Source organism: Falco punctatus (assembly GCF_963210335.1).
Source record: "Falco punctatus genome assembly, chromosome: 6".
Classification (NCBI taxonomy): Eukaryota; Metazoa; Chordata; class Aves; order Falconiformes; family Falconidae; genus Falco; species Falco punctatus.
The window spans coordinates 32296096-32583206 of NC_137585.1; the positions used below are offsets into that span (position 1 = coordinate 32296096).

Sequence of the window (287111 nt, forward strand, 5' to 3'; positions counted from 1 at the left end):
CTCAGCCTGCTGGGGCCATGCCAAGGCCATGCCAGGACTGGGGCTGCTGAGGGGAACAGGGGTGTTTGCTGGGTTGGAACTCAGTCCTTGCATCAGCTCTCAGCAAGCAGCTTCCAGTATTTATTTTAAAGCTCTGTCAGCTCAGTTTAAGCTGTGCCTGTCGTGAGCATTATGTTCAAATGCAAGCTAAAATGACTTAAAGACACATTTAGAATGACCATGAACCCTGTTGGGATTGATAACCAAGACCTCTCTTTCTTTATTATTTTCACATGCTCAATTTATTATGTACAGAGAATAAATTGAAAACAAAGTGCTGTATTTGTGTGACATATTTAAATTATGTATCAGTAGCCCAAGACACTGTGGTTAGCCATTAAATAAATCATTGTAAACAGACCAATTCAGAATGATCTATTTCCATATTTACATTTGTGGCCTAAGAGAGGAAATGGAAGCTTTTCACGGAGGAAAAAATATCCATCTATCATGGGGTCCTCCAACTAAGGTATCCAGTGCTAGTAAAAATGGTATTTTAAAACATAGTATTAAATGGGTTTCCAGCTTCTCCTAGGAGTGTAATGCAGTGAAGTTCCTTTGCGTTACAGTTTTGGGGTTTATATGATGTATGTATCCATTCTGAGAGAAATGTAAGAACAGTTTGTTGATGGGACTTTTTCTTCTTTTCTAAGAAAATTGCTTTCCGTTAATTAAATTGGAATTCATCCCTTTGAAACTTCACCTGCCACAGAGCTCAGCAGGCAGGAAAAGGCAGTCCTGCTGGCCCTGGAAACAGCAGCAATGCCCCAGTTAATTGTGGTTGGACCAAAAAACCCAAAATGGCACTTCTCACAATGGCCACACGGATTCAATGTGTGTGCTCAAGTGTTTGTGCTTTTCTTTTTGTGATTGCAGCTCCTGGAGTCACGAGATTCCTGTCACATTTCTGTTGTCCTTTTGGGAAGAAAAGAGGAGAAAAGTTGCTACCTCTAATTGTGGACAAGATTGAAAAAGGGGACCCCCAGGACTCAGGCGTGAGGAGGTAAGTAAAAGTGTCTCAGGGTGGTGTATTAAACCCATCTCACGAGTGCTTTTTGGAGACCTTGCCTCATGATTTTGAGACCAGCAGTTGGTTGTGCTGCAGCAGGTCAGGCTCTGTTGTTCAGACCTGTAAGGTCAGTTACACAGGTGACTTACACAGGTAATCAGGAGTTAAAGGCACACCTGAAATGTGTCATCCTCAAGTACCTGGCTGAGGTGGGATATAACTATTTTAGAGTATCCTACCCCAGGGTCTGTTTGGACAAAAGATCAAGTCTACCAGAATGCTTTCATGTAAGTGAAACCAAAGTTAGCAAAACTGAAGCAGTTTTGGGGATTTTGCTCTGCTTTTTGGTAATTGCATTATTTACCTAATTTACATTTCAGCTGGGTTGAGAAAAGTAAAACTGAAGTTTCACATTCTTCTACACAGTCTCTGGTTAAGTTAAGGTTCCCATCTGTACCCTTCAGCATAGTACTGTAACAGCAGCAGTAACTGTTCTGAGGGAGTCCTTGGCTTTGGGGGTTACTGTTCTAGGGGACCATATACACAGAAGAAACATTTTTCTTGCTTGAAGAAAAGAACCGTAATTTGCTGGCCTCCCTCCAATTTCACCTGCTGACCTCACTGTATTTGATTTACACTAGTATCTAATCTCAAGCAATGAACTTCCTAGACTTCAGGAGCTGAGCAATCTTTTTTGGCATTCCTGATAAACACCTTGATAACCACAGATACTACATAAAACGTGAGTACTCAATGAAGCTATATTTCTATGATTGTGCATTTTTAACTCAAGAACAGAAAAAGCTTCCTGTATTTACATTTTGCTATCACAAAAAAGCCCAGCCACAAAGGCACAGAAAAATCAACACTGGAAAACCACCACAAGCTTTGTTTTCCTTTTGTAAAAACATGCTGACTTATATCAGCTGAGATCTGAACCCATGTGGGAAACCTGAGAAGCTGTATCTAAGCATCAGGAATAGGTCCTCTTATATCAATACCTTGTAAAAAGAACAAACTGTTCTTTAGAAGGAAAAAAAAAAATTGCACAGCTTTGTATGTGAATGATGGATCTGTTACACTTGCACAATTTCACTAAAGATTCTCGTGGCAAGAAAAATGCTCTGGGAAAGCACCCCTAAAAAATCTGGCACTGCCAATAGTGTCAGCCATGCAAACACCACTTCTGTGTACGCCACTGTGTGTAAACTCGGTGAGCTAAATGTTTAACTATTTCTGCTGTTCCCCTCTCACCCTGAGAGCTGTTTGCATTAACAAACAAAGTCTAATGTTTATGTACACAGTCACCCACACTGTCTCCCTCCACCATTTAGCTTTTATTCCAGAGAATTATTCTTTCTGTTGGTGCAAGGCTGCTGTAATAGCTCCACTGAGGGATCCTGCCCCTCAAAAGAGAGCTGTACCAGTGAGGCCAGGAGAGAAAAGCTGGGTCAGTTCACTCTAATTAATACCAACAATTATTTTAATCAAAAGCAAAAGGCACTGCCACAGTTTCTTTGTGACTGGAGGAGACATGGATGAGGATGGAAAGCAGGTCTCTCACTCCCTCTGAAAATTAACCCAGGTAGAACAAGAATTGACTTTACAGGTGGGGAAAAATAATATAAGCAGTTGGCATCCATGCAGTGCTGGTTAGTGAAGTCCACAGTGGCTCTTACAGGTGGGTGCTGTGTTTGTTCCCAGGGCCAAAGCTATGGCACCGAAGTGAGAAGTTTCTTCAGTTCTGGAGAGATTTTGGAGTAGAAATGGGGAGAGAAAGGACATTTGGTGATGCCACACTTGCAGCTCTGTCCCCTGGAGCCCTGCACATGGTACCGAGGAAGCTGTGAGGCCCTAAAGCTCCAGCAAGCTTCTCCCCTCTCTGGCTGGTAAGTGAATACTGTTGTTAAAATAGACTCTTTCCAGCCATCCTCCTCATTGCTCCTACAAAGCAAAACAGTAAAAGTGGCAGGAATTGCCTTCTTCCACCTTTGAATTACTAGGAGACTATCTGTTCCATTGAATTACTATCTAGTCTTTTGTTGTCTATAAATTATTTTCCTCAACACCAAAGGGGGACACTTCAGCACGCACCACGTACAGTCTCATGCTCAAATGTTATAGTAATGGGCCGTATTTTAAGACCTGGCAGAGAGAAGGAGCAGGCTATGTATATGTATGTAAGAAACCCCGCAGAATATGTGTGCTGTTCCTAGCTGAGTTAGGGTCGTTTGTGAGGGAGTGCTTCCTGCTGTGGGTTGATGCACTTTGTGCTGAAGGACACAGGGAGGTGGAGGTCAATATTCACCAGATTTTGCTAGGAAAGGCTCACCTTGGTGTGGCTGTCCATGAAGGGATGATGAACCTGCCACAGAGACCTTCATGTAACCATCAGCAGGCAAGCCATGAGGAGGAAAAAGCAGTCATTTAAGGATGGTGCCCGACACGGGTCAGTGTCTGCACAGCCTTTGGCCCTGCCTTCCTCCAGTCTGATTGTGGGGATGCTGCAGGTGATAGGGACCAGCCCAACGGCAGCTCAGGCTGTGGCAAGAGTGGCCTCATCCCTAGGTGAGAAGCCCACCAAGGCAAAGTTCCTGTGGGCACAAGCACCACTGGTTTTACGTGACTGGAGCCCCGCGAGGTGGCAGGGTGCTGCGGCAGGCAGCAAGGCAAACATGCGTGTCTGGCAGTGGAAAGCTGGCTCTGTTGGACCTGGGCAGTTTTGCCACTGATTGCAGCAGACCTGGAATTTTGGCATTGGCAGTACTACACAAAGGAGCATGCTCCCATTCTACATAAACTCAGTTTCTCTTGGAGACGGGTGTGAGATGGGTGTCCTACCCTGGTCTGGAGTAAAAAGCTGGGGACTGGAGACAGCAGACAAAGCACAGAGCTATGGTGAAACAGAGCTCTGTTCTTCCATCTTTACACAAACAAAAGGCCCATTGAAAGCAGCAAGACATTAAGTCCTCTGACTGAAATATATATATATAAATACATGTAAAAATTTGTTGTATTACAGTTTCAGCTCTATGCTTTCCCTTGATTTTAATTTTTATGTGGAGTTCAAATACAGTGTTCCTTCACAGCTTATTTTCAAAGCCTTTTTTTTTTTTTTTTTTTAACTTTCATATTTAGACTTATTTAAGGCCCTTAGATTTTTATCCCAGCTGTGGAAGGCAAAGACAGAAAGAGACAGAAAAGTCAAAGACACTTTTACAATACTGGAACCTTTGAAGAGCATCCTTGAAATACAGAAAAAAATGCCACCATAAATAATGCTTCAGTTTTTTAAAGTTTTTTTGAGTGAAGCCTTTTCCAGTTTTAAGAGTATGAAATAATTAAAGTGTGTCAATGCATAATTATGCTTTGTCTCTACACCTGCAAGTATTGTGGGTTTTTTTTTTTCTCACTTTTGCTCCTATTTTATCTCTCTTCTATTACCAATCAGGCCCTGCTTCCTAAGCAGGTACCCTTGGAAAGGAGAAATGCCTGAGCTTATGCCAGAATCACTGTCCTGGTTCTTCGGCAAAACCAGGTTTCCAACATGTGCCGCACATGCCCTACCATGCCAGGTGACTGTCTCAGGGCTTCTGTCTACCAAGGGTGGGTGTTGCTCTCGGGGTTTGTTTCCATCCTTCGCTGTAGCTGATGTGGCTGCTATGAATTTTCTTTACTTGTTGGGAGAAAACAACCAGGTTTGTGCATTCAAGCAGATTTGTGCAGAAACAAGCAGTCTGTGTTCAGGTGCCTCTCAGGCACCTGAGCATCCTGGGCAACAGAAGCTCTCAGTAGCGCAGCTGCAGTCCTGGTCTTAGCCCACCCTTTGCGGGGCTGAGGAGCCCAAGGTCCCTGGACCCACCTATCGAGCACAGCTGGCAGAAGCAGCCTGCAGATGCAGCAGCTTGTGTGGCAGTTTTGGGGCTCTACTTTGATATCTGAGATCAGGGGTGGGGAGAGATCCTGGGAGCCCTTTGAGGACTGTGAGGTGTGGGGTGAGGACAGCGATGGGGGGCTGTGACGACTAGCAAGCTCTGGCAGCCTGGAGTTCACCTCCCTTCTGTAACCTGTGTTGCTATGGGATGCTGATCACTGAAACTTTTTGCAGACATTTGCCTAGTTCAGTAACCATTTGCTTCAGAGTGACCAGTGGCGAGAGCACTCGGCTGTGTTGTAAAGCTGGGTAAAGCTTTTCCTGTCCCGAATGCCTCAAGAACTTTGGATGTGCCTGAGCTTATCCTGGGCAGGGATGGGCAATGTCTGAAACTACACATTTCTTCCCCACCCCCTCTCAGAAAGCAAAGTTTTATTTCTCTATTTTTTAAAGAAATAGAGTAAGTTGGAGAACTGAAGTGAGAATTTTTATATTGCAAAACTTGACTAATTGTATTTCCCCTATACTGTTCTTCCTCCTCCAAAAGCCTCTTTCTCTGCAGCTCTTCAGAGGACTTGTTATGTTAATATCACTGTCTGCTGAGTTTGGAAGGTCAGTGGCTAGAGAAGAGGGCAGGGAAAGAGACCACGTTCCCGCAGGATGGACACAAAGCAGGCTGGCGCTGGGCCACCCATTGTTACGGGGTGGACTCTCTCCTGAAATGCTTTTCAAATGCTGGCAGCTTTGTGCACTAGCAGGAGCAACTGTGTTCAATTTTCAAGAGTAAAGCAAGCTGCTAGCAACTCTGGGAGGCATCTCTTAAATATCAAGGTGTGGGGGTATCAATCAGACAACCTAGGGAGCATGGAGTTCATCCTGGAGGGCTGGCTCTGATGTTGGTTGTTCACAGCCTCTCCTCACCCCAGGTAACAGGGAGATTTTCTTCCCATGGAGAAAGTGCCTCTAGCTGAAGCCGAGGAAGACAGGGTTCCATTTAGAAAGCTTGGAGCATCCCAAGGAGCTGCTCAGGGCTTTCTGCCGGCAGCTGCATAGCCTCCAGGTCATACGGAGGAGATTTTATTGAGTGTCTCTCCTGAAGCTTGGGGGCATTGTCAGGAATGGTGTGTTTGTAAAACACCCTGGTAACATAGCTAGGAGGGTGACAAATTAACTTCTTCCTTTATTTTGTCTGGGTGAAGCATTTATTTGTGCAGCATAATCAGTTGGGGTGCACGCAGGTGTCTGTGAACTGCAGCACACCCAGTTAAGTCAGGAGACTAAAAAAATGGGCTGGGAGGCTCATGGAGAGTATGAGAGGGAAGGGTGTGCTGTGGAAGGGTGTGCTGTCTGCAAATAGCACCCAAAAAAGGATCCCAGCTGCCACCCTGCTCACAGGCAGCTGTCCCCTTGAAGGGGTTGTGGGGCTCTGGGACATAACTCTCAGCCTTGCCCAGAGTCTTCCTCATGTCACAGAAATGTGCCATTGCCACGGTGGTTTAACCTACTGCATGGAGAGAGGTAGTGTAAGAAGATGAGGGGTGGTGGGCATCATGGAAGCGTGGAGGACTTTGCTCCCACTTATGGAATGGAGACCTTTTCCAGACCCCTGTGTCAGGGCAGTGGGACTTGGCTGCTTGTCACCACCATTAAATTTTGATCCCACTGGCCAAATCCAGCAGAGTTTAAGTTTGAGAGAAAGTTTCGAAGTTAATTATATATTCTCAGCAGATTATTAAATCAAGGAAATGGGCCCAGACAGGTGTCCACCAAGGGGACCAGGCTCATTACTCTGTCCAGCTGATGCCGGCCTGGCATCTTGCCCATGCACATGTCACCAAAAGCAGAGGGTAAGAGCTGGTTATTGCTGGGATGGTAGGGATAGTTGGGGAACAGATGATACAAATCTGTAGAAACACAGGCTCCATTAATTTCACTGCTTTGTAAATGAGGGTGGGGGAAGAGCAGCAGTTACTAGGATGTGATTATTAGGACTAATCCACTAGAGCTACGAAATTAATATGCTTAGGTGTGCTATGTCTCTGGATGTTCTTATTCAGAAGTCACTTTTTTTACTATCAGATCTTTTGCTAGATTGTTAAAAAATAATTGGAGAGGCCCAGCTAGAGCTCAGGGTCTCTACCATGTGAACAGGACTGTATGTGAGCAGGAGCTCATGAGGTAAAAGCTGAAGAAGCAGAAGGAAAATCTCAGACAGGTCAAAAGAAAGCATTTCTAGAGCACAGGAAGGGAGAGAAGCTGAATGTTCTGCCTTACATCTCTCCAGCTACATTTTTCAGAGGGATTACTCTGAAGGAGCTGTTGTGACTTTACTTGTTAAGCATGTCAGGGAGGTTCTTCTAAGACAGTACTTACAGTTCCACTCCCTTTTGTGACAGTTGCAGATTCTCAGCAATGCTTGTTATGAAGTCTTGTTCTCAAGTGCATTTAAAAAAACCAGTAATGTAAGGCCACACTTAGCCATCTTTTCTGGGGTACTCAATAGATTTTCTGCATATGTTATACAAGTCTCAGCATCTCATGAGCAACTTACATTTCCACCAAGCCTGCAGGTCTTTTGCCATATCACTTTAAGTTGGGATCATCCATAATTGTTTGTGTAACTGCACATGGGAGCTCCATTTGAAATTGGACTTCCTTGGGTGCACTATCACACAGTCTCATATTAAAGGCACTCTTTGCCTTGAGAAACTTTTCCCATGAATATATAAGATGAAGGATGGGAGTGGAATGAAGGACCTGTCATGTAGCTGGTGAGCCTGGGAACTGGAGGTGGGAATAGCAGCAGGGATTTCCTGAGTCTCAGCCTGATGTCTCTGCTAGTGTTGCCCTCCTGCAAAGCCCCGTCTTGCTGAGGTTCAGGTCAGAGCGGCAGACGCAGAAGCTCTTGCTCAGCCCCTTGCCGGTGTAAAGTTGTTCTTTCTGCAGCTCTATGGTGCTCAGGCAGAAGGGGCCAGCTTGCTCACTGGAGAGCACTGCTTCTGCTGATGACTGTGCCTTGGGAGTTGCTCAGCCGATGGCGCCTTCTTCCCCCAATCAATCCAAAGCAACATAAAATACTGTGCCAAACTCTGCCAAAACATTGCACGTCTGCCAGGTGTTATAATTAGAAGTTATCAGGCCCTGGAGGGGTTTTGCTGCCTGCAGCACAGCATGCTGCAGAAGACATTGGTATCCAGGCCAGCTCCACATTTGGGGCACAGCTATGTTGCCAGTGTAGCTGAAGTTAACCCTTGAGCGTAATGTTGTTCAGGCAGTGATATTGCTGTAGGGCTGTGCAGGCTGAGCAAGCAGGCAGTGGATCCAGTTGGCTCTGTAGGTGCTTCCCGTGCTGCATTGGATTTGACACCTTGCCATAATGCCTGATCCGAGACTCTGCAAGCACGTTTTGGTGGGTAGAAGTAATGTGTGTAGGAAGCATTGTGGTCAATCCCAAAGGACTGAAAGCAACAGCCCATGCAAGGCAGAACAAACCTGTCATGTTGGGAAAAGCTGTTTTGATGAGAGACCCTTTGGTGCTTCTGGTTCCATATGCAGTAAGCCTGTGGCTCCTCTGGTCTCTTGTTTTCTGGATGAGCATGAGCTGGTGTCGTTAGATGGCACCACTGTGACTGCTGGCAGAGCTCTTGCTGACTTTGATAAATGACATACTGACACCTGATTGCCATTCTTCCATGTGCTATCATGGTAAAAAGGTGTGATTTTCAATTCTTAGGCATCTTTCTGTATCCACACAGGAAGAAAAAAATCTAGGAGCTGGTTGTCCACAACTCCTGAAACAAACCAGGAGCCTTCCTCCTGTACAAAGTCTAGGAAACTACTGTGGTGTAAGTGCTGCAAGACAGAGAACAGTCAAAGTCCCTTGGGGTTTGCTTCAAAGTGGCAGGCTAGAGAACGCCCTCTGAGAAATCTACTGCCTCTGGAATAGGAAGCCGAATTTAAGCAGGGCTCATGAAAATATTTTCTTTGCACTTTCTGTTCCAAGCTGATGCTCCTTGTTGTGCCATCTCAACCTCCTTACCTATTTGTTTCTTCTTTCCTTCATACCCGTATCTCTGAAATTGTTGGGGCAATTAGCTATTTGTTGTCACCTTTTGTCCTTTTTCTTAGAATTGGGAATGTTAGATACTTGCAGGTACTCATGCATTGCTCCTTCTCATCTTTTTCTCACTCTAATAACATTTCTTTGGTTTGTCTCACACTTAGATTTATCTGCTTTGTAATACTGGAATGCAGCTAATAAACAGTATGATTTTTATCTAAACTATTGTAAGCCATTATTATTTATTTTTACCACTTCTGCTATAATTTTTGAGCTAATAGTCATGATGCTGTAGGGTTCTAGTTTGTACATAAGGCTGGGCTTCATAATCTTTTTGTATGAAAAATACAATTTGTCCTTTACAAACTTTGTAACATTTTCTCACTGAGTAGAAACAGGACATTTTTTGAGAATTTGCAAGTAGATTCCCTCAATTAGCTTGGAGTTAAAATTAGTAATAGGTTTGTCCCTTTAAGAAAGTTAGTACTTGTGTCAAATCTGTCACTATGAGTACTCTTGATATCAGAGTAGAACAGATACCTCACACTGCACATATAATAAAAATGAAATCTTGGGCCTGGGTAACACTGAAAAATACTAGGTTGTAAATATCTCAATTATTAACAATTAAATTTAATTACTATAATTATAGCAGGTTAAATATGGTCAAGTCAGCAGTTTAGGTAAGTCTTAGGTTAGGCCATTTGAGATGTTAAATCTGAAGTCACCTTCCACCATCCCACCTGTACTAATTGGTGTGACGTGATTCAAACATCTTTAACAAGTAAAATATATGGGCAAACAGGGACCTGGGCACCCAGTGCTGCATGGCAGATAGTGTGAGGCAGCCCTGTTGCTCTGGGGAGCTTTGCAGCTGTACACTGACGTGGGCATGGGGGCTTGCCTGCCCCCAGCCCTGCAAGTGCATTGGTACCCCATGGCCAGGGATGCTCAGCAGGAACTGAGCACTGAGTGCCTGAGGAGAGGTGCCCCAAAGCCCTGAGCGGAGAGCTTGCAAGACAGCTGTCACATCGTGCGCAGACAGGGCTGTGGGTAGGTAGTTGGGTACCCAACCAGGCTGCCAGAGGCACTTCTGCTTCAGGTTTGTAGCTTGTGGCTGGCATTTTGTTGAGCTTTTCTTGACGGCCATCCCTGAAGGTACTTTCCTGGACCTTGCAAGACTTGGGCTCTGTTTTCTTCTCCACCTCTGAGCTCTTGAATCCCCTTTTCTCATTTCCAGAATGGCAGTCTTCCTTACATTACTGGAGGCTAGTCCTCCAGCCAAACTTGTCGTGCTTTGCACAAATCCTTCAGTATTCCCTGTGACCCACTGGAAATAACAAGTTCCTAGTCTGAGGATTAAGATGCTCTTCCATCCAAGGCAAAGAAGGTTGGGGCTGTTGGTTTCAGTGCCTGTTCCTGCAGATGGTTACATATTTCATATTGAGGGTATTCACAGAAACAAGGGCTGGAGCCCCATTTCTGCACTGTCAGTGGCCTGGGGAACATGAAAGCTTTCCATGCCAAGGGTTGCAACTTGAAGAGGTGAGGGCGGACCTCAACCTGCTGATCAAGACCACCCCCATCCAGCAAAGGTGTCCTCTGAAGAACAGCAGTGTCAGGTGAAATGGGAAAAGGCATTGCTGCTCTTGCATTGGACTCCACACCACCTTCCCTTGATGCCTGAGGGCTTCCAGAGATGAATGTGCAAACTGTTGCTCTAAGGTGATGGGTGTGAAATGTAAAAAGATTAGTAAAATTAGTTTGTAAGACAAATGAATGTTGACCTTTAAAATGGTGGTTTGGAATCAGCAGCAAAAAGGTAAGGTTTGCCAGAGACTGATGTTGATTGGATAAAACCATCACAAGCTAAATGAGGAATGATTTGGAGAGCCCATACAATGCCCAGGCCAGAGATCACATCGTCACATGGAGATGCAGCTGACCAGAAAGGTGGTGGCTCTGTACCAACAGGTCACTGAGGCACTCTGGTTTGTGTTGTGTGCCTGTGCATGTTGCCATAATAATGTTAACAACAACAATTCAGATATTGTTTTACGTGATGAGGGTTGCATAATTCAATGACCCTTGTGTAGGTCACCATCTGATCCAGCCATAGGTCTTGCTGTGTAGATCAATCCATAAGTCTCAGAGATTTAGGTGTTGCATGCTAAGATTTATTCTTGGGAAACATCCCAATCCTGCAGTGTGAGGAGGTGCCTGGCATGGCTGTGTGCGGAGGTGGCCTTGACTTTGGGAGCAGGGGTGCTGACTTTCCCATGGCCAGGGAGGGAGTGGACCTCTGCTCTAGGCAGCACTGAAGCCACAGCACAGTGGACTTCTCTTCCCTGCCTTGTCTTTAGTGGCTGTGTGAACTCATTCAAATTGTTTTCTCAGTTAAACTGAAAATGAAGAATTAATACCAATAATAATAATAATAGTCTAGAAGCATTATAATTACTTCTCCTGCTCTTCCTGGAAGATAGGAGTCTTGCCACCCATGTTTACCTCAAAGCATTCAGATTTCTTTTTTGCTCCCCAGTAAAAGTGCACAGACAGCCACGTCTCTCTCCTGGTGTGACAATGCAATGAGAAAATTGTATCTTTAAATACCAACTTAATCTAATCTGGGACAAAAACAATAAAAGGCTTTAATCATAATTGCATGGTGCCTGCAGGCTGTCATCAGAGGGCAGAGACAAGGTTGTTCATGGCCACGTGTGGATAGTTTAGAAATTAAATCCCCTTTTCACAAAGGCAATAAATTCTGCTCTCACTTGTGTCCTTTCCAAATATTTCAGCTCTGTAACCAGATAGTTCATTTCATCAGCATCTGTCAGAGACTTTCTCTTGCTTCTGTCAAGCTATGTACAAAGGGGCAAGGAGAAATGTCTTTATAATACTATACACACCTGACTTTGTAACATCACAGCTTACTTAAAATACTAGCTCTAAATATAAACAGAGACTAACTTTCCCTTCCCGGGGATTTTCCCACTGTTTTATACCTGCAGTGCACACACTGTATGGATGCATCCCACCCCGGGTACCCACAGCAAGCACAGGGGGAGTCTAGTGGGAATGCATCTTTGATCAAGAAATGCTCTCATATGGTATGTGTGGAAAACTGTGCTGTGGTTTCAACTTAGAAGAATAAAGGTTTTAAAGCCCAAACCAGTAAGGTACAATTGGCATGCTGACTACTCTACGTAGGGAAGGCAGATTCTGAGAACTCCCCTATTTTCCATTTCCTAAGTTGGAAAGACAGCATGGGTTTTGAGAGTGTCACTAGCAGCCTGTGAATTCGGTTTTGTTCTGGTGAATATCATGAGGTTTTCAGCAGCAGGAATCCAGCTCAGCCTGAGACACTGAAGCAAGCAAGGCACACCAACCTTGAGAAATCCCCGCCCTGGCAGAGCCCTGGCAGCAACAGGTAGTGACTGACTTGACATAGCTCTGTCAGAATTTCCACTTGAGGACTAGTGCATGGAAAATCCTAGTATAGGGGGAATGGGCAGAATTGCCACAGGCTGCCTGTTTTAAAGAGAAATGCCTTCCACCAAGGAACAGGCATTCTCTGGAGCAAGAGGCAGAAGTAGGAGACCTGGAGTCCCTGGCTTTCCTTCAAATATCAGGGACCTGTTGGCAGCACAGGTACCTGGTGGGGAGAGAGAGGTGCTCAGTGTTCTGCTTTTCCATGGCTGCGTACCTCCTTGCTGTAATCTGTAAGTGGATTGGTTTTATTTCAGTAGAGGTTTTAAAATGTCCTTGCAATCCTCCCTGATTTTTTCCTGGGTAGTTAAACTGTATGCAAGCATCTAAGGACTTTGTACCTTGGGGAAGCTAAAGATCCTGCATCAGATGATGCCAGGCATCACGTACGAGAGACCAAGATTATATACAGGATCTTAATGGTGCTCATAGGAGGGAACAAGACAGGCTGACTCCTAAGGACAGCATGGGAGCAAACAGGAATGCATGAATCCCTGAGCCCAGGTTAAGTAAATAGAAAAAAAATGAAACACTCAGCTCTGTTTGTTTCCCTGTCTGAAGTGGGAAAATGACTGGAGAAAACCATGGGTTGGGAAGGATTTGTCCTGTGTCAGAATTTTTGGGGGTATAATGTTGCAGAAAGATGCTGAATGCTGTTTGAAGTGTACTAGGTTTGCAGTATTCCCAGATCTTAAAATTCACAACTCTGCACAAGGAAAACAGAAGTTTAGCTGAAACTGGACAGTGTCTTAAATATGACAGGGAGGCCTTGTAGGAGGCTAAGTAGGGATGCAGCAAGCAGATTCAGCATCACCAATGTCAACCATGTTGTTACAGCTGTGTGATTAGTATTTTTTGCCATCAGCTCTCTTCTTGCTCCCAACTCTAGCAGGTTGGATGACGAGCGAGTGCATCAGGAAGGAGAGAAGCTCAGCGCATGTAGGAGTTTGGCAAGAAGGCACTGCAGCAAAAAGAGCAAGGGAGCTGTGGCTTTTTCAGCATGTCTGGTTTTAAGGAGCTACTGCTGCAGGGACTTGAGAAGAAACAACATTACATGCACTCTTGCAATTCAGAGACTGGTGTTTCCTGCTCCTTCCTCTCCTCACACCGCTGCTGGCTGCAGTGCTAATGCTGTCACCGGGGATGTGTTTTCACACGGACACCTCTTTGCTACCAGCTTCCAGACAGCTCCATGGAGGGGAGCTGCTCCTAAAGTAAGATGCAGAAGCCTGGTCTTGCTCTCTGCTTTTCACCTATCATGTTGTTTAGATAGCTAATAAGATGAGGGATCGGATATGTTTCTGATCTTAAATTTGTGACCAAGAATGGAATAAAACATACAGGGAAACCAGACTTGCCCTTTCACCCATCCTCTCTGTTTTGGTCTCCTAAGGACTTAATAAGAATCCAATCTCTCCTCACCTTCCACCAGGATCTCTTACTCTTTAATTAGAAAAATATTTATACACTAGCTCAGGCAATAGAATAAGGTAAGGGGGAAGAAGCTCGTCAAAGCATGTTACAAATAGATTGTATGGTAATGTTATTTTGCCCTACCGGCTATTGTTCAAACTCTGCACTTACCAGCTTTACATCTTAAACCTTAGATTTTTGTAAGATAATCAAACTATAACACTGATCACACTTACATGCCTGTAGTTTTAGTTTAGTTTCATGGTCGTGATATCGAATCAGCTTAAAACAGAGGCATGATAGTTTGATGTAGTAACTATTTATTCCCATGCTTAGCTGGGCTTGTGTTGTTTCTCAGTGCATCTTTCATCTGAATGTCTAATGCTTAGGTTTTGGATTATTGTGATGTCTGTAGTGTTTTACCCAAAAACGCTGTTTTGGACTGTCTCCCTTCAATCACATCTTAGCACAGCTTTGGTGTGGGAAAAGCACTGCCAGACTGCATAATGAACTGCAAGAAGATTGAAACATGCTGCTTGTTTTTCTCTGGGTTGTTGCTTTGTTGCTTTATTTAGTAGAACTGAGCCCAGTTTTTTGTCTCATGATTATGGAAGCTGAATTCCTGACCCAGCTCGCTGCTTCCACACTCCTGGGACACCCAGTGCTTCCAGAAAATATCTATCTATCTTCAAAGGTAGATCCAGAGAGGCAGGCAGCAGATGGCTGCTGCCAGTGCCAGTGAATTTGGGTTTTGCCATATACCACTAAACAACCCAGTTTGGTATCTACAAATGATCCATTGCATCTGGTGTTCATCACTTCAGTGCAATGGCTTAACCGGAGCTAAGCCTTCACTCAGCAAGTGAAGAAGGAAACACTTCTAATAAGAAGCAGGAATTGTTGGGCCAGCTTGCCAAATCAGATTAGGAACAGTTTATATGACCATTGTAAGAATTTATCATCAAGTGCCTGGACATGGGAGACATCAGTACATAAACAAGATATCCCCTGATTTTTTAATTATTTTGACGTACAACAGTGAAAAGCATTTAAAAGCCAGATCCTTTATAGTGCTGAATATTCTCAACTCCAGTTGCACTCCTTGAAGAAATCCAACATGCTCGGTGCCCTCCCAGGGGATTAATCTGGCAATGGCCCTGCGCTGCCCTCCCTCCCAGCAAGCAGCCACTACCACCCCAAGGATGGAAATTAAAAGAGCAACCTAACTCCATCAAGAACCGCAAGACATTCCTTGTATGTGAAATACTTCATATTCAAGATTTCTACATAGCTGTGCTGCCACTTACAGAAGCATATTTTCACAGTTTAAATGCATTAACCCCTACCAGACCTCAGATCTTTGTGTAGGATTCGACTTGTCTTCAGGAGAACCTAAGGACCCGCACAGGAATCTGTGTGAACTAAGCAGCAACAGGGAGGTAAAAAGCCATTCCTGGAAATTAAAAAATAACTGAATTTAGATCAAACACATGGTAAGTCTGGCTTTTGCCCTAAAAGGTTAATCACTATTTGGGATTTTTTTTTTTTGCCATGGGAGATTCCTTGTAGAATTATTGAAAGGCGAGATCAAAACCCAACATCATCTTCTGAGTGCCAATGTCATGCATGGATAAAAACAAGCTAAATCAGCCCTAATGATATTTGCTCCCAGACATGCTGCTGAATCTCTGGCTGTGTTTAGGATAGGAAGGAATTTCCTCATGTGGTGAGTTGGCAAAGCCTTGGGGTTTGTCTTGTTCTTGTGCATTGCTGAAGGACCATTTTTTGGAGTCTTATTTCACATTCTTTGACTTTCTGCAGCCTTGTGATCAGAGCTGAACATCTGCCTTTTCCCATCACTGGGCCCTGTTTTGTTTCTAAAGATTTCCTCTGCTTTGCCAAACAGGTATGGATGGATCTAATTTTTCTGCATTACGAAGATACTCTAGCAATCTCAAAAATAATCCAGGTTATTGCCCACCTAGAAATAAGATGCAGGGGAAGGAAGAGGGCAAAGGGAATAATAAGCTGCTCAGTCAGTTACAGCCTTTGACTCTACTCTCTAGAGAACAAATGGATTGCAGGATGCTCCCGTGTGCAGAAGTATGGTCAAAGCACATGTTGTGTTGGGGCAGGAATACATGTGAGGAGCCCCTCTGCTTTCATGTGTGACTAGGTCATTGTCAAGCCTAGTTTGAAACAAAGGAAGTAATTGCCAAACCTCACAGTTAATGATGCAGTTCTTCTGTTATTCCCTTGCTGTTATGTTTATGAAAATGGTCTGTAAGTCTGATAGAGACTTACAGCACACTCAATTACTCTTGTTATTTCAGGCATGTTACTTCCAGATATTTGTGAGCAGCCCCTGTGCTTTCTTTTGGTGCTCTTGATAACCTGTGTGTACTTCAGCTTTGCTTGAAGCCGACGGGAGACTTTGCACTGGACTCACAGAGGGTGAGCTTTGACTTGGGTTGAGTAGAGCCAACAACCAGATCCAACAACACCCACTACTTGATCTGATGTATTTCTAGCCGTTTTCTCTGTTTTGCAAAAGGTAAGCTTATTTTAAATAACAGGACCAGGCTTGGCATACACCTCCTTCATGTTCAACCCCCGTGATTTGAGACCCACCAAGACCAGACAGCTGTGTGAAGATTGTCTTGTGGGCACATGAGCATACTGAAATTTGGAGCTCGAAGAGACGGGTAAATTGAATCATTCATCCAACAGGGGCATTCACTTCAGCATGTTTTAAGTGTAAGCAATGTTTGCAGATTAATACCCAATTCCATTAGTTATAGTTAAACTGGTCCATTCCAAGGGGTGCCGGAGTTTTCCCAGATAGGGCACTGCCATACTCCCTTCCCTCTATTGCCTTGGCAGTGCACATCTGGTTTAATATCTTCCTCATTCATGGGTCACCCCATGGAGCAGAGGCCCCTAAGGATGCTCACGTGAGGCAATAGCCCCTGTGCACATCCAGTAGGCATGATCCCAACTACAAGACCAACAAAGTGCTCATTGCTGCTGTCAGCTCCACCGCCACCTGATATGCAAAGCTTAAATGGCTCTTTGACAGGCTCCAGCTGACTGTACTGAAATCCTTTTCATTTAACTCTGCTCTGCCCGTCCTGCTGCTGCTGAAGTCAATAGCAAAAGTCCTTTGCCTTCAGCCATGGTGGAGTATGTGTTCTGCCTGGCCAAAAAAAGAGGACTTGGCTGCAATGGTGCATAAAAGGCAAGTGGAGAGGCAGGAGCTACTGCTCCTTCCATTGTTTATTTTATTATTGTTCATCATTTTTCATTATTGTTGTTTCACTGTTAATTGTTGTTCATCTGAGGAGTGCACATGAAGCACGTTTCCTATTTTGAACCGACAGAGAGGGAGCATCTCAAAAAATCCCTGAGGATTTTTGAGATCACAAGCCTCAGAAAGATAACTAAATTAGCACACATAATTCCCCTTGATTTCCTTTTTGCCTGCTGACAAGGTTAGCAACAACCCTTCTTTCTATGGGCTTGTTTTGTCTCCTCTACCAAAGAATCTGGATGGGCAAGTGTTAGGTCTGATTTACTATTGTATATGTTATTTTTCTTAGGGAAAGGGTGGGGAAATTAGAAACAAATTATATTAAACCATCATAAATTATAAGGCTGGATACTGAGGAAAATTAATAAAAAACAAGCATTTTTTTTAAACTTAAAGTGTAATCTGAAGACTGTCCCTAACTGACTCCTATTTAATACATTCCCCCCCTCACTTGAGTTGGGGGGCTGGTTTAAGCATCTCTGTTGGGAGGTGAACGATGGAGCCCAAGCTCGGTGAAACTGCACGGTGATTAGGCTGAGTGTGGCCCGCCACATGGCTGTTAGCGGCTGAGCCATGCTGCCTGTCCTCAAATGAGTTCCTCTTGAGCGACGGTAACTCAAGCAATTCTGACTGTCTCCGAGATGCCAGCTCTCAGCTATCCCTGGAAATAAATTCTAGGCTAGCAGCATGCATTTGAATAGAAAAATGTCTATTTGATCTCCAGTTTTTTCATTCTCATAAATAAATGTTTATTTCTCTAATTTCTGTTGATTTTCCCCAGGCACCCCCTGCTTCTCCCACAGGTTCTGGCTTGTGACAGAGGCACTTTTGTGGTGAAAGAAAGCAGGACCTATTGATGGGAAGAGGCAGGCATGGTCCGGATGCTTCAGAGGATCATCTTGTAAGAAGCTTGTCTTTATTGTCTCATGGTATGAACATAAGTCCCTGTCCTTGTTAATCTGGTTGATTCAAGAGTTAGGAATGGTGTGCAATGACATCGATGGGTTATCCCTAGGGCTGAAGAAGGAGAATACCCATTACTTATATATGAAAATCTCAGTTACTTATGTTCTCAGCAAAAGCTCCTCTTTTTCTCATCTATTTCTCTATAGTCAGCATAAAAGGATTGCATAATGGGCCCAGTGACTCCCATAACTATTGTTTACAATCTGTCAGCTAATCATTTCTGTGAGTCAGGCGGTGCCTACTGGGTTGGGCATTTGATTGGGATTAGAAACTCATTATTAGGATGATGCATATTGCAGTGCTGCCTGGAGGCCTCGGCAGGATTACGGTCACATTGTGCTAGACAGCATGCAAACCTATAGCTTGTAGCCTATTGTTAAAGCACCTTCACTCTAATTCTGGATTTGACCCCATTTCTCATCGTGGCCTTTGGGTAAGACATCTAATCCTGTTCTGTTTCCATATCTTTTTAGGGGTGATGGTAATGCATTTCCTACCATCAGTCAGTGCCTGTAACCACCTGCTTTTGGAGGAGAATGCCAGGACGACATCATCCACAGGCCACAGGGAAGTACTGCCGTGCAAGCGGAGTGGGAAATAGCATTTCCTCTGTTTGAGCACCTCTGCTATTCAGTGAAATAGGTTTTGCAGTGGGAATCTGTGCCATTCCCAGCAGTGCTGCTGCACCCAGATATGCAAGGCAAAACCCACAGCAAGTCTTAAGTTGCACCAATGCTGTTTGCAGCCGTGGAGTTGCTCGCTGAGCCAAGGGCACAGTAAGTGGCATTAGACTCTTCTCCCTTCTCTGTGCTGCGCATGGCTCCCATCCTAATGCAGGGCCCTTGTGGAGCAGTGGGCAGGCTCTCCCCATCCCTGCCTTTCAGGCTCCAGGCATTGCTGCTGCTGCTGCTGTTCCAGTTTCATGCCAAAAGAAAGCTTGCTGGGTCCAGGTGCCAGTACACCCTGCTTGTACTCCATCTCTGCCCTGTCATGGCCACGCATCTGTGTCTGCAATCAACCCTGAGCCTTGTCTACACCTGCCGTTCCCTCACCGACAGCTACTGCCATACGATATTGCTCAAGTGTGAACCCTGGCATAGATAAGATGCCTTTCCTTATACTTTTAGGTCAGGGTGACTGGATTTTATCACCCCATAGAAATGGTGCCTCTTCTTTTCTGCCCTAGTGCTTTACCGAGGTGGCCATACAATAGCTTGGGAAAATGGGGCTAAGCCATGTACAGATGAGCCCTTGGAGGATTGTCAGCTCCCCATTTCCCTTGCTGGGGAAAAGTGCTGGTCAGTGGGACCACTCTGCAATAAGCTCCTAAAGAAGAATGAAGATGTCTTGAGAAGACACCTTTCAAAGACAGTGGCATGCCTCAAAGACAGGAGCAAAGGTTGTGCTTGCTGAGGGACTCCTGAACAGCTTCAGCTTCATCTCCCTCTTTTCTAAGCTCAGATCCCTTCTCTACAAGCTAGTAACAATGTGCTAGCATTGTCACAGCCATCCCAGGCTGGAGCTGGCACACATGAGGCTATGCTGTTTTGTGAACTTTTTTGTCTCATGGGAGATTTGAGACTTAAACACTCGCTTGGTCTGTACCTCCTTATTTGAGACTGACCAGTCGAATCACTTCTGATAAACTGTCAGTAGGAGTCTCAAATATAGTTAAGTTCCTATCAGTTTAGTTAAAGTGGATCACTGGATAGAGAAACCCTGTGAAATGCTCCCATAGAGGAGAAAGCTACACTGTGAGTGCTCCCCTGAGTAATTGCCAGAGGCTCCTGTCAGCAGTGCAATCAGCAATGGCTGGTATCACAGGGCACTGGAAATCTTAACTTGAAATGCAGACCTCAACACATGCCAAAGAACAGTTGAAACAAGAGTGACTAAGGACTAATCACATCCACTGTATCATGAGAGTAACTGAAAAGTAAATAGAGTAGCCACCGTAAGGTGGACTGAGACACAAGTCTGTAGGAAACTGGGCTTCATTAATTTTCTTGTATGAGGGACAGCTTGTTTGATATGGCCAAGGTTTTTAGGTACTACTTTCATGCTGTTATAGGCACAAGGTCAGTCAGTAAAAACTGAAACCAAAGCAAAGTTATATTTAAAGCCTTTCTTTACCTAATCCATTCTAGCTCTGTCCTGCAGTAGCCTTTGAGGATGCAGTACCGTATGAATAAGGCTGGATGTGAGAAGCTGGAAAGATACAGTGGGGAGAAGAAAGCATTTAGGGTCAGCATGGAGTTTACTTCATGCTTCTTCTACCCTGGTGAGTTACTGGTGCTGGCCACAGTGGTACGGACTATACCAAGTCACCTCTGGGGACTCAAATGCATTTGATAGACATATCTTCTATCTTTGGTAGTTTTCATTTTGTCTTCACAAATTAGTGTTTGTAGAAACTAACCACAGATTAGATTAATGCGTTTCTCCCATGGGATGCAGACTTTAGGGTTTAGGCAGCGCTCTGTGGCTAACAAGAGCCAACAAGTTATACCTGAGTCATTCCCTGGGTGAAACATGTCCTCCTCCAATGATGACAGGAGCAAGCTGAGCATCCTCCCAGAAGACACCAAGTGCTGACACAAGGGCAGTCCTCTCTGATTGTGACCTACCAAGCAGAACTTGCAACGGAAGAGCCACCGAGGTGATCCATCTTACATTTATCCCAGCAGTGATATTAGGCTGCCAACAAGATTAGGAGGATGACACTTAATGTAGTCTTTTGGTAGCGGGGCAAGATTTATTTTCTTAACATAAGTGGCTTAGGAAAAGCTTCTTTTACTTAACATTTATCACTTGTTACATATGTTTTATTATATTGATATCTACCCCAAGAAAATGTTTTGAAGTCCCTACCTGTTTCATAAATAGGAATATTCCCTTCGGTGGCAAACATATTTTCAGAGAACAAGATTGGAAACAAACTGGGTTAGACCTATTTAGTTACACTGACATAAGCTTAGTGTAGCTCTCTTTTTGACCAATGAAACAGGACTTAACATGCTTTCTGAGTTGCTGTGTTTCTTCCTACTGGCACTGATGGAAGCTGGATCCAGTGTATGGTGACCACAGATCTGTGGACCTTACTCAGGAGAAGCTTACAGTGAGCCTAGCAGGATCTCTGGCTTGAGCAAGAAATGCCAAATTTGATCCTGTAGGGTAAAAGACACAGCACTTCCTCAAACACATCTTTGCTACGCTTCCCACCACCCAGCCCTGCACCCTGCCCCCAGATGAGCCAGGCCAGACACATTCCTTCTAGGTGAAATAGTCTTTTTTGTTATTGTTTTGCACAAGCTTCTCAGGTATACAAAAGGATAATGCAGTGTACAGTGTCATCACCTAACGGCACCTGTAATGTGCATTATGCAGAAGTGTCCCAGGGTGTTGTAGAATGAAATTCTACAACAATGTTAGTAATGAAGAGCAATTAAGAGCAGCAGTTAACCTATATTTTTCTGCCCTACTTTAAGTGTCAACTTACATCCAGGATTGCAAATACTAGTTGGAAGTGCATCGCGCTGTCCAGAGGCATAATTACAGAAAGCTGTAGTTGTCTTTATCACAAAGTTTTAATTAGCAGGACACATTAAATAACCAGCTGATACAGATCTTAATGAATCATTTTTAGGCCTACATCTAAGATAATTATGTGTAGCTGGTCACACATAATCACTCACATACGCCTGGGCTTATGTGAAATGGAATATGCATCTTTCTCATGTGAAGTAAAGGTGAAAGACAGGGATGGGACAAAACTGGGGCAACAGCCCACATTAACCAAACAGCTTGTGCCTGGACCATTGCTTACAAGATTGGGGGTGGGAAGTACGAATAGTTGGCTCCAAAAAAATCCACCTTGAGGAAAGGCAGGAGCTCTGGGCTCCTGAATTATTGGCTGGTTTGGTTTTTGGTTTTAGTGGTGGTTGTCCCAGGCGGGCACTTCATGTGGTGCTGCTCAGGTCTCTGTTGTCTGCAAGACACAGCACACTACCCTTGCTGCAGCTCCCTGGCAGCCTAGCGTGTCCTAGATGTGTCCCTTTTTTTCTCTAGCTGTGCATGGAGAAGCTGCTCCAGAGCAATCACTGGAGACCCCCAGCAGCCGGGTCTCGGCTCCACCAGGGGAGCTCCCAGCTTTTCTGTTTCACCAGCTTTCTTGCTGCTTAGTACGTCTGGATGCAGAAGTGGGAAACATACCCAAACTTCCAATTGCTCCAGGGCTTATTTTTGCTCTGCATACTGTTTTAGGGCCAGATTTTCATGGCATTTGTTTGTGACTGCTCCTTGACAGTAAAATGGAAGTATATGTTGTCTGGTTTTCTGGCTAAGTGAATGGGAGCAGCTGACTGAGAAAGCATATTTATTGTTACTGCCAGTTTCTGTAGAGCTCAGTAAGTGTATGGCTGAAGCCACGTAAATAAATAAATAATGTTGTAAGAGGTGTAACGCATGCCTCTTCCTTTTGCCTAGAAGATGCAGCTGGTTGTAGGCAGACTGCTCTCATTGATCGGCCACAGTGGCAGAATGGTCTGACTGATGGAGCTTTGCTCGTGAAACTTGTTTTTAGGGAAGGTCTGCCAGGCTCCAGGATACATATGTTGGGCGCGGCGCCAGTCTCGTTTCTTTCGGCAAGTTTATCCCTCCCACCCGCTGCGCTGAGCTCCCTTGTGTACTGGCGTCTCCACTTCTGCTTCTCCCTGCCCCGTGGGCTGCCGTGGTATCTGTCTCAGGTCCTGTAGCTTAGCTTGTGTAATTTTGAGCTGTTGGTTTTTTTCTAGTTTTTGTCTAGTAATACTTCAATGCCTGATTGCATGTAATACATTGTGTCCAAAAAACTCCCCTCAACAAAACAAACCTCCTGCATCAGATAGACCTGTTTGTCCATAGCGTTTCTTGCAATGTCTGACTTGGCTTACTCTGCTTAGCTGGAGCTCCAGGAGCAAAGCCCACGTTTGTCTGATTGCAAGGCAAAAGCTAGCAATAAACAAACCATTGCAACTGTATATTTGAAAAGATCAGGCACCAAGTACTACCAACCCTTGCAGTACTGTAATCCCAATTCCTTTGAAAGCAGTGTTGAATAAATTTTCTCAATTATCCACAGAGTGTCTGTTGTTAACAGGTTTCCCTGGTTCCCAAGCATCAGATAAGCTCTGCTGATCTCTGCAAACTTCTTCCAGTTTAAGTACAGAGTTCTCCTTAAAATTAGTGGGCTTTTCAGAGTTAATATGTTAATCTCCTGATGTACCGCAGCAGGCGTCTGGAATAAATCTTACTAGACTGTTTACACTGTGCTTCCTTTCAGGGTGGTTAGAGGCAAGGGAGTGCTTGTAGTAAGAACTGATGTGGTGTAGGGTTTGACAGCATGTTTCCACACCTACTTGTTGCTTTTGTGGAGGAGGGAGGAACAGAGCCTCCCAGTATGGCTCCCAGTATGGCTTCTCAGCTTCTTCCCGTCAGGGGGCTGACACAGAGCAGGGCACAAGCCCCTGCTCCATTTCCCTCAGCATGTCCAAGGTAGCAGAGGTTTCCTTTGCCACCTTCTCTTGGAAGAAAAGGAGAAACATGGTGGAAGGGGTTTATTTTATCTCTCCAAGGCAGAAAATAGTTTGTATGAGGTTCAACCTTCTGAGCCCAGAGGCACCTATGCCAGAGGAGCACGCTGCGTGCTCCATCCGACAGGGCAGCCACAGGGAATGCTCTCAGCACCATGTCTGATAGCAGCCTACGTGCTAAAGCTGACAGTCTCTCTGGACAGATGTTTGTAATAACTTTGCACTTCATGGCTGTTGCCATTTTTCTCCTCCCAACCCCCCTGGGAGGTAAGGGAGTGCTGATAGTGATTTTATGGGGAGAAACTGAGCCACAGCATGATGAGGCCACACAGGGAGACAGCAGCAGAACCACTTGGCTATCAGACCTCTCCTTCCTTATCAGCTCTGCCTGATACAGGTGAATAAGTAGGGTATGGGGAAATGGCTCCTGAGTGACTGTGAAGAGTGGGAAGGAACCCGCTCCAACACCCAGCTCAGGCTGCCTGAAAGCCCTCAGTACACTCATTGGCGACAGATTTGCTCCAACACCATGTTTTCAGTGGAGCAGATTTTTTTCCCTGTTCTCTTGTTAGACTCTCAGTCTTGGTTTTCCAGCCACCGCCAACACTGTCTGGGCACAGGTCCATGTTTACTTTAGCTCCACAGCCAGAAATATGGTGAGCTCTGGTTCATGCTAGTGTGTGGTTGTGATGAATGCATCAAAATGCGTCATCAAGAGTCACCAGCTACATAAAGCGTGGAGCCGTGGCAGGGAAATCAGAGAGTATATACCACAACATTGAGGAGAGTAACAGCACTGGAAGCCAGAAACTTGCTTAAAAGACTCTGGATTTTAAAATTACTTTATCAGAAGGTCACTTCCTACAGTAAAACGTTTCTTTTGGAGCGCCATGTTTTGCTTTCTGAGCTGGATCAAGAGTACAGTTTATTTTACAAGAGCCAATGGTTCCAATTACAGCCTGAGACTTTCAGGGCATCACAGGGGACTCAACCACACATCTTCCATTAATTATTTCTTGGCCAAGTTATCTCTGCAATGATAGCACAAGTAGTATGCCACAAGCTCATTTTCTGTCATTAAAATCAGCACATATGACCTTGATCCTTGCTGGGAGCACATCTCAGTAAGAAAATACTATTTTATCGCAGGCACTTCTCAAAGAATGCTGTTTTAATGCCAGGTTGTGCTGATGCAGAGCCTGGCTCCTGCTTTCTCAGACCTCTTGAAGCAGGGAAGAGCTAAGAGCCTGTACTAGCCCAGGCTCTGCACTGATAAGAGGGCTAGGTGTGTCTGTGCTGACCACCTTCTCCTCTCAGTACAACAAAGAAATTATCTTTGTTTCAAAAAGCTGACAGCTAGGTACAGCTGGTGGGTATTGTTAGCACTTCAGTTGTATATTGCTGAAATGCAAATAATTTGGCGGCTGTTCTTTTACTTGCTTGACTCCTTGATGCATATGCTTAAAAAATGTTGGGAGCAAGCATTTTGGGTTCCATGACGAGGCAGCTTCGCTCTGGGAGAGGGTGTCCTCTGCCCCTGTAGCCATGGACCGGGGTTAGAGTATTGAACCAGGGGTTGCCACTGTTGCTCACTTTCAGGAATTGTTTTGATGCTCCTATTCCCTCTCCCATCCTTCCATATAAGCTTTGGAGGCCGAAAAGCATCTATTTCTAGGTAGCGTCCAGTGCCTACCTCTATACATTAAAATCTATCAATGCATTAACAGCTACCAATGACAACTTATGCAGCAGCTTGCTCCGCCAGCCAATTCAGTTTGTATCTGAGAAGGAAAAAGCAAAAAATGCCTAGTTTGGAATAGCCCCATAACATGTGTGAGATGATTGCCATTTTAAAAAGGAAAGGTGGAAAAAGCCAGCCACTGGTATTGGCCATGTTCTTCTCTTACCCTTCACAAAAAGCAGTGCTGATGAATAGGCATGTGCATCCCTCAGTACATCTGGCTGCCCAGTGCCTCTGAAGACAGCAGCTGGGCTGAAAGTGGGAAGGAGGTAACCTGCTGAGTGAAGGTGTCCAGATAATAAATTAGCCCCAGAAAAACAAAAAACAAGAAAGAAATTGCACTGTCCAAAAATAGAAGTTAAAGGGGACAGGATTATACCATGTTAAGCAGCCTCTTCTGTTTGCAATTAGCACTAGCTGTCAGTAGCGACAGAGCAAGTTTTCCACCAGCTCCTGGGAGGTGCTCCAGCAGGAGGCTGAGCAGCAGTGAGAAGCACCTGAGCCCTCAGCATTTTAGAGGTGACTGTACCTATACGTGTTTGTCCTGGTGGATACCAGCTGGTGAAGGTGTCAGGTGGCTCAGGTGGGGTCTGTGATCCTGTTGGGATGCTGTGCTAATTCAGGCAGTATTAATGGAAGGATCCAGTTAGAATTTCTTTCTGTGAATACCAATGGGTTTAGTATCTTTTTATTGTTATTATTAGAATTGTCACTGAAATAGCCTGCTTTTTTCTTTACAGCAGCTATTCTAAGACTACCAGAAAATCAATTTGGAAGATGTACTCATCTGGGTATGCAGGCACTGATGAAGACCTTACCCAAGAAGAGCCTTGTGCAGACAGAGCCTGGTTGAAGTCAGAGCAGCTGTGTGTAAGTGTGAAGTTTCTTCATCTTCTGGAGTCACAATAAGATCAGAGGTGGTGACGTGCGGAATTAGACTCTATAACTCGAAAGTTATAAAGTAGGTATGTTTATTGCGCGCAGATGCACGAGGGATCGCTCCTCCACAAGCGTGCATGCCCGAAGTGACGAACCATCCCACATTTATACAATGAAACAAATGAATATTCAATTAGCGCCTATACATATTTGTTACCTAAACCCCGCTTTGTATGTTAATTAGCTTATCAGTCCGTTTCCTGGAATGTGGTGGTCTTGCAGGTTTGTAGGTGATTCATGTTCTTGTGACCATCTGATCTTCTTAGCACTCCCTCCCTCTAGATAGCATTGGAATGTCTCTCATCTTCTCTCATTCTCTTTTAAATAGCCCCTTTTGTTAGAGAAAGAAGGGCAGGGGTCTCCCCGTCTCCCCTTTGTTAGAGGAAGAGGGGCAGGCGTCTCCTCAAAAACTGTAGTTGTCTCCTCAGAGCTGTGTGCCTATGTGACCAGACACCGCACCCATGACTAGTCACCATACCCACATTCCTGAGCAGACACACACAATCACAGTCGGTGTTAAGCGTCCCCATTTCACACTATTTCTCCATATCAGTGGGACTGTGTGCCAGTGCCTGCAACCAGATTTCAGTTGCAGGGTTAAAAATGTGCCTTGGACCTTTGCATGTATCTTTGTGGCCCAGGGGCTCTGCAGCACCCCTCTGAATTGCTGTCACAGTGTGGAGGATCTCTATCCCCACACTCATCCATAGCTACAGCCACAGAAAAACAACCAATCTCTTGGACTGACAGACTGCAGAAGCTAAAAGCTTCCATTTCAAGGGAAAATGCTGCAGTTTCTGTCCTCCATATGCTACAGAGCCTTTCCTAGAAGGGCTCCATGACATGCTGCCACTGGGCACTGGGACTGGTTTCCCACATGGTGCCACAGGCATAAATATGAGCGCGGGTGAGCAAAGGCTGATGCATCTTAACCAGCACAGGTGAAGAAATAACTTTGGCAGGAATGTCTAAAAGCAAAATGTGCTAAAGATTGTGATGTGTTGAAATTCTATAGCAGTGGGAACTGTATACGTTTGTAATGGGCTGTATCCAGTGTACCTTACAAGAAAGTCAAGATTTCAGGAATGAAACTGTTTTAAAGCTGATTTCTAATAAAACAAGGCTTGCACAGTCATGTTATCTGCCTCTCTCTGCCTGATTATACCCCCTCCCCCTTCTCCTTGATAACTTTTTCCTCCATTAGGGTCACTGTCCACTATCAAAGACAGCAATGATCCCACCAGGTCTGTAAACACAAGCAGTGCACCTGGGCAGAGACCCTGGGAAGTGCTGTCCATCAACAGTCAGCATGCACAGAGTTTCTAGGGCCTGTGGCCATGGCCAACCTCCCTCCAGTTTCTCTGGCTGCTGGCTGATAGAAGATTCCAGTGATGGTTTTCACCCTTTTCTCAGGGGAATAACCTCTGCTTTTCTCTGCTTCCTTGTGATGCAGAGACTGATCTTCAAAGTCGAGGACATAGGCTGGTTTCACAGATGACTTCCAGGCTTAATTTAGGGTCTGTTTTAAGCCAGGAGGAGCACTGGTATAGTCTGTGGCTGGCGTGGTCTCGCCTGGCTCTCATGCTCTTGGGAAGCCAGTTATCAGACAGAATTTTAATGGCTTTTATGGGCTGTATGAAAGACTAGCAATATCAGAGGGAATTCTTAAACAGACTTGCTCCTTTACACGATGTGGTTTTTTGCCTTGCTGCAGAAATGTAAGCCCTAGTTGCATGCTGCAAACCGGTTTGGCTGATGGATGCTCTGGGGAGATGATGCTGGGAGAAGTTGCCTTCGTTGCTGTTCTGCCCAAGGGGTGGGTTTGCATTTGCTGCCCACTATGATAACCGAGCTCACAGGCTGCACTCCTTTTCACGTGAAAGGCCTGTACATTGCACGACCCCTTATCCTCCTGGATGGAGCCATGTCTGGGTTTGTGGCTTAAAAGATGAGTGCTGGCAAAGGGAGGGAGAAAGATCAATAATCGTCAATAAGGGGATAAGTAGACAGTGGCTTAAGGGAAAGCTCCAGAGAGCTTACAGTTGCCATTGGGAGGGACAAGTAGTGATGCCTTATTGGCATATCTCATTAGAAATTGCTGGGAGCTACTGGACTGGACAGTCTCTTCAAATGCCAGCAGCCCTGGGGGAGCTGGATGTAAATGTTGTAATTGATATAAGGATGGAAGCTGCTCCACTACAAAGTGACATTTCAGATATTGTGAGAATGGATGATGTGAATCATCCTCAGTGAGATCTGTTTCCCTCAACTCTTTTGACTCCTGTCAGAGGGGCATGTTCGAGCTTTTCTCTGGGCAGATGGTTTCTGCAAATAGAACTAGCTTTGAAATACAAAGTTTTGCTGAATTCATTATATGCCTTCTGACTTCAAAGCTTTGCACTTTCCTCTTTAGTTTTAAATAGTGTTGCTCGGCTGCTTTCTGGCCTGTTACATTTGAGACGGGTGCTGCAGTAGATGTCACCAGTGAAGCGCAGCAGCAGTGGATACTCAGGGTGCACTGAGCAGCAGAGCGCCTGCCTGGGGCTTCGTCCCACGTCTGCACACATCTGGCCAGAAGGGACACAGTCATTACAGTTATGTGGGTCCCAGGGGACTCTCCCTGTCAGAGACTTCCCTGGTTGTCCTGTTTCTCAGCGAGAGGGGTGTCTGCACTAGCCTGTCCCTGCGCTGCCAGCTCTCCCGAGGTGCAGGGCGTTGTGAAAGGAGGAGAATGGGACAGGGTAGGGATGGTGTTTGCAACAGCAGTTGTTCTGCCCAGCTTGGCATAAGTCCTTTTCACTGAGGACTTCACAACAGGAAGGTTCTTCCCTGGGAGGGAGGATCTGTATGAAATAGTCTTTAAAGAGCTTTATATTGAATTTACCTTCTAAGCACGATGGTTTTCCACTTCAGCTTAGCAAGTGGATACCAGTAGTCAGAAGTTACTGTAAGCATAAAGCTGTCTTCATTATTTACTCTGGCTATATATACGTCACTTCAACTGAAGTGATGAGTTTTGGGTTTCACATCTCATTTTTACTTTTGAGGATGTGTTGGAGCTACTCAAAGGGATACAAATTGGAGGGCTTTCTCTTTGTATCTGCTTGCTACACAGAGAGATGACATTTTGTTGGCCAAAAGTTTTTTTGCAAAGAAAGTCACTTTGGAGACTGAAATGTCAGTTTAGTCAAATTGTTCATATGCACAAAAGGGGGGGAGAAATGAGCATCCAAACTTCAAAGCAGCTGAACCATTCCTTTCAACATCTTCTGATTTGCCACAACTTTATTTCAAAATCCTTCAGGTTCAGTTTGGAAATTTTAAAGGCTTAAAGCCAAAATGTTCGGGCAGCACAAAATGCTTGTTTCACTCAGAAACTATTTTTTTCATGATTTTGTGGTGGCTTTTTTTTTAGAACTGGCATCAAACTGAAAATCTATTATTCACCCTGCTCTGGGTGCTTACAGCATCTGAGTAAATTGGAGGCAGAGCTTGCTAAATTGAAAAGTGTTTAAACAGAAGCAGTTCTTCATTAGTACCTTGGCTCTCAGCAGCTGGATCCTTCAAGGATGCTCTAAAAGTGTAGTATATTATGAGTTCCAGCATTCCTCTGTATACTCCTAAACTGAGAGGCTTTTGTGGGATTTTTGTCTTATCGGCAGCTCATTCTAAAAAATGTTAACTCTCTCTAAACCTTCATCGTTACATTGGAAGGACTATTCTTAATTCCTTAAATTAAGAATAGTCTGAGAATCTTTTGTGGGATTTTTGTCTTATCAGCAGCTCATTCTAAAAAATGTCAACTCTTTCTAAACTTTTATCGTTACATTGGAAGGACTATTCTTAATTTCAGCCCTGAAGTCAGTTTATGTGTAGTTTGATCATCTGTTCCTCCTTTCATACAGATGCTATCAATGTGGACAGCAAAGCAGCCCTGTCACACAGGATGAATGGCAGAGTGTGGTGTCACTTGTGGAAGCAAAGTAAGTAAAGGTGAACAGTAATATTGTACCATATGAATAAACACTGAAATTGGAATAATTTTTCTAAATGTTTCAGCATCATAAGTACGAAGTAATAACTCTGTCAGGAGCAATACTCACTGCTTGCTTATCTGGCTGTGATGGTGGCAGCTTCCTGGGAGGAACGCAGGTATGTCAGTAGTGGAAACCCAGCATGTGGTTGTGTTAAAGCAAAAACCAAACAAATCTCTTGGTCACAGTACAGAGGGAGAAACCTAATACTACTTGGAAAATCAGCACTGCTTTGAATATGGCATTTATCTTGGTTGCCTCATGAGAAGAATAATGCAAAAATGGGATATATGTATTTGTATATCAGACAAAATGTGTTATAGAATTTGGTAGAAGATGAAAATCAGAGTCTGTGAAATCTAGAATTAGGGCAGGAAGATATCTAATAGTGCATGATGAGGAAAGACTTACTGAGTACTCTGCCTTGATGCGAAATCAAGGAGGAGCAAAGCCTCAATGAATGATGAGACTTCCAAATATTCCAGTTTACTGCACAAAAATAGAAAAAATTCCATGGCATTACCAGGGTGGGGGGATGTTACTCAGCCATTTTTCAAATTCCTTAAACTTTTTGCCTCTAGGTTTTCATGTGCATTCATTTTTAGAGACGCCAGCCAAAAGATGTTTGATGCTGAGAAAACGGTAAAAATCTAGCTCTTCCTCATTGCCCCAAGGTCAGTGCTTAGGGCATTTAAATTTTGGAAATGTCAGGTCGAGGCACTTGCACAGGAAAAATAGATGTGCAATTACACTGTTTATCCTATCTACTCAAAAACGTGCTGAGCCCTAGTCATCTTTGAAATAAAATCTTCCTCCACAACATATTGCTGCCCAGTAGCATGTGTCACAGAGCATATTTAAGACTTCAGACTAAGAAGCCAAGATCAGCCACTGCCAGAAATCAGTTATTCAATTAAATGGTCTCACGCTTCAAGCCAGTATGGCAAGGGTACTTCTTCATTAAAAAATTGCTGCTGTGGGAACAGCTGGGATTAAATGATTACAGAGAGATTTTTTACATCAGCAGTGTGGTCACTTGCATGTATGTATTGGTAGGATCTGAAGAGCATGGCTGTGAAGCTCAGTGCATGTGTCCTGTTTCTCTTGAGCGTTCTTCTCTCCCAGCCTCCAACCACGATCTAGCCTGATCCTGGAAAATCACAGGAGAGAAAAAAAGTGGCTTGTACTGAGGTGATGGTTTTGCAAGAAGCAATTGTGTTCCAGCTATGGCTTTCCAAGAGGTGGCTGCTGGAGCTATGGCTTTGAACACTGTTTTTGACAACAGCACAGGTTTGTGCCTTCGCTGCTTCTCCACCCTTCTCCCAAGTTGTCTGTGTCCACATGGAGGGCTGTCCCAGCACTGAACTGCATCACAGAGCGGAGCTCATGTCCCGTCCCCCCCCCTTCCCCCTTTGCATTTTCCATGTTATTTTCCCACCAGCTCAGTTCCCCAGTGCCATTTGTGGCACAGCCAGTGCCCCAGCACAGCTGGGGATTGCTGGGCTGGGGTAAGGACTCACTCAAGGGAACAAAAGATTTTCTGTGGCTGTGGGTGGATGTGTGAAGCACAGGTTATTTTGTTTGCCTTTGGATCTAACTTTCTTGGTTTAGGTATTGTCAAACAACTGAAAGCACTGACATTAGCCACCTGGTTCCCATTAGCAAAGCCACTTTACAATCTTCTTGCAATCACTTTGTTTTCTAACATGTAACTAAAGGCCTTTTTACAGGTCCTTTACATGACGGCTGGTTTCTACAGTCTGAGCCCTGTGAACGGAAATCAGGCATATGCATCTTCTGATACGGGTGTTTTGAAACCCTGCCCAAATACTTTTGCCAGTGACTGCAGAAAAGCTTTTATATCAGTAAGCGTGTGTATGTTGGGCTTTCTTCCAGGAGCTGTGACAGGGGTACAATATGTGCTGCCGGATTATTTTACCAACTGAATAAATGTCATCTCTTTTTCAAATAAGAAACTTGGAGTATGGCTGAAGTATTTAACTATATAAATGAGTTCTACACGTCCTGAGTGGGAACTCAGTGCCTTCAAGGGGCAGAGATGCTCAGATATACACAGACAAAGCATCCCAATATTTTTAATGTGGCAGATTTTAACTGTCCAATATTGTGTATGGTTTCCTCCCCATCCCTGCCTTGGATGAATTGCCTTTTAAAAGAAGCAGCTGAGACCAAGTGGAGTATGTGAGGCCTGAGGGGGAAAATAAGTCTTTATAAAATCTCAGGCTGGGTCTCTGATTTTGTGCCACATGATTGAAAACATGAATCCTGAACTTTTACGTCCCCCAGCATTGTTCTGGAGGATGACTGGACTATATGCTGCTTTGTATAAGGTGATGGGTTATTGCAATCAAAAGCCTCACTGAGATACATAGTCTTTCTATCTGCTGGAATGTCATCGGGGTATTTTTCCTTTGCAGGATGAGAATGTACTAGGAACAACAGGTATCCTCAGGAAATATATCATGAGGCTTAAAAAGTAGCATAAAACAAAGGAAGGTATCATGTTAAAATTCATCCATTTGTAATTAGGAGATTAGTTAAGTGCTGAGCTCTGCAGTTCTGGAAGAGCCATAGACAGCCGCTGAAATGCCCTGGGAAGGACTGTAATAGCCACCTTGATCCTTAAGGACCAGACTGTAGCAAACTGCATATGTTCCCTGAAGTGAAATGCTGTGTGGACCCTGATGAGCTTGTCACCATATACTGTTCATTTCAGTATAATGGATAATTACCTTCAAACAGTCGTTGTGCAACATTATATTGTTAAGGGAAGATGAAATTAAACCAAAAGATCCGAAGCCGAATCTGAAGCCAAACTTGACAAGAGAAGTTGAACTGTGATCAACACAAGTCCATATAGGGAAAGAAAATCGAGGTTCAATTCTCAGTCAACTATAACTAGAAAGTTGACTATTGTTTGAGACCCCCAGAAGTTTTCCTAAATACCTGTAAGGAGCATGTAGTACCTTAATTAGCATAGTACCACCTATTCTTGGGAAATGAATGAATATATATGACTCCTCCGAGAAATGTAATGCGTAAACCTACGTATGGTCTATATAATCTTGCCTAAATGTAACATACAGCATGCATGTTAGGTGGAAGGATCCCCAGTGCATCCAGCGCTGTGATAAAGGAATGCCTGCCTCTCTATGCTACATTGGTGTTAAGGAGTTTTCTTATTCCTGATTTCAGTGACAAGCTTAACCTTCAAGACAGCTACCATGCAGACCTTGCTGTGCTTGGTGAGGTTACTACAGACAGCGAGCTGTACAGACAGTGACCCCAGAGAGTACATCTCCTAAATGCTGATTCAGATGCCTGAGCCAGTAGTGCTGTGCAGCGAGTGCAGCATCTTGTGACTGCAGAGGCTGTGGAGCCAGCTTCTCCCCTGGTCTCTTTTTAGAAGAAAATGTCTGTATAAACCTACTCCTCTTCTTCCTCGCTGTAGGACTTTGGAAAAGGAAGAGTAGCATCTATCGTCCATGCCTGCTGGGATGGGAGCTGGGCAGTGTGGGCCACTGCAGATGCTGTTACCCACCAACCAGGGCAAGCCTGTGACATGCCACTGTTCTCTGCTCACCAGCGGGTAAAGCACCTCTGTCACACACCCCTGTTAAAAAAGCATGGGTTGTGGCATTCTAAGAAAGAAATCAATGAATTTCCGTTTGAGTATGGTAAGTGTGTTTTGCTTTTGTGGGTAGTTCCTCTAAGGCTTTAATTGGCATTGACTGGTGATGACCAGGGTGTAGAGGGAGAGCTGGAAGCAGGCAGTTTCTCAACCACAAAGTAGCAATGATTTTGAGGTGGCTTTTAGTGCAGTGTAGAATTAGGCTGGTTTCTTCTGAAGCTTTCCTAGAAAAAGCTTGAATTCATTCTCCAGCTTGCCTCTTTGCTAGATGGAGTACAGGAAATGTTTGTTTGAGCTTGCACTGAGGTTAGTTTGGGATTTTCCTTTCCCATTGTCAGCAAATGGGACAGTGCTTTTGTTCCTAGACAGTTTTTAACTTTTAAAGCTGATGAGTGCCTAACTTTGACAGAGTGTTAAACATTTAAATGCACTGGTAGGGTGCCGCTTTCATATCAAACTCAGATGGCTCATCTGCAAAAATAACCTCCAAAACAAAATGAAAACAATTCTCTTCATATGCAGAAAACTCAGCCAAAAAAACTTTCTTCTTTCTGTGATCAAAGCAGGAACTATGCACTTTGGTTTGTGTGATGGGGTTAGATTTTTTTTCCTCCCTGTAACATAGCTTCACTCAGTTGTCAGCCAAGAGATATGTTTGGATTTTTCATCCCCATGTGGATTTGTGGGAACACACACTAGGAGACCAGATCAACGTTGTAATAGTGCCTGCATTGATCTAACACAGTGTTTATGTAGACTCCAGCCATCATTCATTTCTTCTCCAGCATCCAGAGGCTATAATGGATTATTTTATACAATAGTCATGATAGTATTTAGCTGTTGTCTAGCATTTGCAAAGCATTTTATGAAGAAGGTCAATATAATTTTCTCTATTTTACAGCTGGAAAATAAAGGCATGGAGACATGAAGTGATTTGTCCAGGTCCATGAGCAGCCAGGCAGTGATGGGACTAGGGAGAGGATCCTGGTCCCTGGAGGCCCAGAGCAGGACTATGGCTGGCACATCCTGGCCATGCTGCTAAAGTGAGCCCTCTCTTTTCCACTCGGGTAGGATTGTGCAGGGTCAGCCCCCTGCGGCTCTGGGATCGGTGCCCACCTCAGAGACCCATGCCCTGGGAGGGGTTATCTCCCCAAGAGCACGTGGCTGCTGAAGGATACAGACTATGTGGTTTTCAAAAAAACCCTAAACAATTGCTCTTTCCTTTGGTCACTGCAACAACTACATGGAGGTGAGTGCAAAAGGGAAGTGTCTGTGTCTTCCCTCTCCCAGTTGTCTTTTGTCTTTGGGAAATTCCATCACTAAGATTTGACTAAAGCCTTACTGGTGTCTGGGATATCTGCTCTGGCAGCTCTGTTCTTCACTGACTCACTGCAACCTCACCTCTCCTGCAGCCGCTTCCCCTGGTGGCCCAAGGGAACGGCTCCCATCCTTCCTCACCCCCTCTCTCATCAAGTCCAAAGGGATTTGGGAGCCCAGCACGGCCACCTGTGACAAGTCCATCCCTCCCAGCCCATCTGCAGCTCTGGGTCGAGGTGCAAGAATACAGGGGCTTCCTAACAGTAAGATCTGAACTCAGACAAATGTTGTGGGCTGTCACCAACACCACAGGACTTCTGTGCTTGCGGGTAACAGACTTCGCATGTTGTGAGTCTGGGGAGAGCTTATCTTACTGCCTTAAATGCAGCTGAAAAAAACCCACAAAATTAGTCTTTAATAGGGCCTAAACCATCTGTGCTTACAAAGTGGGCTCCACCTAGCTCAAGCAGTGTTCGTAGCATATGCTTACAGCTACCTGTGGGCACCTTCCTGCACACAAGCCCTGCTCACAGGGGACAGGAGCGCAGGCTAAATGTGCTGTTAGCTTGTTCCTTCCACAGTCCTTGTAACTACAGGATAAAACTCTGTGTGTGCTTAACCCGCACCTCCACCCAGGACTGGGGTGGACTCCTGTCCTGTATTTACAGTCTCCTTCAGCATCCAGCAGCTATCAAGTGTGAGCCCTTCCCAGCCTCTGCTTTGGGTACGGGAAATGTTGTTTTCCCTTTGCAGCTGCCATCAGTGTATGCCTGGCATCAAGGTATATCAAGATATCCAAGGGAACACTGAAAGGTGGAAAAGTTGCTTGTTTGGAAAGGTGTTTTGGCAGGGTTCTAAATGAAACAGGTCATTTGAAAGCTTGTGATGTGAAGCAGAAGTGGCTCCTGGCCCTTCCCCCCCTGCTTCTGCAGTGCTTGCTTCCTGAGCCTTTAGGCATCTGCAAATGCAAGAAAGACTTGAAATTACAAAAGTTGGGAGAGGCAGTTTGGTAGCTCATATTTCTTAAAGTATATGAAATTCCAGTAGGTCACTGGCTGGATAAAGTGGATAAAGCGTAAACCCTGTGCAGACCATAAATAGTTTGTCTACTCCCAATAGTGGGAGGGAAAAAGAGGGAGAGGGTGCAGAAAGCGGGCATTATGGGTCGATTAGGGGGAGAGATTTCCCACAAATATTTTATGATTTGCTCACGCTTCACCATGTGTGAAATCAGGGGTCTGTAATAACTTCACAGTTCCTGAAAACACAGCTAATTCAGAAGCCGCAGCGAGTTCACAGGAGATGCTGCTCCCCGTGTGGAGCCCACCACCCTCGCGGGGCAGAGTCCTCAATTGTATTAATCCGATCATAACCCCATGCAACCGCATTCCCCGAAGCAGATAGGTGGCCTTTCCCTTTCCAACCTGCTGTACCCTCCATTTCCAAGTCACCAGGGTAGCTATGCTGGGCCATGCTGTGCCGCGGCATGATGAAGCAGGTGATGAAACACACCTCGTGACGGAGTTGGGAAATGTCTTCTCACTGCTTGGTGCTCTCTGCTGTTACTCTTAAATTACTATTAGTCTTAAAAACAACCAACCAAAAAAGGTTTGTATTATATGTTGCTATATTTACAATTTAATATTTTTTTTAATGTAAACTTCTAGCGAGAATGCTCCCCCGTCTCTCCCATGTATCAAGATACAGTTCATTGCTGAACCTGGTAGGCTGCAGTGATGTAATACCCCTCTGCCAGGAGAATTGCTTACAGCAGTACAAGTTTTTCTAGAGTTAGTTCTTACTAGGTTTGAGGTGAGTTGCGGTGGGGTCTTTTCAGTAATTTATTTATGGGCATTTCAGCAATACTTTTGGTCAGTCAAGGAATGAACAGAATGCTGTAACGTTTAAAAAAAAAATTTGATCAGTTTTTGAGGGGAACTGCGAGGAAAACATGCAAAAGAAGTTGTAAGTGCTAGGACAAAGGAAAGGGACTGGCACAATCTTGCTCATTTCCCCAAATGTTATCTTACACCAAATGCCTACGTTTTGTTTTCTTATTTTTAAGGGAAGAAAAAAAACCCCTTTCATATTAAAATGAGTTCTTTTGTGTGCTTTTCTTGGGATTTACCTACAAATAGAAAATTCTCACTTAATATCGGGGAATTATATTAGTCTGTCATGTTAATCTTGCTTTGTAATTGTGTAGGTCTGCAGCTCACTGGTGCCTTCCCCATTGTGGGGTGGGAGCAGAGAGGAAGGGAAAAAAATCCTTGCCTGCTTAAATAAGAAAGGCATGAGGTCTGTAACCTGGATGCAAAGCCCCTTCTCCTGGAACTGGTCTGGAGAGTAATGGTGGAGGAGCTGAGGAGCTGCTCCCCACTAAGAGGGCACCAGCAGGCTGGAACTCCTTGTTTCGCTGCCCACTGCCCCCACCCCAAGTCAGTGTGGTAACAGGGAGGGCACAGGAGACACAGGGAGCAGGACCTCAGCCGTGGCAGCATGCATTGTGGGGATGGGAGCTTGTGGCCAGAAGAAATCTATGTGGATGGCAAGGTCGTTTGTCTACCTGCAAACGCCCACTTAAGAAAAAAAAGCATCAGATGGGGAAATTGAGAAGGTCTTTACTTGGGACTTCCCTTTGTCGAACACCTTCTGGGAACAGGCTCAGCTTTTTTAACAGCAGAAATGCAAGTAAGCCCTAAGTACTGGCAAGAAGCAGAGGTGTGAATGGATTTTAAGAGATTCTGTAGTCCTTTCCCCGCCCCGCCCCCGCCCGCCCCCTGAGCTGTTTTAAAAGAAATCCCTGTGAGTGGAAAAAGTGGAGAGCACAGCTCACATCCTTCTTTCACCCTTCCCCCTGCACGTTTGCCTGAGGGAAAGGTCATATTGTAGAACCTGTACCTTCTAAAATTGCCATTAAAAGTATGTGTGGACTACAGTACCATGAAGAATCATATTTAAAGCCCCTCCAAATACTTCTTTTAAAATCAGGACCGACTCTTAAATTGCAAACAAGGACTAATGATTACAGCCCCCCAGGAGAGAGCAGATGCACTGCATGGCGTGCCAGTGTCTGAGTGAGCACCAGACCCAGCTTGTCACCTCCTCACAGCATCAGGATGCAACAAGCGTTGCTGCCTAGCTGTGGGGCTGAGCCCCTGCAAACAGCCAACAAGTCTTTGAACATCCATCCCCTTGAGGAGACAAAACTGGCCTTCCTGAACCGCCAAGTAGGAAGAGAACTTCAGTGGCCATAGATAGAAAGCCATTACTTAAAACTGTAGAGTAACTGAAACCATTTTTATGCCAGACATCCTCCCAAGTGAAGAGTAAAGGGCTGGCTCAACAGCCACTGAGGATCTCAAGCATGTTTGTCACTTCAGATTCCACCTTTAAATTGTTTTCTTATATACCCATGCATATCACCCTTATGCAGGTTTGTTGTGTCTTGCTGGGAATGGAAATTACCACTGGCTGAACAGAGTTTTTCCTTGTCTCTGTCCTCTGAGAAGCTTGCTATTCCTGTTTCTTTCAGTTCTGGTCAAAATGTAGTGTGTGTGTATGTATAATCTTAGTGCACATAAAGCATGCAAACACTGTTATGTTTTCTGGAGTGGTATAGCAAACTGTGAGAAGCACCTGCATCTGCTGGCTGGAGGCTAACTGCATATGTATTCTGCTTGGCTCTATAGATGCCTTTAGTACTGCCTGAGATAAAATGAGACAGAGATGCCAGTCCTGTCTGCTAAAAAAGCTGGGGAGCATCATTTTATTCTTTACATTTGTAGCAAAGAAAAGGTTAGGTAAGGTGTTGGGAAGGCTGTTTCAAGCAGTAAGATTATTTGGACTCAGAAACAGACCATCCAGGGAAGTTGCTGAGTCTTCATCACGGATGGTTTTAAGAAAAGAAGAGATTCAGGTAGAGGTTGCAATCAACCCTTCCTTAGAACAAAAGACAAGATCCAACATCTTGTAAAGACAATAAGCACTGCTGCATCAGCTGTGCAGACCTCTGAACTGAGCTGCACTTGCAAACTGGTGGTAATGGCTTGGCTGGTGTGGGAAGGAGTAAGGGCTTAGACTAAAGGACTGCCTTGGGGGCTCTGGCCCTGTCTCTGTTGCGCAATATCTTGCCTTGCACAGCTGCCAACAACAAACACATGAGGAACTGAGCGATTACAAAGTGTTCCTTCCCCTGGCATAACCTCCCCACTTCTGGCAAACAGCTGTTGAGAAACTTTCTGAGAAGAAGATTTCATGTGCATCGTTGTGTTTAATAGTTACCAATGGCCTTAGCCTCCAGGAATTTGCTTATGCTCTTGGGTTGAACCATGGCCGTGGGCTCCACAGCTTTGTTTTATGTGGCAAGATATGGTTTTTTTTGCTGGCAGTTTCTCTGAGCATCCCTGGTTAGTGGTATCTGAGAAATCACACACCCCCCTCCAGGCACGAGTCTACACATCTCCAACAGACCTCCACTTTCAGCACTTGGGGGCATGGAGACTTTAGGAAGAAAGTCAGGCAGGGTTTTGAGCCCAGCGAGAAGCAGAAGCTGCTGCTTTTGCACAGCAGAGGAGTACAGCTGGGCAGCTGCCCCTGGCTAAGCAATAGTGGGCTGAAATTCAGGGGCAGCCCATTTCCTTAGTGTCTGCAAAAGGAGCAGCTGATCGGCCAAATCTTGCCTCTCCATGGGGCAGTAGCTCCTGCTGAGTCCTTGCCAGGGGTCCTAACACAGCTAGTTACTGAAATCAGCAGGATGGAGCTGATGGGGGGGAAAAAGCGGGTGGTGTGGCATCCGCCTGCCCTGTGCCCTTCCCTCCCTCTCACGCTGGTGGCACCACCAGTGCCTCCTTTCCAGCTAGAGCCAGTGGCCTCATTGCGTCACTCATCCCCATTCCTTTCGGTGTTGTATGCGTTGGAGGAGCAACACCAGAGTCATCTCCCTGAGCCTGCTTGTCTAAACAGTTGGCAGCAGCCACTCAGTGACACTGCAGGGATGATGCTACCTGATGCCAGCATTTGGTTCCTTCTTTGACAGGCATCTTCTTTGCAGCAGACTGTATACATGCTGCAGCCCTAAAGGCTCCCCCGCCAGGGATCTGCATTTCACACCTGCCTTACAGGTACAGGATTACAGCCTCGGTTTGTAAATTAACCCCCTGTGAGTAGAAACATTAGCACTCCAACTTCCCCAGCAATATAAGCAAGGCCCTCACAAGGCTCACTGCTTGTTCTTAGCAGTTGGAGATAGCACTAGGAGATCCTGCAAATGCTGCTCTTGATCTGAGCTGTTAGTGCAGTGCAGTGCATTGAATTTTGAATACAGAAACTACGTGGAGTAGCCTGCTCCTAGGTACATTCCTGTTCTGTATGACAGCCTGTTTGCTGTTATGGTTTTCCTTACAGCTTTCAAGAAGATGCCATTTGTGGGCAGTTAACTGGGTGGGGATGGAAAGAATTGTGGCACTTGGTGCTCTCCCCATACAAATGCCAACTTCCATTCAGTTAACTTTGCCCTGAGCACCTTTTTAAAATGTGGTTGGATTTTCCCTCTTTCAGAGTTTTTGCTGGCACTTGTCACCCTGGAATGGTACTTAATCAATCCCTGTCTGAATTCTCTGTGAGGATAATTGATGTCCATGTCTCCAACGAGCTGAAAATTTTGAGTGTGTCCCCAGCCTTTGACACACAAAGGGACTTTGTTTTCTGCAGTGGATGTTTTTGTCTAACAGGCAAAGGACCCTGGCTGTAAGGCTTGCAGAGTGGGGTACAGCTGCAGACAAGAGCCTTTCAGCCCAGGGCAGGAGAGGTGAGGTGTCCTTTCTGGATTAAAGCTGAGGACTGACTCCACTGTCTCTGGAGCTCTCCTCATGCAGGCACCAAAGGTGTTGCAGGGGTGTGGGTGTGTTTCCAATCCAAACTGTTTGATCCATCTTTTCCCAGGGTGGTTTCAAGTCACCCTGTCTCAGGAGCACTTTCAGATGTTCTTCCAAATCACGCTGAAGCTTGCTTTGGGATGCAGCAGCCTGGGTATCTACACCTGGGCAGGTGAGATCCTTCAGGCACTGCGAGATCACTGGAGATCCAGAATGGCCACTCTGTGCTGATTGAACTTCCAGCCCTTTCAATGAGAAGGTAATTAGTCTTCTGAAGAAATGAGTCAGAAGCTCTCGCTACCACTTTTGAAAGTTTAAACCAGGCTGGTGCTGCTGACATACATGCCTTTGGTGTGTTCAAGTGTCGCAACATCTTCTGAACTGGTAGTGTGACCAGGAAACAAACCGTCATGTGCGAGGCGATGTACATTGTGTTGCGACTACAAAATATCTAGTAATGCCCAATATTTTGCTTTGCAAATTAAAACAAAACAACAAAAGCACTCCAACCTCTTTTGAAGTAGAAACTGGCTGTGAGTCAGCAGCATGAATGCCTGAGTCTGCACACAGCCTGAGACAACTGTCCACTTCTCATTTATGCTGTTCATCTCAATACATGGTTAATGCTGTAACCTAAAAATAACGCAACATGTAAGGCTGATGTTGACTTCTGAAGTACTGTTTTTTACAAAGGCTGGTGAACAAACAACCCAGCTCGCTTGTTCCATCCTCTCTGGATGTCCACCTTGTGTGTCCATGAAGCCAAACAAACCATTTACTAGAAAACCTCCCAAACTTGGACTTTCCCTGAGTTTGACCTGCTATCACATGTGCTCAGCACAAGCAGTTGTGGCACTTTGTGAAAGCATAGGGACAGTCAGGTGAATGGAGTTTGTTAGAAAAATAACTGTCCTGAGGGTCTTGGTCATGGAGGTTCCTTCCTTCTATCACACAGAAATGTGAATTTTGAACAGCCACTGCACTGAAGTGCTGAAGACACCAGAGGGCTCTACTGCGGGATATATGGCTGGATAATCAAAAAACCATCCATAGGATTTTGTTCTCAAGGCATTTTTGACGACCCCCCCCTGCCAAAGACTAGCCAGCAGCATGGGCCTCAACTTCTTCCTTGCAGCATGACAGTGTCTCTAGTTCATGTTGCTCCTGTCCTCAGCGCTGCTGCTTTTTATCAGGATATGGTGGTGGTCAGGATTTCTGCTGAAACCCACTGTGCATAGTGCATCTTGTAGAAGGATAAGGCTATGCTGAGAAACCAGTTTCTGACAGCACTTGACTTCATTTGGAAGGCAACCCCCTCTTGGTGTTTTCGGTGATGTCATAGTTTTCCCCAACCTGTTTGACTTTGAGCCTACCTGTACTTGCGTTTGTGCCTTTCCTGTAGGAAGTTTACGTTGAAGGATTGCCAGGCTTTGCTCACTTGGATGGGGAAATCTCTTACATGACTCGCCTTGTCTGCTCAAGAATTTTGGCCGCCTCTGTTGGCATGATAGAGAAATGTGTTTGCTAGGCTTTTATCCTTAAAGGGATAGAATTTCGCTGGTATTTTACACTTAAAAGGATATAACATTTCTTCAAAACCAGAACACGCAAGCATATACATTCTCAGTCTGTTGCCCGGGATATTAGCCCAGCAGCTCCTAATAACACTAAAGCCTAGCAATGTAAGATTAAAATACATTAGTTTGGGATAAATTGTATATTGCGCAAGGAATCTTAATGCGCCTAGGAAATGCACCCGAAGCTCAATACAAATCTTAACTTGTCAAAGGCTTTGTGATACTTAGGGGGTTAATTTCAATAATGTCTCAGGGCTTTATTGTATTTGTTTTAATTATTTGGAAATTGGCTTTTCCTGACTCCAGCGACTTCTGGTATCCTCACACGGCAGCGTCTGCTTGCTTTCAAAACACCTTGGCTGTCTCGCCCTGTTCGTGTGTGTGTGCCTGCGCTCCCGTTCATTTACCTACAGCAACACCAGGACGCTGCCGGCGTGGAAAACCCGTGAGGGCTGGAGCGGGACTGACGGACGGCGGCGGTGGGTGTCACGGAGACACGCTGCACACCTTGCTGCCCCCAGCCGGGGGGGACGGAGGACGCGGTGCGCGGGGACACGGCTGGCCGCGCTCCCCCCGAGCCTCGCCACGCACCCGCCTGCCAGCCCCGCCGGGCCAGCGCCGGATCCGCGCCGCTCCGCTCCGCAGCGAGCCAAGCCCGCGCCGCCGGGACGGACCGCGGGGTCCGGCCTGCGCGGGGGCTGTAGCCGGGCCGGAGCGGGCCGGGGGCAGCGGGGCCCGCGGGGCAGCGCCCCCCGCCCGCCCCATCGCGGCGCGGCTCCGCGCCCCGCGGAGGCGAGGGGAGGTGCGGCCAAGCGCAGGGCGCCGCCCCATTGGCCGCCGGGCGCGATGCTTTGCATGTCTCCGCCCCCGCGCCGGCCCATTGGCCGACAGCTGGAGGCGCTTTGCATGGCCCCGCCTCCCCCCCCCCCCCCCTCCCCGCCGCCTGGCCGGCGCTGCGCTGCGGTGCGGTGTCGGGCCGGCGGCGCGGCGCAGTGCAGGAGCCGGAGCCGCGGCCAGTAGCAGGGCGCGGGCAGCACCGCGGCTTCGCTGGCGTCTGGCGGAGCGGGGCGGCAGCGGGCTGCGGCCGGCGGGTCTCGCCGCGCCCCCTCGCTGTTCTCTTCCCTCCTCCCCGCCGTTCCCGTGAGCCGCTCCCCGCCCGGGTCCCGCGGGTGCAGCATGAAGTGCAGCGATGGCCCGGAGAGGTAAGACGGCGGTGAGGACGCTGGAAGACCTGACGCTGGACTCCGGGTATGGTGGCGCGGCGGACTCGGTGCGCTCCTCCAACTTGTCGCTGTGCTGCTCGGATTCGCACCCCGCGTACCCCTATGGAGGAAGCTGCTGGCCGCACCTAACTGACTCCATGCACAGTCGGCACAACAGCTTCGACACCGTCAACACCGTCCTAGCGGAAGACTCCGAGGTGCTGGACTGCGCGGGGCAGCAGTGCTCCCGGCTCCTGCCCGACCTTGAGGAGGTCCCCTGGAGCCTGGAGGAGGTGGAGGCGCTGCTGCTGCCGCCGCCGCGCCGGGAGCCGCGGGCGCCGGGCGCCGCCGCCGCCAGTCCCGGGAGCCGGGATGCGGCGGCGCGGCTCTCGACGCTGGTGAGCCGGGCGCTGGTGCGCATCGCCCGGGAGGCGCAGCGGCTGAGCCTCCGCTTCGCCAAGTGCACCAAACACGAGGTGCGGAGCGCCATGGAGATCGTCCTGGGCTGGACGCTGTCGGCCCGCTGCACGGCGGCCGCCCTCGGGGCCCTCTCCCTCTACAACATGAGCGGCAGCGGCGGCGACCGCTTCAGCCGCGGCAAGTCGGCGCGCTGCGGGCTGGCCTTCTCCGTGGGCAAGTTCTACCGCTGGATGGTGGACAGCCGCGTGGCCCTGCGCATCCACGAGCACGCCGCCATCTACCTCACCGCCGGCACCGAGAGCCTCTTCCGCGACATCCACGCCCGGGTGCTGGCCGGCCCCGCCGCCCCGCTCCCGCCGCCCGGCCGCCCCCCGGCCGCCGCCGCCGCCCCGGCCGAGAAGGAGAAGGAGGGCGGCGAGGCGCCCCGCTTTACCCTGGAAGCGCTGGAGCAGACGGTCAACAACGACCCCGAGCTCTGGGGCTTGCTGCAGCCCTACCAGCACCTCATCTGCGGCAAGAACGCCAGCGGTGAGTGCGGCCGCGGGGCGGCACCGGGCACCTGTTGCGCCGGGGCGGGACCCCCGCGGCGGGCGGGCCCCCGGGTGCGGGGCGGGCCGCGGCACCTGCCGACGGGGACGGGGACGGGGACGGCGCCGGGGCGGGCGGGGAGGGAGGGCGGCAGCGCGGCCGCTTTGCCCCTTCCCGGCGGTGCCCGGCCGGGGCGCGGGCAGGGAGCTGCCGAGCATCCCCGTCTGCTCTGCCCGCCCGCGGGTGCGTGTGTCCAGGGGCCGCTGGCGGCGGGGCCGGGGGTGGGCAGCCTTCGGAGCCTCCGCTCTCCACAGGAAATGGCAGAAGCGCAGCTGAGCGCTTGCAGGCGAGATCAAACTTTGTTACATATGCAGTGGTTTGGCCAGAGATTGCGTGGTTGGCGCTGAAATGCAGTCTTTCTGGACAGATTTCATTCATGTTGCTGCTTGTTTACCCAGAGCTTGACACAGATGCAACACGGTGATGCATCAACTTCCTGGGGATTTTTTTTTCTTCTATTTTTTTTTTTTTTTAACTAAGAGTCCAGTATTTTTAATGAGCTCTCAAAGTTGACGTTTCTTATTTCAGCTCCCTCTGGCAGGGAAGGGAAAAAGGAACGAGCCGTGTCTCGGGGAGGTAGAATTAAAACCGAGTGGTTTTCTCCTGCCTTCTGCTGAGCATCCGCAGGCTCAAGCAAACACTTTGACTGAGCTTAAATACAAAATACCTGTCAAGCTGAGATGCAAATGTTGGTTTTTATTTTTTGGGGGGGGGGGAGGGCGTACTGGGCGGGACTGGGAGAACAAGGATAACTGGAAGCTTAGACCAGGTCTACAGATAAGCCCAGTTAAGTTGTTATAGCCACAGACGATGCATTACAGCTAATTGTCTATTGTGTTAAGACACCTCTCCTCCCGTGAGAGACCCGACGGAGGGTGCCGAGCAGGAGCAAAAGGCAGATCCTCCTCCCCGGTGTAAATAGATGCGGCTCCGTTATATTCCTCTGGTGGTTTTACTTCAGCCGTGGATGTCCTCCCCAGAGGCTCTGCTGAACGTCCCCTCGAAAGGCATCTGCTGTCAGGGGCGTGTGTTGCAGGACCCTTGCGCTTTGTTCTAGCGCTCCCCAGGAGTGCCAGCCTTGTTTTTTTCCTCGAGTCCTAGTACTGTGCCTGTAGGTTTCAGATGATGGTACTGTGTTGCGTTTCTGACATTGCAGCACTGGCTGTGCAGGCTCCTACGGAGCCTTTCATTTTGTTTTGCAGCTCTAACTCCCTCTGTATCAGCTCGGTGGATTTGAATGAACTTCGTTCTGACCCTCATACACCTCCCTTCCAGGGACACGATTTGGAGTTTGTCTCCATTTTGTTGTTGCTTTACCTGGCAGAGATCTCCTTGCTTAGGCTCAGTCCTGACTCGAGCAAATGGCATTTTTCTAAGATCTTCGAATCACACCCTAGCAAGTTGTCCATTTTGTTTTGCCTCTCTCCCTGTGTCGTTATGCTTTCTATGCAGATGACTGTAATGTTGTTTTGCTTTTCGGCATCTTATAATACGTACTTTGGCATCCTGCTATATATATTTAGAGTTACAGGTGCAAGCAAGAGTCAGGCCTTCTTGTAATAGAAGCAATTTTATTGCTGTTTACATTTATTTAGATTTAATCCAAGGGCGTGTTGCATGCTTTTAAGTACTTTTATGGCAACTAAAACAGCCATTATAAACTATTAAACACATCGGCCTGTTTCTTCGCCAATGAGATATGTATCTGTATAGTCCTCACCATTTTGATGTCGGAGTGATCCATGGTTGGTTGCAAATGTTTCCTTCTCAGGCACTTAAAAGGTAGGGATATCTGATGTGAGATTATTTGACCTGCTCGAAACTATTTGGGCAATCTGTGGTAGGATGCTAGGACTGCTAGAAGCTACGTCTCTATATAGTGGCGTTAGCCACAAGGTCATCCTCCCTCTGTACTCAGTACTTGAAATACCGTGATAAAGCAACTTAATAGGTAGCAGATTTCTCCCATCTCTGTGCACTACTCCAGGAGAAGAGACAGGTCTTGTACTCTGGAGGTTTGATAAATCAGAGTGGCATGTGGATACACGGGCACTGAAATCAGTGGAATTGGTCCATCAGATGTGGATGAGAAGTGGTGGCAGGGTCCTTTCTGGAGGTACCCTGGCCAATATGATCTGATTGAAGGACGAGGGGAAAGGAAAGCAGTGCAGAAACAGAGCCCTGGTACCACCTTGTCTGCAGGCAGGTTTTGGGAGGGAGAGATGGTGTGTCTCTGGCAGACAAACATCAAACTTTTAATTTCCAGGCTAAATTCAGCACCTTAAATTCTGTCTGGAGAATGAAACAGGCAACCCATGAAGATCACGAGATGCATGTGAGGAACATGAGTTTGTGCATGAATGTAGTCTGAGACTGCTGTAATACAGTTTGTGAACATGAGTGTTTGGGAAGATGGTCTGAGGATCTGTAAGATACAAACCAGCCTTTCAGGGCTTCCCCATCAGCTGTGCAGAGCGTTTTGTGGTTTCAGCGGAGGTTTTTAGCCTGGTGTCATACCCAGTCATCTTGGAAGCTGCTGAATAACATAAGTATTGCAAGATAACCACCTCCTTCCTATAAGTGACGGTCATGCGCCTTCAGACAAAGATGACTGAGCTGGTTCTTTCGGTGGGTGCTTCAGCCTGTGGGGCTTGTCTTGGATATGCCTGGCCCGAGCTTGGACAGCTGCCTTGATGGGAGCACTGCTCTCCAACAGGTGTCTGCTCGTTCCTTATGTGGGGTTGAAGGCACATGGGTGAAGTTGGTGGCACTCCTTAATGCCATGTCTCCTTGATAAGCCTCTTCATAACCTTTTGTGTGGGACAGGGGTAGGGATGACAAAGGAGAAGCAGGCAGTGGTGTTGGAAGCAAGCTGCCTGGAGTGTGCCAGCAGCTGCTGGCATCTTGGCTGAGCATATCCCAGTTACTATATCAGGAAGAATAGACCTTAGAAGCACTCTAAGGTAGTAATCTTTTTTTTTTTTTTTTCCCCCACTGCACAACCAGAATTTTAATGTCATGGTTGAATGAAAATTAAAAACTTAACGTTTGGGATTTCATTGGTGCTCAAATGTTTCAATTACGAGCTCCATCTGAACAGCACAGTACACATTTTACATCCTATAACAGTTGCGTGGAGTGTTATTTCCCTTGAAGTAGCGGAAGCAAAATATTGTGTACTCGATGAAAGGCAGTAAAAGCTGGCACCTCTGTGGTTTAAACTATATTATTTTCATTTCTTTATTGCTTATCAAATGCCTACTTTTAGGGCTGAGAGCTGCTTTGAGATGACTGGGAAGTTTCTCCAGGTCTTTGATCCAGCACAAATCATAGGAGTAAGTCCATGTATTTAATTTTCACAGGGGATGCTTGGATGGCAGGTCAAAGCAGCTCGAAGCCACCTGAAGGAGGAGTGGTATTAGACAACACTATATAGAGTTTAGAAAATGGGTTGTTCCCGTTTTAGTCTTGGGTCTCTTTATCTTATGTGGCATGACGTGTGGTGGGAAGGGCAGGGGCCATAAGGGACACAGCCAGGGAGCAGGGGACCGTGGGGAGGCGGTTTCTGTGGAGCAGCTGGTGTGCACAACTCTGCCTTTTCTGTTTGTGTTCAGCTACTAAAAATAGCTATTTGGAACACAACTGCATCCCCGTGGTTTCTTCCTATTCTTAATATTACTTAGAGAGGAAGACACAACAACTAGGAAGAAACCCAGGATTAGGTCAGGCTTGGCTGACACGTGTCCGCTAACCTCAGTTTAACCTCAGCCTCTTCTCCTAATCCAGGCGAACTAGAGGGACTCCAAGCAAATGAGCGATACTGATATATTAGCACAGCTTAACCAAATCAGTTAATGCTTTTAAGTTCTGATACATGTCTATACATATGTGTGTCTATATAGAGATCATGCCATTCTTTTACTGGCGAGTATACTGTTATCTGTTTGTTACTTCTCTGCTTTCTGTTGTAATTGAATCATTCAAGATGCTATTACAGCTTTAGGGGCAACGTAAAAATCAATCTAAAACTTATTTCAGCTAGGATGATAGAGGAATATTTGGGTACAAAATGGAATTTCATGCCTTTCTCCTGGGCTTTTTTAATCTGTGGTTTCAAGAACATCCTTCTTTCCCCCCATTACATTTCAATCATATTTTTTACTAGTAAAATACATTTGGAATACAGTTTGAAGTTTCTTATATGCACCTGCATGTTTTACTTAAAGGTCTTTGCTGTTATATTTTTCCCATCTGCTCTTGGGCACTTGAATCCCTTGCCAAGAGGTTGACATGAGTAGTGGTGCAACAAATTATGTGTATTTTTGCTTGATTCTCTTACCTGACAACCTCCCAGGCAAACTTCCACAGCCTCTCTGAACAAGTTGCGGATTTGTCCCATCTGGAGAGGGGAGGGAGAGTCACCTGCCCAAAGGGCAGAAGGTTGTGTCCAATTGTGGCTACCAGTGCTCGTGGGAGCTAGGATGGCAGTGGGGGAACTGTGCCGCTTGCCTGGAACGAGGTGGGTTGCTTTAACACCTGGCAGGAGTGGGACAGCCGGTTGCTTAATGCATGTGTGCTTGTTGCTCCGTTGCGTTGTGAGGGTTGAGAAGCAGCAGTGGTGGGACTGGGAAGTAGAGACCCGGTGGGAGGTTGCAGTTTCACTGGCTGACGAAGGTTTGTTTCCCTCTGGACGTTTTTATTCATGTAATTTGTTTCAGTTATGAGTATAATGTGAAAAAAAAAATCCCAGAAATAGTTACACTAGGGACGCCCAGAATAATCATAAAGCTGATGTATGCAAATATGGTTATTCCCTTTGTCATATTGGAAAGTACTGTAATAACAGTTATAGCCGTGGCCACGCTAGGGAGTTTTAAGGCTGCAGCTACCTTGGTTTCTGATGTAAAAGAGGCTTTGGCATGATGATTGAGAAATATGATTGTATATACAAAGAGCATGTTAGGGGAATAACAGCATAATTTTAGCAGTATATTGGGTTCCTGGCTTTTTTGCTGAATGCTGACAGCTTCATGTAGTCTTTCAGCCCTCCTGTGAGCAGGTGACACAAGGTACAGGTGAGAATTAGGGACAACTTTCTTCCTTACCCTAATGCTACTGTAAATGTTCTCTGTTCTGTAGCTGCTCAAAATTATGTTGAGTGAAAAAGACACCATGGTTAGCATGTTGGCATTTGTGCAGTGTATCAAACCAAGCTGTCACTTATCAGTCAGAAATCTTCCACGTTGCCCAGAGTAGATGCCCAGTGGTGCGCTGGCTGGGGACATCTACAGTCTGAGCCTTTTCCCTGTTGTTCTGGACAGGTATTTTCTGCGCTCTCAGAAGTTAGAGGAAAGCTTTATGGCCTTCTGACATTACCCCTGATGAAGGTGTGAAAGGAGGAAGCTGAGCTCCATTAGATGACACCAGAGGAGAAGACAGCTGTTTGCTGGAGAACGTGGGTGTTGGGAATTAAATCCTCTGCCTGGAGTGATTTCCAGTGGCCAATGTGTAGTGCAAAAAGAACAGAGGCTTCTTTCAGTCAGCTCGCTGAAACTAGCAGCTTCCACGCAAAATAGCTCTGTTGTTGGCCCAGTAGAGGCTGTACAGAAAAAGGAAGGAGGGGATGGATGAAGGATGAGGGAGTTCATCAGCAGGATGCGCTCTCTGGCTGTGGGGATGACCAGCAGTAGTGTTGCTGCCATTTGCGTCCCCAAGCAGATTGGCTTTCTGTGCACTTGCAGGAGCCAAGGTGGGTGCTTGGAGCCCGGTGGACTGCTCCATTCTCTTCTTTAACACCAAGTATTAGCATTAGCTGCTGGGCAGAGAAATGAGCAGCTGCTCAGCATTGAGTGCTGTTCCAGTGCTTTAATCTTGCAAATTTCCTGTATGATCTTCGTGGGATGCATCAGTGCCTGCTCACTTTCCCAGTCTCCTCCCAGTTTCCAGACTTTGTTGTTGCCTCTCTGTCTCCCTGTGTCTGCCATAGTCCAGCCCTGGCAGTGGTGCCGAGCTACCAGTCCCTCTGTCCCAGTGCTCCCACGTGTGGCTCTGTCTGCAGCATGTTTTCCTTTGGCCCAGACATGGAAGGCTTCAGCAAGGCATAAGGAAAAAGTAAGGATGACTTTTCTTCCTTGTCCTGGTTTTCTTCCTGACCAAAAGCAACTTACTGCACCATCTCCATATAAATCTGTAATTATAATTCTTATGCACCTGATAAGTATTTTAGAAGACATCCAGATGGAGTCAGAATTACCTCAGAACTTGCGCAGCCAGCTTAACTTCTGGTTACTTTGCCAGAGGTGTTTGACTGGGCAGTCTGAAAAAACCCAGCCATTATAGAGGACTATGCCAGCTGAAGCCTCAAATGCAGCTTTCAATCTGTCCTTGCTTTCAGGGATTTCCTACAACAAAGAGTTTCTGTCAGTGGGCTCAGCTTGGCCGTATTTGTCTGTCAGCACATAAGCTTCCCATTTTCCCGGAAGGTAATACAGCAGTCCTCCTGTCGTAGGCTGTGTGTGTAATCTGGTGGTCAGTCGCTCCTTTTGCTTTCTGTAAAGCTACATCTCTCTCCTATAAAAACAGAAGAGAGGAGGCTATTGATGAGTGAAATGAGTCAGTGAGAAGGCAGCTGTGGGCTCGTTTTGGTAGCCAGAGCAAGGGGTATGTTTCTGGGAGCAGTTGAAGAACAAGGAGCCACCATCGGTGTGGATCCGTTCAACCGTGTGGATGGGGCACAGGCACTTTATGCTGACACCTTGCCGAGGCTGCAGAGGCTTGCCTTGGTTATTTTAATTAATTTAACCTGTTACACCAAACTGATGCTTTTGAATCATCACACTTCCATACCATGGCAGTTTGTGGGTGAGGAGGGAGTTGCACAGCACAGCTTATGGGATGCAGCCATTTTTTGGGGTTCTGTTCAAGTGGTGCATGTCATCTGGATGTTTTTTTAATTCTCTTCCATGATTCCTACACCCAATTCATAGTAAGCAGTACCCTTTAAATTGTTCCTGGAAACAGCCCAGGAGGTTTTATAATATGGTATTTTAAGAGGGCTGTTGACATCCTGTGGTAAATCCATGGACAAGCCTGGGGGCTGAAGAGGTGCTTGGGACTCTTTGTTTCCCACAGGGATTCTCTTTGCTCATCACTGATGAGGGAAAGAAATTGGCTTTGGCTTGATTTAGAGTTAAACAATACAGAACAGGAATAAAATTAGACCACTCATACCAACAGGCCCCAAGACAGGTGACTGTGTCCCTGCTGAACTGAGCTGGCAGGGGTGGGTAAGGGAGGAAGGACTTGTTCACCCTAGTCAGTCCCAGGCTGTTTAAAAGCATGGTGTTAAACGTGATCTTACTTGTTAAAAAATGTTGGGCCACATTCTGGTCCGGGTGGCTGTCATGCAGACATGGTATAAACCTGCATGCATGGAGCTGTGTGGCTGGCTTGTCCGTGAGCATAACAGATCTGCTTGGTGGGAACTTCGCTGGCGTGGCGCATGGGGACTGGGCTCTTCTTACTGTTGTGCTTAAGGCAGTAATGGATTTTGATACTGGGTTCTTACAAAAGAGATGGAAGCACAGGAGATGGGTATAAGCTCCCCCTTGCCTGGTGGTGTGAAGCAGCTGAAAGCAAAAATGCAGGGAGGGTTCAGTGCTGCAGGATGTGTGGGAGGCGGGATGCTTGCCAGGAGATAGGAGCGTGCAGAAGTGTTGCAGCTGAGCCAGGAGGGATGGGTAATACCTTTGGGTCAGCAAATTCACAGCCTGCTCCCAGAGCCCTTATGTGGATAGATCTTGCTCATGTGAACAGCACATGGACTTTATGCAGCCTTTAAAGGTATTAGGACAGGCTAGTGAGTGAGCAGGCGAACAGGAACCCCCGAGAAGATTAGAGAAGAGGCCTCTTCAAGGACCGGATTTCTGCCCTCGAGTGCTGTGGAGTAGCACCTGGACCTGTGAGAGTCCGAGGCTTTAAAATTAGTAAAAACACCCTGCTTTTAAATTGCACTGCTATGAAATATTGCTCCCAGGTGGGGGAAGCGAACAGGGCCAGGGCTGCAGCAGAGGTATGGTGAATGCATTTGCATTTTCAAGGCAGTCAAGTAATTGGAGGAAACTTTGCATCCCACAGTGTTTCACAGTTTCTCTGGCCCCATGGTAGTCTTGGATAAACACTGCTGGGCTGTAGTGCCTTTGCTAATATATTGTGTTTGGCTGTGAATGGGGAGCTAAACTTGGGGAGCATCGGCTTTTCCTTATGGAGGGCTGAGCAGCTTTTCCTTATGAGGGCTCTCTGGGATGTTATCTGGCAGGGATTTGGAAGAATGGAGGTTGTGGGTCTGGCAGCTGTATCCACTGCCCAGGCTGCAGATCCTCCTCAGGTGAAGCATCTTCAATCCTCTGTCACCTCAGAGCAGAGGATGTGGCCAGTAGCAAGGCGAGCTGCCACTGGGGGAGGCGGGCCAGATGTCCAGGGACTGATGCTGGACTCCCAGCCCTTTGGTGGGAAGTGCTGCCAACAGAAAGGAGACAGATGAGGTTGGAGTCACTTGGGGTACCCACTGAGATGTTTTTTGTAGAGGCTGTTAAGATCTGTTTTTTGTAATACAGAGTCATTTTTTTACATGCCAGCATGTCACAGAAATCAGTTTCACTGAATCATTCAGTGTACGTCTGGGTAGGTAAGGTTATTTTGCTCTGGGCTGCAGTATAGTGAAAAAACTGCTAGGGTCTAGGTGCGGGTACCTCTGATGCTGTTACTTCCTTTGATGCTTATAAAAAGGGTCACAAAACTCAATACTTATGAAAAATTATCCTTGTGCTACTGGTGTTATTTCACTCCACACAAAATGTACTCCAGAGAGGTATGATATGAGGTATGAAACAAGGTATTCCAAAGGTATTGCTAAGCCCAATCCTTTAGTCTTTGCCTGGGCAACGTTCCCACTGATTTTGGTGGTGAGGGCAGCCCCTCAAACACCAGGATGAGCTCTTGCATTTGGTAACAAATTAAAGAAGCTCTTGAGCCAAAGCTGTAGACCCAGATTTTGCTAAAAATAAGCTTTTTCAAAACTGAAGATCAGAATCAGTACCTTGCTGCAGGTACTTATTCCTAATTTGAAAAGAAAAATTTTTTTTTCTTCCTCTCACTGTTTTACTGGTTCATGGTGTTCAGCTTAAAGACTGCTCAGTGTAGCCTGTAAGCCCTTGCACTAACTGGCTAGCCTATTTCTGCTGGCCCACATAAGAAAAATTCTAAAAATAGTCCAGCAGCGTATGTTTTCAAAAGTAAATTAGATTTTAAAAATAAGACGTTCAGTTTAATTATCTGGCATGTGCTCAGTAAGGAGGAGGGGGTTCAAAATACGCAAGTCCTTTAACATGGAAAAAAATTCCAACCCCAAACAAGCTGTCCCTCAGTAGTTAGGAGCTGTTGTTGCTTTGCTGTTGTGCTTTACCTGTTAATGAGTTTATTATACCACTGTGCTCACAAAAAGTTTTGTGCATCAAATGATTTTGGATAGTGAAAACAGTTCTGTGAGCTGAATGAATGCAGGGGCAGACACCAGCAATGTGCAGGCTATTTTTAATGAAAAATTCCCGCCTCTCTGAATGCATATGGTGCCTTGCCTTCCGTCTTAAAGAGCATGTTTGGTGAACCACAAGTTAGACAAGCAGGAGTAATTTCAGCTATTTTACAGGTTTTAATGGAGGAATGAGATAAGCACCTATCTAATGCAAAGGATGCTGAACTTACGTAGCAATGCTCTTGCAGCCGAAAGCTGGGAGCCAAGGTATGGAAGTCGGTGACGCTGTCTGACCTATATCAGCAGTTAAATTGTGGTGGCTGAATGCTTCTAAAGCAAGATTAAATACAACAGGAGAAAAATACCCTAGCCAAGGCTTATTCCCCCTTAAGCATACAGATAGCCTAATTGATTTTCAGAAAGGATATGGGCTGTCACCTCTCTTCAGCACATAGAAATTGCATATGTGTGGGATAATTGGCAGGTTTTATAAGGAGACTTGCGTTAATGAGAGCTATCAAACCGCCAGAGCAGATGGGGATACTGGTGACTGCCAACTCTGCCTCCTCTCCACTGACCAGGGATGCCAGGGGGAGAGAAGGGCTCAAGTTGGAGCTTGAGGTTGTGGAGAGGCTCAGCACTTATCAGATGGGTGGGGAAACACTGCCTTATCAGGGCTGGTGAGGTTCTATCCAGACGCCTTTAATTATAGACTGTGTTGGTGTGAGGCAGGAGCTGGTGAGTCACAAAGTGTTTTCTAAGGTTTGGGGCTGGCCCTGGATGCTCAGGCATTGGCCGCTATCTTCCATTCTGAGCCAGGAGGTGCAGCCATGCCAAGGTTTTCCTTTAGAAGGGGCCCTGCCACCCTTACCTCTGTCACTTTGAGATTGGATGACTCTGATCTGCCCTGCCCAGGGCTGTCTGTGCTTTGGGACTGCCTGAGAGTTTACCTGGAGTGCTGCTGCCTGCATAATAGCTGCTTCCCATGCAAACAGTGCAAACACACCCAAACTGCAAAACTGGCTACAAAGCTAGTTGCTGCGCAGAGTTAGACCTGTATGTACCATCGAAAGGAGCTGCAAGGCTCACGGGTGGCTTGTGCAATCCGTGTTGCAGACTCCTGACAGTGCTGCCATGACATCCCCGGCTGAAGTGAGAGGGTGGTGTGGGCACACTGGGCTTGTTAGGGTTAGGATTCACACCTTTTGTGGCCTGGTAGGGTCTGAGTTGGGTGAGCCCATGGAAAAACATCCATTTTGGTGTTAAGGACAGTGTTTAAGGGAAGAAGGGTGGAGAAAATGAGGACTTTGTAGTTTCCTTTTTCTCTTGATTGTGGCTTGAGAAGCGTCACAGGCGTGGGTTCTGATCTGGTTCCGTGTGAAGGTTCACAGTGGTTTGGAGTGCTGCTGGCCTTGCACCGGTACACTGGAATAGTCGATATTTAATCACATGGGTGTTGGCTGTGGCATAAGGAAAAATGAGAACAATTCAGCACCCCTTAAAACATCCTCTGAGCCTGGAGTAATTAGTCCAGTTTCAGTAGCCTCATTTTCAGAAAAAGAAGGAATAGAGCAAACAGCAGAAAAGATAATGAAAGTCGAGGGACCCAAGGGCAGTATTTTAGTATGGCGATAGTCAACTGGAGTGGCATTATTTGGTCCAGAAGGAGGGCACCAGGGGAAGCTGTAGTTGTACCATGCAACAGAGCGAGTGGCAAAGCAGGAACTGATCAGCTGTATAATTTTTTCAGAGAGCCAGGATGCAAGAAGATCAAATGAAACTGAAAGAGTAAACCTAAAATAACTAAAGAGCTCTCTCCTTTTCACAATGTACTGGGGCTTTGTGGAGCTGACTACTGCAGGGAGTGACTGTGAAACAGTGTGCTGGGGTTATGCATGTGAAGGAGACTGTTTCTGAAGATTTTATTAATACTCTGTCGTATATTAATAATTGCAGAGAAAGTATTGTTTCATGTTTTAGCTCAAGCTTCGCTTGGACAGCCTTCCCAGGCATTGCACAAGATGTGGCCGGTGTTCCTGGCCGTCCTCTGTGCTGCAGAACCATTTGCTGCTGACTGGGCGCTCTGCAAGCTGAGGCTCCTTCCTGCAGTACTGTTCACACGTATAAACTGTGTTTCTTTCAGTAGTCCTGCAAATGGGTAAGAGCCACAGCACTGCAGGTTCTGAGCTCCATTCATGATAACTTCTCTAGGTTTTCTTTGGCAGTTTTGACACTGGCAAATCTTCCTTCCCTGGCTCTCGTACGTGCTCTCTGCATTAGAAGTGGTGACTCTTCAGATATAGCTGCTTTCCCCCCCCCAACTTCAAAGAAGTTCAGTATTTACGTAAGTGGCTTGCTAATTTACTGCATTCTTGCTTAATCTCTCTTGAATGCCTTTCTGAAAATAGATTGTCCAGATGAGGTAAAAATATTCACTGTTGAAGCAGAGTATTTAGAAAGAGCTGTAATTTTGAGCTGTATCAAATAGAAACCCAAGCATTTGCATTTGATTAAGGGCAGGTGTTTAACTTTTTGCACAGCTGTTTTTTAGATTGTTAAGTGGAATTTTTGACCTACTGGAAAAAAAACCCTCACTAAATCTGGCTTCAGTGCTATAGCGCCATGAACTTGGTGTTCACTAGGAAGAAGGATGCAAAGCTTCGTTACACTAGGCTGTTGCATCAATAATGTAATAACGTAATGTCTTGGAGGGAAAATAATAGGCTGTGATGGTGTAACCGGTGTGTTTACTGATACCGTAGCACTATTAATTGCGGCTTTCTTGGAATTAAGTGCTGCAAACAATTTCTGTTAAAAGTGGATGCAGGGCATTTGAGCTTAACTTCCTCCTTGCAAGGAGGCTGGTAGCCTTACTCCATTCCCTTGGGACAATCCACAGAAAAACAAAAATGGGGCTCATTAATTGAAAAAGATGAGAGTGGGTTTCTCCATCCATCGTCTAGTGGCATGCGGGAGGCTGATGCTCTGCTTTCTTAGGCCTGTGTTTTGTGCCTCTCTGATAACTGTGGGGTCTGACTGGGGAGAGAATTGCTGTGGAGGGGCTGTGGACTTCAAGGCTTTGCCCCCTTGTGACTGAATAACAGGACCGAGGTCTTGGTGGAGGTCTGTCAACTTTCTAGCAGCACTGAATTTGTCTGAGAGGCTGGTACCCTCTGGGAAGAGTTTGATCTCACTGAGAAAGGCAGCTGGTGATCCCTTGTGTGGTACCCCCCACCCCTTGTGTGAGGACGAGGCCCTGGGGGGGCTGAGGAAGCCATGAGGCAGGATGGCCTGCTGAGATAGTGACTAGACTCCATGCTTTACTCAGTTGAGTTGTTATTGTGGCCAGACCCCAGGGGTGAATGGATGAGGAGTGCTTCGCACTCACACTGGCTTTGATAAAAGCTTTTTCCATCGTTGTGTCATTCAGCACGCTCCTGCATCACTTTTCCAATGCCTAACAAAGGTTCAGCTTGCTGCCAGCTTTCCTCTCCATGGGGGAAAATGGAATAGGCTCTCCTAGATCTTTTGTTTCCACACTTGCAGAAATGCAGTTGTCAGTGGCCATCCCTAGTGCTGTAGTCCTTGGCTGTAGCTGAAGACTACCCGTGAGCTGGAAGGTTGTGGGGGGCGGTGGATGGACTGGCAGGCATGTGCAATCATGTAAACCTTATTTTCTTAGATATTAGGTAAGAAATGGAACTTCCCATTTTGCAAGGATTTTGAGAAACAAGTCTGCATGTGCTCATTAATATTTCTTGTAAACTCACTTAAGTCACGCTTGTGTCATGTACAGAGGACACAGACTTAGAGGAACTGCAGCTCCAAATACGGTGGTTTATAGGCACCCAGGAGGATCCTGATGGCTTTGGCAGGCAAAGCTCTCACTGGTTTTCTATCAGTGGGCTCCAAGATGTGTTCTGCTTTCTTTGCTATGTATTATTGGTGGGGGGGTGGTTGGGGGAGAGGGTGGGTGGATCCAGAATAGGAGGGAATACATTTCTTAAAGCACTTTATAATGCACCTTTGTCCCCACTTTGAGACTGGACGGGATGTTTATGAAGGGATTTTAAGTGACAATTGTCTGTTAGAAGATTTCTTTCCTGTTATAAAATGAAAGAATTCTTCAGTTGTATCTTCTAATTTATTATAAAAGAGCCAAAATGATACATCTAATAATTTCATAACCACACGCTTTCAAAACTGTTTTTATCTGATCCTTTTGCCACAGTGCATAATTGGTTTATACAAACCTAAGTATTTTCTGGTAGCGGGTTACTTGCTTTTTCACATGTATGTAGCAGCTTTGTTTTAAAAAAGACTGTGCCAGGGAGAGGTCAGTTCACAGAAGTGGCAGTATGCATTTAAAAAGTGGGCCGCTTTATGTAGTGTAGAGATGTAGTCATAGGTATCTGTGTGATGTGGACTTGGGACTGGGACTTACTGGGAGGATTCACCATTTCATTACCTGAGAAGAGGAGCTTGCCCTTTCATGGGAATTTGCAGGAATTTTGCTGGTAGCACTTTCTGGTAATAAACATTTACCTCATTACCTGAAGATGCAATATACAGATGTTTAGTGTATTGCAGATGACCTGTAGCCATAAGCCCCCAAAGGCACAGCCAGCTAATGGTGGTGGAGGGTCCTCCCCCAAGGGAGCAAGGGGGAGCTTATGGGCTTGGGCCACAGGCCAGGCTTATTTTTTTCTTACATTTGCTACATGAATTTGGTGTCAGCTTTCTTCCAAAGAGTACAAAATCATATTATTTTTTTTATTTATAGAGCTGTGTGATTTATACCCTGAGATATGTCCCGGTGGTTTCAAATTACAGAGAAGCATGGAAATACTGGCTGATTTTTCCCTTACCCAGTCCATAGACTCCAAGCCTAAAACTCAGCAGCTGGTAATGAAAGCAGAATTTAGTCTCACGGCCTCAAGCTTTGCTGTAAACTATTCCTAAATTTCTGCTTCCTAATATCTGATGAGGACACGCAGCAATGATCATCCTTAGGCTTATTGTTATTGTGAGAAAAAGCTACTTCAGTTCCATTTAGGTCAGATATATTATGAGGCAAATCTGGTGGCTGAAGAATGGAAAAGTTCTGTTGAAGTAAATATAGCTTTATGTGTTTTGCTTTTTTTTTTTTTTAAAGCTGACCTTATAACACACACACACACTTGAAATACCTTGAAATTAACGACTGACGGGGACATTAGCATGTAGTATGTCACAGCATTGGCATGCCACTGCTTTGTGAGGGCAGCTTAAGGGATACTATCCAGATGTAGCAAATGTGCCACAGCCTGATGCCATCAGGTTGCCTGGTGCCTTCTCCTGGTGAACTTGAGTGATTCTCCATCAGGGAATCATTTCAGGCAGTCTTGCTGCCTCGGGGAGCTGGATAAGCTGTAAGATAGTTGACAATTTGCCTCCGTTTTGCATCTGTAAATACGGTGTCGGGAAGCACCATCTCCCTTGAGCATGCACAAACCAGCCTTGTACTTGTGCATGTATTTTAGTCTGGGGATATTGAGGTTTGCTGTCTGTCACCTTTCTGTTCACGCAGGAGAGTACCAATGGGCAGGTGCAGCTGTAGCTACTTATGGTGGTAGTCAGTTTGATGCCTCTCATTTTGGTGTAGCATCAGCTGCCTGACTGTGGGAGCTCTTTTCCCCGACTCTTGGGAAGCTGGAAGGGATGTAAAGCAGGGGTGGGTACTGCCTTCACATATGGAAATGGCACGTCTCCTGGCATGCCCGGCCTGGCTCAATGCCCTGCTCCAGCCCTGGGCGCTGCCAGGTGGAAACCATGTAGAGCTTCTGTTGGTCTCCACACATCCCTTTTTCTTAGTTGTGAGTCTGGGGTGGCTGATGGGCCTGTAAGGAGATGCCGTGGTTGGTGTCTAGCTTTCTGTCTCTGTTAGCAGGATGCCCAGCTTTAATGTCTTCAAGGACAGTATCTTGGAAGCCTAGAATGCAAAAGCTTAAGGCTCCACCTTTCTTGCAAAGAAGACAGACAGCTTCTTTCAGCCCCATGCATTGCATAGACAGTCACTCTGAAGCCTGGCTGTTTCTGAGGACGAGGGTCTCTGGAAGCCTTTGTGCGCAGAGGTGACCTTCGCCGGGAGCCTCGGCTCAGCAGCGCTGGGAGGCTGTCGTGGTCCTGTGGGAGGCTCTTGGGAGGTACGTGAACTCTGAATTTTTTCCGAGACCGCAGCAGGGCCTCTGCACAGCAGCTGATCGCATTCAGAAACTCTGCACCTTTTTATGGCAGCAGAGGGAACCAGAAGGCTTAACGACTCCTGTTGGCTCCTCCAAAAAAGGAAAGAGGGATTTATGTTGTTCTGTAGACCTTTAAGTAAAAATAACAAAAAGCCAAATAAGTTTTCTGACTTGTACAAGTGAACATCTAAACATGGTGGAAACTGAAGGGAGATTTATCCATTGTCTGCTGTCCTGGACATACCCAAGTAATTCCTTGAGAGAAAGTAAGGGTTAAGGAAAGTGGTAAAGAAGGGCAGATCCCTGCAGGAGTAGCGATTGCTGTGCTGTGGGAACGTGGGATGTCGCCTCTAATGTTCTTGCACATGTGTACTGAACCTCTGAAGACACCTGGAATCAGTATAACATTTCAGGCCAAGACATCTATCTAGAAAAAAAGATATAGATAAGGGGGAATAATTTTGCTTCCCTGAGAAGATGCCTTTCGGGTGTCAGGATCAATACCTGTTCCTGAAGCAAAACAAACAAACAAAAACAGCCTCTTCCCTTGCAATGAATCATTAAGTTGGAAAGTGTGTGTGCCCGTAAGAGGGTACATATGTTTGCATTGCATGGATCTGAATTTGCCTGAGATTTTCATGTCTTCATTTGCATTTGTTTGCTGTCTACTGCGAGGCCCAGCAGCTGGAATTGCATGTGTGTTTAAGAGAAAATGCATCTCGCCAGGAGCACTGTGGAAATTAAGAGATGTGATTGACCAACTAAATTCAGTTTCAGTGTTGGTTGCTCAGGAACGCCGCCGTGAGTAGCTTCCATACCCACTCACCTCAAGACCCCTTCAAAATGTGGATGGCAGATGTCTCAGATCATGTCTTCAGTGGGGCCAGCTGTTGATATGCCTCGAAGAAAAGCACGTGGTTGCTAGCTGCATGGGTTTGGCTAATGATATTTTTGCTGCCCACACTTGAAAACCTGGCTCAGCATCCACTTCTATGGTTTGCAATGTGTTGATGGTACCTGAGGCATGGTGCTGCTCCAGTGCCTTGCAGGGTGTGTGCTGTACGGCTTCAATGGGAACAGTCAGACCTGTCGCAAATACAATTGCCAGCAAATGGTGAGGGTGTACCATGAATCCAGAGTAGTTTTGTCCTTGCACTATTTCATTGAGGTGCCTGTAATTGCTTCTTTAGTCATCGTAGATGTCTGTTGGGTTTGTGACCTGTAAGAAAATAAAAGGCAAGCAGGAAGGAGTGAATAATGTTCCTTTGACAAAAGCGCTTGCTAGATTCATGTGTGGAGTGAGCTCTGGAGGCTCCTTCCAGTCCTCCTCTTCTGTGACCCTATGCTGACTGAGCTCTGTGGGAATTAGTTTTTCTCTCTGACTCACTCCTCCTCAAGTCGTGGCTGTATCTTGAGTCTGATAGTCCCATGTTTCTTGTTAGGATGGTGCTGGGCCAACTACAAGTCTCTGCAGCTGCAGTTTCAGCAGGTGATGCAGTATTAGGTGCTGCCCGCTGCCATCTTCGCTCCTCCCTCATCCGCATCCATAAACTCATGGCTAGGTTCATTTCTGAGACTGAAACACAGGATGGGGGAACATTTCCACCATATATAATGCGACCACAGTGTATCTGCTGCATAGCTCTCCTCCCACTCCCTTCAGGAGCGCCTGGAGGGAAGAATCAGCTTTGCGCAGTGCCCAGGAAGGTTGCAGCAATTCTGGTCAGTGTTTTAGAGCTTCACTAGCTATTGAGGCCAGTTGCCTATTTGGGTTCTCAAAGGTGGGCATTTCTACAAGGGAATTTTCTTTCCAGCACCTCTCTCTTTCTTCAGCGTGTAAATGTGAAGGTGAAAGCAGTGTCAAAGGTAACGGTGGATGCAGATGATATATAAAAGTGATCTCTGCTACTTGGTGGTAACGGGAGCTGCAGTGCATTTGACTGGAAGCGACAGCTGCCTCTCCTAATGCACCCATAGCTATGTCCCTTCTGCCATCATCTTTCCGAGGCGCCTTGTGACATGGCCTTTTGCCTGCATTGGTGCTTTTACACCTTCCTAACGATGTCTGAGGCAGCTCTCCCAGGGAGTGGCTTCTTCACAAGGTTTCTGGTTTACTTCCAGATTTGGATTGTGAGATTTCATTTTATATCCACAGGCTGTGGGAAGTAGTGGGGCTAATTTGGGGTTTTCACCTGAGATGTAATGTCCAGCTTGGGTGTTCCTTGACCATCATCATGATGCATCCATTGAATAAATTGCTTATACCAAAACAGTGTGTAGCATCAGGTGGTCTAACCTTGTTCCTCTTTCACTAAATGAGGTGTTCCTGGAGTGACAGGGTGCAGCGTGTTAATAATTATGCATGAGCACAGGCAGACCCATTCCATACATTCTTGCTTCCATTTGTTACTAATTAGGAGTTACTGTGCTGCTGGTGGTCTCTGGTGTTCCCCATGTGTCATCTGTAGGGTAGGCATCTGCTGGAAGGTGGTGTTTCCTCTAAGTTACAGCTAAGCAGCCACACCCCATTCCCCCAAACTTTCAGACGTCTCTGGCGTTATGTGAAATGCCCACAAGTACAGCTGTGGAGAGTTACAGGTAACCACTTTTGCTGTGACTCATAACCTGATGCAGAGGAAGGTTGGGAACACTGGGCTGTGCAGTACAATCCTCTGAAGAATTAGAAGACTTTGAAAATAGAAGGCAAGCATGGGTGTATATGGTGAATTCTTGAAGGTGACCTGTAAAATGCTTTAAAAATGGAGTTGTCCCTTTAACAATATGCAAACAGCAACAGGAAAGGGAGCATTTAGTCACATACTTCTGGGTTTTTTTATTATTATTTTTTAAAACCTCTGAAGTTCTCTGAAACTGCAGCAGCAGGCTGTCCCTGCTGTGCTGCGGTGCCCCAGAATGCTCTGATGTCCCTGGTACCCTGCTGGGTGATTGATCTACCCCATACAGGTTCTGCATGGTGGTGATTGCATATTATGAGATGGCACAGCTTAGCATGGCCTATGATCATACTATTTTATATCCTTTTGAGAAAATCAGTATGGAAATGTTTTTAGAGATTGTCAAAAACTGTTGCTCTTTCTGGCAGTATTTTTCCATCATTCTTTCCAAATCTGTCCTTTTTCCAGTGAGCAGAGAGGTGAAATGAGTGAAGATAATTGCTTTGGCCACATAGGCCAGCAAACCAAGCGGATGCTCTCCATATAGTCTGGTATTTTAATTTCTAAGTTTCTATCAGTGCGGCTGAAAATGGTTTGCTCTTTAAATGCTCTTGGTTCTGCTGTTTTGGGGTGACGTGTCCATAGCATTCTGCAGCTTTTAGCTTTTGCAGTTTGGCTTCTGATGGCCGAGTCGTCTCTGTTTTCTCTCAATATCTCCTCTACCTCATCCTCCAGCTGGGCTGAAACTTGTGTTGTGCAGGGTCAGTGGAGGAGCCACAAAAGTTCTTTCCTAACTGGGGCCACAAAACTTATCCTAGTAAAGTGGATCTACTGAGCATGGTCTTCTGGGTTAGATGTAAACTTTTAATGTGTATAACATCCAACTAGCTTGGGAGGTTAAGGCATAAAGCAAATCACTGCAGCACTACTGGGGGAGGTGCAAATGGTCTAGGATGAGCAGGTTTTGTCTCCTCTTTGCTTACTTCTGTGCCTTGTAAAGGGTTGCTGGATATGTACCACACAACAAGTTACTTCAAAACATCATTGCACTGTGCAGCTGGTTAAAAGGGAAGTGCACAGTGACCTTCTTGACTGAGTCCATGTACTGGAAGATACATGCTGATACAGGCCCAAAGGTATTAAAACTGTATTTCCAAAGACTTTCCCTTCCTCTTAGTGCTCTGCTTTCCCAGCCCTGTGGCAAGAGCCCCTGGTTTTGACCAGAGCCCTGGCAAGTTGCAAAGATGAAAGAAGTTTAGCACTGCTGCTGGTAGGACAGCTGGTGCCAAGGCTCCTTGCCACCAAAGGACCAGGCTTTCAGCACTATTGTGCAGAGATTTCTTAATAGCAGGTGGCTACTGTCTTCTGATGCATCACCTGGCCTTCTGGGAAGGACACTTGACGTTTGCTTTTGGAGAAGCAGAAGGAGTCCCAGGAACTTGACTGAGATTAGTCAGAGGCAGCTAAAAAGAGACATGGGGAGCAGCCCAGCTTTTGATAATCCCTGACTAAGCCACCCGGCACCAGTCTTATCCCCCGAGTTGCTGATACAACAGTTGGAAGTATGCTCTCTGCAAGGCCTGGGACTGCCCAAGAAGTCAGGTTAAGGTTAGATGTCCTGCAAATACACCCCGTCAGCCTTTGCTCTGGAAATGCCCGTCATCTTCAAGCAGCAAGGAGGGGAGGAAGGTATTTTCACAAGGGCCGTGAACTCCATAAAGAATGGGTGAGCCTGAATAAACTTGTTTTCCCATTCCTGTCCCAACAAGGTAAACCGCCTTTAAAGAACACAAAGTGCACAAAAGACACTGGTAGTTACTCCTCCAAGAAACAGAAATGACTGTGGTGTGGGCCTTTTGATTGACATCTCCTGTGGCAACCCTGGCCTGGCTTTGAAATCTCTTATAGCTTGCCAGAGCTATTGAGTGGGTTGGGCAGAAGCTGTGGCAAACATCAGGTGTTGGATTTGCTGTTGATGTGTCCCTCAAAGCCAAGGGCAGTATGGTGTGGAGATTCAGTCCCTTCCCACATGTGTTAGGTGTTGGTTGGGAGACAGAGGGACTAGTTGGGTGTGGTGGGGATTTCCCTGAAGTGGACAACGCATCATGTTGTGGGGAGCTGTTGCTTGCTGGTGGGTTATTAGGGGATGGTTTATTTACAAAGTACCTCCACAGACAGGGCAGATAATGTCAAATAAAAAGCAATTTTGAGGTATGGTGCCAGCGGAGGAGCTGTTTGGGTAAGTGCCAGGAAGCTCACAGCCTGACAGCTTGGTCTGATGCTGTTTTGCTGGAACCCATAGAAATCTTTTCTTCAAAGTGCCTAGGACTTTTCATCTGTTGTATGTTATCCGCCCCCTTGCTGCTGTATCTTGGTATTTGTCAATTACATGCACATTATCTCCACTTCCTCTTCTCTCCCTGAACTATAAACTAAAGTTCCTCAAAGACCCTGTACCTCCTAAACCTGTTCATCCTCTTGGTGGCATCTCCCCAGCTGAGCATATCTCCCTGCCACAGACCTGCGATCTTTGGCACAAAATTATGCCTTTTGGCTGAAAAAAGGCTTACCCTTCCTGAGTGTGCATGTCTTCCCAGCCTATGGGCTCAATGTATGGTTTCACTCAGTTTCTCCCTATGCTGGTGGTTCTTCCATCACCTGGTGACCTCAGTGCTCCTCACAGTGAAGTGGGTCTTCTTACCAGGCTTAAGAGGAGGGCTGGAGCAGACATGCATCATCCTTCTTCCTGTCATCAGGTACTGTTTGCTACCTTTCGTAAAAATGATTTGATTATGAAACTTGCTTGGTATTTCTGGTCCTTAAGTCATGTTTTGTAAAATGCTTTGTATCTGTGTTCTTCACATGATAGCATTTGGAGATCTAGCGGTTCTGCAAAAAGGTTGTGAGTGCTGTAGGAACTTCTTCCTCTTCTGCCAATACTGTAAAATAGGCAAAATTCTGCATTAAAATATTGTGAAAACATATAAGTGTTCTAAATTGCTAACTGGTTAGTTTACCCACATTTCTGATACTGTAAGCTTAAATAGATGTATCAGATGTAAGCACACTAACAGAAAATGTGGATCTGTGATTCGCATAGGTGTCTGAAAATCTCCAGGCACATTCCCAGTGGTAATACTGGTCTCCAGTGAACAGAGCCAATGATCTCAATTCGGTTTTGAGTTCATCTCAGTCAGTCTTCATAACTAGCTCCTCCGTTCGGGAGCCTGAGGTCTGACCACACTCAGGGATTTATTTATGGTTCCTCTGGCATAAGTGGCAGTTTGTTTTCCAGGATGAGCTGAGAATGCAGTTACCCTGTGTGCTAAGTTAGCACCTTTCCTGAGAGCATTAGTTCACACCGTGAAAGGATTGGAACCAAGGCTGGTGCAGTCTTGTTTTCTGGCTCCACTGAGCTAAATCCACAGCAGCTGGTGAATGTTATCCAGATTTACACTGGCGTAGATGAGCGTAGACTATGACCTAGGACTTCCCCATTCCCTCTGGTTTCATGGGGTTATTGCTGAAATCATATTCTTCCATGTATGTTTGTAATCCCATAGGAATAAGTGGTAAAGACTCCTTAATTAATCTAGGATTCATTCCCTCCAGGATGCTTGCGTATTTGGAAGACATTCAGCTTTCTCTGGGCATAATAATTTTTTATTGAACTTCCCTTTTACTCATCATGCTGTTTTATACTGTGTATTTTTATTTCTTCTAATAAAGCAGCTGATTGGAATTTCCTAACTGTGTTTCACTCCATCCCCATGTCGTACCTCTTTTCTACAAACTGTTTATCTTCAGACTGTTTGTATCTTGCTAGTTCCATATGAGCTTCATAAAACTGCTGTTGAGCAGTCTTGGTCTCGGTGTATATTTGGTTTCTTTAGATCCCTTCTGTGCATGTCATTTGGTCTTATTGAGCTGTAAAATGTTAAGCTAAATTTATCTGTTGTTTTAACTCCATTGACTTCACTAGATGTTTGTTGTAGAAAGAATTTGGCACATTGATTAAATGGATATACTTTCACATTTCTTCTCTTTTTTATTTTCTTCTTCAGGCTTATCTAGATCATGAATTTTATCTCCAGCTTAATACTTCTGTATCCTTTGTACAGAACAGAGAGAAATAACTATTGAGTGCTTCATCCGTCTGGATTCTTGTTATGTGATCCCCTGCCTTGTTCAACAAGAGACCCATTCTCTCTCATGTATTTTCCTTGGTTATATATAAAAACATGTACTTGTTTCCCATTACTCTTCCAAGCTAAAAGCAAAACAAAACCCCTACTGTTTGTCCCCTTAACTTTATGCCTTACAATATTTTACTTCCAGCGTATATTCAGACTTCATAATTTCTTTTCTTTCCTCCCTCTTTTCTCATTTAAGAAATGAGCTTGCTTCATGCCAAGAGCGAGGAGCCATTTATTTTGACCCACTTGTTTCTCTCTAGCTTTCACATCGCACAAGGCTAACCTGGAATTGCTTTCACATCTATTTCTTCCAGGTTGGCCTTTAGGTTATCCTGTCCTTTGCATTTTGAAATGTGGGTCACTGTTTTCTCAATTATTTTTTTTTTAGTTGTAGATAAATTTGTTTTCCTGAAAAGCTTGTAAGTCCCTTCCTTAGTACTGAGTTCATGCAGAAGGGCCACTAAGATTTTTCTTCTAGATTTTTAGTAAACACCTCCCTCCTAGCACCAAATTTAGCATTACCTCATGTCTCATTGCATTCCCCGCTGAAATGTGTTATCGTTACCTTCACAGTTCACAAAGTCCTCTGACCTATATATTACAGAATGGCAGGTCTTTCCCAAGAGCTAGCTCAGCAATTAAAATTTCCCACTGGCACAGATGGTTATGATAATAGGACATCATATATTTATATATAAAGAAAGTGAAAGGAGGAGAGAGCGAGCACGCCTACATTTTTCAAAGTGGTGTACAAACACTAGCTAATTAATCCTAATAACAGCTCTGCAAGGAAATTAAATGAGAATATTCCCATTTTATAGATGGCAAAGCTCAGGAAAGCAGACTAAGTGACATGCCAGAGGCCAGCATGAGGTGTCATTATTGAGGGGTGGGATGAGATTGGAGGACCAAGAGCTGTCCTGGCTGTTAGTCCAGCAGGCTGCCAGGTGAGATCTCTACTGAAATCCAGCTGGCTTACACCTTCTGTATGGTTTTGAGTTGTCCCTGGTGTGCTCATTTATTTAAGAGAGAGTTACTAAGAGTTATTTTCAAAGCTTGTCCTTCTTTGCATGGCTTGTATTTGTCACTACCCTGAAGCCAGAAGAGGTGCTTGATGCTGGAAGTTTGTTTTCTATCCACATTTTTTAGTGATGAAAACAAGCAGGTTTGTGTTGTAGCTGCACTGAGGACATCCGCCTGGTTTCAGTGCAGCGAGTTCCAGCATTCTGCATGTGGCTGCTATTGGAGTTGAAATGCAGTCGCTGAAGCTGTTGTCAGAAGCTCTGGACCTGCAGAAAAAAACCTGTAAGTAGTTGAGTAGTGACTTGTTATTTAGTTTGTGACTTGGGTTTTTTTCCCCCCCTTTTGTCATCTCAGCTGCTCCACCCACTGCGGGGTGTGTGTGTGTATGTGTGTCCCAGTCAGGGAATGGAAATTGTGCTTCAGTGGGCACGGTGCTCACCCCATAGCAGTGTCAGGGGCTGTACCCTGTGTGCCTGCTCTCGGCACCGCATTGAAGCAGTGTGGCAGCAGCCTGCTTGCTCTTAAAGGGGCTCAGCTCATTTAACACCTACCAGTTACCAGCCCTGTCTGTGCCTTAGTTTATCCACAGCTTAACAGGGCAGCAAATTAGGAACCCTTCGAGTCTCGTGGCTTTTGTGGAAGCCACTTTATTCAAGGGGAGTTTGAGGCGATGTCTGTGTCAGATTCAAGTGGTCAGTACCCTGAGGCTGTGGTGATGGTTTGGCATTTGGATGGTTCATAGGATTTGAATGTAAGATTTGGATTTGGTCTTCCTAATGAAATAAAATGTGAAATCCGGTTGTGTTTTCTTAATCTTTTCTCGTCTTGCCTGTCACTTGCGGTTTTTGAGAACTGGGCAGAAGTGCTGTATTGTGTTAACAGTTGCTATTTTTAACCCATGCAAGCAGCACTATAGATAACCTGTACACTTTGCAACCATTCCTGGAATGTAAGTCTTTCAAATAACCCTCATCTCAAAGAGCACATGCAAAATCAGATGCAGAGGTCACAAGCGTTTATGGTGAATTTTGAATGTTGCTTGCTTTTTATTTTCAGGTAACCATCTGGCTGAACACCTGAAAGTAGGGTAGTATGGTCTTTTTCATTATTAGTTGCCGGCAACAGTAAAACTCCCTGGGGAGTTGTCCTGGTGTGAGGGCACAGCAGGAGCATTTGAATTGAAAATGGTTGTGCTATCTGATTTTTTCTGTGCCTAATGGAAACTACAGCAGGGAGCTAGAGGAAACAAAACCCATTTCTTTTTCTGCAGTTTCACTATCATAACTTACCATGTAATGCAGCCCAGTTTATCTCTAGTTAGCCTTCCACCCAGAAAACAGGGAAGCAGTGTAAAGCCGTGCTGGGTAATGAAGGGCTCTTGCTCACCGTCCCATCCCTCTGCACAATATAAATTCCTTCTCAGCAGCGGGCATCTGCAAGACCTGAAATCCCTCCTAAAGCGAGCACTGCCTCGATATCTGGGAGCTGAACCTGTGTGTGGCCGCCCATGCTTGGGACATGTCCAGGGGCTTCCCCACTTTGGTGGCTGCTGCTGGGGGGAGCCCATCTTGCCTCCTTGCCAGTGTTCTGTGAGCTGGTGAGGCTTTGTTACTCCTATGTTATGGAAGGAGGAGTATGTTTTGGGGGGGCCACAGGAGAGCAGGATATAGGTGGATGCCCTGGGAGAGCTTGGAAGAGGACCAGAGCCTGAAGCTGCTGTTAGGGAGAATTGCCTTTAGCCCTGCCCAGCCCCCTGGGCTGCTGCGGCAAGCAGGGGAGGAGGAGGCAGAAAGCAGGTAGCTGGTGAAATTTCAGGGTCTGTGCTGCAGACCAGGCCTGTCTGAAGCACGCAGAGGTGGGGATACACCAGTTTCCCCTGAGCCTTGACCCCCTGTGGGTGCTCACAGGGAGCTGGACCCCACTGTGGGAGGCTGCCATCCTACAGCAGTGATCTCTGCCTTCATTGGCCCTGGGCTTAACGCTTTTGAAAGGAAACTCCACGATGTATTAATTATCTTTGGTTTGTGCTGGGCTTCATTGTTTAAATGGGTCATTTGGCACAGGGTAGAACTGGACTTGGTAAAGCCTAATATGGATTTGGTTTATGGAGAAACGTAAATCTAGTATTGCTGCTTTTGGAGGAGCCTCACTTGGAAAAGTGACTTCATTACGTCAGGCTGAGTGGTTTAGTTTGCTTTATTCTTTCTTAAAATCCAGCATCTCTGAAGTTATTTCCATACATTGGGAAGTATGCTAGCAAACACCTGCTGGCTGGTGGCAAGGTCCTAGAGTGACGTTACCCATCTAGGCAAGCCACATCCAGTTAGCTGGGCTTGTGAGATGGCTATGTCACCTGAGTTAAGCTTTTTAGTAATTTTCTGAGAGTAGTGTCTTGTGCTGGTTCCCTAAATCCCCGTGTTACCTATGGTTTTGACATGTGCCCTAAAGCTTCCTTATGTGCCTGACCCTGGGGGAGCTGAATGCCCAGCAGGGGTTGTTTTCAGCATGCTGCAGCAAATGGATGAGCAGAGGCTATGAAAGAGCAACGTGCTACAAAGCAGCATCATAAGAATATGTGGGATTAGAAACAGTCTCTGGAGTTGCCGTTTTATATTCTTAGTTGAATTAAGGTTTGTGAAATTTGGAGTCAAGAGGGAAAGGGGTTTACTGGGAGGTGTAGCTCACAAAAGCTCATTACAGAGGCCTGGGTAAAAAGGCCCTTAGGAATGTGATGGAGTGGTTATATGAAATATTGAGGAAAACCAGACTGTGTTCCCAATATTGCCTTTAAATATACTTTCCTGTCTTCATTAAAGTCGGTGGCAACCTTGCATGTACATCTGAGGTCAGAGTTTCACATATTAAAAGAAGCAGGCTTGGGGTGTTTATTGTTGATGTGCAGATTGACTCTGCAGGGGATAAATGCAGTTTATTTTCATGTGGTGTAGTGTAAGAGTGCTTCAAGGAATTGCAGGCACCAGCAGGGGCTTAAAGCAAAATCTGGGAAAATAGTCACATACTTAAAAAAATGAAGTACAAATCATAATTTTATTTCAGGCTTAGCATTGTGATATTTTTCATTCTGCAGAATTAAAAAATTGGTTGTCATATGGCACTAATGGATTGGTTGTGTAGTTTGAGCAGATCTATGCTCAAGCTATGAAAAAATCTCAAGATGTGTCTGTGCAGTGTGAAGGAGTATTGATGCCATCTGTGAAGTTTTCTGTGCATAAATGAGTGACCTGGATGAAGCAGGAGTAAGGTGTATAATAGCCAGTTATCTGAAGATGGCACATTGGGCATGCTTTTCACATAGTGGCAGCAGCTGTGAGACGGGAAGAGTAGGAAGACCAGGAGAGTGAAGAAGAATGGGCAGCTGCTTGCAGTGTTGAAATTAGCATAGGTGTGTGGAAATACTAATACACTTGGGGTGAAAATACTATCAGCCAGAAATTAAAAAGAGATTATTAAAATGCAGAGGAGCAGAGAAAGCCTGAGGATACCTCACATAACTAGCTAATCAAATGTGAGTATTCAGTTTGATGTGTTGCAGAAAGCAAATGTTATTTGCCTTCCAGGACTACAAGAGAATATGTCCAAGAGCAAATAATGCATTCTTAAGTGGACCTGCTTAGTATTCCTGTGTGCTGGGGTAAAATAAGCTGGTTTGTACTTGAGACAGCATGAGAAAGGACCTGGATTTCTTTCTTGATGTTGGTTATGCCAGTGGGAACTAGCTCTGGCGGGAAGTCACACTTAAACTTACTGTATGCTCTTCTGTCATGCAAGCAGCTTAAAATTTAAATCACTTTGGCAATGGTATTTTATTTTATGCCATTTTTCAAAGGTTCTGGGAAAGTGGAAAAAAATTGTGAGGTGTCTTGTTTCTTGGCTGGGGGGAGGGGCACCCCACTGATCCATTGCTTTGGTGCTTGGGTGTGCTCCCAATCTTAACAGACCCTTCTCAACCCGTTTGCACCGCTGTTATGGCTTAATTCTTGCTGACTGCATTGCATGAATGGCCTGACAAGGGAAGTTTTGCTGCTTTTTTCCCTGCTATACTCACATGGCAAAAACCATAAAAGGTCCTCTGTAAATCAATAACATTGAGACAAGTGTTTTGAGGGTTGTGGCCAGGTTGCCAGCAAAGACTTGCTATTATTCTTTTTTCAAACTACCTTACGTTTGAGGTGCATTTGATCATAGCGGGTGCTGTATGGCCCCTTCAGTCATTCCTGTGTGATTGCATCCTGTAAAGGTCACATTCCCTGTTTCTAGGAGTTCACAGCTGGTAAAAGTTAAGTGATGAGTGATTGGGAAAGTTAGCCCAAACCCATTTAGTCATTTCCAGCAGGGTAACTCAAGGTAGGTGTGGATTAGCACAGTTTGTAGGCTTCCGATTTGGACCTGGTAGCATCTGCCTTCTCACATGTGCCAAACAGGTAGGTTTACCCTGGTTTTATTCACACTGTACAGCAGCCCAGTCCTGGGGTGCTGGTTCTTATCTTATACTGGAAACTAGAAGCCAGCTATGCTTCCAAGAGGCTCCCATAAATACAGGCTGATTGTGTGGGATATTTTTTTTCCTCATTCCTCTATGATATTGCAAAATACTTTATGTGCACGTCAGTGAAGGTATTAATAATACTGTTGCTTTGTTGTTTTGCAATTATCCTCATGCTTTTGCAAGAGCGAACTCACTGGCTGGCTGGAAGTTCTTGACTCAAAAAATGGTTTGGTGAATATGTATGTATGAGGATTGAGTGAGACGTGATCAGCTGTTTGACTTGTATTCTTCTCTGTGATCGGCCTTTCTCATCAGCGATGCCCTTTGTGAGCACTGGCCAGCCTGTGGGCTGTGACAGTGTATATGTGGCTTTATAGGGGCAGAGGGGACCATTGCTTTCTCCCTGGTAGTGCCATTAGATAGAACGTCAGCTACAACTGTCTGAGGCAACTAGTGCTGGTTCCCTTGTGTCTCCTAAACTGAGCACCCCAGCTGGGATGTGCTCAAAGCAACCTATGCAGTATGCACACCCAGTTCTCGTGTCCTCAAGATGGCCAAAATACCTCCTGTGTGCTGTGCTGCCTGGTGAAGTGTGGGTGCTGCTGGCGGGATGGGTAATTGCTCACTGGGGGAGATGGATGGATGCAGTATTTCTGGTGGTGTGGTGAGTCAGGGCAAACCTGCGTATGGGGGAAAGTGGGTTTTGTATCTGTCTGTAGAGAATATCATCTTCCTGGTGAGAGGTAGTCTACACTAAGGGTAAAACCACATGGGCATAGAAATCCGAAGATGTGTTTGGTTGTTTTTTTTTTTTCCTTCTTGTCTTTTCTCTGCCTCAACCAGCTACTGAGAATGTCTTTTTGCTTAGTCTCTTTGACAAACCCCCCCACCCCCAACAGAACAAAATAAACAGGAAAACCCAGCAACAGCAGAACTTACTTTTCAAACCATGTGTGGTTTGGTTTTCCACTACAAGATGGACTTTCCTGCTGGGCAGCTTTTGACCATCACCTTGAAACACTTTCAGGTTAGCCTGATGTGTCTACTAGGTCAGTGCTCCTCCAGCTGCAGTCTTATGTTTCCGTTGCTTCCCACACATTTTCTCCAATGACAATGAATATTTCTATCTGTTATCATCTTTCTGAGCTACTTGATCTTATCTCCAAGCCAAGCCCAGGATGTGCCATCCCATCTAGATGGAAGGTTTTTGTAGCTCCAAACATGAGGACTTTTCTATGATACTGTGGTGTGATTGTCGCAGAGCACTCTTGGTGGCTTGAGCTGTAAAGACTAGGCTTGGGGACAGTGTCTTGCAGGACATTGTGGTGATGGAGCAACCACCTTGAGTTCCTCAAGGCCCAAATACTGTCCACTGGACATTACTTTTCCTTGTGGTGGGGTAGTCCCTTCCTTCCTCCCCCAGCCTGCTGCAGTGACAATAGCTGAAACATAATCCATTGAATATTTATTAATTCAGGGAGACCTTCAGGGACATAGAAAAATATTCAGGGTGACTTTTTTCCTTTATAATAATTGTGCATGAGTGTTTCCACATATATTGAGGAATGCTTTCTGCAGGCGGGTGAAACTGCTGCTGACAGCTCTATCCTCTGTATTCTGATGCAGTATTCAGATAACACCCTCCACTCGAACTAGATTGCACCCCAAGAGAAAATCTCTCTGGGAATGAAGTCAGGCAGCTTGACTGTATCATTTTATATTGTCATTTGAAAGAATCATTTCTCTGCAGCTGGGACTTACTCTGAAAGAAGTGAAGGTTATAATTTACTTAGCTCCAGCAGGGCAGGGGATGCTGCATGGCCATACGCACAGTCTTACTGTTTTCACAGCACTGATCAGCACCATCTTCTGAAACTTAGAGCCTAGGGTTTAATGCAGTTTATGAGAAATGGCAGCTTTTGCAAGAAAATACAGTAAAAGTGTTAATCTGCATGCCTTTATAATTCCCACATGAAGCGAAAATTAGCCTCCTTCCACTCTGCAGGAAAAAAATTACCAAGAGGGGATCTGAAGAAAACACTTTTATTTTTATTTCATATGCTGTGTTAAATTTACTTGCTTGTTACCAGTAACTGAAACTGAACTGCACTTGTCAAAATAGGTGAAGCTCATTTTGCATACATATGAAAGGGTGTCTGTGTATATTGAGTTAGTGCTTGGTCCTGGATAGTCATGACTGACCACCAAATGTCCACCTACTCCTCTAGCCTTTCCGGCCAGTGTTTGTGGTCACTTATGACCCAGCTGCGGGGTATGTCACTGGAAGAGCTCTCATTGACTTCATTTGGAGCTGGCTTGGGCCCCACGCTTCAAGATGCTCTGGGGTTGCTTACATGTGGAGAGGGATAGGACCTAATCCTCCATGCTGAAATGAGCTATTTTAGCTTGACATCCAAAGCTGTGCTGCATGCTTCATTCTTGAGGGTGGTGGGAAGTATTTTTTCACTGGCAGTGGACTGGGACTGGGGAAACATTCCTGCCTTTCGTGCAACAACTGGCAGAGGAAAGCACCTGCCGGGGATCCTGTTGACTGGTGTGCTGTTACTTCTGCTTTAGTCTGTCAGCTGTTGTAACAGGAGTTGCATTTACTGTCTGTTGATGATGTGGGGTAGGGATCAGATTGCTTCTTATGGTCTGGAAGACTTTAATGCGTTGGTAGATGCTCCTATATATAGTGCCGTCTCTGCTTGATAGAGAAGTGTCCCAGTAAGGTTACTGATATAGCGCAAGAGCTGAAGGTACGCAACCAACTGCTCTCTGCATCCCGATGTGAATTGTGATGGCTCTGGAGATGCGTGTAGCCATGCCCTGTTGGAAGAGTCAATTGGAGGTCAAGAGAGAAGGACCCACGTATGAATAGTCAAGAGCATATGCCATGCCGCAGCTTTGCAGGCGAATCCTCTGGGTCAGTGAAGTGTTTTTTTGATGGTCACACAAGAGAGGACATGGCTTGGCAGAAATCAGGCAATGAATGAGATGAACCGTAGAGGTCTAATCTCCCAGGAGTGTGCTGTAGCCATTGGCAAACTGTTCCTCCTCTCAGAACTGGGGTCAGCCGTTAGATCAAGAACTGTTGCAGGGGCTAGATAATACTTTTATTTCCAAAATTATGAATTTTATACAGGTTTACATTCAGCAAGCTGATATGCCTGAAATCTGCTTATGAATAAAACTTTTTAGCACTGAAAGATGAGGCTGTTGTGATTTTTCTTTTTCTGTTTGTATTTGGCACAAGTTTGCTTTTGTAGTAGATGACTGGGGGCATTACAAGGGTTCTGAAAATGCAGGTATGCGTAGACGTAAGCATCCCAAATGTTATTATATAAAGGTACAGTAAATACACATGCACACATGCAAATGTGTATAGAAACACGTATTTGTGTAAATGTAGCAAATTGTGACAGTAAATTCTATGCATTTTTTTAAAAAAAGGCATGTTATTTCCAGTTTCAGTCTGTTGAATGCAGGGTTAGTTTTTTTGGCTGGACTGCTCTGAAAACTTAAGTCCAATATTTACACACATTGCTTGTGCTAGAAATGATATAATCCTATTTTAGAGCAGTTTAGTCGTTGATAGGTTCACAGAGGTTAGATGATGCAAACATAAATCAGCAGAAGTTGGGTTCCAATGAGAGTTAAGTTTTCAGAGCCCTAGAAGGCATTGGCAGTCATCTTAATGTGAAAAACTAACACAGAGACCATAAATATGCTGAGTGCAGTGCTTTTTGTGGCCATGAGCAAAGCACATAATTTTTTTTTTTTATAAAAAAGGAGCTGTTTGTGTGTTTGCAGCATTTTGTGTTGTCACTGGCAATCTAGCTTCCCTCTGTCCTCTTCCTCAGCTGTAGTAGAGAAATCTACCTCTCTGCTCCCCCATCCTCCCACTTAGTCATTTTAGGGAACTCAAATATCATTGAATTATACTTATCAAAGGTAAATACCTATTGGAAAACAAGGGAGCAGCTTAGGAGATGTGTTCTGCTATAGCTTGTATGACATACTTGCACGCTCTTCTAAGCATGGTTTTGCCCCACCTATCCAGCTGGCTTTCCCCTCCTGTGGTTGCACAGCCCTTCGGCAGTGGTGGGAATAGTTACACATATGCCAAGTACTCATAAATGATTTATCCACTTCCCCCACCCCCACCCCCCTTCCCAGTTGCAGCACATTTTTCTACATAGGTTTTTGAGTTTCAGCCTTTTAGTCTTCTTGGGGGTAGGCTTGCTCCTGTTCTCCTAAATTAAGTAAGCTCAACCCGTGCTGTCATTGATACACTCTCAGATCAAACTTTGTAATCTCTTAATAAGCTATCTTTTGACCAGATCATGGAGTTTGTGCTGAAGATGAAATCAATGGGCAATTTGCCTGAATAAAGACCTCAGGATAAGGTTTGTGCAGGGTGAGCTTGTTATAGGATCATAGAATCATTTAGGTTGGAAAAAACCTTCAAGATCATTGAATCCAACCATTAACCTAGCACTGCCCAGTCCAACACTAAACCATGTCCCTAATTGCCACGTCTACATGTCTTTTAAACACCTCTAGGGATGATGACTCAACTACTTCTCTGGGCAGCCTGTTCCAAAGCTTGATAACCCTTTCAGGGAAGAAATTTTTCCAAATACCCATTCCAAACCTTCCCTGGCACAACTTGAGGCCATTTCCTCTTGTCAGTAGTCATCTGGGAGAAGAGACCTACTGACACCTGCCTACAACCTCCTTTCAGGTAGTTGTAATGAGCAATAAGGTCTCCCCTGAGCCTACTTTTCTCCAAGCTAAACAAGCCCAGTTCCCTCAGCTGCTTCTCACAGGACTTGTGCCCTAGACCCTTCACCAATTTCATTGTCCTTCTCTGGACATGCTCCAGCACCTCAGAGTGTTTCTTGAAGTGAGAAGCCCAAAACTGGACACAGTATTCAAGGTGCAGCCTTGCCAGTGCTAGGTATGAGGGAACAATCACTTCCCTGGTCCTGCTGGTCACACTGTTTCTGGTACAAGCAGGGACACCATTGGCCTTTTTGGCCACCTGCGCACACTGCTGGCACCCCCAGGCCCTTTCCCACCAGGCAGCTTTCCAGCCGCTCTGCCCCAGCCTGTAGCGCTGTGTGGGGCTGGTGTGACCCAAGTGCAGGACCCAGCACTGAGCCTTGCTGAACCTCATACAACTGGCCTTGGCCCATTGGTCCAGCCTGTCCAGAGCCCTCTGCAGAGCCCTCCTGCCCTCCGGCAGATCAGCACTCCCCACCAGCTTGGTGTCATCTGCAAACTCACTAAGGGTGCACTCAATCCCCTCATCCACATCATTGATGAAGACATTAAACAGAACTGGCCCCAATACTGAGTTCTGGGGAACACTGCTTTTTACTGGTTGCCAACTGGATTTAACTCCATTCACCACCACTCTTTGGGCTCACCCATCTAGCCAGTTTTTTACCCAGCAAAGAGCACCCCCATCCAAGCCATGAGCAGCTAGTTTCTGCTGGAGAATGCTGTGGGAAACTGTGTCAAAGGCTGTACTGAAGTGTAGGTAGACAACATCCAGAGCCTTTCCCTCATCCACTAAGCAGGTCACCTTGTCGTAGAATGGAGATCAGGTTAGTCAAGCAGGACCTGCCTTACATTAACACCTGCTGGCTGGGCCTGAGCACCTGGCTGTCCTGTGTGTGCTGCATGATGGCACTCAAGGTGATCTGCTCCATAAGCTTCCCTGGCACTGAGGTCAGACTGACAGGCCTGTAGTTTCACGGATCCTCCTTCTGGCCTTTCTTGTTGGTAGGTGTCACATTTGCTAACCTCCAGTCAACTGGGGCCTCCCTGGTTAGCCAGGACTGTTGATAGACGGTTGAAATTGGCTCAGTGAGTGCTTCCACCGCCTCCCTCAGTACCCTTGGGTGGATCCCATCTGGCCCTGTAGACTTGTGTGCGTCTAAGCAGTGTAGCATTAGCAGTGACCATTTCCCCTTGGGTTATGTGGGCTTCATTCTGACACCCCCACCCCTCATCCCTGTCTTCCAGCTCAGAGGGTTGGGTACCTGGAGCACAACTGGTCTTACTATTGAAGACTGAGGCAGAGAAGGCATTAAGTACCTCAGCCTTTCCCTCATCCTTTGTCACTGTGTTTCCTCCTGCATACAGTAAAGGATGGAGATTCTCCTTAGCCCTACTTTTGTTGCTTATGTATTTATAGAAACATTTTTTATTGCTTTTTATGGCAGTAGCCAGATTAAGTTCTAGCTGGGCTTTGGCCATTCTGATTTTCTCCCTGCACAACCTCACAGCATCCTTGTAGTCCTCTTGCGTTGCTTTCCCCTTCTTCCAAAGGTCATAAACTCTCTTTTTTTCCCAGAGTTCCAGCCACAGCTCTTTGTTCAGCCAGGCCAGTCTTCTTCCCCATTGTCTCTCTTTCAGCACATGGGGATGGCCTACTCCTGTGCTTTTAAGATCTCCTTGAAGAACGTTCAGCCTTCCTGGACTCTGCCCTTCAGGACTGTCTCCCAAGGGACTCTGTCCACCAGGCTTCTAAACAGGCCAAATCTGCCCTCTGGAAGTCCAGGGTAGCAGTTCTCCTGACCCCCCTGTTTACTTCTCCAAGAATCGGAAACTTAGCATTTTGTGATTGCTATGCCCAAGATGGCTGGGCAGCCATCACATCACCCAAGTCCTTCTGTGTTTGCAAACAACAGGCCCAGCGGGTGCCTTCCCTTGGCTCACTCATCAGCTGTGTCAGAAAGTTATCTTCCACATACTCCTGGAGCCTCTTAGACTGTTTCCTCTCTGCTGTGTTGTATTTCTAGCATGCTGAAGTTCCCCACACAGCAAGAGCTAGGGATTGTGAGACTTCTTGCTACTGACAGAATATTTCATCTTCCTCTTCTTCCTGGTTGGGTGATCTGTAAGAGACTCCCATGATGATATCTACTTTGTTGGCCTTCCCCCTGCTTTTTACCCATAAATACTCAACCCTACCATCACCATCCTTAAGCTCTATACAGTCAGACCACTCCCTAACATACAGGGCTACCCAACCACCTCTCTTTCCTTGCCTGTCCCTTCTGTCATCCTTTGCAGCGCTCAAGTTGGGCAAGTCATCCTACCATATTTCTGTGCTTGCAACTCTGTCATAGTTTTTGTGCTGCACAATGGCTTCCGTGCTGTGTGTGTGCATCGGTGTAGATGCACTTCAGCTGGGCTATTGATCCCACCACCTTTTTGGAGGGAGAATTCCTGTGTGACCATTCTCAGGTGCTTCTGTCGTTTATAACGCATCAGTAACCCTTGTGCCTTTGCTGCTGCATGTCTCTCCATCCCCTGTCTCCACTGACTGAAGGACCTCGCTAGCACACCATTCCTTGAACACAGTCATGCTGCCTCCAGGCTTATCTCTAGTGATCCAGGTTTTATCCCTTTCTCCCTTCAAATCTAGTTTAAACCTCTTTCAGTGATCCCTGCTAACTCCTGTGCAAGGATCCTTTTCCCCTCTTGGGACAGGTGTACCCCATCTGTTGCCAGCAGGCTTGCTGCCATGTAAACCGACCTGTGATCAAGAAACCCCAAATTCTGCCAGTGACACCAGGCTCGGGGCCAGGTATTGATCTGCTGGCTCTTCCTGCTTCTTCCTTCATCATTCCCTGCAACTGGAAGGACAGAGGAAAACACTGGTTGTGCTCCTGATCTCCTAACCAGTCGTCCCGAAGCCCTGAGGTCTCTCTTGATTGCCCTTGGACTTCTTGCAAATCCATTGCTGCCTGCCTGAAAAATCCATAATGGATAATAATCTGAGGGTCGTACCAGGGCAGGAAGCTTTCTGTTCACACCTTTGCCCTCGGTCCCAGGGAGGCAGCAGACTTCCCTAAGAAGTGGGTCTGGCCTGCACATTGGGCCTTCCGTTCCCTTCAGAAGGGAATCTCCTGTGACATTGACTTGGCTTTTCCTTTTTTCTTTTTTTTCCTTTCTTTTATTGTCTTTTTTTTTTTTTTCCTTTTTTATGGAAGCAGTTTTGATGCAGGGCATAGACAGACTTAAACCTTAGTGACACCTCCACGTTAGATGAACCTTTGTCCTTGTTACTGTTCATTTCTGCTTGCAGAGCCTCATGCCTGTGATACACGGGCACTTGGGCAGATGGGGCGGTGGGGCGGTCACAGAGGAGACGTGCGTGCTGCACCAGGCAGGGACTCGTTGCCATTGCCTCCTATCCTATCCCTTAAGCCCCTGTGTTCAGCCAGGCAGAAAGAGGACAGGGAATCCTCTCTACCGTGTGTCCTGCCTGCCTGTCTCTGAAGGTATGGTGTGATTCGAGCAGTCTGTCTCTCTCTCGCACTCCGTGATACTCCTCAACCTGCTCACGTCCTCCTGGAGCTCTTCACTAAGTGGAGGAGTTGCTGTACCTGGGTGCACCTCCCACAGGAGTGCTTACCGCCACCATCCCATGCTGGCCTAAAAGCAGGGCACAGCTGGCAGCCTGGCATCTGGGTGGCAGTGTGTTCCCACCAGAGCTCTATCTGGGCAGTTGCGTCAGCTGTGGTGGGTGCAGAGCTGAGAGGCCGTGGCTTTCTGCCAGGTGGATACCATTGCTCCCTGGTTGAGCTGGCAGGGCTTCAGTGCCCTTCCTGTGTGCCTTGCCATGCAAATGTCTGTGCTGTGCCCTGGTTGCCTGCCCTGGTTGCTCGTGCTCCCTAAGGGATTCTACTATATTTGTGGGGAGACTTGGCTGCTGTTGCTCCTGGCTCTGTCCAGGTCCCGTCAGTTGCTATTGTGAGAGCTGTGGGCTCCTGGTGGCCCCTCTTGGCTACCCCTCAGGTTCCTCTGGTTGAGGAAACGCGCCACACATGGATAGGTGCTAACCTCGGTGGCATTATGTGAATTTAACCCTTCCCTTTAAGACAGTGGTCGTGCTTTGACCCAAGTTCTCATCCTTGCCTCCCACTGCTTTTCTTCCTATTGTGAACACATTTGGTTGGATCCTGACTGCTGCTCTTGTATGTGACAATGAAAGTCTGTCTTGGTGCCTCCGCTGAGTACCTAATGTCCTATCTGTGCAATATCTTTAATTCAGGACTTAAGACATAGCATTTATCTGGCTTAGCCTTTGGCTACTGAAGCACCAGATCCTTCTCTCCAAAAATGGAAAGAGGACAACCTCTATATAAAAGTGTAGCTCTGTGAGATAAATCATCACCACTTCTATGCCACAGTACTGTAAAGAAATCCATGTAAGAGCACAAACGTCTGTCAGGGTAGACATGGGCTCTGTGTTGTAAACCTGTATTTTGGAGACAAGCTTTTTAGATGGGTGATTGCCCTACTCTCCTGTATATTTTTCTTTTTTTTTTTTTTTTTTTTGTTCTTGAAGGCTGTCAAATCACCAGCGTGGCTGCAGGACTTTTAAAATACTGGTAGTTATGAGCCAAGATAAAAGAAGATGTGGTGCATTACAGTAATAAGTAGCTCTGACAGAAGGATGTAATTGTGCCAGGGCTTCTGGTGACCTCATGAACCACATGAGCAGGCTTGGGGTGATTTCTCACCACATGCCCCAGATGGGAGGTGCTTCGACTGCACAGTTGTATTTGAAAATTAAACCGGTTGTACTTCAGTCTCTTCAGCTCAATTTTTGTGCTTCTCCTTACTTGTGGTTGTCTCAAACCCTCTCCTTCTTCCATCCAAGATTGACTTCAGTGTGTGCTGTGTTCTAATATCAGGACCCAAACCTGTACAGTGTGGGGCCTTCAGCTCCTGTCTTCTCTTGGTGTAGTGTTTTCTGCCGTGATGGCTCCTCTTGGCTTCCTCGCCGAGCCCTCCATCTATCCTCCCTGTGCTTCCAGTTAAACACCTTCCTGTTGCTCACCTCCTCTGGCAACTCTTGCCTGCCCTTTGGCCTTCAGCCTCCTCGCTTTCCTCTTCCCAAAGTGCTGATTTGTGTTTTGGCTGGGAGTTTGTGAACGTATTTTATCCACATGCAAAATATGGCACTAACTAGTGGTGCAAACTACCCGATCTGTGATGATCTCATGAAATCCAATGCCTGGTGCAGCGGTACTTGAGCATACGTGCTCCTGTGTCACGGTGCATGGGTATTAAGGGAAGCACACCTCTTGGTGCTGCACGGGGAGGAGAGTGTGAGCAGCAGCTGCTAGCAAGGATACAGGGCTGTCACTGGATTCTGTGGTAGGGAGGTCCATTTATTTCAGAGTGGTTGTTGAGGTGTCATGCCGCAACTTAGCTCGAAGTGGGTTGATGTCCCAGATGCAGGAAAACATTAGAGAAACGGTTGCAGCTGGCCCTGGTGGTTTTCATCTGTGCAAGCTTCAGGATGGTGGTGGGGTTGGTTGGTGAGACCCTGCAGCAGTTTGCTGCTTGGTGTCTCTTCCTTCAGTGTCTTTTCTTCTCACACCCGGACAAACCTCATTTGCATCTCAAATTGCTGCAGAGAGGGCCAGGAGAAGAGAGCGTGCCTCCTCCTTCCCTGGAAGCCTGCTGTGCCACTCTCAGCCAGGTGTACTCTGCTGCTGGGCAGCCTTCCTGTGTCCCTTGGACAGCTCTAGGGCTGCCATGCACAGCACAGGGAGCGGCTGTTGTGCCCCTGGACCATCGCTGGCCTCCAAGAAACCTTCCTCCTTGCCGAACATAGCCAGAAGCCCTGTTTGCCCCAGCATCTGGCAGTGGCCCAGAGTTGTCCCCCTGTTTGGGGCACTTGGCTGTGAGCCTGCTACCTGTGCATCTCTGCCACTGTGCACCCAAATTGTTCTGCCGGGATCCTTTGATCCAGTATGGCTTGTGGGTGACAAATAAGATGAGTTTTCTTCTTTGACTTTTGGGAGAGCTGATGCATGGTGTGTTTACTGCCATTGAAAGGAAAAAGATGGTGGAGCAAGCCTGTGTGGTGGCACTAATTGATGGAATTCCTTTCTGTAGACTGCCAGGTGCCAGAAACACGGTTTTGTGCTCTTCTTGCACACTGAGCCTCTGCTGTGACATGCAGACAGACTGGGTGGGTTTGTGTAGCTGTAGCTTGGCTTGAAGCAGCCCTGTATGTGTGACTTCCCTAGGTCCAGGGTTGGACTGGTGATCTTCTGCATTGTATTTCCACCAGTATCAGCAGGAGTGCTTGGATGCAGGGGTGGGAGCTGTTCCTACCCCAGGTTACATCTGTTTAACTGAAAGCATGACTTTAAACCTGTTAAATTTGAATGTAAGTGTTCCTTGGCTGACTGAGAGCTGCCCAGGTCAGACATTTGTGTCAGCTGAGCTAGGGTGTTTTCTTCTACTGGTTTCCTTGAATTTGTACACAAATTATGTATAAACATTGTGATGGGAATGCACATGGGGAACCGGTTATGGTCCAGCATGCTGATTTCCAAGGGACTTCCAAGTTCAGTTCACTGAGCAGTAGGTTGGGCACAGCTTTTGTATGGTACTTAACAGCGCTGATAGCATTGATTGCCTTCTTGTTTTGGTAGAGAATGCCTGTTTAGAGGGAGATATGGCAACTATGAGATGATATTATAGCTTTGCTTAATAAATAGCAAATACTGGTCTGGATACAATCTGCATTGTGCCCCTTGGTTCAAAATTTTCATTTTTTTCCCCCTAAGATCTACTGATTTGTAATGCTAGGTGTGAGACCTTTGCTGTCATGCTGCCTCTCTGTCAGGAAAAAAACATGGTAAGCAGATGCCTGCCACACTCAGCTCCACCAGCTGTTGTGCAGGCTGACAGCTAAGGATACGTTTTGCATCTTTCTATGAGGAGTGTTTCATGTTAGTGAGTAATTTGCATTAATAACAGTTAACATTGGATAGGGCTAGTTTGTACCTCTACAATGCATTTATTTTGAGAATCTCAAAATGCAGGTACTTGGGGGCTAGCAGCCTGGGATAAATCTTGATGCAGCTGGGGTTGATGGCTTTAAACCCTGCTGCTGCCTGATGAAAAGTGTGGGAAAGCTGGAAGTTAAGAGCTTGACAATTCTGCTCCTTATCACTTGTCAGCAACTTCTGGGTAGCACCCTTCCTACCCACACAGGGCTGCTTGTTGTGTATCTGATTTTTTATGTATGTTTTATAATAGCTTTTGTGAGCCTCAGGAGATAGCCATTAGACTCCCCGCAGAGTAAAGCGTAAGTGGGAGGTGATTGCAGCCCTGAGGAGGCTCATTCAGCAGAAGCAGTGTGTGGCTGTCCTGGTGCGTAGCCCTGCCAGCATCCTGCTTGTGAACACCCACTGGCTGCTTGCAGAAGTTGGGTACCCTTTTGTGGGATGGCAGTGACAGAAGCAAGCGGGGCAGAATGGTAGGGGCAGCTTGGGAAGCCGGCAGTGGAGGTGGCGATCGAGCCCTGTGCTGCCTGCTGCAGCAGGGATGAAGCTTGTGTGCTCAGCTGCATGCCTGCCACGGGCTGCGGTTTGTGAACTCGGTGGAGAGTACCTGGAGCAAAGTGGAGCTGTCACAGCCTTGTTTTATTTATTGAGCAAAGCCTTGTGAAGGCGCAGACTCATTTATTGGATCTGTTCTCTGTGTTTCTTCCTAGCACTTAGCTGTGCTTTACATATTAACACGGAAGGCTGAAAAGCAGGTTCATGTCTGTTTATTAATCTTTGCCTAATAAAGATGAGTAGTAGATACGTTCTTTGGCCTTAACAAAGAGGTATGATTAGTGATGAGATTAGACATGACCCAAGAGGAGGTGCTTTGCTTAGGAAAATATTCAGTGATGGTATATAGTACAGTCTGTCTGAGGCACCACATCTTCCCTGGAGGCCTCATCTTGAACTGAGCAGTGACCCTTCCCAGCGCTTTGGTGCCGCAGGAAACTCAGGAAGAATATTAATGATAAAGGGATGCACAAAGCAAGCTTTGCCTCAGTCAAACAATGCAATTCCAACCTAAAATTATTCAGCAGAAGTTTTGTTGGCAAAGTTAATAATTTATGGTTCTGGCTGATAGCACCCCATGCAATAGCAGTGTGTTCAGCAACCCCAGACCTGATTAAATATGCATGGACTCATTGGATGCAATTTCAGTGCAATTAGTATATGAAAGTAGAAGGAGCTGTATCATTTCTGGAACTGTACTGAAAAGCTCTGGCAGTTCTTCCATTGTAATGTTTTACAGGACAGTAATTGTTCCACATCAGCTGTATTTAAGCACACCGTTTTAAGGACTGGCTGACTGCTGTGTTACGTGCCATATGAGAAAACAGGCACTCTGTGTGTCGCTAGGCGCAGAGACTGGAAATACTAAACTAGTGCAGGACTAGAGAAAACTTGTTGCAGAAGATCTTCTAGCCTAATGTGCACTGGATTTGTACGTGCCAGCAGTCATGAGTGCAGCCTGAGGAAAAGGTTAGACCAGAGAAAGTCATCAATCGTGTTTGTTTTTTCTTTCTTTGCTGTAATAACCTGTGTACCATGCTCATCACTGGGACTTCTGAATGCTGGGCACAGGAGCTTAAATACTTGTAGAAACACTTTAAATAGAAACAGTGAAAAATTGGTACTGGATGTCCCACAGTCAGTGTTGTCAGCATCTGGGTGTGTGTTTTTGGCAAAACACCAGTCTCTCCAATGGCTTTCCTTCCTAGATCCACATCAGCAACGGTTGCGTTTCATCTATCCCCAGCATGGCCAGCTGCAGATGGAGATGAGTCTGACCAGTTTGCACCAGCTGACAATCTGGCTTATTCTGTTTAGTGACCAAGGAAGATCCTTGCTCTTCTCTGCTGTTTCCCTCATTGCTGTCTTCTTTCTCCTTTTGTCTCCTTGTTGTCCCTCCTTCTCTGCACTGGCTCCTTTTGCTTTCCTCCTAGCTGTATGCTCTTCAGTCTGCTGCCTGCTTGTGAGCCACGTTGCCTGAAGCTACTCCAGCTCTCTGGTTTTGTGGCATGTGTGTTTTATTCTCCAAAATACTAGCTTTTCACCTAATGGTGATTTCAGATAACCCTCCGAAGTGTTGGATTACCTTCAGATGCACATCTTTTGGTGTAGAGTCACCTGAACAAGCGGTTCTGTGTAGCAGCTCAAGACCAGGGAGGAGTGGGCTGCAGATGGGTGCACGGTTTGTAGCATTGCGCTCTGAACCTTGCAGATCAGCAGTGCTAAATGTGCCCCAAGAATTGGAGCTGGAGCAGACTGATGAGAGCATCTAGTCCAACACCTGGCTGGAGGCAAGACTAACTTCAGATTTAGGTCACCTTGCTCAAGGGCTGTCCAGTCAAGGGTGTTAAACAGAAGGAGTGAGAAAAAGAACTTGTGTTCTGGCTGCGCAAATAAATGCACGATTCATGTGTTTTGGCCAGTGTGGGTGAATTGTTTAGGCCATGGGAAGAGCTTTCATATTCTTGCTTTGGTTAAAATTCTGAGGATGTGCAACCTATATTTACTGGTATGAGTTCATACAGGTGTCTGCTCACCTGATGGTTTGATCTTGGTGCATTATTATATCTGTCCTGTGGAGGCCTGGGTTCGTGTTATTTTTTGAAGTGTGGTGCTGCAGAGAGGGGTCAGCTGCATGGGCCTGAGTGCAAGACTGAGACTGGGGGCTTCTCATTCAGAAGTTTGGTCCTGACATACCTGTGAGGACATCTCCAGGCTTGAGGTTTTCAAAGGAGACTAAGGAAAGGCCAAAAGCAAGGTGGGAACTGAACATCGAGGACCATGTTGATGCTTAATTTCACTGAGGTGCCTGCAGCTGCTCAGGCCTCTGCTCACCCCTTCTGAGGTGTCCTCCAGAAACCTGCAGGGCCATTGGTGTCTAGGTACAGGGACCTGGGAATTTAGGGCTGCTGAATTCTGCCCTCAATGTCTCATGGTCCCCTTGAATATTCAAGCCTCCAGCTCCCTCTCTTGGCTTCCCGGTCAGTAATTTGGGCATAACAGAGGTGTCTGCTTCTCAGAAGTGCTGGCAGGATTAATGGGTGAGTGAGTGGGAAGCGCTTTTAAGAGGAATGCATGAGTAGTGGTGGTGTTGCAGGGTGGCAGCTGGGATTTGCTCTGTGTGTGCAGAGGAGAGGATGGTGCGAGCCAAAACTGCAGTCCTGCTAATGTTTGTAGCATGTACAGAATAGTCTGTGCCACCTCAAAATAAGCATACGCGCTGTTTTCACACCTATTACCAGCCTTGCAGATGCAAACACAGCTCTACTGACACAAGTTGCTTCTCTGCCTGCAGCGGCCTTCCGCTGGGTTGCAGGCACCAGGAATGGGTTCAGAGGTATGTGAGCCAAATAGGTACTCAGTCGCATTTATGGATCCCAGGAAAGGTAATGCTGGCATGGTAGGGCTGGAGTCTGTCACCTGTCATGCCTGCAAAACCCCTACAAGATGGTGCTTTGGAGCATGGTCATGCAAATAGCTCATTTCAGCATGGGCACAGTGGTGTTGACCTTTATCAAGCGCTTAGTGCTTTTCATCATGTAAGGTGTTACTCTCAGCTGCAAAACAATTTTTTAAAGGAGGGAGCTGTTGTTAGGATATGCCATACAGATGCAAAGCATGGACACTAGGCTGTCTCTCAGATATTGCATGGGAAAACCTGCTGGTGGGCAGCACTTGAAGCGATGTGGCTGCCTGCTGGGCTTGTCTTCATTCCCCCCTTTGCCTTCAGACTTTGCTGAGAGGCAGAAGACTGAGTGATAGCTTGAGTCCTGTTTGGTGGTCAACTTTCAGGGTATGGTGGTGGAGTTACAGCAAGTGGTTGATGGTATGGTGAGGACAGATCGAAGGAGCGGTTTGGAGCACCAAGAGGGGTGAGAAGGCAGGCCAAAGGAAGCAAAAAGGAAGAGGGAATGATGGTGCAGGACTGAATGTCTTCTCGCTTACTTATGTCAAGAGTGACCTGTATAAATCCATGTGTAAGGAGGTTGGCTGCCGCTTACGCATTACCTCTGTGAGGTATGTCTCAGGCAAGGAGGAAGAAGGAAAACCATGGAATGATGAAGAGAAAGAATAAAAGAATTTGTCAGAGGGCCAAAAAAAAAAAATAATCTTGAAAGTTTGGCTAGAACATCTGTAGCTCACAGGAAATTTTAATTTAAGCATCTAACTTTTTTTTTTAAATGTGTAATAATTGGCTTTTGCTACCTTTAAGTATGTAATTTGTATTCAGTCAATATTTTCTACTGCATGTGTATTTTGTTCAGATTCTGAAAAAAAAAATTAAATCGTATGTTGTGAAAATCGGCTAGATTCAGCTTTACATCTGTCTGTCAATTCTTTATTTTTTGTTTTTCCCTTAAGGAAGGATTTCCCATACTTTATTTTTCCATGCTGCTACTTCTGGAGGGTCTGTTCTTTACAAAAAATAGGCTATTGCACATCTGGCTGTTAGTAGCACTTGTGTTGTTGTTGGGTTCTTCCCCAACACAGGAATTTCCTTGGGTTGTAAACTAATAAAATCAATGTGAGTTTTCTGTGTAAAGCTACTTTACTGATCTTGAATATTCTATTTGATGTTTCCTCTAAAACAGTTCTTCAGGATATTCTTAGATTTTCAGAAAGGCTCTTCCTTGAAGGAGAAATCATAAATAATAAGGTTTTCATGGGTGTTGAATGGATGGAAGCTCTGAAAGTAAGGAGAATCCTGTACAGAATTCCCTGGTTTTTCTCCTGCAGGACTAGCTTGCTTTCTTTTGGGTAAAGGTTGTGGAGGTTACAGAAATGTATTGCCCAGAGGGGTGGGCAAGGAGTTAGCTGCTTCATTGCTTTACAAAGCATTTAGTAGCAATTTGGAAAGCTGAACAGTATTTCTCTTTGCAGCATTTGTATGTGGCAAATACAATGGCAAAATTCTCTGGTTAAAAATGGCCAGAGTTTTCCAGAACATTTTTAGAAAAATTAATTATTGCAGTTATTCATTAAGGGAGGCATTCAGTAACAGAATGAAGTATGTACGTGGGGAACAGATTATTGCCGTTAAGGCAAAGTTACATTCATGTCAAGTTTTGCATAAACATAAATTGCTACGTAGTGAAGTAGACCAGTTCTACTGAGGTTCTGCATATTCAGAAGGTCTGAAAGAGAGTTTGGTTCATATCTTTGATCGGTCTTCAGCAATGGAAGCATGTGAATCATTTTCCCATGAACATTAAAGTTAGAGTTGCAACGTTAATCTGCTTGCTTGAAAGAACTTTTCTCAAAAGCAAGGGTAAAACAAGGAGCTAATAGTTAAATACTTGCCTTCAAAAACAAACCCCAAAAAAGCAGGATTTTTTCAGTGGAAGGCATTGGTTAGTTGGAGCCATGGGAACTGTTTATTTAATGATGTAAGTTTTAATACAGCAGTGGTTTGAAAGAATTGGGTAGGAAGGATTTAAGTACTTTTTTCTATTTCTAGAGTATCAGCTGATAACTTGAATGTAAACATGAAAATAAGAGTTCTTCATCTACCCAAAGCAGGGTGATACCACCATGTAACTAAAGTGGGGTTATTGTGGATTGCAAGCAGGAATGCTAGATTCATAAAAGAAATTGCTGTTAGCATTTTTCTTTATCCTAAACCACAGGGTGGTTTTGATTAACCAGTTATTCCTGGCCTCTTGAGGGAGAGTTTGGAAATTCAGAATAAGAAGCAATAGCAAGACAAATGGAAGAGCGAGATATTTTCAGGCTCACATAGCTCAAACAGTGTTGGGGACAGAACCGGTGTGATTGAAAATGTAACCACAAAGTCCACCTTTGACTGTGGATTTTAAACCTGTTTTCCTTTTTGGCAGAGGAAGCAGCATTGAAAGCATGCTGCTGCTGGCATATAACCTACAGATTTTTTTCCTTTTCAGTGCTATTTGGTGATGGTGATTGTAGACCTCCAGTTTACTGAGGTCCGGATGCTGGTGCTTTTGGGCATCTCAAATAGCGACGCTGTTGCCAGCTTCCGTGATTTTATTGCTAGTGTTTCAGGGACTGTTTCCCTACTCCCTGTAAAGCCCCAGCTACTACGGTGGGATTTCAGAAGAATTGCTCTGTTCATTTAATTTTCCTCCTTCCCTCAAAATCCACCCTTACCACACATGTCAGATTTTACATGCCATGGCTGTGCAAAAGTGCTCAAAAATAGGAAGCACGTGTGCTCCAGAGACTCAGAAACCTGACAGTAAATGAAAAGAATTACGGTTTGAAAATATATACATTGGGCTTTTTTCAGCCAGTTGCACATTATAGGGGGAAGAGGGTGGCTGGCAGATGAAGTTTAAACCTTTGCAGTAGGCTGATCTGAGCCTGACCCCAGGTACTGGTTATGCATGTCAAAGGAGCTTTGGCTGGGTGAGTACAGCACATTGGGAAAGGTGTTGGAGAACATATTAAACATGAACTTCATATTTTCCTATAAACGCAGTTCAAACAGACTTTTATTTAAATAATTAGCCTTAGCATTGCATTGCTGTTGCTACAGTTACCTCTGAAACATAAGCTTTGCCCAAGGATTAATTAATCAAGATGTACTGGAGTATCATCTAGTTTATTCAAGTGGGTCCTCCAGGTCATGGAGAAAACACATGAAGGGATATGACAGGGCTTTTCTGCTTGTGCTGTGACTGCTGAGTGGATTTTAGGTTTGTCTCAGCCTAAGATCCGGGTGACTTGGGCAGGCTCAGGACGAGACCTGTGCAGAAGTTTTCTTTTACCACATCACCCAAAGATACGTGTCCCCATTACCCCCTCGTATGCCAATGATGAATTTGTGCTTGTGGAGACAGAAGAATTCACATGCCATTTAAACCCTTATTTGAAATACCAAAAGATATCTTGATGTTCTTGGTGTGTATAGGTGCATTTGTTATGGACTCCCTTTTTCTCCCAAATCCTTGCTAAGAAACAGCAGTAGCTGGTAATCAAAGACAGGAAATACATTTATTATCTGAAGAGTAACAGCCTGCTATACAAACTAATGTCTTGAGTCTGCAAATACAGGAATCTTACAAGATGCCAGGATACCACACAAGACTATAATTAATTGCTTATACCCAGGGCTTGTCCTTATTTCAAACAAACAAGACCATTGGCAGTAGAAATGATGGAGATGAGCCTGCCAAAGGAGGTGAGCATTTTCTACTTATCACGATTGCTAAAAATATACAAAGTTGTGGGAAAAACACATTTCAAGCAATAAAGGTTCTGTAGAAAGTTGTAGTTTATCTACAGTGTTCATTTAAGGGAGAGACTCAGTGATCGAAAATGTATCCTAATAAGCCTTTCTGGACTGCAGTTCCTTTAGGTGTCTTGAATGTTCAGAGCAAACTTTGGCACTTGGAATTTGCAGGTTACGGGGTTGCTTAGAGATGGTGTTGGCATTGCCAACCCTGCCTGGGTGAGGCTGTTCTCCATCTTATATCTGAGCATAATGTCATAATTGCCTTGTGATGCCAGCGGCCGTGAGTGTTGGGGCTTTCAAGCTTGGCTGGCAGCCTGTGGAATTAGCCAGCAGAAGCACCACTTCTTGGGGTTTATTGATTGAAGGTGGATATGGTGGCCTTGGTTTGAGGGAGGCATGTGAATGTGACTTTTTGGCTGAGACTGTGTGCAGTATCCATTGGTGGAGTCTCATCTGGGTGTACAGAGGGGTTCCACCTCCTGTTGGCACTTGGCAGGGCTTCCTGGTACTTGCGGTTCAAAGTTTTATGTAGTGTTGAAGTCATCCAGAATCTCACTGCGATAGCAGATCTGCGTGGTATGTATGTACAGCATCCATCATTGATTTACTCCACGAGAACATGGTCCTTAGCGTGATGCTTTCTGTTTTCAAAAGTACATATTATCCGTAGTCTGTGTTGTGATTTTGGAGATATGCTGATGCTTCTTAGTAGGCATGTTTCTCTGCCTCATGGCTACAGGGAAAAGGTACTATTTCTGACATTTCTGTCTTTCTGGAAGGCGCTTTGCCCATCCCACTGTGACATTCTTCTGTCAACACTAGTGAGGGGTCCTTTTAAATTCACATTGTCCCAGATGTGTCCTTTTTTTCTGGATTCATGCTGGATTGGAGAACTGTAAATTTGCCCTCGTTCCTGACACTCCCAGGTATGTCCTGATCCTTGGAAACACCTCTTGTGCATGCTGAGATCATCTGTGTAGCGCATACAGAGAAGTTACAGTGGATATGTATGATATGCAGTGTATGTGTGTTGTGCTGCGTGTCTGTGGACGTTGGCTGTCCAGCTCAAGTGTGGACCACTCAGAGGTGTGGGCGTACAGCATGCTCAGAGCTTTCGAGGAGCATGGGACTCACTGTGTTTGTGTGGTGTACTTCTGCTTCTGCAGGGATGCGCAGTTTGGTGAAAGTAGGTGATGGAGATGGCAGTATTTCATTTCCTCTCAAAGAGGATGAGCTGGGAGAAAAAAAAAAAACACAACAGGTTATTTTTGCTTCAATTCTGTTTTAATTTTACTGGCAGTTAGGACCCTCTGGTTTTAAGTCAAAACAAAGAGCAAAGGGATGGGTTTCCCCTCCCGATTTACTGGGCTGTGCATTGGCTTGCCCACTTGTCCACAGCATGCTCAGTGAGGGTGAGGTAGTCCTTGAACTTCAAACTGGAGAAAAACTTCATTGAATTGGCATGGACTTAAGTTCATGGAAAAATTGTGAGTTTTCTCTGGGTTATGTGGGCAGCCCTGGAAGGGGCCTGTATTCTACAAAATGTGTTTTATAACTTAAAAAGGTGCTTGTTGATTTTGTTTAAAATGAAGTCTGTTATGGAGTGATTGGACAAATAGCTCAAAGCTGGTGAAAATGAGCAAGTGAAGAAACAGCATGATTCAGGCGGAAAGGAATATTTAAATATACAGAGTATGAAGGCATGTTAAGTACAGAGTTAGTGACCCAGAGAATAGTGAGGGGTTCAGGGTGGGTTACCTGAGCATTCCCGTGGTGCAGTCCTCAGAGAGGACTGAGGTTTGAACCTCCCATCTCCAGCTATGGGAAGTCCACTTAAAACAACCAGCTGGGATTTTTTTTGTTTTTTATCTCAAAGGTGATCCTTGATACTGAATACTGCTTGGGGCGGGGAGGGAACAACCCTGTACTTCAAAGAGGTGATGTATTGTGCTTTTTGAAAGCCAAGCCTCTCTGAGCTCCCTTGGAGTTGGCATCCAAAGTCGCTGGTTGCTAGTGAGTAGCAGGCACGTTGGATGCAAAGCAGGGTAATTTATTGCACTCTGCTGCCATTACTGCTTCCTGTGCTGTATTTACTTTTGGGAACCTTTGTTAATCTAAATGGATATACTAGAAAACAGTCAGAGGGGATCAACAAAAAATAATTAAAAAAATATTTGGAAGCAGAAGGCTTGTAATAGAAAAGGCTGAGGATGAGCTCTGTGCAAAGAGGCAGCTGACTGAGGACAGACACAATATCTACAAATAGATAAAGAACAGTTTCAGAGCAGGCAGGGATCAATTACCAGCAGTCAGTTGGTACATAAATAGTGATGAATGCAGCTGCAGGGGAAATAATAGGTGGAATTAATGGGAAGAAGATGAAGATTGCTTTGGGAAGGGCCATGGAGTTTCCACTTTAGATACTGCAGGCTTCTGGTGGTAGGGACTGTCTTTTGCAGGGTGATCATACCCTGCTGGGCACAGCCAGTGGGCACCACCATGGGTGGCACAGTGGCCAGAGATGATTTTAAGCCCAGGTCCTAGTATCGAGGAAACGCTTGAGCACCTGCTGGGTTTGAGGTGCATACTAGAGTCCCAGTGGTGGCAGCAGCAGGTCAGTACCTGCTTTCCTGAGCCATGGCCCAAGTGATACTCCTCCAGAAATGTAGCTCATCGACTTTTGTAAGTTTAGATCATTTCAAATTGAGTTTTTAAATGGTAAAGTGAACCCAGAGCACTGAAGATGTTTCCAGTGGCAGCTGAAGCTGGAACTTGAGGCATTAGTTTCAGGTCAGGAGCTGTCTTTAAAGACCCTCAAGCTAAGGTGACCTGGTAATCAGTGGAGGAGTGCAAGTTGTTTGCAAGGGATTGGAAGTTATTTTTGATGTCTCTGGAATGAATCCTTGGTTGCTGTGGGTGTAAATAAATAGTTACTGAGATGTTGACTTGGTCAGCGGTGAGCAAAATGCTAGTGACAGAGAAATTAATGCTTCCATTTATACTTTTTCTTCTGTAACTGTGGCTCCCACAGACATGCCATCATCTGAAAGAGCTAAAGAGGTCTTTATGGGCTTGGGACCAGTGGTAGGAGCCATGCTTTATGCAAACATGCACACAGATTTTTTTGGTGTTCCTTTTTTTGGTGGTGCAGTCTACTTATAGAAGTGAATGTTGCTTCCTCAGAAACCTGTCCACCAGCTTTTCTCTCAGGTCTCCTGCCATTTCATTGAGGAAACACAAGCACCTTCAATGCTGCTAAACTAACATTGCCAATAAGGTGGATGTTGACCTCTCTTGAAGCTGGATGCACTCAGCTCTGGTAAGGTCAGACCCTTCAGTAAGGTTAGTTTTTGAGTAGACATCTGACTTGAAAAGGTGTTAGCTAATCATCCTAAACATGGACTTGCTTGTTGGGGTAGACTTACTTTGTTGGTGCCTGCCACGCTAAAAGCCCAGTTGTGAGTGTGTCCTGTGCCATGGGGTTAGTTTGGAGCTCTCATTAGAAGCATGTCTTTAGGTGCCCTGGCATGAATGCGTAGCCACATGTGTTTCATCTGAGCAGGGCTGATTTGTTCAGAGGTTCTCCTGCATGCTGCTCCTTCTGGGGAGAGAACGAGTGGGTGAGAAATGGTAGTAATTCAGCTTGAGCAAACACAACAGTAGCGCGCTTCATGTCAGAAACCATATAGATTGGTATGTTTATCAGTTATGACCTAGTATGTTCACAGATAGACTGACTTATTACCTATGGTAATTACCAACCATCTCGGCTTTCTCTTTGGTTTCATTGCAAGCTGCAAAGAACCCAGACTCAGTTACGTGCATGTTGCATGCAGTGCAAGCACTGCTGCTGTAGAAGGCAAAGCTAGTAATTAGTGTTTCTTATCAAATGCAGTTATTCTGATTGCCACATTTCAAGCCTTTCTACCGATGTTAACCATCTGCTACCATCTTTTTATTCTTCTCCTACTATGCCTTTAAATCTCCATCAGCTGCTGTGACAGTGTGGGATATCTCATGGTCTTATGATGGTCCTTTGATTTTGATTTTTTTTCCTCTGAAAGGAGGCCCTGGGCTGAGTGAAGGTCCTTCAGAGTTTGAGCTGTTCAGACATAGCATTTAAGCATGTGCCTTTGTCCACTGACTTCAGTATGACTTAAAATCACATGCATTGACACCCAGGAAGACTCGGTTGTTCCCTATGTGAAGACATGCGAAGATGCAGCCATAGCCTATATGTGGTGGAGCTCAGGAAAACTGAAATTTTAGCATCCATGCTGCTTTCATTCTTTTTCTTCTGTTATCTAATTTTCTTGGCACTAAAAATATACAAAATTTCATTATCTTAGAAAGAAAACCAAAGCAACCTTTTCTTTATTCATGAACTGACATCTGGTTTGAAATCTCATTGCGGGGGTGGGGAGTGAGAAAAACCCCAAAATCATCAGTTTCTTATTTCCTTGCTGGATTGTTTATCTCCTCTGGGTGCTGCTGTTAGAAGTCCCACAATAGTCACTGCAAGGCAAAAGGCATTTGGGGAGACTTCCCAATTTAGCACTATGATTCAGTGGGGTCCTAGAGCAGAAGCCCTGGTGCGTGGTGGAATTAGGAGCTAAAGTTGGGCAGAAGGAAAAAAAAACCGCAGAGCCTCAGATGGAAAGAGAGCAATTTAGCCGTTAAAAGCAGCTTTCTCAATGGATTTGTGTATGCCTGTGTCACCCAAGCATGGAAATCCCAAATCCCTGTTCATCAATCCCCTCGGGTGCCAAGGCTCCTTCTAGCCCCCTCCCATCCTCCATGCTGCGGGCAGGCAAGAGGCAGCATGCCCGCTGGCTCCTTCTGACCCTGTGTCTTATTGTCAATTTTCATTCATTTTGGAGAAACTCGGTATTTTGGAAACCTCATTGCCTCCCTCAAACAGAGCTGAGGGTGGCATGAGCCTCCCTGCCCTGGGAGAACAGGCTGCCATAGAGGGGCGCAGCCTGGGTGAAGGAGGAGAAAGACATTTGGGAAATTTCTGTTTGGATCGAGAGGCAATGATTAAGCTAATGCAGTCAGCTAACCATATTACAATTATAAAAAGAAAATGGAAAATGAAAAACTCTTTAAGTTTTTCAGTTCTGCATTGCAAAATGTGATAGAGATTTATAAACAATAAAATTTCATGTGTGAAAGAACATCTAGGAGTGGGAGATTTGGCTTATCAGCACTGATTATTTTTTCCTTTTCTATTCTTCTGAAATTATGTCTAATAACATTTTTGATTACCTTTCAATATTGTTCTGTATCATAATGGTTTTACTTTTTGAGGCCATTCTGTGTCTTCCACTTAAAAATTAATCTTTCCCTTAGATTTCCTCTCTTCCCTCATGCTTGTTAGATGTCGTTGTGTTGAGTATCAAAATGATTTCTTAACTTAAAAAAAAAAAAAAAAATAGCGATTATATAATTTTGTTAGATACTCTGTTATGCATATGAAAATAGAGCTAAACAAATTTCATGCTTCAGGGTATAACTACTTCTCCAGAGATGAGAAGAGATGGTTTGCCGCACTGCACAGTCACCTAGGTGTCTTGGTCCCGAAACTGGCCAAGGAAGCAGTGAGCATCTTTGGGCACCCTGTGAAGGCGAGGGGAGGTGGAAGCACCCAGCACTTCGCAGGATTGCTCAGGACCTGGCAGCACTGAAGCCTGAGACTTTCACCTTTTGCTGTAGCATCAGGTATTGTTCACTGCTGGAGGCAGAAATAGCAGCCTGGTGATCTGCTATGTTAAAGCAAAGCACATGCTTCCCTGTATCCTCTAGACAGTTCTTGCATGTGTTATAGTGGGGACCCTGTCTCTGCTTCTGTAACTTTAAAATACAGTATGTAATGCAGGTAACAATCTCGGCAGATCAAATTCTTTGACTTACTTCTTGCACTTTGGGACTTCACCAGCTGTTTGACGTGTCGCCAAGTTGTAAATCCCTGTGCTGAAATTTCACAAGAAGATCAGCAAAACTGGCGCTTTTGCATATTTTATTTTAATTTTGGAGTGGGAGGGGGTTTCAACCTAAATAGCTCAGATATTATCCAAGAATAAGATTAAGGGGAAATATGTTGCACGGCCCAGGTGAGATATTCTTAGGAGCAAGGATTTGGGGTCTGGCAGAGAAGCTGTCTGTTGGCAGGCATGTCTTCTCCCTGCGCTCATGGGGATCTGCATGAAGTAGGTGAAGTGCAAAACCTTGGAAAAACATCACGCTAGGGAAAGACTAGATTTGGCTTCTGGCTTCTACCCCCATCAGCACATCAGCATCCCCCTTTCCTCCCCTTTGCTGTGCAGTAGCCATCCCTGCTGGGGCAGCCCTGGGCTCCTGGTGCCCAGGGCAGATGGGTGCCCTTGCCTTGCTCCCTTGGCTCCTGTTGGTGCCACAGTGTTGCCTGGGCAGAGTCACGGCTGTGGCGGAGCTGCCCCTGATGCGATTACCAGGCTGTTGCATTGTGTTCCCATTCTCCCTGAACTCCAGCTCTGGGCTCGCCTGGGTTTAACAGGTGTATGAAGTAATGCACAGGTGATTTTGCATGCCTCTGAGACAAATCAGACCTTACTTAGGTAGTCTGGGAAGCTGATATTTATATGCACAACCCCTTCATGCATTGCGTTGCCTCACTGCCTTTCCCAGTCTGGAGCTTTCATTGGGCTCAGGTGCCTGGGTCTCCCTCCGGCTGCCACAGGCAGATCCACGAACTTCTCATCCCATCCCCGAGCAGCTCGCTTTGCCCTTGGCGGGGCTCATAATCAAACAGCAATTCTGCTTGTTAAGAAAAGATGTTTTCTGTTTGCAGCCTCCTTGTGCAGCCTGCTCTTGTGCCTGCTCTCGTACCTGCCCTATAGTCTCTGAGTGGAGTGTGATGAGCAAATGGCTCAGCCTTTTGCCAGGGCCATGCTGTTCCCAGCTACTGCAGATCCCATGACAGCTGTGGCTCTGCTGAGTTAGTTTTCTTCCTTCAAGAGAGAGTTTTGATAGGTGTCTGTTGCTGTTTCATGGTCCTGTTCTCTTATGCTTCAGTTCAGAAATGCAGGGGTTTTGCTTCTGCAGTTTTCCAATAACTGAGCAATAGTTTTGTTTGCTCCGCAGTAAATTTAATTTTCAGTGTACTGGCCTAGTTACATAAGTGATCTGAATCCCTCTGGATCTCTCTTGTGGTTGCTTTGTATTTACTACTCCCTTCAGTTTCATGTCATCAGCAATTTAGCAATTTTACAGCTGGTTTCTCCAAGTAATTTATAGACATTATCAACAGGATGAAATAGATACTGAAAATTTGCTGTGTAGATCCTGCTGACTTTGAATGAGCAGGAGCAAGAGTAGTTGATGGGGGTGTGGGGGTGTGTGTGATGGCAAATACTCATATCTCAGGCAGGCAACATGTGCACGCTGATGATCAGGAGGTAGTCTGACCATAAATTTTAGTGCCAGTGTGGGGGAGTTTGGGATTGATGCTTCTGAATGTTTCCAGCTTGGTACCTGCACTGATTTATATAAGCTATTGGAGCCGCATTAACAGCAGACACTATTGTCAGCATCACCTTGAAGGATGCTTGCAGTGAGATACTGGCTTAATTCCTTCCCCTGGGAGATACAGGTATTTCTTCTGCTGCTCTGTTGGAAGGAGCGCTTAGGGCAAGGATGCTAAATCTCCGTGCTCTCCACAAGATACGAAAAGGAGAAGAGATCCTAAGAAGAATCATGTAGCCAAAAAAGTCTTCAGATTGGCAGTGTGAGGAGTTAAAAAAGAGGTGGAGGGACATCTTTGCAGAACTGCTCGGACATGTTTCCTGTAACCACAGATCCGGGGAGCAGAAACTGCTGAGGACTAGGCTGCCCTTCCATAGGGTGCCATAGCCAATGGCCCCATGGAGAGTACTTAGCAGAAGCAGGCTCCATCCCCCAGGAAAGTCCAGCCCCAAGGTGTTTTGCATCATTGCGCATAAAATCTGCGGCATTGCTGACCTCAGAGCTGTGATGGCAGATGTGAAACTGGGGAGGTGACTCACTCCATCCGGTAATACAGACTGAGAGCTGGTGTTCCCCAACCTTTCTTTGACATTTAAGAGGTGTCCCCCTTCCCCTCTGTAGAGTGCCCCAGCCAGTCTCACTATTGCTATGTCGTGTCAAGGACTTTCTTTATAACCACAGGCGCTGAGGACTATGTTAAAACAGTAAAATTAAAGCTGACAGTGGAAAACTGTGGGGAGGGCAGGTCCCTATCCCAGCTGCCTCACTTTTCCTCTTGGGGGGGTGGGGGGGGCAGAGAGAGGGGGACCTGTGCTTAAAGAGATGTTACCACAAGTATTTATGCCGCAGGGCAACAAAACACATCTGTTCTCATGGGGAATATAAAACGTTGACCTTTAGCAATAATTTAATGGGCGTTAGAGATTTTTAGTGAATAATACATGGGCTTCCCCAAGAAGCCTTAGATTATCTAGGGAAAAAAATCTCTTGCCTCTTCTCTGGATGAGAGATAGAGATGCATCACCGGTGCTGTGTGTGTTGATAGGGACCCACTGAATATGTGCTGATGGAGAGCAACTTATCTGCTGTTTCCAGTGGGGAAAGTGTTATGAGCATCACAAAAACTTGTTTTGAGTGTTGGCAAAATCTGTCTCAGCCCTGCCATTGTTTTTAAAAAATAAATAATCAAATAAACCTGCCCTTTGAAAGGGGTTGGGTTATTAGATAGTTCTAATTGCTTTTCACTGCAGTGCAAAAACAGTCCCCTCCCTGTCAAACACACCTGTTGTCACTGGCATTTTCTTTTTGCTTATCTGTGCATAACTGTGCTGTACTTTCATGGTGACATTTCATACCTGGTTTTGCTTGTCTTTGTTTTGCTGCTTTTACTTTGCTGCTCAAAAGGGATGAGAAAAAATCAGCTTTCCAAGGTACAAATAAGCCTCTTATCATCATAGTATCAAAAGAGTGATTAAGGGAGATTTCCAGGTCCTTTTCCTGGCTGATTTTCAGGTCCTTTTCCAGTTTTCCATTTGCCTAAGCAATTCCTTGATCCCAGAGTTGACTGCCCTGATTTCTCAATTGATTGGAGTACTGCTGAAGCAAAGAGCAAGGCTGGCAAAATTGGTTTCTGGGAAAGCACCCTAGTAATTAAATAAGTAGCATGGAGTGGGTGTTGTTTAAACCCACCACACATTCAGTTCCTCATAGGCTTTGAACAGCCGTATCGGTGGTGGTGTCTGTAGTTTAGCCCAGGAAATAAGGCACAGGCACAGCCCGTGGTAGCGGTGAGGGAGATGTCTGTGAGTGTGTAAGAACTCATTTATGTACCATTCCCAGTGCTTTTAACACATCAGATGTCTAATTTCTGAGGTTTCTCTTTGAAGTGTGGGCTCAATAGACTGCCTTGCTGGGTGTGCACGCACTTCTTTGCCCCGTATTCATTACCACATCCTGCAAGTTGTTAATGGGTCACCTCGAAGGTGCTGGAATGTCCTGTCTGAAGACAATTAGCAAGGTGCACATACGCCTCTTGGCCCCACATACCTGCTCCTGCCTGAAACCAGCCCTGCAGCAGCGCTGCCCACGATGTCAAGTGCTAACATGGGACTTATTAGCATATCAAGCCTGCACTTCTTGTAGGGTTCCCCCAGCTCTCCCCTTAGTTTTAATGACCTGGGGGAGGCTGGATGCAAACAGGACCAGACCTGCCACGGGTCAAAGGAGTGAGGCAATCAAGGAGGCAGAGATTTCCCAAGGGGGGGCTGGACTTGCTGGCTGAGGGCTGGGATAATGAAACTGCTCAGGAGAAATGTCAGCTTAAATGAGTATGTGCAAAAAGCTGGTTATTGCAGCAGGATTAGTGGGCTGTGGCTGTTTGCAGGGCAACAGGTCTCGCCAATTGTTAGTTTGTAATGGTTACAAGGGTTGTGTATAAATATCAATAGTTAGGTAAAGAAACATGTACGAGAACAACTGTGGATGTGAATAACCCACTCTTTATTTAGAGGATGTGAAAAAATGTGTAGCTTTAATCAAATCTGCTGGGGAAGTGACCGCGGAGGAGATTTGGGTGTGACGAGGAAATGGAAATGTTTGCCTGGAGAAGAACAGCCGGGCACAGGGGCAGGAGACCCTGGCAGAGGGTAGTGCCTCTATCCATGGGTCCTCCATTGGTGATGGTGAAGGATTTTGAGGGCAGTTGCCCCCACTCCACTTCCAGGATTGAGGCTGTGGGGGCAGAGCAGTGGGTTTTGTGGCTACAAGCACCCCTGGGGACCTGGCTGGTGAACAAGGTGAGGTGTTTTTTTTTGGTGTTTCCTTCCCCTGGGGGCCTGGCCAGCCTCCATGCCAAGCTATGGGGGTTGTGTGGAGCCTTCTGCCATTGTCCTCCCCACTGCTTACCTACGAGGGTGACATGGGGTGAAACATCCTTCCTCTGTCAGGTTGGGATGCTTCTCTGTAAGGCTGGGTGGAAATCAAGGACAGGCTGAAGCTCAGCAGAAAACTTTGCAGTTCTGTGCTAAATTTGTAGCCACTAGGACTAAGGGTGCTTTAATTCAGTGAGTCATTGCTTGTTCTCATTAAAGAGTCTGTGGGGACAGCTTTTCTGGCACATGTAGCAGGGTTGAGGTGCAAAGGGGAGCTGCTGTGGTCCGTAGCCAGAAAACCGGTCCCAAAGGCATTACCCCAGCTGGAGGAGATTGGAAAGGCATTTTCATGCAAGAGAAAATTGATAGCCCAAATGAGAGACTTGGTCAGGAATGATGGTGCTTTGTTCAGGAGAGTCCTTCCTGCAGGCTGGTGCAGGGAGCAGAGCCATCCTAGCTAGGCACCCTGTGGGGTGCCCCAGCTGTGGGACATGAGAACACAGGCAGGATGGATGTGCCGATGGACCTGAGAGAGTTGGGTGAAGTGTGTCTTTCTCCTCCCGTTTCCCTTGCCAAGACAGGAAACTACAGGATTTCAAATCAGGGCATGCTTTCCACTCATCTTTCCCACCACCCCTGGCAAGCAAAAGCTTGTAGTTTACTTTCTGGAGTCGATGCCTAAGTGTGTATAAAGAAATGATGTTTGAAAGGCAAGAGCTTCAGAAAACTGTGATGGTAGCTGTGCTTTTCAAGAAGTTAGCTGCTGTTGAAGTACCTGGCAATATCTTATTGCAGTTAAAGGTTGTGAGGATGGATAGTACTCTCCAGACCACAGAAGTAGTGGTAAGATGTGCCATGGGTTGCGTTACTAGTCTCTTGCTGGTAATGGTGGTGGTTTAGCGTGCAGCATTGCAGAGAAACCCTGCTGAAGTTGAGGTGTGGTTCCATAAGGTCCACTGTAGGTGTAATTCAAAACACAAACGTTCTCCAACATGACTTTATGCTGTTGATTTATTAAATGACAGTAATGATTCTCTTTTGGGCCTGCTTTTGGGTTTGCAGCTATTCAGTATAAACCCCATTGTATAGCTTTGATTTGGTAGGGACTGAAATCTTGTCATCCATGTTGGGTGGGGTTTTTTTGTTTTTGAGAGGGTAACCAAGAAAATGACTGAGCAAAGTCCTTGAAAAACAGCTTCTATCAGACTCTAGCCCGTACTGTAGTTGACCTACTTCAGGTCTGGAGGTTTGGTAGGAGACATCCTCAAATGGACATTTAACATGAATAGTTAGAAATAGTCTTAATTTTCATTGCATTCAGAATAAGCAAATGGTTGTAGGAGTACTCGGTAAAGCTGTATTATGTGAGTGAAAAGCAATGTGCAGTGCCATCATGCAAGGCAGTCAAAAAGGGGCATTCACATAGACTGTCTTTTTATCCAGTAACATTTTGCATGGAAGTTAATTATATGTAAATACATAAAAAGTTACTGATGTTCACCTGATCTGCACTGCTAATTGGAACTCCAAAGAGCTGTATTATGTTTGATAACAGATTGATGGACCTGAGCAAAGCTTGTGTTATCTCTAGGATGGAGACAATTGAATTATCATTCAGAAAGATGTCAAGACGGTTATATCATATACCATAGTTTATAGATGCTTTCTTCAGTAGTATTGCCTTTAGTTTCCAATAGGTAGCAGTAGGCTCAGTGTTAATGTTGCCATGATTGTAATACAGCCTTTATGGATGTAGGAATCTGTTCAGGAAGCACCACATTCTGTACTGCAAATCAGACTTGGAGAACTGATCCGATCCATCAGTGGGTGATGCAAACTTAAACTAAACTAGCTGACAGCTTTTTTTTTTTTAATGTTGAGTTGATGTCCAAAACCAGCATATATAACAGCAGCGTCCTTATGGAGATGAACTAGAATGATGGGAAACACAAACTTGTACCTAAATTTCTTGGACTCGGTGTTTACTTGCAACTGAGAGGAAGTCTTAGGCCGCAGGGCATAAAGTGCCACCTCTTTGTAGGTGGTCTAGAGCTGCAGTTTTCAGACAGGCGTTCAGGTGCTTTTTGTTATTAATTTTCCTTTAGAAAAGTTTTAAGATCTCAGGTATACAAATTAAAGAGTTCTGGAAGTTCCTCTACAAAGACAGCTACAAGAGGATGATAGGACTGAGTGGAATATTTTTGGCACTTTTCCTCTAAATAATTAATGATGCTGTATTGGTAAAGCTGAGCCATTTTTCTGAGATGTGATTTCAGGAATATTTTGTTAGATTCTGAGAGTCAAGCTGCACCCCCTCATCATCTACAACCCCATCACTTGCAAGGAGTTGGTAAGAGGCATGTTGGGGTGGTGAAGGGAGGGAAAGGGAAAATAAATAGGTAATCAGTCCTGTTCAGTCTGTTGTGTCCCAGGTTGGGTTTCCCTGTTACTTAGTTGTGTCTGTCAGGCTTCCAACTTACCAGGCACAGAGAGATCCCAAAAAGGTAAACTAAATTTAATTCTCAACTTGAAAAAGTTTTTTGTCCTGAGAAAAAAAAAATAATCTCTAATGAGCATCTGCTTCTTCTTAAGCTGCTTGGAAACTTTGGGGCCTGCCCTGAAGGATAGTATTGATGTCTCCATATTCAGAGGTTTGACAGGAAAATGTCTTTTACCATGTTGGCAGGCATTATCCCTTGGGTAGGAAGAGCTGACATTAATATGTCTAAGGGAAATCCATGTTTCCTGGCTATATTGTACTGGATGCAGCGTGCAGTAAAATCTTACTAGGTTGGAGGAGGTTTTAGATAAAATATTTTGTCAGATTACTCCAGCAGCTAAAATAGGTAGGAAAATAACAGCTCTATGGGCAATCTAGTGATTGAAACGTATTGAAGATGTCTTCAGACAGCCAGTCTGAAGACGTAACATGCATGCTTAAAAAGGTAAGACATCAGAGGCTGAACCTCCAGGGATAAAAACGTGGCTGTGATCTATCCTCGTTTGAGATCCTGCTGCTGAAAGGTGATGCCAAGGAATGCTGGACCTGAAAGCTGGGTACCTGCAAGGACAGTGGCCACCTGGCATGCAGGGACCTTGATGGAGTGGCTGGATGAGTGTTCATTGCTGTGTGGCAGGACCCCAAGAACCAGTATAACGAAGGAGCACAGTATGCCTGTTCTTGGGGTCCCACCAAAACCTGTGTTCCAAACCATGTAGGAAGGTGGTACCGAGTGTGAGTGATGTCTTCCAGGAAAAGTCTGGAGCTGAGCATCGTTGCAATAGGCATGCATTGCATGCTGCTAAGTCTTTGTCCCTTTGACAAATCCAATACATTACTTGGTGTAATCTGAAAAGTCCTCATGAGCAGGAAGCTGTGGTTGGCAGTGAGTGACCCTGACTACTTACAGCGACAGGCTTTCAAAAGGTCTTTTTCTGAAGTGTTGCTAGTGTATGAGTGATTTTTAGTCCAATGTACTTCATAAACTTGTAAATGAGTCTCAAGGAATAAATTTTCCTTTTGACTGCTGTCAGAGAGTTTCAATAGTTTGTTTATCGAATCTGTACTCACTCTTTGGTGAGCCTGAGAAATGATGGTTTGGGGTGTTATCTCCTTTCCCAAGCCTCATTTGCACTGGAGCAGTATTGTCTTATTTGCTGGGGACAGCAAACGTGAGAAGTGCTTGGAGCAGATGCTACTGTAAAGGTAACTGTGTTGTCATTCCTTTCAGCTGGAAGCATACTTGTAATTTTAGGATTAGGTTTGGGTGGAAATGTTACTTGATTTGTTTATAAATACACCCATGTGGCAATTTTGTTTGGTTTTTTAAATAAATGTCCCCTAATACAAAACAGAGGGCAAACAGAGGTGGCTGAAACATTGCTCATATCCTGGGTTCCCATGTTTATCAGTGGTAGCTTTATAGTCTTCTAAACCTCCATTTTCAGTTGAAAAACTCAAGACGCAGACATACAGATCTGGAAGCTAACACAGTTCCAGAGCTTACTATGCTCCTGGCAGCCACCTCAGGTCTTCTGTCAGATTATTTCAGACCCATTTTTTTCTCCCAGTGAGTTACTTTTCAATCATCTAGAGCCACTGCTGTTCTGAAGTTTAGGGAAGATGCTCTGTGTCCTCAGGTAGTCATTAAGAAGTCAGTCAATTTATATCAGCTGGAAATCTCACAGTGGTTAAAACAGTGCTGGGTGCTGGGAGGGTGAGAAGATAACGAACGCTTTGTCTGGGGTGTCCATACCTCCCATCACCATGACCTAGCTGCAGGCAGAAAACTAAGCTCTGCCTTACCTCTCTGTGTAAAGTGGGGATGTCGGTACCTGCAGTGGGAGCCTCGTTGAGTTGCTTTGAGGTCCAGAGACGAAACACATTGTTGTATGTGTATTTGTCAAAATCTTGTCCATGTTCTTTCACCAATAATATGTCTGTGCTTAGCACTAAACAAGCAATGCATGTATTGTGGCTAACCATTTATGTAATAAGAGTCATTAGTTTAGCATCTTAAACCCGAGCAATACCAGCCAATAAGTGTTTTGATAGCGCATGGTGTCCTTCCACCCCTCAGTCAGCATTGTCCTTCCTCCTGCCTTGCCCACAAACAGGAGCAGCTGCTAATCTCTGCTCTTGATTAATGGCATTTACCATCTCTCAGTCCAAGAATCTATCACACACTCACAAGAATAGTTCTGGGAATTATTTCAGGAGTCCACCCCCTTACCACCCAGTAGGATATCTTTGCTTGCCATTTTTGGCAGAGTTTGCCTATTCAGTTTGTAAAGGTCTTCAATATGGGAAATTCCACAGGGTCCCTCAGCAAACCTGCCCACGGTTATCTTTACCACTGGAAAAAAAGCCTTCCCTAATGCCTGAATTAGGTCTTCCTTGCTACGGTTTGAGCCTGTAAGTTCCTGTTCTGTGCGCTGTCATTGTGGAGAACAAATCAGTTTGTTGCTATTTGCAGCAACCTTTGATGTGTTTGCTGACCTCAGAGCAAATTTGATCACTCTTCTCTCACAGGTCCAGACCTTTGATTATTCTTGTCCTCTTCAAAGTATTCCTTTCAGTTATCTGATTTTTTTGTCCCAAGTGCAGGTGGCACAGATTTGGGTTTTTGTGGTTACACCAATGTGTTAGATATATGTGAGTTCAACTAAGGAGAATGTTTGGTTGACTGAAGTAACTCGTGAGTCTTGAAAACTTTCTTTTATAGACTTGGTACTATCAGTCAAGTTGCCATTCTATTGATTTCTTAGGTTCTTATTTCATAGTCTCGCTGCCTTCAGAAATCAAGCTTTTATTTTTGAAGGTTGAGGCTTCTAGGAATATTGGTGATCACTTGCTTTGTTTCCTTTTGAGATAAATGCTGTGTTTTCTTTCCAGTTACAGGTGACAGCAGGTGATCAGCGAGGTCATAACAGAATGCATGTACAGAAATTGTGTGTGGGGAGCCTAAATGTCAAAAAAATCACATGATCCACTAGTCTGGATTCTTTATCTGTCCCTGGTGGGATTTGTTTGTATGGCTGCTTTGCTTGCCAGCCCTTTTGCACATTAATTTTCAACCTCTATTCTGCAGTTTACAGTGGATTACCTATGAGTTCTGTGCAAAAGTAAGTCTAAAAAAAGGAAGCTCGTTGGCATTCAACTGAACTGTGCATCCATGGTGCCACTGGAATGCTTTTAGGAACTGAAGAGTAAAAAAGGGTTAAACCAACCCTTCCTGTTGCCCAAAAGTCCCTCCCTTTATTCGAAAGTAAATAAATGCTGTTCATGTTCTGTGGCTCTTCTCTAAGCTCCTTTCCTGGAGAAGCTTTCCTTTCCTTCTCTTCATCCTCATAGTTTCAGCAGAAAAAAAAAGTCATTTTAGATATTTTGATTGTGATCCATAAATTGGGATAATTATTGTTATTTAATATCTTCAGTGTTCAAAACAGACAAGATCTGGTAACCTTTATTGTTAGCTGTTTTTTAAATGGGGTAGTAAGACCAAGAATATTTTCTAGGATAAGATTTTTTTTGAGGGCAAACATAGCCACAATTACAAATAATCCCCACCCGCACCCCCAGTATTTATTTTCTTTTCTGAAAGTGGAGGATGTTTTAACAATAAACATACATTTTTAAATGATACCACGTCTGTGGAGTTGCACTTAAGTCATTTGCAAGGCTACACAGGTTGTAAATGACTCCCTGTCACTTTGAAAAACTGCTTTTCTACATCCTACAATAAAATAATTCACAAGGTCACAGAACATTTGCAAATACTCACAGGGTACCATTCATGTAGAATGGCAGGTGAAGGAGTCATAAATAATTACAGAGTCTTTTCTTTGCCTTTGGTGAGCTTAGGATCAGGACACGGTAACTAGCTGGCAAATGGAAAGGGAGCTAAAAATACTTGAATAAACGATCTGTTTCATGGCCGTGAATACTGAATACACTGGGAACCTTTACAATCTCTTTGAAGATCATTTGCAGCATATAAGAATAAATTATTTAGGTAAATAATGTGCAGCTAGCAAATTGACAAGATTTAGGTTTTGCTGCTCTAAAAGGCAAGTCCTTAAATATCATTGTAATGTGCAGATGAAAAATCTTGACTTATTTATCGTATAAAGTTTTGAAAGAGTGAGATGGTTTGCTGAGCCTCTAGGAAGTCTTGTAAATCTCCTGTAAGAGAGGGCTCGCTGTGACACCAATACAGACAGTGACGTATCCAGGTGCATTTGCAGAGCGCTTTTAGAAGGACTGGTTTTTCAGTTGACAGAAATTAGGGGGGACGTACTTGGCCAGAGGAGACCCAGTGGTTTTCTTGTGTCCCTGAAGACGGAACTCACGTCAAGAGGCAACAGTCGAGTAAACTTGGGGATGTTCAGAAGCCAGGTGCGTTCTCCTGATTTACTTGCCTAATTTAGCTACAGCTGGTGTATGTGCCAGCGCGGCAGAGGTGGGGCCTGCCAGACCCGTGCAGGTTCCCACTCCACCCTCGGTGGCACAGCTGCATTTTCAGCATGAGGGAAGCACCTTGCTGAGTACTGGGGACTGGCATTGCTGGCGTTTAGGGAGGTGACTTGGAAAGAGCTCTTGTAGCAATGCTGAAAAACAGCGGCTGCTTAGCAGTCAGCATTTAGTTGCAAACCCTTAAAAATTCTGTTATTTATTCTGATTTTTCTGATTTTTCTGATTTTGAATCCTGCTCTTGGTAAACTGATGGCTTTTAAGAGCGGTCAATAATAGATGCATTGGTTAGAGGGTATTTTCCTTAATGTTTTAAGGAGGGATTGGAGTAAACAGATATGAAGAAAGTTGTCTACAGGGAAACTTTGAAGTTTTGCTTAGTCTGTAGGAAGCAGATCTGTAAATTAGAGCTGGAATTAATCAGTAATTTATTTTTTGTGTGTGTGTCATTCTCCTAAGCAGACTGTTGCTGGCATGCAACTACAACTTTGGTATTCTTTTGAGATAAATTTTTTGTTGTTGTTTGGGAATTAAAACTGGTGTACCTGTAACTCACTTCTCAGTATGTAATTTCAAAGAATACCATAAATTTCTTTGCCTGTTGGTATTACGGGCTTGAAGAATGATTGAACGTGAAGTTTTATTAACTGTAGCCCGAACAATTTCAAAGATACCGGTTGTGCTGGAATCTTTTCTGACAGGCCTTACTCATAATGGCCTGAATGTGTTCAGGACAGCATGATCTATAGCTTTTAATCAGCTAATGGATTGAACCTCACAGTGAAACTTGGCTGTATTCAGGTGGGATAGAACAGAAAGGACTTTGCAATTTTACAGTTTTCAGACTGGGACGAGTTTCTGAGGGAAGCAGCAGCATCATTCCTGGCTGCTGGTGAATGACAAAGCAATGATATAGCACAGAATAAAAGGTTGCATTTAGCTCATCTTCACTGAAGCCTTTGTAATGGTCTTTGCCCTTGTCCTGTTGTAGGATTTTGGATCTTTATATGGTGTTATTTTGGTCTGGCTATGGGTAAGAGCAAGTAAAGCAGAGCAGAGGGAGATTACCACAATTCAGAGATACATTTCCACTGTAAAGCTTTACAATTTGTCCTTTTCCCCTGGACTGCAAGTTCAAATAGGTAAAAAAGGCTGTGTAGAGAAATAGGCAGTGGTTGGGGTCACCACATTTTGCCCTGGTCATTGCTGCAGCACCGGGGAGGATGTGCTGTCGGGGTGGTCCAGCGGTGAGAGAAGCACGGAGGCATGGCCAGGGACTGCACCTTTGAGTTCAAACCCAGGCATGTGGGCTGTGCACCCCCTGAGACTGTCCAGGGAGATGGACATATACGTAGGATGTCGGAAGCAGTGTACTGGAGTTTATGGAAGTTCCCTTGTCAGAATGTCTTTGTGTCTGGGAGCTCTTCAAGTTGATTAATGAGGTTGCACTTTTCCATATTTAGTTCTTCTGTCAACCGTTTCCTTTTTTCTTTTAGTTCAAACTTCCAAGACTAGGGAAAAGAAAAAGAAAAATCAGACAGACAGGTTGATTTAGGTTTTGGGGGGAGTAGGAGTTGCCACGGGATAGAAAGGAGGAGTCATTCTCCTTTGAGAAGAGTAAGAAGATGAAAATTGCCCTGTAAATGTGAATTCACTAACTTTTAACTGTGTGTGGGGTGAAGGCCCCAAGCTCTGTGCCTGTAGTCCTAAGGTAAGATGAGCCTTTCTTTGTTCTCTTTCAAAAAGGAAGGTAGGTACTTACCTGGGGATTGGCTGGCACCGCTGGAGCTGATACCGCAGGTGCAGGTGATGTTCACAGCCACGTTTACTGAGGTGTAGATTGAAGCTGGCTTGCCTGCCCTTCTAAATCCAGTGCCTGTAGGGTAAAACAGACTCTCCTCCCTTTAAACAATCTCAGATTTCTTAAATGTTAAACGTGATGTTCACACCTGGCATCGCACAATGGAGGTACTATATTTTTGGTTAAAAAGGGGGGGGGGCGGTAATACTCTTTTGGTTAAAAGCGGGGGGGGGGGGGGGGGTAATACCAAGATTCTTTGGTAATACTCTTTTTTTTCTCTCTCTCTTTATTTTATTTTTCTTTTTAAAAAGACATTTATCGGTCACTGCAGAGTGGGCTGCTGAGATGACTTAGAAACAGAGGCCTGCAGAGCTGTCGGACACCCAGACATGATTTAAGTCACAGGGAGCAGTGTGGTGTTGCTGGTGGGGATGGGAGCATCCCAACCGACTCCCCTTCCTGCCAGGAGCAAGGTAGCTCTCTGCAGCAGCTTGTTGGGGGGTGTCCCACTCCCCACTCACCCCATGTGCAAAGCAGGACCAAAGTTGCTGGGAGGGCTGTGGCAGAGGTGGAGGAAGAAGAGCACGTTCCTGGGGTCTCCCCTCTGCCCGGGGAGGCTGTGGCAGTGCACGGTGGCCCCTGGGGTGAAAGTTGCACTAGTGGGTGCCCTGGGCACAGAGCTGACCCCCTGCTCACCCCCAGCCCTGTCCCACACACCCCTCCATTCCAGCAGGGCAGTGCAGGAGAAGAGGTCGGTGGTGGGGAGCTGTGGCAGCGATGCGGAGCCTCTCCCTCTCCCACTGCTGCGCTGGGGTGGGTACCCGAGTGGGTATTTAAAAGGATTATCTTACATGCTGTTACAACAGAAGCTGGAATGTGATTCAGCCCATAATTAAAATGCCACAGTTAGGAGCTGTCTGCATACAAGCAGTGCCCTTTTCTCACATGTGAAAGGCTCATACTATAGCTTTGCAGGGAGACCGCCCAGAAAGATGGATTTTAAGCTGTTGTGCAGAAACTTCTCATTGCAGAGAATCATCTGTGAGCAAAGGTAATCTACTTGAGGGCTGGCCCTGCCAACAGCAGAGCTATATGGAGCCCCGTGTCTTACACTGGAAGGTTTTTTTGCAGCAATGGGTGGAGGAGGAAAAAGGAGAAACAAAGTCTTGTTCCACATGGGACAGGAGTGATTCACAGCCCACTTTTGTTACTGGTGTGACTTAGTGTTTGCCTTGCCCAGGAGGTATGTCGTGCTAGGTTTGCCACATGCAGGTTTGCCACATGAAGTTCTATCAAAGAGCTTCAGATCAAATGGGAAGGGAACTGGTGGGTGGCAGGGAGAAGCTGGTATTGCATGGGGTTGCATGAAACCCATGACCAGCAAGTGCTTCAGTGTCACACTCATAATTTGCAGTGGATCCAGCATGAACCATCTCTGCCTTCTGCAAAACTTGTCTGTAGAAGAGAAGTGGTGTTTGGTGAAGTGGCACTTGGATTTTGAATGAGAGTGAGCAAGAGTTTATTTTATGGGCAAATTAAAAAATTGTCCATTATCAAATTCTCTTGAGTGGAATGGGTGTATCATTTTGATGATGAGCTTTCATGAGAATAAGCCTTTGATCCGTTGCTGTTGGTGCAGTTAGCAATCATTGCTCATCTCAAACTTTATATGGCACAGGGTGGGGTGACCTCTTCATGAGGTCACTCTACTGGGAGAACTAGCATTCCTGGGCTGGCTAGCCACCGTTTTGGTGGTAAGTTGCATGAAGAAAAAGTTTTGAATATGTTTTTATTTTGACTTAATATTAATTGTATCAGAAAACTGTACATCAGAAGCACTGCAGAGTTTGGTGGTGGTAGAGGCAGGGTGGCTGTGAGCCTGGGGAACCTCTGGTGATAAGGAGGTAGTTGAGGACCAGCTCACACCTTGAGTCTAAGGAAGCCCTGTTGCCCCCACAGCAAGGGGATGCCCATGCTGAAGCTGTGAGCTGCCACAGGCTGAGCCAAGCCTGCACAGCAGTCAGTGGGTTAGAGCACAGCAGGTGTGGGTAGGAGCGAGCCTAATAAAATCCCACATTGTGCAGCTGTTGTAGCCACCGCACTTGCACCGCTTGAGTGTGAACCCCTGGCTGGGCACGCAGCTGCTCCCAGCATCTGGGTTCCAACTCCTTTTTTATAGGTAGGACATTTCCCAGCCACCCCTTGCTGGATTCTCCCCAGCTCTGTGCACTTCTAGTGAGAAAATAAATTTCTTGGTGTACCAGGGAGTAACCTTGTAGTGGAGCTGAGTGGGATGCAGGGCTGCCAAAAAGCTGCATGGGTGCAGGCTAAGCTTAGCAGATGTGCTCCCAGCCCTTTGACAGCGTGGGGAAAAAGCCTATTCACCTTATTAGAAGAAGGTGGGTCGGTAGCATCTGCAGCCGCTGAGGCTGGTACACATGGGGGTGCCTGTGCAGCCTGTCTGTCTTCCAGCTCTGTGCTACAGGTAGACAGACAATGAACCCTTGTCCCTCAAGTGCAGCAGTGCTCCTCTCTTTGTACATGCCACCTATGAGAGATTGCAGTGGCAGTTGGGTAAGTCATGAATATTTACACTTTGTGGGAGAGGCTGGTTGGGGTGTGTGTCCGTGTCCTAAGGTGTATATCAAAGGGATTGCTCTTTTATATGAAGTTTCCACAAGTGGAAATTTCAAGCAAACCCTCTCATGGATAGTTGCTGTTGACTCCAGCTGTCCCCTATAAGTTGTCTTCGAGGGGCGGCATGCTGGGGAGGTGACGGGAAATCCATTGCTATGAGAAACTGGCAGGGGTGGGCTTTGTGCCAGGGCCCCTCCTATGAAGGCCAGACTCTTTTATACCGCTCCTGAAACTCACATAACACCAGGTGCTTTCCCTCATCAAGATAAATGAGATAGAAAGGCAGTTTTACTAGCTCTATTTTTTGCATATAGGGACCTCATTATTACCCCTGAGTGGCTGTGGGTATGTGTTTGTGTGTGTATGGTTTGCAGACCATCTGCCGGCATGGCTGGTTTTGTGGGTACAAGGACCAGTTTTTAGGCAGGCTTTTCTGATCTGAGCTTCGGGTCCTGAACTGATGTAGGTGTGTAACACCACAGCATTTATACTGGAAAGGTGGTGCCTGAAATATCTGGGTTGAAACTGAGCTGTGGGCTGGGGAAGCCTCTGGGGAGTTCCAGGGAAGCACCATGGATGAGCAGAGTCAGATGGCAGATCCCTTTGGATAAGGGATCAGGTTGGACTTGAGTAGATGGTTGTGGGCTCATCCAAGACTGCCTGTGTGATCTTCAGCACAAATGCCACGATTCAGGCACTTGACCACAGCTCTGGAAGGAGAAGGTGAATTTTCTACCACTGACTCGTCAGAAGAAGGGAGGTTGAAGCCCCTCTCTAGAGATGGCCATCTCTTCCCCTGGGTTTCAAGGGGAGCACATGGGAAACCAGCAAGCTCTTCCAGCCATTGTTCTGGTCAAGCCATGGCGAGAGTCCCTTCCTTGGAAGAAGGTGCTCTGTGGGGGAGCTGGGGCTGTGATGGAGCTGGTGCCTTGGGGCTTTGCCTGCTGGTGGGATTGGGGGCTGTGGTGGACATGGGTTTGGTGAGCCCACCCTCCCCAGGGGCTCGGGAGGAAGAGAGAAGCCTGAGCCTGACTGAGGAAGGAGGAGGAATTATTGGAAGTACAGTTAATCTTTCTTTAATTAGAAGACGTGCTAAATTAAAAGGCCCAGGAGTGATCCCATAGATGTCGGCTTACTGAGAGATAATAATTGGTGTGAGAATCTAATGTTTTGCTAAGCTTCATATCCGCGTTTGATAGCATTGTTGTGCTTTTACATACTTGGTTAAACTGAGAGAAACTTGACCCAGATAGCGAGCTCAAGCTTTCTTCAGGACTGGCATTGGGCAGGTTTACTTAATAATGATAATGATGATGAATACAACAATAATAATGATGATGAAAACAACAACAATAATAAGCATCATCATTGTCTATTGTCTATAATCTTGGAGAAAATAGCAGCTAGCCTTAGAAACCTCTGGAGAACAAATCTCTTTCTGATGGCAACTGTGAACTTAAACTTTTGACAGCAGCACCTACAGGTAAATTTCCAGAAGGGTAAATCTGAGCTGTGGGAGGCAGGATGCTGTTTGCATAGAGCAGGCAGCCCCTCGCTTTGAGCATCACACAGCAGAGGTGCCCCGGCTCTGCTCAGGGGCAGGCGGAAAAATCTGCTGTCATCTTTTCAAAGTACAGCAAGAAGTTTTTCTTGATTTGTTCTGGGGTGTTTTAGAAAATTCCTCTCGTGCTTTGGAGGTCGGGACTGGCTGTTAAACCCTGGCTTTGCCAAATCGTTTGTAGGTCCTGCAGGGTGACTACTGCTGCAGTCCCTGTCCAGGTGTCCCTCCATGTCCCTCGCTGCGGGACCTGGCATGGCTCTGAGCTTACCAGAGTGCAGCGTGGGGCATCATCCTACATGAGCACATAGCAGCAAAAGGCAAGCATCAGGTGCTGACATGGGGACTTCCCTTTTATGTATAAAATTTAAGCCACAAATTCTTTTTTTCTTTTACGGTTGCAAAGGAGCTGTACTTTTCTTTACAGTTAGTAGGAAACACCAGCTCTTGCTTTATGGGATGTCAGCATTGGTGAGGCTGTGCCTTAAGCAGAAATAAATCCTCATTCATCCACAAAAGGAGAGTCTGTCTGTCAATCCTTACAGAAAGTAAGAGAAGCAATTCCACTTCTGTTGAGGGAGAAGCATGAGGTTGGGGAAGATGATGGTGTTCATACCTGAGGATCGCTCAGGCTGGGTATGTTACAGCTAGTGACACTTTCAGCTTGGGTATTCTGCAGAATTAAAGCTTGTGGCACATGAGAAGGAAGCTTGTGGACTTCCATGGGTCTTTGGATTTTGACTTGAAAGCACTTTTCAGTGTGAAAACACGATCTGAACCTGAGCAATGGTATTAGAACAAATAAAGATAATAATGGCAATTTTATTGATGAAACATGGTTGCAAGGAAATAAAGGCTGTTCTTCTGAGACTGGCTTTCCGATACAGTAACACAGTCAACCCAGCACTTTTCTGACTTAAACCAATTTTATACTAATGTTTACATCAACTGTGATGGAATTATTCCTAGTTTACATTGGTAGGTGAGAGGAAAAATCAATCGCAGCGTATTGACCTTCAAATGCACTAATTACTTGCCATGCTGAGCTGGGTGTAGAAAAGAGCCGCTACTCCTGTCCGCAGAGCTCTCTTCCTTCCTCCTGCTCCACGTGGTGGCCAGCGACATCTGTGGTTTAACAGCTCAAACAGTCAGCAAAGTTCTCCTGCCTCTTCAGATAAGATTTTTTTTTTTTGAAAGATCCTTTCTCTGGAGCCCTTCTTTCAGCAGTCAGCACCATGGCAGATGAAGGGCAGGCTGTGGTTTCACAGACCTCGTTATGGCCAGGTTCCACATCCCAGGGAAATGGAAAGTCTGGGGGATGCTGTCAGCATCTTCCATTTGCTGTGCAGACCCGGCAGGGGATGCTGGAAGGTGCAGCCCCCAGTAGGAGAGTCCCAGCAGAGCCGAGAGCCAGGGCTGGAGGTCGGTGAGTGAGGCGGGGCAGGTGCCCTGGCTGTTGCAATGTGGTACTGGAGAACTGAGAGGCTCCCAGGACCTCATCCTGAGCTCAAAAACAACACCCCGTGGTGCAGCTCCGGCCAGCGAATGCATGTCCCTTGCCTCCCCCCCCGACTTTGACCTTTTTATCTTTTTTTCTTTTTCCCAGAGAGAGAGAGGGAAAATACCTGACAGTTTTGGTGGTTTGTTTTTTTGGTTTTGTTTTTTTAGAGTTGCTCCGAATCTCACTCATGTGTGAAGTGAAACCTGAGGTTGTACCCAGCGTCACATAAATAGTTAACCCTTCTCTCATGTGCCTGTTTTTGTGCGTGGTCTATATTCAGGTCACAGAAGGATGCTTTTTCTCTCTTTGCTCAGGGGCTTATGGTCTGGCTTAGACATAGGATTAAATACAAGTAAAAAGAGATCAAGACATCGATTCAGCAAACCACTTGCATTTAATCCTGCACCTCCCCTTAACAACAAAAAAAATACTTGCAGTGTGACTGTAATCAGTATTTACCATCTGAAATTTAAGTGTGTGCCTTTGTGCATGGCTGCATCAGCACACAATTCTGTATGTACGTAGCAGAAGGAGAGGGGAACGCTGGCTGAAGAGCAAATATTACAGATGCTCTCATCTCACTGAGACCTTTACAGCCCTGTGCTCCTACCTTGGGTACGCTTGCCTTACACCCAGGTGGCTGGGTGGCTCTGAGAGCAGCACATCACCTTGCTGGGGGTCAGGGCGTGGTTTTGGGATGCTCTGCTTCGTGGTGGAAATCACACACCTTGCTGAGGTGGTTTCCCATTCTACCTTCCACGCTTGCAGAAATGGTTTGCTTTTGCTTTTGCTTTGGCACACACTGTAGTGACAGATCTGAGGCACGGAGCAAAAGTGTTCCAGCAAATGAAGGGCAGCATTTTATGATTTTTTAAAAAAAAGCTTTCAAGAAAAACTGTTATCGGTAACCATACAGTCCCTAGAACAAGAACTGCATTCACCTTGTGTTTATAGCAAAGGCTGCTCTGCTGTCTAGGAGGTATGTCTTCACTTTTCATTTCAAATGCAAGGAAGTCCTAATATTTTTTTTTGTTTTGTTTTTGCTTTGTTTTGTTGTGGCAGTTGAGAAAGAAAACCACAGAAGTTTCCTCTTCTTTGAATGCACTCTGCCCAAAACACGCTTTCAGGAAATACTTGTTCCTGCCTGAGAGAGTGCTGGAAGCTCTGCAGTTCATAGTCATGGCACAAAATGTGTGAGGCTAGATCATTTTGCAAGCTGTCCTAATGCAACCATCAGTCGTCCTAAAATGAAGGAAATTAGGAGGCTAAATAATGTTAAGTAGCTGATAATAGTAATTTAAAGAAGACATGCCAATAAGCAAGTTTTTCCTCTGAAATAGCTCATTAAAATATTGTTAGTCCAGCTAATTTTAGGAATGCCAGCCTGCAACTTCTAGCTCCTTGTCATTTGTACAGCCTTGTTGTATTGATTTAAAGCATTTATTACCTAGTTAAAAACAGTAGTGTTCTTTCTTTCTTTCTTTCTTTTTTTTTTTTTTTTTTTTAATGTGCTTTTACTTGGGAGAAGAGTGTAGGTTTTTTTGCCGAGTAAAACAAACTTTCAGGTTTTCATTGTGTTTAGGGAGGTGGCTGCTTGTCTGGCTTTCACCAGCAGCACTGAAGAAAAGAATTAACAGGTAAATTAATCTGTTTTCTCTAGTGGGCAAAGGCCATTTATCTGACTTTTGACTAGAGCACTGACTCTGTCAATTTTATTTTAAAGTCTTCCAGCATTTTGCATTCAGTGAAAAATCCAGTGTTAAATGACATAAACCCAACATCTCCTTTTCCAGTCAGCCATGCGATCCGATTGATTGTTTGTATAAGTTTTGTGCAAATGTCAACGTTATGAATTGATGGTGCTTTGCTTGTCCCTGACTGATGATGATTGATGTGTTTTGGCACGCCATATTTGTTCATAATTCATTAACTTGCCTTCCTGCCTGGGTTCATATGTGGCCAGAGTTTACAGCTGTGTAAATTAAGGCACCACTTGAGCAGTCGCCATCCCTGCTGACCTGAGACTCTTTCTGTTGAAGACAAGTTAAGATTATCTCATCTCATTTTCAGATGTGATGTTTGCATCGCTGTGGGGCAGGGAAAAGGTGCTTGTGGTGGAGAAGTGGTTTCTGATTGCTAGCCTCCTTGCATTTGAATTTGTACTCAGCTCAGCTGGCAGAGCAGCTGAAGTCAGGGTTGGACATGGATGCTAACAGACACTGTGCTGCCAGCCTCTGCTTTCTGACAGACAGATCTGCAGCATGTTTTATATGTAGGCTATACATAAGGAGGCTCAGCAGTGAAAGAAATAAATGTTTTGGCATTGCAGAGCCCATTCCTGCTCTCATTCTCATTGCAAGATCAATGCTGATGGTAAACTTTGGTTTTAGCAGGGCTTTCTTGCTTTTGACCCAGCTAGTGACCTTTGAAGTGCCCTAATCCACGCGGTACGGTCTCTGGACAATATTCTAGCCAAATTACTCATCACAGCAGTACAGTCCCTGAAAGGCTATAAATGATGCATTAAGCAATGCAGTAGCATCTGCCACATGTGGTTCCTTCTCTCGGGGATGTTTGCATGCAGGCAGCTCTTTGTTTTGCTTTGTGCTTAGGCAGAATTAGGGATGAGTGTGTGCACGTGAGCAAGAGAGAAGTGCACATTGCTTGTATTTGCGTGGATGGTGGTAAAGAGGTGTACCCAGTGTCAGCATTGCAGCACCAACCTGGCAAAGCCTTTAAGCTCATGAGGTGTGAATATGTCAGAGTTCAAGGAGGCGCCTTAAGCACCTTCCTGGGTGACAGCCAGATTACTCACCACCTTTTGGGTCTGAACTCTGGGAGCAGAGGTGAGATATGTGCTGAAAGCAGTGGAGGTAAGGCAGTATTTTTTGTACAGCTTCCAACAAGCAGTAAACACTGCAAAAGGTAGGCATGCATTCAGATCAAAGGCTCCATCGTATAGATGTTTAATGCTGAAGGCAGCCTTGCTGGAGCCTGCCAGGCTGCTCGTTGGATGGGACTGTGGCAGGAGGTGCCTGCAGTGGAGGGGGAGCACAGCTCTCGTACCCCCTATGCCTTCCCACTTGCCTATGCACCCAGCCATGCAGCATGGTCCTGTGGCACCACAGCCTGGCTTCCATGTCTGGTGTGTGACAAAGCTGCGAAGGGGAGATTAAAGTTGCTGAAACCATCCCAGTTGGGGTGAGCTTTTGCTCCAGTGCCACTCAGGAGCATTGCTGTGACAGTGACAGCGTGCATTACCCTCCAGGTTCACCATTGAGATGTCAGGGTGACATCCCTGTCACGCTGTGAAGGCTGAACTAACATTGCTGCAACCGCATGAAGGGCTGCGCAGTGCCGGGGGGTTGGGAATGCGAGCACTTGTGATGTGCTGCACAAGTGTGACAGCTAAACGTGTGCAGACAGCTTGGTGTAAATACATAGGTCTTGTGCACTATTATCCTTAATCAGCAAGGAGGTTAATAACATTGAAGGTGCTTGGCCTTAAAGAAAAGGAAGGTGTACATTGCTAAATTCATGCAAAGATTACTGCAGAATTTAAATATGCCTTAGGAAATTCATGTCCAGAACACAGGTAGGTTTTACTTGAAGTATCAGCATTTGGGCTGCTGGGGTAAACTGCTGCGGTTTTGACTTGTACCTGGGGAATAGCACTGAAAATAGCCCATCTACCAACTGAACCTACTGTGACTGTCTCTGATTTTATAATAATATTATCCAGGAGGTCCTGCTGCTAGTGGTTTTATCATGATAGGCACATTATTTGCACTGGGAAAGACTAGCTCCTTTTCCTGCATGCCCAGTATTTTCAGGGCAGATGAGGGGCAGAAGATTAGAGATTGGAGGTTCCTGCAGATGCTTTGTCCAGGGCCTCTTGAGGAATTTGTAGAAATGGACTCCAGTCTTCCCCATTTCAGTCTAGTGCCTGAATACCAAGATGAAGTTTCTTAATGACAAAGCAAAACATAATGACTCAGGGAAAAAGCATGATGTCTCTAACAGTGACAGAAGATGCAACGTACTGGTTGTTGGGATCCGGGGCTTGATGCTTCCTTGAGTATAAAGAACCTGAGTGTGTTACTTGCTGAGAACACCTCCAAATCAACAAGGTGTGCAGCAGGGCAGAGTACACAGATGGCCAATTATTCTTGCTGAGATTAACACCTCTGAATCAACCTGCTGTACAGTAGGAAAAAATACACAGATCGCCAATTATTCTAGAGTGGAGTCAATATTTCAATCCCATTTGGATTTGGAACACTATCCAAATAATTAGTGGAGTGTTTCTTGGTCTCTACATCCCTCTTGGAGAGTGAGGGATAGCAGAACAAGCCTCTGTCAAAGTTCAAGGTGGTACAAACCTCTGCATGGGTGGGTTTGGCTGGCAGAAACCTCAGTGCAGCCCATTGCCTCTCCAGTAGCTGCAGTTCCAGAAGCAGAGGATATGAGACACACCTGTGGGAGATGCTGTGATGCAGAAATGTCTAGCAGGGAGGGGGCAAATAAGAGTTATGTTTCTTCTTTTTTAGCTAAGGGAGAGGGAAATACTTTCACAAGGTTATGCCACATTCTCCAGTTTTTGAGTTTCAAAAATTGTTGCTCTCTTGGAAGAAAACTCCAGGTAGCTCCACCAAGAGCTGGGAAACTGGGAGGCCAAAGCAAAATTTTAACTATGTAGAAGTGTAATTTTTCATGAAGAATTACTATCAGGATGTGTTTTCCTCCTTTATCTTGGTGGGGCAGCTTCCTTGAGTGCAGATGGTGTTACTGCTGAACTGCCTTCTCAGATGTTCCTTTGCATTATCATAATCTTGAGGGAAAAAAAAAGAAAAAATGAAGAAGAAGAAGGGGCAAAAAATGCCGGGTAACCCAGCCACAGTTAATGCACTGCCATGGAATTTATGTCAACAAACGGAGTGATTCTGAGGTTACGTTGTAGTGTGTTGTGGAGATACTTAAAACCTCGTCGGTGGCAGTGCTAGGAGAAATAAAGGGTTTAGAAAACAGAATATAGCTTCATTTGGCACAGGGTAGGTGCAAGCCATATGGAGCCCAGATGTTCCCAGTGCCTTCTGTAAAGGTAACAAATCCAGAGTCACTGAAGGAGGAATTTCAGACTAAACAAATGAGAAAAATATGTGGCCGAACACAACAGAGCTTTTCAGCACAGCAGTCTCTCCTGCCTCTCTCGCTTTCTCACCATTGCCCCATTTTGGTGCCTTCTGTGGGAATTTTTTAAAGTAGTGAAAACCACATCTTGATAGGCAGAATAGTGTCTCAGCATCTGTATGCAGTCTAAAGTTGGCAAACAAGGTGAGGTGCTCCATTTTGAGCTATAATAAATAGAAAAACATTTTATAGGTGGAAATAAATAGAAAATTTAAAACTTTTTTTTTTTAAATACACGATTTTCTCTCTCCTTTCTTTCAGTATAGGCCTCAGTATTTTCTTTGTAAATCCTCTCTGCTGAACTGTAACTTTTTATCAATAATACATAATTTGCATTTGTACCACATTACCTCATTTGCATTTTACTTGTCAAGCAACTTGAATACAAAGAGGTAGAGGCCCCAGCTCTGCAAACATCTATATGTATGAGTAACAGTTCAATTAAGCAAAGATATACATATGCATGTGTTTGCAGGGTGGAGGCCTGTGTGTTCCTCCTGAGGTAATTTTGGAAGTTTAGGGTTTATTCAAGCTGAGAAAGGAGTACTTGTCTTGTGATAGCCAGAATACTCTGAAAGCCATTCTTCATTAAATGAGTGAATCTGCCTTGTGTTTACATGGAAAACAGGTTTCCTGGTATTTTAAGTTGCTTTTGTATACAAGAAGAAGAAACAAAGGATGATGGAAATATGTGTGACAGGTAGTAAGCACTTAAACATTCAGGACCAATATTCCTCAAAACCATGCACCACTTTTGCCTGGTCTTGCACTGGATGCGTTTTTATGCTAAAATCACCAGGTCCTTAAACTTTGTGTTACCTGTGGCTGGGAAATCTGTGCCAGCAGAAGCCCCATGCATAAGTGCAGATGTAAAGGCAAATTGTGTCTGTTGTCAGGGTAGTTATTTTGCTTAAGGGAAAAGAGAGGCTGAATTATAAATTTGTTCTTTAGTTGATTGAGATTGTCTCATTGTCTGAGTGTTAGGCAAAGCCCACTTCTGTAAGCTGGTTTTCTAGCTGTGTACTAGGAAGATGTTCCCATTGCATACCTGCTCTAGGAGTGTGTCTGGTCTGGGATTGTGCCTTGTAGCACACCTCGCCCTTCCCTGGCCTTCATCTGAGGGATGGATAAACTTAATTTGCAGAAAAAAGGGTGAGGTCTCCTGGAGTGGGCTCCTTGTAAAAGAAGTAGCCCCGAGTTTGAAGCCAGCAGCCTCCATCTGCTCAGAGTTTGTGTGAGAGTAAGTACAACTGCAGTATCTTCTTACCAGGTTCACCTTGTCCAAATGAAGCGAGAAAATTGGTTTTCTTGAGGCATGCTCCCAGCATTTACCCTCATTAAGACTTCCCACTAATGTGAGTCCTCAGCAGTGTTTTGCCTTTGCAGATTCCAAAGCTAATGGGTGAAGGCTGCGGCTAATGAACAGCCTCCTCAGTCTCCTGTGAGCTGAGAAAAACACCGCTCAACTTGAAGGATTTGGCCTGACTCTCCAGAGCTGCTGGATAGCTCTTGATTTGGATGTTCGTGAAGTGCAGGTACTGTGGGCCAGCTGCACCCCTGGTGTAACACCGTGGGCAGTCAGGAGGAGATGGCCTCAGACCCGTGAGTGCAGGCAGTCATAGCCAATGTAGTGGCTACCTACCAAGAGGGTCGAGCTGTCAACAGAGCACCTCTCCCTGTGCCAGCTGCCCTGGTGCTTTCACAGCACCTTGCCAAAAACGACAGCCCCCTGCAGAGCTACCAGTCGCCCAGCTTGTCTGCCCGCTCTGGTTGCAGAGCCTGGCCATTTGCACGGCTGGCCAACTCCGTCTCCAGCCAGGAAGCTGCCATGAGCAGATGGAGACAGGCTGGCATGGTCGTGTTGTTGGGGTACAGCTGGATCCAGGAGAGGGTGCGCATCTTGCTGCTCTCATTGCTCCCTCGACTGGAGAGAGAGGTAGAAAATGTCTGGGGTGTTCGCTCTTACACACTTTTGAAGGTGCAAAAAGACCAGTGATACGGGTAATTGTCTCCAAGTCTGAGGCACTTGTGTTCCTTTTTCTGCCCTCTGAATGAAATAAAAAAAAGGCAAAAGAAAGTAAAGTGGCATAAAAAATGAGGGTCAAAGTGCGTCTTCTAGAAAATGAAGAGTTTTCAAAGAGGTGCTTTCTGAGGTTTAAAACATTCTGCTTTTTCATGTGTGCATGCTGCTTTATTAAGATGCTTTGAATCTCAAGCTGGAATTTTAAGTTATCCCTCCTTGTCTATTTAAGCAAGGTGTTGTTTTGTTCCTGCTTTCAAAGCTGTTGGTGTCAGGTTTGGCTTTTTTGATGTCCTGATCCACATGTGCTGTCATTGCAGCAGCATTTGGCTGCTGTTCCAACCAGAAAACTGCATGCAATTTTTACTCCAGACCTTAAATCATCAGCTTTTCTGACAGTTAGGCTGTTGTTTACTACATGCATGCTCTGAAAACATCCATAAGGGTCTGTCATGATGTAAGCAGTCTTGAATCTACCTTGTTTTGGTCCGGAAACATCTACCATCTTAAGTTGTGAAGCCTTAAATTTTCACTTGGTCAGTTTTTTGGTATTAGCTGAGAGTGCCTGAGCTTGCAGCTACACGTGGAAATATGAGGAAGATGATCAGAAAGAAGGGCAGTTTAATATCGGTTTCCTTTAGGACTACAAGTGGAGCCCTGTTTTCTGTTAGTGGCATTCAGGGAAAGAAATGCCATTAGGACATCTTGTTTCTTGTCTTGCACCTTCTCAGATTTTCTTGTTTTGTTCATCAGTTGTTTTAACTGAGGTGAAGTTTACACTACTGATCATGTGGGAAGGTCAGAGAGGATCATTAAATGACTAAAGAATTGCTGTTGAGGACACAAATGCCAGTCTAGATTCAGTCACCCCTGCTTCTGACCTCGAGTAAACATGAGATTTGAGAGGTATAGACCTGCAGGTTATTCTTTAGGTGTTAAAAAAAATTACTGCAGGAATGTCATAATGCTCATCACCCTATGGTGTTGATGAACCTCGCCCTTGAAGCGTGTGCTCTTCGTGCTTTGTAAAGGTCCTTTTAAATAACTTGTAATAGTGCAAACATTTTTACCTGGTATTAGGAGGCGTCAGCAAGCTCCTCCAGAGGATTTTAGCAGTAGAGCTGGGGCAGGTGATTCAAGAAAGCAAATTCATAGTTGCCAGGAAGTACTAATGATGGTGATAGTGAAAGACAGCACTTTCCCATGGAGATTTAATGATGGAGAGAAAAAACTGAAGGCTCCCAACCTTCTGGCTGTTAGGGTCCTTAGAGACGCCAGGCAAATCTTTGCTCAGTGCAGCAAAGAAAAAGCTCTTGGACACCAACCGTCCCCGAGTTCTCTGGGGTTTTGTGCTGCCTGTTAAGAGAACCTGCATGATGACCCAGATGGGCTATTTAATGAGGTGTTCCTCTAATGAGGGGTTATCATTTTAAAGCGAAGCGAATAAAGAGTGAGATGTAGTTTCAGATTTTCTTGGGGTTTACTGAGTGTTTGACTGTCCTACTTAAGGTGAACAACGCTCTGGCACTGCAGAGCAGTATTTCACAAAAGCGCATTTGTCCTGTGTTTCCATATTCCCTGGAATATTACCTGTTACAGATGGAAAATCTGTGGGGTTTTTTTCCTCCCACGAGAAGGTACCACTCTGTAGATCTTCAGCCAGAGAAAAGGCAGCTAACTGTATGTTGGAAACATGTCGATGTGAAGCCATCCATCTCAGTGACATCAGGACAAGGAAACACAGCGGGTGTCTGGGTTTCTTTTTCTTTATTTGTTATTGTTTTTCTCTAGAATCAGGGACTAATCACTGTAATCTTCTGTTCTTTCTGCTTTGCTTCCAACTTTCCAGTAGTTTTTGCAGGTCTACATCAGTTTTGTAAAAAAAATAAGCAGAAGAATAAACCCATGTGTGGTAGTGTGCATGCACAAGAGAACAAAATTACGATTGCAGTAGTCAGTTTAATCTGGCAATTCCTCATTTTAGAATACTTCACTTTCTGACTTGGACTTTCTGATTTTAACATTCCTTTGGTATGGTGTGGGCATACAGTTAACTAAGTTGTTCAAAAAAATTACTTTTTCTACTTGAGTCATATGTGGAATATGTTGTAACTTGAATGAATTATCAACCCAAGATATTGGTTTGGTCTCTATGTTTTTGTTACCTACATCTTCATGTACAATTATTTTCCTGCATGTGTGTGGGTTTTTTGATTTATTTTTTTATTTATTTAGTGGATTTGTTAAAATATGTGCAATTTTTGTCAGCTGTGTAATATTGGGTTGTGAAGTTTAATTTTAATCCAGGTCATGCTCACATTGGTCACCTAAATGCTAGTGGATTGATAGTAGATGCAGTATATTACAAGGTATAGATTGCCTTTGCCATTTAGGGGGATTTACATTGCATTAAATATTCACTTTTTTTTTTTTTTTTTTTAATTAGCGTTCATAGTTTACAACCTTACAATAAAGACAGATACTATGTGTATATAACACATTTATAGAAACATAAAAATTGTAAGAACAGAAAGAAGGAATCCTTGCAAGTCACATCTCGTTTCTAGTTGGTAAGCTGCTCATCTCTCAAGCAGTGACTTAGGTATCCCCCAGTTCTGCAGCTCTATAAAACCTTTAGCTGAGCAAAGATCAGTTATATGAGGGGACAGGTTTATTGCTATTCCCCCGTGTGCTTGCTCGCGGGCAGTTGTGCCGTGAGTATCGTTTCCAAGCGTGCAAGACGGGGCTGTATTATTGCACGTGCGAAAGCACAGTGGCAGCCACAATTGCCAGGGACGAGGTGTAGCGCCGGCTGGAGCCGTGCTGGTGCTGCTGAGTCCTGCTGGCACGGTGTCCAGCGAGGAGTTACCACCTTGGGCTGGCAAAGCCTGACCGGCAAAGAGCCCAGAGTCTAGATGCCGCTAAACAAGCAAAATTACTGCTTTTCAGTGTTGTGTATTGCTGCAGCCAGGATCCAATGAGGCAGCTTTTTATCTGCCTGTGTTGCTGAAGACGAGGAGAAACTGCTCCAAAAAGCCACCTGTGCTTGCAAAACTTCCAGTGTCATTTCCACTTTTTTCAGGCCCCCCCCGCCCCTTGTGCTCAAGTTGCATCCCTACCATGCTTGCCAGATGTTTCTACCCCCTTTTCTGCGTAACCTTACAGATAAGAGACAGCCTTGGAGTAAATCCCTGCGTTTTCTATCACTTTATTTTATGCTATACTCAGGATTTTCTAATATTTGTTTCTAACAGCATTTGTCTGTACCCTTCATGGATTTACAGCTTTCTTGCCTGTATATCAAGGCAGCAACAATATTTTGAATTGAAGACTTGCAGTCTTCAAGAGTTCAAGCTGTAGATAATTTTTTTAATGGGTGAATCCTATTTAAGATGCTAGGCACAAATACCCTCTTTTCAGTTGGTGAAATTATCCCAGTTAACTGTGAATCACGGTCAATTACTGTATAAACTACATCACTTCTTCTAAGATGGAAGTTGTGATTTAGTTTTGTTTTTTCCTCTGTAGCAGGCTGCTAACCCCATCTTCCTGAAGTGCTGGATCCAACTGTTGGCCTTTATCAGTCTTTTGTGTTGGGTGGGATAAACTTGGAAGATTTAACGACATCAGCAGTGGCTGGATTTTGAAACGGATTGTCGTTACACCATATATTGTTATGTTTATGTTTGTTTTCCCAGTGAAGTAGATCCAGTGCCCAGCTACAGAAGTGAGTGAATTCTTGCTGATCTGATACCAGCCTTTATGTTGAACCCTGTACTTAAATCTGCATTTACTTTTAAGTATTCAAGCTGCAGCTTGGTATAAAGGCTTGATGATGTAATTATTTTTGTTGGCAAGCCTAACACTTCAAGATGTTCCAGAGTGAATAGTGATGGAGTCTGTCAAGTGCTTTCTTGAAATCTCTGAAGTTTATGATGAGTGAATTTCTCCATTCGGTGCTTTCTTCAGTGATTAGTCTTACAGTGCAAATCTGGTCAACACATGAGCTTTCAGGTCAACTTACTTACCCTTTTCCTCTTTTAGATTTTCATGGATACTTTTCTTTCATGTTTTTTACTAAAATGAGTTCCTTGAGTTCACTAAACATAAGTACTGAACTCAATGCAGAGTTTACATAAAATGACAGAGAAAAGCATCTCTGAAAAAATTACCAGCAAACTGTGTTAAAGCTCGCCATGGGAAGTGTTGCCAGCCTCCATTCCATGTAATTGGGAGTGCCCATCGCTTGGGGCTGGGTAGGGCTGCCAGATGTTGTTTCCAGCAAAGACTGACAAACCCCATGATCAAGTTTAGGTTAAATTAGTTGTAAATGCTTGTCATCTGTGTGTGTTTTCAGCTGAGGTGGTTAAACAAAGGCTTTGCAGAGATAAGTGTGTTTTGCTGTAGAGCAAGAGGTCTTGTTTGGACGGGCTGTGGGCCTTCCGGACGGCTCCCTTGGTATCTGCTGCTTCCCGTTGGGATTTTGGAACTGAGAGATTAGCAAACTGCTGATGACATGAAGTTACACCCAGAAAAAGAAAAAGAGAGGGGACCAGATTTTCCTGAGTGTTTTGCTCAGTGGTAGTCTAAGTGACTCTATTGGCCTCATTTTTCACTGTAGTGATGGAGAGCTTGATCTGATACATTATTTTAAAGGTAGAATTTAAAAGACAAAAAGCAGATGAGTTGGCAAATAAAAAAAACCCCGCCATCTTTGATCTTTGTTGTGCTGATGATAAAATCGGTGTGAGTTTTGCATTGTGTGAAACCTGTTTCCTGTGGCCTTCATCTGGTTAAGAATATTTTGCTAAATTGGTGGTCGGCTTAAAGTAATTTACCATCGTCCCTTGGCATTTTCATTAAACTTTCTCTTAAGAAAGAAGAGGAGGGTGGTGCTTTTACATCTTTGGAAAAAGCTGAAACCAAGGAAATGCTGTGACATCCCAGTCCAAATTTTCAAATTGCAATGCCATACATTAAATGTAAAATTACCATGCTTTACACAATCATTAGTTTCTATTAAGTTTCTTGCAGCATGTTTGCATTCAAAGCATGACCTTGATAGGGGTTACTTCATTCTGCAAAGCACTTGGTCTCACCAGTCCCACCAGTGATGAGGAGTGGTGGGACAGTGCTCCAGCCCTTGGCCTGCAGCCCCAGTGGCTTTGCCTCTTGGTCCCCAGACCTGCAGGAGTCTTTCTGTGTTTATAGCAGTAAAGCTCAAAGTGTTGGAGCAATTTAAGAAATAACAATAAGGTCACAAGGACAGCTTAAAGGAAAAAAAAGATCTCTTGTCCTGGGACCATTGCATGAATTATATTTGTATTATTGCATATTTTTTATAAACTCCGTCAATACTGATTCCTCTTCCTACACTGAATTATTTTCACTGTCTTCCCTTTCCCTGGCAAACACCATGAGCTTTTCTTTGGCATTCTTCTTAATCTTCCCTACCACCACACACCCCCTCCCCGCCGCCCAAAAGGTGAAAGAAAGGCAGGAGGCTTTGATAGATTTATTGCCTGTAAATCTGTGAAGGGTGCTACTAAAAATCTCAGACTGAATGGCTAAGACACTGGTGAGGATCCAGTTGAGAACCATGGCTGATGTGGTCAGTAAAGGCCTCTGCCTGTTTCATGGTTTTCCTAAAGCCCTGGCTCTCTGGATGCTGGGTTTTCTCGAACTTTTCCTCTGACAAGCAGGAAAATAGAATTTCTCTCTTTCTTGTTTGAAGAGATAAGTTTGACAACGTGACTAGAGCAGAGCGTGTGCTGAAAGCTGTGGAAATAAAAAGCAGCAAATGAAAGAACTCCAGTTTTACTTATAAAAATGTATTTATTTTTAAGCCAATTTTGGGATTTTTTGACATTTGGATTTCCTGATAATAAAATGTTTAGAAGTATCTTTGAGACTGTTAAACCGTTCTACTAAGCTACTTCATAATATCTCACTGCCCTTGAAATTTGCTCTGTATGATTTGAAATGTCTGTACTTTGGGATTTTGGGTCGTATTTCTTTTATTTATACTCTTCCTTCCCCCCACCCCCACCCCCCACCCCCCTTCCTTTGAATCTCCCAGGTAGGCTGTGCAGTTAGGTGAGCTCTTTAGTGAATATAAAGCCTGTTTTCCTCCTTGCGTTTTTCTCCTCCCCCTCCCCCCCCTTTTTTTTTTTCTGGACACGTTTTTAAGAATTGAAATACTAGACATCTGGATTTATTAAAGTCCACAGTGTTGGGTGAGGGGAGGTTTTTTTTTTTTTAAGAGTGCTTCATTTTCACCTCTGTATGGTGTTGTCTTTGAGATGCACCTGAGGAGCATCTCATGCACCCTTCTGCTGCCAAGGCCAAGTTGTCTGCCTGTGTTTAAATAAGCCACCATGAAGCCCCCATTTTCCATTTTCACCGTTTCTTTTGAGAATTGGTTTGTTGATAAACCTGCTGTGGGGGGCTGTTTATGTAACAGTGCTTCTCAAGGTGCTTTCCAAACATCACCAAAATGAGCCTCCATGGCATCACCAGTTTTACAGAAGGATAAACTGGGGCGTGTAGAGGTCTGTGGGCTTGTTGGAGGGCAAGCAGGCATCCGTGGCAGACTGCGATCAGAGGTGGGAGTCCTCACTCCCAGCTCATTTTGGAGTGTGCTACGGTGGACTTGCACTTGCTGTAGAAGATACTTGGACCTGGACAAGGGGTATGTTCCTCGTGGGAGCAAAGCTCCTTTTCCCACTCTGCTGCTCCTGTGCAGCATGCTTCTCTGGGTATCTCTTATTCTTCATCATGATGGGTGTTTTGGTCTTTTAAGGCTGATTTGGGACCATCAGTGGTGTAAATACGGGGCAGTGCCCCCATTGTCAGTGTGTGTACACCAGGGTGAAGCCACCTTGCATGGCACCAACCTAAAGCGTTTAATGAACCTTCATTGTATCTATGTGTTAAAATGTTCACTGGGTGTGTGCAATTCATGCTGCCTGGTCTTCGTGGTCGTGGCAGCGAGCATCATGTTGCTGGCTTTGCCCAAGGAGCATCTTGTACCTGGCTTTACCCTACTGCTGACTCTTTTGCTTATTGCAGAGAAGGGGGTTTGGGCTGGCAGATTAAGACCCCCTGAGCTCTGGTTCTGTTGCAGGTACTGGTACCTCTGCTCCCATTCAAGGCAGCAAATTTGCTGTATTACACCTTAATGATGTAAATGAAAAGAGGCCTAACTGTACCTGCCAGAGTCACAGAGGCCTGGGGAAAATTAGTGCTCTAATATTAGTTAATTGCTTTGAAGATATATATTGAAAATAAAGGTTGAAGTATCTTGGTAAATATTGTTTCCTTTATTACAGCAATGTATCTCATTTTATGGGAGTCATCTGCAGTAGCGTTCAGTTTGTGGTGATAAAGCAACTCCAGCCATGTGCTTTACAAACTCCCGCTGGTGCAGGGCTGGTTTGCACTGATGGCTCTTCAAAGCCAGAGGATGCTCACCCGTACGCGCAGCTACGCGAGCAAAAATCTGAGCCCGTTTGCCTGCCTGCTTGCAACCACAGCTGGCAAACCACAGCACCTACAGATGTCACGTACGTCCCTCGGTGGGATGAAGGAGGTCGCTCCGTTCTCACAGACTGCGGCTGCTGCACAGCCCTCCTGAAGCACCGAGGAGTGAGACCTTCTTGGTGGCAACAGTGGTTTCCCTGCTCTCGGGCTTACAGCGGTGCGGCTGTGCCATCAACCCCCATGCTGCTCCCTCACTGCCCTCGCAGATTCCCGGCTGTAGGCTACGGCATGTGGAGATTTGGTCGGTGGCCAAAATAAACCAGCGGAGGGAATTAAATAAAGAGTGGGTGTTGGCATGTGCACAGACGGAACGGTGGGGAGCTGTCGCTGGAGCAGGATTTCCGTGAGCTGCCAGCTCGTTGGTGTTTGCCACCAGCCGAGCCCCGGCACAGCAGGCATTTTACATGCCTACAGGAGTCACCTTCCACATCCAAACATCCCTGTTCCATTCAGCTTAGTGGCAGCTTTTCCGGCATGTCCTGTGGGCCTCTGGATTTGATATCCAAACAGGATATTAGCCAAGTAAGTAGTTATTATCAGCCAAGTACCTTGCTCTTGGGCTGAAAGGTGGTAGGGACACCCCTGTAGGAAGGACTGTAGGAAGTATGGTGGCTTAGGCATGTGCAGGAGCCTGTGACGGTGTGCTGCAGCAGCTGGGGCTTGCCAGGGCCAGAAGGCTTCATGATCAGTAGATGAACTGCCGTTATCCAGCTGAGAGGTAACAAAAATGTATTTGTTTCCACCTAGTCTAGGTTCATCTCTTGTCTTTAGACAAGACGTTGTCTTGGTTGTTGTCCTGGACATTGTCTCCTGTGGATGAAGACCTGCATGCTTTAGCTGCCTCCAAGATGTGTCATCTTTCTCTGCATTAATATTATATATTTTGAATGTCTCTCCTTGCTTTGCTTCAGAGTCATTTCTTGGTCAGTCTGCTTCTGAAGCACCTAAATTAAGGTTTGCTGTACCATTAAAATTAAGTGCAAACTTGCAAACTGGTGTTTGCTTCAACAGAGCTGTCTTCGTATGTTGCTGCCATGCACACCAGTCGGTTACTACTAACTCATAAAAAGTAAGAGAATGGTAGATCACATGAATGTTATTGTACACTGGGCTGTCCGTTCATTCCCCAAAAGTATGCACAGTGGCTTCGTGTGAGGATTATTTTCCATCATTTGTGTTTTTTGTTGTTTTCCTTCTCCATAGCTGCTTGCATTAATCTTTTATGTCCTGTTGACAAACCACAGTTCATGAGCTCCTTATCTTTCTTGTCTGCATCATATGAGTCTGTGCTGACTCTTGAGTTACGTGCCTAAGGACATTTTAATTATACTTCCACTTGCACATGAAAGCCATTGCTTCATCCTGCATATTTCCCATGATTCTGAAGTAATCCCAAAAATATTTAGAGTTGCGAGTACTGTCTCTAGCAGTCATATTTTGCTTCAGCCCCCACCATGATGTGCAGACCCCAGGATGTATTTTTTGCTGTATGAATGATTCAGACTGAATTTTTCAAAAGTATGTGAAGCTCAAGGCTTTGGATCCTGAGAAACCAGTTCAAGGCAGTCTGTGCCTGCATCTGCATTTTGTTTCCCTGTGTTCTGGGGAAAACCAGGCTAATGGACTTGCCCTTTCTGAATCAGATCCCTTCCGAAACATATTTTTTTTCGCCTAGAAACTCCAGTGGGTGGACTTTGCAAGTGGCAGCCTTATGATCAGTCCATAACCAAAACTGAAGGACAGTTTCCAGTTCCTCTTTCCACTTCTATCTGAAGAAGAAAACCCTGTCTCAAAATTTCCCATGTTTCTGTTGTGATCAGGGCAAAGTCAGGGTTACTTGGGGATCCTTAAGTGTGAACTGGTAGAATTTTTTATGTTTACGGGGTTGAATGTAGGGTAAAATGTGAATTCCCAGTGTGTGTAATTATTTTGAGAACTGGTCTCAAAGGCTTTCAGGTTGTCACATTGTCGTTGCTTTTGCCATGATTTTTATACTCATCCCCTTAAGTTGTTGTGAGTTGAAGACTTTTTTTTTTTTTTGGTACTTTAGTGTCAACTGACAAAAAGTTCATTGTGAATTCAAAGTTTCAGGTAGCAGCTGTTTAAGCGGAGATCGGGAAAGAGCCCATGATCATATGATAAATCAGTACTGATGATGTGTACATGCAGAATTGATTTCAGAAACTAAATAAAAATGTGTCGAATTCCTTAGCTATGTTAAATGGACAAAGAATACCACCTGAGTGCTGGACAACGATGAAAATGTCTGAGGAAGGAACTCACAGATATATTAAATGAAAAAGCTTCAGTGCTTTGCTCTGCTCTGGAAATACCAAGGATAACAATTTCCACATTAAAAAAAAAAAAAAAAAAGAAAGAAAAAAGGAAACTCGACCCTTTTGTCCAAATTTCTCTTCATTAAATGTGGTCTTTCAGTACTCATACTGAAGGCTGTGCCCACTGCAGCTGTGTTTATGGTGACCTGCATATTTTGGAATATTGCCGTTACCATACCACACCTTTCAACTGCAGGATAGGGAGAAGGGAGGTTGCTTCCACCTCTAAATTCATTGTTAGTCACCTAGAGACATGATTCACATGAGGAATTTGGGCCAGAAGAACGGTCTTTCTTCATTATGTAAGCCTCATGTCAGAAAAGATGACCTGAGTGTAACGTGTCTTTCAGGTGTTGTGTCTGTGTAACTTATATGTAATGGTGCAAGAGAAAATGATATAGTTTCCCATTTAAATGGGCGGTTTGTCTCTGCCTGTGAATAGTCTGTAGTTAGACAGTATACTTTTGTCCCTGAGTGCACTAAAGCTGAGTGTAAAAGGCCACAGCCATGAGAGAAATTGCATCAATTTACTTAATACAGTACTTTCTTGCTGATGGGTTGGTGCTCTATGCGCAATGTTCATCTGTCAGATGCCTGTACAGGAGCATCCTCAGGACTTTGCTGTGGCTTACTCCTCACGTGAAAAGAAGTGCTTTTAGGAGAAGAGCCGGATGCTATTACCTGTTAACTCTTGAGGTGAGATGAATGCCTGCATAAACAGGGGACAGGCATCGTGACTCATGTTTTGTGTGTTGTCTGTTGGCTCCACCAAGCATCCATCAAGAGGGGTATATGTGCAGGTGGCCCTGCAGGCACTCCGTATAGCCAAGTCCAACGTGTGTTCAGACTCTTAGAGGCCAGTTAAGAATTACTTTCTTGATTACATATTCTTGATTACATATCTCTGGGCCAACAAGCTCAAAGTAAGTGACCGTTCTCCAGCAGAGGGTACTGTCTGGGAAATCTGCTGCATGCAAATGCCTACTTTAATTTTACATTGTGTGTGTGTATATATATAGAGAGAGATACGAACTCTATTTAAATTTCTTAATGAAGCTCATAAATCACTCTTGGTCTGCTGTAGCTGTCCCTGTGGCTAGGGTCAATGGTAGTGTGTTGTCTGCTCATGGCTGGAGGCCATGAATCCACAAATGTTTTAAATTGCAGAGTTCTGCCTTTTCACTGGAATACAACTAAAATAATTAATGACAAATTTATTTTATTTTTGTTTAGTCTATTTTTGTTCATTTTCCTTATGATGTGCAGCTTAGAAAATGAAAACGAGCTTGTAATTCCTGTAGCTCTTGCAGGGCTGTGCATTGCAATTAACATTTCATGGTGTACTTTTAAGGTACAAAATGATTCTTATTGAATCTGTGTCTTTTCCAAATATTATGAACGTCATAATTCTCTCATAATTCCCTGTGGTTCATCTAATTGTTAATGTTAAGAAATCTAAAAGAGAGGGCATTTTGTTGTGCTTATCCACAAAGAATACGATTGGAATAACTACAGCTTTACTTAGTCTAGGAGCTGTAGCCAACCTCCAGCTAGGATTTCCAGGCTGAACCATGGGGTTGGTTTGTTGCAGTTACAAGGTGATGTTTGCAGTAAAAGGACAGGGCATCTCTCCATGGTAGCCCCGGAGAAGATGCTGAGGAATGGGTCCCAGGGACGCTGAGAGCAGGTAGCTGTCATGAGCACAGCCAGTGAAAAATGAGGTGGGGGTCTGTATGCAAGCAGGATGAGGATGAGCATACGACGTTATGAACAGAGGTGGTTGGTTGGGAACGGTACCTGAGTGATGGAAATGGAGTTTATTTGACTGTTGGGAAAATGGAGTATGATGAAGAGTTTACTTTGTATTGGTTTATTACTGGGGGTTCTTTTCTATCTGGGATTTCAACTTGAATCAATTTCCAAGATTTAGATTTGATTTCTGTGTCCTTCATAGCATATATTGCTGCTTAGTCAGCTTATCAGTTACGTAATGCAGACCAACTGAAGCTGTGTCTGAAAGTTTCCAAATACCATTTGGTTTCTTTCAGTCTGCTTAAAAGAGAAAAGGCTACATAAAATCAACAGATGAGAAGTAGCTGGTGAGGCAGTTAGCATGGCCTGCTGTTACAGCTACCTGCTGGTCATCATTATACATCCTCAATTTCAGTTGCTTCTGATATGTTCCAACGGCAGTCCCTTTCCCCAAAATGACTAAAAATACTTCCTTTTATTTTATTTTTTTTCCTATTGGAAAAATTTCAGCCGAGTTGGCTCAGCCCTTTCCAAGACAAAGGCTGTGGGGGGAAAACCTGTTCCACGGTTTGTTCCCTGCCTTAGTTTTGGCGCTTAATTATTGGGGAAAGGCTGGTGGAGCTGTGTTTGGAGGTGAAGCAGCTCCACGGGGCAGCTGTGGCACCACTGGGGATGCATCTGTCCCTGTGCAGGCAGCCATGGGAAGAGATGAACCCACGTGGAACAGCATCATGCTTTACTCAAAGCAGAGGAGGGGCAAGATGCGGTCATGTCACAGTCATGCCAAAGACCACGCTGAACCAGAAAGATAAAATAGTGAGCATTGGTTTATTCATTAACTACTGTCTTCAATGCACTGGAGAAGGGTCTGACATAGACGTGATCATATTCCTTTCCTATAGGGTTTCTGCTGTTTGTTGATCTGTGTGTGAATGTCTGGGTGAAACGGTGGATGGGATTAATAATGCAGAGGTTCAAATTTGAAGATTATGCATAAATGAAAACTCTGTTTGACCTTTAACCGCTCTGAGAATAAATGTGCAACCACTTCTGTCTGGAAAAAGTAATAGAAAGCCTCGTTTTCAAAAAATGAATTAGATATTTTAGGAATAAAACTGTATATCTTGATATAAAATTCAGAATATACAAGTGGCTGTTCTGCAGGGATTAAAAAAAGTATTAAACCTCTGTAAAGTAATTTAAAGTCTTTTTCATTTAAACTGGTGGCCATGTAGTGAGCTCATGCACCTGAACATAATTAGGTTGTCTTATAGCTGAGTGAGAAAGAAGGTGCCCATCAGCTCTGTAAAACTTGAGTTATTTGAAATGGGTTCAGCCAGCCAATCTGTAGGGCAAGCGGTCATGAAAGTATGCTAGTAACATAGTCTAATGGCTCTTCCTGTAAATTTTTTTCATTGCCTGTAATGATTTTACCATATATATATGCATATAGGTTAACCTTTATGGGTCAGAGCTGATTTATTGTTGTAGGTGTCTGTATCAAAGATCTGGATGGTGAAATATGTGCTATTAATAAGCCATTTCTATTTAGCAAGCCAAGTGGAATTTTTGAAGAATATAAAGGTTACTTTTAGAAAGGACTGTCTGGCTGGATCCAGGGTTTCCAGTCAGTGAAATTTTTAGGTGAATATTTAGCTTTAAATACATGGCAAAAAAAAAAAGCATTGAAGCACATGGTGGAGGCAAAGGGTTACTCCTTTACTGAGGGTGGGAGCTGGATACCTTGGTCCCATGCAGGTCATAGCTGTTTGGTACCTGAGCTCAGGTGTTTGCAGGTGAGAACATCTTGCCTATTAGGGATATCCTAAATGATGCAGCAGACCTGACTGGCAGGGGGATGCAGGGGGCTGTAGGGCATGTCCTGCTCTGGGGCTGTGACAGTTCAGGAGGTTGGCAATATTCCTGTGCTGTATACCTTCAAGAATAGGTATGTTTTTGTCCTGCTGTGATAATCTGTTGGCTCAGTGCTGTCCATAGCAGAGTGGGAGGGAGCATAGTAGATGCTCAGGTGATGGGATACTACCCTAAAGCCAGTAAATAGCAGCTCCTGTTTCTAAAACATCTTACCATTCTTGCATTAAGCATGGGCTTTCATGGTGGGGGTGGAGTCGCTAATCTGATACTCATCTGTGCAAGCAGTTGAAAGGAAATTCTAATTACTTAACCTTTACTGTGGGCTCCACATGCTCCAGTTTACCCAAAACTCATCACTGGGGCGTAAAATCCTGACCCTTACAAAGTAAGTAAGAGTTTTGCCAGAGCCACCTGCATTTCCCCACTGAAGCATGGCAACATGCAGCAGCAGTGCAATTCTGTTCACATCTGTAGGCTGAGGGGCTTCACTGCAGCTCCTATGTCATGTGTTTTCAAGTAAATGCCCTACTGACTGCAGACTTTACTACTTTTTTTTATTATTTATTCAGTTGCATACCCTACTGCCTTCCCAGAAACTTTAGGGCTGATGATTTAGTTGTTCAGAGATAGAGGACAGTGAATGGTTTTAGCTGCTTTTTGGTATTACGGTAGCATTGCCTGGGCCAGAGCCCAAGGCTTTGGTGCTTGTGGAATGTAACTTACAAAACAGCCAGCTCTATAGAAAGGGCTATCGTTCTCCCACCAGTTACCCTACTCTTGTAAGGTCAGGTGTTTCTATCAGTTTGAATTGCAAACCATCCTTATTCCTGTACGTATGGTTTGCATAAGCTTTTGCATACATAACTGGCTCCCAAGTAAAAGGTGCTTTGTCCTCCTCCCCTTGATCCTATTTCCAGCTGCTGCCACCATGCCCGCCTGTGAAATGTGAAGGGTGCAGTTGGTAACTGTGATGGGAACGCCCTGTGTTCAGTCTCAGCACTGTGTGCTCTTCTATGTATTATTCATGGGGTTTTATACAAGCTGATGGTGTTCCAAAGCAAAATTTTGGCAAACAATTCCTTCTCATGTAAAAAGCATACTAATCTTTGCAAATACTGAAGCAAATGGAGGAGATGTTTTTTAAGGTATTCAAAATATTCTTGCCAAGTGTGCTGTGTAGTATTCAGTGCAACTGCTCGGAAATGTAAGCTTATTGGTGTTTTTGAAATGATGTGTCCAACCCTTAAAGGCATACAATGTGTGGTGCATACGCCGAAGAAATGGTGGCGCACAGAGAAAGCAATGGAAAAAGTGGTCTTTCGGATCAAGCATTTTGTACCGCTTTACTATAGCTGTAGTACCTGTTACAGGAGCCTGTTTGGATAGTAGGTCTCATGAAAATGGGGAATTACATGCTTACATGGCGTTATTCATTTGCAATTGAAATACTCAGTCTCTCTTCTCCAGAAGTCCAAACCAGCAACATTCCAAGAAACGCACTGCTCATATACTATATGGTAGTGCTTAATTAGCTGCTGGTGTTTTGTTTATCAAATACTGGAGGAGACTGGACTAGGTTAGGAGAGATGCTGTATCAGCACCGTTGGGCTTTTGGGCTGTGCCTACGTCATGGTTGCTGAAGGGGAAGAAGTCATCTGTCATGGCTGGGCATTTTGGGGGACTGACGGTAATGAATGAAGGAAATTACAGGCTCAGGGAAAGCATATTAAGCTATGAATCACTGAATCCTCTTGTTCTGCTGCTATCAGCTGACAGGTCTTTTTCTGTAAAATAAAACCCATTAATGTATTCCTCATCATTTTCAGTGACTCAAAGGCTTAGACCTTCTGCAAACTCTGTAATAGGGGGTTGTGTGCTTGTTTTTAGCCAAACCCATTTTTGCATGAGTTAGTACTCCTGTGCTTGGTCAGAGTCCTTGTTTATCCCAGTGTGCATCCTTTCCACCTTGAGTATATGTCTGCCGTTTTGAGTACTTGCCAGTAGCTGCAAGAAGCACCTTGTGGTTAGATGGGGTGTAGGCAGATCCATGTTTCTGCGAGCTTCCTCGCTACTCAGCACTGCCGGCGCGTTCATTGAGCTCTTTTCTTCCATCAAATCCCCATGACCTCTCAACTTCTTGCTTGTATTGAGACACCAAGGGCTGCAAACATTATATTTCTTTACATGTTAGCAGAGAAGGAAGATGACTGGCATTTTATAGTTTTATTTTCTGTAACTGGATGCCTCCTGTCAAAGACTGTGGTAGAAAATCTTTTTCCTCCAGATGACTAGTTCCAGGGCAGCATAGTTTAGATCAGGGTAATCTTGAGCTTATGGGTACTCAATGTGAAATAAATGCACAGTGTCAGCTCTAGCATCTCTCTGCCAAAAAAATCACAACTCTTCCTGAAACTTTTATGGTCACTGTGACAGTAGAATAGTGTGGCTGAGCACAGTGTGCTGTAGTGCAACTTTCCTGTAGCGAAGTTAACAAAATGCCCCTTCATGGTCAACGGGAAGAGCGGTGGTGAAAATCACAGGTAGGTGAAGGTGTGTGATGCGTGTCAGTGCCCTAAGGAGAGGAAGGGGGATACAGCTACTGCATCAGCCACAGCTCACCGTGCTGTCAGCACACATTGTTCTGTTCAGCTCATGGATGCACACCGGTAAGCAGCACCTGCTGCTGCTTGCCCAATGGCAGTACCGCAGAGACCACTTCAGGGAACTGGGAGAGACCTTGGGATAAGCATGAGGAGATGGTTCTCCATTTCTTCTCTTGCTTGTGCACTGGCTTACTTCAGATTCACTGTTTTTGTAAATTTTTTTTTTTGCGGTGGTTTTGAGAATTTTGAAGTTTTGCAATTGATTTTGGCAGAACCAAGATTTTGGTTTATATCCTAATAAAAATAAATGTAAAGCTGTAGCTGGTGATTTAGTAGCTTAGTTTCTATGTTTAGTGGGATCTAATCTTCTGATCCTTCTTTGTTTTGTAATACATAACCTGAACAATCAAATCCATCCTGTGTTCCACTTGGCTGTGCACCACTTAACTGCTTGGTGCTAGCAGAATATATCCTAATTCAATTGAATTGTTGTTACTTCTATGCCATTTAAGCAGCAGTGATTGCCAGTCATTATCATTAGGCTAAAACAATTGCCTTCAGAAGGATCCTAATAAGGAGGATGTCCCAATTAAGTAGAATGTGTTGTGCTAAGAAACTTCTTACAAGAAAAGATGTCACAGTCGTGTGGTGTAATATAATTCTATTAGCTCGTCTTCCTGTAACATCTGCTCTAATGTCTCACAGAGGTACTCTCTGCTTTAGATGATTTTGTGAGGCCCATGGTTCTTTCATTTTTAAGCATTATTCATTTGCTCTTCTACTGATTTTTCCAGGAGAGAAAGGGTGATCTCTTGTGGTTAAACTGCATAACTAGGGGCCTTATGCTCTTTTCCTGTTTTTTTTCTGACATTTCTTATTTCACCTTGAATTAGTTACTGAGCTCTCTAATGCTTTGCTTTCCCTTCATCTATAAATTGGACATGAATATTACCTTACCTGCTTAGTGCCAGTGTCTTGAGGGTAAGTGTAATGCTTACTAATGTCTTTGGGTAGTAGGTGTTAAAGATAGAGTAGTATCCCTTTAGTATCTTGCATCTGATTCCTGTGCTTGTTTCATCCTTCCTCATTTGGGCTGCTCTGCCTGTTCTAAGACTGATTCTGGAAACTTTGTATCACCACCTAGGTTTCCCAAGCCTTTGCATTTTCTCCATGCAAAGCCACTCCCTGTTATTTAACTGGGCTGGAATGTGTGGAAAGAAGACACTTCACACTCCTTGCCTTGAATGCTTTCCAGGTCTTCCGTTAACTGAAAGTTGTGGCTCATATGATTAGCTTTAAGGTTTTCCCTATAGTCTCATTTCTGTAAAAAGAAGTCAAGATGTTTTCCATCTGCCTAGCTGGTCAGGTTGACAGGCTGAGCAAAGGAGTCCTGGTGCAGGTTGCTTCAAAGAACAGAGACCATAGGGTTTCTTTCCAAGTTTAAGCTCCGACGTGGTGGTTTGTGTCACTTTGCATTGACCAGCTCCCGTGCATTGCTGTCGGGATGCTGAGCTCATGGCGCTGGTATTCCCACACCATGCTTCAAAATCTGGTGTGTGCCTGGATGGTGCATCATCCCCGCGTACTCACGGTTGCCACAGTTGCAAAACATGCTGTCAGGAGAGGTTTCCTACATGTCATAATACCCACTATGTGGGGTTTGCACCTAGTGAAGTGTTTTGCTGTTGCAAAGGCAGCTGGCAATACTTTTGTCCCTTTTATTTCTTTCTTGTAGGCCTTTATGTTGTAGATGTCAAGAATGCTCTCTGATGCTGGGAAATATTTTGGTACATGAGCTTGTGGAAGGAAAGGGATTTTTTTTTTTTTTTTATTGGATGTTTTGTGAACTCTTGAACTTCACATGCATCTTTATGAGAGCAGGAGGCTGGTCTCAAAGGCTTTCTAGTCCCATGTACCTGCATTAAAAAAAAACCAAAACAAAAAAACCAAACAACAACACCCCCAACCAAAAACAATTGAGTGGATTTCCTACTCCTAAACGTAGTCCTTCTAGATAAGGTCAGCATTTACTTGAGCAATGTAATGTGCAACACCGCCTTTTGGGGACTGTTCAGAATTAACTACCATTTTCAGGCTCATTTTGTACAGCAATTTGCCTGATATCTGCCCTGCACAGTTAATTTCCATAAACTCTTGGTAGGATCCAGCTATTCCTTGCAGTGGGAGTATAAGCTCTTTTCCAGATATGTACATTCGCTTAAGATGTAATAGATCAATAAAGAGGGAGGTCAAAGATGCTTTGAATTATTTTCTCTTAAGTAGGAGCACTTAATTAAAGAAAAAAACAAGAGAGCAGAAAAACTTTCATGCTTCTATTCAGACTCTAAATTAATATATAAAAAGAAACCTGGCACTCTTTCCAAAGGAACGAATGATGAAATGTGAAAAAAATATTTTATAGTCTTTACAGCACTTACATTTTCAGTCAAAACACATTCGTGTTGGGTTTCTGCTAGATGCTTCAGCACAGATTATTTGAATCACATTGTCCAGTGGGCATTCGTATTAATTTAATGTCATTGGAAATTTGTTTTGGTTTAGACCATGGGATTTGAATACTAAAGGAGAGTGAGGAGGCAAAGAATTTAAAACATGGATGACATTAGGTATTGCAGAGCCATGAACGTAGGCAGTGCAGGCTTCTCCTTGTGTGCCTTGGTCTGTCACTGTGATAGCTGAGGTATCATTTGGTCTTGGTGAATTTGCTGTATGATCAAGCTATAGCTTAATTAAATGTCTTCAAACTCCTTGAAATACAAATTAAAGTTTCAGATATAGGAGGTCTGTGGTACCGAAACATGTTTACAGTGGGTGAGAAGAAGAAGGCTGGATCAGTAACTTCAGACCTGCAGTAACTGACACTGCAAGTTTAGGTTCTGTATCTCTCATTCTCATTCTCCTGAGATGGACTTAAAGTTGAAAATGATGCTTTAGGTAGCAAAGCTGGTTTGGGACTAAACTGTGGGATGTTTGAGGATGCAACACAGCCTTGCCCCAAACTTTACTGCCCGCCCATTCCAAATAAACAGACTTGCCATTTTATTGCTTTCCACATTGTGTAGTCATTAATGCTGGTATACAAAGACTGGTTGTCTTATTTTTAGCTGGTTTGGCCTTTCATCTGCCTTTGCATGATGCACATAGCTGTGTGGTGCCAAGAGCAATACATGGTCCATGGAAAGCCAGCAGCCTCCTATGCCTGAGAGAGAGTGAAGTCTGACTGCCGGCCCTGCAGTGTAGGCACCTTAGGTGCTCGCACTTCAGGAATCAAATGTTTTGCAACAGCTGGTATATAAATAAGTGCACTTATCTATCTAAACAGAGGAACACTGGAGGGGGCTTAGTTTTTTTTAATGATTGCTCTATATTTAGGTAAGATTTGGGCTACAAACCCCATATTTCTCGTGCCCTGAAAGCTGAAGAAGTCACACAGCCGCTGCTGGGTCTGGTGTTGGGAGTTGTTCTTGGCCATCAGGTCCTTCAGGCTGTTTTGCTGAGAAGGTACTGAGGATCAGGGACAAGCTCTGCCAGGGTTGCTGCGAGGCACCAAGTTTGGGATGTTTGCGTAATGCACGCACACTTCTTCTGTCGTGCTGCAAAGGACAGCATGGGCAGCTCAGTGGCAAGTGCTGAAATGAGTATGCAGGAACGTATGTGTATTTGTGCCGAAGTCTCCCATGCAATGGAGGGCAGCACATCAGGCAAGCCCAAGAGGTGGGAGCGTGCATGGGGAAACTGGAATAGAGTTACCAGGTACCCCTGGCTTTGGATGAGTTTGCATGAAGGTTTAAAATAACTGCTTCTTTTATAAGTTTGGGCATCTTCAGTCTTCACTTTGTCATCTTGTGCACTAGTACTTTGGTTTGGGATTTTTAAGTCCTTGGGGATCGAGCTATGGCTTGTGTTTCAGCTGAGCCCAGAGGGCAGGAAAAATGTGGAGTGTAGTAATTGTACATTGGATTTTCCTTATGATGTTTTTTTTTCCTCTGGAGATTTGAGAGCTTGTCACTGTGGTATTTTTTTCTTTTTTTTTTTTTCCTTTTTTTCCTGGATATGTCTCCTTGCAGACAAGTCTTAGATCCCTGCCCCAAGAAGGGTGCAGACAACGAGAAACACCAGAAGAGGTGACAAAATCCAAATACACTTGAGCTCTTTGGTTGTCTGGCCTTGCTCCAGTGATTTCGCAGTAGTCATAGTGCAGTGTTTGGCTGTTGTGCATTGCTGGGTGGCACAGGGCAGCTAGGGGTCTAATGAGTGAGTCTGGCCCCGTATTCATCAGGTAACAACTGACAGCTTAATTTCCAATTGGAGGGAAGAAGAGGGATAAAATAACGCCCGAAGAAGTGCACAGGGTGGAGTAACTGTGCAGAGAGGAAGGATGTTGAACAGCACCAGTCAAGAGAAAAGATAGATACCGTTCATTTCTGAAGATACTGCACAGAAATCTTTGGTGTGGAATGGCAGCATCAGCAGTGACAGCAGAAGAGCATGGGGAGGGAAGTCCCGCTTTTCAGGCCATTTGAAACTTGAGGTCCTCACCTGTTTGTCAGGTTCAACACAGTACAGCTGAAGACGTGACTGAAAAAGCAAGTGGATAGTAGCTGTTGGCAGAGAATTAAAATTAGGAAGTTGAACTGTAGCCAAATCAGTGAAAGCTGGTGGTAGCTATTTAAATGTTTCTATTTATAAAAAGGATATTTATAATCACAGTGTTTTTACCTTTTTTCCCCCCTCCTCCTCTGATTTGGCATGCTGTCATTGCCGGGGAGTAATTTCCTGCCATAGCCTTCCATGAGTGAATTTGGGCTTTAAATCAAACACTGATAAAAGAGAGTGGGTTTTTCTTCTAAAAAACATTTTATTCACTTTTACTTAATCATTTTTGGTGAAAACAGTTGAAGCTAGAAAATTGGCAGAGTTGCATGCCTGAGCCCCAAAATTCCCTTTTTCCATGCTGGCAAAACCCAGATCTAATCCAGCAAAATTATCTTCCGTCATCCCACTGGTCACCTGCTGTGGTCAATTATAGTTTTGAAGCTGGCATATAAGTATCAGATTTTGGCTATTGCATGTCTTTACTAATCTCTAACCCAAGTAAAACCCTTTGGTGTGACATATCCTATAATTTGTTAAGTTTTCTAACAATGGTGCATTTTGCATTTCATTTGCGCTTTTCATCCAAGAACCTAAGAATACGCTGCCCTTGCTAAAGAACAGAGTAATGAATCATCAGGGCTGTTTGTAAGGAAAAGGCATGGTTGTGGGAATGGAGTCATAGACATGAAATGTCTATATCTCAGTGCTTTAATCACTTGCAGAAATACCTCCTGTCCATATTATGGGTTTAAACCATTTGAATCTGATTTGTAAAAGTATCTTAAACCAGTATTTTTTTCCACACTTATGGTGTGTTTTCACTGAAAAATATTTTCTTGTTGGATAGTTATTTTTTAAAGATGCCATAAAGCTATTTGTGCTCTATTTCTTGTTTTTCAAAATATCTTGGAATATTAGATCATTTACACATCTGTTTTCTGCAGGGAAGACTCTTCCAATTTTTTCTTAATTTCTCTCTATTAAAATTATAAGGAATGATCTAAATAAGTAAGATTTCCAAGTGAGAATACTTCCTAAAATATGCAGGCGAGTCTGCATTTTAAATCCAGGTGTTGTACTTCTCGAGCTCTGTACATCCCCAGAATATAAATGTTGATCACTGTGCCAAGTGTTTTTGCAAGTCAGCCACTGAGCGATGGCAGGAGAATGTGGAGAGCTTGTGTGATAAGCTGTTGTTGCTTTTTATGCCTTACCTCTGCTTTTTAATTCTTTTCTCCCTGTTGCTGTTTCAGATGTCCTGCTCTTTCTCTCTAGGGCGCTTCCTTGCAAGTTGTTTTCCTCTCTCGTGGCCTTCCACATATGCATATGGTTTTACTGCGGTTGTTACAACCCTGGGACCAGAGCCAGGGCTGGGATTATGGCTGCTCCTGCTCCTCTACCTCCAGCATTCAAACAGGCTGTTCGGGAGTTTGTTCTGGTGTTGCAGTTGTGCACAGAGGGTGATCCTTGTTTAGGTTGCTGTCTCATGGCCACAGTGGACAAGACCTTTGGTCCCAGTTTTCCCAGTGTATACCACTGCTTCTTGTTTTGAACGTGCTCACTGAACCTGCATTGCCTCTCCCTTCCCGGGATGGGTGGTTTTAGGTCTGTGCTGCAGATAGAACTTTTAGACTGAACTATCTGCAGGGAGGAGATGGATGTGTGGAGGATATCCAAGGGAGTTCGGTGGAGCTAATGAGGTATCTGAGAGGCGTCCCCTCTCAGGTGCACTGCATGGTCTTGCAGTGCTCCAAGGCAATGCTGATTGTGGGGCTGTTTCATAGCTGAGGTAAGCGGCTTAAGGTAGCCATTCTGCCCTGGACCTCCAATGTTATACCTATTGGCAGAATTATAGATCAGTAGAGTTAGACACCATATATTTGCTGAGCTGGGAAACTATGTAAGTTCTCCCTGAATAAAACCACTAAATATGTACATCTTCCTTAACGTATTTTGTGAAGCCTGCTTGGCCCATAAGGGCAGAACCTCTCCCCTGTGCTTAAAAGGAAGGAACAGTAAAAGCTAATGGAAAAAATAAATTTCTTACTCTGGCTCATTTTCAAATGTAATTGTTTCATGTCATACAGTTGGAGATAAGATGAAATTTAATCATAAAGAGGTACAACTCCACTGCCTCCAGCAGGTCTCCACCTGTGTGTGTCCCAGAGGGACTGAGAAGCTGATGCTGTGAAGACTGTGGCCGTAGCTGGCTGCTCATAGACCTTGGCAAGGGAGGAGAGCTTGCTCTCCGAGCTGGACTTACATGCATCTGTTACCCCAGGATGGTAATGCAATGTTTGCTCTGGTAAATAAGTTCTGGTTTTCAGAGTGACAGTGATTTTGATTAATAAACATGTACCCTCTATCTACGCCTGAGGGTTTAGATGTCATAGCAGAAAGTGACTTTTGTGCCTGAATGAATGTGAATGTAAATTATTTTATGTCAGTAGCTTTACTTACGCCCTGCCCCACGAAGATTCACTGCTGTAAGGGCTTCTGCATAATGGGCTTTTGATGCCCAAGCAGTTCAATTGCCAGGAGTTGTATTTACAAAATAAATTCAATAAGCCCATCAATGGCACTGCAAGCATCTTGACACTGTCTGTTATTTTGGGAATTGATGGTGGGATTCCCCTTTCAGGAAAATCCTGTCAACCTGTTGTCTGTCTTGTATATCATTTTAAAGGCAGTCTTTAAGAATTCTGTCACTGAGATACCATTTTCTAATACATTTTTGTGCATTTGTAGTAGGTTCTAGGAGGCTTCTTTGGAACCCTCTTGAGCTCCTCCTTGGGCAGGCAGTTCTCTAGGATTTTCTGTAAGAATTGTCCCTAGGTGACATTGTAAGTGACTTGAGGATATTCAGAAGAGCTAATGAGGGCCAGTTCTGAGAGCGTGAGTTATCTGTGACATTTAGTTACAGGTGTTGATTGTCTCTGAGCTCTGCATGCACGGGCTGCATCTTGAAGTGTCTCCATAATGATGTGGTGTTGGCAGCAAAGTCATCCATACTGGCTGAAATTACATTGAACTTCTTTCTTTTTATGTGCTGTAGGTGTTCTCTGCCTGCCGGACAGCTTGAACCTTCACAAGGACCAGCAAAGGTCAAACAAGCCCGGGGAAGTGCAGATGTTCAGCCAGTCTGAGCTGAGGACCATTGAGCAGTCCTTACTTGCTACGCGCGTGGGGAGCATTGCTGAACTCAGTAAGTACAAGGCTGTTGATAATGTTTGGATTTCTTTCCTTGATGTAAAGCAAAGCCAATTGCATCACCTGGTTGTGCAGAGGAGGGATGAGGGGGCATGTGTAATGCTGAAGGAGATGCTGGGGTAGATTTAACCCTGTTTATGCGACATGGCCAGTTTGGAAGTTTAAACCGTAGGAGGAAAGAAGTCTTGTGCAGTCTCATAGCAATTCCTATGGCTTGTTTGCATTCACTGCTTTCAAAGGTGAAGGATGCTTTATTTCATCTCTATGTTGTGTTTGAGAGCACCTCACAGCTTGGCCAGACTTGCAAATCTCAAAACTGGGATGTCGGTTTTGAGGTGGGCAAGCAAAAAGCTAAAGGCTGCAATATGTGAGGGAAACAGTGTCATAAATGAAAGCAGAGCTAGTTCCACGTGTGTTAGAGAGAATCCTTCACCCTGCCTTTCCTTCTCCAGTTCCTGAAGAGGAAAGAACCGCAACTCAAACCTGCACCAAAGGAATTTGCACCTGAAAGATAAATTATTTGCTATTAATCAAAACAATTTTTGAGAAATGTGAGAAGCTATGATATCTGTCAAAGCTTTGGTTTCAGCGCAGATAAATTGTAGGAGGAAAATGCCATGTGACTCCTCCTGTGACATGGAGATAGTTACCAGAAGTGCCTTTTTTAAAACTTTTTTTATTGAGAGAAGCCTTCCAATCACATGTTTACAATATAGTTAGAGATATGAATCTATGGGTGGGAAAATAGAAGCATTCAAATGGAAAAGTGGTTTGTTTGTTTTTTTCTTCCGAGGTCTGTCAGAAGTACTGTCAGGCATTTTTTTCCTGAGGTCTGTTAGGAAATTTTGGGGGAGAAATTGTAAAGACTCAAATCTATGAAGATACAGGCTACCCAGCTTACTGCTGTTCTTATTACTGAATTCTGGGTTACTGGCATCGTAAAGGACATGTATAGGGATCTCACTGTTAATTTTCTTGGTGCTTTCTGTAGCGATGGGAGTCTGCTGTGGCTCCATCATATCATCAGGGCTCAGTTTACGTGCTGTTCACAAGCCATGTGGATGCACCATGGATGTTTGTCTGCAAGCCACAGAATGAATTTCTGTTTTCAGCTTGCTAATTTTTCTTTGCTCTGGTGAAATGTCAACAAGCCAAGAGCACTTACGTGCCTTAGTGTGAAGTGTTGCTCTGTCTCTGGAATCAGGTGTTTGGTGTTATTCAAATTAAGTAATTTATGCTTATTTATTTCGTGCGCATGAAACACACAACACTACTTGTCTGTGTGCCAGCTAAATTATACACAATACAGCTCTCTTTCTTGGAAGTACATATGATTGTATTTTAATAAATCAGTAATCTGTGGATATTTCTAGGGCTTTTTTTTTTTATTCTGGATTTTTTTGAACTCTGTACACAACCCGAAAAGCCAGCCTCCTTAATTACTACCACTACCCCCTTTTAAAATTTGATTTCCAGAAATCTGTCATCTGTAAGTAGTTCTACCTTAGATTCAAATGCTTCATTGACAGGGTTTGCCTCCTGCATGTCTGTTCACTGCAAACACAGTCAAAACACTCTTCAGGGTGGCCGACTTCAAGAGAAGAGCACATCAGTGGGAGTTAGATGCAGCTGTCAGAGAGGTTGGCACCTCCAGCATGCTGGTAGCCCTCCAGAAAGCCCTCTGGACAATCGTCGAGGGTGCTTTCCCAGCCACTGCAAGCAGATGCATGTTGGGGAAGCAGTGAGAGGAGTGGCAATTGGCAAAACATGCAAGGCTCGATGCTCAGCTGGGTAGAAGTCTTTGCTGTGGAGCAGTGCTGGTGCAGAGTTCAAAACTGCACTTGTGAAATGGGGAGGGAGGTGCAGCATGTCAGTGGGCAAAACCCTGTGAACTGGGGGGAAAATCATGAAAGGGAAGGAAAGTGGAGGGGTAAGCAGGTACCAGGGGGGTTTCTTTTTGTTTAGTGCTTATGTATCTGTCTCTGGCATCAGCAGAGGCTGTGACCAGAGGTTACAGCAAAGCCTCTGCCGTGCAGGGAGGCTGGGGAACTGCGCTGTGGGGGCAGAGATGGTGAGCAGCAGAAAGAAGCCAGCGGGGAACACCTGGGGATCAGAGCGTATTGGCAGGGAGGGAGTAGGCGAAGGAGGGTTTATCGTTACCCGGTGGTGCGAGGGGGCTGGAGAGCTTCAGAAGTGGCATAGTGGAGAGGAAAGAGGATATGGCAAGCTCTGGCATGGAGAAAGTGGGATAGAAGGAAAGGGTTAGGTACGCAAAAGCCCCAGCTCTTGTGGGGGTGAATAAAGGTGATGAGGGAGACTCTCAGGATAGGAAGGAATTGAGAGGATAGCACTTGCGAAGAGGAGAAGATTGCAACCAGGAGTGAGTGGCCAGGGCAGAAGCTTGGCCTGCTGAACCAGCAGAGCGGGCAGTCCCCTGGCGAGCGCCTGCAATGTCCCACCAGCTGGCAATATATGAGGAGCAAGGACTTCATTTCTGTTCGCTTCAAAAGAGCACAGAAAACAAGGGCAAAGAGTGATCTTGCAATAAAGGAATTCAATTTTATCTCAAAAAAAAAAAAGGGGGGGGGGGGGGAAGCAGTTCTAATTGAATGAGATTTCCTATAGTTTCTTGTCATTAATAATTAAAATATTGTAAGTACACCAAATAGCTAGAATTAACAAGTGTCCACATGCGGAGGAAAGGCTTCCCCTGCTCTTGGTGCTGCCCAGCCCGCAGCAGTGTGGTCAGCTGCCGAGCTGCTGGAGGCTCTGACACCGGGTAATCAGATCTGTCCCCTGGAAGATGACAGCTGGCAAACAGGGCCCGATTACTGCCCAGCACCTGTATTCCAGCTCAGATCTTCTTAGCTTTTTCACAGTCTGTTCCAGGTGGAAAATAGATTCACAAGGTGTAAAGCCTTGTGTCTTGTGGTACTTTCACCTTGCCCTACACGTGATGGCCCTTTTTTGTCTGCTCCCTTCATTTTTTCACGTATGCTTTTGGTGTACTAGAAAAGACCATTTAGATGAGTTGCATTTCCCCGAGGGGGTCACAGAGGCCAGAGGAAATTGGGGAAAGGTGAGATGGTGGATGTGACCATGGAGGGAGAGCAGCACCCTCTGGGAACGCTGCAGAGGAGGAGGTCAACTCAGGCTGCCTTTAAGGGGCTCCTCATGGCTGGGCAGTGCAAGCAGACTTGCAGATACTGTTCCAGCCCCCCCAAACCCCGCTGGCCTGGCACCTCTGCTCTCATCCTGCAGGCTCGCAGGCAGCGGGTGCTGGCGATGCTGGATGGCCCTGCCCCGGCTAGCGACAGCAGGGCAACCAGCGCCACTGGCCCTGGGGTGCTATCCCGAGAATAGGAAGAAGAGGCAATGTTGCTGACTTTGGGAAAAATCAAAGGAAGGGTTCGTCTCCAGGACTTAGGAGGAGAATGTAAATAAGAGGCCTAATTCTGCAATGCAATTACAGTGGTAATGCATGATTCCAAGGAGAAGGCTTGAAAAATTAATGTGAAACCTTATTCATTAAACTATAATGAACATGGCATAAAGTTAAGGAGCAACAATAAATCTGGCCTATGTTATATTGGCATTTAGAATTCAGGAATTGTAATTGCCTACTACAGTGTGTTTTAAAATAATGTAATTTCATTTGAAATGCTTATTATATAGAGAACATTGAGAAGAACTGAAGCACAGCAAAAATAATAGGATTTTAAACAGTATTTCACTGTTTAACCTTAGAGAAAATATTTCACGAGGGTTTTTTTTCCATTCCCCTCCCCCCCTCCGATTTTTCCTAAAGTTTCCTGTATTTTCAGACCAGACCTAAAGGAGAAGGAGAGTAGATCTGTTTGGGGTTTTTTCAGAATTTTTTGGGGATTACTCTAGATTTCTAGTTCTTCTCTCTTATTTCCTCCCCTGTCAGATGGGGAAAAATAAGTAGACTGAATAGAAAAATAGAAGAATATTAGGGAGAGCTTTGGCTGTTGAGAGATCCCATGAAAATGCATTTTGACCTTTGAATATTTTTCCTAACTTTTTAGTATGCATGTTTGCAATCCACAAACATATGTTATATTTAACCATATAACACTCCAACACACCTATTCATCGCCCATCAGAAAATACCGCTGCCAGCTTGGAGACCAGATGCAGAAGGCTGAGGCTCACAGCTGGAGATTGCTGGTGTTTGGCTGGATGAAGGAGGATCCTCTTTCTTTTGCATGTGCATGTAGGTGGTGACAAGGAAGAGCAGAGCCTTAGGATGCACTAAGCACCAGTCATGGCACCAAGAAATATTCACCCTAAGGCAGTGAAGGAGGAAGACCCTAAGGCATTAGCGTATGGCCGAGCCGAGGCAACCACCCTATGCTGAGACTTATGCATAGGGCTGAGAAGAGTTGTCTCTTGGGCCACACAGAGGGATAAACTGTGGTGTAGGATGTCATCCAAACGTGTCTTCACACATGTCTTCGGGTTAGAGCAGAAAACTGTTTGGGGCTTCCTTTGAGTCCGGAGATGGCCAATCTGCTATGGCTTTCCAGGGTGAGAAGTTTGCCACCCAGTCTTGTGCAAACCACAGTGACCAGTGGTGGTTAACCACAACAAGTGAACATTTTTGTTTTAAACTAGGGTAATCTGAAGATGCAGATGTACTTGAACATTGCTGGTCTCTGAGCTTTTTAGCCTTTGAACAGTGTTTAACTTAGAGCAGCTCCCAGATGTGATGTTCAGGCCAGTATTTACTCCACATCACCACTCACGTCTCAGCAAGATTTTCCTTTTTGCCACTGGAAAAACACCACCCTTCCCCATCCTCCTCTCTTTGCCTCTGCAGTGTTGAATATATGTATTTTTCCAAAATAATAGCCTCTCAGTAGATCCTGGCACACTTTTAGGGATGAAAGGAAGGGTTATTGCTCAAGTATAAGTAGGAATGTGATTGCACATACCAATACTGGTTTTCATTTCTCCTCACAGCCCCAGCCGAGGAGATGATGAAAACTGACATCCCCTCCCTTACCGTTTCATCTAGGCTCAATCCTCTGCAACCAACAGGAAGGAGCACTGCAGGAGCCATACAAATTGATTCATGTCCTGTAAAGAAGAGGTTAAACCTAGGCTTAGAAGCAAATGCCAGGGTAAAGATGCTTGCTGGAAAAGTGGCATCTGAAGGAGTGTTGTTGTAAGTGCTCAGCTTATTTATTGTCAGAACAAAAGCCCCGTTTGTCAGGTATTTTTTCAGACTAAGCAGCACCGTAGAGAAGGGCCAAAGTTTGGTTCATGCAGCGTAGTGCTGAACTAAGCAGAGGTACCAGCCGAAACCTGCAGTTCAGATGGCAGTGCTCCCTTCAGTGTAGGGTTTGGCCTTAGGCTGGCAGCCTGTGGACACTCTCAAGATGTGGTGGTACTTCTAGTTTTTGCAGACCCTCCACCGGATTATTGCATAGGATCCTCGCTCTCCCATTGCTTTCTGGGCCTCTTGTTTGCAGTTCTTCCTCGTTGCGATCCGCACATTGTCTGCTCCGTGTGAAAATGCTAAAAAGAGAAGTTGAGGTGCCCCTTGGCCCCCCAGCAGAGAAAACAAGACAGATTAATGCAGTGTTTAAATGCTAGGTAGCTTCTTGCCTCTATTAAGTGCTAGTTGGTTGCAGGCTCCCCTAGCCGCCCTTGCAGCCCCTGCCAGGTGATGGATGTGAACCTCCATTTGCTGTCTGTGTCTGTGCACAAGAAGGGTTGTGGGTTACTTAACAGCCCCAAAATACCCCCTCCTTTTCTTCCCTTACCCCTGAGGTGCCCCCTATCATAAACCACAAAGCAGTACATTTATTTATCAGTGGAAATGATGAAGCAGGAGGGAGGATAATTTGAAAATACCAGTCTGCACCCTGCTAAGGCTTTACCTTACCTTTCACTGCCCTGCTTACCAGGGGGGTGGATTTCTATCTTGGGTTACAGGGGCTGAACAGAGGCAGCTATCACTTGCCTGGGTCCCCATCCACTGTCAGTGCTCCTTTGGGGGACCCCCTGGCCCCCCTGTGGATGAGACTCAGACCTCTTTGCCTGCCTGGGGGCTGAGCTGAGGTCTGTCCCCACATAGGTGGTTTTGTTCCACAGGGCTTCTACCTTGTGCATTTAAGCCTGCTCAGGTTTGATGGTTAGGGGCAAAAGGCATCGCCTTGGTGGCTGGGGGGATGCTGGTGCTCCAGCCCTCTGCCTCCCTTCCCTGATACACCAGTGCATTGGCCCAGGTCTCTCCCATGTACATCGCCCTTGAGGTGCAGACACCTGTTCACCCCTGAACTCCTGTGCATCACAGCATGCTTAGGGTTAAAACAGTATTTTCCTTTCCTTACATTTGCAGTCCTCCCTGTCCCTGCCGTGCAGATCACAGGCAATCAGTAAGGCGAGGGCAAGCGTTCTTTAGCTGGTCTGCTCAGCCATAAGGGCCCCTTAAATTCAGAGTTTGAGGACATGGGTCTGCATCAAGCCAAATAAAATCCAGGAACGGTGGTGCATAAGGCAGTGGCAGTCTGCAGAGGGAAGGCTCTGCATTAGGTCAACTGACGAGTAGCTCATCTGAGTCAAAGCTTGTTGTGTTTGTAGTTGACGTGTTTTAAGGGGAATCAAACAAAAACATCATGATTGCCACATTGGATTGGAGATTTTAAAGATAATAGTGTTGTTATAATAGGTGTGTGAACTTGAGAAGGTTTAATTATTACTGTGGCTTTTTTATGGGATATATCCAATCCCTAATTTCTCAGCCTTCAAAGGTGTTGCAAACACTAAATCGCATGCAAGCACTTACTCTCTAATGTAAATAGAAGCTTCTTGTGATGGTGGGGTAAGTGGAGGTAAAAGGTTAAGCGATGTGTGGGAGGCCACAGCAAAGCCACCTTCAGGAAATGGGCTGCTCGTATCCCAGTCCTGTCTTTTGGTGCTCAATTCAGAGTTGGGGACTACAGCTCCTTTGTTTACTCTTCTCTGGCATAGATGAATGGCGGTTAGGAGAGGAAAAGCTTTCCTGGGATAGCAAATTCAGGTAGGGGCACAATGTGGGCAAGTAGAGATGGCAGAGCTGGGGAGGTTTCTGCAAGGTGAGTTCGATGGTGAATTGGTTGCGCATGGGATGCTCCACTGACAGTGGGTTATGGCACCCTAAGCAGACCTGCAGCCCGAGGCATCTGGCTCTTGAATCTGGACTATACTGTGTGCCAAGAATAGCATAGCTTTATGTTTGAAAATATGTTGTGCTAAGAGCATGTGCGCAGTGAAATACATACTAAATACTTCCTAGTGTGCACCTACCCTAGCTTTCTGCACACTTCTTGCCTGGTAAAGATGGGTTGTCTTGAGTCAACGATAGAATGACCTCCACTAAATCATTTGAGGAAAGGTTTCCCTCGAGCAGTTTTTGCTCAGCTGATTTTTGAAACATAGAGATTGGTGCAACACCGGAGACAGGGCAAATGTGGAGGAACAGTGCAGCTGAAGTCAAGAGCGTAGGGATGGCTCAGGCAGCTGACTGAGCAGACGGCTGGAGTTGGTCTGCTGTGGTGCAGAAGGCACAGTTCAGCTATCCGTATTCACCTGTATTCATGCACTTACAGGCATATGCTGGGGCGAGCTGTAGCAAGGCATCACTTTGGTGCAGAAACCAGAGGCAACAGGGAGGTAGAAATGGAGAGAGACATAGCTACAGTTTGGGAGAGGTACAGGGTGGCCATGGCTAGCAGATAGCAAGCCTTATTCAATAGGCCATGGTTTATTATCAGGGTTGCAATTCATGTTTTCAATATAGTCTCCCCAGAGGTGGTCATGAGCAAACACGTTGATGCAGGACTTTTACAATGAGGTGGGAAATGAATCCAGGTCAAGAAAGTGAGTTTTGCACCTGAGTCACTGCTTATAGGGGGCTAACTTTGGAAACTACTGGCCATGACATGAAGTTGGAATCTGGAGTGCTGCTCCCTGAGGAATACTCCTCTTTTGCATGGTCTGGATAGGACCCAGGAAGACATTAAGAGCTCTGAAGGACAGACAGAACTCCAGTCTATGGCTCTGGCCCTGTCTTTGCATGAGAAAATGTTCACTCAGGTAGCACATCAAAGCAGTAACACTGCTGCTCTCAACACGCCCCACTGCAGGGCATGGTTCCTGAGAGCAGGCTACGCACATTGGAGTCATGGACAGCTGGAAGGATGGTCAGACCAGCGTTACCAAACTGATGGGTGCTGCCTGCAGGATGCCATCGTGCTGGACACAGGGCCTGGCTGCTGCTTTGCACGGCACCCTAACAGGGCATCACGCGGGAAGAGGGCTGAGGTGGAAACAGAGGTCCTCCTCTCTCCCCTGGGCTTTGAAGGAAAGGCACAGGCCAAAGAACTGTGTGGCTTGTTTTCAGTGTGCAAAAATGATATCATGAAGTTGTTCTTGCAGTTTTAGGACATTCTTTTGGAACAAGAAGAACGCGAAGTAGGTGTTGGTAGGGAGCAGCTGTGTAAGGATTGTCCAGCATCATTCACCTTGGGGTTGTAGTTGTGCAGACACATACCCAGCTGGATGTTTTAGGCTGTGTAAGTTGATCCCTCTGAAAGCAGTGAGCCTGCTCCTAGGCAGGCATGATTGCAAGGTCAGGTCTGTCATGACAGACCATAAAATCCTGCAGGAAGCTCCTCACAAGTGGACATTGGGCATTTAGTATTTCCTATTTCTTCCTTCTCTTTTTGCTTTTCTTCTTTTTCCACCCTCCTCTGTTACAAAATTGGAAACAGATGTGCTGTTTTTTAAGCATTGGGTTCTAAAATAGTAAAGTGATGATAATAGCCAAAAAAAAAGAAAAAAAAAAAAAGGCTTCACTGTAGAGAGGGCTCGAGCATCCACTTGTGTGCTGTATGCTGTTGTTGTATGTTGTATACCATCCTCACACAGACTGGAGCAGCTTAACTTTCCCTGTCACATCACATCTTTGGCTTGAAGTCAGTGAAGCTGTTCCTTGCATTTTAGTATTGCCTTTAACCAGGCCCGTGTCACAACATGCACATTACATAATATTTTCAATCTTGAAATCAAATGTATGTGGACCTTGCATTCATAAACTGTGCTGAACTGACAGCAGCAGTGATGGGCGAGTCCTGCTTTAGCTGTGGAAAGGATAAAATGCTGGTAGCTACAGTGGCAGCTCTTCACGTGCTGGGGAGTGGTGATGGTTTCGTGAGTCATTTGCTAGCTGGTGTGCGAAGCATGGCCATCCTCCTCTGGGTTGACAAGCTCCAGCGTGCAGCCACATTGCCAGATCCCTTCCCCATCCCGATCAAGGGCTGCAAGGCAGTGACAGCCTGGGGCTTGCCGCTGCCTTTGCTGACCTCTGGGAACCTGCCCTCCAGTTCTGGCTTCCCAGCTTCAGCAACAAAAATATCCTCAAATACCCCCAAACCTCACTGGTTGGCGTTTTTTTGTGTGTGTGTCTACCCTACACAATGTGATGTCTTCATCTCCCTGGCTCTGCCAGCAGAGCAGTTTGTGCGTTGTCTCATTTGGCTTACATTGCATAAATTGCAGAAGTGTTTATTTGGTTTAAATTAAAAACAAAATAAAACTGGCAAGGTCTTTCATCAGGCAGATCGGCTCCCAAATCTGTTCCTCAGATGGGTTGCAGGCAGTGGTATGGGGCAAGAAGGAGCACAGGGGACAGCAAGGCAGGGATCCCTGCTGAGCCCCTTGTGTCCTGACACCACAGCCGTTGGGAGCTGTGTCCATGGAGTTACAAGATGACCTCAGCTGCTGGGATTTTTATTTTTTTGATGGGATTTTTGGAAATGATGCACTCAAGAATTTATTGGTCTTTCAGATGCGCTCAGCTGATATAGCTGAGACTATTTTCAGTGCCAAAAAAGACGCAGGAGAGCCAGCAATGCTGCAAGCAGGTAACCTCACCCTGCAGAGCGTTGCTGTGCGGAACACGGCTCTGAAGAGCAGACAGCGAGCACGGATGAAGGGGCCTTGCCTCTTTATGCTTGCCCGCAAATTCAAGGTTGCCCTCAGTGTTCAGCTACACCATGGCTTTTACAGCTGGCAGGGAGAGGCTGAGTATCCCAGATGAGACTTGAGTTGGCTGACTGCTGGAGACCAGACCAGTGAGTCCCATCGTGGAACTGGTTTCACATCTATGGATTTTGGGGTGCCCTGGCCAGGATGAAAGAGAGTTTCAACTCCTCATGTATTCTTTGGAAGATAATAGAGAAGTGAAAGCATATTAGCAATGAAGAATAGAAGCAGCAAAATGTGGTAGGGATTGAAAACACACATGGATCTCAAAGCAGATGTTACAGTACGCTATATTTTACAGTGTGCGTAAGTACTACCATGCAGTGTGTGCGTGCGCTTGTCAGCTCTCTCATCCCTCTGGGTACTGTCCTGGTGCACAGATATGCTAAGACACATTCCTCTGTCCTGAAGAATTTGCACCGTAACTGGACGTGGCTGGAGGAGGAAAAGGGCAGCAGGGCATGCAGTGGGTTGTCTGAGATTACACTGTGGAATTAAACAGAGGCAGCGATTCCCATCCTGCCACCAGTGCTCTGCCTGTTGGGTACCAAGATCATAGCTTTTTCTGCTTGCTTACTTACTGTCCTCTGTGAAGCTCGATGCTTTTTAGGTATTGATTATTTAAGCTTTGAGTTGTCTCTGATAGAGGAATTTTCTAATAATTGTTGATATAGACATTATTTGAAATATAACCACAGATAACATAGCAAAGGCAAAAGCAAGATCTAAGACAATCAGTTCTTAGTGTAATGTAATTAAATGAGGCTTAAACATAAAAAGCATTAATTCAGCTTTAATGGTATGAATTGGTTTGGGTTTCTTAAGAAGCATTTGAGGAAAGACAGAATAAAAGGGTGAACTCCTGGTCACATCGAAGTGGATGGGAGCTTTGCCATAGATTTCAGCAAGGCTCAAGTTCCTCTGGCCTTGCATCAGCGGCGATGCTGCGCTGCCCACCCTGCCTACATCATTCTTCCTGCTGCTTTCTGTCCTTATGCACTGTGCAGCTTCCTCTAGTCTGTGTCACTGAAGTCGCATCATCCCAGCGCTAAGGGAGGAACGGGGATGAAATAATGCTGCTGCCTGAATCTGGATCTAAATTGCATGCTGATTTTTATTCATTGTTCAGTACAGAAGTCAGACGTGTCCTCTGGTGCTTGCTGTCTCAGTCCGCTGAAATAAGACTAGTCATGTGCTTAACTTTAACCACATGCTTTAGTGCTTTAGCGGCTTGGTCTGAAAAGGCTGAATTTAGTACAACTCCTTTTTCTCTGCTTTTGCTATTATTGTTAAAGCTGGACATTGCAGGCAGCACTTCTACGCAATTTTTTTGCCTTTTGGAGAAAAAGAGAGGAATTTAATTTTGCTACTTTTGCTAGGTTACTAGCAGTTATATTGGCCCATGCTTAGGCTTGGCAGTGCACGTCTGCTGTAACAGTGGGCTGAGTGAAGGGTGTCCCAAACTTCCCTGCTGCTTCTGTTTGCCAGCACATTATTTTGTGCAGGACTGGAGAGTCACCTCAGAGGCACATCTGTTTCTGCTGTGGACCTGATCCTGCGGGCTTTCCACTTGCACAGTTTCCCTTGGAAATTATGAGCATGCAGTGCTGCAAGATTGGTCCTATCATGACAATTTCCTGGCAGAGGGAAAAGACAGAAACTATTTTTAAATGAAAGCTTTGAATCAGAGGAATATTGCAGAGTGCAGCAAAAAATTGTGTCAAAACCCTGAAATCATGGACTCGGCAGTTTTCTCATGCCAGTGGTTTTCTTCTCTTCATGGTTTTAAGGCTGTGTTTTTGGAGGACTGGGCTGAGCAGTTTTCAATGAGACATTTCTATTCTCCCTGGTACACATCATCACAGCAGCAGCATCATTTTCTGTGTGAGTCAGGCTGAAGAGAGGTGATGTACTGTGATGTGTTCACAGGGGTGGGATTCTGCAAAAAAACCCTGTAGCTCTGCCTTGCACACAGTCAGAAAGGTTCTCCTTTAAATTTGCCCAGGAGATCATTATTCAGCGCACACACACACACCATCTGGTTTTATGTTCCTACCTTAGTTTACATTTCCAACTTTTCCTTCCAAGTTTCAGTGCTCGGTGGTCACTTGGGAAAAGCAAATAAGAGAAAGTGTGTGACGACTTCTTAACACTGGAAAATTATGTCCTCTTTTCCCCATCACTCGCTTTTGTATAGCTTAAGAGTGACCCAAAGGGCTCTTGCTCAGATTTTCATTTAAAACAAACCATCTGATTTGATCCGAGATCATTATTTCCCCCTAAAGCGCACTCGGAGAGATTTGAACATGTGAAAACAGGCAGTTTATAACCACAATTGTTTCCCTGCCTTTGATAGAGTGGTCACTAGTCAACAAATGTAAAATTCACTGCCTCGGAGGGAGATGCTTTAGTTAATTAGTTACAATCAGTACTCTGCTGAGAGACTCACTGCTGCTTGCCTGTATGTTTGCCTGCTAATCTCACTTGCTGGCTTTGCTGATCCCAGCCTGCATATTGTGGCTGGTTTCCCATACCTGCCCTGCGAGGAAGTGCCCGGAACCACGTCGGCGCAGGGGCGATGATATAACCATCTTTCTTTTGGGCCATTTTCTGTGCTCTGGAAACCTGAGGGGCTGGGTGAGCCTAGCGCACGGGTTTTGCTCTTCTGCTAACGTTTTACAAACCATAATTTCAGTTGCACATTTCTGATACTGTCTTCTAGCAATTTTTTTTCTTCACTCACATATCCCTTCGCGCATTCCCGCAGTGCTCTGTGCATTATCTGACTGCCTCCTCCCGTGCTGCAAGGATTTTCCAGCTACTCGCTAACCAGGAGCATGCAGCTTTTGGTGCCATTCTGCATCATCCCCACGGGTCATTTTATGGGGCTGTGGGGTTTTGGCAGCCTCCAGACGCTGCCTGTAGGTTAGCTGTGACCCCGTCCTCGGCATACTGGCTCTTCTGGTGGTGCTGAGATGGGCCAGCCTGACACTGCCTACACACCATATTTGCAGAAACACATCTCCTGCAGGCCTCCAGGGGCTTGTCTGCAGCCTGGATATGTCACTCCACACCATGTAAACCACCAGGCAAAATCCAGCCTGGTGATGAGCAATGCACAGGATCCTGCCCTACCTGTTATCATTTGCATTGTGAGGTTAAATGGAAGGGAAGATCAACCCAGCATGTCTTTTGGTTTGAAGACTCAGGGGAGAGGCAGCTGAAAAGCCTGGCATTCACCCAGCTTTTGCTTTTTTCCAGGCGACCTGGTGTCTCGAGCAATGCACCACCTCCAGCCCCTCAATGCCAAGCAGCATGGGAACGGGACACCGATGCACCAGAAGCAGGGATCGCTGTACTGGGAGCCGGAGGCTCTGTACACCCTCTGCTACTTCATGCACTGTCCGCAGATGGAGTGGGAGAACCCCAATGTGGAACCATCAAAAGTCACGCTGCAGACTGAGAGGTAAGAGCCACTGCATGGTGCTTAATGTCATGGCAAAGATGTTTCATTAATAAATCAGCCTGGCTGGCTAATTGCTAATTACAGCTTGCGCGTGAGAGGCTGTGGAGCAGTCTGGTTTGGTTTAGGATCACCTCTTTGAAATCCATTTTTCTCACCGAAGCTCTGCGTGGCTGAACCAGTATATATCAAAAGTGACACCCAGTGGCTACATACAGCAAATTGGTTCCAGATGTGCACTCAGGAGAGATTTCCTTTTCCTTTCGTTGTTGCTCAGCTATTCTGTGTTTTGGAAAAGAAAATGAGAACTTCTATTTCTGGCTTAGCAGGTTTGGGTTTAAATGTGTTTTTTCTATGTGTTAATGGGGCTCAACAGCTGTGATTGGGGAAGTGGAAAATTAATAGAGTAGTGTGTAGAAAGAAGAGGTCATTAAAGATGCTGGGCTCCAGCTGTACCAAGTACCCAGGCTCAGGAGTAACCTTGGGGCTGCCCTGCTGGGGATGTGGCCAGCTCTGGCTGTGCTGCTGTTGTCCCTGCTCTGGAGATGGCCGGGGCAGGGGAGGCACACCTGAGGCCCCAGACTTGGGGTCTGCGGTAAGGTGAGAAGGAAACGCCGCTGAATCCAGTGCCGGGGTTACCAAATGCTGGCAGGCAGGCAGCATGCCCAGCGCAGGACAGCTCTGTCTGTGGGCACTGCAGAAGGCAACTGGGACAGCTTCCTGGCCAGGAAAATAAAGCCCAGGAAACCCTCCAGTAACACCAGCTGCCCCGTGTGTGGTGAGGCACACTGTGCTATTTCCCTGCTGCGCTTCTCACCAGCCATAAACCAGGCTCCCCCAGTATGGAGACAAGAGGAGCGGCTGGTGCTTGGAAGGTGCTGCATATTCAATTTTTAAGATGGGTATCATGGTGATGCAAATGCAAGCTGCTTTTTCAAGCTGGGCTCCACATTTACAACCCGATGTATATATCATGCTGTACGTGTGAGCCAAACTCTGATCTGCACATGTGCCCCGAGAGCTGAACGTACAGGGCTGAGTTATTGTTTCAGTATGAGATTTGCATCTCAAAAGCAGCATTTGAGAATCACATTGTATATGTAATTATAAATGGTATGTAATGTGATATCTTCGTTGAAATACTTCTATATCAATTCACAGAAAAGCATACAAGATGAAACTCTGGCATTAATGATGTTAGTGGGAATTTTGCCATTTGACTTTGGGTGGCATTTTGTTTCTTTTCAAGTTTGGGTCGCTCCATGAGCATGTTTGTCGCTTTTTGCTCTATTGTTTCCAAAGTATGAAAAAAAAAAAGGAGGAGGGGGGGGAAATTACAGGAATCCAGAATTTTCTCATTTTCCTAATTTTTTTTAATTTAATGATTTGTCATCCAGCCTTGTTATTTCAGAAGGCATAACTCATGTCCAAGGGTGGTTAGTATGCACAAGAAATAACCAAAGTTCGAAAATACACCCACCTGATCTGTAGTCCCCATCTGGTGGTGTAATGCCACTGGAACCAGTGGGAATATAAAGGTAAATAATGCTGAGGCTTTGGTTTTGTAAGATTTCTGCAGAGTTCCCTGTGGAAAGTGAAAAGGGCAGGAATATTTGAAAAATCACTTTTAGCATTTGCTTTAATAGGTTTTCCTTTCTCTGAGATCACCTTAATACATGTCCTCTTCATTAGAGCACTTGAAATGCTGATTATTTAAAGCAATTGTTCTTCACTTTATTTTGAATACTCTGTCTGGCAAGATGTCTTCCTTTGGCAAGGCAATTTAACAACTGCGGTGTGCGGTTAGGGCCAGAGCAAGTACTCGGTGTTATTGCCAAGAGCTTGTGGTCACTTTTGGAAGGAGCAGATACTCCTCCTGTTGCTTAATCAAACATGCATTAGTACTTAGTGCTGGAGTGGGAGCGATGCAGGGTTAAGCGTGAGCCTGGATATTTCCATGGGGTTGTACTCTGGAGTTTCACCAGCTGGATATAACCATCCTGTGCTGCTCAGAAAGGAGACTGGTGAAGCTGACTTCTCTTGAGGGCTCTGAGGAGCATTCCTCCCTATTTCCCATCTTTTTTTCACATGGAAGCATGCTTTGTGGTCCATGACTTATTTCTGTGGTTTTGGTTTCCACGATCGGGTTTTGTGCATTGCAGGGGAGTGGGTTTGTTAAACATGACATTTTTATATGCAGAATATCTGCAAGCTTTGTGCCATATCTACGTACCATATTCCCTCTGTCCTTCTCCAGCTGCGGCAATTTTTTTTATGTTGGAAGAAGCCCATAAAGAAGCAAGGAGATCCAAGCATCTTTCCCCATCCTTAGCCTCTTTGTACCTCTGCTGGTGCAGAGAAGCCAGGACTGCATGGATCTGGCTGTAGGCACCTTTTCCATGAAAAAGGGGTTGTCCTTGGCTCACGTGAAGCCAACTTGGCTACTGTCTTGGCTGCCTCCTCCCTGACTGTGCATACACAGGGTGGAGAGGGTTGTGGGATGTGGCCAGAGAGCTCCCCCAGTGCTTGCAGTGCTTGGTGGCCCCTTGAGAGCTGCTTGCATCCTTCCCATCCATCTCCAGCCCACCTGGATTTCAGCTCTGAGCCAGGTTGAGTTAGGGAGCTGCAAAGGCTCTGCATGTCCTTCTGCAGAGGCTGGATGTGGGAGGGAAGCCGGTACAATGGCAGTCCTGCCTGGCTTAGCACTTGCCAGCACAGAAAGCAGTACCTCCCTCAGAGTCTTGGGGGACACGCAAAATGGGATGTTTACCTTTGAATAAATCCAGTGCTTTGTTTCTAGGGAGCATTTCTCTGTGTTTGCTCTTCATGGAGGTAAAGAAATGACAATGTGGTGTGTTTTTTATAGGGTTTGTCTTTACATAAAATAAAAGGGAAAGATGATTATACAGCAATGCTCCTGCTGGGTGGGGGGGTGGGAGCTGCTTTCATGGAGTGGGGAGGAGATGGAGAGTAGCCAGGATTGCTCAGAAAACCTGGAGAAGATTCCCTTCTTCCTAAATCCCAACAAACCCAACTGTGAGATGGATATGTGATCCCCTCCCACCCCAAATTCATATTCTTCTTTCAATCTGGTCACTTTGGAAGAATCTTTCTGATTTTTTGGCTGTGTTGCTGGCACCAACACAAGCCAGTCCCACTGAGGTGGGTTATGTGATGTCCCCAGGTACCATGTAGACAGCTGTTTTGGCAGGTGCAGAGGTACAGGAGGGGGGTTGGACCTGTTTTTGGGGCTGCAGACAGCTATTTTGGCAGGCATGGAGGTACAGGGAGTGTGTGGGATGGACCTGTTTGTGGGCTCCCCCTTCCCTATTCCACCCAGCTGGCATGTGATTGGAGACATTTGTCTTATGCCAAGTATTACCTGGAGAAGCAGTGTTCCTCCGGTACCTCCACTTTTGGGTGGCTATGGATTATTTAGGTTTGTTCATTCTTTTGCTTTCCTGGGAATTTAAAAAAAAAAAAAAAAAAAAAAGGAATTGTAGATGAGGGTAATGTTGCCAAGATTTCTTTCTTGCTTTCTGCTTTTGGTTTAATAAAAGGATCTGTCCCGTGGTTGTGTTTTGCTTCTCAGTCTCTCTATAACACTTCCAAAATTATTGCAAGTAATTTCTCAAGCACCGGAAAGCACAGAATCAGTAGTTGCAGATTTGTGTGATGGTTTTTTCCTTAAGTGGTTCCTTACCCACTTTTATCCACAGCTGTATTGACAAAGTCCTCATTACTTCCTCACTCTCCATGTTCCCCATTAACAACTCATTGAGAAGCAGCAGCTCAGCAGCCCAGCCGGTCCAGAACCACCCATTAATTCTGCTCACAGGCAGCGAAGCTCCTTCTCCAGCACTTCCTCTGCCACTCCGCCTTGGAGGAGCATTAACTCCCTGTACCACCTGGCAGCCTTTAGCTTTTCCCCTCGAGTCTTAATTGAGTTGATGGATACGTGTCTGGTTTTAACCTTCTTTTCACTTTTCCTTCACTACTTTTCCCTGTATGTGGAGCAGTTCCTTAGGAAACTCCCATGGGCTATTGCTTGCTTCTTATTTTTCTGCCTGCCTTGCACATGCATGTGGACACACACACAAATATACCTGTCCCCTGCACATGCACACACGTGCCATTTGTAGCCTGTAGTCATTTGTGATTAATAGAAAGGGGTTGGGTTATCATCTGAATTTTGTTTCATGCTTTGGATAGTTATCAGTGTATGTGTCTAATTAATGTGATGCGGCCCCCTTATTGAGAGGAGTGTTCTGCTGCTATAAAATAACTTTAACTCTTTCAAAGCACCTCCGTAACGGGTACAGCCATGTCTGTAGCACAGATTGTATCCGTAGAACAACTTCAGTAAGAAGATAACTAGGGAAATGTGTCCTTGATTTAAATTACTATGTGGCACAAACTCCACGGGTATGACAGTCTCCAGCAAAGGCAGCAGAGAGTGGAGGGAGTGACAGGGAATGCTGAAGGAGAACAAGTGCTAGCACTGGGCATGTGGGAGTCCTGCTATGAAACCTGCATGAACCTTCCTTGCAAATTTCTATCTGAAGACGGGATTGCACACACTTGATGTGCCTGTATGGCATAAGCCCATATAACCCTATATATTTTTATCCACTATTTAATTGAAAACTTCACGTGGTAAAACCGTGGCCTTGTTGAACTCAAAGTTAACACCAGGGTTCATTTGACTGGGAACCACTGAAAAGAAATCCCAGATCCATCCTTACACAAATCCTCTAGATTTGCATCCTAGAAGTCAGACTTTCCACTTTAAAAAAATCCCTTCAGAAACAGTATTGGCAGCAACATGAGATGGCACATGTTACAAGAAATGGTTCAGGCATATTCATAGCTTGGCTGTCTGACGGTACATCCTTGCTGGGCTGGGGCTGTATTCTACATCTAATTTATTAAGCTAGACTTAACACTGTCCATGGGGTGGCTGTAGGATTTTTTTCAAGAGAAAATTGCATGCAGCACTGTGAGAACAAGCACATTACCTGAGCCATTCTACACCGCGCTCTCAGTGCTGGCATCTCTTCAGGGATTTATACCGCAGCCAGTCGTGTCAAATCTGATGTCAAAACTGCCTGTGAAGTATTTCCCCATTGTGTTTGCTGGCAGAGTCATCACTTTGACTCTGTTGCACCATTAATGTTTTTAACACAGGAGAGGCAACAGGATGGCACATTCAAATGCTGGATGCGAGTTCAAAAACTGTAACTTGCAGATACCATTGTGCAGACTCTGGAGCATGAATGTCTTGGCACATGAAAGCATAAGGGTTAACAGTCCCTCCACCAAGGCAGGTCTCACTGAGGCTTGTGTGAAAGCAAGATTTGATCCTTCAGCCTGAACAAAATGCGGAATTGGATTTTTCAGAGGTTGGCTACGTGGGTCACCCTTAGCTGGGCTTCTGTTGTGGTGGAGGAGCTGCCTAGTTTGGGATAGCTGCATGGACTTGCATGGTGCATCAGTCAGAGCTGCTGGGTCCCTGGACAGGATCGCAACTGGCAGCTTTTTGAAGACATTGGAAAGTATTTGCTGTATCTGAAGACAAGTAGCTTATGGTGTAAATATAAAATATGAGGTTTGCAGCCCAGAAACCCATCTGAAATGTATGCTAAACATTGGAAAAAACATGCTTTTCTGTCCTCCAATAACACTTAAAAACTAGCGTTGTGTATATGGTTTCATCATATGTTCTAAAATGAAAACTGTCAGAACTGAGAATTTTCAATTCTTATATTGGGATTTTCTTTAAAAACCACCCATGAAAACATAAACAACAAACTAAATAAATGGATAGATCTTTTCTTAATATTAGTTTCTGACTCTTACCTACAAGCAAAAACATCTCCCTACCTTTGTCTAGGTAGGCTTTTTCTTGTAAAAGTGTAGCCTTATGCTTCTCAGAAGCACCGTTAACTCTTACTGGATTGCTTTTGCAATTTTAAACAGCAGTGACCTGCCTGTAGCACTTTGGCTGCCATTGCCACAAAGGTTTGCAGTCACCGCTCCTTGGCTGGAGTAAGTGAAGAAACTCAATGCCTATCACAACAGCATCCTTTTCAGTAGCTAAAGGACCGGGCAAACAGAAGTCATCCAAAGCAATTCTAGTAATTCAACCATAGATAAGGTGCTTAAGTTAAAGGAAGGTCTGGTCTCTACAGCTGTGTCCACTCAGAGCTGGTGAAACTGAGGAAGGGACAACATGAGGCACCTGTGAGAATTCACATCTGAACAGGATTAGCCCTTGGGTATTTCTCCCATTCCCGTTGTGATGCAGACCATGGAGCCAGTCCTCTCCGTGGTGGTTGATTTAATATATGCCATGAGTGTGTGTGCATGGCAGGGCGAGGCTCAGCATCTGAAAAGGAATGTGAAGTACCCCTGGAAACAGAGAGGCTGCACTTGAAATTATGATTATTTTCTTTGAGCACTGTGATTATTTGGGGAAATCTCTTGTGCGCAGTTGATGAGCTCCTGGTCCTGGAGCACACTGCAGGCTCTGCTGTGAACAAGGGCTTGGTGGCCTGTCCAGGGTTTGTGAGCCACAGCAGTGGAGGAGGACTGAGCCTGGTGGGGAGCGTGCCATCAGGAAGGCAGTTGAAGGCTGTATGCTGGAGAAGGTGACAGGTAGTCCCTCGTTTGGGATTCTCGTTGCCTGGCAAAAATTGTTAGGGAGTCACCTGTCCCAGGGGAGCTCGGAAGGGGTCACCTCCATAGTGGAGACTGGGAGAGAGTAAGGCAGGACACTGCTTTCGTGCAGGGGGTCCTGCCAAAAGGGTGGGTTACTCTGCAAGGCAGAGGGAGCGACTGAGGAGAGGAAGAACTGCTTAAGGTGCTGGGAAATCAAGGAGAAGAGGGTGGGTGTGCGTGGTGGCCCAGCCCTTGAAGGACGGGGCAGCAAGGTGGACCGTGAAGCCACAGTCAGTGAGCAACAGGGAACCTGCACCCTGCAGAGGTGGTAGGGACAGGGAAAATCCAGGGCCAGGGGTTACTGGGAACAGCAAGGGGTTCTTGGGAGCTGGGATTTCTTGGAGTGCTGACCCTAGTGCTTTGTGACTCCAGCATCACAGCAGAAAGGAGCTTCACTGCACTCCTCACAGACACACGCGAAAATAACAAAGCATCCTGTTGCATTTTATAGTGCATATTTTTCATGCTTTTGCACCTCACTGTTCCTCCTGTTTGTATACAGGTATAGTGCTGCTGCTGCTGAGGATAATAATAACAACAACGATGATGAAAAAGCCTGAGCTGTTGCATATGCATGATGGGACTTCTAATATCTCTGTGTGCCAGCAGGCCAAGCATGGAATGGTGGGCAGCCCAGTTCTGCTGCTTGTATCTTTGGAGGAGCGCAGGTTTTAGGCAATCCCTCATGTGGTTAAGCTTGATTGGAGTGGGTTACGCGTTATGTTTAGGTGTCGTGTGTGTCCGTCCCATTCCCCCCATCCCTCCCCCCAATTATACCTGCTTTCTGATGAGCCATTTTGTAACTTGGAAGAGCCCCAGAGACACCAGCCCTGCAAAAAATGAGATAGGTTTGACCTCCAGTTGGGCATGGGGGGGTTGTTGGCCCCAGTCTGGAAGGAGGGTGCTGGGGATAGGCGTGAGTGGGTGCCGGTGGGGAGCTGCCATGTCTGAGGATGATGTGGAGATGGACATCTGATAGCTGGGATGGGAGAGGAAGGCAAGTGGTTATTCCTTGTGGAGGGGTGCCAGCTGGGTATTGCCTGCAGATGTCTGCAAGGCACAGGAGCGTGTGGGTCCCCAAACTGTCCCAAAATAGATGTAGAGGGGTGCTGCGTGGAGAGAGGAACCAGGAATGTGAGGGTTTGTGGGGCATTTATAATTCCCTTTGTTGTTGAAGTAGGGACCTGGGGAGGGCATGCTCCAAGGGGATCTGGCTGTCCCCTTGCCTGAAGCCTGGGGGGACAGTGCCCAGAAAGGTCCGGCCCTTTGGGATCTGCTTTTTGTTAGCCTTCGCCATCCCTTCCCTCCCTGTCCCAGCTCTTTTCTGTGGGATGGGGATTGCTCTGTGCAGAGACCGCTCCCTGCATCTTGGTCCGGCATGTTTTTCCCCTTCGATGACAGCGCAGGAAAATATGAGCCTGTGACAAAGACGATCTTTTTTTGGGACATTGCTTAAGCTCATGCTTAGCTTTGAATCACAGCGAATTAAAGAGGCTGGGAGCACATGCTTGAAGTTAAGCATAGGTACAGAGATGGGCTGGAGGAGGATGACAGAGCACTTGCTGACTCGCATCTCAGTAAGGTGCTTCTGCAGCAGTTGAGCTGCTCTTGACTTTCCACATCCTTCAGGCAGTGAAGCCCAGCAGCACGGTCCTACCATGGTTAGATTAATTTAGCTAAGGTGTGTGCTTCCAAAGCATGTAACTAGGTGACTTACCTGCTGTGTGTCTGCTCCGGAAACACAAAAGTACTGAACTCTCCTGTTTGTTACCTGCCCTTGTACCAGAGGTAAATCAATGTACACACCAGTGCCATGATGCATTCTTCTAACCCATTTTCACACGGTGTAATTTCTAAAGTGAAATGTTTCTTATTGATGTCACATTGTCTTGTGGGTTGTCACACCCCTATAACTTCATGTTCCTCTTTCTACTTTGGCACACAAACAGTATTTAAAAAAAAAATCATCCTCACGTGGTGTATAGGCTCTTGAAGGGTATTTTTAACCTATTGCACTCAGCCATATTTGGTTCTCTTCTCAAAATACAAGTTCTCTGACGTGCTCAGATATACAGTGATGATTTTTTTTTTGCCTTGGAAAAAGGAATGTAATGTACTCTCAGCCAACTCCATGTCCTCTTGTACGGACTGTAATTAGCCTTTGGAGAAAATCCTTCTGCTTCCACGGAACACCGATTATCTTCCCTTTTGGGATTTATTGCACCAAATAGCCACATTCATTTCTATTTCTCTGTTGCAGTTCGCCAGACCAGGAAAGAAAAAAAAAATGCAATTTTGTATTGCAATTACCATAGTTCCTGTAAATAATTTTATTTGCTCTGCTCTGTGCCGTGGTGGTGCAGATTTTGTGCTGGTTGAGGTTTTGACCTGCGCAAGAGGAAGAGAAAGCGTGAACCCCAAAGTCCTCTGTTCAGCTGCGGCGCTCTGCTTTTCTGTTTGCCCAGTGGATGTTATAGGAAGGCTCTGTCCATACAAGCCTATCTTAATTTCTCTGATCCAGATTGCGTTTGCTCATGCAAACCATAACCTAGAACTGAGTTTCCCTTTAATTGTTTTCCTAGCACCAAGTTTTGTGGGTAGCTACATGCATTTTTACACTTCGGGTGTGATTTGCAGCTCCCTTTCCACTGTTTGCTCAGCAAGTGATGAAAACAACTCCCACCGATCACTTGTCCCCAGCTACTTAGTGCCCTGAGAGAAGGTCCCTTCTGCTCTGATGACACATGTCGCAGGTGACTGGGAAGCAGGTCACCTTCCAGGAGCAGATACACCCCTGCTTCTCCCCTCTTCCTCGTCTGACTGCTGCCACCATCATGGCAAATGAGCTGGGTTATGGAAATCATTTCACCAGAGCCGTGGGAGATGATGTTCTGTCCTTATCTGCCTCCTTGTATTGCTGCAGCAGGTCTGGGGAGAGCAAAAAGCCTTGGAAACAAATGCAGCCTGGTCTTGAGGTGATGGTGATGTGTTTGAATAGAATAATGATGAAAGTGGCAAGTCAGCCAAAGATGTCATATTTCAAAAAGAGGTTATTCATTTAAGCACCCGTGAGATTTGGGAACCCAGCGTCCTAGGGAAAGTTAGTGGCCTCAGGGCTTCTCTGTCCTTTGCGCTTTTGAAATATCTCATCCCTCTTCAAGAATATTAATATCAGAGCTATGTAAAGTCAAGTCTTCAAAAGAGAAATAAATGGCATAAAAAGCTATAAATAGGAGAAGGATATTCCAGAATCAACATCATCTTAACTAAATTTTTTGAGGGTATATCCTTTTGGAGTAAAGTTATGTACTTAAAATGTAAATTAGGTGCCCCACTGGGCACCTAATCCAGAGTTTGGGTGTTTGGCTTTTTTTTTCTTCCTTCTCTATGAAAAGGGACCACAGAAGGAAAAGCAAGTAAGGGAAAGCAATATTGAATAAAAAGGAGTGGGAGAAGGGAAGGGAGCAAAAGTAGGGGATGATGCTGCACTCGTAGGAACATCACCAGTATTAGAATGATGTACTGAGCTAATAAACGGAGGGAATATACAATTAAAGAAGAGGGGAAAGGGAGCCACATAGGAAATGAGACAAAAGAAGGTTCAGACTAAGAAGTTAAGAGCATATTAATTACAGGCATTCCTTGAGGACAGTAGTAATTTAAAGGTTTTGTATCTTTTTGTGTGTGTGTGTGTGTGTTTTGGGTTTTTTTTTAATGTTATAGCAGTCTCTGTTAACATCTCTCAGCTACAGTATTTACTTTACAGTGAGGATGAAACAGTCAATGTGTCTAAATACTTTTAAGCAGTCCTGTCTAAACACAGGACTTCCAGCATAGTTTTCAAGTAGCTCTTGGACACAATTGTTATTTTTTAACAATTCTACAATTTTTAGAATTTTATAGTATATTGTTATGAAGAGGGTTTTCTTCTACCCTTCTTCATCCCTTCCCCCCACAGACTTTGTCTTCTGTTTACAGCTGTGGAAGAGACACCCATTTTGGACACCCCAGCTAGGTGATGAAGCAGACACAAAAACCTGCTGAGGACAGGAGAGCAGTTGCTGCAGCCTGAATTGGTCTGGGGATGTTGTCCACCTTGATTTAACAGGCAGCATCCTTCCAAGGTGTTCAGCTGCGGATATTTTATTTTTATCTCTAAACTGGGACTTAAGTCTCTGGTTCTCATTTAAGGTTTGGCATTTGTCTCTTGGTCCCCAAATAATTTTTAGCATAGACAAGGCAAACTATGCTGTGTGCTTCATCTAAGGCTTGGGCAGCTCTTTTTAGGACGTGGGACTGCCCAGGTCTTGTGGAGTGAAGGACCATGTCTGATAGTGTCCACACTTTGCTCAAGTTGGGGCTGTGGCTGAGTCCCACTATCCACTCTAGGGGGTGGTTTTGTGTATTTTTGCTCAGGTGACACAACAGCTGGTACCTGAAGGTGTAGTGGCTTGATAGCGCTAAAAGTGAAACAAAACAGTCTGATTTCTGACACTGGCACAGCAGGATCAGTTGCAAAGGTCTGTGCTTTCAGTGCCGAGCACGAGGTGCGCATGGCATCAATAGGAGATCCTGGAGACTTCCTTGGGCATCACCTCTCTATCCCTGGCATCTTGGCGTGGGGGCATCCCCTCTCCCGTGGCCGGGGTGTGTACCCGGAGCATGAGCCAGAGCAGGACACGGTCCTGTGCCAGGGTTTTGCCCTCTTTTTGGGATATACTGTGCAAAGGATGGGGTGGTGGGAGGGCTAGCCAGGCAGGTGCACTGACCTCGCAGAAGCCCTGTAAATGAGCATGGCTCATAAATCTCACTTTTCAAATAATCCTGCTCCTCAGACAGGGTGAGACATCTTGATTTAGAGCTGCTTGAAATTTGCTGAGCTGGTTTGCTCTCCCATGCTTTCGTTTTGCTTGCACCCTTCTCTCTCTCCGTATATATATATATATTCTCACATCCATACACACACACACACCCCCCTGCTCTCTCGCTCTCTCTACCTGTTATTTTGATGCTAGTGCACTGTAGCATTCATGTCTCTGTGCTTTCCCAGGCCGTTCATTGTACTGCCTCCCCTGATGGAGTGGATACGAGTTGCCGTGGCTCACGCGGGGCACCGTCGCAGTTTCTCGGTGGACAGCGATGACGTACGGCAGGCAGCGAGGCTCTTACTGCCGGGAGTTGACTGCGAACCTCGACAATTAAAGTAAGTCCACCAAAAAAATCGGCTGCTTTGTGATAAACGTGTGTCTCTTTCCTAGTGACAGCAAGCAAGCCAGCAGGCAGAGGGGCTGTGTTATTGCCTTGAGAGGTGCATGGATGCTCAGGCTTGTCGCTGTGTGTGTTGCAAAATCGGCTCCTGGTATTTGCTCACATCCGTGGCTAAGCTGGTTGCATGGTAATGGGTGCCTGAATATCTCACAGCTGGATCAAGTCTGTAATCTGTTCGTCAGAGCTTGTATAGTGGTTGTTTGGTTTTTTCTCTTATTACAAGGTTCTGCTTGCTAATGAGGGACTGAAATTCTGCTAATTGTCTGCTTCACGTTGCTTTGCTATAAAATACGGGAATGTAATTGGCAGGGCTGCAGATATTTTTTCATGGCTTTGTTTTCAGCATTAATGCTTAAAGGGCCATTTAAACTTATAGGTAAGACTACCTCTTGCAGTAAAATTGTATTTGTCATGCTAATGTCGGTTCAAAGTAGTTGTAAATGTCAGCCTAGATAATTTGACTTTTTCATGTATCAGATATGACCTTTTGGTTTTCTAATGAAGTCTTAAAGTATTCATTGTCAGGATATGTTTTTAGTGTCTGTTTTGCCTTATTATTATGTACATGTATAAAAGCATGAGTCAAAAATATATTTAGTTTTGATTTTTTATATGAAAAGGCACTCTGAACCTGCCAAAGTAGAAATTGCTCACTGCTATTTCTTCACAAATCTGTACATAAACCCCAATTTTCAGCAGTCTGCCTTTTCATACAGCAGTACGTGCATTCTTTCTTGCAACACAGAAAGCAGAGGGGTGATCTACATGATTAGCTGTGACAAGCTGCATCGGAGCAGCTGCCTTATGTTGACTCTGGCCTTGACATGCTCTTTCACCAGAGAGTATAATACTTGCATAGGCTTTTTATAGTCCCTGCTTTTCAATATTTAATTGAAGAAATATGTTGAATTTCAAAGGCAAAATCTTGAGCGTTTCAGATTTCAAATCTTGGCTTTAATTGCTTTCCTTTGGTGTGATCATCTTGGCCCTTGTTTCCAGAAGTGCAGCGTTCTGTGTCCCTACTGAAATGTCAGGACTTACAGTACTACACACTTTCTGAAGACCTAGGACTTGGTTTTGAAAAGGCACAATTAATTTGATACCTATTCCAGTATTTAGATAGGATTGCAAATAAGGCAATAATGTTTCTACTCTACAGCCTCTATCTTAAAAATTAAGGTAGATACAGTTAAATATCTGTGGATTAAAAAACACAATATACCATTCTTAAAGTTGTATTTTGTCCAAGTGTGTGTGTGTGTATATGTGATGCCATGACAATTTTCCAGGAGTTTCAAAAGCATTTGAAGTTGAGGATAGTTTTATTATGCTGCAAAAAAAATTATTAATTATGAGGAATAAATCAGCACTTCGTTTAAAGTTGCCATCAAGAATTCATTTAATAAAAAATAGAAGTGGTTGCTGTTGTCCTGCTTGTCTTAAAGTGGGAATGAGCCTGAAGAGTGTCGCCTGGAATTAATCAGTTGGGAATGAAAAGAGAAATCATTCCTGAGACAAAAATCTGGATTTTAAAGTGGCCAGGCTTCACTATGTGCCCTTATTTGACAATAGCCTGATTCACACACTGATGTCCCAAAATGACAGTCTCACTCTGTTGTGCTGGCAGAGGTCTGCAAAGGAGTGCCTGCATACTTTGGGCTTTATTTTAAGGTCTGTGCCTTCTGCCAGTTAGTGCAGCAGGTTCTTTGCGTAGCTGCAAATAAGACCCCTGAAATCCTGAGATCAAAGGAAGGACCAACCTTTTCTGAAGAATAATGTAAGGCATCAGGATGTTAATTTGAAACTTTGCACTTGTAATTTTTTATTTGTATTCAGTGCAGACCCTCAGCACTTACCATTTCCACTAAGGCAAGCGCCAGCCTTTCATGCCTACTGTCTAGGCATTTCGTTAGGGAAGGAGTGTTTCCAGCTATCAACTCCTCAGCAAGCATCAATTCCATAAATTCCCCCTACGGGGGGAGGGGAGAAAATACAACAACTTTGCAGGGGATGGCTTTTCAAATAAGCTGTGTGATGGATGACAGCTGGAGGATTTTAAATGCAGTTAGCTTGATATATATTGTGACTTTTATAGAAGCGGCTTAATAAGCATTACCTTGAAACTGGTTAAATTGCTAGGCTTTTCTTAGCCGTCTTTAGTCCCTGTAATATAGAGACCTGAACCCAAAAGTTCCCATGGTCCCATGTGAAATTGCATCATTCTGTGGTGTTGATTCACAACCTGTCATTGGAAACTCACAAAACAAAATCAGCTTGCATGCTGAAAACCATGCATACGGGGAGAAGGAGAGGGAGAGATTGGCAGGATCTCAAAGGCTATGGAGTTCAGGATCAGTTCAGATAAAAACCAAATGTTCAATTTCTTATCTGAACTACAGCATGGAGGTCTCCCAGCAGATTCTTGTGACACTTCACAGCACAATCACATACTTCAGCAGTGAGGTTCCCAATATGTGGCTTTGTAAATCATCCCTGCATTCTTTCTGCCTTTCATTCCAATACTTCCGCTCTTTCTCCCCTCCTCTGATCCTTTTTTAAAAATCCATCACCTTAATTTTGTACAATATTTTCATCTCCTGAAAGGGGAGCCGCTCTTGCTCTGGGTAGAGGAGTGAGGGAAGCTGCAATCAGGCAGGAGCTGCCTCTCTCCTTCCTGATCTCTTTTCATTTTACAGCAGCAGACATGCCAGAAAGTTTCTTCCCTTTCCCCAGCCTTGGGAGATAAGCAGGGATATAAATGTTCACCTTCCCCCAGGGGCGGAAGCTTTAGACAGACCAGTTGTCTCCACCTTTTGCAAGAAGGTAGGTTTCACAGATGAGTTGACTTCAGGATGCCCAGCAGCTAGCGGAGGTGGAAGCCGGAGTTGTGTCCACAATATTCTTTGTCATACTGGGAGACCAGACTTAAATAAAGCCTTGCCTGTACCCAGGCTCTGTTGGGCCGCCTGAAGCAGCTGGATGTAGTCAGTAGAGAACTGTGTGCAAGGAAGCTCTCTGCTGGCCTGAATCTGGTGACAGTGGGTGCTCTGCACTCTGCTCCAGACCTTTTACTGATGAAGGCGTCAGGGATTAAGGTAATTTGTTGCCAAAAAGGAGCATGATGGTAAAAACTGTGTCGACCTCCCTTTCTGCTGCAGTAAGGTAGTATGTATCACTTCTCAGTCTGCACTGGGTCTGGCTGGCTGCAAACAGATGCATTGTTTTGGCTGCTCCTCATCATCACATCTGCAAGGGGTACCTTTCCCCTTGCCCCGCCTAAACGCAAGAAGCTCTTTGCATGTCTTTCCTTCCTCCATTCTGTGGGAAGTTTGTTTTAAAAAAAAAAACAAAACAAAAAACAACCAGTGTGTTAGACGTGGCGGGGAGGATTGCTAATGGATGACGATATCTGGGGACTAGAGGCTGATGGCAGGGAAATAGAGCAAGGGAGAAGCATCCTGTATGGCTCAGCACAAAGACTGCCGTGCTTTTTATCAGGGTCAGTGGCTTCATTTCTGGTTGCAGTATATTATGGCAATCCTGGAGGACGTAAAGATGCCAGAACAAACTGACCCGAGAGGTGGTGCTGTCATGTGGGGGACTGTTGTTACTTGGTCACTTCTGCACCTGACTGGATAAAGGTCTGTATTCTGGTCAGTCAGTCGTTAAGGAGGGATATAGTCTAGTTTGTGTGTTTGTGTGCACGCATGTTCATTCTCATATCCAGAATCAGCAAAAATTGAAGAAAAACGCACAGTCTTGGAGATGTGAGTGCAATTCCCCTCTACAAAGGGTGATTCCCATGTGTTATTTGAAGCATTTTTTTTATGCCCTCAGCATTACCTCAGACCTCTGATTCCAAGTCATCCCCTATCCGGTTTCTCTGGGAAATCCACTTTTCTCAGATGTTTCTGGGCTCGGAAAGCAGCCCCCTTCCCCCTGAGAAGGGCTCCGTGCTCTGCTGAAGGGAATCAGCTGGGCAGCATCTTCAGTCGTGGTACTTCCAGTGATGCAGGAAGAGGCATATCCGCAGATTCCAGCTTGCACTGTCTGAGGGTGGGATTCTGGCTCCTGAACCCCAAACATCCCAGCTGGACATCTGATCCCCACTTGGCTGGGGAAGAAATGCCCAGCGGGGTTGCTGACCTAGCCTATGTCAAGGGACCTTCCTGGTGTCTGAATGAAGAGGAACACCAGATGTGTCTCCCATGGCACCAAGATGTCCCAGAAGCATTTGCCTGTGAGGCTGTCAGTGTCCCCTGTGCCCTTGCCTAGTAGCCTGCAAAGTTCCTGGCTGGGATTTGAAGAAGAAGCAGAGTTCAATCATCTTGAGGAGTGGTTTCTTCTTATCCATAGGTGAAAAGGCTTGTGCCTTTCTCTTGTATGGTGCAGACTGAGGTTGCTCCCTGTGGTATTCATTACTGTCCACCACAGCCACACATGGAGGCATATGCCACACTGTGGCACAAGGAGCCTGGGACAATTCTGTAGAGTTCTGAAGTCCTTTTTGGCAGCTGTACCCAAAGGGCAGCAATGGGAAATGGCATTTTTGCTGTCAGGCTCCTCGCAGGTGGAGTCCCACAGGGGTCTGTCTTCCTCTTGCTTCATCCTGCATTGACGTACAACCTGTGGAGACCCTTCAGGCTCTGGTACCACCAGAGTGCCCGTGAGAAGCGTCACAGTCCCTTGTTTGCAATCGCTGGTTGTTGGGGGGACGCTGGAGGACAGAGCTAGGCAGTGGGGCTTGCATGCCAACCCCGCTGGTGCAGTCAGAGCCCCTGCTTACGTTTCGGTCAGGTTTAGTTGGAGGTGGTAGCATTGCTGCTGGTCGGGGCAGAGCTGGTGAGAGCAGGAGCTGGTGTGACAGGGCTTGTGCCTGTGCACAGATGGAGAGCCATAACTTGGTCCCCTTTAATCACTTGCTCATACACCTCAGCAGCATTGTGGAGTTATGGCTGGGTTCCCTGGCGGTGCTGGGCTCGTGTATAGCAAATGCAGCAAATATCCCTTTTCTTCTTTGCCTGGCCGTGGGTCTGGGTCTTAGCTCTGCCTGTGACCATGGGCATGCACGCTTTGCTCATCTCTTCCTGGGATGCAGAGGTGAAATTGGTGTCTGCAGGTGCTGGCCTTGAAGAGGCACCTGTGAGAGGTGTGCATCAGTGCCAGCAGAGGCCATCACCCAAGAACTTAAGTGAATACTTTGCCTTTGTTTTTGGGAAGAAAACCCTGGGGGAAAAAGGAAAACCAAATAATAGCAACAAGGTTATGAAAATGGAAAAACAATAATCAAAAGGAGAGCAAACTGTGGAGCTTAATGCACTCAAATTGAGGTGAGCCAATAACCTCTATCCCAGCGATGAGAAAGAGCTGCCTCACAAAATCAGAGGGTCAGAGGGAAATATTTTTAACAAAGCCTGGAGTAGTGCCATATCTCTAAGGATTAATAATAGTAATGCCCAATGTTTGAAAAGGATGAAAAATGATCCAAGGAAAATTCCAGGCTGTTAGTGCAAGGCCTTTGAATGTTTTTTCAGGCAAAGACTGATTAAAGACATGTTGTCAAGGGAAAAATGGGATAAAATGTGACACAGATTTTCTAAAGATAGATCTTGCCAGACTAATCCAATAACTTTTTGATAAGATAACTGATTTTCTACCCCAAGGAAATTCAGTAGATTTCATCTATTTGGACTTGAGTGAACAATTTGATGCAGTCCATGCAGGGAGCTATTAGTTAGGATGGAGAAGATGGGGGTTAGTAAGCGAATTGGAAAGTGAGCAGGGGCTGGCTTCACGAGAGAGGTAGCAAGGGCTGCGTTGGCTGCGATAGGGTTACAAGCAGAGATCTTCAGCTCTCACTCATAAGAACCGGTATTTTTTAATTTTCAGAAAGGGTTTTGGCACAAATCTTAGCAGTGTGCTCATGAAGTTAAAATTTGCTGATGCCATGGTGCTGAGAGGCATTGTCCTGACAGAGGAAGTTTGGGAAATCATCCAGGAAAAAGTGGATGACCTTGAGGGCTGGGACAGAAGAAACGGGATGAAATGCAATTTTCCACAAATGGAAGGCAAACACGCGGAAATGAATTGGAAAAAATCATAGTGCAGTGTATATGTAACATATACACTATATATGCAGCATAAGATATATATATATAGGGAGCCGAGTATTGGAAAGGTGGTGGTAAAGACTGTAGAGCAGTGTTTCATCTCAGAATGACTGTAAACCACAAAAGTGGATTTTTCCTCAGCCATAAAAAAAACCACAACCAAATGCATTTTGAAGATGCATTGGGAGAAGTATTTCCAGTAGTAGGAGGAAAATATTGGTGCCTCTGTACATGAAAGTGGTAGGAAGTGATGTGGAATCACAAATCCTGTGTCCGAGTCAAGAAAATATTCACATTGGACCCAGTAGAGAGAAATGGGCTGGGGTGGTTTGAGTTTTGACAAAACATTCTTATGAAGGAAGCCTAGAAGAAAGGGACTCATTCAGCTGAGCAAAGTGGGTGCTGAGGGAACGTGTGACTCTTCTCCAGAAATACAGTAAACACCGCAGAAGGGAAAATACACTATTTAAAGGGCAGCGTGGACACAGGAATATGTGAATGTTAACAAGTCATAAGTTCAAACTGAAAGCGTGGATGGTTCTGAGCCTTGCTGCAGCGTAGGACTGGGTTTATTAACCCTCCAGCCCCATATGCTTCAGCAGCCACTGCCCCATTGCAGCCATAGCCAGGGCTCCCAGTTGCATTTACAGCTCTGATTCAGAAAGGTCTCTGGGCAAATGCAATGCCTGCCTTTGAAAACTTGTCTTTAATTGAAAAAAAGTCCTAATTTCCAGTTAGGCTTGGCCTGAGAATACCTAAATCTGCTTTTCTGTCAGGGACCATCCTTTTAAAAGAAGGCAGTCTAGGAAAATAGGATTATCAAGCTCAAGAGTGTAGGTTATTTAACACGCGAGCATCCTTGGGTCATTCTAGAGAGTTTTCTTAAGACCGTGGAAAGGGAAAAGTACAGCAACATAAAGGGCAGATGTGTTATTTTGTTCTTTCAGAGCAGTCTGTACCATTTGCCATGTCATCGTAATACCATACCGCACATGCAATTCTAACTTGAAAGTGAAAGAGGAAGAGTTGCATTTAATGTTTTATTTATGGAAATCCTGTGCCTGTACTAGAGCATGAAAATATAAATAGACTTTAATAAATAGAGATTTGAAGGCAGAAAAATATTTCCACTGCTCTTTGCTCTCTCTTAAAATGTGCTGTGTAAGGGGCCAAGTTTCTGGAGAGGGAGAGAGTAAAAAATCACTAAGAAATTCTGCTATTTAATTACATACAGCCACTTTTAAGTGGAGGTGGTTGGTGTTTGCCTGGCTCCTTGAACGTCCTTGTTCTTCCCACAGATTTTCACTAATCCTTTAACATCAGCCATGGCTATTGCCATAATTAGACACAAAAATGGCAAACCAGTGAGCAGTAGCAAACAAGCTACTTGACAAAATCCAGCAGTCTCTTGGGGCAGATGGTGCCAGTGGATGAAGGAGATTTTATTACTTAAAAGGTAGAGCACGGGTTTCCTGAGGTGAATCTCAACTTCTCCTGCCAACTGGCTGCTTGAAGACAACAGAAAAAAAAATATTGAAGTGGAGGACCTTGTCCTCATGTTCTCCTTCACTTTTCGGGCAGAACACACTTGTATTTTTATGGGCTTTAGTATCCAGCTTCCTGGGTTTTTCCCATTGCAAGCAAGTTCATTACTGTTTCATATGCTCTGTCTCTATACACATTCCTGAATATAATAATCAGGATACAGATAACATACTGTCTTCCACTCCTAAGTGAATACTTGTGCTATCTATTTATATGGAAGATAAAGCTGACCCAAATTCTCCTATGATATGTTGGCCTTGTTCAAAATCTGAAGTCAGAAAATGTCTGAACATGGTTCCTGGCCTATGTACATGGGAATGTAATATAAAGAGTGTTTTGAAATACAGATTTTTAGTCTTGATTTGATAGTCACACCACTTTTTACATTTATTTTCCAGTATCTGTAACCAATTTATTCTCAGGCCTTTGACAAGAATAAGAAGTTGGCCAATAAATATCTGGAGTATTTTTATTTTCTTGTCTTAATTTGGCTCCTGATTAAAGTAAATGGAGATACTTAATGTCTGTATTAAAAAGTAGTGTTCTTCATTACTTTGATCAACATGTCTGTGCTTATGTTTCTCTCTAAAACTGAAAATGCAAATAATTGTCTCAATATAGTATTTATATTGCAGTCCTATTAATATCAGAATTATAGTCCCTTTTAAAGCACCGCATTAAAAAAAAAAAAAAAAAAGAGTGCTTACAAATTTAAGTCAAATTGTCTGCCGCTCCTGTTATTGCCGTTTGTGTCTGTAGTCTCACTGAAGAGCCCCAGGCAAGAAACAGGACCCTGTTGTGCTATGGGCTGTGCATACCCAGATCAAAACTGTGATCCCTGACCCCAAGAAATTCAGCATTGCAAATGTATGTATACTGCTGGCAAAAATATGACTTCTTCTAGACTTCCAACCAGCTGAACTATAATTTCTGACTCAAGACCTCGTTCATATTTAGGTCAGAGACAGACTGAATAAACTCCACAGAGCTAAAAAGATGGACTTAATTAATAGATTATCATTCTTTTAATTGAAAGGGCTGGCGATCGAGTCCTGGGTGGACAAACAAGGTTTTGGTGCTTAGTTATCAGGATGATGATCTGTTCATTTCAGTGGAGGGGAACGTTTGGGCTGCTGCTCATTGGAGTCGGCACTCCATTTCTTTTAAATCAACTACTAGCATGCTGTGCCAGCATGTATAGCTTAGAACGCGATTAAGACATTCCTGCTTCTATTTTACAGAGTTTCTTTACAGAGCATTGGGGTTTTTTTTTCCTTTTTAATTGTCCACTACTGACTATAGCAATAATCCCCTCCCAAAGAACAAATAATTAAAAAACTATGTAGTAACGGAGCTGCTGTGTCTATGTTATGATGGAAACACCTTGCCTTTGAATGATCCATTTTCCCAAATGCATTCAATCCATGAGTAACTTGTTAAAGATCTGCACAGACTCTGTCTTAGCCAGTCAGAGTGAAAATGAACCCACCCACCCACCCCCCAACAAACCACTTGCATTTAAACCATTGCTGTAGACATGCTGCATTATATTTTTGTAATGTGGGTTTGGGAAAAGATAAAAATAATGTGGTGTACTGCTAGGAGCCATTATAAATGAAGAAGATTATCTTTGATTCCTTGCAGAGGGTTGAGTATTTCAGAGTATGATTGTCATGGTCACCGTGCAGCATTTGACAGTGACCATTCGCAAATAGTTAATGTTACCATGGCATTCCCATATAAAGGCAAAGTAAGTTTAATTATGTGCAGTGGCAACACTGTAATGATCTTGAAGATAACTGCTGTGGAAGCAATATCTGTGAGGAATTAAAAGAAGACTTGGAGAAAATTGTATTACGTTGTAAGTTAAAAAATGCAGTCACATCTTTGCTACAGATACAAAAGCAGGAAGAGTTCACCTATTTCTATTTTTCCTTTTACTTCTAGAAGCAATTGTTTGCTTGATTCAAGGTAGGGAGGGACCAGTTAGGGAGCTTACAGGCTGAGTGATTGAACGCCTCAATCAGAGGGGCAGATTTGCTGTTGAGCACAAGGACTGTGGTCAGTGTATGTTATTAATTCAGGCATGTTATTTCTCAGCTCTGAAAGTGGGAGCATGTGTACAGCAGTGGTTGTGCCAAGGAGCCTATCCAGCTCCACAGGTTGCTGAACAGGGAAATCTAAAATAGGCTCAGTCTTTTGAGAGAGGACATCACCCTCAAAGGATGCTGGTCAGTCCTGCCTTTGTCAGTGTGTCGCCTCTGGGGGACCTGAAAGTTCACCTGACCCAGCCAGCATCTGGGGTGGTGAAGTCCTGCCATCCCGAGACTGTCCCTAGGGAGAAGAGGGAGGGAAGAGCGTTGGTCCCCTATGGTCTTCTGCTTCTCCCATCGGCCTGCCCTGTCCCTTTGATGAAAAAGTACCTTTTCTGCAGGGTGAGGTGTTCAGGAAAGGACGACCTGTGTGAACACTGGCAGCTGGCAGAATCTGCCAACGAAACAAGGTGGCCTTGGAGAGGACATCCCACAGTTGGGCCAGTGAAGCCTCCTGTGTGCTTGGAAAGATCACAAAGACTTTGGCAAAAGGGCTGTGACCTGTGCAGCTGGGGAGGTTTCCAGCTCTGTCTGTGCTTACACTGGCTTCCCTTGCTTTGCAGGCACAGTTTCACAACTCTAAAAAGTGACCCTATATATTTAGCTGACTTAACCATTCGTCAACGTTATTTTTCAAGCTTCTTCCCATCCCTTTCCCACCTCTTGACAGCTTGTCAGTGTATTTGTTGCAGTCCAAAGTTAAGAAGTCTTGAATGAGTCAAGCCTGGGTGCCTATTCCCATCCTCCTGTTTCTGTCTTGCATCCTTTAATATGTGTGATTACACAGTGTAATACGGAGCAGAGGCCCTCTGCTCTTTTGGAATCAACATTATGCAATTAATGGTATGAAGGAGGACTTGTGGAGCAAATGCAGTGACGTGGTGGCTTAGGGTTGATTTTTGATGGATTTGGGGGTTGGTTTTTTTTTTTATTTTTCAGTTTTCATTTTGAAACATGACTGCTTGGTCTGTCTGCTGTACTGCCTTCTCAGTTGGCTTTCTCCAATGTTAAAAGTGAGGCTGTGCTCTCCTATTTTGTACTTGTAGTTCCTGATCACTTTTGATCTGTCTCTTCACTGCTTTTTATCTGTATGTGTTAAATCTCCTTTTCCTTTACTCATTCATCTCTCTGACTTTTTGAGACATTGCTATGTTTTCTCTTCTGAAGCATCATCCATTCCTTTCCCTTGCATCATGCTTGTGTTTTATTAAACTCCCCAGTTTGATCACGATCCATTTTATTAGTCAACATATGACAGTGGTGGCACTGGCAATGATCTGTGTCAGATTTTGCCATATAGTTTCCTTTGCTATGTCCCATAAATCAGGGCTGTAACTCACTCATGATGGGTCCTTTTTGGGCAATGGACCACTGCTAGTGGTACTAAGTTGTGGTTTCTTGCTTTGTGGTACTTGGTCTAGATCGCATTTCATCACTGCTGGTGTCCCAGCAGCCGTGCAGCCCAGGTGCTCCCCTGCATCCCTGTTATTGTTACAGTGTTTGTGCAGCTGTGGCATCCTGGAGCCCTTGGAGCAAGACCCTTATCCCCCTAGCTGACTGAGAAGTACTGATTTGCTGATAGCCAGTATCAGCTGTAATTAATGAGCTTCCTTGGCTATAGCAGCACTGATGTGCTTTTAGGGGACCAGAGCCATCATGGTGGAGTTACTTATGGAGAAGTAAGTAATTTCTGAGTCTGTGCCAGAGTAGAGATCTGGGCAGCCCATACGGGATAGGTGAGATAGGTCCTTGTTCCTCCTTCCTCCCTTGTGTGGGTGTGCAACCCAGGTCAAAATCTGGCTGTTTTTTTAAAGAGGAGATCATCAACTTATCATTTTGCATGCGCAGAGCTGGGCTGACGTCAGCAGAGCTCTGCCTGTTCCTGCCAGCACCGAGTTTGACCCATTTTATTCAGATCGGTGTTACATGCCTCAGTACAAATGATGAAGCAGTGACTTAATACAGGCAGTGATTCATAGTGGCAGACAACTCTGCAGTCCTCAGAGGATGTCTAGATCCTTCCATAGCTGCACTTTGCTGAGGAACAACCTTTTTCAGCCCAGAGTCATCTGGAAATGGCCAGCTGCAGCTGGGAGGTCCAGACTCTCTCCATGAACCAAAACCCCCACCACCTAACTTCTGAGCATGCTTTATCTTTGCCATACATTAAAGGAGGGCACAGATGATCTCTAGAATCTCATGCTATGAGGGTAACAAGTACCAAATGTTGCTGTAGCTCTTGTGTCAGAAATGTGCCATACAGTGTGAATGTGTTAAGCTGCAATTGCTCCTGTGGATCTTGGTGTCGTTGAGCTCAGCCCTCAGTATCTGTGCTGGTTTTGCTTTTTCCTTAAACTTGCTCAGAAACTACTGCAGAAAACTCTTGCTATGCATTGCTTTCTTCATCTCTGTGGTTTTTAATATTCTGGCATATTACTGGTGCAGAATCTGTTACTGCTGTTATGGTGTATTTGTTGTAACCGAGTGTTGTGTATTATTAATCTTGCAGCATGCTGTTGTGATGAAGTGTCATCCTTGTTCCCCTGAGTAATGATACTCCAAGCATACCTTGTTTGCATTCTTAGGACATCAACTCTTTAGCAGTCAAATCCCAAACTGAGCACATAGTATGAACATCAACGGACTATCTGTTGTCTTTCAGACTGGTCGTGGCCCAGCACAGCAGAGAGCAAGCTTTGAGCACAGATGACAGTTTCAGTACTAAGTCCTGCAGAAGCTTTGATCAAAATACTTTGTGTTTTTCATCTCACTTTCCTTCCTCTGTTGAAAGAGTAGCTATTGCTGCATACCATTGCTTTTATATAAACAGCATATTTGTTGCATATTGCTGTTAAATATTAAGCAGTGTTATATATTTTTAAAGCTCTGATAAAGCACTTTGAAGAAGAAATTTAAATGATAATGATGTGCTGTTTATATTTTTCTTTTGGTTTCCTGCATTTTTTTACATACGAAATAGAAAACAAGTATTTGATGTATGTTTCACTTTTTCACTTTTGATCTTCATTTTGGTTTTCATTCGTAGTAGCCCCTCGTTTTCTGACCTAGCATTCTTGGAGAATGAAAGTGATGTTTTTCCAAACACTCCTTTATCCAAGTTCACACCAAAAGCACTGTGGATTTGGACTCCACCCTCTGCCCCAGACACTCCTCAGCATGAAAGAAAAGCAAATCTGTCTTTTAATAAGATGAAACAAAGTTGGATAAACATCAGACTTGAATTGCCTGGCTTTCTCTGGAGCTTTAGATTCACATCTTGCTAAATAACTCCAGCCCTTCTTCCGTTTGAAATGGGTATCTTGAGCAGTTGACAGTTTGGAGATCTTTTGAGTAAGACCTTAAAAGAATGACATCTCGTCTGTTAGACGCAGCCAGCAAGGATTTGTGGTGTTTTGCCAAGATTACCTGGCAAGACTGCCTTCTCCCTGATCATATATATGGTGCACTGATCTACAGGTGGCCCTGCTTGAGCAGGGGAGTTGGAGGACCAGATGACCTCCGGAGGTCCCTTCCAACCTCAGCCAGTCTGGGATTCTGCAACATTGCAGAAAAGGCTTCCCTGTTACTGTACTGGGCTGTGCTGGGAAGATCCTTAAAGGCGTTAGGAGTGACATTATTTTCTTTGTTGTATTGACAATGATTATACATCCATTTGATGTAATTTCAGAGCTTACTGAAGCCACTGAAACTTTTCAGAGATCGAGGGGACCAGATAACCTCACTGTGCAGTGAGAAAACTTGCAATGAGACTGTATTGTGCATTGCTTAAACAGGGAAACAAAATCAAGTGAAAGCTGTGCTTTTTTTGCCCTATTTTTTATAAAATGTACTTGTCCCATGAAGGATAGACCAAGGGCAATCTCCATTAGCTCGCATTAACATTTCCTATTCAGCACTTCCCTCAAACACGCAGGTCAAAGGAGAATGAATATGTGCATGACCTACATCCTTTAAAGACAGGGCAAAGTATTATTTTTGTAGGAACAGCGAGGCCTGTCCTCTGATTGTCCTCTGAGGGAGTGTATTTCTCACATCCACAGAATTGACGACTGTTTTTGTGCATCTCGGAAACTGGATGCAGTTGCCACTGAAGCGAAGTTCAAGCAGGACCTGGGCTTCCGGATGCTCAACTGTGGCCGGACAGATCTGGTTAAACAAGCCATATCCTTGCTGGGGCCGGATGGGATTAACAGCATGAGTGAACAGGTAACGAGATAGAAACTTAAAGAAACAACTGTGAAATGTGAGAGTTTTGTCTGCTTATCACAGAAAACGAGCCTCAGCTTTCAGCTAAACATAGGCAGGACCTTAATGCTTTGTGTGCATTACTTAACACTGAGGTAAAGCATTGCCAGGTGAACATCTACGTTAAGTTTGGTCTTTCCGAGCTGTATTGATTCGTTGGTACTGAGGTAACTAACTCAGCACGAGGGCATGTGCATCCCCTGAAATCTTAACAGTGAACTGAGTTGAATAAAGCCAGAAGATCCCAAGAGAGTTTAGCGTTCATCTGAATACTTAAAACTGCTGCAGTGCCGTGAACAGTGGTGCGGGGCATGGCTTCGTGTGGTGAGCATTCTGACGCTGAACACTGCCTTGGGATCTGCAACACTTTTCACGTACACCCCTGGCAGGAAACAATTGATTGCTGGCACTCTTTAATTGAGTTCAGCCCAGTTTGAACTGACCTTCCAGAGGTGAAGGTATCTCTGCAGTGTTACCCCTCCGCTGGTCATTGTGGATGACATCCACCAGTTGAGAAGCCTTAATTTCCCTGGAGTTACACCTTCATGAGACTGGTGGTTGTGTCTGGGGATAAGCCTGCCTCTGCAGCTACCTACTAGCAGCAGTCTGTTGGACTGTGATGCTCACCAAGGTGGTTCCCCCTTCCCAGTGGGAAATGATGGCCATGGATACTACAGTTTCCTTTTAAAGTAGAGTCCACTGAATTTTCTGGTCCCCCTGGTAGAAGTGTCACTGCATGTTCCCAGAGCTGTGGCATCTCCTTTGGCAGGAGGCAGGTAGCTGCCACCCCTGAGGTGGTCACTTGGGACAGGAGCTGGACTGCTAGTGTGTTTAGTCTTCTGAGATGAAAGCTGCTCCAGGATTGTGAGTTACGTTGCTGTTCAGTACCTTCAGACCGAGTCAATATTGTGGATTTGTTGGAGAAAAACTTAAGGGCAGTACTTCCTGAAATAAAAAAATTGTATCAGGCTGCTCATTCCAAGGTTCATACATTATATTTTTTAATTTATTACTATTTTAAATTAGTCTGAACCTGGAAACTTTTCACAATATATTTCCTCTGTCCTCCAGGCTGAAACCTGGGAACACTGGCTTAATTCATCGAAGCACCTAATCATATGCTTATCCCTGGATGTAAGCTTACATCCTTATTTGAAAGTTAAGCTTGTGCTTAAATGCTTTGCTGGATCAAACATCCCACATCTTCTGAGATCCCACGTGTTGTAGGGTCCCACATCTTGTAGGACAGAGCCCTAAGCAATACAAGGCTGAAAGAGAGTACTTTTTTTATTTTGCCGAAAGCCAAATGCCCTTTGATGCGCTGACTGTGCACCTTGTTACCATGTTCCTTTGTCAAACACTAATGACGGGCTCATTAAAAATCCATTCCTCTCGATTGCAAAGAGAGGGGGGCTGAGCAATGGTGCAGCACAAGGCTGAGCTGCAGAGCAAGCCTGGGGGGACTGGCAGAGGCAAAAGCAGCAGGGACAGCAGTGCAAGGGAAACGAGGAGGTTGGAAACCTTATTAACTCTTTAGAACCCTGATACTGCAGAATGACATTCTGAGCCCCTTTTAGTCAGTGGTAAGTCCTTCTTCAGCTTCAGCAGTGCCAAAATATCCCACGTCGTCCCCAGGCAGACCCTTTGCTCCAGGCATTGCTACAGGGTTATTTGCCATGGCTGCCCACGTGCTGCATCTTGCAGGGGTGAGCACTGGCACAGGATTTCAAATTCTTTTCTTCAGATCTGATTAGACCCCTTGTGCTATTTTTTTTATATATTTATCAATTATTATTTTTTTTAATTATCAAATGATGCCACTTACAGAAATAAAAAAAAACAGTTGAAAGAACATGTCTTTAATTTTGAGTTGCCATCCTCTCTGCATGTTTCAAGGTCCAAACACAATATTTTGTAATTCTTGTGGTCCTGTTTGTTCCTGTAGTGTGTATGGACTGCCAAAGGAAATGTTTTGCCACTGACTGTAGCTGAAGTAGTTTCAAATTCTCTTTGCAAGTAACTTCAAGTCACTCAAGAACTCTCCTTGCCTGGGGTGAACTTGTTTTTTCTTGATATTGGCATGAGTCCCTAAATGCCTATACCCTTATTCTGTGTCCCTGTAAGACACTGCAGATCTGCTCCTGTGAAATGGTCAGTGTGTTTCAGGAGAGATCTAAATACCTTGCAGGGGCAAACCTTAATTTATATTTTCTCTACAAGAGCAGCCTGTCCATATATAAGCACCAACTACCTTTAGCCTTGCATGCAAACAGGAAAAATGGGGCAGTTCAGCCAAAACAGTGGTGCTGGGCTCTTGCTGGAAAGAGAGGTGTCATGGCTCTGTGACTGGCCATGCTGGGCACTTCCAGTTTCTCTGAAAATCGCTTCACTTCACGGCAGCACTCAGGTTAAAGAGCAAGTGGGCTATCGTCTGACAGCAAATTTACCAGGGGACCTTGAGATAGGCTATAAACCTGCATGAGAGGTAGCTGCGTGCTACAGTAGATTTACTGTAAAACAACTGGTGGCTGTTTATCAACACCCCCTACCGTATTTAATAAGCAGCTTTTTCTGTTATAATTTATGGTAGATTTAACAACTTTTTCAGGGGTTCATCTGGACTCATTACCACAGCCATGGTAATACTTATCTTAAGGGAAATGGTGATCAGCCACAGCAGGTATTTTAGATTAATACAAATGGCATTGTGGTGGTTCTGTAGTGAAGGGTCACTTAATCTACTTTTCCTCCAAAAAGGGCCACGTTTTCCTAGAGACGGCAACTTGCAGCAATACTGTCTGGCATTTCATTTAAAATTAAGTCCTTGTTTGCTAGGGAGTGCTGTACAAAGCCTTGACATTCCCAGCCCCTTACGGTATCTGCATTGAAAAAGCTGTGCCCAAATCTGACCTATCTTAAAGAGGAGTTGAGATGCTTTTAAAGACTCTTTCAGTTACTAAAAGGTTAGTTTTTATGAAACTGTGTTCATAGAAAACTGAATAGAATTACTCTCTTTAAAAAATACCGGTGGAAATACAGTTGCTTTGATAAAAACATTTCTCGGGCTCCAAAAACAAAGATGCTCAGTTTACTATATGAAGGTGGAGATGAGGCTGGCAAGCCTGGTTTCACTCACTATGCTGAGGATGCTGAGGATAACATGAAAAAAACACAGTCAACACAAGTGACAACAAAAATGGAGATTTAAAAAAAATGTTCAGCTTTTGCTAGTCTGAGGGGCATGTCTGTAACAGAGGTAATGGTTTTCATTACATACATACTGTTAGTCTTGATGATATATACTTAAATAATTGTTTAAGAAAATTAAAGAGAGTTCTGTGTTAAATTTGTCAATTCCTTTGTTTTTTAACTCCAAAAAATGACTAGGGCATGACTCCACTGATGTATGCTTGTGTCAGGGGTGATGAGGCTATGGTGCAGATGCTGCTAGATGCTGGAGCAGATCTGAATGCTGAGGTGAGGACTTTCTGTTGGTTGTATCTTTGTTCTGTTATTTGTCTACATCTTAAACTACCCCCTGCAACTGTAGTAGAGGGAAAATTCCAAAAATTTAAAAAAAGATAAATTTCTCTTATCCTCCATGGCACCACATGAAATGAATAGTGAAATCAGACTGCATTAGGTTAAAATTGGGATTCACTGCACAGAAGGGGGTCAAGTCATCAGACTTGCCCCACAGGTAATATCGATTTAGTTGTGTTTGCACACTGCGAATGAATACAGGCGTTAGTGCTAGCACAGAGCACAGCCCCAATGATACTGGAAGGACTCCCTGAATCTTAGCTGAGTTAAAGTGAAGGGGGTAAAAGAAATATCTGTCTGTTAATGTGCCAAAGCTTGAGCATTTCTATGCATCGGGATGTTCCAGCTAAGCATCCCCAGCACACAGGTGCAATGTAGATTCCACTGTTTTGTTTTACAAAGTACCTTGGTGTAAAAACTGTTGAATAAGGAGCTTGAAGCTCCCAGAATATCAATGTCTCTTTGATGAATGCACATCACAAACTTACACAATCTGTCCACCAAACAAACTGTGGTCCAACTCAGTGCAATGCAGGTATGTACATTTTTAAAAAGCCGTTTGAAAATCCGTGAAAGAATTATTTGTTAATGATTCCAGTTTCAATTTGTTGAGGTCATGAGTAAATTAAGCTGTCTGCTTCACTTATCTGTGTTCCATCTGTTCTGTTTGGACTTGAGCGAGCTGATAAATTGTAGTCACTGCTTTCAGCCAGACGTTTTGCACTTTTGAAAAATCTAATTTAAAAGTAGAAATGGATGTCACTTTTAAGAGACTGATAGTCACTACTATGGGATTGCTGTTTGGTGGCTTATGTGAAGTCAGCTGATGATTTCAGTTCCCCAAATTCAAGCACACCACCCTCAAGAGCTGGCAATAATTGAATACTTGAACCCTTGTCAGCACTCTCAGTAGGTACACCAAAGACTGGCTGGGCATGGAGACTGATCTCTCCTTTAACCCTGCCTGTGCCTCAGAGGTGAGATGGCATTAGCTGGTTCCTAGGACAAATTTTCATTAGGAGCAGTCCTCCCAGTTGGTCCAGTAATATTCCAGACTTGAAGCAAATGCAAATTTAAACAGTTTTGTCTTCCTGAAACTGCTGACATCTGAGAGAACAGCTCTAGTGAGGAATGTGAACCTCCCTGATTCATTTCTGTAGAGTGTTTGCTCTAAAATGAAATGAAAACACTTTGGGACAAGAACTGTGAATAATTATGGTGTGCAATTATGAGATGATTTGTGCACACCACAACGAACTGTGCAAATTGGGCAATTACAGCAAAAAAAAGGCAAATCAACCATGAACAAAAATAAATACTCTGTCAGGTGCCTGCATCATTTTCCCCCTTTCACTTTGCAAATCAGTTATATATATATATATATATATATGTTTCCAAAAGTAGCGTCAAATACTGGGTGCCTCCCTTTTTGATTGCCCATCTTTAGCAAAAATGGACTCATTTCCAGATGTGCTGAGAAGCTGCAGTTTGCTTTGGAGTCAGAGGGACCTGTAGCTGCTCAGCAAATCTCAACTGAGGCCTTAAAAGCCCAGTCCACCACAGGTCTTTTGCAACACCATGTCATCTGGAAAGAACTCTAACCCAAAAACCAAAGGAGCAAAGGAGTTAGGATGACTTCCTTTTCTATGCCGCTTTCCGTGGGCTGCCCCAAACAGTGGTGAGAGGCCATGCTTGAGGAGGAGCTGGATGTGTTCACTAAACTGTGATCGTGCCCATCCTCAACCTCTGCTGCTCTTGCTCCCCAGCCTAAACCTCAAGGCACAAGCTGCTCAAACCTCTTCCTTCTAAGCAAACACAGACCCGAAGAAGTACCGTGCCTTTGCTGAGAGGCCAGCAAACTTTTCCTGTTACACTTTGAGCTCTCTCCTTGGCAAACCTGGGTGATGACAGCCAGGTGCTGGTGCAGATCCACTCTGGCAAGCTGCAGGATCTGCATGGGCTCTTCAGTGTTTGCCCTCATCCCTGTCCTTGGGACTGAGGTCCTGGTCGTGTGCTTCTAGCAAAACGCTGCATGTGGTGCTTGGAAATGCGAGCTGCTAATGCAACTGAGCATTTAAATAACTGGCCCTGCTCCCCTACATGGATAAAAGTACTTCAGACAAGATAGTGAAAGCATAGCTGGCTGATGAGATGGTTCACTCTGATTTTAGTCCTCCTCTGAAGGTCAATAATAAGATTTTGAATTTTAGTGTCACACTCCATCTGAGTGTGCAGTCTTGGATTGCAAATGTTCATTAGATTTTTACCATCTTTGTGAACCTCGTCAATATTAATACCCCCCTCTTCAAGACAGGGAATGGGAAGCAGAGTGGTTATTCATCTTCCCCGATGTCTGCACTAGAGGAACCAGGCGCTAAGGCATAGAAAATCGAAGGAGCAATGTGAAAAATACCATTTTGTTTTCTAAGGATATAGTTTGCATCTGTCTTAACTGTCACCACCCTGCTCTTTTAGCTCAACTCAGACAGGAGAAGACAGTAAAAATGAGTTTTTTTAAATCATTCCTGAAGTGCTACTCTGCCCCTTCACTTTGCAGCTATATTTTTCCTCCAGTGGGAGAGGAGGAGCCTGGAAGCACACCTGTGCACTCTAGGGTAGGGCTTGTGATGTGTCTTTCATGACAGCAGTGACAAATGTCATAGGAATTTATGTGGAAAGGATTTCTTTGGGCCTGGAGCAATCCCAAGACCCAGAGCTGTTGGTACAGGGTCTGGTGAAGTCAGTGGGAGTGATCCTTAGCTGTAAGTGTCCTGATCCATCCCTGCTTCCCCAGTGTGTGCTGCTGTAACCAGCTGTGGATGTTTTGACCTTGTGCAAAAGTATCTGGTGGCCAGTGGTTTAGATGGAGCTACAGTAGTTGGTAAAAAGACTTAATTTGGTATGGACTCTATTCAAGCTGTCAAATCAGCATGAACAGTTCTACTATTGAGAAAATTTTTTCAGGAAAAAAAAATGAAGCCAATCATTTTGTAAAGCACCCTTCCCAGGTTTTCTATTTCACTTATCCCTCACATGCCTGGCTTTCAGGCAGGTTGAATTTTATTACGTATAGCTCTTTAAAAAAAATAACTTTAATTTGTTTGTAGGTTGTCAGTACTGCTCATAAATACCCATCCGTCCACCCTGAGACCCGCCATTGGACAGCTCTGACATTTGCTGTGTTGCATGGACATATTCCTGTAGTTCAGGTATTATTGTATTTCCCTACCTGCATCTCATTCTTTTGTTTCTCCTCTTCAGTTCTAATTAGATCCATCTCAAACCAGTATCCTCTTGTCATACTCATATTGGTTATTTCTGCTTCTTCTAGAGTGTACTGATATATAAAAGACCTATTATATAGTGAATGTGGTGTTCAAACCTTTAACCAATATGAGGTTTAAATAGGACAATCTTAAAGCAAAATTGCACCAAAGAAAGTCTGACAACTCCTTGTGCTCCTTCCTGACCACTTGTTTTATATGTTTGTTTATTCATTCATTACACTTTCTTACACTATAATACTCTAGCAAACAGAAAACTGCTGCCTTGGTGGAGAAGAGGTGGACAAACAGCCCTTGTGCTGCTCCAGAGGGGGAGAAGCACTCGCTCTCCTTCCCCCATTGAGGTGTCACGTAGGGTATGCTGGTTCTGTGTTTTGGCATCTCAGACACTGAGAAGGTTTATTCTTCAAAACAGCTGTGTCTATGGCACACTTAATGAAGCGCCAAAACTGTGAAGGTCTCAAGACAGAAATGGCCAAGAGGGGGCTGGAGCACAGGCTCCATCCTGCTCTTCTTGGCCAGTGTTGTTTTCAGCATTGTTGTTATTCACGTGGAAGTGTCCCTGATGGAGATCACAGCTTTTGGACTCATTGCCACAATTGGTTCTTAAGAATTGCCTTTCTTTTGGTCATGTCTTTATGATGGAGGCAATTGAAATCTAATCCATTTTAGGATGGTGCTGGGCTTCTAGAAGACCATGAAGGAAGGATGCTTGTTGGGCTAATTTTCAGTACTTCCATCTTCAGTGCATTACTTCCTTAACACTGACCTTACCCCATTTCCCATTCAGAAACACTGGGTTACACTTTTTTGGCTCTAAAGCTGGACACTAGTGTTCCTGGTGTCTGGCAGCGTAAAATGAGCGAAAAAAGGAATCAGTTTGCCTCTGTGAAACAATGGGCAGAATTTGCATGTCACTTGTCTCCATCATATCTGGTTTGCAGATGACAAGAAGCATTAGATTCTCATTCGTCACTGTTCATGAACTCTGAAGACTGCGATATCCCCAGTTGCTCTAAATAGTGAATTTTCTTTCTAGCTGCTGCTGGATGCTGGAGCAAAGGTAGAAGGTTCCTTGGAGCATGGAGAGGAAAATTACTCTGAAACTCCTTTACAGTTGGCAGCAGCTGCTGGTAAGGACTTTCTTCTACCACTGTAATATATTCTTCAGTTGTTGTCTGTGTTTTAGGTGGGCAAATACTAGATTTTGAAAGAAGTAAAAATGCGTCTCTTGACTTGCAGGAAATTTTGAACTGGTCAGTTTACTGTTGGAGCGAGGAGCTGACCCCATGATAGGAACAATGTACAGGAACGGCATTTCCATGACTCCACAAGGTGACATGAACTCTTTCAGTCAGGCTGCTGCACATGGACACAGGTAGAGTGGGAACAAGTCTAGTGGCATCCTTCAAGTGCTTATTTTTTGCCTCGGCATCCGGTTTGAGCAGATGGGTGGAAGTTCTGCATGAATAAATGAACATGCCACCAACTGAGCAGAGATGTAAGGCTTTTTGCTAGCATGTGAATTTAACCAGTTGGTGGTACAAGCTGCTTTTTGATACCTGATTTAAAAAAAAGGAAAGGGACTCCTTGTGGTGTGTTGCAATGTAATGGTTGTTAAATGGCAGCTGATGTGACAGCAGAAAGGAATGCCAAAGACATTCCTTCTGAATTTCTTGATGTATTTCTCAGGTTTGAGCGAATGGTGTCTGTACTGCTGCAGCCTTAATTTTTGTTGTATAGAGTTTCTCCATCTGTGTTTACTGCAAAGTCCTGTGTGTCTTCACGTTGTATGTATGCTGCAATTTTTTTTTTTTTAAAAGTAATGAAATGAGCACCTGGCATGCATGATCTTGCAACGCTCAGGAGTTGACTGCAGTGTAATGGATTAGTATTATGATCTTCACGTTCCTACTTTTCTGATTGTAGCCATCCAGAGGAACATAGATACAGGTTAGAGACAGTACCTACCGTCTGTTTGCTTAGAGATGAGCTGCTAGTCTAACAACATGCTAACGGCATGTCAGGGCAGGTTCGCACAACACTGCCCCTCTGCAGCCCGGGAGGGATCCCTGGGACAGAGAAGGCAATCTGGTTATCGGGGTCTCACGTTCAGCCAGCACGAGCAGGAGCCACGTGCCCAAGGAGGACCTGGGGCTGTCCTCAGACTGGCTGCTGGCTGTGCATGTTGCAGGCCCTGGCTCTTGTGCTTCTGCCTGTACACTGCTCACAAACACAACCTCCTCCTTCCCTCTCTGCCTGAAATTTGTCTGGGACATGCCGTGCCCTGCTGCCACTCCACACCAGGGTCTGAGCAGGTGCAGGGAGGATGCTGGAGTCGGAGGGAGGTGGGATGGGGGCCAGCCTGGTTTCTTTTCTCACAGCTGTGAAACCAGGAGTGACTCTTGAAATAGAGGAGGTTACGCTGGTACAAACCTGAGGGCACCAAGTCTCTGTGTTTGGGCTTTATTATTTGATAGCTCAACTGGATCTGTGGCTTTGCAAAGTGGTCCCAGATGTGCTCGAACCTACCCTGACTGGCCTTGTTGAATGTCTAGCTGCTCCAGCTTCCCCAGACCGCTTTGAGTGTAATCAAGTGGTGGTGCTTTCGGTAGCTCCAGGCAGCTCCCTTCTCAAGTGGCCTCCATGGTGGAAGTCCTGAGAGCTTGTCCCACAGGCACCTCAGCCTTCCCAGGTTGTGGGAAGAAGTCCTGAGTCACCTTTAGCTCATGCATCTCTGTTCCCATGAGATGCCACCACTCACATGACATCTGTATGGTTCCTGTTGTGACAGCAGTGTCTCACAGATGTGGCCCAGGCAGTGCAGGTGGGCTAGCAGATGCTGTGCTTGCCTCAGGTCTGCTGTCAGCTGGTTCTGCCACTAACTGGAGTAATCTCCTGGTTGGGTTGTCCTAACTTGCCATGTCACAGCAAGTACGCTGGGCACAACGAAAGCCTAGCCACTGACTCTGCTCTCCTGCCCTCTCTCTCCCTCTTCCCTCTCTCTGTTGTGCTGTGATTGACAGGAATGTCTTTCGTAAGCTGCTTGCTCAGCCGGAGAAGGAGAAGAGCGATATTTTGTCACTGGAGGAGATCCTGGCCGAGGGGACGGACCTGCCTGACTCGGGGGCAGCTCCGCTCTGTGCCAGCCGCAACAGCAAGGCCAAGCTGAAAGCCCTGAAGGAGGCCATGTACCACAGCGCCGAGCACGGCTACGTGGATGTGACCATTGACATACGGAGCATAGGTGAGTCCTGGGCCCGCTCCTCTCCCTCGGGGAGAGACCGCTGTAGGAAACGCATCTCTCTTGACGGGCTGTTGCTTAAACTGACCACAGCTGCACCTTCCTCAGCCCTTGTGGAAGCAGAAGGCGATGGGGTGTTTGGCATGTTCCCAGCCCATTTCAGCTCCACAGCTCCTGTTCAGGGGCCACTGGCACTTTTCTGCAGGATGGAGTGGTTTCCACCAGCAGCCATCTTCACTGCTGTGTGGCAGGGCATTAAGTAAGACTCTGGAGCAGTGTTCACCAACAGCTTCTCTTTCACACTCTGCTGTAAAGCAGTCCACCACTAAAACATCTTTTATTTTCTGAGGCTTGTGAGCCTCTGAGGGCAGGAGCAGGGAGCTGGTTTCTTGGTATGCCAACTCTACCAGTGCGGGGCTGGAACATCAAACCAGCCTGCTGGGCAGTTGCTTGTGCCTGTGGGGAGGGTGGTTGGGTAGCGCAGAGGAGCATCGGTCTGGACTGTGTATTTACCATCCCCATTGATCTGCGTGCCTGACACGTCTCTGGCCGGTGTGATGCTCCAGCCCTGGGAACATGGCATGGGTCAGGGTGCGCGGTGGTCTGAGCGATGGCTCGCTGGGTGGGCTGAGCAGGCAAAGACCTGGCAATGAACAGGACGAGAGTAACGGGGCTCCTCTCCAGGCACTGGACGTTTGCTGAAATGGAAGGAAAAACCTTTTGTAGCCAAACACCAGGCTTTTGCTTTCTCCTGCTCTGTTCTGCAAGAGCAGAAACTAGGTCACATCCAGCCTAATGCCTGCAGAGGTATTTTAGCTCCATGTGCTTTCTCACTCAGTGCATGGGAGCGGTTCCCTTTAAGTTCCTGGAGAGTGGTTCTGCCACGACAAACTGCTTGAAAAGGCTGATCTGCTTAACTCTCCCAGTGCTGTTTAGGGAAAATAGTAATGATCAGGAGAGGACATCGGGTAGCATTTAAAGAAAGTTTTACTCTGAAGACCACCAGTTTGAATCCAGGTGCGTAGTGACCAAAATCAGGTTTTTTACCATTCAGTGGCTCTCCGGGGCTGCATTCAAACAAATGAGCTAGTGTAAATCTAGGTTCCAAAAGGTTTTTGCATGACAGAGCACCACGGTAATTACCACAAGTTGGCAGTCTCAGCAGAGGAGCTGAAAGCTAGATGAGCAGAGAGACCACAGTCTTCTCTTAATATCTGGAGGAAAGCCTCTGTGCATTAACTCTGGGATTCCTGATAACCGATGGCCTTCTCAATCAGGGATAAATAAGAATTTGATTTCTAGGATTATTTGGCAGCTTTTGCTTAAAATCTTAACATAAATAAAGGTAAAAAAGCAGAAGGGCACATCCTTCTCTGAAGCTGGGAGTGAGCTCTGTCCTCTGTCTATAGGTGTTCCCTGGACGCTGCATACGTGGCTGGAGTCCTTGCGCACATCCTTCCAGCAGCACAGACGACCCCTCATCCAGTGCTTGCTAAAGGAATTCAAGTCCATTCAGGAAGAAGAATACACAGAGGAACTCATCACACAAGGGTTGCCTCTGATGTTTGAGATACTGAAAGCCAGCAAGGTAGGATAAATAGTGCGTTTTTAAAAAATCAGCCTCATTCCCATCCCCTAAGACACAAAGCTTGTGATACTGTTTTTGCACAGCTGTTCCAAAGCTTTTTCAGACTGTATAGGATTTATTATTATTTGTATTATGTATCTCAGGTTTTTGCACTGTGGAAGCGTGGGTTAAGAACACGCAAGTTAATCACATCTCCTGCTAGAGCAGCTTAATACTGATGCTGACAATAAGCTGGAGAGACAGCAGAAGCTTCTGCACAGTGCTGAAATTAAAGTCAAAAGGGTCACTGCAGTATGGCAAGAGGAGTTCATAAGCAAACCAGCCCCAAAGAGTAACTTTACCCAACTTGTGTCACAGGACAGTACAACAAAGCTAATATTCAAGTTTGCTTTGGATTTCTTGAACCTGTCACATGACTTTCTCTTCCCTTCATGTGGGATTTGGACTGTGAAACTTGTGGGGAGACTGGTTTCTAGAAGCACAGAACGGGGTAATTTTTTAAAATCTTCTGTGTGTTTGTGCTTGTACCCTTCCCAAATTTATTCTTTCAGCTGACATTTTCTTAGCCAGACAAATCAGTCGAACAAAACCTTTTGAGGGAGGTACCATTGGGTATGCAATTATAATAGTAAAGGGGATGATCATGCGGCAGACAAGGAGAGGAAAATGTCTTACCTAGTGAAGGATAGATACTTCCTTTTAAAACTTTTCCTAACTAACAGTCTCTTCTCTACCGGTCCCCCAATAGTCAGTTGCTCCCAAGGAATGCCCAGTCAACTGTGCTGTTACCAGAAAATCATTTTAGTGATGAAAAGCCTGAAAAGGATTTGATTGCTGTTCTTTTTCTCATACACTACGATACATGTTGGTATGGTCTTCTAACTGTTTAACTGGGAAGTCAGTAAATTCTCACCCAACTCTACATGTAACAGAAGGAGCAAATCATTTTTAGCACCTGCAGCAATAGCCTAAAAACGCAAAAAGGGGAGAGGTTCTGGTATAGGCACTTAACACTGAAAGGTTCCAGACTTAGTATAGTGGCTAGTTAGTGGATTTATTGTATCCTGCTGCAAGAAAGGGCTTAGACTACCATCCCAAGCAAATCCTGAGCATTTGTTCCAGCAATTGTTCTGATTTTTGCTCCCACGAGCCTTCCCTTTGGGATTAGTTTGTATTGGATGGTTATTTATAGAGAATATTTGAGATAGCTTTTAGGAAATCGTTCCAAATCCTAGGATTTGTAGATTCCTTGTTCTGAATTTGATTGAGTTAATGTATGTTCATCCAGAAATTACCAGCAAGGTGCTGTTTGATTTGAAAGCTGTTACAAAACTAATCATATTGAAAACTTCAAAGAAATTAAGTTTACACCTCGTAATCTAAGATGAGGCGTGGCTTTAATTGCTCTTCTCCTGGGTGGCTGAAGCCAAGGCTGATGATCATTGTTAGGGTAAGTTATACATAGGGTATAAACATAGGATTATCCCACCAGGACATGTTAGACTGGGTCTTCCAGAGTCTATTGTAGGAGACCTGCTACCTTCTGCTTTGGGTTCACTTAAAACCTAAAATGTGGAGGGGTGAAACAACTGAAGTACCACAGAAACTCCTACACAACAAAGAAGGAATCCGTGCTGACCTTTATTCCTGCCTCTGGGCCTGGGGGAACTGCCTGTCTTCACTCTTCATGAGCAAGCATATTCACAAACACACACACATACACTGCTTCATATTCTTAGAAAAATAATTAATCATTCTGGGACACAGTAAGGGTTTACAAATTGACTGCAAATGGCATGAATTACTGCAGCAGTCTTGTCCAAATGGCCTCTCGGAAAGCTTTCCCAGACAGAAATGAGGACAGACTCTATGTAACCCTTTGGAAGGAATCAAAGTAAATTCATTTGTAGCAGAATGCGCCAATAGCAGTTCTCCCTGGTCACTCCATAGAAGGCAGCCGAGGAAAGCTGAGATTCAAAGGATCTTATGTTCCCCTTCTCTGGAAGGGCCAAGAGCAGAGGCTGTTCTTTATGTGTACCCACAGAAAGGAAATGTCCTTTAAGAGGTGTAGAGGGGCTGTAACTGTGGTTCACATCCCTCTCTTTCAGCAGCAAATCATAAAGCTCTGCATTTTGTAGAACTGTAGGGAGAGGAGTTTGATTTGCCCACATGGGCGTCCTTTTCCCTGTGGGCAGGGAACTTTGAGAGAGATTACAGCTCTTGCTCAACATCACAGTCTGGCCCAGTACATTTCCTTAATGAGTTTTTCAGGGCAAAAAGTATAAAATAAGCAACTAGGAGGCACAGAGACACTTAGTATTTCTTGGCTGATTTAAAAAAAGGTGTCCCATTTGCTACATATTGTGACACTCAGTATCTTTTAATTGCTTGGCAACTTGCACCTAATAGAAATGGCATTTTGCATTCCTATAAATAGTTCCAACTATCCCATAATCTCAGAACAATTTACAAATATTAATGAGTTGAGACATGGAAGAAGATCTTATCCTTCCGTTACGAACAGGGAAATTGAGGTAATTAAACGGGCAAATTTTCAGCACCTCGTAGAGTGACAGTCTCTGCCTCAGAATCTCTGACAACCAATACGTACAAGAATACTATCAGATATAAGGAATCCGTTCTGTCTTATAGATGGCTTTTTAAAATGCTTGTTCTAGAGGGTCCAGATGTGAAGGTTTATGGGGGGGTTGTGCCACCAGCCAGCACTGATGCTGGTGTCTGGCAGCGTGGCACTCCACTCCCATTTATGTGCCAGAATACTGACAGTAGAAATAAAAATAGAAAGAAAATTTGCAGAAGTCCTGATGCTGGAATGTAGAATGTCAACAAAAATTGGCAAATCAGGCAAAACTGGCTGAGCTGAAGTCCCTAGTTTTATTGCCACTCTTCAAGCTGTGAAATAAACGGGTAAGAACAGTGAATAGATTGCACATCATCTGTTCGCTGCTGCACTAAAGCCCTGGAGGAAGACTTCCAAAAGCACAAATGAAGGTTCAATACCCAGCTCCTGGTGGCTTCCAGTGGGATGGAGCACTTTCATTTCTTTTCATGCCTGTAAATGTCTTTATCAGCTGCACCGCTGAGAATTGGATGGAGAGCGAAGAAGTGGCAGTATTTCCATGCTGGCGAGGCAGAGCTGTGAGAACAGGCAGAGTATCGCCCTACACTTGCTCCCCCACGGTTCCCACTGTCATGCAGTGAGTTTGGGTCATTACCGAACCAAAGACCAGAGATGAGGTACTCTGGAGAAAGCAGCATCAGTGCAAAGGACACAGAGAGCTTGGTTTAAGGCACTTTCCTAAGAGCAAGCAAAACTCAGACAGGGAAAGCTCTAATGTCAGTGACATGGTGGTGGATTTGGGCCACCAGATGAGCAGGAAAGGCACTGCCATTTTGGGATGGACTGAATCTCTTTGGCAGGCGAGCACGCAAACATAGCCTGATAGAAGTGGTTTGGACAGGGCTGTGTGAGACAAAAGCCAGAGAGATACTTCTGGGAGCGAGCAGCCCTGAGCTAAACTTCAGCTGCTTCATAGAGCAGTCCCTCAAAGCTAAGATGACACTGGAGATCTTGTAACAGAAGAAGGATAGGAAGATGCAGCTGAATTCCTGCCTGTGTTGGTATCTGTGTTGTCCTCTTCTTCGCCTGGGGAAACCCTCCCAAACTTCTCACTGGAAGCTCTGCTTTGCCTCCAGCTGAGCTTGATGTTTGTGTTGCCTGAGCTTGGCCCTCAGCTGGCTTGCCCTCCTGCCCCATGCCAGAGGACCATATTTGCCTGAGGAGTGGATGTACTTGAGGGCTGGTCACAGCTTGGAGATTGCTCCCTCCTACCCTGCCCAAATAGAGACTTTTAAAAGAGCTGTTTGGAGGATGCACCCAGAACTGGGGGATTGGAGTGCCCAGGGCAGGGATTGCAGGTCAGCTCTTCCATTTTTGCAGGAAGATTCTCCTGAGGATAATGTGCTAAATGACTAGGGATGCTTCTTCATCTTCTGGCTATGAAAATCCTGGAGCTCTTTCAAATTGATCTTGGTATTTCCACAGCCTGAAAGAGAGAGACTCAAAACCACAACCTTGGAAGTTAAACACTTCTGGCCTCCAGAGGAGGTTGATTTTACGTTCCACTCCAGAGCTCTGCATGAGCTTGAATTGTCATTAAAATCACCCATGCAGATGAGCCAGCACCGTTGCCAGTAGTATGAAGTTATGAGCCAGTTTCATCCACTGCTTTTTCTGCATACAGCAATTTACATCAGATTGTCCTTGGCCTAGTTTTCAAGAAAAACTACAGTCTTTTAGTTCCGTATAATCTCTTACAGTTTCCTCACTTCCCCCTGTAGTATGGGCAAGGATCCGCTCTTTTGCCATTACCTTGGACCCTTTGTGGGCACAAGTCGCTGAAGTGTGTGTTAATCCACATGTGCATTGAGCGCACATGCTGAAGCGTCTGAAGCTCCGCCTGACACTGGATGTGCTTCACACCAGGAAGACTTGGTTTAGGACTACAAGTATTCCTGCTAGTGTATTGTCCAAGACAAAATCAGCTTGAAAAGTCATGGGGAAGGATCCTTCACCACCATTCCTCAGTTGTGTTCTGCAGCTCTCTCTTCATCCTTCGTATCAGTTTCTGTCCGTGATAAGGTCATTTATTTTAAAATTTAGCCCATTAGCGAGGTGTTGATCACGCTCTGCAGCCAGGCTTGTTGAAAGATACAGGAAATTACTTTGCAAAGATGTTTCCTCAGAATTTACAATTCCTGCAGAGTTTCCCAACCTCTACAAATGCACCTATAGGCAGCTGAAGAAACCTGCAGGAGCACACAGGCTCTTCTGGAAAGCTGAGCTTTTTGAATAACAGCCATCAGTCTGGAGTTCACAGTCATTGAAAACAAATAACAATTCAAAACCATAACCGGTTTTTAAAATTCCAAAAGGATTCAGGCATGTGGGTATCTTGAGAAACCTAGCCTATATAGTTTAAAAGCTAAAGTACTCTTTCAGCAATAACTTAGCCACTTGGAATCCAAAATCTTTTAGAAAGTAAAGTTTGGCGGGTGCGGGGAGGGGGAAGTTAATCTATCTTTTGAGAAACAGCAACATGTAGTGTCCGTCATAGATGCAGTAACTATTGGGAAAAAAAATTAATGTCTCCAACAAAGAGAAAGCATGCTGAAACACCTGCCTGCTACATTCCAGCAAAATGTTCAAAAGCTGAAGCTTGAGATGGGCTTTCTTTTTCTTTATTGATGTGGTCTTTCTGGATTTAATTCCTCTAAAATGTCCAGAGAGGTTCCTCAGAGAATGTCAACAGACTCAGCTTGCGCGTCTGTTCTACAAAGTCCGGGCATGGTGGTCAGCAAACGTCAGCTTTTCCCCGAGGTCTGCATGTGACCTAGAAAGTGGCACTGGAAGATGGAGCTAGAAATTTCCCCTTTTTGTCCTCTGCTTCATGATGGGCTGGAATGAGTGTTTAAGATGGGCTAGAGTGGAGGTGCGTTTCGCTGTATGCAGCCAGACTACCCTGTTGTGCAGGAAGGCCTTAGGGCAGAGCAGAGCGGTGAGCCCCGTATGGTGTGTGGCGCTTGGGCGGGCGCTGGGTCACAGGCAACTCCCAGAGGAAAGCCCTCCCTTGGGAGAGTGCTGTGCATGTTTCTCTTGCCTGGGAACAGACAGATCAGGAAAGACCCCTCTATGCTGGGTGAAATTTTACTTCCTTGTTAAACTGCTTTTCAACAGAAAATTGAGGTTTTACTATAATAACAGGTTTCATTAAAATACTTGTTCTCCACATAATATTTTACCTTTCTTGAAAAAATTAACACCTGAAAATGGAATATTTTGGCTGATGAATGAATTATTTTTAACTGAAGAAGGATGTGGACTTTCCGCAGAGGAGACAGGCACACCAAAACCTGCACTAAAAGTAACCCTGAAGATATTCCAGGATGCTAAGGTGCCCACTTACAGGTTCCACAAAGTGGCTAACGCCCTTCTGTGCGTCAGCTGGTGCCCGGCCTGTGCTTGGTGATTGATCTTTTGGCTGGGGCTTTGAGTGATTTTGTAAGGCAGGTTTCACAGTTTTCAAGTAATGGCAGCAATCTGTAATGTTGCCCGTTGTCATTTGTAGTACTTCTGTGTCTAAACAGTTCAGAGTAACCAGGACGCAAGTTATCCACACATGTACGTCGTGCATTCTCCATGTGAGATGTGAACGCCAGGTACCGAGTGGCATGTTAACAGACTCTTAACCCTGTCTCGTGTTTTCATAGCGTAGATTCGGCTTCATACTAACACAGGTTTGATTTTTTTTTTTTTCTACCCTATGTCTGCCTTCTAAAATGTTTCCCTGCCAGAGGCAGGAGCCGTTTCTTCATTTACAATAAATAAATGCCATGGATGTGACACCTGCCCTTTTCTGGGCTCTCACCCAGGGATTAGACTGTGCCCGGGGATCTGAGCTTTTTACATACAATGCACAGCTGTGGATATAAAGAGCCTGTTGAAAGGGAGACTTGGCAGCTTTCCCAGAAGTTAACTGAAGGGTCCATTTGTGCCTTACCTGTGATTAATTCTTTTCCGTTTGTATTTGCAGTGGAAGGACTTGAGCCCAGCACTAACAAAACCCATTTTGTTACACAGTTCACTGCCTCTAACTGTATCTCCAGCCTCTGGGGCTTCCCTACCTTTGCAACTGTTGACTAACATTAATTATGTGTGTGCTGCTTAATCATCTAGGAGAGACCCTTTAAAGTGGCATTTAATCAGTTTTGAGGCAGCTGGCAAAAGTGAATTATGCAAGAGGACTGTAGCGGAAACACCTAGGCGGGATGGAGAAGGTTCAGGGAGACGGCGAAGAAAGTCTCGTAGTGTTTGATCCCTCAGGGCTGGGCAAAAAGCCCTCTCTGTTGCTTCGCTCTTTATCGGCCCTTGCTGGGAAGAGAGGGAGCATAACAGAGGAATAATTCAAGGGTCTCCTTGTGGAAGGAAGTCCATGGATGTGTCCTCAATGGGCGCCAGGGTATCCTGAGACTCCACCACCGCTGGAAAAGCTGCTGGGGACCATGTGTGAGATGGGTGACTAGAAACAGCACTTCTACCACTCTGCGTTTAGTGGAGACCTGGGTACCTCCGGCATCCTCAGTACCAGGGAAAGAAAAGATACCCTTGCCAGCATGCCTGTCCCCCGAGCAGCGTGGTTTCTCTGTTTGCTGGGGAGATATATGTATTAACAAGCAGACACTGAGCCTGGAAGAGTAAGTGTGTAACTTTTGTAAGTAAGAGGTGAGCTTTCCGTTTTGGGGCTTTGTGGTAGAGGAATTTGAGGGCCTGGCACACTTAAATTAAAACGGTGTTAATGGGGCTGAGCTGGTGAGGGTAACATCAATAGAAGGAAACCCCAAAGTACCGCTTGGGATTTCAGAGGCAAAGAAAAGCAGCCTAACTTGTTATCACTGTGGAGGGCAGCCACACGGAGGTGGTGGGATACCTACAGGCTAGTAAGGAGAACTAAGCAGTGGGGTTTGAGCAGTCCAGAGGGATGTGGTGTGAGAATGGGGGAGCCTATGAAGAAGAGGCAGCTGAAGCAAAGTGTGGTGACAGAAGAGCAAAACCTTAGCCTAACTGCTGAATCTGACCCAAGTTTTCCTCTTGATAGTATGAAGCATAGCCACTAAGATGACACAGGTACAGGAGGAAACTGGCTATGCATTTCCCAGCTGTGTCCAGTACCATGTAGGACCACACCCCAGAATGGCTAAGTTCAACCCAACCTAGGCTAGGTTGAACTGGGTAAGCTGGAATGGAGCAAGCTCTCCCAGGGTGTGTGCTGAAGTTTGGAGGAGCCTTTCCTGAGTCCTGCCACAGACCTTCATCAGGCAGACATTCAGGAAAAAATACCCCTGCACTCCCCACATAGCTTCACCTCTTTTCAGATCAATCAACTAGTCATCTCTGGTCCAGCAACTTGAAAACCTTCAGCTTTGCTTCAAAAGAATTTATGAATTCCCCTCACAGTTCAAGTGCATTCACCAGGGGTGGGGAATTCCTTTAGATCTCTGCTGAAGAATGCTTTTAAGTCAGGAGACGGCTTGTATCTACAAAGCAAAGTTGCTTGCTCACCTACCAACTCTCTGCTGGAAGCACTGTGTTCCTCAGAAGATTCACTGTTGTTCCCCATTCCCTCTTGCCTATCTGTAAACTACCCCATGGTTGAGTAAATATTTTTATTATATCCTATGCCAAGCTTTCTTCCGCCTCCCACAGTAGATGATGTGCATTGGCTCCCTTTGACTGCAGATGAACGCCCATGTCTGAAGGAAAGCTGGCCTCACTCCAGATCTCAGCTTCGCACATCCTGGCACAATGTTTTCGAACATCAAGCTGTAGCAAGAAAACAAACTTTGGTTTTCTCTTCCAGTGTTAATATCGCCACCCACAACTGCTACAGCAAGCTGTTACAGCTGTTCTTTCACAGTCAGCTGATAGGGCAATAGGATAAATGGGGAAGAATTATCTAGCTTGGTGCATAACTGTAATGGATGTGGTAACCAGGGCAGCTTCTGAGCTTCACAGTGTGGGCACTGTGTGAAGAGGAAGGTTCAACAGGCTGGACATGGCCTCCTCCTTGCCAGAGCAATGCTGGTGCCCCAGGTCATGGACTCTTGCAGTTGTTCCCAGTTCCTTCACAGGCAGCCCAGCTCAGCCTGCTCCAAGAGCAGCATCTGGCTTAAAAAACCTATTTTTTTCCCCAGCCATCCACTTGCAGTCAAAGCACCCCTTTTCTGTCTCCTCTTTGCTGCCTCTTTCTGCCTGGTTTATTGGTAAAAGCAGCAGAGGCTCTGTGGGGAGCAGATCCAGGGCCACAGCCCTGTGAGCTTGGCTGTGTGCAGCATGGTATGGAAAGCGAGCTTGCTGTGCTCTAAGAGCTCACCGCTCCCCTCCCGGTGTCTTGGGGAGAAAACTGTTTGTTAGCGATGATGACCCTAATTGAGCATGTGCTTCAGCTTTCTAGTGGAGCACATTTTGTTGGCCTTTCGGTGGCAGCGTTGTATTTAATGTTATCGACAGAAGCCAAAGGTCTGCAGCCTCCTCTCTGCCAAATGAGATCAGTGTCCTGCGCTGGAGGTCTGAAGCTCCACAGTGCATCTGTCTGTCTGGTGGCCCTGCTTTCTCTGATGTGCCGATCATTCGGTCTCTTTTCTCTTTGTCCCATCTCTGTTCTGTGTCTCAGGGTTTTTAAGCATCTCTCATGTGAATATATCACATCTTGAGCCAATTAGAGTTTAGTTTACATCAGTTTTTTCATGAGCTTGTGGGCAGTCAGTGGCAAGGTGGCTTTATAACGAGCTTGTATCTGCACACCGCAGGGTTTGTGCCCTGTTGGTGACCCAGGGAGCTGGCAGCGCCTTGCCAGTGTAGGCAGGCTGCCATGGGCTTGTTCACGTGTGTGACCTGTTCATCACGCTGGTTGGAGTTATGATCAGGGATCCTCTTTTCCCAGCTGTGTGACTGGGTTTGGCCTCTTCCTCCTCTCAGTGCACCTGGATGTCCTGGTATGTGGTGCTGTGCCTTGGACTGGTGAGTGAGACCTCCAGCTCCTAACAATGCACTGGGAGGTCAATACCCAGATTTTCCATCAGCACGTTCCCACAGGCACCCTGGAAGGAGGAGATGCATTGTCTTTATCGATGCTGATGTGTGTTTTTAAAAGCTATTGCCCAGGCACAGCTGTGACCTCAGTGGCATAGACAGGACCTGTGCCCCCCAGCAGATTCAAGAGGGAGCTGCTGGTTGCTATCCTCTTTGTGCAGTTACTCTGCTTTCATTCACTGCAGGTAAAGGTGAGCATTGCTCTTCCAATTGCACCTCTCCTCTCCGGAAACTTCCCTCTGCTTGGAACCACGGAATTATCCCCATCCTCCATTGTATTTACTGACTTCTTAGCATCTGCTGGATCCAACTGGGAGCTGCCCTGCTGGTAATCAGTGTCCCCCCAGACGTGCTCCTCCCTGGCTGACTCAGTCGGCTGCAGCGCTTCGGCACAGCCCTTCCGAGCAGAGAAGCAATTGCTCTTTCTGCCCTGTCTGTCTAGAGCTCTCCCCCCAGCCCTCCCGGCAGTTGAGTCACTTCCTTCTTTAAATCTGGCCTTAAATCTTCCTTTTCTTTTCGCCCTGTGATTCACTGCCTTTGTGAAGCACTTTGCAGAGCTCTGGCTGGAAGATGCTGAACAGGGATGCTCGCGGTGTGAAACGTCCTCCTTGTCTCAGAGCCACAGCAGCGAGCCCCTCTCCGAGGGCTAGTTCCTGCTGCACTCCGCTAAAAGGTGTCTCTTTGTATCAGGATTTCTCTTATCTTAGCATTCCTCTCAGTGCTACATGTGACGTAGTAATAGGAGCCAACTCCTGCCTGCGGGCAAGCGCGTGTAGTTTCCTTTGACATCAGCATGTGCCTGTGAGGGCACAGCTCAACCGTTTCCCACCCTGTTTGATTAGATTCAGTACGGGAGTCATTACAGGATCTCTGCCACTCCTCCCCATCCCTCCTGGGACTTAAGGAGCGTTGCTGTTAGATCTGAGCTGAAATGTGCTCACAGAAAGGAAAGCTTCAATTCCTGCCCTGTAAGCCTGGATGTATTTTTAGTGTAACATCTATAATCTTCAAATTTTCACATTAAGAAATTTCTTGTTCCTTACCTGCACATCTCCTTGGCCTTGGACCCTCTCATGTCTAAGTGCCTCATCTTGTCACGGCTTCCTGTTGTGGAAGGGAATCACCAACCAAGAGGGTAGTTAAAAGATGTGGTACCACTGAAGTTGGCTAGACCTGCTCCAATTACCACCAAAGCATATGATAAAATGTGCCAAAGATTTTTAATCTTGCTTTTGGCTATGACTTGGGTAGTTAAGCACTAAATCCATTTCACTACCCTTGCAGCTTAGGCATATGAAGACGCAAGTTGCTTAGGCGCTTAGGGAGGTGTCTTGTGTGTGCCTCAGCCTCAGAGTCTGGGTAAGGCCATGGACCAGACCTGGTTCTGTGAAGGTCTGGTGGCTTCCTCAGGACAGTGATGCCCAGGCCAGTGCCAGCAGTGTGAGAACACATTCATGAAATATGGGATTGGATGAGGAGAATCAGTGGCAGACTGTGATGCTTCAGTCACTCTGTAAGGGAGGGTCTGTTTGTGAGACTGTTGCACTTAGAAATGCATGCAGGCTGTGCAGCTACATCTGTTTGTAGCTCTGGTTTTCTAAAACATGACTGATGACGATTTTTCAAAAAGCAACAAAAAGTCATTTTCCGGTACAGTAAGTGTGCAAATGAAATTAAATGTCTATTGTAAAGTAGCTTTGTTTCTACAGAGGGGACAGGGGCTGGAGTTTGTTGGGAAAGAAGACCTCTGGTCCAAGAGAAGGACTTTTTGTTTTAACTGATTCCTCCAGGAGACATGGCAGTCGAGTGAATGAGAATTGCGGTTTCTAACAAATACTGATAATCCTAAACTCTGATTTTTAATAAAGCTTCAGCAATCATATTCTTCACCTTCAAAACAGGCAGCTCTTCAGAACAACATAACATCTCCTTTGCATACTGATCTTACCTTGCATACTAAGCTTACATTGCATGTATTTGTTTTCTTCTGCTTAGAATGAAGTGATCAGCCAGCAGCTCTCTGTTATTTTCACTCATTGCTATGGACCCTACCCTATTCCAAAGCTTGTTGAAATTAAGCGGAAGCAGACCTCTCGCCTTGGTAAGTGTGACTTGAAGATACTTGTTGGTTCTCCAGAGAGGGTTGTGGGAAGTCTGCATCTCTGGCTGGGTGCTTGGGGGAGCACGAGGCAGAGAAAAGCTTGGATTTGAAAGGCAGAACTAGAAAAAGGAAGGGTCCCAAACTTAGCCTGACGTGAAACTCCTGTTGGAATCAGGAGGAAAATCAGGTGCATTAGAGTGGAACTGTAAATCTGCAAAGATTTGTCTGTGTTGCTGATATTAGGCTGAGTTCCAGGGCTGGGGCCCGGAGCCAAACATCTGTCCGCATCTCAGACCACCGTAGCTGGCTGTGGGTGATGCTACAGTGGCACAGTTCTTCCAGCCCTGCTGACAGAGTCTGAGTAGTTGTAACATGACTGAGAGAAGACCCCAGTAATTTTCCCTCTTCCACTTGGCATGAGGACTTCCCTGTGCAGGGAGAGGGGCATCATAGGGTATATATGACCCTCCAGCATCTGTTCAGCTGCAGTTTGCTTTGGGTAGCAGAGCCGAGAGGCTGTGCCAGCTCTGTATGGTAGGGACAGCTGGCTGTCATCTCAGAAAAGGTCATCACGGACTTCAAAGCTTTGAATTCCCTTCATCTGAACTCCACGTGGCTGTCTAAGGGGCTTCTGTCTCAGGCTGTCCAAAACAGTTTTATGGGCTTTACTCATTAAAAAGAATACCCTTTTACACTATTGTCTTCTTTTGTCAAAACAGGAAGATATTCTGTGTGTTCATCATGTCTTCCAAACCAAAGTTACTGGGTTTTTTTTCCTTCTTTTTGTGATTCTAGATCCTCATTTTCTTAACAACAAAGAGATGTCAGATGTTACGTTTCTGGTGGAAGGAAGACCATTTTATGCACATAGAGTATTGCTATTTACTGCATCACCAAGGTAAAATATAGAGACATTTCTGATCTTTAACAAAAATAGAACTTGATTTTGTGGTTTTGCTCCCCTCCCTACCCCCACCCCCACACCCCTTTGGCTGCTATTAAGATTCTTTGAGGGCTAGTGGCCCAGTCTTCAAGTTTTCACTAAGCAGAACATCTCAACAACTTGTTTCTGGTTGATCTGCAGGACATTTGACAAATGCTCCCATCGCTAGATTCCCACCCAGTAAATGCTCCATGCTTCTAGCCATGCATCTGATTTCATTCCACTGAGGCATGTTTGCATGGAGCTCATTGCTGTGTCCAGCCCTTAATCATAGAAGAGTCTCAATATTTTGATTCTTAATAATTGTTTGCCCTTGTATGCGGTCTCCAGGAAAAACAAGCTACTATCACACAGTTCATTTGACCTTTTTTTAAATAAAACTAAATAACTACAAAATGTATCATACTGTATCAAAAGGAAGTATTTATAGTCTGTTCCCTGTGCTCAGAAGGCTGGACATGGGTTACCCAACTCAACCCAACCTTAAAGTTGCTCACAAACCTTAATTTTATGCAGCTTTATAATTAAAGGTGTACTTTTAAACAAATTCATCTGGCTGTCCGTAAGAGCTTATTTCAAGATGTGACAAGGGCAGGCCACTGAGTTTGGGTGGTTTGAGCAATGTGGGAACTGATGCTAGTCATGCTGCCAACCCACAGCACAAAGAGATTTGCATAAAGCAACTGCAGTATCTGACCCTGCTTTCAATTAAAAAAATGGGTATTTTGGTTTTGAGCTTATTAGTAGAGGTATGAACATGTTCCAAACTCCAGCTTTAAACCTACTAAATTGTGTTCATAATAGAACTTGACACTAATGAAAGGAAATCAGTTGTTGTCCATATTTTAATTAACAAGATGCAGTCGTGGTATGGAAAAGGTTACCATCCAGCATATGCTGGTCTTGATAGATAAGCCAAGCTTCGCACTGCCGCTGGAAGGTCAGATGAATTACCAAACAGAGGAAGTACAGGGGCAGATGTATCCAACAGCGCATTTCCCATTTTTGCCTTCTAATTGAATGGGAATACCTGGGTTTGAGAAATAGGTTGCTACATATGTTTACGTCTCATATAAGTCTGCAATTATTAATTAAAAATGTAGGGTTTTTACTGAAAATTGTGCCTGAATTTCAGGTTTTGATAATCAAAGAACAGCAACCTATCCAGTTTTCTCTCCTGCCTCATCTTACACAGTTGTATTGAGCTTGCATAGAAGCATTAAAAGTCTTAGTGTAGTTGTTTTAATATTTTGTTCCAAACCATTTTTTTAAAGGAGCATAATGGACATAGGCCAAAATTTATCTCCTTCAAAAAAGAAGATGTGCAGTTTTAAAATGTGTTAAATCTTCCTAAAAAGTCATGGTGCCTTCAAGAAAAAAATATATTTTGGTTTTGTAATATGCATCATTACAGACTCTGAATTTCATATGTACATTTTGTTCCACTGTGATATTAGACGTATTTTTCCAAAATGGCAAATTGAAATCTCCTAAGAGAGAGGCTTATTGCACTTTATGTCAGTGTCTAAATCTTGATGCTTTTTGGTGACAAATCCATTCATTTCAAGTGTACTGTTTTTGTAAGAGCTGGTGCTGTCCTTCCACTTTACTGTACTTCTTCACAGAGGTAATTGGGCTGGTATTTCAATCTTGCTCCTTTTTATTTAGGTTTAAAGCATTGCTGTCTAGCAAGCCCTCATCTGATAGTACTTGTATTGAGATCAACTATGTGAAGTACCCCATCTTTCAGGTAAAGTCAGTTCTCATGTCAGATTTGAATGGAACATGTAATAGGAACATCATGCCCTATCCAAATTAGTATGTATGTATTTGATAAGCACGTAGCTCAGAGTAGTGGTTTCATGAGCACAGGCTTCATCTCCATTCATACACTAAGCTGCAGAGTGCTATTGATTGCCCGACCAGACACAATAGCATGCATTTCACTTATATGAGCTACGCAGACAAAGCAGTGCATGTCAAGGTAAAGCACATGATTCTTTTTTATCTTGTTAGCTCTTTCTGTTTTTAATGGACAGGCTTGGAAAAGACACAGTTCATTCCCTTCCTTAACAGTATTGTTCAATCAATTTTTTGCCATGAAAAACAGACCTTGCTTTCTGTATCTGTAGCATATACATGTATATGCTTCCCTCTATTTGAGTCAGAGCTGAGACAGTTCCATGTATTGACTGTTACCGCTGCAGATAATTCCCAGCTGCCTACAGTAACTTTAGGCTTGCTGGAAGCTCACTGCAGAGGGATCTTAGCTGGCTCCTATCACAGTGCAGAGCCTCCCCCACTCTTTCTCATTATCCATGCATGCCCACACACAGCTGGGTGAAGGTGGGGATGCCATTGCCAGGGAAGGAATAAGGGAATAACCATTATATATGCTATATTTTCCTGAATCAAGATGTACTTAACATACTGAGAAATACACTGAAAATTCAGAGTGAGTTAATCAGCTTCTTGCAAACTGTTTGGAGCTCACCAGAAAGTCTGGACAATGTGGCCGGTGAGCATTAAGATGCTAGACTACCTGTAAGAAGGTAACATTGAACTGTGCAGAGAGAGAGAGAGAGAGAGTAACCAAATACAGCTTGAGATCAAGAGGATTGGGCCAGTTTTACCTACAAATCCTTGGTGGTAGCTGAGAGCCTTGGGTATTGCCTGAAACCTTTACATTACCTTCTGTTCCCTGATGTCTTGGATTGCTTTTTATAAACACTCCCTTTGTTTTATTACAGCTGGTTATGCAGTATCTTTATTATGGAGGTGCAGAGTCACTCCTGATTAAAAATAATGAAATCATGGAGGTAAGAGACATTTATCTTAATTGCAGCGGGAGCAATGCTAAGTGATCTGTGTACCATTCACCCAAGGGCACATGGCCATTGGACAAGACATGAACACTCCTGTAAGAGCCAGCAGTGCCTCACCTGGAGTGCTCAGACTGTCTGCAGTCCTGCGGGAGACACTTAATCTCCTTCTCTGCCAGTTGTGGCTTGTGGTTACTTCTGCCAGTACGAAGCTGATTGTCAGAGAAGAAGGAGTAGAAAAATCATGATCATCAAGCAAAAAAAGTATCTGAAATAAAAATATCTAGTTAGATGCTTTGAGAGGCTCTTCCAAGGAAATGCAAAGCTGCTGTTACCAAAATCTGGAAGCAACTCCAGCAGCGTAGTATACCATCCTTTCTCTCTCTCAGCCTTATAGGCAAGATGCTCTGCTCCAGCTGGGCTGGTCAGCTTCCCTCTGCCACGCTCTCACTTTTGGTTTATTAGCTCAGGCTTACATGTCCACACCTATCTCAGCAGTGTAAAGGCATCCGGTTTGGTTCTTCGCTCGGGAGAATTCTTGGGCCTGTAGGTGGATTTAAGCATGTGAGAAATCCTACTGGAATCACAGTTTAGTTTAATTTCAAGTATGTGACTGTCAAGTTTTCTGAATAAAACCTTAGGCTTCTCCCTGACATATAGAGACTTCTTTGCCCCCTTCTCACTGGATGTAAAACCTCCAGTGCCGTTGTGCCCATTTGTGAAAGCTAAACCAAGTCAACTGGAGCTGGCTGAGCCTTCAGTGTAGCCACACATCCACAGCCTGTACCCTCTTCCAAATACTGTGTGCTGTTGTTGCCAGCTATGATCAGGCTACCACCAACAACTATATAGAACTAAGAGATACTGAGCAAATTCTTGACAATGGTTCAGGGAGTTTTCCTGTTGACAGTCACCAAATTATGGCAGCCAAAAAGAATGCAGGACAGTAAATAGTAAAATCAGAGCAACTTAAATAGCTGATAACCATCAGCGTACAGATTATAGTCTGCCACCATGATGTTTTATTGTTGCCTACATTAGTTGGTCTGTCCCTATGACACTCATGTCTGGGGCATCCATGTGAGCCTTGGCATTTACAAAAGTACTGCTAAGCAGAAACTGGGAGCGACTCTTCTTTGGGATGCAAGTGGCCAGGGTGTATCAATTCTGATGGGTACAGGGACATATGTACCAACCCTGCTGGTAGCCAGAGGATGGAACTGGTGAAGACTGAAATTATCCCTCTCCAGCGCAGGTGGTGGATTTCTAACTAAGCATACCCACATGGACTTTCTGAGCTTTACAGCAAAAGGTCACTGATTCTCTATTTCACTCGTAGTTTTGAAAGAAGCTCCTGAATTTCTAACCTTTTCTGAAATAAGGAGTCTTAGACTAGGCAGTGCAATGCTTTATAGAAATGCATGTGTTGTCACCTAGACTGTTAAAAAGCCTGTGCTGCAGTTCAGCTGACTGCTTGCTCTACTTTTGTGACATCTCAAAACTTCTGTGACTCAAGACTGTATGACTGATTGATTGATCTGTTGATAACAGATCTGGCCACGGTTCCTCACAGTTTAAAATAATTACAAATCAGCACGTGACTGCTTGAGCCACAGAGGCAGCTGGAATAGGATTTGGCTTTATCTTTCAAAACTCCATTTAGCAACTTGCCTTATTACAAATATGATAACAAGAAGCACCAGAAATACTCCACAGAAATCTTTACTGCAATTCATAATTGGGGCCAGCTGGCTGCTATCACATCAGCACTGCAGATTTCTAGCACTTGGATTTATTTATGGGCTTAAAACAGAGCTTGAGCGGACTGCATAGGAGAAGTCAGAATAATGTCATGGAAGTTTCAGGGGTTTGTTCCTCAGCGCTTTTACCTAGCAGCGTGAGAGCTCTTTTGGGGTTCACAGGATAGCTTTTTGTCATGCAGTCCTAGATAGTAAGGGACATGTAAATGCCTAAACACCTGAACAGCTTGGCCTAAGAGACCTGGCTGGGTTAGAGCAAGGTGTCAAGCAATGAAGAACCCCAACCTGCTTCCTAAGCCAGAGGGGGAGAGCCAGAGGCAATGACCTACCACAGAAAGACAGAAAATTAAATTCTTTTTCTCTACTGCAAAAGGACAGAAAGGGAGCAATAGGGGAGATCTTAGCACCACTGAAATCAGTTGGAGAACTCAGAATTTAAGTATTTTTCCCTCCACAGGCTTCAGGTCACAGTGTACAGTGGCATGCAGAGATCCCAAGGCAGCGCCAGTCCGGGCAGTATATCCATAGGGTGGGTGCAGGGCCAAAGCGAGAAGTTGGCTTGAGTCCTGATGGCAGGAGAGCCATGCAGCGATACAGACACGACACTAACATGAGTGTTAACTTGGCAGTGCTTTTGCATTGTATCCTGCCGTGCACCCGCTCCTTGAAGTAACACGAAGCCAGTGTTTCAGTGACCTTGGCCTATACGTGACCTTACTGCTGCTCACCAGCTAGAGCAAGGAGCATATAGAGATCTGATTCCATTTCCTCGAGCCTGCTGAGCTATTAGGTTTGAGGTTTAGTGCCTCTCTAGATTTTTAAGACTGCCCAGGATGGTCATCATCTGGTTCTTGGTCCTGGCCCTTCTGCTGACATCCCTATGTCCAGCCCAGGTGCTCGATTCAGCCAGAGCTTGGGGAACAGCTGAACCAGAACCCTTTTTTTCTGGAATGTAATTGCAGATCTCTCCTTGCAGAGTCATATTTGCAAAGTGACCAAAGACTTTCCAGGCTGCCATTTCCTTTTTCTCTCTCTCACACCCCCCCCATTCCAAAGCCAGCATGTGGATCTGAGCAGCCCATAGCGGTCTGTCTGTACAGCTTCCCACAGTGTCATCCAGAGGGGACTACAAAGAGTTGAAGCAATCAAGTGATCTTCTCATTGTGACTGTCAGTACTTTCACACTAACTGAAGCAGGGGCAGAGAAAAAAAAAATGAAACAGTAAAGAAGCAAACTCTGATTCTGTATCACTCAGCAGTTTTGACTTTTTTCCTTGCTCTTTTTTTTTTATTTTTTTTTTAGCTTCTCTCTGCTGCTAAATTTTTCCAGCTTGAAGCTTTACAACGACACTGTGAGATCATTTGTGCAAAAAGCATTAATACAGAAAACTGCGTGGATATTTATAATCATGCCAAGGTAAAAATAACCACATATGCTTGCATGTTATGTGTCTGTCATCGTACTCGTAAGTCAAGTTTTACAATAAGTAGTGATACATATATCATATGCTTAGTACATTTGTTACATATTTAAGATTTGTCATTCGTTTATTGGGACTGAATGGCTGATGGCTACCTAGCATAGTGACAGTCCTAAATCACGTAGAATAAGAGCATCAGTGGCAACTTCTCACCCCCTAAGTTGTTCAAACTCAATGAGTGTACCACTGTGTGGCAGACCTATCCCTTATCATGGCAACCCAAACTGCTGAGTTATTCAACAGGAATCACCTCAGTGAATAAGACACCTCTCTTTCACCGTCCAAGCTGCATTTTCCCATTGCAGTTTCCCGTTTTCTTCCCACCTGAAGCCCACTGGGGTGATACACTCAATGCTGATGACAGTTTGTCAATATATATGGCAAAGTGCAACATCTCAGAGCTGTGCAAGGACGGTAATGAGAACTTTATGTCTTGGGAGAGGAGAGATTTGCAGCTTCTTATTGGAATCAAATTATTTACTTAGCTTGTGAGGGGGCCTAAGCCATTAGGCATAAAAGCATGGAATTTTTTGACCTAGAAAACCTATTTTTGCTCATTGATGGAGGTGGTTGCCACATTGATTAGTTTCAGTTTTTCTCCTCCTCTTGTGTGCTTAGTAGTTAGACTTTCATTTGGAAGACTGAAATGGTATACAAATAGTTGCAATGAAATATTTTAAAGCATTCCTTAGATGTTTTTTTCTATAACTTACATGGTTATACAAAAGATAAAATGGTGCAGTGTGACATGGAGGTTTGATTGAACAGGGTAATACCGCAGATTGCTCCAAACCCCTGCAGATCTGACCTCCGTTCCCATCATCAGGTATTTCCTACAGAGAGTAGTAATGTTAGGTCTTGATGTACAGATAACGTGCAATCAGTGTTTGAAATAGCATAAAGGTCCACCTATAAAATGAATAAGAAATAGGGTATATCTGCAGGTCCGTTTATTGTAATAGCAAAAAAAAATCAGCTGTGCAGGAATGTTTTGAAAAACACTTGATTTATCTTGTAGCTCGTGTGGGAACTTCTCAATTTGTATTACTGTTACTAAAAGTAAAATGAATAATTTTGTTTTAAAATCACATGTTTTCTTTGAATTGTGAAATGCGGCTTCGTCCTGATTGAAGAAATTTCTTACATGGAGTTTTAGACCTGTCTGAGGGACTTGTACACTGCTGATGCTGGAACTGAACAAACACAGTGGCTAAATCCAGCTCCTTGTTTACCTGTAAGGGCCCCAAGCCTGCAAGTTTTTTGTGCCTACATCTCCCAACAGAGGCCATGGAAATGGTGTATTTGAGAGGCTTTTAAAGCCAGGGTCCTGTTTGCACTGACATGGGTAGTGCATTACAGATAACCACGCTAGCTATGAATGAAATCTTGACTTCTGGAATTACTTAAGCCACATCACCCTAGAGCTCTGCATGGGCTAATTTACCCTGCTTCCAGTAAATTACCAGGGCTAAGCTTCATACTGCTATAGCTAGAAGGTTTCCAGGACCTGAACTCACACATTTAAAGCTAGATCAGATACATCTCTATTAAGCTGTCTTCAGAGAAGACACTCCCATCTTTTTGCTCCTGGTCTGTGTGATGTGCAGGTGATTAATCTGAGCACAGACTGTTCTGCCCAGAGTGCTTCCGTCACTCAGTAGCTTCATTTGTCTGTTCTGTGAATACGCGATAATGGTATGTGGCAGAAGAGGCCAGATGGTCCTGATGAGCCAAAGGAGCTTACATGCAAGCTCAAGCACAGCTTGCCAGCCAACCATCTGCCTTTCCATGTTGCTCTTTGAAGTGTAGAAGGAGCTCATGTTAGACCACAGTAAGGATGGGAATAAGGTGAGCAGGCACTGAAGCCAGGAACCACCACATCAGCCAGGAGCAGGTCTTCAGTAACTTGCTCCTGTTGTGGGTACCATTTCTAGTCCTTGCTACTTTGTAAGCTCAGCTGCACCTGCAGGAACTCGGGGGATGATGAGACCTGCCTTTCCATTGGGGGATGTACAAGCAGGTTGGCCCAGAGATACACCGAGCACGGCCTTTGTCATCATGATTGAAAGATACGATTTGGTGGAAGCATAGCATGAAGTGAACACAGATTTGGAAAGCTATCTGGGGGGCGGGGGGCTAGGTTGTAGAACAGTATTTAGCACGGTGGTGAGCTGTGTAAAAGGAGCTGTAGGAACAAGAGGTTGAGATCCTGGGTTAAAGAGGTGAAGTACTGGTAGGAAGATGAGACAATGTGGATTTGGTCACATTTACAAAAGTTGAATTGAGAGTATTAAAATCATCTGTGGTGTCCCTGTGGGCCTGCCATTCTTCAAATTGCAACATAGAGTCATAGAATCATAGAATACCAGGTAAGAAGGGACCTCAAGGATCATCTGGTTCAACCTTTCTTGCAAAAGCATGGTCTAGACAAGATGGCCCAGCACCCTGTCCAGCTGAATCTTAAAAGTGTCCAGATCTGTGGAATCCACCACTTCCCTGGGGAGATTATTCCAATGGCTGATTGTTCTCACTATGAAAAATTTTTCTCTTGTGTCCAATCAGAATCTCCCCAGGAGTAACTTGTACCCATTGACCTTTGTCTTTCCCGTATGATTCCTTGTATAAAGGGACTCTCCATCTTCTTTGTAGCCACCCTTTAAATACTGGAACATGGTGCTAAGGTCTCCCTAAGCCTTCTTTTCTCAAGACTCTAACACACCCAGTTCTGTCAGCCTTTCCTCATATGGCAGGCTTCCCAGTCCTTTGATCATCTTTATGGCCCTTCCCTAGACCTTCTCCAGCCTGTCCACATCTTTTTGCATAGCGAGGACCAAAGTGTGTGGCCCCACAAGCACAGAATAGGGTGGGATAATGACTTTATCTCTGCTCGTGATGTCCTTATTGATGCAACCCAGCATCCTGTTGGCTTTCTTTGCCACAGCAGCACGCTATTCACTCATATTGAGCTTCTTGTCCACCAGAACCCCCAGGTCTGTTTCCACAGAGCTACTCCCTAGCTGGGTAGATCCCAGTCTGTGCTGCACTCCTGGATTATGTTTTGCTAGGTACAAGACCTTACACTTGTCCTTGTTGAACTTCATAAGGTTCTTGTTAGCCCACTCTTCCAGCCTATTGAGGTCCTCCTGCAGGGTGGTTCTCCTTTCTGAAGTGTCTGCTTCCCCACTCAGTTTGGTATCATTGTCAAAATTCATCAAAGTATGCTTGATTGCATCATCCAGATCATTTACAAAGATACTAAACAGCATTGGGCCCAACATCAAAGGTAGTCATTTGATTAGTATCACTTTAAGGATTTCATTTGTCACAGCCTTTGTCACTGTTCTTTACTTCCAGAAAGAAATTAAGTAATTGGGCAAATTGGATTTATAATGGTGATTGATTAGTTACCACTAGATTCCAGTTGTGTTTTACATGAATGCCCCCAAACTCCCAACAAAATCATTTGGACTTTCAAATACATGCCTAAAACACTCAGCACTTGCATAGATTGCAATCTGGGCCTCAGAACAAATCAGAAAAAGTACATTATTTCCTCAGTCCCACAAATATATTGAAGTAATGAATGGGGATGAATGGTGTTTCAGAGAAGAATACAGATTCACTCACATGCTGTCACATCCACTTGCAAAACAATGCGTTCATAATCTGATGAAAACTTGCATGGTTTGAAATCAAGTTAAATTCATTCATTGTCCTTGGGAAGACAGGTCCTACCTAGTCCTAGTCTGTTTTTTTTTTTCTTTTTTCTTTTCTTTTTTTTTTGTTTGTTTGTTTATTTATTAACCATTTCCATTCTTAGTTCTGAATGTGATAAGGTGGTAGTAGGTGACACTGCTGTGTAGTTGTTCCAGACTGCACCCAAAGCTCTGAAATGCCCCAGCACTTCTGGCCCTTCAGGCTGCACCTTGCAGCCAAAGGTTCCTGCTTTACTCAGAGCTCGGACCTAGCAGTCTTTCTTGGGCAGGAGGACAGGCTGAGCACTGCTGTCTACACTTGTGTGGCTCGCAGTTACACCTATAGTGGAATATCACAGCTATACTCTTTTTATGACCACAGGATCTAGCCAGTGGGTGATGACCAGTATGGGTCACCCATCAGATAACCAGTACAGGTCACTTAAGGTTTGCTCATACATTTTCACTCATGTGTTTAAGGTTTGCTCACACATTACAGTATCCCTGCCCTATTATCCTGACACAGTGCCCAATGCAAGGGAGGTACTGACAGCCCAAGCCATGTGCTCTACAAACCTCCATTTCTCCTACAGAGATTCCTCAAAGCATGAAACTCTGCATGACAGGTTTCTGTCCCATGGCACTCGTATGTCCCATCCTTGCTAAGGATGGCATTCATGGAATGGTCCGTAGTATGTTTTCCCAAACCTGTAGGTTTAGGGTGTAACCTCTTGCATGAAATCATGGGTCTGGTGAACTCTGTGGTAAAACTCCCACCAATTTCCAAGGGAGGAAAGCTCAGCCCCTGGAAGTTTGTTTCCTTAACAACCAGAGCCTTATAGCATAGAATTTTTACCAGAATCATCAGCATAAAATACTGTTTGATTAAGTCCTTCCTCTCCATGTGTGTACACCTGTAAGCATTACTGTGCCTGTCTGAAAGGCTTAGCTTGTGTATTTGTTTGTGTGCAGCTCTTATGCACTGTGTTTGCTGAGTGGGTTTTATCAGAATGGTTATTTTTCTCTGATTTCACTTCTCGTAGTTTCTTGGAGTCACAGAACTATCTTCCTATTGTGAAGGCTACTTTCTGAAAAATATGATGGTCCTCATTGAAAACGAAGCTTTCAAACAGCTGTTGTACGACAAGAATGGAGAAACGTCTGGTCAAAATGTACTACAGGACTTACAGAGGACGTTGGCCACAAGGATTCAATCAATTCATTTGTCTTCTTCAAAGGGCTCCATTGTGTAATGCTGAGGAAGATGGTAACCCTCTAATAAAGACCCTGCAAGTTAAGTCTGCTGTTGCAGTTGCTTAAACCCATTGCAGTTGCTTAAATGACTACAAAAAAGAAAAAAATTAGAAAATTCTACTTTGCATCCCAATAGTTCTGTGTTGGCCAGAGGTGCTGCACTGGGGCTGCAGCCACGTTTGGATGAGGGAATACAGAAAACAAAGCTTCTTCGTGTTTTTGAGCAAACAGGGTACAAGAGTATCCAGTGAATCACTGTCGTACTCAAATTCTGAACACACACACGTGGTTATGGAGCTTGATGCCAACAAAAGCCAGAACTCACTTCAGTGAACAGCAGAAGCTCCAGCCTGAGCGGTGGTGCCAGGGAACACCCAAACTGACCAATTAATCGTTTAAGGCGGATTTGTTCCAGTGTTACATATTTAAGAACTATAACTATCCCAGAGTCCATTACCTTGTGCATTTAAGAAATGTAAGAACTGTTATTGCTGTCAAGCAAAGATCAACTGTATTAGAGAGTGGGTAAGACTGTTACAGCTGAGGAAATATACTGGCAGATTTTTAGGGGTGGGAACTTTTTAAATTGTTCATAAAAAATAATGGGGTGGCCTTGTAGTTTAAAAACTATTTCTTAAGCTTAAAACTTCATTTTCGACAGAGCTGTGTTTGAGAATCTATGTAACATGTTTTGTTTTTTTAAATGGTAAAATGTACATTGTGTAAACATACATGTGATCAAGTTTTGCTTGTATTCTTTCCTAGGGTGGTATAATCTTGCCTAACAGGCTGTGGTTACACCAAAGAGGTACATTACCCAGACTATCTCTAATACAGTAGTTTTGGGGGCAGGAGAACTGCATGCTACTCGTGATTTGGGGCTGAAAACAATGACAAACTCAACATGCGTTTGCATGGTAACTGTACCTGTGAAATGTTACATCTGTGCTTCGTTTCGCCAAGACAAATGCAATGTTACTTCTTGTCAAACTTCAGTTGTGAAATCAGCATATTATTTTATTTGGTGCGATTGGTTGTGATACGATACCCCTGGAGACCCTTGTTGAGATGCTGATTTCTGTTTGTTACAGTGAAGGGATAATGAAGGTCTTTACTTCGGTCATGTGTCGATACTTTGCTACTGGCCAGAGATTGTGTCTGAGTTAGACTTTTTAAAATTATAATTAAATATGTACTATAGAATGATTTCCCACTGTATCCTGAGAATGTATAGGTTATCTACAATGCAAGGTTTGGGTGGGGTGGGATGGGGGGGGTGATTTAATGTCAAAGCTTATTTTCTTTTGCAGCATATTGTTAGCAAGACAAATCTGCTACATGCCACAACATTCCTGATGCTCTGTCTCTGAAAACCACAGCAAGTAGGCAAAGATGTTGCCTTCTCCATGGCAAAGTGACATTAATATATTCATTTCGTAGCATGCCGTTCGGAAACTGTGCCCAGTTCATAGATTTTAGAAGTTTTATTTTGACAGTGCATGTTAACCTCTTGTTCTTCTGTTGAAGTATCTACGTCAGGTGCTCTTCCATGTTGATAGCTTTTGGCACGCTCAGAGAACACAGTTTTGGCTTTAGTTATCGGCACGGCAGGAAGCTGTTTTATGACTCTTGAGGTGTAAAGCCTCCTGTGTGCTTGGTCTTTTAAAGCCTTTACAGTATCTGCAACAAATTACAAAAATGTTTAAACTGCCACTAATGTCACAGAGATGCAGCACGTCAGTCAACTAGACTTTTTTTCCTGCAGAGTACGTGTTCATACAGGATGTTGTCTGGAACATCTAGGTAATGGTGACTTAGGTGTGAGTGTTGCGATCTTAGAGAAGTGAGACCATGGTTGATGCAACAGCAACACGCAGGGGTGCTTGTTACTGTTTGGTGTTCCACCTTATCCGTGGAAACCCATCCTTCCATGCCAGTGATAGCTAAATAGGAGCAGACCTCACCCCACAGCTTCATGGTTTAAAATAGAAAAGTTTTTCAAACAATAATCGTGATATTAAAATTCTTCCCTTGGGTACATGTGTAGTGCCAAACGAGGTCATTAGGAGTTGCATACATGTATATCCATAGGCAAAATAGCTTTTTTGGGGAAGCATGCCCACAGGTAGACTGGTGGATAGGCAGTCTGGCATGTAATGCTGTAACGATAGCCACAGGTGTCATGCCCCTGTTTCCAGCTCAAATACTAACTGTGCTTTGGTAAGGGCATGTAGAGCTCTGTGTGCACAGGCTGCCCGGGGAAGGTGAAGTCCTTTGAGCATTTGTAGGAACCTGCCAGGGACTCATTAGGAAGGAAACATGGATTAACTCTGTGCTAGTTGTTCTTCTGATGAGAGTATCTGTGGTAGTGTTCGCTGGGTTTTTTTCAGAGATAAAAGGCTTAATATGTCCTTTGGTGGCTGTACGTGAACTGAGCGGTCACCGTGTCTGGGCACTCTAGGGACAGAGCGCAGCTGCCTCCAAACGTGCGCTGCACAAGTCTGCCCGCAGAGCTGCACTGGCCTGCGTGTTCGCGCGTCCCGCCGCTCCAGCGGGGCATTGTGAAGCTGGATGGCTGAGCACATCAGAAAGTGTGGCAGCGATCTGCTTTGCTGGTGTCTAGCAAACGGCGGGTGAGAACAAGCCCCAAGAAACGATAGTTCAAAACTGTTAAGGAAGGGATTGCAGCTATAAAAGTGTAACTTTTGCCCTTCAGAATGCTGGTAACCCCAAAGTCATAGATGTATAGCTGAAAGGAACCTTAAAAAAGAAAGAATCATGACGTTCAATTCTGGTTTGACCTGTGACCCGCATCGCTTTTGCCAGCAGAAGAGCCAGCCCCTGTGTAACCCTAGCATTTGTTTCTCCTGGAAGTAGCCAGCAGACCTTTGTGGATCCACAGACCAGAGTCTGAAAAATGCTATTTTAGCCCACCTCTCCTGCTGTGAGGCTGGGTGAGGTCTAGCTGAACCATGCTAGACAGCGCACAGCTTGCAGGGTCTTGAAACATCCCATGTCGGGGATCCATGATCTTCACCACCCTCGTAACTGGAAGGTTTTCCTAAGAGTCTATGTGGAATTTCTTCAATGTGAATTAAGCACTTTTTCTTCAAGCCCTGATTGACAAGAAGAACAGATGATCTTATAGGATCTTCTTAAGAGATTGTTCTATGCATGAGAGGAATTATCATACTTTCCTTACTAGTATAGTCTTTCATAGTTCTTTTACTAGTATTTTCTAGGTCTCTTTTGTTTTTGCTGTCATTTCCCTCATGACTCCCCAGTTTCCCCAAAAAGCAGTACTCCAGCAGCGGTTTTATGCACTAACAAGCAACACAGAGTAACTGTCTCCTGTGGTTTATGTAGAATGTATCAGAAACTATATCCCAGAATATTCTCTACAAGAACATCCCATGGCTGGCTTTGATCTAGTCTGTCTTCTGTTAGAATTCCTGGGTGAGTCCATGCTGCTTTCCCAGGAGTTCCTATTTTTATTTGTGCATTTGTTTGCTATACCTTCCAAAGTATAACACTTTCAACTTGTCTTTATTAAATTTGTTCTGCTTTAATCGGGGCAATTTCCCCACTTCATCAAGATCAGTTGCAATTTTGATCCTGTCTTCTAGCCTGTTCCATAATCTCCCAAGCTTTATTATACATAGCTTCATGCATGGATTCTTCATTCCATTAATCTGGAGCTGATGGGGGAAGGGCTCTGTTGTCAATCTAATCTAAAAAGCAGTGTGAGTTTCAGTAGGTGCACATGAATATCATCCCTATCAGATAAGCCTCTTTCCAGCAGAGCGTTTTATTAGCATTTTTTAGAGCTGGCATTATCATCTTAGAAAACAAAAAGCCTTCTGGTTCTTTACTGTTTGTATGAGTTGCAATAATTTACAAATTTTGAGGGAAAATACTGCCTCCCATCTAGGTGAAATTGAAAAAAATACAACATCCATAGAAAAACTTGTGATTTCCTGTCTTTTTTCTTTTTTTAACCATAACTTTACAGCCTGTAATGAGTGAAGGGCTGTTTCAGTTCCTTTCCATCTTTCTTTTTTTATAATAATCTACTGCTGTAATACTTGAGGACTTACAAGCATCCTGCCCCTTCCTCATGGCAGATCTTTCCTTTTGCCTCTCTGCAAGGTCCTCCCTTAGTTTCCGGAATTTCCTCCCATTTCCACTTTGCCTCATGTGCTGCCAGTGTCCACACTTCCCAGTTTTTTTACTCTAGAGCCCTGTTGGATCCCTTCCCAAGCCCAGAAAGGACATCTGTGTTCTCCTGAATAGGCAATTTTCGCATAATTGGCTTGAGAGCTGGGAAGAGAAAAGGATGGGGAATGTAGGAGGGCAAAGGTTCTGGACATCACAGAGGAAGGCTGGTATTCTTTTCATGACAAATTTCAGCACTGTCTACTTGTTTCTCAGATTTTCCCCTGATCTATTCCTTACGCCTGCTGTCCTCTAAACACAGCTGGTGGCCAGATGCTCTCCGTTCTGGAAAAGGGCCAGGTTTTTAACGGCTAAGACTTTTTCCCCAGCTAAAACTTTTGCCTGCTTGGTCTCAGCTTCGGAGTAGATTTGTGCAAATGTCTATTAAAGGCAGAGGAAACATCTTTAAAAGAGGTGTGAAGGCTTAGTAGCCAGGCTCCTATTGGCACTAATGAGAGCTGCTTGCTGAATCCTCCACATGCCGCTTTTGACACTGAGTCTTTTTGTATGGAATATCCACTGGCTTCATACCAGACGTTGCACAGTCCTGGATGGGCTGCAGTGTGCGGTGTGCTGGGGTCCTTCAGAAATTCTAGTTTTGTTTCAACAGCGTAGCACAATATGCTTGCTCTTTGAAGGTTAAAAGAAAAAGGAAAATCCTTGGTTTGCACTGAAGTAAACTGCTCTGAGGTGGTGCAGTGAGAAAAAAGAAAGGGCTTCTCTTCTTTCCCCGCCCTGTACCAGTCTGAAATCAAGAGGAGGGTTCTGTTAACAGCATGCAATGCAGCTTAGATCTGTGGGGACTCAGGCATGCAGGACCCTGTTTAAGAGGGGGTTTTACGTTCCAGAAAAATACAAGTGGTAAAGTCACACATCCACATATTTAAGGCAAGGCTCAGGCCATGCTAGAGAAAAAACAATTGCCAGTACTCTTGTCTATAGGGTAAATCCTAGGAGAGGCTGAGACCCTCTAGAACTTGTCAGTTGCAGGTATTCGGTGTCCTTCAGGAGCTGGCTCTGTCTTAAAAATATTGCTGAAAGACGGCATCCTGCATTCACTAAAGCCGCCTCTGAAGTCAGTGAATAATTATTTTTTTCTATGAACGACAGTTACTTAAAGACTTGAAGTTAGTTTGTTTGACAAATTGTCTTTCATGTGAGGCTCTGCAAGTGCTTTACGGAAATGAAGGGCCTGATGTTGCTTTCATCCTCTGGCTCAGAGATGTTGAAATGTCTAAGCATTAAAAAAGCTGCTTAGGATTTGTCCTAATATTTAATAAACTAGCTTGCAGAAAGTTAGCCTTGAATTAGCACTCAAATCATATCTGAAACCCCATAGACGAGAACATTGCTAATTTTTGATGTCTGCCTATAAACACAACATTTATATCTCTAACTCACAGCACTTCCAATCACATTTTCCCTACATTTATAACAAAATCAATGTTCTGTTATTTTTAATTTGTTATTTATTTGAGGTAAGATCTGTTCTCTTCAGTGAGTGAAGGCCAAGGCTGCCCACTGACCAGATCATCACATTTCAGTACAACTGCACCTGACCTGCCATTTACAACTGGCTTCCAAGGGCAAAAAATAGCCAAGCCGAGTCTTCAGCTGTGAGTCAATGATCTGTGAGTTCAATCAAACCGCTGCTGAGAACATTACGAATGCGTGCCCAAAGCAGAAGGGAAACCTGGAACCCCACAGAAGCTAATGGGCATTTGTCAGCTGCCTTCACTGAGCCTAAGAACTGGGGAAGCAAGCTCAGCGTGGATAGCAGGGGGTACTCAATTTCTTTTTGTTGCCATTAAACTGTCATTCTTTCAGCTTGGTTCAAGACTTAGTGCGTGGAACAGCCATGGGTGGCCTAGTGCATATTTGTCTTAGGTGCATGCAGAGAGCTCAAATTGTGGTATCTCACATTCTTGAGTCAGTAGTCTTGGTAGATGTTGCTTTTGTGTTTTGCTTGGACTGCTTGTCACTAAAATGCCCAGGAGACATGGCAGCAACTTAAAAGAGAGGTTGTGTTGGTTGGATAGGTTAAGTTCTACAAAAATCTTGTGGTTTGCAAGCTGTGTTGTTTAGTTTACTAAAACTGTCCATCTGATGTACCAGAGTGGCAATTTTGGTGTTTGTTTTGCTTTGGAGAGGCATTTTTCATCCTCCTTTGGGCTTACAGTTTTGTTCTTTCATCCTGCAGAGGTGATGACACTGTGCAAATGGGCATGCTTGGGTTAGGTGCAGGTTCCTGTCTGTGTTGGATGGCATGCTAGTGAAGAGGTCTCACTCAGTAAGTGAAGAGGATTAGGTACCAGAATTTGAGTATCTAACCCCAGATGTTTGCCTTGGATTCCAGAGGTACAGTGTTCCCTGTTTCCTGCTTCATTTGTTCTCCAGCTCAGAGTTTCCATGAAATCAAAGGGGAGGGGAGGGTAGAAGACAGGGCAGGGGGAGAGGAAGAGCAGCCCCATCTCCCACCCCTTGCTTGGCATCCCCAACCAGCCCGTTTGGCTCTGGTCTCTTCAGTGCTCACACGGGGTTTGCTCAGTCCCACTGCTCACATACGGCCATGGAGCTCTAGCAGTTGGTAGCTTTTCTTTGTCCTTATAAATATCTTCACGGCTGCAGCTGCAAGAGCAAATTTGCCTGAGCCCTTTTTTGTGCAGTTAACTGGTCTTTCCACTTTCCATCGTCTCTGCTGCTGTGTTTTCATTAGAGCTTCCATTACTTGGCTTTGCCCTGTGCAGTGAGAGGCAATCTTCTTTCTTACTGCCTTTCTAAAGCAAATAAAGACAGGGGAAAAAACTGCTCTGAAATATCCAATCAGAAATCATTCATGGTTTAAAATAAGCCACGTTAGAAAATGGAGATGCTCAGACACACACACAAAAAAGACACCCACTTCAGAAAAAGCCAATGCGTTAGGAGGTCATTTTAATTAATTAAGGTTAAAGCCTTAGCGCCTCTTATGTTCTAGCAGGGATGGATTAACATGGTTGAAAACATCTGGACTTGTTCAAGCGAGTCCAGCCTTACTCTTTCCCCTTCCCAGCAGTGGATAAATTGACTATGCTATAGCTTCCTGCGTGAGAGGCATTCAAATGAGCCTCTCCAAAGTCTGGTTCTCTCTGTTCTGTGTAGCTTTTAAAGAACTTACAGCACACCTGTGGGCTGAAATTTGCTCCTGAGCACAGTCAAAAGCCCCCTGTGCCCCAGTGCTGGCTGTGCCTCACCGGGGCAGAAGGTAGGAAAGCAGCACAGGAAGCCCCTGGAGCCTCATCAGAGGGAAAGCTGCTTCTCCAGCATCCAGGCATTCACTTCATCAAATACCCTGCTAAACCTGCTCAAGCCTGGGTAGACCACTGATAGACGAATGTGGGACAGTCGGTTCAGTACCTTGGGAACTGATTTTTGCCTTGCAGTTACTGAGCCAGCGACTAATTGTGCCATTTGGGGGCATGGTGGAATGTGCAGTCTTCCTTGAGTTGTGAGTTTATGTTTAGCCGCTGAAGAATACAAGGACTGAAGGAAACTATCTGAGAGCTTTTTGACCTCATGATCCTGGCTAAATTCCAGTTAATACCAGAAGAACTTGACTTATGTCCCGTTGGTACATTTAGACCAGTATGTTGCTTCCTGTCTGTATTTCTCTGAGTGTTGTGGCTGCTGTATGTGCTGTACCAATGGGGAATAGAGGTTCCTGAGCATTATCCGTACAATAAGTAAGTCCCACTCTGCAATGCAGGGCATTCCTACTGATCTCCTCAACATGATGTGGAAGGTTGAATAATGCATCTCAGCTGTTTACAGCCCCGAGATAAGGTCAGTGCTCTTTTCCCCACGCTCTCTTCGTTCTGCCAACTACCACGCAGCAGCAAGATCTGGAACCTGCATTTTTTCATCGTAATATAATGAAAAGCAGCAGAAAAAAGCCACAGGAAATACAACATTCTCTCACCCCACCCACCCCCTACAGCAACAGGTGGGCTACTAGACTGTTCTTTAGTCCTGCTCATCTGAAGCTTGTTGTAATGCCACTTGTGCATTAGTTGTCTTCAGAGCAGGCTTTTGATTAGGTTGAAGTCTGGAAAGCGTCTAAAGTCATTGAGGACAGAAGCAGCATTGTAAAATAATTTGTTCTATATCATCTGAGCTTTGTGTTTTCTGCTTCTTAGTGGCTTTTGGTGTTGTGTCTGTTGTTGTTACTTACTGGGAAGAAAAAGTTAAGCATACGCAATGCTTCGGATTTTCTGTCCATCTTTATGTGTTTGTATGTTAGAGAGAGAGATGGACGGTAAATAGAACTACAAGATATGTTATGAGGCGTGAAATCATGTTTGTAATGAGATTTCTTGTTAATGGCAGTCAGCCTTCCTTGATGCTGAGCATTAATGCAATATCCATTAGTGCTGCTAAACCTCCCTCCGCTCCACTTTCCCAAATGGGTTTCACTTTGTACCTAGTTTAGCATTTATAAATATTTGATACAAGGTTCAAGAAGTAATTTACATGTTAAATGAAGGATATACGAATGTTCTAGGAAAAATACAAGTTAAGATTCTACTATAACTTCATTCACAAACCAAACATGAAAGCATGATAAAATTTGCCCCATTAAAATTGCTGGAAGCCTTTTAATTGATTTTTCTAGTCTCTGGATTAGGTCTGGTTTCCATCTCTCTTTCATACTATGTCAGCTTTGAAGTCTTTGCGCATCTCGCACTTTCCAAGCCAAATGCGTATCTGTAATTAGAAAGCACAATCTTGATCTTTTTAAATGGGGAAGCAATCCTTCCTCTGTCATCCACTTCTGAAGGGCTGGCTGGTTTTGTATCTTTATGTTTACCATTGAAAACAACAGTTGAATGGGGAAATCCCAGAGTGAGCATCCTGAACAGACAGAAGAGCTAGCACTGTCTGCGGGACAACTCCTTGCTTCCTTCCTTCCTCTTCACATCTACTCCCACTTGTCCCAGAGATGTCTTTGAACTTAAAGCTAGAAAAGAAAAACAAAAATGAGAGGAAAGGATGTGCTAGAAAGGAGATGGTTTCTAGAACAGTGCAGAACCATAGGGTTAATCTTGATTTTTTCAGTTTTAAGGCAGACTCCTAATTTGTGTCATATAAACCCGGGAATGGTTATGATTATTTTACATTTGTTATGATTGTTATGAATTTGGGTTTGGTTTTTTTCCTAGCAAAATAGTTTTGTTTGCTGTCATCTGTTGTTGGGCTTTTATGGGAAGCTTTCACTTCACTTTTTATTAAGAAGCAAATGAAAGATCACACAACCCAACAGTAAGCATCAGCAAACAGAGATACTGTGCTTCATCCCAGAGATGTAGCTTAAATACCGGTTTCTGGCCCCACAGGCATGTTGAGGTCATCTACAAGTAACAACACAGGTGAAACTTTCTTCCCCTTTGCTTATCCGTTTATGATGGATAAAAATAAAATAGCGGAGAGTCAGAGTATAGACAATAGGAGCGCAGGTGTTTTTCAGTAGAGTATAGCTAAGAAATACAAATGTTGCTGGAACCAAATATTTTTCCTCAAAAAGACAGATAAGACATCTGGAGCTCATTTGAAGATGTCAGTCTCTCAAGTGCTGTTAGAAGCCTTTGAAAACTGCTTGTTTTGTGCTGTTAATGTTCCAGAGCAAGCCATTCTACTGAAGACAGTAACTGAGGGCCCTCTGAAACGAGGCAGAAGGGAATGTATTAAAAATAGAGGAGCACAGCCATAATTTGAAGTGGCAGCTTTTGTCCACTGTGTCCACAACTTGAATATTATTTTAAAATGTGTGTTTGTATTTAATTTCTTTTTATTTTTTCATTACTGTTTTTAAAATTAACATAATTTTCCCTTGAATATAATGTATTCAGTCAGCAAGATCAGAAACCTCTATGTGTTGTATCACATAATCAGGTCTTCAGCATAAACATTGGGAAAACTGAAAGCATCTTCTCCGAGTGCACCTTAGGTTATCTTAAACCCCATTCTGTCTCATGCTGATCCTTTTAAAATCTCCAATGAGATTATAATTCATTTGTCATTGCTAAATGTCATTTTGTTAATACTGTACAAAGGCAGGGTAGCATGTGAAACCAGCAGGTTGGTTTTTTATTATTGTGTTACTCTGAAAAAGAAAAACTCACCAGATCTTTGTTTCTAGTGTGAAATAGTCCCCTTAGTATGCTAGGACACGTGCAAAGCCTCTGCTCCGAATGTCACATTATAATTAAGTTACAAAATGGAGAAAAATGGTATTAGGGAAAGATTTTTGAGAAACTTGGCTCCAGTGGTGCAGAACATGCACTTGTTGAAGTCTCCTCTCTCTCTCTCTTATGAAGTCAGTGGGAATCTTTAATGGGAGTTACTGCAAGGCTGCATGTTTTTTTAATGCAGTAGCAAATATAATTTCCCATCCAGTCATCTGCACAGTTGTGGTTGGTACATCTTAAAGGCTGAAGGCCAAATGCTGCCGTCATTGCACACAGCAGCTCTACTTCAGCGGGGATCATAAACGTGTACTTAAGTCACATGAATTAGTTGCACAATTTTGAGTTTTTTTGCTGAAGAGAAATGGGAGAGGGTAGGCTTTCCTTCTGCTCATTGATCACAGCCTTTGTGTTTCCAATGACTTTATTAGAAGCATCGTGTATTTACATGCTGCACAGTGGGGCCTGCGTGGGGTGGGAAGGATTTTTATGAATTTAGACCTGCCTAAGAAAACATCAACTATTCTAATTTTAGACAAGTTGCATTCCATATCCATCTGTTTAGTGGATCAGTCTAATGTTTACTGTTCAGTAAATTAAGTAAATTACATTTGGTCTTTTTTTTTTTTTTTAAGTTACTTTGAGGGCATTGCCTGCTGTCAGCTAGTGTACAAAAGTGCTAAGGACTCCCAGACATACCCTTAGGGCCAAACTGTGCTGGCTTCACATACCACAGTCCCATCAAAAGCAAGAAAATCTGGGCTGGGCACGTGAACTGCAAACCCCTCAATGTCCGGTTACATGTCCTGCCTCATTTCATAGAGATTGATGACTTTCTGGGAAAAAAGAAACCCACATGGTGCCAATTCACCCCAGTTAAAAATGTATTGAAGTCAAGGAAATTATATTAGACATGACTGGAGTCTACCAAATCCAGTCCTGTGCATAGGCAGAACTCCAAGGGAAAGTAACGGGGAGTTTCCATTAGAGTTTGCAGAACAAAGCCTATGTAATGAACTATGACTATGACAAAATGTCAGCTTTGTGTAAACTCTCCTGGTGGGTCTGTAGAAAGGTTTTTAAGAAATCTTTGTTGGAACACACCAGAGAATAACAAACTTGCACATTGATAGAATAGCTTTATTTGTATATACTCTATGTAAATTTTAAACCAGAGGATACGTGTCATTCCTTGTACATATCTGACTAGAACGGTGGCAGTGCTGTGCACTGCTGTTTAGGATATCCAGGTTCTCCAGTCTTGGGTTTCCCACTGTAAAGGCTGCAGGAAACTGCTTTGGACCAGCCAAAACATGGGATGGATAGATGCTCACCACCAACTGCTTAGAAATGAAGGAGCAGGAATTGGAACATAAATTGGCTATGGAGAAGATTGCTAAGATTGCTTGCCTCCACTCCTGGCTAAAGGACAAGTGCCTCCTTCGCTGTCATCTCCAACAGAAGTGATTTATGGTCAGAGTGTGGAGAACATTCAGAGCCCTATTTGGATCAGTCTTTCCTAGGGCCTGAGCTTATAAGGAACCCACACTTCTGGTGTAACGTGGGAAGGTCTACGAAAAAGCAGACATTTACCTATCTGTCTGTCTGTTACCTAATATCCCAGTGTTTCTGTATTGAATGGTTTCAGTAACCTGTAAAACAAGTGATTGCTCCTGTTGTGTTACTGCTTTGAAATTCTTTGCATGCACTCTTGCATATAATTCTTTAAGAAAAGAAATTATACATATTATATATATATAGTAGCTTGCAAAATATTCATGTTGAAGAGCCATGTTTTGTGCAAATTGTACATTTATGTTGTGAGCAATATTGCAATATGAACTTTTATTAGTTGTTGGCATTAAAACTTGTTTTTATTGATAGTAATTTTGTCACATTATTTTTGAGCGTATGTATGTATCCCAAGCTTTCAAACTCAGGCATTAGATCAACTACTGAAGGAGACCTTTTCTGTGCTGTAGAAATAGCACAGGCTTCCAGTAAATAAGGCAGGTCTGCAGGTCCCATTCAGTTTAATGCAAGCTGCAAGGCTGATTCTTCATGCAGTTTGTCAGGCCAGTACTTCTCTTTTGTCAGTGCTGGAATTTGTGTTTGGTATGAGGATGCTGTGGCCCTCATCTATAACAGAACTAAAACCCCAACCCTGCAAAACAAAGTGCTTAACTGCTGCTGCCCTCTGCCTCTGCAGGTGCTTCAATATAAATACAGTGAGGACCTAAGAAACTTCTGATTTCCTGCCGGATAGCCAATGTTCTATTTTCAAATGTTCATGCTACATAGTTTTCAATTTAGGGGCTAGATAAAAGTCTAATACCAGTATGGCTTTAGGAAAGCTACAGTGTTTAGAGCTTGACTTTGAAACTTTCACCTGATTTCTGAACATCTTTGGTGGCTTTGTTTGCTCAGTGTTTACCTCTGAGAAATGTATGCTGTTGATTTAAATGTTTAATATATTGACTGCCTTTTTTTGTATATTTGTTATCATAAAGGTTTGGTTTAAATGCTAACAATTGTGGTCTATTTTCAGACTTTAAATGACATACGGTTCTGTATTTGGAAGGCAAAGTTATTAATTAATATAGCAATTTGGTATTTTATTCCTATTTTATACAGCTGTCCCCATAGGTTATTATCAGATGGCAATGAATATTGCTGAACAGCAGGTGGAACTCCTTTGATTGTGTTTATGAGCCATCTCTGTTCAATAAAAATTCCATTGTTTTCTAGCCTAGGAAATGGCTGCTGTGAGTGTTTTTCTTGTTTCTTCTCTTCAGGTGTTTCTCAATGTACTTCAGACAGCAGCAGGACTGGGCTTCTCCCAAGAACCATCTCCCAGAAACCACACACGTTCAGGATTTTACATCTGGAAGTCCTGGTGCAGTTGTCCCCCATACACCGCTGTCAGTATGGTGCTGTGCATGTGAAGAAATGACATGGAGCCTGTTCCCAAAAACTTTTCTCTGAGCCCTGATCTGGTAAAAAATGGGCACATAAGACACAGGAATGGGGCTCCGTGGTGCTTAAAATTAAGCATCTGCAAATGCATTGTAGCCAGACAGCTTGGATGCATAAAGACCCCAAAGGCAGAAGCTTGCTTCATTACACAGCATTGCTGCAAGTGCATACAAATAAGTTGCAAATGAGTATCTCAAAGAGAAGTAAATAGAGGCAACTGAGTAACTTTGGCGTGAGCATAAAAATCGTGCTTTGAAAAATATTTTTATTTTAGCATTTTTTTACTTTTGTAATCAATTTACAATGTTTTCTGTCTTGTAAGTTTTAGTGGATTTGGAGTCAAGTCCTTTCTTCATAATGTACCAGATTATTAAGAAATAGGTCGGTCCTGGAGGCAAAAGGTGGAAACAACCTTACAAGTGTGGCCTATATGTGAGTTGTGGGAGTGAGACACCACTCGAGCCAGACTGGGTGACTGTCCAGACCAGGATCATGGCTCTGTCAGGTGCGCTTGGGCTCAGCTGTCCAGGAGCAGAGTTTGAAAAGCAGCTCACAGGGAACCCTACAGCTGCCAGAATTTTGTAAAAGATGTAGGCCCCCTTGCCTGCCACCCCAGTATCGGGGAAAAAACAAAGCAAGCTTCACATGTAGCAAGCTGGGATGATCTGTCTCCTTTCCCAACCAATGATACCAGAACAATTAAAAAACATTATTTCTGGGCATCCAAGTTAACTCTGCAGTGAGAAAAATAGGGAAATTGAGCTGTAATTGTAAAAGAATCCTCTGGCTTCTCTGTAAACTCATCTACGATCTTGCTATATTCAGTTCACTTTTTTTTTTTTTCTTTGAGGCTTTTCTGGACGATATTAATGCGTAGAGACTGAGGGCTATGGCACATGTTCATTGAACTAATTAAGGTTTAGGACAGTCCTGTCCACTGCTGTGTTTTCTCCTTTCCAGGGCAGAAATGGGCAGCATACTGGGGCTCACCTAGAGCAGCCTCAGATTTTGTCCAAAAGCACTGTCAGAAGTGCTTGAGGTAGGTCTGCTGATGGAATCAGTAGACGAGGCACCTGTGTAACATAAAAAAGATCATTGTATGTCTCAGTTTGACTACTTAGAAAGTAACAATAACATTTAAACCATTCAGAAATAATATTTTTTTTAATCTGCATAGTGGCTTATACAGGCATATGCTACACTACTGTGTAGCAGCATCAGCTAAATTTTTCCATGTCAACAGAGCTTTATCTTTTCATGAACATTTCTGCAGTGAATGGATGTTTCAAAGAAAATGTTATTCCAGAGCAGCACGTGGGCTGGCTATCTCTAAGCTTTGCTATGAAGATGTGAGACTACAAGGTAAATGACATCTGAGAACCTGTGCACATATCCTTGCAGGCTGCCATACACAGCACAGCCCTACTGCCTGGCTGTCTTCCTAGAGCTTATGAGCCCCTCTGCTCTACAAGTGCGGTGTGCAGTGTAGGAAGTTGGAGTCTCCTCCTGGTATAATGGCTATCTGAAGCAACCAATGCTGAGCAATATACTTAGACTCGGAGCAAATAAACATGTGCCACCATTGAGACAAATACTGGCACTAATGTCTCCCATCGCTCCCATGGTGCTGGAGGGGTGAGAGTCTTCAGGTGTTTTGATGTGTCCATCTGCCCTCAGGGGTGTGATGTGGCCCTACCGCACACACCTGTGCTACTTCTCCCAGCGCTTACCCAAGTGTACACTGATGCTGTGGACCTCTGGTTGGCACACCCTGGAGCTGGAGGCCGTAGCAACGTCTGGGGAGTGTACACAGACCCCACTTCCCGCCTGCTGTGAGAACAAGCATTACGGGGCAGAACTCGTATAACTTGGCCAAGTCGCAGCACATGGAGCACTGCCAGCTGTTTTTTCCCATACTCATATGTTTACTGGCTTTCCTTTACTAGTAAATCCTTGGCATGTTGGATTGTTCTATGCTTCTTTTCAACTTTCTTCATTTTCTCTGTGTAAGTTGGCCAAGAACAGCTTGCTAGATTCTTTACTGTGTCCTACCTAATGCGCATCATGGTTCTTCCTCTTTCTGCATGCCTCTGTTCCTCTCAGCTCTCTACTCCTGTATCTTGGTAGACCAAAGCATTTAAAGTTATTTTTCTCTATTGGCTCTATGTGGCAAATGTGACTATTCTCCATATCCAGCCATCTTTTCTGCAGCTTGCTGAGAGGGCACTGATGATACTTCTTTCCTTTCCTTTATATCAGTTCCAGCACTACCTGACAGCAATCATTGCAGGGATGATGGCATCCTCACACCCAAGCCCTCAGCATGGATTTTGGGCGAGCAGATGCTCTGTAAGCATGCGCCTCTGCTCTGATAATGCATTCGCTGTATCCCAATAAGGATTTAATGTCTTTAATGAGTATCTGGTTCACATTGAGATCACACTTATGTCTAGACATAGTTAAAAGACAAGTGACAGACCTAGTTTATTCCATAAAGTTAGGCAAAGAGCACCAACACCAATACATAACGTCTGGGAGAATAAGCCTTTGTGCAAGGATGTTTTATCTTTTAAAGTGAGGAGGTTGGTGCTCTCCCAGAGAACTCCTTAAGGAGATCATAGATGAAAGAAAACCAAAGCAGCCTTGTTTCAACTACCTGAAAACTTAGCTTTATGCCGAGCTATCAGTTCAAGAGTTCTTCCCTCCAGGCTATGCTGCTGTGTGCACACAGGGTATGTAGTCTCCCTTGACAAGATGCTGCCCTACTGAGACCTGATCTTCCTTTGGTTTCCTCCCACTATTCATGCTCTGTATTTCACTGAAACACACAGGGAATGCAAATAGAGAATCAAAAAGGTAACCTTGAGGACTTGTATGGCTGCCCTTGGTGTTTCAAAGCCACTCTTAAGTACTTCTTTCTTTCTTTCCTAAGTTAGAGGATTTCTTGATGTTGTGACTTTGCTTTTAGCTGTTCAGCATCTCTGGGAATGCAACACAATATTTTGCAGCTCATTTGAGAAAACAGGTGAGTGAGATGCCATGCTAGTGTATCAATCCCTTTCCCCTCTTCTCATCTGAAGAGGTCAGCTGAACCAGCCATAAACCCACAGCATAACTTCTCCCAAAACATGTAAAATTCCCTTTGTTTTCTTGCTTACAGCCTGTATCACTTGCAGTATGAACCTCTTCATGGCCCTGTAGTACCTTCCAGCTGTCATATTAGAAATGTTCACAGTGTCTCTGACAGTTTCATGATTGAAGTGTCAGTGTCCCTGCAAAGCCTTCGGCACTGGAGCTCTTCAAATTTTCAAATTATTGGAGAGCCTGCTGGCACCACCTGCTTCAACATTTTCCTTCAACGACCAGCTCTCTTCTCTCTTCCACCCTTACTTAGTGTGAAGAGGAATACTGTAGCTCTCTGGGCACCTTGACACAGCCCCTAAAAAAGAAGCTAGACCTTTCCCTTGAGGGAGCCATTGGCTTTTCCCACTGAGCCTGCTATTCTTGACCTGGTAAATCTACACCAGAACAAAAGTTTTCTCTGCTTAGCTAGGTAACTTAATCAGGCTGAACTTTTCTGAATGTTTATGACAACACTTTGAGCAAGATACAGGCACATACTTCCTGTTGATGAGAACTATTCAGTCTCACATCTTCAGGTGAAAAGCAGTAGGCTGGGATAGGTCAAATGTGGAGCCAGAAACAGGGACAGTATTTTAGTTCTTTTCACTTCAGACAGGCAGAAGTTTCTGACACCAGAATTGGTGACTAAATTGAAACAATGAAAATCACTACTGTCAAGTCTTGCCTTACTTTGCAGAGGTCCATCAGGATAAAAAGGAACTCAGCTCTGCTTCTCAGAGGATAAGAGAGATTCCAGGCACAGACCAGCTCTGGAGGAGGAATACTGCTGTGTCCAATTGATCTCCGATGATTGGGGTGGTGGGTGGGGGTGGTGAAGCCTTTAAGTTTTAGAAGCTCATCTTTAGGAAAGGCCCAAGGCCAGTCCAGAACAGGCTGTGGCATGAGAATGTTTGATGACGATTCTTCTGGTCAGAGACCTTTTATTTCTACAGGATCTGAACTCAGTCCTCACAGCCTTCCTGGGACAGCCATTCAAGTTTTTGTCTCCTGTTGCACGTATCTTTCTTCACAGCCATTTCTTCCACCTAGCAGAGATTTAGAGAGACTTCTGTCAGCTATACAGCCTAGTTCCTGATTAGAACAGCTCTTGCGGTTCGTCCCAAAATTCTTCCAATGGTTGTGTCAGGATTCCATCCAAATTAAGAAATTAACATCTGCTTTCTTCCCTAATCTTCACACCTCTGTGGCTGAATCATCTTTGGACGCTGAATACCAAGAAGATTAATGTTTTGCTTTTATGACCTATGAGTCGCCCTGGCTGGTTCCTTGGGGTGAGTGGGCTGTACTGCATTAGAGCTCAGTTACTATCACCTCAGTTGTCTGCAGGGAGCTTCCTGCCTGGGGCACCACTCTTTCAACGCCATCTCTGTGATTGCTAAGGCACTGTGGAACAATAATATATTTAAGAGAATGGTCTTTCTTTTGTTAAGAAGACCCTGAGACCCAACTCCACATTCCCAGCAAGTATATGATGAAGTATTGGAATCACCAAGCATTTATGGACTAAGTCTCAAAAGAGAAGAAAACTTATTAGTACTAACTGCAGTTCTCTAAGCTGTAATATCCATATGCACAGTTGCTACCTGTTTTCCTTCCTTCCTCCTTCCCCAAGTCTCTTTTTTGGTACTTCTGTTGCTGAGCCTCGCCACAATACGCTGCTATTTTGTGATTATGTACGCTGTGGGAGACAAGGTAGAGCATGTGTGCCCCCTCTGGGTATTGCTTCAGTAAAAACAAGTCTGGCTCAAGTGTTTCTTGTGCAAACCTCCACACTGTAAATATATATACCTGCAAAAAAACCAAAAACCATCCAGCAAACACAGGCGCTGGAAAGTAGTTGCCTTCCTCCTCTTAGCTGCGTAACACTCCCCTCTGCCTGTCATTTGGAAATAGCAACCACTTAGACAAAACTTCCCTCAGAATTTGTAGGAAGACTGACAGTCAAACTGTACCCAACTTGTATGTGGGAGGACAAGAAGGATTGCTTGGGCACTGTAAGAGGTGACCAGCAAAGCAAATAATAACAGCCCAGCAAAAAGCCAACCATACCAAAATGCAAGACTGGTAATTATTTAGACCCCAGGTAGCGCTAGGATGCCTGTGCTACAGGGCACTACAAGGAATAGCTAGAAAAATACAGCTTTTGCCTTCATACATTTGTGTCTACATTAAGATGAAATGCAGCAAATGAGTGAAATGAACAGGGTAGTGAAGAGGTAGTAATATTTTGCTAGATATTTGTTTCTCTCTCACACCAGAACCACAGAAGAATCAGGATAAAAATAATGAAAATGCTGCAGCAGTACTATCTAGTGACATGCAGATGAAATAATGTAGCCATCCTATCTGCCAAGCTGAAGTTCAGTTCCCAGGTCCTTGAGCTTTACCACGAGAAATGCTCCTTCTCCTGACCTCAGCTTCCCATCCATCTAATTTGCAGTTATCCCCTGAATTAAGATTTCAGTGATGAAAACAGCAGTGATTTCTGCATGTAAGAGCCTACCTTCCTGTAAATTCCAGCTGACATTTTATCCATTTTCTCTGACATTCTCTGATCTTTACGCATATTCTCTGATAGTTAACTGGGTTCGGTGGTATAGGATGCTGACATCTGGGAGTGCAAAAAGCCGGGCCTCCCGTGGAGATGCCAGTCCCTCACGGCTTCCTGCAGCTCCCTCTCACCAGCGACTCCGCGCACCCGTTTCTTTTCCCAAATGTTAGGGATCAGTAACAAAAGGTTCTTCTAAACCCTCAGTTTTGGTGGATGGCTGCTGGGACGTCTCGGAGCCGAAGTGGAAGCCAACCTGGGCCGGGCAGGGCTTCCCCCGGCAGCAGGGGCTGCCGGGACCCAGGGCCGGGAGCGGAGGGCTTGAGGGACGGGCAGCACCGAGTGCCCCCCGAGCGCCCAGGGGAGCGGGGTCGCGGAACTACCGCGGGGCACCGCGCTACTGCCTGTCACCGAACGAGCCTGGCAGGCCCAGGTGGCCGCAGCGCCGCGTAAAGACGGCAGGTGTGCCGGGTGTAGCGGCTGGGGCTGCCGGAGGGACCAACCAAGCAGCCTTCCGCAAGGAGCGCCACGAACACCACAGCAACTGCTGCTGGCGGCGGCGGGTGTCCCGCCACGCTCAGTCACAAACCGAGCGTCTGCCGCCCCCTGCCCGGGCGCGGCGGGGCGGGGCCGTGAGGGGATAACCACCGCCCGCCCGCCCCACCCCGCCCCTCGGGCCCCGCCCCGCCCCTCCCTCCGTGCTCTCCCGGCGCTGGGTGATGACGTCACGCCGCTGTGTCTCCGCCTCTTCCTTTTTTCCCGGCGGTTGCGGGCGGAGGTGCTGTCAGCCACGTCACTCGGGGTGCGCCGGTGCCGCCGCACGTGCCGCCGCCCCGCACCGCCCGCCCGCGTGCCGTCGCCGCTGCCGCTATGAGCTGCCCCGTGACTTGCGCCGGCTGGGTGCGCTGCGGCGTTGCCAAGGAAACGCCGGACAAGGTGGGGGCGGGGGCCGGGGCCGGGCTGAGGGACCCCCGCTCGCCCCCGCCGCCCTCCGCCGCGCTCACCCCTCGCTGTGTCCGCCCCGCAGGTGCAGCTCGGCCAGGAGGAGCTGAACCGGCTCATCGAGGAGGCCCAGGAGCGGCTGGGGTGAGCCGGGGGGGTGGGGCGGGGCGCGGCTCCCGGGCTCTGCAGGAGGCGGGGTTGGAGCCCACCGGGCCGGGCCGCGAGCGGAGCTGGGGAGCTCCCAGGCGCCGGCTGAGGAGGGCCCGGCCCGGCCCGGCCCGGGAGGCGGCGGCGAGCAGCGGAGCGGGCCCGCGCGATCCTCCCGCAGGGACTGCGCTGGGTTTCCCTGGCGCCCCGGGAGGGTCTGTTGCCCGGAGGGTGAGGGGAGCAGCGCCGGCCGGAGCGGGCCCTGCCTGCGCCGGGGGCGCGGTGCGGCTCTCAGCCCCGCTCCGCCGGGCTGGCGGGGCGCTGCAGGCCGAGCCCGGGCCCGCCTGCAGCGCGGGGACAAGCTCAGATTGGGTTTGTCACCGCGAGTGCTGTGGAGACATGGCAAACCGAGGGGGCGATCCCAAACGGGCTGCGGAAAGGCGGGTGCTGCGGGTGAGGCGTTACAGTCTGGGCGAGTCTGGAGCAGCGGTGGGGCTCAGGATGCCTTGGGACTTAATGCTCCGGCAAAAAGTTACTCGGGGTGCAACTACGGTTCGCACGTGAAACGACACGTCGCAGCTGACTGCTCATCACTGAATGCCCTTAGTTGTGTAGCTGTGTTTTCTCACTCTGCCTTTAAGAAAAAGGTAAATAAACCTATGAAAAGCATAACAGGTGTGATGGATTAGGAGATATAATCTATGGAAGACAATGAAAAAACAGCTGCTTTCTGTCTAAAAGAAGATGAGGGATTGAGGTCTTATTCCAATTTCTGGCCTTTTTCGTTTAGATCTGTTTGTAGATTTAGGATTCTAATTCTGTTTCAGCTACACAGGGTGTCTGGTTATATGTACAATTGAACAGATGCAATAGGTAGAGTAAAAGCTTTTATAATTGTGAATATTACCCACCCAATTTCTGTTAGATGGATCGGTGACTTTTTTTTTTTTAATTGCTGAACAGTGTTTTGTCCCATAATGTGTTTTGTTCTGGTTTTTGTTTTTTAGTATTTTTAAAATAATCTTAAACTTCGGAAGATTCTTACTTTATGTGAATTTCTTAAAACAACTGTGTTTAATGTTTCTGTTATCTGTGGTGTTGCTAGTTTCTCCTTTATGCATGTCAACTTTTGAGGTTTTGATTAGGTTCCTTTCTCTTGCAATTTCAAAAACATGGAAAGATGGGAGGTGCTGTTATGCATTCTGTTAAACTGCAGGATGGAAACCTAAAGACCATCCCTAACAACCAAAGGTGTTAATGAGCTCTTTATAACATCTAGCACTTTGTAGAATTTGTTACAGTATCAGCCACCTTTTTTCATGTGCAAAAATCACAAAACAGACTCAGATTTAGCATCTTTAATTACCTTGTTACCAGATTTTCCTTGTTTAAAAACTGGTAATGTGAAGTGTTTATTTTACTGAACAAATTACAAAAATAGGTTTCTGATACTGAATTTAGAAATCATATCTATGAGAACTGTCGTGGCTCACCATTGCCTGGGAATTTTGTTTGCAGGACAGATAAAAAATGTATTCAGCAGGGATGAGTTCCTGTGGAGCGTGCTCCATTGAGACATCTCAGATGTCTGTTAAGTCCTCAGCCAATGTTTAATTTATATTCCTTCTACTGAATTTCTTGCATACGGAATTGTAGCCATGAAAGTTCCAAGTTTTCTGGATGTTGTATAGCTTACCCTTTAAGAAGTAATGCACAATATGTCCCTACCTAAAGAATTTTATGTTGTTTTTTCTTCTAATATAAATATGGTAAGTATGAGGAAATAAGGTCTTAAAAGTCTTGAAGAAATGCAAGAATCATTGCATATGACAGGGCCTGGGGGGGGGGGGAGGGGGAAAAAAGGAAGGAAGGAATGAATTGGACATGAGAACGCAGAGAGGTGAGGTTGGGAGCATTGTATTCACAAAAAAGGGGTAAGAGGAAGGCATTTAGACACACAGCTTAGCTCTGAAGAGCCAAATTTGTGCCAAATTTTGTCATGAAGTCTTTCAAGGAAAGACTTTCTCTGGAAGCCTGAGAATAGTGGTGCCTTGTGTTTTGGGAAAAGTTAGGAAAGGAGTGAATGGATTTCCAGATTATTGACATGAAGACTTGAAACCAATATGAATAGCCAGGATTGTGTGCTGAAATCTTTTTAGTGGTCCCTTAAGCAGTTACCTGGAAGCATCCTAGATGGCTGTCGTGGTTTCTCAGAGATGTGTATCTTTAAACAGGGGTAACACTGATGGTAGCGATGAAGGCCAGGTGGCAGATGACATGAATGTAGCCAGAGCTAAGTCTTCTCATAAAAATGAAGACCTGTCTGATGATGAACTGGAGGAATATGATTTGGAAAATTATGATGAAGAGGAATGCACAGGTAAGAAAAATTTAAATGTCAGATATGCAGCGTAAGTGAAGGCCTTTTCACTTCCTGTTGTACTCAAGACATTAGCGTCCTGAAACTACTCAGTTTCAAATGCTGGAAATTCACCTTTTTAATAATTTGCTTGTCCCAGTTTTAGAAGTCATTTAGTCAGTGAAATGATTCAGTCCCACTCGCTGACCTAGAGCATGTGGGAAGGATTGTCGCTCCCCCTGCTGTAGTGCTGGTGAAAGCACTAAGTCTGTGAAAAGTCTGAAAGCACAAAGCAATTTAGCTTAATGAGATTCTTATGTTCATGAACTTCAATGTTCATTTAGCTCACTCCTAATATTTTGTAATACAGGTTTTGGTACAGGAGTTTATAACTTCATCTGTCATTGAAATGTATAAAAAATGTTCTGAAATTTTCATCTAGGTGATATAAAACTTGGAGACTCTTTGGCTACTCTGGCAGTATATGGCAGTAATGAACTTGATCCTTACGTTACTCTAAAAACTACAGTAAGTACTATAAAAATGTTAAATATCTTAAACAGCATGAACTTAAAAATCAGTTAAATTTTCCACACTGCCTTAGGATCTGTAAGTACTTGCAGTCCTTTTCCAAGGGTGTGCCAGATTTTTGATCAGACAGAACTCTTTCCACACACACACCCCTCTTTAAGGTTGATTTGTGCAGTCCCCTTTATGTGTGGGGTTTTTTTTTGTGTTTAAGTCAGATATTAAGGTGAACTGGCTCATTTAAACCATATGCCTCTATATGTGGAGTGGTTTGTCACCTCTCTAGTAGGACGCAGAAAATGCTTGAAGAAGTAACAAATCTCAGGCTACTAACCACCCAAATTAGAAAACTTCCCAGAGTGCAAGACTCTTACACCTTCCACTAGTTTGTGGAAGAAACCAAGCTGAGGTGAACTGAGGCTACATGTCCTATTAGGGGTACAGCATGAAGAAGTATGTCCCTGTTAAGCATATATGCACAGCATACTGTGTAGTTGACTGTTTCTGCCTGTATTAAGTTTCCAGCAGGTATCAGATGGGGAACATCTTTGCAGGAGCTGGCTTTGTAGGAGCTCCGCAGGGTATGAAGCAGTCTCTGGCTGTAGTCTAAGACAAGCTAACTGTCAGCAGTGCTGTCCTGTTATGCAGCCTGTTTGTCTTTTTCTGGTGAACAGGGATGCAGCATGCAAGATGTGAGGTAATCCTTGTGCTCTACTTAACATCGGTATTGCCATGACTAGGATAATTGGGTGCTGCTTCAGAGAAGAGATGGAGGGATTCCAAACAATGTCCCACAGTTTAGTTCAGAAGGATAGATTGCAACTAGAGTAGGTGAATTTTTGTGACCTAAGCATAAAGATTCTGAGATTTTTCTGGGTGCTGTCTCTTCTATTCTATTTTATTCTATTCTATTTTGGGTTCTTTACAAAGCTAGTAATACTGAAAGAAAGGAGTAGCTGTAGCCTTCTACCGCAACATCTAGTTTGTGTGTCAGGGGACTTTGTCAAATGTGGTCTCAGACAAGGTGTTGCTGCAAGTGACTTCACATACTGTAACAAAGCTTAAGGAGGAAGGCTTATGTCTTATCTTTAAATGAGTTCGCGTGCTATGGGCACTTTGGGGCACTGTGTTTTGTCTGTGTTCCACTGACTGGTTGATGATTTTTCTTGCTCCTGTGTACCAGTAGAGGAGAGGAATGCTTTGAGTGATTTTTATAGTCAAAGAGGTATTCGCACAGGGATTCAGAGAGAATATGAGCTGCATTTATTCTGTGTCAGAAAATCTGATGCTCTTCCAGACATAGACAAAGTGAACACCTTTTTTTCTCAGGCCTCTGTTCCTACACTCAAGTCCTTTCCTCAAATTCTGAAAGAGAGTACTTTTTAGTTCCTTCTTCAACATGCATTTTTTGTTGTCTTTTGGTGTTTACGACTAGTACTGTAGAAGACTAAGTATTGTGCAACATTACGTTGATTAATTCAAAGAATTGCAGGATTTGATAGGATTCCAATATTGAAAAGAAGCTTGAAGTGAATAAAAAAGAAATTAAAAGCTTGCAACAAGTCAGTCTTGTATGTTGTGTATTTGAAGGATGGTACTGTGTTTGCATAAGGCGATTGACTTTTACGTACAGTTCTTAGTTTTCCACTAACAAAAATTCCCTGAATGCCTTCCATTCCTCAGTAACAATGAAAATTAGATGAGAGGTTACATCTGTTCTGGTACAGCTGAATGCCCAGTATAGCTGTAGGCAGCACTTTTCTGGAAATATTTTCAAGAAAGTAGACAATGTTCTAATGCTCCTGGAATTGCTTCCTGGATGTGAGGAGCAGTTACAGTATGCTTATTGTGTAAGACATTGTTACACTGTATAAATGCTTAAGGCATGAGAACACAAGGGAAATAAGCTGTGTATGTGGGCTTCTGGTGGTGATTTTCTTTTCAGCAATGGGCTGCATCATGGTAACCTCAAAATATGATTTTGTATTTGGTAATTAAACATCTCTTTAAGTCCACCTAGGTCCACATGAGCAGTACTTCAGTCTATATAATAACATTCAGTCTCCCCATGATCGAGTTTGGTTCCTGCTTTTCTCTGTGTACTACTCTAAGATGATTTTTGGCAGATGAGCAGCAGGGTGTTGGGGTTTGAGTGTTTTCCGTTATGGTTAAAAATTATTACTGATTCAACCTTTTGAACATGTGTAGTTTTGTGCATTTATGGGCTTTGCTTAACATCCATTGTCCTCTCCTTTTTGCTGTTCAGGATCAATATGAACAGGAGGACTTTTTGATTAAGCCCAGTGACAATCTTGTCCTTTGTGGCAGAGCTGATAAAGACTACTGTAGTTTGGAGGTCCATGGTAAGTAATATCAGATTCAATCCTTACAGTGAACCTAGGGATTATGTCTTGCCTAGCGTGTTCCATATGGCTGTGTAGGAGGAGGGGGTTGGGTTTTGGAAGGTTTTTTCCTCCCCATCTGCCCTGTGTGTTTTGTCCTCTTTCCAATGTCATGGTGCTTTAGCCACTTTCCAGAACTAGAGTATTTCATGTGGAGTTACTGTTATTTAGAGGACAGTGTGCTTCCTTCAGGCAGTATAGCATTTCCTTTCTTTATTTCATTTCTAATGACACTTAGAAAATACTATGGTATTTTTATTCTCTGAACATAAGATCTTTCTTCCAGTCTTACTTTCCATATCATGCAAGCTTCCTCTTGCGGTTTATTATTTTGATGTCATTTTTTTCCCTTCAGCTTTCTCTTTTCTTCTTTAAATGGGTTGTCCGTTGCTAGGAGTCAAAGAATCAGCACCTTTATCATCTTAGTTTTAGAAGAGATGATCCTCAGTAAGGTCTAAATACTGCTTGTTCCAGGGATGGGTTTAGTTTTACTGTGTAAAAGGTTTTTTCTGTTGCAGCAAGGAGTACTGAGTGTGCTGAAGTTACCGTCTTCTTTTACAGTGGTTCTTTGAGGGAATGTTTCTGGCTACTTCTGCTATGGTACATGTTTCTGCAAGCAAAGTATTCGGTTTTAAGAAAACAGCAAGGCAAAAGTGTTTGAAAGCATCTCTTCAGATACCAGCATCTGGCATTTTCTGTATCTGGAGGTGTTTACAAATTTTTTTAACTGTGTGATTTTCTCAATATAAACTTATAAAACAGTAGCACAGGCTTCTGCAGTCTATAACATTGGGTAGCCCTGTCTTAGCTACCAAGAGTACTTAGTTAATTGAAGACTTTACTTAGTATCTGAACATCTGTCACATACACTTAAAAACGGCACAGTGATTTTGTGCGTGTGATGATGCCATGTTATTAAATAATTAATGGGGGTTTTCCACTATCCTATCAGGTTAGTAAATTCATTTATTAGAGGGAGAAAAACAGCTGGCTAAAGGGAATGCTGTTTAGTATAGGGTTGCTTTACCAAAACTCTTCCTGTGTATCAGTTACAACCTACTAAAGGTAACTTCACCTGACTTCTTCATCTTCCTCTAATTTGAAAAATGTTTATTTTTTACATTCATTTCCCCTTTGATTTCATCTAGAATTATTCCTTTTTTAAAAAAATGCTCTTTCTGTAAAATGAGTGCCTAAACCTTCATTAATGTATCCTGATGTAGAAAGTGGTGGATCTTACAAAGTAATGTAATATGCTAGGAATAAAGTATCTAGGCTTTGCTGAGCTTGTCACTTCTTCATCTAAAGTACACAGGAGAATGTTTTGTGTAATTCTGTGAGGCGTAACATTAGTACTTGGAGTCTCTGGCTTCTACACTAAAGCTCTGAACACACTGTGAATTTACATTCTGCATCTTGACAGCTTAGTGTTTGCCACATCTGCCTTTTGCAGAAGTGAACTGTTCATAGTTGCTTGCTTTTCCTCTTCACTGATATCTTGTATATCTTTAATTCTTCTATAGTTTATAATCATGAAGAGAACTCATTTTATGTACATCATGATATTATCTTGCCTGCTTACCCTCTATGTCTGGAGTGGTTGAATTTTGATCCTAGTCCTGATGAATCGCAAGGTAAGTTGCAAAGGATACTGTACATGTCCAGTTAAATAATTTTTACTTGAAAAGTACATAAATGTAATTTTGTCACTGAATAATTTCCTCCAGTAGTACAAACAGAAATAAACCCAAGATATTAAGATGGAAAAACTGAATATCAGGTTTTTTGGTTTGGTGTTACAGTTACCTTAGTGATGCTGCTATAACAAGTTATGTGACTAAAACACTGGTTTTATTACAAATAAGTTATCATCAGTTAGCAGACCAGAGCAAGCTCTGCTATAATCTGCTTTATTTTCCATTTGCAAATGAAAGGTTGCTTTTGTTCAAAGTAATTACGGCCTGTGCCAAATATGTTCAAATAGAAGATTCTGGCACGTAAGTATAAGTTTTACTTAAAGAAATAAGCAACAGCTGGAATGCCAGATATGCTGTTTTGTGACTCTAAATGTGGATGCATTTGGGTTTCTGCTTGTAGGAAATTATGTTGCAGTGGGTAACATGACCCCAGTTATTGACATTTGGGACCTTGATATAGTAGAATCCTTAGAACCAGTCTTTTCTCTTGGAGGCGAGAAAGAGAAAAAGAAGAAAAAGAAAGGAAAGAAAGTAAGTATTGCAAAATGGTTTGTATCTGGTTGGATGCAGGAAACCTAGAGCAAGGATAATGTTGTTATTACTTTTTCTCCTACAATGGAAAAAATCGTGGATAATCTGGTTTAATTCTGTATGTCATGTTGAAAGATGGTGTTTAGACAGGTTACAGAAGATAATGTCATGGTTGTCTGCAACAGGCTAAAACTGGTATTTTCCTGTGACTCAAAGTTGAAAAGATGTTGAGCAATAAAGGACAAGGTTAACACTACTAAAATTCATTTATTCAGGATTCATCTTGTTAGCTTTATGTGTTTAAAATTTAAACACATTTTAAGATAGCCATTGAGATAGTCTAAGGAGAATGTGTAGAGACACACACACAGAGCATGGCTGAGTTTCTTTTACGGGACTGCAGAGAAAATCCTAACTACCAAAGAGGAAGACTGAGTTTTAGACTGCATGCTAAGTTATGTGAGATGAATCTGACTCTTATTGTATGCCTGAATATGTTGTTAAAATTTGTCCAAATTCTTTGGTATGTAAAACAAACACGGAAGATAACATCACTTACATTTTCTAGATTTTTGGTATAGTAGATGCTTCAGGAAGTGCTTGAACACTCCCTAGAGTAAATAGGGAAGGTGAATGTAGATAATCTTGGTTTCCCAAATGAAGCAGTACTGCAGCGTTAGTCAGCTGAAGGACCACTGTGTAATTGTGAAGGGGACTTAGTTCTTGAGCTCTTAGACCTTCTGGTTTTAAAAACAATAGAAAAAGTATCTTTGAAAGGGGAATTTGATCTGTGAAACTTGCTTCTGAAAATCACCGAGTTAACAGAATTGCTGTTGAATATAGTGTTCATAAATGTTACCTCAATTTGAAATACTAATTGTTCTCTGTATGGATATTTAAAGCTTGGAATCAAGAACAGAAGAGGAACAAGGTGGCTTATGGGTGGTTTCCAATTGCTGTCCCAGTAAACTTGGAAGCTTAACCCTTTTAAATTTAGAAGCTGCACATTAGCTGGACACAATAGAATTCCTTTCACCAGCCTGAAGGGAATAACCAGCTCTGTGAACGACCACCAGCTGTGAACAGGGCAATCTGACCTCTGGGGTAAGAGGTGAGGTGCAGGAACTGCAAAGACAGTGTCAAAAGCCTTGTTGCAGCAAGTGAGAATAAATTAAAATATGAAGTTGCTGATAAAGGCATTAAGGAATGGATACTAACATGTTGTAATGCTTGATTTCCACTGAAGCTGTAATTCAAAAGTCTCTTTATGTTGTGTCTGCATACACAGAGTTTATCTTCAGAAGGGACAGTGAAAGGACATACTGATGCTGTGCTTGATCTTTCATGGAATAAACAAAGCAGGTAAAGGAATACTTTAATAACAATGAATGGTTACAAATTTGCATACTTAATCAAGCACACATTTTTCACACAAATCCAGAATCTTATGTAGGATAACATTGAACTTGAAAGCAGTGCTGAAATGAATCAATTCTCAAAAACACACATTCCCCCCAGCCACTTTTTTTTTTTAATTAGAAGTCTTGATTATCTTTTTTTAAAAAAAACCTGTATATTGCTGCAATCACTCTTTATTTGCAGGTTGTCCAGGGCTAAGGTGAGTCAAAGCCATTTGATATATCGGCTACTTTAAGCCAGATGCACAAATTGGAGAAGCAGAAGGGCTGCCCTGATCTGCCAATAACCTAAAACCATTTCAACAGATAGAAGTAGATTTATAGAAGGAAGTCCTTGCTGTGCTGGATTTTTTTCCTCTGGCTTTTGCCCCAGAGCTGTGAACAGAAAAAAGAGTGTAAGAGCCCTAATAGCACAGTTATAGAAATGCCTGTGACCTTTGGGTTATCCTAGGCAGAGAGAATTCCCTGCTGCCTGAACGAACAAGCAATGAAGTGCTGCTGTTGAAGAAACACAGAGCTGGCCTATCTTGGGGGAGAGGTCAAGGACAGTGTGCTGACTGAAGTAAAGATGCTGCTGGTTTTTTATTGCTTAGGTGATGGTTAGCAGTTCAGCTCTTAACTGAGGAACGTTCCTCAGCATGGGCCTTGAAACTTCCAGTCAGACACAGGCTGATTTTTTTTTCCTGCTGTCATAAATATCTCTGAAAATACATGTAGTCAACTCCGCATACTCCTGATGAGCAGGTGTAAGCCTTCACTTGTAATGCTTTATTATCTAGATACTGAAGAAGGTAACACACTCATAGACATGCAGTAAATAATAAAATTGCTTAGGTTGGAAAAGAAAATTGCACTCTTAATTTACAGTGCACCGTCTGTTGTTCTTAAATTAAACATATAGGCACAGTGTGGTAGTGATCATTCCATCAGTCTTACAAAAGAGTAGCTTTCATGTACCTAGAAATGGTTGTCTGGGGATAACATAAGAGACAAGTCACAAAAATTACAGCTACAGTAGTTAAGTGTCTGGAATGCATAATTCTGTAATGTGCTGAGTTTTGAACTCACTGATACTGGTAGATCTTTCAGGAAACAAAAACAGTTTTGAAAAGGGAAGCTTATGAGCAAAGCAAGGAACTCCTTGGAGCAGCTTATATTTAAATGTTCTTTGGGTGGGGCGTTTTTTAAGCAAGACGTGCTGTGACAGCTCTCTAAATAACGTTCTGCCTGTAGGTCATAATGATGTTACTGTAAAATGTTGTCACAGCCTTCACTGTCCATTTTCTTAACTTGCTCTTGTAACGTTGTTTAGGAGAACAGTGTTTCCGGGAGACTGTTAGCTCTTTCAGTCAGAAACACTTGGTTAATATAAAAAGAAAAAGGTGAGCAGGGAGCAGTTTCAATCCGAAACAGTATGTTCTGGTAATAGATCTGTTTTTAAGAGCAATGGTAGCAGTCGTACTGTGTATTTGACAGGCCTTTGGGAATGTTTTGAGTTGTTTCTGATTAAACTTGTAAACTGTGTATTTATTGCTCTTAACACAATTGGTCAAATTGAAATGTGGCTCTGTAAACTGAAATGTTAGTGGTTCATTTCAGTATTCTGTGAAGGGTATAAAGTGTTAGGTCTTCAGTAGTTACATAAACACTCAGATATTAGAGAGCAAACTATTTTAAAATCGGGCTCTTGGCTGTATGCATATGGAAACAGAACTAAGTTGCATAGGTGATGTTTAAAAATACTATTGTAATGTCAAAGGAAAAGAAGCATTTAAAAGCCTTTCTTGCTTCATTTTGTTCAAGAAATCTTCCAGTAAATCATATTTTAAGCGATTTTGGGGGGCAGGAATACAAGCAAAATTGTCAATGTTGTTGTTTTAAGTGTTGTACTAATATAATGCAATAAAGTCTGCTTGTAGTCTTTATTTGTAACTCGGAATTACCTTCAGGGAGCATAGTCTGTCAACCAGTGTGCTTGATCTCAGGATCAGGTTCTGTATGTATTTTTGATTTTTGACTTTTTTTTTTTTTTTGTATCTCTCTAAAGATTTTTTCAAAGTTTGGTGGTTTTTTTTATCCATTATCAGGAACGTTTTAGCAAGTGCATCTGCTGACAATACTGTGATTTTGTGGGATATGTCTATGGGTAAGCCAGCAGCCAACCTGATGCTACATACAGACAAGGTGTGTAATAATTGTTGTATTTTTTCCACTGTAAAATATAGAGGGGAAAAAAACTGCGTTTTCCATTAGCTGTTTGGTAGTGAACCCTTAGAACAACAATTTGTAATTTTCAGACAACTGTGCAGAATTCTTTAAATTTCTGACTTGGTTGCTTTTGCAAACAACACTGTATTTGCTTTTTAAAATGTTATTTAACTTGTCCTTTAGAAAGTTTGTGAAGATTGACAGCAGTTTTAAAAATGTCTTTTGTGTGAAAGCCCTGGTGGTTCGGAATCTAATAGTGCTGGTATGAGCTACAAAAAATAGATCTCTGAGCACAGGTCAAACTGTAACTCCCTCTTAAGGAAACAATGAGTGTCAGTTACAGTTTGTTCTAGGTAAGAAAGGTTTAAAATAAATGATACTAAAATACCATAGTGATGGGTACTTCAGAAATGAATTGATCTTTTAGTAATTAAAATGTGAAAGTTAGTTATTAATAGCTGTAACCTTACTTTGCTGTTAACAAGGTCGCTGCCCTTGGCAAACTCCTGATTTTCATTTTTTGCTAACACCTGCATTTTTCCCCAAATTGGAAGCAGCTATTCTTTTACCTCGTCCAGCTTTTTTTTTTAATATATAGGGCAGAAAGGGGGCAGGTGGTTCTGTTCAGTTAAATTATATTGGAAAATACTTTGTTTCCACTGGGTGTGGGTGTTAGAAATAAAAATAATGTACATCTCTTGCACTGTTTTATGCAAAATCTGAGTATAACAAGCTTAATAGGAGAGGGTTTTGGAAGGACGTGTGCTGGTTTTGGGGAGGGGGGTTGTGCTTTGTTTGGGCAAAGAAAGTTCCTGTATATGTGTGTTATATCGCAGTGCTTATTATTTTAAATAAAATCTTCTGTTCTCTAGGTGCAGACACTGCAATTTCATCCGTTTGAAACTCAGACCCTTATTTCTGGATCTTACGATAAGTATGTCAGGGTAATGTTTTCAAATGTTACATGTAAGAAGGGTATTAGTATTGAATTAAGCCCATTAAGTTGCCTCATGGTTTGGGTTTTTTTTTCCTTTGCTTGTAACTATGCCAAATTTGAGTAATGCTATTATTTTTGTCCAGTAAGGTAGCCAGGTTTGTATGTGGCCAAAATGTCATTTTCCTTACCTCTTTCTCAGGACTAATCAAATCCTTTAACCATCTGGACTGACATTTTCTGTGCCAGTTGTCTGCTCCAAACTGAATTTATTTCTTAATTTGTCCTTATGGCATTTTCTGCACTGGGAATGTATCACTGCTCGTTCCTGTGAAAACTCGTCCAGGTTCTGCCAAACTGTAAGACCAGAGTGAGGACATGAGGGACTTTTGAAATCCCAGTTGGCTCCCTACAGCTTCTGTGGGTAGGCATGCCACAGCCAGCGTTTTAGCGTGGAGCCTGGAGGTGCTGTGACATCCTTTGTATCTGCATGGTTGGAGCAGCTCTGTAACTGCCAGTTCTTACGAGCCCTGCCAGCCACAAAACTTCCCCTCTGTTCTCCCATCTCATAGGAGTAGCTGTTTAATTTTGTTCTGTAACAATGATTTCCTTTTATCATTTTTTTTTTTAATCCTACTTATAAGACTTTGTCTTTATGTTAAAATATTTATAGACTTGCCAATCTTTAGCCAAGCCTTTATGTCCTCTGGCTTCTGTTATGCTCTTGCTACATCTGCTTAAGTGAAAGTGTTGGAGAAAAACCTTTTATTGTTGTTAGGAACAAGCTTTTGTCTACTTCCCTCCCCCTTGATTCCTTCAGTAAAAAAAGGAAAAAAAGTCCAAACACTGAGACCAGCTGCTCGATCCCATTTTAGCTACCCCTTTGGTGCAGTTGGCCTTCTTGGCCACCTGGGCACACTGCTGGCTCACGCCCAGCCGGCTGTCAGCCAGCACCCCCAGGCCCTTTCCCACCAGGCAGCTTTCCAGCCGCTCTGCCCCAGCCTGTAGCGCTGTGTGGGGTGGTTGTGACCCAAGTGCAGGACCCAGCACTGAGCCTTGCTGAACCTCATACAACTGGCCTTGGCCCATTGATCCAGCCTGTCCAGAGCCCTCCTGTCCTCAAGGAGATCGTGAAGCAGATCAACGCTCCTCGCTAACTTGGTGTCATCTGCAAACTTACTGAGGGTGCACTCAATCCCCTCATCCAGATGGTCGATAAAGACATTAAACAGAACTGGCCCCAGTACTGAGCCCTGGGGAACACCACTTGTGACCGGACACCAACAGGATTCATTCACCACCACTCTTGGGGCTCAGCCATCCATCCAGCTTTTAACCCAGCATAGAGTACACCCATCCCAGACATGAGCAACCACTTTCTCCAGGAGAATGCTGTGGGAGATAGTGTCAAAAGCTTTACTAAGGTCCAGGTAGACAAGATCCACAGCCTTTCCCTCATTCACTAGGCAGGTCATCTCGTCATAGAAGATTTTGCATCATTTTGCATCCATGAGCGTTTTGGATTGGGGCAGATTCTGCCACCACTGGGCTGAGCGTATGCCTGTAAATACCACAGGACCCACTAACTCCCGTCTGCTCTTTATCTTTTTTGGAGTAGCATTTCCTTAAATACTTGTAAAGATTCTGATTTATTTTTTTTCCTTAAATCATATTTGAAAATGTTTTTATGTGTATAACATTGATTTTGTAATTAGTGCGTTGTTTTTGAACAGTCATTACTTGACTTTACTGAAGTCTTTGTAATTAAGTGGTATATTTTCATAAATATTGTCTCCTATTAAGCATCTTGTGTATTGAGTAAATTCAGACTCTGTTTGCTAAGTTTCAATAGAACGTCTGTCACCAAGATGAAACTTTGAAGCATATGGGAAGAGCTTGTGCTTGTCTGAGAAATTTTCATCTGTTACTAGAGTTGGAAAATTAAATAGTGAAGTTGTTTCCATTTTAATTTTTGAATTGTAGTTTACATGGACTTTCTATAGATGCCAGTGGTAAAACAAACTTCATAAAGTGTTCTGCCCCGATTATTTTTTTTTCATTTCCTATCTTTTTCTCCTAGATCAGCTGTGCTGTATGATTGCAGAAACCCACAAGATAACCATAGAGTGTGGCGATTTAGTGGTCAGGTTGAAAGAGTAACCTGGAATCAATTTTCACCTTGTAATTTCTTAGTGAGTATATGCTCTTCTGTTCTTGGTCTGTTGACTGTTGCCATTTCATTTAACCTGTATTTTGTGTTCAGGATGTTTCTGAATTATGTAACAGAGCTGATGGACAGTTGGACTGTTGGTGTTGCTTGTTTTAGAAATGCAGTGTGTGGGAGGGTGGTTTTAGGTAGTTTGTCCAACAAGCACATCAAGACCCAGCTACTTACTTGTATCTTTATTATGACAGTAGAAAAGCAATTGATGCTGATGCTTTTTCACTCCAGAGGTGGCATCTTTGCCATGTTGTTACAGTGTTCAGTGACTGGGATATATTTGCCTTTGTGTAGTTGCTGTTGTTTCATGTAATGAGGCAATTGGGGCTAAGAAGTAGCTAATTAGAACTAGGATCATGAATATTAATTCTGTGTTTTAAATCAGCGGTAGAGGGCACTGTCCTCCTGGCTGGTATAGAGTAAAAAGACCTTAGTTTTGTCGAGATTTCTACAATAAAACTTATAAACACAATTCAAAACCAAATCTTTTCTATTTTCTCAATTTCTGTCTAGCTCTCTGGTGCTTTGTGTATACAGCCATTAAGAACACTTGCTCAGTTCTGTTGGGTTTGTGAGGTAGAACTCTCTTGGTATAATCACATGCAGATTTGCACAGGGCCATTATGTAGCCACAAGATGGCTACACAAACATTGAACTGACAGTTAGGAGACTGAAGGCTCTGTATTTCAGTGCCTAGCGTGAGCCAAGCTTAGTAGTGCAACCATCTTCAAAATACAATTTTAAGGAATTTGTCTAGGAGTAAGACTTACACGTAAGTCAGTGCAGCATAGTTTAGGTGCACAGAATGGCTCAGGTACCAGCTGGATGGAGCCTGACTTCGGGGACGCAGACCTGTGTACACTTGTGTAACGTGCCCTGCCAAGTAGTGTGGAGTCTGCCTTGGATCACTAGGGGGGGTGGGTATTGTTTCATAGGAGCTTTTTTCCAAATTAGTGATTACGGCTGTTTGTTTTGAAAATGTTTCCTTAGGCAAGCACAGAGGATGGCTTTGTGTACTGTCTGGATGCTCGTTCTGATAAGCCGCTGTTTACACTGAAAGCTCACGATGAAGAGGTGTCAGGTAAATTGTGTGTGTTGTGTTTGCCCCCAGCGGCGAGGCACATCTGGAAGATGTCTAACTGATATGACTGAGGCAGTAGCGATTCCTTGCTTGACAAGTAAAAGTTGTGCATACTGATCATGGGGAGCTGGCACGTGAAACAGATCTCTGCTGAGAAGCCATTGTAAGCAAAATATTTTAACAACAGTGACCTTTTCTCAGTGAGTGTCATGAATAGGCGTCTCAAAACAGATCTATTCACTTGGGACACACTCCCTGTGATTTTTGGGTGAGAAGGAACAAAAACTATGGAATCTGGTCCAGGACTGTGAACTAGAATATTTACCTCCTCTGTCCATAATTGTTTTATGATTCACTCTGGAGATGATTTAGGTGTGGCACACAGGAAGGTTTTCACACTGCCCCTTTCAGGCTATTTAAGTATTTGATCAGTGTAGGAGCTTCCAAAAAGCAACCTGAAGCACCTGATTAGGTGCGTAAAATGAGACTATATGAATATGCCCCATCATGTTGGATAGCAAAAGAGATGGTCTTTGGCAAATAAATGAAAAAAAACTACCTAGGGAAGCCAGATTAAGTGATGTAAGAAGTAGAACAATAGCATCTTTGCACTGTTACTGTTATTGGACTGAGACACAAAACAGGCCTGCATGAAGGCAGTTTGCTCTTGCTACAGGGAGCAGAGGCAGCAGGGAACTTTCATTAACGTTTTGTTCCTTTGTGCCGGAACAGAGTTCAACGTGAGGAGAATATCGGGTTTGTTCTCACAACTTCACTTCAAAATGTATCCTCGTCTCTGAAATAGTGATTAGCTGGTGCTCTCACACTGCTGTACTTTTAATCTTCTAGGGCTACAACTAAGCAGTCAGATCAAAGGGTGCCTTGTGACATCATCTGCTGACAAATACGTGAAAATTTGGGATATCCTGGGAAACAGACCAAGTTTAATCCATTCCAGGGATATGAAAATGGTAGAGTAAAATTAATTTCTCGATTCTGGGAAGGCTTGTATATAAACTATGTCTGCTTATTCTTTTTTGTCTAGCTTGAATCTTGCTTTACCTAATGTAACATCTTTTAGGGAAAAAAAAAATCACATCTGTGTATTCTGGGTAAATCATTCTCATTACAGTGCAATATTCAGTTCAATATTCAATTCAGTAATTGGCAGACTGCTTCAAAGCCTCAGACCTGAATACCAGATACAAAGTTTTGAGTAGAACTATAGGTGCTCCGGTGTGCATCTGCCAGTTTCAAGACAAAGATGTGATTTACTGTTTGCAATTAGCAACTCTTGACTTAAGTTTTCTGTACTGCAAAGTGAGTTTCAGGAATCTTAAGAGAGAGCTTACATTTGTTAAAACTCGGTGGAAGTATTTTCAGATGACATTCATTTTAGGATGATATCTTAAAAAATAAATATATCCTCTTTCCTCCTCCCCCAGGGTGTTCTCTTCTGTGCAGCTTGCTGCCCTGACTTTCCGTTTGTTTTTGCCTTTGGAGGAGAGCGAGAAGGGCTGCGCGTTTGGGACATAAGCAAGATTTCTGCAGGTAACATTCTTGTGGTTCTCACCTTGCCCCCAGTAATGTATTATGGCTCTGAGAGAAACTGTAGGGTAGTGTGTTTAAATACCCCAAGACTACATGTTTTCATGTTTTCAGATTCAAAAAATGTGGGTTTTTTTCTAACTTGGAGAACTGCTTGTCACATTATTTATTTTCTTGTAGCTGAAGTGTAACACCCGATTGCTTATAATACTGTATTTTACTTTTTTTCTTAATGTTTAATCCTGGTGCAACCAAGTGTCACATTCTTTGAGTACCTGTAGGCATAAAAGCGAGGACCAGTTTGGATTGGTTGTTATAGCAACACGTAACTAAATGGCATGAATTTTTGGAGAAGGCTTTTAAGAGCTTGGTGGAAACCAGAGAGACTAAAACCAGAAATTATTTAAACTTGATGTTTTGCTCTACAAAACTCATCCATTTCACAGTACTGAGGTACAGGAATTATGCACAGGGCAACATCTAGAGATGCTCTGGGGGAGAAGTAACAGGACTTGAACTTTGAAGTATCATATGCGGGAGATTTGTTCTGACATTTAAGCTTCAACTTCCTACTTGGGGTAAGGGAAAAAGCTTTGAAACTGCACCAGGTTAGGATTTCCATTCCATGCTGTGAACCATGCTGTCTGTACCTGCTGTGCTCCTCTTGTCTCTGGGACAGTAGTGACATGTAAGCGATCCCTATCTGTGTTGCAGTGAATGAAGTTTTTGGAAACAGAGAGAGACTTGTCCTGGCTAGTGCTAACTCTGCGGCTTGCGGTACCGTGGCCAGCAGTAGCAGCAATGATGTGGAGACGGCAATGGAATCATGATGGACCAAACATCAGAAAATCAAAGTAACAAATGGGACTACGAAGAATGTGTATTCTACAGCTCCCCGTTTGGTGAGAGTCCATAGAAATTACTCTATAGTGCAGGGGTCCTCAAACTATGGCCCCCCAGGGTCCTCAATCCAGCCCCTGGTATTTACAGAACCACCCACCCCACCCCCCGCCGGGGGTTGGGGGGGAACCAAGCAGCCGCAGATGACTGCCTGCCACTGCATCCACGCGCCGCCCCCCTGTTAAAAAAGTTTGAGGACCCCTGCTATAGTGTCTTGCAGTCTACAGGGTTCTTAATCTCAGACAAAGAAACATGGTGATGTGGTTAAGCTTTAAATCTGCAGTTCTAAGTTTCTGCCTCTCCTACTGGCTTTGAAAGATTAAATCATTTGCCTTTGCCCAAGATGATGATACTTGAAAGAGGGGCTACTATGTGTAAAGTTGATCTATACAATGAAACGGTCACTAGAAAAGCATTCTGCTGCTGCCAGGGGTTTGTTGGATACTGCAAAGAATGTAAATACCTTCTGAGGGCGTAAGGAAAAATATTTCATACAACAGCTGAGTAATAAATAAACAAAAGCAGAATGAAATGACAAGTGTAAATAGATAATTTATCGTAAATTTGAGGCTAGATTTACAGATTTTTAATAGAGATTTTTAAATTCCTTCTGTGTAACTTTTTTAAAGTCTTAAGACTATTTTTGGGGGAGTAAGTTGGAGTCGCTGAGTAGAATCTTGAAGTGTATTTGTAACACCTCAGTTCACCAATATCAAACTAGAAACAGCCCAGCACCTGTCCCATGAAGATCAAGGGTTTCTTTTCCCTGATTTTACCGCACCTGAAGGTTATTGACGTTGCATGTGTACCGGGGTTTTCTTCAAGCTCCAAATAGAAGAGGTATGAAGAGAATATGAACTGAAATAAGGAGCTACTACTCAGAAGAGGATCAGAGGCGGTCAGGACACAAAGAGGGTAGAGATCTCAGTGGGTCACTGTCACTGGTGAAAGCTGTCAGTATTACATACTCATGTTCTTACTCCTCCCAGGCATTTCTGTTTGAAACCTGAAGGCACAGAGGAACATTTTGAGTATCAGCCTAACCACTGACTTAAGCACTTCAGTTAAAGCACCAAGAACCTAATGAAGGCATGGGACTCGGGCAGTTTCCTTACATTTAAAATGAACACCCGGGTGCCTTACCCCGGGCCAAAGATTAAATGATAATCATACCCTCCTGGGAAGTGCTTCCCTCTCTATGTGGGGTGTCTGCTAAAGCGCTGCTGCTGCTGTGAAAGTGCCCTGGATTTACAGGAACTGGTATCAAAGCAGCTGTAGTGTTGGTGCATGTAGTTGACAGTATCTTATGCTGCTTTCCACCCTCGTTCACCAGAACTCATTCTGGTGTAAAATAAAGGTAAAGCAGATAAATTGTATCAGTACAAACTGCAGATGGGGAAAAGGCAGGGCTGTAGGTTTCCTTAACCTGGAGGGATGGGAAGTGGCTACTTCTGAATCGGGCTCAGCTGTTTCTAGTCTGGTGACAGGCCTTCAGCATGGCTCTGCAGGAACCAAGAGTATTCTGGATGTGGTGGGATTCCTGCCTCAATCCTTTCTCTACTCAGCAGCAGTGAACAATGTGTGGACAACAAATGAACAACTAATTTTGCGAAGCTTAAGAAGGTAAAAGCACCAGAATCACCTCTGTTCAAGTGCTCTCTAGTGACAAGTTTTTCAAAGCTCTTTCATTTGAAATAAATGCTTTTGTGTTAAGCTCTTTGAGCGTAGTAATTTGTTATCTCTGCCTCTGGTATTAATTGGCACTGTAGCTCTAGAAGTTGCTTTTTGTTTTAGGAAGAAACTGCATTACTGCAAGCAACGCATCTTTTCCTTGACTAAACAGGATCCCTCAAACTGTCTTTCTGGGGCTTCTTATTCACATACTGATCTCAGAAGGCAAGCATTGTGCCTTTTCAGGTTTGAAGAAGTGCTCTAGGAATTTCAGCGTACAGGGAGAGGTACAGCTGAACTCAGGCAGTTTAGGGCAAGAACTGGAGCTTGTTTCACAAGAGCTTTCACCTACCTTGTCAGAGGACAGAGCTCAGCTGACTCTTCTTTTGCAGCACAGCCAGAGCCATGCAGCAAATCTTGATGGTTTGAAGACTGGTTCTTAGCTGCACCTGTTTGTGGAGGTGTTCCTGCCCATACCTACCTTACCCCAGGAAAGCTTGGGAGAGGCAGATGATTGATGGAAAAGCGGTGTTGTCTTAGCATCATCAGAAATAGGAACCTTTTTTTCCTGAATGTATAAATACTAAAAAAAGAACATTAGAAAAGAGCCACATTTTTAATTTTTTTCAAAAGAAAACAACCGCATGAAATACATCTTCATTCCATAAATAATAATAGCAGCAAACCCTCCCATCATTCTAGGTGGTAAAAGGTTTACAGCACAACAGGTAATATATACTGTAAACACTGTCTGATCATCTGTAAGCCTCTTCCTTACTGAGTCTGTACAGTCTTTACCTCTTCACCTGCTTATATGGTCAAGCGAACTGGAGTGAGAAGAGGCAATAACTGTTCTCCAAAAGCCAATGTTTGATTTTCTGTACTGGGGTAATTGCTTTGCCTGCAAATGCTGATTTCACTGGTGCTTTTTTTTTTTTTTAAACCAAAGCTTTTTTTTCTTTTTTAAAAGAAGGAAACCTGAGCTTTGCGCCAAACATCCTTCAGTGAAAAAGAATTCAAAAGCAAAAATACATCAACTGCCACACTGTTTTTTGTTTGTTTCTCAAATTGTCATGGCTTTGGCAGTTAAGGACAGCTGGCTTACACGTCACTGCAATCACTTAACTACATTTCTCGTTTGTGGCTCTTTACTCAAAGGGCTATGCAAGGTGTGTCACGTATCCCAGCACTGGATGGATTAATCTGAGTGATTTGGAAAAGAAGTATGCACAGTGTGTGAAAAAAAATGTTGCCTCACATTTCCTTCTTAGCAACTCTTCACTTGTACATGCATGATCCATTCTCATTCAGTGTTCTGGCTACAGAGTTCATTAAGCGGTGGTAGTGAAGAGACCAAAACAGTAGGAAAACGCCTCATCTGACATATGGTGTTGACTGGAGAAACAAGGAAGAGGGTTGGGTTTTTTCCTTCCCTAGTTATAACATCCAAGAAAATTTCCTTCTCTCTTCTCTTCATTTGTGTCCAGAGAGGGCATCACCTGTTGTATAGACTCCGTTGGTAATCCTACAGTCTTCAGTCCTGACAGAGTCTATTAATTCCTCCTCTGAATCCTCCTCCTCTTCCTCCTCTGGGGCTGACAGGCTGGATGTGGGGCCTTTACATATTTTTAAGTGGCGAGTGAGGTGATATTTGGTTAGATAAGCCTTGGAGCATTTTTCACAGACATAGTCCCTCTTTCCTTCATGTGAATTGAGATGCTTCTTCAGGTGATTTGTCCTCAGAAACAGCTTGTCACACTTGGGGCACTTGATCTGCCGTTCTCTGCAAGACATGAAAAAGTTAGTTTGCTTCTGCCTCAAGGCAGCTGACGCTATATTAAATATACTGTAATAAATAGTGGGGTTTATTCCTAAATCTTATTTTCAATGTACATGAAGGAGAAGCAGACCAGAAATAACAGCACTACTGCAGCACTGAAGTGTAAATACTGCTCTGTTTTCTCTCACACAGTATGTACACAAAGCCCCTATTCTCTGCTTCCCCCCCTGCCCCTGAACATCATTGGCAAAAGTCAGGCTTTTTGGATTAACTGCTAACTTGTAACCAACTGTTTTTCTTTCCTCATGGTAATTAAAGAAAACAGAATTCTACAAGGGCTTTGTTTGTTTATTTTCTGAGTAAGACCAAACTCTGGTTAAGCTCCATGTTGTGGCAAGGGCAGAGATGTTGCCATGGTGGAAGGGTTAGTCTCCCTCCTTCCCACCCTGCATAAACAGGGAAGAAAAAAAAAAACCAAAAAAAACCAAAGCTTCTGAGCGTTAACAACCCTCAGTCTGTAAATGCTAAGCAGAGGCTTACCAGACTGCACAGTCAAATTCTGTAGATGACTGTAAAAAAAGACCTCCCAGCAGCAGTGCTCCCGGCTCTGGCCATAAGAACAAGCAGCAAGTCTGTCTTGTCCGTCTCACATTCACGCGAGCTGCACTAGGCTGTCTCCTAGGCAGCAGGACAGAAGGGGCTATCGATTCCAAGTCAGTACAAGAACCAGATGCTGAAAATTAAATAAGCAGAGGGACTAGCTTTGGGCAAGCAGCCTATAAGGAAGGACATTGGACTGGGAGTAACTAAACAGGATGGAGAGAGACTCTCAGCAAAAGGAAAGATCTGGCTTGGCGGAGAACCAAGAAGCTTGGAGAGACCCATAGATAACTGGAGGAGGACCTGGGGGTGGGGATCTGCCCAGACCGGGTATCTCCCTGCAGGAAGAGCAGGAGACCAAGTGCAGGAATGAGACCTGGGGGGAGGTAAGAGCTGGGAATGGCTGCACCCCCAGCCTGGTGCTAAAATAGAGGGAGACTTCACTAACAAGCTACTTGGTGAGAATAACATTGAGGAGCTTAGGATATTTCGTGGTCATGCTGGGACGTGGGAACAGTTCTCAGCAGAGAACTAGATGTAAATCAACTAACCCCCACTCTCTTCAAAATGATGAGCATTCCAGAATGCAATTTCACAAGGTGCACGCCTGGAATTTCCTGTGTCATTAAATTCTTGCAAACAGTAGAACAGCACAACTTCAGCCAGTAACAAGGAATTTGTCCAGATTAACTTCTCTGTTGTTTAGAGGATGAAGCCATACTCCCTAGGCCAAACTGTTTGCAAACTGGAGATTCTCTCTTGAGCTGTTCAGCTTCATTATTTATTGCACTGTCTGTTCCAACGCATCCTGTGAGATCACTTACTGCGTGTGAGTGAGTACATGCTGCTTGAGGTCCTGCCTCCGCATGAATAGCTTTTCACAGTAATCGCACTTGAGATTCTTCTCCCCTGTGTGGATGACCATGTGCGATTCCAGGTGAGCCTTCTGGGTGAACGACTTGTCGCAGAGGGTACAGCGATAATTCTTCTGACCTGGGATTACAAATTGACAGTCGGTGTCCCAAGAAATACGGTAAGCAAACAAGCCTGACCACTTCTGAAAAATAAAATTTTACCCTGAAGAAAGGCAGACTCTTTGTGAACAGGACCTGTTTCCTCCTGCAGTGCCTTCAGAATCGGTGTAAAGGCCTACCTAGTTACAGTCTAGATTTAGCTATGCAAAAAACAGGCATCTGACCTCATTTCATCATTCCCAAAGCTTTTCATCCCATGCCCCCAAGCCAACAAATCCACTTCATGCTACTGTTTCAAACCACTGAGCCATTCATGTGATGCAGGGTTCTGCACTTTGTCCTTCTAAATACCACTGATCCCTCTTCCTCTGGTGCTTGTGGTCAGTTTTCCTGTGCGACAGACTTTCTGCCCCTTGCCTACACCAAGGGTGCCCCCCTGTTCTGCATACCAAAACATCACCAGTAGGCTTGTAAATTTTCCAGCAAAGAGATTCAGGCAAACACTTAACGAGACTAGGCTTACCGAAGATGAATACTTGACTAAAAATAATTGTAGCCTCTTTTTTAATATTAACCATGGTAGCCATTTAATTACTGTACATTAGTACCTCCCCCTCTCCACTTATTTCCCACAGGAACCGTATCTGATGCCTTACCGGAGCCCAACCATATCTGATGCACTGCATTGCCTTTGTCTAGAAAAACAAGTTCTCTTACTAACAAATGCACAAGTGCAAAGCTCACTGGCTCTTCGGTAACTTCTGTGGTTTATCCCACTTTCCCACTTACCTATAGATCTTCCATTATTCTTTGCCACAAATAGTTCAAATCCCCTGCACAGCACTGAATGCAGACTAAGCCTGAATACCACCTGAATTCCCCTCCCTGTGAGTACCACATTTGTACTTGGTCGGTTTATTAAAACTCCTCACTACTGAGCCCACAGCTTGCTATGCTTAACTCAAGTGCACTGAACTCCCAGGGTTATTCCCCTTCCAACTTTGTGATTTGCATTCTGTGATTCCCAATAACTATTTCAACCTTACTGGGGGGAAAGGGGGGATAAAAATACCCACACTGTTCACCTTTCACTATTTTGTTTTCCTGTTTTAATGCTCGTTTGCTGATCTGCTGGCAGTTCTCCCTTTATCCCCAAAGGCTCTAGTGATATCCAAATGCCCACAGCACGTTCAGACTTAAGTTTTCATGAGTGACAGAGCTGAGCCTTATCCACAGGAATCTGCCCCACAGTCACCAATTTCAGTCTTGTCCCATTTCCTTAAGATGAAAAACAATTCAAGTACAAAAGAGGGGAAAGATCTCAGCCCCATATTTAAGTGGACAACTTTCCACACTACAAGCTCTCAAACCCAGCTGACTTTTTCTCATGAGCAGAAGGGAACCCTTTTTTAATCATAGCTGCCAGCACTGGATCTGCTGTGTGGGAACAAAGAACTTCTGTCTCCCAGACGAAGGCTGACACTTCTTCCCAACTGTAACCAACTTCAAATCATCAAATGCTTTTAGATGTGGCACAGTCAGCCAGAAGACAGGTCTACATACTCTTCTCTGGGCACCCACACCACTGAACCCAGCAGAGTCCCACCCTACCAGCCAACGCTCCCTTGGGCAGTGCCTGGGCAGCCAGCCAGGGTGCCGCCGTTCTTACAAAGGGAGGTCGAGGGAGGCGATTCTGCCCCTCTACTCTGCTCTTGTGCAACCCCACCTGGAGCGGTGCGTCCAGTTCTAGGGTCCCCAGCACAGGAAAGACATGGACCTGTTGGAGTGGGTCCAGAAGAGAGCCACGAAAATGATCAGAGGGCCGGAGCACCTCTCCTATGAAGAAAGGCTGAGAGTGTTGGGGTTGTTCAGCCTGGGGAAGAAAAGCCTTGGGGGAGACCTTATTGCAACCTTTCAGTACTTAAAGGGACCTTATAAGAAAGGCAGAGAGAGACTTTTTACCAAGACCTGTAGTGACAGGACAAGGGGCAATGGTTTTAAACTGAAAGAGGATAGATTTAGATGGGACATAAAGAAGAAACTTTTTTACAGTGAGGGTAGTGAGACACTGCAACAGGTTACGCAGAGAAGCTGTGGATGCCCCACCATCAGAAGTGTTCAAGGCCAGGCTGGATGGGGCTGAGTGACCCAGTCTAGTGGAAGGTGTCCTTGTCCATGGCAGGGGGGTTGGACTAGATGATTATTTTAAAGGTCCCTTCCAACCCAAACCATTCTACGATTCTGTTTCTAAGAGCTTAGATCTATGGACAAAAGCCCTGCCAACTGGCCAAGGGATCAGAGAGAACAGGTCCTGCCCCAATGTTTTACTAGCACAGGCAACTCCGTAAAGTCCCCGACCCTTACCTGTGTGTATCTTGAGGTGTGTCCGTAAGTTGCTAGGATCACTGAAAGCTTTGCTACAGAAATCGCACTTGTGCGGCTTCATGCCCATGTGCCCCATGAAGTGGACGTGGAGCTTGGAAGGGGAAATGAAAGCCTGGGGGCACATGGAGCACTTCCACTTCCTTTCCTTGCCATGGCCTGGCCCATGGCTGCTGCTGTGCCCCTGACTGGGGAGGTGGCTGTGAATATGGCTGCTCAAATGGGCCTTGAAGTCCGCATAGGAAGCGCATTCCTTTCCGCAGTGGCAGATGTGCACGTCCGGATGTTCGGGGACACCTTTGGGCACAGAAGCATCACTTTTAATGAGGCACAGCAAGGCCTAACAGAGTGTGAGTGTGATCCACGTTAACACTTTGTCTGTGGTAGCAAAGCCAGCTGCAGGGATTTCTACCCCCATTCCTTTCAGCTCTGGTTCCTGCTTTTCCGCTCTTTTAGGTAGGCCACTTAAAATGTTATGAGAGGCCAAACTTTGGAATGTTTTTTAGCACAGTTCCACCAAACAACCAAAGGTGGGGAAGGATAGGAAGATCTTGAGCTAGCAAAACTCCCTTAGGACCACATCGATGAACAGAAGAAAAACAATCCTTTTTCTTTGAAACTGCAATCATTTACTCCTGATCAGTGGAATTAGATAGTGAACTGTTTCTTTTAAACGATGGTACTCCTGTAGTCATGAGATGTAAAAGGAAACTATGACATGCACCACTAGGAACTGAGAAGGAACATAATGCACTCCCCAAGTCACAGTGCCCAGAGATGGGACTAAAAGGGAATTCAAACCGAGTACTCCCTGCAGAGCTAACAAAGATGAGTGCTTACTTACCAAGTTGTCGTGCATAGTCCCGACTGTAATAGAAGAGAAGCTCATGTTCAGGTGGGATGTCCCGAGAGGTGCAAAAGTAAATTTTTCCATCGTGAGGATAAGCCACAAGATTCTGCTCTTCCCGGTTCCTACAGCAATAATGAGAGTTATGAAAAAAAAAAAAGCCCTCCAGAAATAATGACTTTTTGAGAGAGAGAAAAAAAAAGAAGGAAATTCCTATAAATAGGTCATGAGAAAACCTCAGTGCTTGTCAGCACACTATAAAACTTTCCTGTCTGTCACTTCTGTCCTTCTTTAATAAAGGAAAGTAAAGGAAAACTGGACCTTGAGAATCAATCTGCTCCACCAAATGATACATTTTTCACACCACTGCAATATCTTGCTGAGAAAACTATTAATAGACATTGGAGTGGGCTGAGAGAAGATAGTTTATGATCTCTTAAGAAACTACAAAAATACATTTTTTCATACCAACTCCCTTAAGAAATACAGAACACATGAGGAAGAAATAAGTATCAGTAATGTCTTAAAGCAAAATTATCTTCAAAAATAATTCTTGAAAAGCATTTCCAAGATCTGATGATTCATCTTCTGAAGCTGTATCTTACATACATATTTGTTCCCGGTATTTGAAACCAGCAAAAGTTCTGCCCCACTGCAGTGGGAGATCAAGCATTAACTTCTAGATTCCTGCATATGGGAGCAATGAAGCAAGTTGCAGGGGAAACCTGCTTTGTGTCACAGAGCAGTAAGAAAGGTTCAGCCTTCTCAGTGGACCATGTATGGAGCAATACTGAAGGCAGTCTGGATGGTTTTCATCACAGGCTCCAGAAAGACTGAAAAGGACAGCTCTCAGGAGTTGTAGGAGCTTGGAACTTGGCCAAAAAAACCCAGGGACACTTTCCTAATCAAGTATTAAAATCAAACAGGCAATCAACGTCAACTTCACAGCCGTATCCAAAAGGAATGGAAGAGAGGTAAGGTAATAACAAGCTAATGCACAGTAAGCTAATATAAAAAGAACCTGGTTTAAAGCTTTAGAACAAGAGAAACTAAGTATGTGGGCAGATTTGGGGCTGGTTTACTACAGCATGCATACTGATTCCCCCATAACATTCGCCACTGGGTGCTCTGTTTCATTCTCCCCACCAGTCCAAGATGTATAGATAATTCCTGAAGGTTCCTTGGTCCCGAGCTCATTACCCATCTGAGCAGTCAGTGCAGCAGTGGACATTCTCCATCACAGCCTCCTATGAGCCTGCAGCTCACACTCCAAGCTACTTGGCACAGTACAGGTGGTTCTCACCTGGCTTTGCGTACAAACATCATCCAGTTACATTCATTTTCATCAGTTGTAATGACGCAGAACTCCAGGACACCATTGTGATAGATCTACCAAGAAAAACAAACGCAATCTTAGGACAAAACACAGCAACAAATGCAGTGAAAGCCAGCTTCTCTCTTTAAGAGAGGATGTATTTACCTAGAACAAGCCAGGAGGTCTCCATTGCCATTGCCAAGACCACAGCCCTGTTCTTACTCCTTACTTTCCCCTTCACACAGAAATCTTGACCTCTCTGCTACCCAGGAGGTTACAAAACGTGTTTATCAGCATCTTTCCCACACAACACCTTTAGCTCCCAGCAGAAATGCATTTGGCCGTTTTTCTTACAAGCCAAGCCCTGTGAACAATAATGTCTGGGTAAACTGTACATGTTTATTTATATAGATCAATTTTACTTTCTGAACATGAAATGATGTGAAAAAGAAAGCTTTAAAGTGGCTTTCCTAAAACAAATCATTCATTGCCTGGGGGAACTTTCAATAAACAATGATAGAAAACAAACAAGTGCTGCCTAGTAATTCATATACAATCGCTGCTGCAACTCCGCACAAATACTGGAAAACCACATACAGCCCTTTAAAAGAAAAGGCATTAAAGAAGTTCATTGTACTTCAGGACTCATTACCAGCACATTACATGGTGTACAGCTCTGCTATGCTGATATTAAGTATTAGACAATCAAACAGCATTAATATTGATTTTTAGAAAGGATGGTAACATTAAAGCTGCTGTGTCATGTGGTGGCTTTCATCAAATAAAGGCATGCCTGCAGACTCTGTGAGCCACAACATCCACTGACCTTCCAGATGTGACTAGCTGCTTTGTCTGTCCAGTCAGCCACCTCCAGAGAATGGCTCTGCTGCCCGATCAAAGGTCCAAAACAAGTCCTTACAGGAATGGTTTCTCGTGCCCACACACCTATCAGTAAAAGACCAAAATCTGCAGAAATCAATTCTTTAAGCAACTAAACATACATAACAGAGAGGTGGGAGGCTTATGGGATAATGCTCCAGGGGGAGGATCTAGGCATAAGATCATAAAAGCTTCTACTTCACATGTAAAACACACCTAAGGCAGAGACAAGAACCACCACCACCACATGACGCTATTGGGAGCCGCTTTGTTGTAATTACAAATATTTATTTTGTTTGTCAAAAGCAAGTAATTTACTTTTCAGTAAGCTATAAAACTAAGATCCTAGCCACTTGTACCAATTAAAGTTTTCATGGCACTTTCTGCAGAAGCAGAAAATACTAGTTTCAGTAACTACATTTCGCCTACCTAATCCCCAGGAATTTCCAGAATTGTTGCTGGGCATTGTTAAGCAGCTTCTGCATTTCTCCCCAGAGGCAGCTGTATTTCTGTCATGGGCAGAGGGATTCCTGCGTGTATATTATTTATTATTAAACATTTATATATGTATAGGTCTACATGAATACACTGAATAGGTTTTAGGAATAAACTGGAAACTAGTGCAGCTTGAAAAGAACAGATGTAATCTACTCTCAACAAGCAGCATCACTAAGCAAGCCAATAATCACATTCTTCTCTAGCCTTCAGATCCTTAGGGTATTGCATTGTACTCTTCCATTTCCAGGTGACAATTGTGTGAAATACAGTAACAAGGTCCACATCCAGTGACAAGGTCACAGTCTGCATGCCAAATGTAAAGGGGGGGGAGGGGAAAAAAACACAAAAAAAGAGGCACTCGTGATCAATACTCCAATGTGAGAAACCAGAAGACCCACGGGTAACAAACCAAGCTGATGAACAAGCAGACAGAAATCTCCTTCATTATTTCTAATTGTTATCTTCCCACATATTTTAAGTGCTGTAATGTTTTCTTATCAAAGCTGTGCCTGGGCTGTTTAGCTCAATAAAAATAAACACCATACCTTGCTTGTGCTTGACCTTTTGAAGTGTTCCAGTAACACTCCAGAGTCTAGCTGCAGCCTAAGTAGTAATCAGAGGACAAGAAGCTCTTGCACAATGTAAGTCAGGGTGATTACAGAAGACAGAACCACCTCTCTATTGCAGTGTTTCTTTCCCATATTAAAATCCCTACAGTTTTGGGTTTCAGGCATTGAGTGTATTTTAAACCACTGCATAGACTACATACTAATCTGATTCTTACCCGCTTCAGCTCCCATGATAGACTGCCGAAGGACAAGCTGCTTAGGGAGAGAAAGCCTGGCTCGACTCTCTATCGGGTTGTCAGGGACAAAGGTGACGGGCCCGTGATCTGGGCAGTCTGATGGATATGCCTTGTCACACAGTGTGCACCCTGCAGAGAGGGGAAGGGACAACAGCGATTAAAAAGATGCAACGGTCCCCAAAGTGCAATCAGTTCCCAGCCAATATGCTTCAGCTCAGCTCCTGCCCAAGGCTGCTTCTATCTGGTTTATTTACTCAGAAGAATACAAACCATATTATTACAGTCAGATGGGCACCAATGCATATGTCACTGTTCCTAGCCAATTCAGATCAAATGTGAGGATATCCACCTGCCTTCCTGATGGTAAATTAATCACCTAGACTCCAGACTATCCATGCAGGGGTAATCCAGCAATGGGACAAAGTCCACTCTTCATCTAAACTACTGCAAAATAGATGGCAGTCTCCCCACAGCTGGCAGTAATGCTGATGATGGAAAAGCTATTTTCTCTCTGCTCACAAGTGAAATGACCTTTAATGGCAGAAAAATCCAAGCCATACCAAACCAAACACTTTGTAACTGGTTATGTTTTTGGAATTGACCAGGAACATGAAGAGTTTTCTTGCATGTAAAACCTCAAGGATATTCATGCAAAGGGACAGTAAGGTCTTCTTTCTAAAATTTTTCCAATTTGAAATCTCTTATCTCCATTTAAATTCAGACAATGGGCAAATCTTCATGGCAGCAAATATCTGACCTCACTGCTCATACAGTGGACCTCTGTGGGATGCCGCTGAATGGAACAAAAAAACAAAGCCCAAAGAAGAATCAGTAGCATCGCTTTCCCAATCTGTCATTCAGCATAAGTACTGCTGAAAAATAAACCAGTGGAAGTCTTCAGTCTAATAAGTTTGGGGAAAAGTACAGCATAAAATGCTCTCATCTAGAAAAACTGTGTCATTTTCATTCTCTATGAATAGAGCAACCAACAACTACTCAGCAACCACCCTCCTGATAAATCTTCATCTGAAGAAGCTCAGCTAATTAAGCAGGTTTTCCACAAAGACCTTCTTTGGCCTCTTGATGGCTCAACTCCAGTACAAGAGACCTATCACAGAAGTAGCCTCCAGCAGGCACAAAGAACAGCTCCATTATTTCTTGTTTAAAGATATTTTTGGGTCACTCCATACATCGAAGTACCAGAATCTGACCCCATACAAAGTACAGTTTGATCAACTACACAATTACAGATAGGAAGGTACTCAGAAAATTATTAGGTAGAACCTATATAAGCATTGCTTCATGTTCACAGATGACATGTAGGAGTGCAGCAACAACAGCCACCAGACCTGAGTAATGAGAAAAACTATTTGTAACAGTTGTTTCTAAGCGTTGCCTAGCACACACAGCTGCAGGTCTGTGGACTAGCTGCAAGGAAAGGCAAAGGGGAAGAAAAGCAAGTTCTAGGCATGTGACACTTCCACTTGGAAAGGTTTAGGGATTCATACATTTTTAAGAAGTTGGGAACAAAAAATGCAATATTCTACAGGAAGCAAAATTTTTCAGTTTCTGTTTCTGTTTCTGTTCTTGTCAAATAATGAGGGGGACGATCACAGTAATTACTTCTCTGATTTGAGTATCAAGAACTATAGGCAAAGATGACCAAAAAAAGGGCTAATTAAAAGTTTCACAAACATTCAGGACTGTAGCAAAGGCACACTGTTTTCTTCCCATTTAGGAACAGAGTAAAAAGTTTTCTGAAAAAGGCTCTGTCTTCTGCCTTCTCAGTAGGGAAAAAACACCGAGAGACTCTAAAACAACTCCTCCTCCTTGCTCTAACCTGTCTGGACAAAAATTCATGTTTTATTCAGAAGAATTTAAAAAACAACAGTTAAACCTTGCCAAGTCAAGGATCTATTTTGCAAATCACATGAAAGCACCAGGCATGCAATAGCCATTAAACATCCTATGAACGGGAAGCATCATCTGGGAAACTACTTAGGACTACTTTAAGTATAGTGACAACAATAGGCACATCAAATCTCACTTCAGTGAATCACCAGCGATTTCACCACCAGCATATTGGATATCATACTATTTTATCCGTTATTTGTTCAACATGCAGCAGATGCTTGTGAGAACTTCCGAGTGCATCATCTGTAAAACTCCTCCTCTAGGAGTTGTCAATTCATCACAGTTCTACATCCACCTGAATTTAAGTTGTATTTTATCCCACAGAATAGAAGTTTCAATTCAAATATCTGACTAGACACTCTGCACTAAACTGCACCTCTCCCATTGCTAACCAAGGCACTATTTCTTTCCATTTCTTAAGAAATGTTCTGCGGGCAAAGCTTGTCATAAGGCTCTGGCAGTTGTAGGGCCAGATTGCGTGCGCAAGAGCAGCACTCAGCAGTTGTAGGGCCAGACTGTGTGCAAGAGCAGCACCAGCAATGCTACCACAACTAATAAAACTGAATATAGAAGCTGGCCTTACTCTTCAGTGGTGGGAAGCCAACTGTCCCAGCAGAAGAGAACTTCACAGTTCTCAAACACCATTCCTTGAATGACAGGATTGAGGGAGTGCAATGTCCAGTGCTTCTCTCTTCCTAGAAGACCAACTAACCTCTGGACTGAAGTCCTTTGATGAGAATAATTAGAAATATTAAAAACTTCCCTCCCTCTGCTCTTTTTCCAGCAGGTCTTGTTGAGAACAACATTTTCATTATGATTGTTCATGTGTCAATGAAACTTTTGCAAAATCACATAACGTCATACTATACAACTATGCCCACTTGATGAAACGTATGGCTTGTGGTGGTGTTTGTTGTGTTTTTTTTAATGGGGCAAGAAGAGTCATTTGTGAAGCAACTGAAAGACAAAAGTCTCATTGCAAAGAATAGTATCAGCATATACACAAAAGGTCAGAGGTTCATAAATAACTCTGCTTCCAACCTCAAGGCAACATGGGAGATGGATACAAAGAGAATGACACCGATTATGTCTACTATGTCCTATCATGTCTACTTCCATTTCTACTGTCATTTCAGCATGGTTAATCAGCTGCTGCGGATGTTCCAACCTTTGAAACTTTTATTAAATAACTAAGTTTCCTTCACTGGAAATCCGTAAGACTAGCAACAAGAGTCCTGTCATCCCACCAGACAACAGCTACATTACAAACCCTACCCCAAGAAAGCAGGAAATGCGCACTTACATATGGTAAACAAGGTTGCCATGTTCTCCTTGTTTGAATTGGAGTCTTCCATTTGCAGAGAGGATGGTACAAAGGCGAGATTGTCTGCAGACACATCCACATGACTTGGCCCCATGGCTACTTCCTGATTTATGGAAGACACCGCCACTGGCTCGAGGCCGAGGCCCACTTCGTGCAAAGCTACCGAGTCCAGGGAAGCTAGGTTGTGTGAGGTAGAGAGCGCCACACTCACAGAGTTGGTGCTCATGGCCACAGTATGAATGGAGTCATTTAGTGTGCTGTCCGATATTCCTGTCACCCGCCCAGTGATGTGGTCAGGTTCCATGACGACAGGGAGTTCCAAAGTGCTACCGTGAATGGGAATGACACCGCTGTGTCCCACCGCATCCGATGTCAAGTTACTCCCCACCGTGTCTACGGCTAAAGGTTCATGGCTCCGGGAGCTGTTTGGGATCTGTGAATGATCCCCAGCTACGTCATCCATCGTAAGCTCCTCTGTCATCCCATCTGTAGAGATGGGGCTGGTTACCCTTGAAACACTCTCCATAGTGATTGCAGTATCCAGTGCTACCTCGTGGCTGTCACTCGGATGCAGATTTTGAGCACCATGCGTGTTCACTGCGCGGGAGTCCATGGAGACAATCCCTGGTTCCAGCCCCACGGTTCCACTGGGCTGGTAGGGATCTAGGGCCGAGGGATTGCTGGAGACTGACAATGCCGGATTGCTATCAACATTTATAGTGTTGGGATGGATGTACTGAGGTGGAGGTCTGTCAGCCAAGTAAGATAAGATACCTGATGGAACGAAAGGGGGAAAGAGAAGAAGAGTTCAAATCTTGAACAAAAATACCTCACCATCACAGCATAGTACATAAAAGATCTTGATCCTTGAAGACATGTTCTTTACATTATGTCCAATTAAAAAACACTGATTCCAAAACAAGGCTCACAAACATATGCCAAGCCAACACTCTTGTCAAAGTATCATTTGACAACAAATACAGAGCTTCCATCCAACAGAGCAAGTCTCTGGTTACTTGTCAAACTCCGAACAACCAAGTTTCTGGCAGCATTTAACCCAGGCTCCTCAGTACAAAGACTGAGGCCAAAAGAGGTTCTTCACATTTTAGGCACAATTTTTCATTCTCAAGAAATAGCTCACAGAGGATGAAGGACTGCTAGTGGAATCTAACATTTGATGATCCCTGATTCATCTTTGCTAGGAGCAGAAACAGTTCTCCAGGATACGTCCTTTTTGCTCAGGTGTTTAACAATGCTACCTCATTCCTCTAAGGCTAAATGACACAACTGTCCACCTCTGCCATCATCAACTGCAATTCTGAAGGATCAAGATAAGGTCTCTCAAAGGTATTGTGTGTCATCTGCTTTCTTTCCTTACATGAAAAGTATGGGGTTTTTTTCTCCTAAAATAACAGCCCAGTTAAAATTAAATCCAAAACCCTAACATCCTTTTCAGCAGTTCTGGGAAGTTGCTCAATGTCAATCAATCTTGGAACTTAAGATATGAAAAACCACTAACCTGGTATTTACATAATACCAACTTCTCTTCTTGGACAAAGCTAAAAAAAAAAAAGTCTTTGGAGGAAATACATCAGCACATTCAAGTAAACAGTACTTCCAGTGGAGACAGAGACAGATTTTGCAGATTCTGTGAGATCTGAGTCAGCATGTTTCTTTTTGGCCTTGAACCCTGTGAGCCATTTGTTCTGTAAGTTTTCCTTTCAAACATGTCCGTTATTACAAGGATACAAGCACAGCTATTCTTTCTGCAGCATAACCCCATTAAAAATGGCTAAGCCAAGAAATGGACAGTTCAATTTAACCAGGTGCATCAAATACTTCTGCATGCCGTGCTGCCTTGTGGCTTGAACAAGGAAGATCCTTGAAGGCAGTAAGATGACTGATGGAAGACCCCTATGAAACATCAGACTAAACATCACACAGACTAGAAAGAAAAAGAAAACATTTCCGCATAAATTATTCCAGCTCAGAAGAATGGCAAATACCTTTGGTCCTCAAATGCACTGTCTCCTCCTCTACTCTTTGCCCACAAAATGGGCAGGCATGTAATGCAGTAAGAAAGGTTATCCTAAGCAGCTCGCAATTTCACCCACTAGTCAACAGGTAGCTGGGTGAGATCTGGGCTGCTGTATTTTTTTTCCTAAGCTGGGTTAAACTAACAACGCTCACTGGGTGACCTTGAAGAAGTTTATCTATCCCCTTCCACCCTGTCAATCTTAGCTACGAAACAAAACAAGGACTAAACTTAAGGTTTGAATTTCTGTGCCTTCATACACTAACATGTAAAATTCTACGCTCTAAAACACACACAAGAGAGGAATCAAGATAGAAATCAGTATGCTAGGCCTTTGGAAATCAACCTTGAACAAAAATGAAGAAAAACTATGCCATGGGTGGGGAAAAGCCCAAACTCCTCAGTTGGTGGCTTGCTCTTTTTGAGCTTTAAACTACTGTAACCTACTATTATGTACATATTAAGTACTGCTTCAGACTACAGGGAAAAAAAAAGAAGCAGCTTTTGAGCTACAAGCCATTTAAGATAGAAACCAGGCATGCTTTGGTTTCTGTTCATCTTAAAAACAAGGCAGCAACAGGAGTGATCAGAGGTTTGGTTTAAATAGAAAACGCCCTGCAGTTCTCTTTGTACACATGTACAGCAACAGACCTGAAAATAAAGGTGTGTAAATGATGCAACAGATTCCAGACACACTCAGGGAATTTACAGCTCTGCAAAACAGTCGGTCTTGCCTGCTTCAGGACAGAAACAGGTGGCTCTCAAAACAATTTCTCTGTTCCCCATCCATCAACACTTACCAGGTAGAATGTGTCTGAAATAGCTGCTCTCCAGGTGAGGGTATGGTGGCGGAGGTAGGGTGTAGTTTCTCTCTGGTATACCACACATCACTCCTCGATCCCCAATACCCATTGGGAGCATCAGAGACAGAGCAGAGGGCAAGGAACTCAAGGAGGGGCCCAAGTTTGGAATTGCAACAGGCAAGCCTGTGAAAGAAAATGCCCATTTAAATTCAATGGAACTACTTCAGCTTATGAACACACAAGCTAACGAAGAGGTTACTAACTCCTCAGGAGCTCCCCATAGAAGTACAGTATGGTACCGTCAAAGTAAGGTGGTAAGCTTCAAGGAAAGGATCACAGTTACCACAGCAGAGAAGCACACCTGGAATGTGGCTAGATCTTTTTTGGATACATTACGTAGGGCCTGCTTCTACTTTACAATTGTGAAGGACTTTTGTCTGTGTAGCCCTCTGAAAAAACAAAGCTGGAAAAAGTTTTGCTTTACACATGAACAACCATTATTTTCACCTGAGTGAAGACAAACATAAATGGACACAGATTTGCAGGTAGTTTTTATTTCAAAGGATTCTGCTATCACCCACCAACCCACAGTGGAAACCACTCCATTAGAACAAAAAAACACTCTCATTAAGGTGTAAGCCTGGTAAGCACACATCGCTTTTGCTTTGCCCACGTAAGGATGGCTTAAGGTCTATCCTTCCCCAATTCTGCATCACCTCATTACCTGCTAAAGCCATGACTTGCTATCAGAGCAAGCGCTGCTACCCAGTTACAAACATCCCTGTGACAGTAAAACACAGAGCATGAGCTGTCACACCCTTTGCGGGAGCTTTCTCCATTACCTGGTGCTGGTATGGCGTTGTGAGTGGGTGATGCTGCCAATCCCAAGTGACTCCCCGAGACAGGCAGGGCATTGCTCACAGAGGATGAGGTCAGCTGGTCCATCCCTACAGGACTCAAGTTCATTTCATTCATTCTGGGCCCAGGGAACAGAGGGGGGAGGGGAAAAAGAAAAACAGAAGCGAGAGCATTCCTGATTACTGACTGTACTTCGGTGAGGTAGGGCTGAGCAAACAAACTCAAAATCAGATATTGACATGTAAAAACTCTGCCTTAGAAAGCTAAGCATAAAGCACATTAGCCACTCGCTCTGTGATCACATCACAATCAATACATATTAATCATATTAGATAGCAATAACCAGGATTAAAAGCCAGTTCAAAAACACAAATCAGACCATAGCTTTTTCCTTGCCATCCAGAAAACAAAGCCTCAGTCGTAGTAGTCAAAGCCACTATGTCTAAAGTATTGTGAACACAGATCCATGTACAAGCTGAATGTCACAGTTACTCAGGCGATGGCACGAGATTCATAGTTTGTGACTTCTGGATGCTACATTCATGTTCAAAAACCAAAGTCAGGGAAGAGGAGAGCAAAAGATCAGTTAAAAATAGTAATGGACACAAAACCTCTAATTCACCATCAGCTCGACCAGGCCAATAGTGACAAGAGTCACCACTGCAGTAGAGCCATTGTATAGTTTTAACAGGCTGCCTCAGTCTGGTTTTGCAGACATGGCATATGCCCCTATCACATTAGAGACTAGCACCATGGATAATCTGTTATTTTGGAGCTATCAACCGGTAGTTCTTGAGAGCCTTTAACTCTCAAGCTACTCAAGTGGGCACACACCATATGTGCGGCTGTAGAGCTGCAGGAACCACCCGGCTGCCCAGCCACCCAAATCCCCAGCCCGGGGAGAAACCACGCCAGCTCGGGGCATGTCTGTCCTCTGGGGTCTGAAACCACACATGCAGCCCAAACCGGTCCCTGGGGATGGGGATGCCAAGAAGATGTCACCTCCTAATTGTCAACAACTTTGCAAGCTCTGCCTGGCCTTTGCTCTGTCCACTCTGGCACTCCTGCCCACGCACCAGCTCCCGGCCGGAGTCTACAGGGCCAGAGCGCCCGGCTGCCCCCAACAGCGCTCACAGCCCCGCAACGAGTCCCCGCAGCCCCCACCCGACCCCAGCTCGGGTGCCCCCGCAAGCATCGGGCCCGAGCTGTCGCCGTGCCGACCGGGAGCCGGAGCTCGGGCTGCCGCTCCAGTACGGCCAGGTACCGCTCACCCTGGGAAAACGGCCAAATGCACCAAACTCACACAAGTCAACCCGACGGCCCGAGCCCGCAAACGGCGCCGACGACTTTCATCTCGCTTCTGGCCGCTCTGCGCACCGCGCCGCCCCCTGCCCCACTCGCCCGCAGGGGCTCCGCGGGGACGGCGCCGAGAGGTCCGGCTGCCCGGCGGGGCAGGGGTATCCCCGCCGGCCCCCACGGCTGCTGAGGGGCGGCGATGCCCGAGGGAGGGGGAGAGGGACCCACCACCCTCGCCCCGGGACCGAGGGGCGGCGAAGCACCGGGGCCAAGCCTCGGGGCCTGCGAGAGGCGCTGACCGCTTGGCGACCCCCTCCCCTCCTCGCCCTCGGCCGGAGTGCGCGCCGCCGCCGCAAGGCCGGAGGTGCCCGTCCCCCGCCCCGCCCGGCCGCCGTCCCGCCCGCCTCCCACGGCCCCCGCTCCCCCGAGCCCGGCGGACGCGAGGGCGCTCACCTGGGGTGCATGAGGCCCGGCGGCTCGCCCGGCGGCGGAGCGGCCGCAGCCGCATCAGGGCCCTCAGCCCCGGCCCGCCGCCGCCCCTCGGGCAGGCGCCTGCCCCCGGCCCCGGCCCGAGCCCCAGCCCCGGCCCGGCCGCAACCACCGCCGCCGCCGCCTCATGGGCGGGGCCCCGAGCAGCGCGGGCCCGGCCGCGGGGGGGGAGCGCGGAGGAGGAGGCGGGAGAGGGCGGCGGTGATGGCGGCGGCGGCGGCGGGAGGGGGACGGGGGCCGCTTCCGCCGCCGCGCGCCACATCCAGGAAGCGGCGCCACCGCCCCGGGGCTCGGCCGCTCCCCGCCCGCCGCCGCCGGGGTCCGTGACGGGGCGGGCCCGGCCGCCGCCGCCATGCTGGCGCGGAGGGGCCCGCCCGGTGCCGGCCCGGCCCGGCCCTGACCTCCCGGCAGCCGCCTGCCCGCCGCGGCTCCCCGGCCCGCCTGCCCCCGGCAGCCGCCGCAGGGCTGGGCGCCAGCCAGCACGCTGGAGGCCGCGGCTGCCTTCGGTGAGCCTCGGCGGCGCTCCGGCCCCTTTCGCCGCCACCTCCCCGCCTGGTTTCCAGAATATTTCCAGCGCTGTGGGGTGGGCTGGGGCGGCCCGGACACGGCCGTGCTCCTTCCTCGGAGGAGCATCTCGGTGGCACTCTCCGGTCACAGGGCATCATCCCCGGCATGGTCTGTTGGCCGAAAACGCCTGCCTTGGTTTCAGGTGCCACTGCTTCTAGAAGGGTGCGATGCTTACTCTGATTTCCCATACAATAATCCCAGCGGTCCCACTGCTTTTTCATTGCACCCTCCTATCTGCTCTCATTAGAGGGTTGTGTTTCATCTCCCCCGGTACCATCAGTCTGTGTGTCCCAGCTACCTTCTAGACATTGACTGCAGTTCGATTATCAGTAATTTACGGCTCATATCTATAATTCCAACTAAGACTAGATTGCAGAGGAATCTCTTGATGTGTGCAAGTAGTTTTGTAGCTTGCTTTCACCCGTGACACGTGGATATTCATCACATTTGCTGCTTAAATGAATCTACAAGTTCCTGAAGTGCTGGGGTGAACAGCTGTTTCCTGAGACACAGTAATGCAGTTCTGTAATTTGATCATGCCTGACATTTAAATGATGCCTCATTAAATAAGACATCCCTGGATAGGGTGTCTGCACAGGAGGAAACTTAAGGTATTTTTCTGCCCACTACCTTTTGATCTAAGGAGCCTAAATGTAGAATTTGGAAGGGTCATTCCAGTTCAGTACACACTTGTCGGTTCTTCTAGGGATGGAAACATGCTGTCCTCGTTTGGCTTTAGCTGTCAGAAAGTTGGACACCTTGCACACACTAGTTCTTCAAGCTGTCTCTGTAGCGGAAGGAGAGAAACAGGCTGTCTCAGAGGGTGCTTCACCCCATCCTGAGGTAGGTGTCTGAGATGGGTGAGAATTCCCTTTGGAGCTGCCTCTCTGTGTCTGTGGCCTGTAATTGGGACTTGCGTAATTAGTGTAGTCTAAATATATAACCTCTAGAGGACTATGTTCAGGCAAAGTAAATTCAGGTCTCCGTCATTCATGACCAAAAGAATGATGTCATTTAGCTCACCATATATCCCACAACATCTCCTGTTCTCCACTAAGCCAGATAATCCTTACTCTAGTCATGACTGAGTGTATCTGAATTGGCCCGCAAACGTTGCTTCATCAAGTCAAGAAAGAACTCATCAAGTCCTCAGGTTTTTAGAGACTGCTAAGCTTGTGACAGGAGGTTTATCTGTGCTTCACTTTCACGTGTGTAGTACCACATATTCACATGGTTAGTGCTAATACTGCATATCTTAGAAACTCCAGCGAATGATTACAAGCCCAAAAGTATCCTTCTTCACATGGCATTCTCTATTACATAGGAGATGACTTGAGACCTTCCATTTTCAGTTCTCATCCTTACAACTTCGCAATTACACCCAGTACATCTCGGTTCAGTCCTGAAATGCTAGGTTATCCCAAGCCTTCCACTCGTCTTAATGCCAATTATGATAGTGTAATTCTACCGCAGAACTGCTCTGGCACCAAAATCCTTATGTTATTTCAACTATCTGAGCTGAAACTAATACTTTGAGCCTATGAGCCAGATTGGATGTAGTCATACACAGATAAGAGTGTTTTCTCCTACTGTCAAACATGAATCCTCTGAGATTCCAGCTTTTTTTTGTAGTCACTTTACTCCCTTGAACGAGTGATATCTTAACTACCAGTTTAAAGTACAAGTATCAAAGGAAGCCAGTGATAGTACAAAGTGTCACTGAATGAGAAATTAATCTGTGTCTATAGAGATGTATGCCACACACCCAAGGTATTGTGATAAAACACATTTAAGAACTGTTTCTTCTGCAAGGGAAGATATTTTTCTATATACCAAACACTCTTATAATTTATATGTGAAGTGTTTTGATAAGACAACTGCACTATGTCCCCTGAAAGCTTAGTTTTTTGACATTTATAGTGGTACTTGCTGCATGAGGAACAAATTGCAGAGCTATTTTTCAAGTTGTCTTCAGATCCTGGAGACGTACTGAAAGATAAGGGAGACTTGTGAAACCATGAGGGAAAGAGATGCAGTAGACACACTTCAGTCCTTCTTTGTGGCATGAGCAGAAGTCCCTGCTGGACCATGCCCACATCTTGATACAATCAGTTCTCTTCTGCTACTGCAAACCTGCCCTTGGGTTCTTTCTCAGAGCGAGCAGATTTACACTGAATGAAGATTACACAAAATGCAATGGTTGAAACCAACCATTTTAACATTAAAAAATCAAAATTTCTTACCAGCCTTTATTGGCTTTTCAGCACTTTGCAGGCCTGTATTTTGGTGATGGTCACAGTATAAACCTGCGTAGTTCAGGTGCAGCTCTCACTTCTAGCTATAGAGCTGGAAAGAGGTGGTCCATACTTTAGGATAAAACAGGATTAGAGTCACAAAACTATTCATTCTTGTATTCCTAGATCTCCATCTAAATTGCAGTGGAGTCAAAGCAACATCCAGGCATAGGTGTGAAGAGGAGTTAATTGGAAAAAGTGTAAGAAAAAAGATCAAGGCTTATCTTAGAAGAGCGACATTATCCATGGAGTCTTAATCTACTCTTAAAATTAAAAAGAACCCATATTAGCCTTTCCCTTTGGTGGGCCAACCCTGCTACTTTCACCGCGTCTGCACGTGCAGACATTCTGGAGAAGGGCCTGCTTTGTGCAGAAGTCGGTGCAGGAAAAATACGTTGCTTTAATCCTGCTCACTTTCTCAACAAGGACCTTCAGTGGGGTGTAAGATGGGTTGACCTTGCACTGGCTCCATGCCCAGGGCAAATTCCTTTCCAAGCAAGTGACATTAGATTGTCAACAAGATATTCAACAAAAGCCTGTAGCATATTTTCTTATTTCTCTTGCACACAAACAAAACCAGACTGTAGAGTCCATTTGACGTGAGGTCAGCTTCAATCATTCAGATTAACAAATAACATTCACCTGTAATTCTTCTTCATGTATTCCTCTAAAGGATTAACAACATGGACTTTTCTGTAGGAAGAGCAGATGTCTGTTTAGCACAGGTGCAGTTCTGACACTCTGGAAGTGCTGGTGACCTGCATTTACAGTAAACATAGAAGAGAGGTCTGGCAGCAGGGAACAGTGCATTTGGATAACGGAACTGAAATGAAACCCTGCCTTTTGAACGTGGCTAGGCTTCTGGCGAGGTCATGGAGAGCTGTGAAATGATCTGGCACCTGAGACCCCTGAGAGGCATGCTTCCATTCCCTTACAAGAATACTGCTAGAGAGCAGCATTTTAGATCTAACAATGACACAGATCAAATCTCCTTTTCCTATTTCAGGTGTTTGCTTAGAGGCCAATATCATCTTTGTTTTAAGAAAACTTTAAGTCCTGGCCTATTTTAGTGCTACAGTGAATGAGCTATTTTCATTTAAGCATTCATTTCTGAAAAAAATTCTACTGGACAACAGAGTTTATAGTGCAAGTGATACCGAAAAACCCATACTGTTTAGCAATTTCCGAAGACTTCTTTTAAAGGCAGAAAGGTTCTTTTGATTATTTGATCTGAAATGAGTTGCACATACCATGGGGCGTTCCCCAGTAATTCTTGCCTCATACCCATATTTTCCATCTGAGCTACGGCACGTGTTTTAGAAGGGCATTTAGTTGTGACTGGAAAAGATCTCAACCCCTCATGAAATGCATTAGCTAACTCCTAGGTAATGCTGCAAAACCTTCAGCTTCAAACAACAACTCTTGCTAGGCAACATTAGCGATAGAGGTAAAAGTAGTTGGATAGTTGCCTTGGCTTTTGAGCCATTTTGGTGCTGATCCTGCCCATGGCATATATCAGAGTCCAGGACTGTTCTTACTCATGTCTGTCTGGAACAGTCTGCCTGTACGTTCATTGTACTGTAAAGACTACCGTGGTTTTTTGAAGCTGCAGAATAGGCCAGCAAAGATACGAAGGCTGACTTGAAAATGCATGCTGACATCATTGCTGCAGGTTTCTGACTCAGCAGAGACATAAAAATGTGTTTCTCGGAGTGGAGGATGTTGTTTCAGTTACTCATGCTTCGGAGGCAGTTTGGCATGAAAGACTGAGCAGGGTGGAAACTTTCACTTTGAGCAAAAGAACAGTTTTAGTAGAGCTTACATGCCTGTAGCTTTTCACGTCCATCCCTTCCCACAGCTCTCCCAGACTAAACGTTCAACTCCCCAAACCAATAGTGGCAAAAAAAGTAAATTCAGTTAACTGTGAAGATGTTTTTTCAGAAAAAATTGTAACTGTGGAGCTCTTGAATAACAACATGGGAAAAGTCAAAGGCCCTCCAATTGCTGCAGAAAAAGATCCTAACACAACAGGCTGTCTTGAAGGAAAGGTGTGAATGAGGACATTACGCCCTTATACTGCCAGAAGTCCTTGTCTTTTGTCCACCTCTTCTCCTTGGCAAGCTGCAGGCAGACTGGATGATGCAGCACAGACCTGGCACAGCCAGGAGGAATTTTCAGCTGCCCAATTAAAGCAGTGTGTAGGGTCTATCAGTTAAGCCAGTACCTGTGTAAACATCTAATAATAGCTACACAGGGGGCAATCAGGGCATCACCTTTGTATTTGTTTATCTGAGACAGGTGCTCATAGTGATGACCAGAACATTCCTGCAATGAGAAGAAACATGCAAAGTGTTGAAGACTTTTTGAAAATGCTCGTATTCAATTTGTAGAAACTCACGCTTCTTGAAAAAGCCTCTCTCTCTTCAGGAGAAGAAAGCAGGTTTTCTCTTACGCTTGCGTGTATGCGTTCTTGATCTGACACGACTTGCAACCACAAGAGAGCACTCTTTCCTTTGAAGATGTGT

General features: G+C 44.6%; 4 protein-coding genes across 9 annotated transcripts in view; 3 read left to right on the top strand and 1 right to left on the bottom strand.

The window, feature by feature from the left end:
* Window positions 1-26971: 26971 nt before the first annotated feature.
* Window positions 26972-224440, top strand: ABTB3 (ankyrin repeat and BTB domain containing 3). Its single transcript, XM_080393300.1, has 18 exons — window positions 26972-30565; window positions 31573-45019; window positions 148174-148323; window positions 161646-161850; window positions 173618-173770; window positions 187645-187810; window positions 191237-191326; window positions 194500-194601; window positions 195716-195809; window positions 195919-196054; window positions 197703-197923; window positions 199330-199508; window positions 211174-211279; window positions 212075-212177; window positions 213891-213972; window positions 214973-215041; window positions 218108-218221; window positions 223024-224440. The coding sequence occupies exons 2-18, from the start codon at window positions 44059-44061 to the stop codon at window positions 223231-223233; spliced, it is 3141 nt and encodes a 1046-aa protein (XP_080249426.1). The 5' UTR covers window positions 26972-30565; window positions 31573-44058; the 3' UTR covers window positions 223234-224440.
* Window positions 224441-243080: 18640 nt separating this feature from the next.
* On the top strand, window positions 243081-262968 carry PWP1 (PWP1 homolog, endonuclein). Of its 2 annotated transcripts, XM_080393304.1 has the most exons (15): window positions 243081-243274; window positions 243366-243424; window positions 245662-245807; window positions 246229-246314; window positions 248581-248677; window positions 250240-250350; window positions 250814-250944; window positions 252233-252306; window positions 254450-254546; window positions 255443-255504; window positions 257585-257696; window positions 258717-258807; window positions 259657-259778; window positions 260253-260358; window positions 261070-262968. In XM_080393304.1, exons 1-15 carry the CDS (start codon window positions 243209-243211, stop codon window positions 261183-261185), a joined length of 1476 nt encoding a protein of 491 aa, XP_080249430.1. In that variant the 5' UTR covers window positions 243081-243208; the 3' UTR covers window positions 261186-262968. The 2 variants fall into 2 exon arrangements, with proteins under 2 accessions (XP_080249430.1, XP_080249431.1); XM_080393305.1 differs by lacking the exons at window positions 243081-243274; window positions 243366-243424 and adding an exon at window positions 243547-244074.
* Window positions 262969-263528: 560 nt separating this feature from the next.
* Window positions 263529-281944, bottom strand: PRDM4 (PR/SET domain 4). Of its 3 annotated transcripts, none has more exons than XM_080393301.1 (11): window positions 281690-281944; window positions 279925-280058; window positions 279080-279265; window positions 276224-277018; window positions 272986-273135; window positions 271651-271790; window positions 270813-270898; window positions 269507-269634; window positions 268645-268959; window positions 266131-266299; window positions 263529-264709 (listed from the first exon to the last, which is right to left on the bottom strand). In XM_080393301.1, the coding sequence occupies exons 1-11, from the start codon at window positions 281698-281700 to the stop codon at window positions 264400-264402; spliced, it is 2424 nt and encodes an 807-aa protein (XP_080249427.1). In that variant the 5' UTR covers window positions 281701-281944; the 3' UTR covers window positions 263529-264399. The 3 variants fall into 3 exon arrangements, with proteins under 3 accessions (XP_080249427.1, XP_080249429.1, XP_080249428.1); XM_080393303.1 differs by having other exon boundaries at window positions 271651-271769; window positions 281690-281943; XM_080393302.1 differs by lacking the exon at window positions 281690-281944 and adding an exon at window positions 281244-281629.
* A 162-nt stretch (window positions 281945-282106) lies between these two features.
* ASCL4 (achaete-scute family bHLH transcription factor 4) overlaps window positions 282107-287111 on the top strand; it is a 22060-nt gene continuing 17055 nt past the window's right edge. The window contains exons 1-2 of one of the 3 annotated variants that reach the window (XM_080393306.1): window positions 282107-282454; window positions 282999-287111. The exon at window positions 282999-287111 is cut by the window's right edge and continues 17055 nt beyond it. The gene's annotated coding sequence lies outside the window, so the exon portion shown is untranslated. The other 2 variants (XM_080393307.1, XR_013929087.1) reach the window with 2 other exon arrangements.

What these genes read in the sequence shown, in the direction of transcription:
- PRDM4 (XM_080393301.1), bottom strand. An exon ending in TTTCAGACACATTCTACCTG is followed by an intron (nt 277,019 to 279,079) that starts GTAAGTGTTGAT and finishes TCGTTCCATCAG; the next exon opens with GTATCTTATCTTACTTGGCT. An exon ending in TATCATGGGAGCTGAAGCGG is followed by an intron (nt 271,791 to 272,985) that starts GTAAGAATCAGA and finishes TGATTTCTGCAG; the next exon opens with ATTTTGGTCTTTTACTGATA.
- ABTB3 (XM_080393300.1), top strand. Translation starts at nt 44,059, where the DNA reads ATGGCCCGGAGAGGTAAGACGGCGGTGAGGACGCTGGAAGACCTGACG. An exon ending in CATTGACATACGGAGCATAG is followed by an intron (nt 197,924 to 199,329) that starts GTGAGTCCTGGG and finishes CTCTGTCTATAG; the next exon opens with GTGTTCCCTGGACGCTGCAT. An exon ending in AGATACTGAAAGCCAGCAAG is followed by an intron (nt 199,509 to 211,173) that starts GTAGGATAAATA and finishes TCTTCTGCTTAG; the next exon opens with AATGAAGTGATCAGCCAGCA.
- PWP1 (XM_080393304.1), top strand. Translation starts at nt 243,209, where the DNA reads ATGAGCTGCCCCGTGACTTGCGCCGGCTGGGTGCGCTGCGGCGTTGCC. An exon ending in ACGTTACTCTAAAAACTACA is followed by an intron (nt 246,315 to 248,580) that starts GTAAGTACTATA and finishes TTTGCTGTTCAG; the next exon opens with GATCAATATGAACAGGAGGA. An exon ending in ATTCCAGGGATATGAAAATG is followed by an intron (nt 259,779 to 260,252) that starts GTAGAGTAAAAT and finishes CTCCTCCCCCAG; the next exon opens with GGTGTTCTCTTCTGTGCAGC.